The sequence below is a fragment of the Hyperolius riggenbachi genome, chromosome 4, assembly GCF_040937935.1.
Source record: "Hyperolius riggenbachi isolate aHypRig1 chromosome 4, aHypRig1.pri, whole genome shotgun sequence".
NCBI classification, from domain to species: domain Eukaryota; kingdom Metazoa; phylum Chordata; class Amphibia; order Anura; family Hyperoliidae; genus Hyperolius; species Hyperolius riggenbachi.
Genome location: NC_090649.1, coordinates 304,824,415 through 305,112,772, shown reverse-complemented (window position 1 = coordinate 305,112,772; position 288,358 = coordinate 304,824,415). Strand labels below are relative to the sequence as shown.

Here is a 288,358-nt window from a genome sequence, read left to right as displayed (position 1 = left end):
TGCATTGCTTGTATCTATTCTCCCCTCTAATCACACCCTGATCACCTATAAATCACCCCGTCACCCCCTGTCACCACCTGTCACTGCTACCCATCAGATCAGACCCTAATCTGCCCCATGCGGGCACCCAAACACCCGCCCACACCCTCAGATCGCCCTCAGAACCCCCCCCCTGATCACCTCCCCAGTGCATTATTTACATCTGTTCTCCCCTCTAATCACCCACTGATCACCCATCAATCACCTCCTGTCACTGCTACCCATTATATCAGACCCTAATCTGCCCCTTGCGGGCACCCAATTACTCGCCCACATCCTCAGATCGCCCTCAGACCCCCCCCCCCCCCCCCCCGATTACCTCCCCAGTGCATTCCCCCCTCTAATCACACTCTGAGACACCCATTAATCACCTCCTGTCACCACCTGCCACCCCCTAGCACACCTACCCATCAGATCAGGCTCTAATTTGCCCCGTGTGGGCTCCTGATCACTCGGGCCAAACCCTCAGATCTCCCACAGACCCCATTCCGATCACCTCCCCAGTGCATTGATTGCATCTATTCTCCCCTCTAATCACCCCGAGACCCCATTTTACAACCTCACAAGTGACCCCATTTTAGAAAGAAGACACCCCAAGGTATTCCGTTAGGTATATGATGAGTTCATAGAAGATTTTATTTTTTGTCACAAGTTAGTGGAAAATGACGCTTTGTGAAAAAAAAAAACAATAAAAATCAATTTCAGCTAACTTGTGACAAAAAATAAAATCTTCTATGAATTCAGCATACTCCTAACGGAATACCTTGGGTATCTTCTTTCTAAAATGGGGTCACTTGTGGGGTTCCTATACTGCCCTGGCATTTTAGGGGCCCAAAACCGCGATGAGTAGTCTAGAAACCAAATGCCTCAAAATGACCTGTAAAATCCTAAAGGTACTCATAGGACTTTGTGCCCCTTAGCGCACCTAGGCTGCAAAAAAGTGTCACACATGTGGTATCGCCGTACTCAGGAGAAGTAGTATAATGTGTTTTGGGGTGTATTTTTACACATACCCATGCTGGGTGGGAGAAATATCTCTGCAAATGGACAATTGTGTGCAAAAAAAAAAACAAAAAATTCTCATTTCCAGAGATATTTCTCCCACTCAGCATGGGTATGTGTAAAAATACACCCCAAAACACATTATACTATTTCTCCTGAGTACGGAGATACCACATGTGTGACACTGGTTTGCAGCCTAGGTGCGCTAAGGGGCCCAAAGTCCTATGAGCTCCTTTAGGCTTTACAGGGGTGCTTTCAATTTAGCATGCCCCAAAATAACAGGACAGTAAACAGACCCCATAAATGACCCCATTTTGGAAAGTAGACACCCCAAAGTATTCAGAGAGGGGCATGGTAAGTTCATGCCAGATTTCATATTTTTTGTCACAAGTTAGCAGAAATGGAAACTTTTTTTTATGTTTTTTTTGTCACAAAGTGTCATTTTCCGCTAACTTGTGACAAAAAATAAAATCTTCTATGAACTCACCATGATTCTTAGTGAATACTTTGGGATGTCTTCTTTCCAAAATGGGGTCATTTGGGGGGCGGGGGGGGGGGAATTCTAGCACCTCATGAAACATGACAGGTGCTCAGAAAAGTCAGAGATGCTTCAAACTGGGGAAATTCACTTTTTGCACCATAGTTTGTAAACGCTATAACTTTTACCAAAACAAAAAAAAAATCCAATAAGTGTCTATTTATTGATCAAAGACATGTAGCATAATAAATTTAGACAAAAATGTATTTAGAAATTTTACTTTATTTGAAAAATGTCAGCACAGAAAGTTCAAAAAAATATTTTTTTGGGACAAAATTCATGTATTTTTTGATGAATATAATAAAAACTAAAAATCACAGCAGCAATCAAATAGCACCAAAAGAAAGCTGTATTAGTGACAAGAAAAGGAAGTAAAATTCATTTAGATAGTAGGTTGCAGTGGTCTGAATGGAAAAAAAGTGTCTGGTCCTTAAAGGGAACCAGAGGCCCCAGGAAAAAGATGCTATACATACCTGGGGCTTCCTCCAGCCCCATACGCCTGGATCGCTCCCACGCCGCCGTCCTTTGCTGCCTGGATCCACCGGTACCGAGTGCGGTCATGGCCGCCAGTCGGCCAGCAGACGCGGCCAGTTGTCCGCATCACACGGGGCTCCCTCCATATACGTACGCGTGAGGCTGCTTTATGCGCAGCCGCATGCGTACGGGTATGGAGGGAGCCCCTGTGATGCGGACAATTGGCCACGTCCGCCGGAAGTGACGGGACCCAGTACCGCCGATCCAGGAAGCGGAGGATGGCGGCGTGGGAGCGATCCAGGCTTATGGGGCTGGAAGAAGCCCCAGGTATGTATAAAAGCTTTTTCTTTTTTTTCCTTACGTTCCTCTCTGGTTCCCTTTAAGGGATTTTATGACTGCAGTCCTTAAGTGGGTAAACAATATCAGTTGTCTGGCAGCTCTGCTGGTCTATTTGGTTGAAGTAGTGTCTGAATCACACCAGAAACAAGCATGCAGCTATTCTTGTCAGATCCGACAATACTGTCAGAAACATCTGATCTGCTACATGCTTGTTCAGGGTATATAGCTAAAAGTATTAGAGGCAGAGGATCAACAGGATAGTCAAGCAGCTTGCATTGCTTAAAGGACGACTATCGTGAAAAAGTGTAAAGTTTTGAATAAATGTAAACACATACATATAAGAAGTAAGTTTCTTCTAGAGTAAAATGAGCCATATACTACCTTTCTCCTATGTTCCTGTCACATACAGTAGGTAGTAGAAATCTGACAGAACCAACAGGTTTTAGATCAGCTCAATTGCTCATAGGGGATTTTCAGCATAGTCTTTATTCTTTAAAAAGACACTCCCTAAAAATGATTTATACAAAGATGCTGTCCAGCCTCCCTGCTCACTGCACACTTTTTTGGCAGTTGGATGGAGCAACTGCCATTTACTAAGTGTTTTTGATTGAAATTAAAAAACAACACTGAGATCCCCCCATGAGGAGATGAGCTGGTCTAAAACCTGTTGTTTCTGTCAGATTTGTACTACCTACTGTAAGTGACAGCAACATAGGAGAAAAGTAATTTATAGTATACTTTACTCTGGGAAAAATGTACTTCTTATTTATATATGTTTACGTATACTTTAAATGTTATGATTTTTGTGATAGTGGCCCTTTAAAAGGAAATAAATATGGCAGCCTCCATATCCCTCTTGTTTCAGTTGTCCTTTAAATTGTACCTAACCTCAGGAACACTTTTGTGAATTAAATCTATGGGTGAGGTTCCTTCCCAATGACAAATCTATGCTTACCCTTTCAATGCATATTCCTTTTTTTCAGGAAATAATGATCTTTCTTTCTCTGATTCTCTATAAATAAGAGCTGTGAAAGTTGACAGCACAGACTCACTGCTAGACCTTGTCGTGCCACCTAGTGTAATAATGAACCCCTCAGGAAAGTTTAAAGGCAGCGAAGTATTAAAAGAAAACAAAAAAACAGCAATCTAATCTCGTTTTTACAATTTGCTAAGAACAAGAAGGCAAGCTACATTTTTTCTAACTTTTCTCTTTTGCTCACAAATCTAAGACAAAGAAGTTCCCTTACCTGTACTAACCTATAGGAGTGCTCAACTTTCAGGTTGATGGTCTTACCTGCACTGGCCAAGTTTTAGCTGTCTGGATACCATTCCTCCATCCAGCTATGCTTGTTTCTCAACATTATTATAGCATGTACCCTATTAGTAATCATCTATTGCGAGTAACCTCACCCCAAGTACCACTTGAACAATGTATTTCTTAGGAGAAGCCTATGTTGACATATACTGTATATGCTTATCAAAACATTCCTTAATGATTTTAATTACCTAAAAATACTTAGGTTTATTTATAAAAGATTTATCTTTTTCTATCTTAAAATTTACTACAATGGATTGACTGTGACAAGTTCCCCACTAAAGCAGGAGTATGTATATGTTGTGTTGAGAAGCTAGATATTATGTCATGCCTTCCCTCTTCCCATAGCAGAGAAACAGGAATGGAGTGCCCCCACCACTAGCAACATAATGGGTGAATGGCTTATGCACTATGCCCGTCTTTCAGAAAGCACCTAGGAAGGCAAAGCCATTGCAATAAGATGGCATGCTGCCTCCAGCAGACCCTACAATCCAGTCTGGAAGCACCCTTGTGATGCATTGCAAGACCTTCATTGGTAAGTATGTTAGTTATTTAAAGGGAATGGGATATTGCAGGCAGTGGGGAAGGAGACTCTAAAGCTAAGTACTCACGGGGGGACAATTGTAGCTGTCGCTGCACACGGGAGCGTGTGCGCGACAGTTCGGCGACAGTTCGGGGACAGCTCGTCGCCAAGTCCCTCTGCATCCACACGGCAGCAGAGGGATTAGCGATGCGGCGGAAGCTGTCGCCGAGGTTCCTCCCCCCCCCCCGCCGGAAGCTCCGTGTGCTGTGTGTGGGTAGCTGTCGCTAGCCCGCATACACATGCGGGACTAGCGACAGTTCCGGCGAGGTTGCGGCGACGGCTGTAGCCGGCGATTGAACATGTCAATCGCCTGGCGACAGCTCCGACGGGCGACGGTTTGGGGCGCGCGCGTAACACACACGGGGGAACTGTCGCCGCAACACGCGCGTGCCACGTGGTTGCGGCGACGGCCGTCCCCCGTGAGTATGGACCTTAAGGAGATTCTCAATAAAAATACTTCTGGACATCTGCATTAAAGATGGTGAAACTGTTTTGCAAACAAGATTTAAAGTGTACCCAAGGCAAACTTTAGGTTGAAAAAGACATACTTACGTAAGAAGAGGAAAGCCTCTGGATCCTAGAGGCTTCCCACACTGTCCTGCAGTCCCCCATTGCCGAGCATGGACCCTCTGAAGAAATCCGACAGGGTGTTTTTGGTCTTAAAATCAGGGCCGTGCTCCTTTTCAGGTATGAGCACAAGTACGACCACGCCTGCGCAGTAAGCTGGAGCCGCTCATGCCTGCGTGGGTGCAGCACAGCTGTGCTCATGCCTGAAGAAGAGGAGTTTGGCCTTTATCTTTCGGAGAGTCCCAGCGAGCTGCGGCACCGGCGAATAGGACACAAGAAGCCTCTATAGCGTCTAGAGGCTTCCCTCTTCTTCAGTAAGTATGTTTTTTTTTTTACCAGAGGTTACCTTCAGGTTCCCTTTAATATCGCACTGCAAATTACTTAGGAACTCGCTGATTCACATATAGAGCCCTAGGTTATGTCTAGAATGAAGCCAAATCCTTTTTAGTCTCTAAAACGTAAGACAACGTAGATTTCCCATTATATTTTTCCTACAACAGATTGCAGCAACTTTATAATTGGAAAAAGAATCCTGATAATCACAGACATTTATGTACATGTCCTATCTGTGTGGAAGCTACATGCTGCACCGATTTCTGTTGACGCATACTCGATTGTGTATATCACCGGTTATATTTATCTGATAAAACATGAGTCAAACTGCCATATATGGCTTATCATAGCTACAAGCAACAGATGGATCACAAAACGACAAAGAAATCGGAGGATTTCAGTAAATCCATTAGAGGTTTCATCTTGGCTATCATACGTAACAGCATCGTTATGTGTCCTACTGCGGCTCTTTAGCCTACTCTTGCACCGAGATGTTCTATTTATGAGGATTAAATCAGAAACAGTACTTGACATAAAAATAAGTTCAGAATGCAGCAGTAATCACAGGGGATTTCTTTTCCTGGGGTCAGATGTAGGAGATATAAATGCTGCAGATTTGGAACACGGCCATAATCCAAACTCTAGAGAGCCGGGGGAACATGCCTGAGAGCAGTCCCCGGTGCTCCAGAAACCTAGTGACACATATTACAATGTCCACTGTGAGCTCCAGTCCCCGATCAGGAACCATGATGAAGGCTGAATCAGCTGCGCTCAACATGTCAGTAGGTGAGTAGTAGATATTCTAGTTTGTTATTCACATATTAGCATGCATGGTTGTCTTCTGAATGCCTTATTTATCCAGAGAGCTATAATGGCATACCCAGTGCAGTAAGGCATATCAGTATATTTCAGTTTACTGTTAGACCATTAAAGTCATTGCCTCATGCCATTTGCCATGTTTTCCTTCTTATCATTCCTCTGTGCATCCTATTCATGGTGATTAAGCTGTCCTCTTTATTGTGAGGTATTACTAAAGCATGCCGAAATGTGCAGGCTATCTACTCACCTCTGTGTTATTAGGTGGTCACACACCACACAAGTTTCATATTTTTTTTTTCAATTCAAGGATTACAATGAATTTTTCTGATTGAATGTAACGTTTGAAAAACAAGACTTGTATCACAAACGTGTGTTCAATTATTCCCCAATTATGAAGAAAATGATTGAAACCTCAGAGAAAATTGCCTGGGTCTATCCATCAAGAAATTGGCAATCTACCCTACACCATTACATTTTCATAAAAATTTATCAGAAACATCCACCATTCCTGATTGAAAAAATGGTAAATTCAATCAGATTTTTCTGCACAACTGATCGTTTTTATCATATTTCTGTAAAATTGGATCATTTCATTGTATCATGTGTGGTCACCTTCAGAAAGCTGTAATATGCCCCTAAATACACAAGTGACGTGTTTACTGTATTTACATCAAGTATTGTGGGTGCTGCACAACTTTGGATTACGAGAACTGTTCCTACAATTGGTATGTTGGTCAAAGAAATCAGTAGACACATAGGAGACTTCAGGCTGCAAGCTTTCAGGGCTAGATATTGACTGGTGGGTTTGGATACTAGAAGAATGGACTAACTTGTCACAGAGAAACTGGTCTTCCATTGATCACAGTGAAAGATGCCATGTCCCACTATGCTACCTTGCAAACCTCACTTAAAATCATTCTCTTTAAAATATTACTGTATACAGTGATTGAGCTGACTGCTCAAGGTGTCTGTAAGAAAAGCCCCTGATGATAAATAATGCAGCATTACCTTACAGATTTTAGTCCTGTTTTCTGTTTCCTGCAATTTCACATCCGATCGGCGGGAATTAGGCGAGTATTTCCGACCTGTCTGATCCATTTCCGATTGAGAAAGGGATCAATTTTGCGACGTTATCAGAAAATCAATCCCTTTATTGATCGGGAGCAGTTTGAATATGTAAACACGCTACAACTTCCTGTCCGATCACCTGTCGAATGGACAGGAAATTGCATCACGTGATCCCAGCATTTTTTATGAGTAAAAATAAGACCACACTGCAGATAGTTTACTATCAGTATAAACACCAAACTGACAAGCCAGTACTATAAAAAAAGTATAAAATCAACAAAGCATGCCTGTCACTTTATTTGTAACACACTGATGTATAATCATACTTTGAATATCTGAAAAAGAAATGATTTTGCATCATACGCAGATTTGGCAACTACTTGTTAGGACAATGGGCAACATTCATTGAACTGTGACGCATGAGGCATTTACCGCGTTTCATGGTAATTACCACTAAGTTTTACTGTCTCTGGCTGGGTTCTTTCATTAGAGCAGACTGAGCTGCTGTTAATACAAGTATATATCTAATCTTCCCACATTATCTGTGCCACCATGACCAGCTTCAGGTACTTCACAGGCTGTACTGTACTGTATTACTTTATGAATGAACACCCAAGAAAAGTAAAATAGTAGCATTAAAGGGAACCTGAAGTGAGAGGGATTTGAAGACTGACATATTCATTTAATGTTAAACAATACCAGTTGGATGGAGTTCTGCTGCTCTTCTGCCTCTTATACTTTAAGCCATAGACCCTGAACAAGCATGTAGATCGGATGTTTAACAAAAATCTGACAAGATTAGCTGCATGTTTGTTTCAGGTGTGTGATTCAGACGCTACTAATGCTAGAATGATCAGCAGGACAGGATCATTTGAAAACACCGCAAGTTTAAAAGGCCGCAGCTATCTCCCCTATTGATTTTAGCGTCTGTACAGAAATCGTATTAAACTGGTGTCTGCTGTAATAGTGGCTACAGTTTGTATCCACTATTTGTGGCTGCTATTTTCTATGTGTAACCGCTATTTGTCGCCACAATTCGGGTGCCCTTTTAAACAAGATGTTGGGGTTAATGTTAAGTTAGTTGGGGGGGGAGGTTTAAGGTTAGTTGCCCACCGGATGGGGGTTAATGGTTAGGCACCAACAGGGGTGGGGTTAAGGGTTAGGCACCACCGGGAGGGGGGGGAGGGGAGTCAAGGGTTAGGCACCACCAGGGGGTTTAAGGGTTAGGCATCACCAGGGGAGGGTTCTGTGTGAGAATAAGGAGAGGTTAGATCATAGTAACATATTGGTAAATATTACAGATATTTTACTATATGAATGTAGTAGAATATCGGTAACACTACTGATATTCTACTACTGCTATCCTGCACCTTTCTAAACTTGCACATTTTTCAAATGTATGCCAGCAGGACTGCCAGGACATTGTTTAGAAGGAAATAAATATGACAGACTCCATATACCGCTCATTTCAGGTTTCCTTTAACAGGCTGAATGATGTATAGAATAACAATAACATTTAAAGAATAGTCCCCATTTAAAATACATTCTCCCCAATTCTCCCATCATCCTGAATCTTCCAGTGACCATCCTTGCAAGCATGGACGAGCCTAAACATATGAAACAAATGAAATATGAGTAGGTACGGTAAAGTCCCAGTTATCCAGAACTCAACTAACCAGAAGCGTCAACCAACCAGCACAAATCACTGGCAGTACTTACTGTGGTGAAGGCCAACTTCTCAGGCTGTTTGTGGGCTCTGCTGTGCTTAAAGAGGAACTGTTACGAACATCTAAAAGTTTTAAACACATACAAATAAGAAGTACATTTCTCCAAGTAAAATGAGCCATAAATTACTTCTCTCCTGTGTTGCTGTCACTTACAGTAAGTAGTAGAAATCTGACATTACCGATAGATTTTGGACTAGACCATCTTCTCATAGGTGGGGTTCTCAGGGTTTTCTTTATTTTTAAAAGCACTTAGTGAATGGCAGCTGCGCCGTCCAACTGTCAGAATAGTGTGCAGCGAGCAAGGAGGCTGGCCAGCATCTTTGTATAAATCTTTTTCAGGGAATGTCTATATAGAAAGAATAAAGGCCATGCTGAGAATCCCCCATGGAGAGTTGGAATAACCCAAAACATGTCGGTTATGTCTGATTTCTACTACTTACTGCAAGTGACAGCAACATTTATGGCACATTCTACTTTGGGAGAAATGTACTTCTTATTTGTATGTGTTTTAAATTTTAAGATTTTCACGACAGTTCCTCTTTAAAGACTGGATTCCATGGCTCTCCAAGGTTAATATACTTTCAATTACAGTATTTTAACATTTAGTAAAGAGTTCATGGTATTTATATAGAGTGAGGTATAGTACTGTATTAGCTAGGCCTATTTTTTAAATTGAGTCTCAAGCAACCAGTAAGCACACTTATCTGGCATCAGCCAATCACTTTGGTGCCAGATAACTGAGACTCTACTGTACTTTTAAAGAGGAACTCCAGTGAAAATAATGTAATAAAAAAAGTGTTTTATTTTTAAAATAATTATGTATAAATGATTTAGTCAGTGTTTGCTCATTGTAAAATCTTTCCTGTCCCTGATTTACATTCTGACATTTATCACATGGTGACAGTTTTACTGCTGGCAGGTGATGTCACCGGAAGGAGATGCTGCTTGCTTTTTTGGAAGTTGGAAACAGCTGTTATTTCCCACAATGCAACAAGGCTCCCACAGTGTGATGTCAGGACCTCAGAGCTGTGAGGCGCTGACATCACACTGTGGGAGGGGTTTCACCACAAAATCAGCCATAAAGAGCCCCCTGATGATCCATTTGAGAAAAGGAAAAGATTTCTCATGGGAAAGGGGGTATCAGCTACTGATTGGGATGAAGTTCAATTCTTGATTACGGTTTCTCTTTAATGCTTTTCTTCATAGCCAAATTTATAACCTCATAACACAAGTATTACTTAGATACTATTTCTATGACACAATCAGGCAAAGCTCAATAGTGCATTGATCATCATTATTCACTATTGGTAGTGACCTCCAGTGGTCCATAGATATTTTGGGTACTCCATGCCTTCTATTCATTGCCTCAACTATGATACAGTTTATGGAGTTCTGCTGATCCTCTGCCTCTAATACAGAGTCCGTGGGTGTGCTATGCTGAAATCTTTCCTCTCTGTATCCATCTTGTGTAGGTGGGGACTGTTCAGTGACTGCTTGTCATGCATTGTGTTCCTATTCTTTCATCTGTCAACTATGTAAACAAGCATTTGTTTTGCCTGAATCAGGGAGAAGAGGTGGTAAATGTCAATAGCTTGTAACTGAGAAATTACTCACAACACTTATACCAACTGTTGCAAAGCCTTATTATATGAGCCCTTAAAGCGGATTCGAGATGAAAAGGTGCGTACACACGCACTACTAAATGCATCGACAGGTCTGCCGGACCCTCCCGCTGGGCGGTCTTTAGCCGGCAGTATGCACGCATGTACACGCTGTCGGCGGACTGATAAGGCTGTTTCTGAGCGGATCGTTCAGAAACAGCCTTATCAGTCCGCCAACAGCGCGTACACACGCGCTTACTGTTGGCTAACAGGCAGACCCGTCGTTGCATTTAGTAGTGCGTGTGTACACACCTAAAAACTAACTATAACAAGTAACTTGTCTATATATCTTATCTAAAGTTTAAATGGTTTACACAGCATATCTAGCTGCAAACAGCTTCAAAAGTTTATGATTATATATTCCTGTGATACAATGAGGGCAGCCATGTTCTGTTTGTTACATTGTCACAAGCTGAGAGCTGGAGACGCTATCAGCTTGCCTGTGTGTAAATTCAGTCCCCTCTCCTCCTCCCTCCTCCCCTCTGCCTCTGAAATCAATGGCTAGTAACCTCCTCCTCCTCCTGCACAGACTGAGCTCCCATAAGTCCTTGCTACAGTGCTAAGGCACAAAAGGAGCTGTGGGTGAGGCTTGTTTAGTTTATAGGGAATTAGAGTATTAAAACAAAACAAAAAAGTAATTGGCTTGAGGAATGCCCTATAAACTATATGAAAGGAACACAATTATGCAATAAGTAAAAGTTTATCTCTGATCCACTTTAGTGTCAGGCCCTCAGTCTGCTGGAAAAGTAGTGAACAGAGACTGCAGAACAAGAAACACAAAGGGAGTCATTTACTAAAGCTGTACAGAATCAGGAAATTTGGGCACCCAGTGGCTAATGGGTGATTTAGCGCCTCATAGGCGCTAATGCAAATATCGGCTATTAGCACAAATTTAGGTATGTGATAATTATCATTTGGAAAATAACAGCATTATAGTCTTTGACGTTTTTGATCATTTTGAAAATTACGTTATAGTTTTTGACATTTTCAATGATTTATATTTACAAATTATTCATTTGAAAATTTTCATTTTGAAATTTATTGTTTTAAACATTATAAAGCTAGGAAGGGGGGTTTTGGGGTTAGGCATCAGGAGAGGGGGAGGGGTCTTAGGGTTAGGCATCAGAAAGGGGGATTTCAGGGATTTTAGGGTTAGGTGTCAGGAAGGGGGTCTTAGGGTTAGGCATCAGAAAGTGGGGGGGGGGGGGGGGGTATGCTTAGGCGTCAGAAATGGGGGTTTATGGTTAGGTGTCAGGAAGGGGAGTTAGGGTTAGACATCAGGAAGGGGGGTTAGGCTTCAGGAAAGGGGGGTTTAGGGTTAGGAGTCAGGAAGGGGGGTTTAGGGTTAGGCATCGGAGGGGGGAGGGTTCTGTGTGAGAACAGGGTTAGAATAAGTTGTAGTAAAATATTGTGAATATATACCAATATTTTTTTACAATAATTTACACTATTTACCCTTTGAAAATGAAGAATATCAGTAGAGTTTAACAATAATTTTAGTAGTAGAGATGGTATGCACTCCAGTAGAGATGACGTTTTGATGTGCCTGGAACAAAGGACTATAGCCCAAAGTCCTGTATTTCAGTATGTGAAGATAGACTCCGGCACCATCAAGTTCTTGCTCTTTTACTTTATTTCAGAGATTCTGGCATTACCAGATGCCAGAATCTTTGAAATAAAGTAAAAGAGCAAGAACTTGATAGTGCCGGAGTCTATCTTCACATATTAACAATAATTTTAGTAACAAAACAGGGGAGCCAATTTTTCTTTGCGCCCCTATTTCATGCACTCAGATGTGTTGTGAAAAGCAGTGATTTTTTTACTCTGGTTGCTTCAAACAGCAAATCACAAGTGTAGCTACTGACTGCTCTTTTCTGAACCAAATCCCTCTGTCCTTGTTTCCTCCTCACTTATCCTTAATGTTAAATGTAGAGATTCATATAAAAATGTTTTATTTACTGAGCAGAATATTTATGCTGTGCCAGACTTTATGTACAACCACTGATTTACTTTCTTAATTATTTTTAAATGCTATTCACAGGAAAAGAGCAGTGATAGCGTAAAGAAATGGGCTAGTGCTCTTTTAACTTAAACTGTCCTTTTATCATAAATCATTTAAAGAGAACCTGTACTGAGTAAAAATATTTAAAATGAACACGAGGTAACTTCAAATGAACATTACATAGTTACCTTGCCATCAGTTCCTCTCAGAAGCTCACTATTTTCTTCTGACAATAATCCCTTCCAGTTCTGACAATATTTTGTCAGATCTGAAATATATCAGTTGCTGTCAGTATAATATCAGTTGCTGTCAGTTATAGCTGAGAGGAAAACTGATGTACCAGGTAAATGTCCATGTTTCCCTATGGCTCAAGTGGGCGATGTTACAGTTTAACTGTGCGCTGACCAGAAAGCTGTTATGGGTAATAACCATTTTCAAAATGGAGGACGGAAAATTCCCTTGATCACAGTGAACAAACAGGACGCGGGACAGGAGAAAGACACTGAGGAGTAGACTACATGGAAGGTAAGTATGACTTGTGTATGCTTATTTTGATTTTTAATTTACAGTTCAGGTTTTCTTTAAGCTATGCACTGTGGGTGTGACCAGTGGCGTAACAATAGTCCCCACGGCTGAGAGGGGCCAGGGGTCTATAGGGGCCTGCCATTCCACTCCGCTTTGTGCAAAATAAGTGCAGGAAGTGCTGTTATATTTACCAAATCTACATTGTACCAGGTCTTCCTACTGGCACGCGCACTGCATGCTGACATCCTGAGACACCTGACGCACACCACATCATCGGGAGCCTCAGGGTGGCAGCATGGAGCTCACAGCTTCTAGGAGGAAGAGGAGACCAGCGTGGACTAGCTAAATATAACAGCACTCTCTGCGCTTCCTCGGTACAAAGGTGGGGCAGAGTGGAACAGTTAGCAATCACTGCGTACAATAGATTGGTGTGTGTTAAGTTAAAAAGTTAAAAGTCAAATTAAGTATCTTATTACGTGGCCAGTTCATCTTTTTGTGGTTCCCGCCTTTTACCTGATCCCTTCTCTACCGATGACAGTCAGCATGCAAGCAAATACCTCATACTGTACAGCCTGAGTTTCAAGCTGAAGTCAACTGTGATTCTAAACTTTGAGGCCTCTTGCACACTTGCACGCTGCATCGCCTCAAGGGCCATGCAAGACTTTCACACTTTACACAATGCAACACAGTGCGCTGGAAGTATCCCTACGCAAAGTCTGCAGCGCGTTACTGTATGATCCGTGTGTACCGCACAGATTATGCAGTATTGCAAGTCAGTGGGTGACACAGTAAGTGTGCACAATGGAAGCGCGGTGCGATGCACGATCAACGAGAATTCCAGTGACATGCTTCTTACCCAGCAGGGATTACGTCATTAGCGGGGTGGCGGCACTATCCATATGACCCGGTCGTCGTACCGTGGTGCAGAGTCATGTGAAGTCCGCCCTGCTAATCTTATGTGTGCAACCAGCCTCAAACAAAGGGAGCACAAGAAAGCTTCCTTCCTACTATAATGGCAACAGAAGTTGAATTCCGGGAGCGACTTTTTTTTATTCATAGCAAGAAAAATGGGTCGTTTTAATTAAAATGATATTGCAATTTGGTTATTCTAACATGTTCTCCTTGGCTTAAGTAAGAATAGTTTTCTTCCCTAGATTCACTTTAAAGGACAATTGTAGGGAGGTTGCCAGGGCCGAGGCAGAGGCAAGAGAGGCTCCAGCCTCAGGGCGCAGTGTAGGAGGGGGCGCACAACTCACTCAGCTATCATTCCCCTATTGTGTTTGAAGCACAGAGAAATAAGAAAAGAGGATACATGGCAGTGACTGCAAGCCAGATAACTGGAAATTAAGGTGTTGGGAGGTTTGGGGGCCCTGGGGCGGCTCTTAGTTAAATAGCAATCCGTGTGTGACGGCTGGGGTGGGAGGGATGGGGGGGCGCATTTTGATGTCTCAGCCTTGGGTGGTGGAGGACCTTGTCCCGGCTCTGGAGGTTGCCATGTTTTTTTTTTCTTTTGTGCAATACCAGTTGCCTGGCTGTCCTGCTGATCCTCTGTCTCTAATACTTTTAGCCATAGACCCTGAACAAGCATGCAGCAGATCAGGTGTTTCTGTCATTAATGTCAGAACTGACAAGATTAGCTGCATGCTTGTTTTTGGTGTTATTCAGACACTACTACATTCAAATAGATCAGCAGGGCTGCCAGGCAACTGGTATTGCTTAAAGGGATACTTAAGTAAAAAAAAAAAAAGATTTTTACTGACCTGGGGCATCCCTCAGCCCCCTGAAGCTGTATGATGCCCTCGCAGCCTCGCTCCGATCCTCCTGTCCCCACCGGCGGCTACTTCCGGGTTCGGCGATTCTCCGCGTTCCCAGCCACTATATCACCCTCTATGCTGCTATGGCGTATATGTTATACACTATAACAGCATAGAGGGTGATATAGCAGCTGGGAACGCGGAGAATCACTCGCGTTCCCAGCCTGTCGGCGGCTGTCGCCGAACCCGGAAGTAGCCGCCGGCGGGGACAGGAGGATCGGAGCGAGGCTACGAGGGCACCATACAGCTTCAGAGGGCTGAGGGATGCCCCAGGTGAGTAAAATTTTTTTTTTTTTTTTTTACTTAAGTATCCCTTTAAGGATGAATAAATATGGCAGCCTCTTCATACCTCTCGCTACAGTTGTCCTTTAAGGCACTGAAATAAGTCTGACTTTTTTTCTCTAAACTCTGCTAGTCAACCTTTAAGTTTAAACTTCATTGTAAATACACTTTCTTTTCACGTCCAGAGGATGCTGACACAATCCTCATGAAAAGTACAGTTTGTACCAACTGCTTACAGGAAGTTTCCATCGGGAATATTTTTGGCATCACTACTTTATGGAATTTGTGTGACCTGTGTGACTAAAAAGAACGATGTAGAGAAATTAAAAAATCCTACTACAGTATCAGTGCTGTAAGGATGGGGCACAGCTAGACTTGCTGGCTGTCACTACAAGTCTTCCTGGCTGCATGAGTTCTTCTCCCAGAGATGGCACAGATGCTAGCGGATGAAGGTCATCTGTCTACAAAGCAGCATCCATGTAATGCCACAGTCTGCAGAGGGAAACAGAGGGTGCCGTATAAACACAGAGCAGGCTTCTCAGAACTTACAGAAAAGATTCTGTAATAGAAACTTCTCTATAATTGGAGGCAGTATTGGCAAAGGGTACTTTAGTCCTTCAGGGGAGGATTTACACTCATGGGACTGGAACATTTGCCGAGAGCGAATAACCAGGTTCTAACTATTGAATGAAACCAGGTTACTGAATAGTGGCTTTGAAGTGCTCCAATTGTCTTTGCATATATTTTTGCAGAGGGATGGACAAATTAAGTGAATCGGTGTCCTAGGCAATTTAGCAGCTCTTGTAACCCCCCGCCCCCCCCCCCCCCCCCCCCAATTTAAGCCTGGAATTGTTGGTAAGACTAGAGGGGTAAGGGTGTTCTCAGGAGATGGCAATCATTCATGACCCTGAACACTCACCAGTCCCTAGGCTTCCACCTAAATTACCTTTTGGATGATCCGGATCTGTTCAGAGGCACACATTGCACTTTTTGTTCACCTACCAACACACCAGATTCTGATGCCCTGGGTCAGTGTGAATCCTATATCAAGCTCCCAACCATCAGCAGAAACCTCCTTAAGCTGTTTCTCCCCCACATGCACATAATTAAGGTGACAAACACAAACCTTAGCTAAAATCTGAAGCCATCAAGGATTACAACCTCGGTATACATCTTTTAGAGCCTGGTGAGTGAGCAATCGCGATGAGTCAGCACTTTCCTGAAACTGAAGTAGGAATAGAGACGAGTGAGGGTGTGCTGTCATTTCCACCTTCACCTGCTTCTTAGAGCTAGAAATTATTAATAAAATATTGATTTGACACGGTCCATGGAAGCACCCATCCCACCCTTTATGTCTAAGCTTGGGAATATTTTGTAAACATTTCTCTAGATGCACAAACACTTAAGAGTCAGCTCTGTCAATTCCAACGCACACAACGCAGAGGTGCAAATTAGCATGCAAAATATACCGTGTCGGTTTCCACCCATCGTTATTCAGCAGTATGCACAATAAAGGTAGAAGATAGTTATAATGCCCAATTCATCAAGGAGCAATGACACTAGTGTACTGCCCAGCCAGGTTGTCTGTTTATTACCCATTGGTCCATAGGAGCCATCAATAAACTACACACTGTATGTTGAGTACAGGAATCTGTTTGCATACTAGATTCAGCAAACACAAGGCCAGTGAACTTATCCAAAGGCTAATAGTACATGAACTTTGGAAAAGCAGCTCTATTACTGCCCTGGTTGATGCAGATAAAAAAAAAAAAAGCACTAAACAAAATGTTACAGTGACCGGCTGACCGAGTAGTCATTCACCTCTGCTGGGCCAAATGAACTGCAGCAACATGGAATATCAGGCAGAATATGGATGAAGTGATTGAACAATAAACATACTTAGGCCACATAAATAAATAAATACCACAGATAATACTTTTCAGCCTAGCTCAGCCTCCCATTTTATGCATATGATAATAAATTTGCACTAATTAGCAATGCACAATGTTGTGTGAGCAGCATGTCTGAACTTTTTCCAGTGAATGTATTGAAGGTATATTGCTAGTTGCATTCTGTAGCTTCTCTGTCTGTTGAGACAACTGTGTGACTTTTCTTGAGGAAGCTGTCCAGACTCCTCCCCATCATCTCCCACATGAGGCAGTTAGGGTGGAATGTAAAGGGGCAGTAGCCAGTCTCTCCCTTCAAACACTGATCACCTGACCCTGCCCACCCAATCTCTCAGCTGCTAAGAGTGTAACTGTTTGTGGGCAGCACTACAACTACAGCAGAGTCACATAATGAGAAAAAGATGATAAACTGCAGCGCTGGCCACAAAGAGGTAAGCAGCAAGAGCTGTTTGATAGCTGCAGAACAAGTATGCTACTGCCAGCTCTATGTTTTCTGGAGAGATCTCTTGGTTACACAGCTGAGTTTTCTAAAAGGAATTTATCTGGAACAGCTGTATGAATTATGAAAACTGTGTGAAGAACGGCATAGCCCCCAGTCATATACTATTACTGTCAATGGAAAATCAGGGAAGGTGAAGTAGAGGGCTTCAAACCACATTTTTCTCAGTTAAGATTTATTTCTTGTGTCTGTAGGTACCCAGACATGTTACATAACAGCCTGGCTTCACCCAGAGAAGCAACAAACTAGGGAGTATGCTGTTATTCTACAGCTAGATAGCAACGCTAAAAGCAGGTGTGGCTTTCAGTGAGTGGGGTAAGACGGAGATCCTTAACGAGCTCAGGGGACACTTGTATGCACGCTGGATTCTTGGCTGAATTCCATCTTGCATGTGTAAGGTCAGTAGCTTTAATATACATACTTAGTGTACCCGTTTACACAGCCATCTGGTGGACTTCCTCTCTGAGGGTAAACAGCAGAGGTGTCATAATAATCCCCACGGGCCCTGGGAGCTAAGGGAGGTCGCACCTCCTTCTTTCCAGTTTTCAGAGTGAGTTCAGGAAGAGCTGTAGTAATATGTACCTATCAATGCCATGCCGGGTCTCCTCTTCCTCCTGCCAGCTGAATGCGCTATGGTGCCCTCATCTGGCTCCCGATCACATCACATGTGATCAGGGGCCGGTGGAGGGCAGCACAGCGCAAGCGGCAGCCGTGAAGAAGAGAACTTGCGATGCAGCGTGGTCAGGTAAATATTTCTTACTCTGCTGCAAACGGGGGGCACAAGGAGGGGGGACAAAAATCTGCAGGGAGCCCCATGATCATCTTGTCTGTGGGAAGACCCAGAGGTTGTTTGTTACAACCCTGGTCATCAAATAATAACATATTAGGAAACATTCCAGTATCCATAAATAAAGCTTTGTACACAGGTTAGATTAAACGTAACCAAGGCGGTCAATAACTACTGCCTCTGCCTCTCCCCTGATGCTCCCCCCCCCCCCCCCCCCCCATGATGTCTCATCCAGTGATCAGCTCAGCAGATCAACTTGGCCGAGCTGTGGCCAAGAGCATCACATTCACCCCACCTGCTACATCATGCACCTCTCACACTGCGCCCATTGGCCCTTGCATCGCAACAGAATGCTTCACTGTCCTGAAGACTGGGCCCCACAGTGTTACCCATGGGACCATGTCTAGAACCCTTGCTGGGCAACATGCCTCGTAGCAGAACGCCTGCTTAGGACACCAGTTTGCATGTGTCACAATGCACCATATATTAAAGCAGGGGTCCCCAAACATTTTGGGTCGATGGCTGGGTCAACATACTTCCGACTGCTGGGGGGCCGGAGTATACATAAAATTATGTCTTTTGCGGGCCAGACAGTGAAGCATACCCAGGTGACAACCTGAAGTCCAATTGGACAGCAGTGTCACCTGATGCAGAATTTAATTGGAAACCAGTGAATTACTGCTTTCTGGCTTCCATGTGGATGGGACCAGTTATTCTATATGTGGACCACCAATATTTAAAGATGTAGCTGACCGCATCTATAAAGTGATACATTTTGTGTGTGGCTTGAAGGAGACAAAAGGAAACCGAGAGCCCAGCCCAATATAGTGTAGTATCTCAGTGACAATTAGTCAAGTGTACAACAAAGTAATGGTTATACTCACAAACATGGGTTGCCACAAAGGCAACCACTGGATAAGCAGGCAGGAAGAATTACTCACAGTATAAAGTAACTTTTTATTAAAAGCTCCAAGTTTTTAATAAAAAGTTACTTTATACTGTGAGTAACGCCCCATTGTCCGGTCTTTCTTTCTACGAGGGGGGTGAGTCCATCAACTTCCCTCTTTTAAACAGTTTTTAATCGATTTTACTCTACTTGGCGCCTCTGTGTTCCTGCTTTACAAATTTTGTGTGTGAGGGGCCGGTAAAAAAGCCTCAGGGGGCCGCATTCGGCCTGCAGGGCCTTAGTTTGAGAACCACTGTATTAAAGCCACGTGGGGTGAGAATGGAGGAAGCAGGAGCAGCTGGGCACTAGCAGCAGCTGGGACAGGTGAGATTGCACAGGAGAGGCACGTTAACATTTGGGTGTCAGATGTGGCGAGATTTCAGCTGCAGTGTCAGGAGGCCAATTCTCAAGAGATTTTATGTTGAAATGCTTCGGGAATTGGCCTGTGGTATATGGGCAGCCAACAGATCTCTATCTAATCAGAGAGAGATCTGTCTCTTTGTCGATCTGCCCATATATCACTAGGAGTGTGGGCATCTTAACAGCACACTCGATGGTTAGGTAAAGGTAGCCAAGAGTAAAGGTAGCCATACTTCTAGCGATGTATGGGCAGATTCGACCAAGAGACAAACCTCTCTCTAATTGAATATGTTAAAAGAGAGATCTGTCAGCTGCCCATACACCACAGGCCGATTCCCGATCAATTTCAACATGAAATCTCTCTGGAATCTGCCTTGTGACGCTACACCCTGCCACCTTGCTGCCCCAATGCTGCACCCCCAGTAAGTGTCAGTCCGTGCCCAGTGCAAGGTATACATTACCTGTCTGCGACCTCCGCTTATCACAGCAGGCTCTGGGCGCACTCTGCGCATCATACACGCCACATGGTTTCCTAGTAACGTGGCTGCGTGTATGACGTCTGACATCATATGCACGCCCCTTACTAGGAAACCATGTGGGGTGTGCGTGTATGTAGAGTGGAATGTGCCTGGAGCCTGCGGGGACAAGAGGAGGCAGCAGAATGGTAATGTATAACAAGCACAAGACACCGGGGGGAGGGGACGCTTAACATTGGGGGGACAGCACCGGGGGTTTTGTTGCATTTGTCGATGATCCCAAAATTGCATGCGGCTACCGCTGCGCATCCCGATCGAGCAAGTTGGCCCAACAACAATATCTTGCAGCATGTGTGATTGACGGAAATTGGTCGCATGGTCGGTCGGGCATGCACTTGGCAGCACCGAGTTTCCACCGATTTTATGATAATCGAATCGGATGGTCGATCTCCCGCCAAGTCGCCTGATGTATGGCTACCTTAAGCCAGTACTGATACTCTGCAGAATCTAGACCAGTACAACAATACAGGGTATCTCTACCCAGATGCTGTGTATGATAAGCAGATTACATAGGAAAAAATACTGGATTTGTTTAATAGGATATGAAATCTGACAGGTATACTTTGTGCCAAACCATTAAACAAAAATAATCTTACAGGAAAAAAATAACTAGGTCTAATCAGATTAACAATACAAACGTCCCTGTATGTGGTCATATTGTATAGGGCAGGGTCAGCGCTCTGAGCTGTGTGAGTACATAGATCAGTGAGTGCACATACCATAGAAATATACAACACAATCTTCCTGCAGAAATCAGAGCAAAGACATGGCACGCAAGCTAAATGCCTGAACCTTTGAACAGTCTTTAGACAAGATATAAAAAAGGGCAGGAACGCCACCTATGGTAAAACATTGTTCCAGATATGATGCAAAAAATAGACTAGGCAAGATGATGGTAATAGTAATCAGTGGGTGGCCCGCCACAAGAGCACACAGTGGTTAGAAGATATTGAAACAGCAAATGTCTTTCATGCCCCCTCCCCTTTTTCACTGGCTTGCAATCTGCTAGCCCAGTTATTAAAGTACAACCAAGCAAGACAGGGAGTTTTGACACAAGCCCGCTCGTTGCCTTTTGGCTCCACTATAGACCACAATCCCAACTTGCGTCTATGGGGGCTTAGATTTTGTGCAGGTGCTCGGTAAAAGCACATGGAGTGGCGGGGACAGCAGAAATAGTTGCTAATGAATTCAGCTATGCAGTATGTGAACTCCTATAGCATCGGGAAAGAGAGAACGTAACAGTAATGTGTTTTGAATATATGGTAGCTCATGTCACATAGCCATGGGACAAGCGAACACATTGGTAATGAGTTGTTCATCTACATTGCAGCGAACTCAGATAGTGGTGGTGTAAGGTATGAGGATGGTTAGTGTTAGGAGTGGAGAGGGAGGTTGGTGTTAAGAGTGGGCGGGGGTTAGTTTTAGGACTTAGGAGTGAAGAGGGGGAGGTTAGTGTTAGGACTGGAGAGATTAGTGCTAGGAGTGGAGTAGGGATCTCGGCTCTGCCTGTTCAGTAAGCCAGCACCTATTCAGTGGGAGACCTTGGGCAAGTCTCCCTAACACTGCTACTGCCTATAGAGCGCGTCCTAGTGGCTGCAGCTCTGGCGCTTTGAGTCCGCCAGGAGAAAAGCGTGATATAAATGTTCTGTGTTTGTCTGTGTATTGTTAGGAGTAGAGAGGGGGAGGTTAGTGTTAGGAGTTGAAAAGCAGGAAGTAAGTATGAGAATAGGAGACAAAAGTTTGTCAAGGTTTAATACTATGTACTAATTTTTTTTAATATTCTGCGACAAAGTTCCAAATGTCTATTGTAAATGTACACACTTCCAAGGTGGAGAGCATAAGTAATCCAGCAAACCTAACCTGGACAAGGAAGCCAGAATTGATTTACAAAAATGTTCTTGCCCAGTGTGTAAGGGCATGAGTTTAGAGGAAATCTGAAGTAGGAGGAACTGACAGTCTCACACACCAAGGGCTTGGGGTTCACTGTCCACATGCTAGTTTCTCACCTGAGGTGACCCCCCTCTGACAAGAACTGTTGTGTGTGTACACAGCTGTAGGCTGCACAGGTCAATAGTGATCTGCACTTAAGTAACAATAAAATGTGCAGAGGTTGTGACTGCAACCGCACCCTTGCTTCAGAGGGTCATTGGGGAATCTGTACCAGTCAATGCACCAACTCTTCATTGGTGTTAAAGGACAACTGAAGTGAGAGGGATATGGAGGCTGCCATATTTATTTCCGTCTAAGCAATGCCAGTTGTCAGGCCCTCCTGCTGATCCTCTGCCTCTAATACTATTAGCCATAGCCCCTGAACAAGCATGCAGCAGATCAGGTGTTTCTGACATTAATGTCAAATCTGACAAGACTAGCTGCATGCTTGTTTCTGGTGTTATTCAGATACTACTGCAGAGAAATAGACCAGCAGGGCTGCCAGGCAACTGGTATTGATTAAAAGGAAATAAATATGGCAGCCTCCGTATACCACTTACTTCAGTTCCCCTTTAAAGTGTACCTGAGATGGGAGGATTGAAAAAAATATATTCATACTTCCTTCAGCCCCCTTCAGGCTGATCACTCCCTCACAGTCTTCCCATGCCGCCTGGATCCTCCTCTAGGTGGCCCAGTAAATCCGTCAGTCGGCTCCAGTCGGCACAGGCACAGTCCAGTTCTGCATGCTTCCACATTGTGCTCCCATGGCCAGGAGAAGTTTGCGCCTATACAGTTGTACTGTGCAGGCACCAAACGCTCCCTGGCGACGGGAACGCAATGGAGTGCACGCATGGGGCCGGGCATGCGCAGTACGCCCCGACTGGAGGAATTACTGAGGCAGCTGTCGGAGGATCCAGGCAGCCTGGGAGGATGCGATCAGCCTGACGGGGGCTGGAGGAAGCCCTAGGTTTGTATAATTTGTTTTTAACCCCCTCATCTCAAGTTTCCTTTAAGCGCCATACACATGCTGGACCGTGTTCATCAGAAAACGGGTAATCCCCAAAGGTTAGCAATGAGCGAATGATATTGCCACAACGATGGTCTGCTGATTACATCGCTATGAACGACTAACAGCAATTATCGTAAGAAATGATCCACCAGGACAGATCAGATGATAATCACTTTATTTTACCGTGGTTGGGAAACTTTTTCTTAATGATTCTCGGCTGATCCATTGTTTTTCGTTCGTATCTGATGACCGTGGTTTAGCGTGTGCACAGAGCTTTATAGTCAGAATAATGACCACTATGTTTGATTTGCATAGCACTCCATGCTCAAATCCAGTAAATAGCTGCATTTATTCAATATAAAACATGCAGTAGTTCAAAGTATGCAGAAGTTCATCCTCTAATGCACCCCTATTGCTTCTGTGACCATAACTGACAAAATCAATACAATGAATAGAATTGGCTGAATGTTTATCATCCAGCAAGGTGGGCATCAAGAAATCTAGGGGCAGGTTGAAGTTTCATGAATAAACTGGTATTTACACGCTGATGCTTTTGTAATGATTGTGGTGTTGAACATGTCAGCACAACTTTTATTTACGTAGGTAATTCACACGCATTCCCTAATGGAGTGTGGGTGTACCAGTCTGTAGTGCTGTGTAGGGCAACATTTCCAAACAATCACCAGCTCATTCAGCTTTCTTCCCTTATAATAATGACTGCGTGAAATAGGTGGGTCACTGCCTACGATTAGACCGACAGGAAGGAAAAGAGAAAAAACTACTGAGAAGTGGATTTTTCCTGCTAGGAAATGCTTAGTAGGGGGGCGCCTGCTCCACCCTCTAGGTATCCGGTCAGGAGCATAAGGCAGTCTCAACAAGTAGACTTGCAAGCAGAAGACACAAGTGACCGTGGCCATCCTAGCCAGGCGCCATAGAGCAGCAGAGCTGTCTCCTGAGATGATAGGCGACCCCAGCTCTTCCTTTTCCCATTCTGGAAGGTCTGACTGGTCTCCCCACCCACTTTAGCAGAGCTGCTCAGTCAGTCCTGTGTCATCTGGGCTGCTGTGACTTTTGTAACTTGTGCTTGCTGTCACTTGCACTCTGATGCAGCCAGTGGGCAGGAGCAGGCAGCCAATGTTTCTCTCTGCACTTATCTAGCCTATGCTAATCAGTTGTGCCTCAGAGTTAATAAAGTAGCTGGCTGCTCTAGAGAGGCTCCCTTTTCCCAGTCTCTTGATCCTATTCAATCTGGAGGGGGGGAGGAGAGGAGAAAGAGGGAGAGTCTGTGGATATATGACTGCCACTTCATAACTGCATTCCACCATGAGAACTAAAGCAGAAAAGTCGCCACTGAAAGGTATGTTTCTTCTCCGATCTTCTCTCACTTTCAGGATGTTCACAACCTAAATAAAGAGATAAAGTAATGTGTATGCTGTTGTAGCACACAATAGAGACCCCAATCCCCCCATTTCCTACTAGTGAGTTTCATCCTGTTCTCTCTAGTTATTGTGTGCTGAGCTAGGTGAAACAAACAGCAGTGTGTGCTGATAAGGTGTGCTGCTGTCACCCATTGTTGCATTGTTCTGGGGGCTGCAAACAAGTGAAAGTCCCATTGTCAGATCTCGCAGCCTGGCTCTCCCCTTGACTTTAATCTCTTAATTGGTTTAGCATTGTCTAGAAATTTTGAGCTAACTTTTAAGGACCGTGGGTGGAGATCTGTCTGATGGATGGGACTCAGGTGATTAATACCTGCTGGGATTAGACACTTCCACATGCTGACAAAGGCTTTGTTTTTACAGTAGCTGCTTGTTGTGTGAATATGGAGAGGAGTGTTTTAGCAGAACCACAGACAAGAGCTGCTTACTGTTAATATGCATGGCTATTGTTATACTGCTCTGCTGTGCTGTTAACTCCCATGCTTACTTACTGTAAATGTCACTGTTTCCACCTGCAATCGCTAGCGTTCACGCTGAACGCTAGCGATTGCTGAATCGCAAAACCGGCGATTCCCCCGACGTTTGCGGCCGCGATTTTGCTATGCTATGCACTGCATAGCAAAATCGCGGCAATTATCGCTCCGCCGCGCGTTCGCGTTCCCCGCAAAAACGAATCGCGGTAGTGGAAATGACCTACCGCGATTCCCATGTTAAAAAGCAAACCGTAGCGATTGTAAAATCGCTAGCGGTTTGCGTTTTTGCGATTCAGCATCGCAAACGCCGCTAGTGGAAAAGGGCCCTTACAGTAAAGTAACTCACAATCAACTGTTGAGTTAAGAGAGATTTAAATATCACAGAGTGCAGACTTGCCAAATCATCCTTTTATTTACTGACCAATCTTGAGTTTGCAGGCTCTGGGGCTATTGTCACATAATCAGTGCCTAAACTGCATGTACTAGTGATAGACCTGTATAATTCATGTGTCAGTAATTAAAGCAAACCTGACGTAATAAAACTTACTTCAGGTTAGCTACATACCAGTGTAAAAGGGAAGGCTTTGGATCTCATAGAGCCTTCCTGGTCCTCAGTCTGTCCTGTCATTCCAGCACCCAGCCTTCAGAAGTATTTGAATCCCTAAGTGCTTCAGAAGATGGGCGCATCCATACTGCGCATGCACACGCGCTGAATTGCACATGTGCAGTATGGACGCATTCTACTAAGGGACGCAAGTACTTCCGAAGGCTGCCTGAGGAGCGCAGAAGAAGTAATGCGACCTAGCAGGTCCAATAACTTTAAATGGGGATGGTGCTGTAACGACAGGACAGACTGAGGCCCAGGAAGACTCTATGGGATTCAGAACCTTCCCACTACTGAAGTAAGTTTCCTTACTGCAGGTTCACTTCAGGGCCCGTTTCTGCTTTGTACGAATACGCAGCATTTCCCCGCATCCAAGCTGGACAGAGAAACTCTGACTATTGCATCAATAGCATGCCGTCCGTATTGCATGCCGCTGCGATTCTGGGTGGCATGCAGCAGTTTTATGTAGCACGCATCCAATCACTATGGGCCTATTTCCTCTAGTTCTGCATCTAGATTTCTGGATGTGGCTATAGGCATTCATTGGAGTCAGTTTTTCTGCATCTGGAATCAGTGTGTAGTGGAAACAGGCCCTATTGTTGTGCCATATCCGAATCCTTATAGCTCAGTGCATGACAATTTGGCTGCAGGTTTGCAAGCAGCACCGGTGCTATGTCCAATTTGGAAACTGATGCTGCACTCAGTGAAAATAAGCCCCTTGAAGCTGGATTCACAGAGATCAGTTGCATAGCGCACAAGTTAAAATGAGTGTGAACTGCAATGGAGACTGGACAAAGACTTTAATGCAAAGCCTGCATGCAGCAAGTTAGAATAGTGTGATCTATTACTGTGAACATGTCCATAAAATAGTATGGGCAGTAAGTTGACATGCAGAACTTTTCTGCAACCCAACTGAGCACTGTGAACCTAGCCTAAAGGGGTGAGTTGGCAACACTGTGACAAGTTAAAACAAAACAAAAAAAAGTGACAGCGCACCTTGCAGATTCGAGTTGACCCATAGCTACAATGAAATGTCAGGAAAAACGTAGATACATAGCTAACTACTCAATGCCACAAAACCGCAACTATGTAGCTAAAAAGTCAAATGTCTCCCAAGAACTTTGTGTACATTCAAAGCTATCTGGTGGGAGAGCGCCCTCTAATGGTGACTGCATGTTACTTCTCGAGCTGTCAACATAAAAAATGTTGTACTGTGTACTGAAGGTGACTATGTGATACACTTTTTTTATTTGCACTGGTAGACTTTTTTTTTCTTTGTTTTGTTTTTGAGTGCGAATGAATTAAAGTATCATTCAATACAGTTGCTACATGTGCACAAACAGAGCTACCTTTTACCATGAAATAAGTCAGCTGGGCTGCACAGTGCAGGAACTGTCTGTACTCAGAGGCTGCTATGCAAATGGTTAGAGATTTCCCGATGTAACCCTCACTGGTCACCGCATCTGGCTTCAGATAGGATTGCACTAGAGCGTTGTGCTGCACAGTAGAGTGGTTCATTTATGACCCACACGACTTTGCACAAGCTCAGTGGCATTTGTATGCAATTGTGATGGGCATGCTGAAATGTTGGAACACCTGGCAGGTTCCCCCAGCTTGTCACACCAGGGACTATCCGCCATGTGCTGCCTGTGCAGGACACATTTGCTGTGGGGGAGATGAGTAAAATGCGTGGGCTCTGTTATTTGTGTGTTGCCACGTTACCTCCCACCCGTGCGTCGGAGAGACACCTGCTCTGCAAGCAGAGCTCACAGGCTGCCTCCCACTGCCTCTGCTGTAGGTGGAGGAAGCCTGGCAGCATGACTAGCTACGCTGTATTCTTTCTCCTCCAGTGGAACTATAGTATGGGCTGTCTGCTGGTTCCCATGAGTTTACAGCAACATGAGTCACTTGTAGATATTGATGTGTGGAATCCCCTGTTCACAGGAGCTGGAAATAGTTTGGATGCAGCTGCATGCTTATAGGTAGAGTGGCTGTAGTGGAAGGGCTCTATGTAGCCTGGCTGCGTGTGATGGGTTCTATATAGCCTGCTTGCATGTTCTAAGCTTTCTATAGCCTGGTTAGTTACATTATAGGCTATCTATAGCCTGGTTGCATATTATAAGCTCTCTATAGCCTGCCTACATGTTATGGGCTCTCTTCAGCCTGGCTGAATGTTATGGGCTCTCTCATAGCATGGTTGCATGTTATAGGCTCGCTATATAGCCTGGCTGAATGGTATAACCTCTTTATAGCCTGGCTGCATGCTATGGGCTCTCTTTAGCCTGGCTGCATGTTATGGGCTCTCTTTATATAGCCTGGTTGTATGTTATGGGCTCTGTATAGCCTAGCAGTTGGCTGATGGTGTAATGGTTAAGGGCTCTGCCTCTGACACAGGAGACCAGGGTTCGAATCTCGGCTCTGCCTGTTCAGTAAGCCAGCACTAATTCAGTAGGAGACCTTTGGCAAGTCTCCCTTACACTGCTACTGCCAATAGAGCGCGCCCTAGTGGCTGCTGCTCTGCTCTGGCGCTTTGAGTCCGCAAGGAGAAAAGCGCAATATAAATGTTATTTGTCTTGTCTAGTTGCATGGCTGTCTGCGTGCTATGGGCTCTCTGTAGCCTGGCTGCATGTTATAAGCTATCTATAGACTGGCTGCATGTTATGGTTCAGTGCTTATTGTAGCCTGGCTGAATGGGCTCTATATATAGCCTGGTTGCATGTTATGGCCTTTATATAACCTATCTGAACGTTATAGATCTATATAACCTGGGTTTTCATAGCCTGGCTAATAATGAATCTATTTCCAGCCCAGCAGCCTCATCATGTCAGAGATGTGTGGATGGTCTGAAGACAGGCAGGGCAGGTCACAAGAGATGCTGATCGCTCTGTCATCGGCACGACATGCAGTACATAGAACAGCATCTATTACTTTGTACAGCGCCACGGAATATGTTGGCGCTTTATAAATCAATAATGATAATAATGTATACTTAAGTTATTAGACGGAAACATTGTTTCTATCTGATTTCTCTACTTGGAGTCTGCTGTGACTGTGGTTCCTATCAGGTATGGGCTTGAACACAGCTATTGCACCATAGTAAAGTTCAGATGAGATCCCTCTCTTATGGTCTTCTCACTGCTCGGAATTCCATTCCCAGCACAAGTGATACTATGCATAGAGGACAGTGTGTGATCAGCCTGTACAAGTGATACTATGCACAGAGCACAGTGTGTCATCAGCCTGTACAGGCTGTGTGTTTCCCTCATGGAAAGCCCCGCACAGCACAGCGCCCACTGCCCATGCATGCAGCACATGGCCAGGGCAGACATTAGAATGATGCTTCCTGCAGCCAGGTGTCTGTGGCCTCTTTCCTGCTTGGCGCAGACACAGCCCAGCACTGTACACCGAGTTCCCCTTCCTTCAGACCGCAGAGTCTCCCTCAACCTCGTGACGTCAGGAAACGAACGAGGGGCGTGGCCAGTTCCAGGCGCCAGCTGACTGACCCTGGCTGGATCCAGGCGCTTTGAACCCGTGCCAAGTTTTTCATTGTCTGTGTGGCCCCGCCCACTCAGCTCAGCCCATATATAATAGCTGGCTGTGCTGTAGAAGAGTAGAACCAGACTGTCGCTGGAGGAGCTCTCAGCTGTCATTGGATTATCATTACTAATACAAGGACTGGTTAAGTTCAGCAATGACTGTGAAGACAGAAAACGCTCCTGCGACATTAACGTATTCTAAAATGCGGGGCATGGTGGCAATACTCATCGGTGAGTGCCCAGGATTAGCACTGTTCTATGCTGGACACCTCTGTGGATCGTATATGGAATATGTACATGTTTTATACTGGATGTGGATCTGCTTGTTCCATTCTGAGAGATTCTTTCTGTGTCTTTTACAGCTTTCATGAAGCAGAGAAGAATGGGACTGAATGACTTCATTCAGAAGATCTCCACCAACACCTATGCCTGCAAGCAGTAAGTATATATTTCTAGCTTTCTGTAACTGCATAGCTATTAGCTAGGTCTGATCATTTTATCAGTAATGTGTATATGTAGAGTTATCCAGCACCTAGTGCAATCATAGGATGCAGCACTTGCAGGGACCTACTGGTCAGAGCCCATGCAAGATAAACTGGAGAAAAACTGGTGCAGAAGTGAAGCAGATGCCCGAATCTAGAGTTCTGCTTGGCTGCTCTGCTTCTGCTTCACCTTTACACAATTCCTTTGCAGAACATTTGATAAACGTGCCTCATTGTCACAGGGGCTCACAAAAGCCTACACAGTTTGTACAATTCCCATGTAGAATGATAGCTTACTTATACAATCTGTTTACAGTCTCCAATCAAACTTGGATGTGTGTACAATGTTCTAGAGCCAGTTTGAAAAGTTAGTCAACTTAGCAGAATTTTTAGGTGATGTGAGGAAATATAAGCAAATACTGTGAGAACTCATAGGTTTTATGCATAAAGTGCTAGGCACAAAATCCAGGACTATAGAGCTGCAGGGGCACATATCTAACCACTTAGATCAGATGTAACCTGATTGTAACCATTCAGGAATGTTTGCATCCCATGTACTTCTCAGATTTCAGTATAAATGCGTAAAACTGCTACGATGAAAACATAGGGAGGCAGAAAGAACATGGAAAAGTTTAGCATCCTGGTAGTGCCCGATGAATGGATTGTATATGCTGCCATCTAGTGGAATTTCATTTTTTTTTAATGAAGCTGTTTTCTTTTTCAGTAATGAAGTGCAAACCATCCTGAATATATCACAGCCTTCTGAGCCAGAACTGTTGAACGGCAATCCCTCTCCCCCAGTAAGTATCCAAATCACCTAGAAATGCTTGGATGTGATTATTAACAATGCAACTCAAGTCATTAATATAAACGCATATGCATATATTATCAGCTTAACTAAATTTGCAAAAGTTCTATGTGTATTAAAATGACGCATAATGTATGGTTGCCTCCACTTTAATGTGGTGTTTTATTTTCCTTTGCAGCCCAGCCCATCCCAGCAGATCAACCTCGGTCCATCATCCAATCCTCATGCCAAGCCATCCGACTTCCAGTTCCTGAAAATCATTGGGAAGGGCAGCTTTGGAAAAGTACTCCTTGCACGACACACTGCTGATGAGAAATTCTATGCAGTTAAAGTTTTACAGAAGAAAGCCATTCTTAAGAAAAAAGAGGTAATTATATGTTGTTTACTTTGCTGCACCTTGCGTGATTCACACTGGTCAGTCTTGTATTGTGAGCAGGAGCCAGTTTCACCACAATTTGCTGCTATAGGAGCTGTCCATGTCATGAGTAATCAGAGATCAGATGGAATATGCGCTCTGTGTGACGTCACTCTCTCCATTATCTTAGATGCTAATCTGTCCCTTTCTTTGACTTTCAGGAGAAACACATCATGTCAGAGCGAAATGTGCTGCTAAAAAACGTCAAACACCCTTTCCTGGTTGGGCTCCACTTCTCCTTCCAGACAGCCAGCCGGTTATACTTTGTTCTGGACTACATCAATGGTGGAGAGGTAAGCCAATACTACATCACTTATGCTTTTCTTGACTTTGTTGCCATAGCTTGATTATTATTTAGTATTTATGGTATATATTTATTTAGTGCTGACCTCTTCTGCAGTGCTGTACAGAGTATATATTGTCTTGCCACTTAACTGTCCCCCAGAGGGGCTCACAATCTAATCCCTACCATAGTCATGTGTCTAAGTATTGTGTACTGTATATATCATAGTCTGGGGCCAATTTATGGGGAAGCCGATTAACTTATCTTTATGGTTTTGGGATATGGGAGGAAATCGTAGTGCCTGGAGGAAACCCACGCAGACATGTGGAGAACATACAAACTCCTTTCAGATAGTGCCCTGGCTGGGATGATTATCTCTTTTCATTATGGGAAAATACTGCTAAAGGGTGGAGAGTTACTAGATTTTGCACTTCCCTCTAGGCTGCCAAGGTTCAAGCAGCTGCCTATCAGCCAGTAATTTCCAGCCATTGTTTTCATAGTTCTGCATTCTAGTGCCAGTGAATTGTATTTTGTGCAGCTGTCTGAGCTTCTTTTTAATCTTGTTGCGTATTTCCTTTTCAGCTTTTCTACCATCTACAGAGAGAGCGTTGCTTCCTGGAGCCACGAGCCCGGTTCTATGCAGCTGAAATAGCCAGTGCACTGGGATACCTGCATTCTCTGAACATTGTTTATAGGTCAGTTGTATTCCCCTACTCCTGTGACAATTCAAGTGTTTTCTGATGAATCCACTGAGCAGCAGTGTCTTATCGGTTTTCTGGTTTATTTATCCACAGAGACTTGAAACCTGAGAATATATTACTGGATTCACAGGGTCACATTGTCCTGACTGATTTTGGACTTTGCAAAGAGAACATTGAACCCAATGGCACAACCTCTACTTTCTGTGGCACCCCAGAGGTAAGTCTCTTCAGTGATTTTTATTTAATTTTTTTTTTTTTTGCTTAGTTTTTGTGTTTTGCAGTCAGCATTGTTTCTTTGCTAATATTCTAATGATGTTCATCCAAGTGTAGCTTTTCTAATAGTTTTTTTTTTAATTCACTTTGCAGTACCTTGCACCAGAGGTCCTTCACAAGCAGCCTTATGACAGGACAGTTGATTGGTGGTGCCTTGGAGCTGTGCTTTACGAGATGCTGTATGGCCTGGTAAGTAGCAGTTAGTAATATTGTTAATAATACAGACTGCGTTTTTTTGCCTGAAAAGAGCTATTAGGGGGTAGAACATTTGGGCAGATCTGCATCCGATCTTGTGGACAGCCAGATATTCTAATCAGTTTTTCAACCTGTGGTCTGTTTCACCAGAATGCCATATTCGTGTACACAGCTATTATGGCCCTGCTGTATTTGTTTCTGAGCAGTGTCCTGTCCCTTTCCTATTGTGTGGATTAGTCATGCAATTAATAATCACCAGCACATCTGATCACTTAGCATCAGAATAAGCACTTTAAGGGGTTTGCAGTAAAATAATTCATGACCTGTTCTTGGACAATAGAATCAGAATTTGGTATTGCCTCGTGTGTTCTAGGCTTTAGAGCTTTGTAATTCATGCCATAGCTGACTCGCTCTTCAAAATGCTTGGCTGTAATTCTGATCCTTCATCTTTCATTACATTTGAGAAACTGAGCCCTATTTCAAAATAATGCGAGGTATATCAAATAACAGCCTTCCACTTCTGTATCTGCTCAGAATTGTTATTTTATCTTCACCTCTTGTGACTTGTCTGGAGATAAAATAACTGTTTGAAAATGTTCTTTTTGAACTTAAAGGAGTTCTTTTGCGAAAAAAAATAGGCAGTTAAAAAATGTGACAGATGACAGGTTTTGGGCCAGTCCATCTTTTTAAGTAGGATTCTCTGGGCTTTCTTTGTTTTCAACAGCATTTCCTGAACAACAGTTGCAAAGTCTAACTGACATAATAGTGTGCAAGTGATTAGGGAGGCCGGCTGGTATCTTGCTATTTTGGTAGTTAAACTGCTGTTCAGGAAATGCTGTTGAAAACAAAGAAAGCCCTGAGAATCCCCCTTAAAAAGATGGACTGGCCCGAAACCTGTCATCTGTCACATTTTTTAACTGCCTACTTTTTCGTGAAATAACCCCTTTAAAGCATTTCTGAGATGTTGGTAGAATGATACAAGATATTAGATACTTAACATTCTTTAGTAATTGAGTCCGTTGAGGTGAAACAGATATGCCCAGTGCACACCAAAAACCTCTAGCAGATCTGCAAAACGCTAGAGGTTTTTGAAGCAGATTTCAGAGCAATTCTAGGCATGTTTAGAGACGTTTTCTAAACATGCCTAGCGTTTATTTGAGCGGTTTTGTGTAGTAGATTTCATATATTGTTACAGTAAAGCTGTTACTGAAGAGCTTCTGTAACCAAAACACCCGGAAAACCGCTCTGATCTAGCGGTTTTCCACTTTCCTAGACTTTAACATTGAGGCGAAAATGCCGCAGAAATATAAAAAATGCTGAAGCCACCGAGTTTGTGTTTGTGGAAAAAACAAACAGCTCTGGTGTGCACCATCCCATTCACTTTCATTAGCCAAGCGGTTTCCCCCCTCCCTGCAAGTGTTTTAAAAAACGCTCCAGAACCGGTCCAGTGTGCACCAGCCCTTATACAGCAGGCAAGTTGGAGGACATGATGTGTATATTTGTTCTGGGTCAGTAACTTAGAATATGTAAGAGAGGGGAATGAACTTTACAGACAGGTGTAGAAATTCTGCTGTCTGGAAATCAACCAGATTTCTTTTGCTTTTCACAGCCACCGTTTTACAGCCGAAACACAGCTGAGATGTATGACAATATCTTGAATAAGCCACTGCAGCTGAAACCAAACATAACTAATTCAGCCAGGAACCTCCTGGAGGGTCTTCTGCAGAAGGATCGAACCAAGAGAATCGGTGCCAAGAACGACTTTGTAAGTAGAATTTTTAACTACATTCCCATGCTCCTCTGACATTCAAACATCAAACATGCATAATTACTTTTGATTGGTCTAATCCTATTGCTTCTTTGCCGACAGATGGAGATTAAGAACCACATCTTTTTCTCTCCAATTAACTGGGATGATCTCATCAATAAGAAGATTACCCCTCCTTTTAACCCAAATGTGGTAAGTATTAGCCAGCTATGCCTTAAATCCAGGCTATACTTATGTTACTAGAGTAACCTTCAATGTGATTACTGTTTATAAATAAAAAATGTGGTTAGATGTTTATAAGAAGTTCAGATGTAAAGACTAGACAAGTAGTTTTGTGGAAGTGCAGACTTTTCTTTTATTTTACACTTTTATTCAGTTAATGAGATATTGCTTGTTGTCCTGGTGAGAAATAATGTAACCAGATCTTGAACAGGCTTATGTTGCTCCGTTGGTACCAGCCCAAGCAGCTTCACTCTGCAAAACTCCAAGAAGGGTCTGGCAAAGTTTGGGACCACCTACAGACATCGGATTATCTGCTGATCCAGTCTTGTCTGGTGATAGTTTAAAGGAAACATGTAAAGAAAAGAATATGGGGGCTACCATTTTTCTTCTCATTTTTGTTTTTCCATTTAAAGGGAACCTGAAGTGAGAGGCTTATTTTATTTCCTTTTAAACAATAGCAGTTGCCTGGCATCCTGATGATCTTTCTGGCTTCTTTAGTGTCTGAATCACACACTTGAAACAAGCATGCAACTAGTGTTGTCTGACTTCAGTCAGAAACATCTGATGTGCATGCTTGTTCAGTGTCTGTGGATAAAGTATTTGAGACAGAGGATCAGCAGAACAGCCAAACAACTGGCATTGTTTAAGTTCTCTTTAAAATGCCAATTGCCTGGATGCTTTAGTGTTTCGCTCTTAACTTTGACCAAGCATAGTCCGTGGAGTCAGGACACTTGACCTACACATTTATTCTAGGTTAACAGTTTAAAAGTGATTAACATGGCAGTCAAGCAAGTAGCATTTTTATTTCAAAGAAATAAATCTGGTAGCCTCCATGTCATTCTAACTGCATATTTCCTTTAATTCTTTTCTAGTTGTTAGCTTGGAAAGGTAGATGGTTTACCCTAGTGTTACATTGTTCTCTGAGTAGCGAATAGATGGCATCATGCACTTGTATGTTCTAATGGTAATGCAGCATGAACCATGTGATGCTAATCTCCTCTTGTTCCTCTTTACAGAGTGGCCCAAGTGATTTGCAACACTTTGATCCTGAATTCACAGAAGAACCAGTTCCAAATTCCATAGGCCAATCACCTGACAGCATCCTCATCACAGCCAGCATTAAAGAGGCGGCAGAGGCTTTTATGGGTTTCTCCTACGCTCCACCCATTGAGTCCTTCCTTTGAGACTTGAGGCTTCTGTCACCCTGTGGGTATTTTCAGTCGTCACATGAAGTTGCACATCCTTCATGACAGCGTCACCGCCTTAATTTCAACGCAGCCAGTTTTTTTCTGGAGGAATGCACAGTGGTGCTTAGTCATCGAGGGAACACAAGTGACTTTACCATAGGCATGGTCTTGAGATGCGAGGAGTTCATTTCAAGAAGAGCCAGATCTGTCACTGAGGCTACGGACTTTGTGAACAAAGGAGTTTCATGAAGAGTCCTGGAGATAGAAGAAACATCTTGGTTTTAGTTTGTTTTTCCTTTTTTCTTTTGCAATGTGCCTTTCTCAATTCAGAGATCCGTATAGCTTGAGAAATGTCTAGGAGACAAACGTCTTGGTTGGTGGACTGTGCTATCACAAATGAACATTGGAATGAGTGTAATGATTAATCACAGTATGACTGTGGTTCTTCACACGTTAATGTGACACTAATTCTGGGGCATTGTATATTCTTCCATATGTGGAAGTGACATTTAATGTACATTTTTATTTTGGTTTGTTTGTTTAGATAGAACTAACTAAGTGTATTGCCATGGGCTTGCAATGACCTTTTTGATTTAAAATGCTTGAAGTAAAGCATTGCTGCTATCCAGAAGATTTCTATTTTTAGAAATGGGTTTATGGACCAAAATGCCCCACATTTAGTTGTTCCAGGCTGTAATATGTGGTTCTAATGTACATTATTTATGGTTTATTTTTGACATTCCTGACCATCTTTGTGCATAATGTATATATTCTAGAGCTGTATATTTAAACGGATGGATGTACTTATAAAAAAATAAATGAGATGCCAATGTACTGTAACAAGAGAAAATGTATCTTTTGTGACCAAACCCTCAAGGGTTTGCAATAAAACTAAAAAAAAAAGTATGTATGGTTTTCTGTGCTAGTGGTATGGAGGGAGGGACAGCAATGGTGAAACAGACATATATCCTAAAGCAATAAAGTGGACTGACCTTCTCCAGGGGAGGGTGGGGCTTATTACTACTTGTTTATGAAAGAACTTTTCAGTAGCCACATACTTCAGCTGTTAAATTTTACATGGTTGCATAGACATCATCAATGTCCTTCCTGTATTCCAAGGCCAGTAAGACCCAATTCTACTGCAGTTTCAAAGGGACGCTTTAGAAAATGGACAGAAGTTTTTCTAACAATTTACATTTTTGGTTGCAGTTTTTTTGCACATGCCATGATCTGACAATGGCTTCTGTAAACAGATGTCACGTGCCACAAGCATGAGCCTGACTTTTTCCACTGTTACTGAGGTTATGACCATTACCATTTTACAACCCTGGGTAATAAAAAGTTCTGCTGTATTTGTCATTTTTGTTTTTACCTAAAGTGCATTTGTACTAATGTCTGAATGCTGTAGTGACTAGAGCATCAGACATAAGTACCAATGCAACTTGGCTAAAAACAAGAATGGCTTATAAGAGTCTGAAGCCAAAAATACTTTTTTTTTTTTTAACTTGTCATTTACCTTAAGCAATATGAGTATAGCTTAAACGCTGCATTCCTGCGGCAGAACGATGTATGTGTACCCCCCAAATCCCTGGTGCAAAATTTGGGGATAGCTTCCTGGTAGAGGCAGGGCTTTGTGCAGTAGCTCTGCCTCTACTTGAGTCAATCTCCGCTGATCGCCGCCTCTCCCCACCTCTCTCAATCTTCTTTCACTGAGAGGGGCAGGGAGAGGCGGAGATTGACTCCAGCAGAGCTACTGGGCAGCAAGATCCAAGACCTGGAAAGTCGTGGAATTTTCCCCCGAGATTTTGGGGGTATAAATACATCGTTTTGCCATGGGAATGCGGCATTTCAGCTATGTTCTCATATTGCTAAGATAAATGCCAAGTAAATACTGTAGAAGTATTTTTGATGGCTTCAGACTCTCTTAAAATTATGAATTAGTGATATAGTAAATACTAATTTATAATTTTAATAATAAAATAAGCAATTCCTATTTTATTTATCTTTACATGTATAAATCTACTAGGAAAAAATGACAAGACTCAAAGGAAAGCTCCCCTCAAAATATGCACTGTGCCATCATTCCCGCCAGTATGCTGGTGCCCATTATTAAGTATAGAATAATTCAAATGCCTGGGCATCATCCGGCAACTTCCCATCCGGGAGTGCACATTGTGAGTATGGAAATTGCTGATGCTCTACAGAGAATAACCACCATTCATGCATAATATTAGCACGTCCTGTACTTGTATTGTGCATGGTTTTGACTGCACACTGTACATGGAACATAACAGATGAGTGGCTCCTAACAGCTATACTTATTCTGGGCACAGGTAACTGACTTCATTATAAGGTGGCAGCACAGCACCATCTTGATGGGCGGGGGGCACACACTTAGTTTTTAATGGAATTTCCCTTTTAAGGGCATGTTCTCAACAACCACATTTTAGTCCACTTTTCTAAATGCATGTGCTTTGTAATTTGCAAGTGCATCTATTTTTACATACAAAACTCAATGCATGTAGTGTAGAGGCTCCCACCCCTATAGGAATTTTCAGCTGATGTGCCACGGCAGGCTTGGTCACCACCCAAGCGATGAAGTAGAGAAGGAAACAGCTGGCACCATCAATGCTCTTTTACTTTTATTAAAAGACCATTATATAAGGTATATAAGTACAAAGTGCGACGTTTCAGAGTGATGACCTGCTCCTTTTTCAAGCCATGACAGTCTCAATTTAGTGTGTTCATAAAGCATCTTATATACTGCATCATACGTTCAAATGCACCAATCATGGTTTACAACACATAAAGAACCAATCCCTGTCCACTATGTCAGAAGCGGACCTGATTGGGAACTAGTTTAAACAAAGATGGGCCAATGAAAATGAATAGCTTCCCTCCGCAATGTATCCTGACCTGTGCGCACAGAGTACGGCCCCATATCCGATGTCAGGAGATGGCAACACCCATCGGACGGGGTGGTGCTGTAACGTCACTGACGTTATCTGGGAGACGGAATGGAAGCGAGCAGAGAAATCCGCCCACCTCCAGTAGGAGCAGGACGCGAACGTCACTGCTTACACCGGCTGGTCACGTGGAAAGAATCCACGAATCAGCCGGCCTTGTGTCTCCCAGACTGGCAACAGCGGCGAATGGCAACAGCGGCGAAGAGCCGCGTCGTCATAGCGATGGAACGCTAGTGGGGCTGACAATGCCTGCCTGGTACAGGAGGCACTATATAGATATAAAGTATTGAAGATAACCAGCTTAATTTAGATAAATGGAGTAATACTGTCCACTACTGCTGATATACATTGTGCACATATATATATATATATATATACATAGAGTACCCATCCAGCATATGCTCAACAACGGAGACAGACCCAGACTAAAGGTATTAATAAGAATAAAAATAAAAACTAAAGTTAGCAATCAATAATCAAATAAGTGGCAGCAGGTCATATTACTGGTTCATCCCCCGGGGTTCTAGGGCATCAAGGGTACGAATCCAGTACGCCTCGCGGAGTAAAAGCCGCCTGTGTCTATCACCTCCTCTTTTTAAAAAAGAAGCACTGTCAATAATCTTGACAGCGTAGTTGGCTAACATTATGGTTATTTTGTGCAAAATGAGAGGCCACCGGTTGCTCAACGAGGCGTTCACGGATTGCATGTTTATGAGCCGATATTCTTACTTTAAATTTTTGAGTAGTTTCACCCACATATAGTAAACCACATGGGCATTTTAGACTATAAATGACAAATTGTGAATCACAATTATAAATACCCCTGGCAGAGATCTGGCAGAAAGTACAATATCAGGGATATTTATAAGACTTCAGAACTTCCAGTATAGAGGTAACAGTACAACATGAAGTTCTATTTACAGCACAGTCTATAGGGACTCAAGATGCTTAAGTGAACCTGCGGATACAGAAATATTGGAACTGCCATTGCTGAATTGTATTTAAAAAAAAAATGCAAGCTCTGTGACTGAACTCATGATCCTTGCTGCAAGGAAGCCTACAGCGAAGGAAGCATGAGGCAGCTATCTTTATTTCCAGCAAACCTCTCCCAGTTGCTCAGCTGTCATACTGATCGTTTGGCTTCAGTAATGTCTGAGTCACAGGGCTGTACACACTAAACCACATTAAGCAGAATTATATGCGCAAAGTCTTACACACAATGAGTAGAGCATAATGTATTTCATTCTATGCACATTATTCTGCTTAATATAGTTAAAGAGAACCTGAGATCATAAAGAGTATATTTATACTTACCTAGGGGCTCCTCCTGTCCCATGAGGTATGTGGGCTCCCTCTCCGGCCGCTCCATTATCTTGTAATCAGCCCAGGTAATCCAGTCGGCTGTGTTCCTCTGCGCATGCACCCTTGTCACACTCCTGCTGCTGTGGCTCTGCAGTAGTATTGTGCAGTCACAGAACTCTCCTGGCACAGAAGCGCGGCGGGGCACAGCCACGCATGTGCAGAAGCCCATGACTGGCAAGATTAGAAGATAATGGGAAGGATGGAGAAGGAGCCAACACACCTCATGGGGCAGGAGGAGGCCCCAGGTAAGTATAAATATACCCTTTATGTTCATCTCAAGTACCCTTTAAATGCATACATCCCACAGACCTGTAATAAGCATGAAATTGGGCTAAAGTAAAGATATTGCATCTGTACAGTCATTTTGATGTAAAATGTGGAAAGCAGAGGATAAGCATGGCAGGCAGGCAGCTAGCCTTTTTTCTTTATTTCAGGGAATAATAATGACATGCTCCATATTCTTTTCACCACTTACTGGATTGCAACAAGCATGCAGCCAGTGAAGTTAGACCTCCCGTATTGTATACTTTTTCAATGACCACATCTGTAAAACAATATGGCAGTGGAAGGTTCACTGTGTTTCTGAAATGCTCCTCCTGGACCCCCATGTCTGTGTAGCTTCATACAAGTATTTCATCCACATACGGTATCTACTGAGGTTACCTGCACAACATGCAGTGCTGGTAAAACTTTAGTCCAGGCTTGGGAAATACTGCCAGTCCTCCATCCATAAATTTCCCTTTCATTAACAAATTGCCCTAAATATAGACAGGAGCTGGACAAGTATTTTTGTAATTTGACATCAATAAAAATTTCCACAACTGACTCAAGATCAGTGTTGCTTTTATTTACAACCTTGGTATCAGTACTCTGTGTACTCTTTAGAGTGCACCTGTCCTGCCATGATATTGCCTAGAACAAACCTCCCACCCCAACACACATATGGACATTCCTACTGTGCTGCAGAATGTACTGTGATTAGCTACACTGGGCAGAATCTTCTGTGAATTTCAACACCTTCACTAATCCAATGACTAAAAGCAAGCATCTCTGCCGGTCAGAAAAAGTGTAAAGTGACCATGATTTACATGCATATAAAGTAATACAATGGAAACTGCCATTTAACAAACCCTAGCAACAATGGCAATAATAATGCATATATAATAATGCATACATTGAAAAAAGCCGCAAGTTTAAAAGGACACCGGATAGCGGCAATAGAATATCGGTAGTATTACCAATATTCTACTACATTGATATAGTAAAATATCAGCAATATTTACTGATATTTTACTATGACCTAACCTCTGCCTACTCAGACCTTTAACCTCCCTTGGTGGTGCCTAACCCTTAATCTCTGCATCTACAAATAACAGTACTGTGATTTATCCTCTCCCTACTGTAACCCTTAACCCTCCTGGTGCCTAACCCTTAACTCCCCCATGGTGGTGCCTAACCCTTAACCCCACCCCTGGTGGTGCCTAACCCTTAATCTCTGCATCTACAACAAGTGGCTACAATTGTAGCCGTTATAGTATGACTTAACTTCTCCCTACTCTAACCTTTAACCCCCCCCCCCCCCCCTTGGTGGTGCCTAACCCTTAACTCCCCTTTGGTGGTGCTTAACCCTTAATCTCTGCATCTACAAATAGCAGCTACAATTGTAGCTGCTATGGTACTATGACTTAACCTTTCCCTTCTCTAACCCTTCACTCCCCCTGGTGGTGCCTAACCCTTAACTCCCCCTTGGTGGTGCCTAACCCTTAACTCCCCCTGGTGGTGCCTACCCCTTAAATCCCACTTGGTGGTGCCTAACCCTTAACTCCCCCTTGGTGGTGCCTAACCCTTGACCCCACCCCAATGGGTGTCTAAACCTTAATCTCTGCAGCAACAAATAATGCTATAGTGGCTGTACATAGAAAATATCAGCTACAAATAGGGGCAACACATTAAACATAGCACCTAGATTTCTGCATAACCGCTGTAATCTATAGTGGAGATAGCCGCACCCTGTTCAACTTGCGGTCTTTTCAAATGATTCTATAATGATGGCAACAACTATTATGCAAAGTACAGTAACCACTAACAATAACAGACATGTTCTTCTGGTTCACAAGAAAAGATAGTTGTGCTGATCCTGCTTTGTGGTCTGGCTGCCGGTTGTAGCTCTCTGAGAGGTAGATAAACAGTAAATGTGTGACACTCTTTAATGGTGTGACACACATGTGACCCTTGTCAGAATCATGTAAAGCAGCATCAGCCATATCCAAGAAACTTGACTAGGAGGAAATAGATAGGTACAGCATGTACTTATACACAGCAATCATTATAATACACTTGAAGCTAGTAAAGCTAATCCTGTACAAGATAGATTCAGGCTGGCTGCTGTGGGTATTGCATACACCTTTTACCATCTTAATGAGCGCAGGATGCTAGTGACACGTGCTGAGAGGTCTCAGCAGGCAACCTTCAAGGTGTCTGGAGGGCTACATTAGGCTCCTAAGCCTTTAGCTAGCCCCCACTACGGCACAATGCACCCACGTATCTCTGTTAGCCCCAGTTTACACATATGGATATTATGCCAAGTAGCTCTTCTTCTGTATTGTAAGAATAAGAAGGCTCCACATTGCTTTGCAAGGTTAAAGAGGGACACTTATGAAACAATTTTTCAGCATCTTTAACAGCTGACACTATGAATAGCTGAAGAAGAATCAAGATATAATTTATTACAGTGCCTTGGCTAGTTGTGTAACATGGTCATATGGTAAAGCATAAGGCCCATATACTGAATATATTGTATTTATTGTAAACAACTTGAGGTTAATCAACTAAGAATTAACTTGTTTTAAGGCTTGCTTACACGCACTCTGAATATTTAACATTTTCAGATGAAATCCCCTTGTAATTATTATTGTTACAGATTTAAAGAAACCTTAAAGAGACACTGAAGCGAAAAAAATATATGATATAATGAATTGGTTGTGTACTATGAATAATTACTAGAAGATTAGCAGCAAAGAAAATATTCTCATATTTTTATTTTCAGGTATATATTGTTTTTTTTCTAACATTGCATCATCCTATAATATGTGCAGATTACACAACACTCAGCATTCAAAATGAGTCTTTCAGAGCAGTCTGTGAAGTAATGAACTCTCCTCTAGCAGAGGAAAAGTAAACAGTTCACTTACAGTTGAGATAATAAAAGACAGATAACAGCCCTCTTCACGACTAAGTTAGTCAGAGAGCTTAATAGCTTTTTTGCATAGAGATAACAACTGGAGTTTCTCAACTCTTCCTGTACTGGAAACAATTAGACTGATGTATCTGATCTTAATGTTTTTTTTCTTAGCTGTACTACACATACAAATCATAATATCATCATTTTTTTTCGCTTCAGTGTCTCTTTAAGTGACATGATGAGATAGACATCTGTATGTATATTGGCAAGCATGCAAATATCTATGCTGTGTTCCTTTTCTTTTTTTTCTGTCTGAAAGAGTTAATATTCAGCTATACAACTGACAGTTTCTCTCTAGTTGGAACCCAGTCAGACTATCGTGTCCCTTATTAATAAAAAATTAAAGCCATAAACGCACATTACTGGCAGAGAACGTGGCTTCTGAAAACAGGGGATAGATAAAAAAGGTAAATATTTCATATACTTTAACTTCATGAGACACAGGACCGATTTTGTCATTGAGCTGATACAAAACAATAAATCTACTTTATTTTTAAGTTTTTAAACATAACACTGTGGGATATCTAAAGGTAATTTTAGGAGTAGGAGGATAGATACAATTGTTTATCACATCATTTTATTTTCATTTCATGTTTACTTTAAGGTGCTCATTAAAGGTACGATATTTTCCTCAAATGCAATCATTTGTTCAAATTTGTAGAGAAAACCATACAGTATGTGGAGAAAATTTACATTAAATGATTCTTTGGTTGATTGGAATACAGAATTTTGTCAATTGGAATTTTGGATGTTATTATCGTATCTAAAGAGAGAAAGTGCCATAATTGTACTATTTATGCGATATCGATCATTTCCTTCCAATCAATTACTATCCTGCATACCTGATCAAATCATCACATCTGAGGAAAATATTGTACCATAATGGACACTGATATCCCTGACACAGTTGGTGCAGGAAGTACATAAAGCAGTATATCACTTAAGGTGGCCATACACTGGTCGATTTGCCATCAGATTCGATCAACAGATAGATCCCTCTCTGATCGAAGCTGATCAGAGAGGGATCGTATGGCTGCCTTTACTGCAAACAGATTGTGAATCGATTTCAGCATGAAACCGATCACACTCTGTGGTGCTGCTGCCGCTGCCTTCCCACCCCCCCCCCCCCCCCCCCCCCCCGCATACATTATCTGCTCCGGCCGGCGCAAATCCCCACTGTAACCGATGTCTTCTTCTCCGCTGGGTTCCGCGTTCCGGTCCGGCTGGCTTCACTTCTTTCTGTCCGGGAAAGTTTAAACAGTAGAGGGTGCTCTACTGTTTAAACTTCCTGCCAGGACAGGAAGTGAAGCCAGCCGGACCAGAACGCGGAACCCAGCGGAGAAGAAGACATCGGTGACAGCGGGGACTCGCGCCGGCCGGAACAGGTTATGTATTGCCACTGTATTGCGTCGGTCGTCGGGCATTAGAACGCCGCTATCGACGCACTCCTGACCCGCCGGCGATCGAGAAAAATCTTCTGCACGGACAGCTCGATGGGAATCGACGGGAACGATTGATTTCGAACGGAAATCAATAGTTTGCATTTGCGCAACGATTTCACAGCAGATTCAATCACAGTGATCGAATCTGCTGTATATCGGCAGGAAAATCGTTAGGGGCATGGGCCCCTTTACTGTCCTAATGCCTAGTACACACGATACAATTTTCTTTTAGATTTCACCATACAATTTTCTGGTAGATTTAGATTATTTTCTGTAGAGACTGGTCATTATCTCTGGTGCATTGTCTTGTGGTTATCTCCTGCTGAGTAGAACAATGCCTAATTGCTCGGCAGATAGATGGTTAGGTAGATCATTTCCAACATGTTGGAAATTATCTATCTGACAGGTAAATCTAACAGAAAATCTAACAGAAAATTGTATGGTGTGTACCTTGCATTAAAGTAATACTAAGGCAAACCTTGGCCAAAAAGACTGGTACTTGTCTACACTGTGGGAAGCCTCTGGATCAATGAAAAGGAGTGCAATTGTGATCACCAATCTGACAAGCTCTTGTTGGATTTCTTTTGGGGGTCCAAACGCAGCAACAGTGGCGTCCAAGAGGACGTGGGAAACCTCTGCAGGATCCAGACACTCGCCTCTTTTTTAGGTATCTTTTTTTGTGTGTGTCTTCGAGAGAAGTAAGCCAACAATACCTCTCGTTTAAAACTGTTTCTATCTTGTTTTATTTATTTTGGGTGCCACCACCCTTTTGAGATGCAGATGGTATAAGAGGGATACAGTAGGGATCAAACACGTTTCCAGCCTGCCCTATTACTTATCTGATAAGATCCGGATAATATTATCACTTGATATGGCCAAAAAGAAGGATTAAGCAAAAATCATCTTATGCCTTTAGGTACCTTTAGCTTTCATTCCAATAACATTTATTTATGTCGTCACACTATGAGTAGAAACCAAGCTGTGTACTCACCTTCTCCATGGCAATGTGACAAATGGCAAATCTCTTTATACTAGATCTTGCACCTTTGTGCAGTGATAACTGCAGGCTCTGGAGTAATGATCCACATGAGGGATACCTACTGCAATCTCCACTTCTGGTCACCAGTTCATTTACTGTGCTCAAGATCAAAGGGAACCTGAAGCAAGAGGTATGTGGAGGCTGCCATATTTATTTCTGTTTAAGCAATACCAGCTGCCTGGCTATCCTGCTGATCCTCTGCCTCTAATACTTTTAGCCATAGACCCTGAACAAGCATGCAGCAGATCAGGTGTTTCTGACATTATTGTCAGATCTGACAAGATTAGTTGCATGCTTGTTTCTGGGGTGATTCAGACACTACTGCAGTCAAACAGACCAGCAGGGCTGCCAGGCAACTAGTATTGTTTAACCTTTTGATCACCAGCTAACGCCGATTGGCGTAAGCTGGTCGTCTGCGGGTTACCATGGAAACGGCCGCTCGATCGAGCGGCCTTTCCATGTCAGTTCACGGAGGGTGTCTCCGTGAACAGCCGGAGAGCCGCCGATAGCGGCTCGCCGGCAAAATGTAAACAGGCGGGGAAGAAATCCCCGCTGTTTACATGATACGGCGCTGCTGCGCAGCAGCGCCGTAAGTCAGATTGGCGATCCCCGGCCTCTGATTGGCCGGGGATCGCTGGCATATGATAGGCTGAAGCCTATCCCACAATGCGCAGGACGGATATCCGTCTTGCGCAGCCCAGGAAGGGAGAGGGAGGTAAGGGGAGGGAGGGAGCGCACAAAACGCTGCGGAGGGGGGCTTTGAGGAGCCCCCCCCCGCTACCCACTAATGGCCGGCGGCGATCAGACCCCCCCAGCAGGACATCCCCCTAGTGGGGAAAAAAGGGGGGTAGTCTGATCGCCCTGCTGCACTGCTGATCGGTGCTGCGGGCTGTAGAGCCCACGCAGCACCGATCAGTGAAAATTCCCCTGGTCGGCAAGTGGTTAAATGGAAATAAATATGGCAGCTTCCACACACTTCTCTCTTCAGGTTCCCTTTAAAAAGGCCATCACCAGAAGTTGAGGTTGTGGCAGCCTTTAGTTAATCTAATCTGAGGGTTGTAGAGTGGTTAGTATGTAAAGCAGCTGGTTTCCTAAATAACAGTAGATGACAGATGGGCTAGTAGTGGCCGAGAACAGGGCTTCTGCTAGTGGAAGAGGGGCTTCCAATATCACAGCTATAGACTGCACTGTCCTGTCCTGCTACAACAGAAGCCCCACCTCTTGTCTGCCTCTTCTTAGCTTCTTTGGGTAGACAGGAACAGGAGATAACAATCACTTTTGTTTACAACTACCAGTGTAGATTGGCCAAATCTCGCATTATGGGTCCGAAAATCAATTTAGTTTTTTGATGCACGTTAAAGAGAATCTGTATTGATAAAATCGCACAAAAGTAAACATACCAGTGCGTTAGGGGACATCTCCTATTACCCTCTGTCACAATTTCGCCGCTCCCCGCAGCATTAAAAGTGGTTAAAAACAGTTTTAAAAAGTTTGTTTATAAACAAACAAAATGGCCACCAAAACAGGAAGTAGGTTGATGTACAGCATGTCCACACATAGAAAATACAGCCATACACAAGCAGGCTGTATACACCCTTCCTTTTGAATCTCAAGAGATCATTGTGTGTTTCTTTCCCCCTGCATCTCTCATGCACTGAAGTTTCAGGCTGCTCGTTTCTTCCTGCAAACAGCTTTGCCCTTAGTATGTGAAAGCCCAGCCAGCTCAGAGGACGATTTATCCAGCTTGTAAAAGATAAGAGAGAAGAGAGAAGCTGCCCTAATCTAAATAATACACAGGCAGTGTGCATAGAGGGGCCTGGAAGGGGGAGTTCATAGCAGAACCACAACACTGAAGAACTTGGCAGCCTTCCAGACACAGGCCGACAAGTCTGACAGGGGAAAGATACATTGATTTATTACAGAGACTGTGATAGTAGAAAGTGCTGCAGTGAGCCAGAACACATTAGAATAGCTTTTGGAACTTGTAGGATGATAAAAAACAGGATGCAATTTTTGTTACGGGGTCTCTTTAAGGGACAGACAGATTACTGTACTTCTGTGCATAATGCTGGGAATACATGATGAGATTTTTTCAGCAGATTTACTGTCCGATCGTTTTTCTGCATGATTTCCATTCACTTCTATGAGAAATCGATCAGAAAAACGATCAAAAATTTGATCGGACATGTTGGAAATTATCTACTGAACTATTGAACCATCTGCCAAAAAAAGGTCTGCCAGGCAACTTGTATTGCTTAAAAGGAAATAAATATAGCATCCTTCCTATACATCTTGCTTCAGATTCCCATTAAAAGGGAACTGAAGTAAGAGGTATACAGAGGCTGCCATATTTATTTCCTTTTAATCAATACCAGTTGCCTGGCAGCCCTGCTGGTCTATTTCTCTGCAGTAGTATCTGAATAACACCAGAAACAAGCATGCAGCTAGTCTTGTCAGATCTGACTTTAAAGTCTGAAACACCTGATCTGCTGCATGCTTGTTCAGGGGCTATGGCTAATAGTATTAGAGGCAGAGGATCAGCAGTGCTGCCGGGCAACTGGTATTGTTTAAAAGAAAAATAAACATGGCAGCCTCCATATACCTCTATCTTCAGTTCCCCTTTAAATTGAGCTATCTCTGTTTCTACCCCTAGCCCTGACTACTGTGAGGAGTACTGGCCATAAATAGCTAGCTACCTGTATATGAATCATTTCCTGTCCAGATCACTGAGCTTAGCTTGATATGTATCATAGCAGCAATTTTACACTTTAAAATATGTAGGTAGAAAAAAACAAAGTCTTGTAAAAGTAATACCTTTTTAAAAGTAATACCTGAGGAAAACTTCCTTTCAACGTGTGAAATTAAACCATGGGCTTACTTCAGATTTATAGACGATATCCTATTAATCTGGACAGCATCACAGGAAGAATTAATCACATTCCACAAAAACTTCTCAGAATACCACAAGAACATCAAGTTAACGCTCAACTTTTCATCCTCCCATGTCAGTTTCCTGGATACTACAATTTATATACAAGATAGATTTTTAGAAACATCCATCTACCGTAAACCAACTGACCGGCATATTTACCTCAAGTGGAATAGTTTCCACCCGGAACACACCAAAAAATCTATTGTTTACAGCCAGGCTCTGAGGTATAACCGAATATGTTCTGTTTCAGAGGACAGAGACAGACAACTTATGTCACTACGTAATATATTCATAGATCAGGGATATCATCCACGAATCGTTGATGATCAAATACACAGAGCAACTTTAAAATCTAGAGAGGAACTATTGAAATACACCCCAAAGACTGAAAACAACAGAGTCCCAATAGTGGTCACCTACAACCCAAGATTAAAGACACTGAGGAAGATATCGAAAGCCCTGCAACCGATACTTCATAAAGACAAACGCCTGAAAGAAGTTTTTCCTGATTTACCAATGCTTGCTTTCAGACAACCTCCCAATTTGAGACAAATGATTATCAGAAGTGCATTATCTACACCAGAAACTCCAGGCACATTACCCTGTAATAACGCAAGGTGTGAGACCTGACCTTATATCTTGTGCACAAGCCAAATACAAATACCAAACTCACAGAAATATCATCAAATATCAGACCAATTTTCCTGTGAATCATCCAATGTTGTATATGTTACGGCCAGAACCCGAAGTCTGGCCACTTCGGGTTCTGGCCGGTCAGAATGCGAAGTGGCCGGCTCATGCGGCCAAAGTAAGAAATGTGTGTGATTATCGGACTTTGGCCGGCCAGAACGCGTTGTGATTTCACCCGGCCGGCCAAGTCCCGAAGTCCCCCTTACTGCCGGCCAGCTGCTCTCCTCTCCCCACCGCCAGAAATCTCAGCTCCCCTCTCCTCCCCCGCTACTCAGACCTCCGATCAGGGCGACCGCACCAGCGAGGCAGAGAGAGGCAGAGCAGCTGCCAGCTCACGCGAGACCCGCAGGACCCGAACACTTCAATGCAGAAGTGTCATTGAACACTTCCGCATATGAAGTGTATGGGTCCGGGCGGGTAGCGAGTGCGCTGCGCTGCTCTGCCTTTCTCCACCTCTCTGGTCGCCCTGATTGGAGGTCTGCAGCAAAGCTCCCCCAGCCCAGCAAATCACCCCCAGCTATGCAAGGCACCCAGCAAAGCCCATAGCCCCCCCCCCCCCCCCCGACCATGCATTTCCAGCCATCAAATACCCCCCAGCCATGCATAGCCCCCCAGCAAAGCACCCACAGCCATGCATAGCCCCCCAGCAAAGCACCCACAGCCATGCATAGCCCCCCAGCAAAGCACCCACAGCCATGCACAGCCCCCCAGCAAAGCACCCCTAGCCACGCACAGCCCCCCAGAAAAGCACCCACAGCCATGCACAGCCCCCCAGAAAAGCACCCACAGCCACGCACAGCCCCCCAGAAAAGCACCCACAGCCACCCACAGCCCCCCAGAAAAGCACCTGCATTTATGCATAGCCCCCCAGCAAAGACACCTCCCCGAAGCCATGCACAGCCCCCCAGCAAAGCACCCCCAGCCATGCATAGCCCCCCAGCAAAGCACCCACAGCCACGCACAGCCCCCCAGAAAAGCACCTGCATTTATGCAAAGCACCCAGCAAAGACACCTCCCCGAAGCCATGCACAGCCCCCCAGCAAAGCACCCCCAGCCATGCACAGCCCCCGAGCAAAGCACCCCCAGCCATGCACAGCCCCCCAGCAAAGCACCCACAGCCATGCAAAGTGCCCAGCAAAGCACCCAGAAAAGCCCCCTTCATCTATGACTAATCACCACTGTAATTTGATCTCTCCCCTGTGTCACCTGACTGCCACAGCAGAGCAGCTAATTTAAAAGCACAGGATGTTATCAATATGTCTGCTCCCAAGAAAGCAGGATGTAGACACACTGCCGATTTATTGCAGGATTTGTATCAGCTGTAACTAAGAAATGCTTTTCTTTAAAAAGATTATTATGCTGCATCTTTCAGAGCAGAGAGGAAGTTCCGAGTGCCATTCACGGTGCTGGACAGGACCCAGGATGTTCTGGGATTTGTGCGTTTTGGACTTTGGCCGACTGACTTTGGCCGTTTCTAGAACTGGCCGGCCAATGTCAGAAATTCCCAGCATTTTGGACTTTGGCCGACGTCAAATCGGCCAGTTCTAGAAACGGCCGGCCAATTCTAGAATTGGCCGATTTCTGGTTTTGGCCATAACATATACATGATACGCTGCATGAAATGCCCCTCAAGAGGAATCTATATAGGAGAAGCAGGACAAAAACTGTGCACAAGAATGAACCATCACCGCTTTAAAATTAATGAGGGTAAAATGGACACACCAGTGGGCCAACACTTCTGCGAACCAGGACACAGCATGCAAGATCTAAAAGTATTTATTCTTAAGGGTAACTTCAAAAATGAACAAGCAAGAAAGATTTCTGAGTACAAATTTATGAAAATGTTCAAGACATTAACAGAAGGTTTAAATTGTGGAATGGGATTCATGACTCCTTATGTAACATGATTGACTTGGCTTCACTATCTTCAGAAACCTGCTAGATTTCATGTTTGCTTGCATAAGCTCACTGGCTCCAGCCTGCTGATCACGTGACATCTAACTGCTAAACAGCAACCAGTACAACTGCCATCTTCATGCAGCTTCCCTGCATCAGTGTTTTACTACAGCTAACATCTAGAAATATGCCTGAAGAAGGGGACTAGATCCCAGAAAGCTTGCATTATTTAACTTTATCAGTTAGCCATTAAAAGGTATTACTTTTACAAGACTTTGTTTTTTTTCTACCTACATATATTGTTTGGCTAACACGGTACAGAAACATTTTTACTACTATCACTTTAAAATACAAAGACAAACTCAATAATTCTATAATGTTTGTGAAATCAAGATAAGACGAGAACAATACCTATAACAACCATTCACTGTGGAACTGACTAATACTGAGGGCAATGGATGTTTGTGTAGCTTTTGTCCTTTGGAATATCTGGATATGTTCTGTTTTTGTCTTCTCTATGCATGCAATTAATTATGAAGAAAAGGGCTTTTACATAGCAAAAAGGGACCACGATTACCCACTGTCCTTCAAGACCAAGACTGTCCTTCCTTTTTGACCAGGCCACCAGCCAGCTGCGGCAATGCCCAGGGACTATCTCTCTCCTCTCCTCCTCTCTCGCTGCTCTGTCCTCACTTTCTTTCTCTCTCATCTTATCTCCTTCCTTTTCTCTTGCATCTTCTCTTGCATCTCTCTCTTCCCCAGGGTTGGACTGGGGGGGCATCTGATTCAAGTATCGCTGCAGAAGCGTTTGAGTGCCTATACGGCAGCGGATTACCCCCTCCAGTCCTTCTCCTGGGTCCACTTGTAAGCTTCTATTCTCTATATCTCTCTACGCTTCTTTTCCCGGAATCCTGGGGGGCATCCAATTAGCTGCAGAGCTGTTGAGCGCTGCAGAGAAGGTAGCGCTCCACTCACATAGCACTTGGATGTATCCTTGGGGCCTTAGACTGTGTAACTATGTAACTAAGTATTATGTTCCATGCACTGTGTACTCACTACTAAATGTAATGTACATTACTGCTTGCGTTTTTGCTGTACCATCACCGACCCTGTATGTGCCAAAAATAATTCCGGGTACAACTCCCGTTGTACTTGGCGAAATAAAGTGATTCTGATTCTGACAAGACATGTCAAGACACGTTTCATAATTTAAGAGAGATACTTTATTGAATAATACAGATTTCATAAAAAAAACACTAAAGGGATCTCACCTGACACCTTCGCATGGTGCCAATACTCTATCTGTTGTGTGTTAGTGAGCTATGCTGCATACCCACATGAGCTTGCTATAGTGTCTCTTGTGGTTTTGGTGGATGGATGCATGCAGGTGTGGCACTCCTGTGCACTGTATACTGTCTGTACACTGTTTAACGTAGGAGGGAAAATTAACAACTCTTTTTTCATTGTCAAACAATAAAGTTTATTCTTTGCATCACAAGCACAGATATTCCTAACGTGGCCAGGCATTAGTCACTGGCACTGCAGGACGGGAGACCTCAGATGTGCTGGATTACACAGGCACTTGGTGTAGTACAAACTTACGCATTTAACTACTGAGGCACATCAGCCTCAGGAAACCTATTGCACGATAATTGGCTTAAAGTCTTTCTGCTTGATCCTCTCTTAAAATTTCCAGTTTCAACAACAGGCCAAGATCACGTAACACATTGAGGGCATAGTCCTCAAATATAGCTGAAGTCTATATAGAAATGTAGATTTATGGTGACAAGACAGACCTGGCTGTAATCAGCTTAACATTGCTAGAGATGGCCCGAACCTCCGATTTTCGGTTCACGAACCTCCGGCGAAAGTTCGGTTTGCTCAAACTTTTGCAAACAGCAATAGACTTCAATGAGGAGGCAAACTTGGAAAACTACAAAAATTAATGCTGGCCACAAAAGTGATGGAAAAGATGTTTAGAGGGGTCTAACACCTGGAGGGGGGCATGGCGGAGTGGGATAGACGCCAGAAGTCCCGGGGAAAAATCTGGATTTGACGCAAAGCAGCGTTTTAAGGGCAGAAATCACATTGAATGCTAAATTGCAGACCTAAAGTGCTTTAAACATCTTGCATGTGTATACATCAATCAGGGAGTGTAATTAGAGTACTGCTTCACACTGACACACCAAACTCACTGTGTAACACACCACAAACAGCTGTTTGTGTAGTGACGGCCGTGCTGGACTGGTGCGCACCATGGCCAGAGTGCAGGCCGTGGCGATTTTCCAGCCCATAAGGTCGCCGGGCTGAGGTAGCTCAATGACAGAACAGTGACTGTCCAGCTGATCAAATTTGGTCTGTCCACAATGAAGCAACGACCTTATTATCTTGGGGGTGCCCCGCCTCCCCCCAAGACACTCATATAGCCGGCGGTCATTGCTTCATTGTGATACGCAAGCTCCTTCACCGCGGCAAGGCCCTTTGTTTTGTTGCTGCAGCCGCAGTTCAGCCAGAAAAATTAGGCAGGCATGTACATGCACCAGAAAAATTATTATTATTAAAAATTCAGGAATCCGCCTGGAGTCCTAGACCCTGTTGGTGGTGGCGGAGAAGGCAGTCAAGCGGCCTGCAGGCAGAGATGCTGTGTGGGGAGCGACTTAGTCTTGGGGCAGGCAGTCACACGGCGTACAGGCAGAGATGCTGTATGTGGGGACTGATTTAGTCTGCGGGCAGGCCTGACTGTGCTTTGCAGACCACGTGGTCAGATGGTCCCTTGACCCAACGCTGTGTGCCAGAGATGACACCACTTGCCTTTCAACATCACGGTACAGTTTGGGTGTCGCCTTTTTTGAGAAATAATTGCATATCTTCCCCTGCGGTGTGTGGATTTGCTTTTGTGTGCTGCTTTCCCTCAGGTGGTCATCCTATTGCAGTTTGTGCTTTGTAATCATGTGCCTTTGTAAGGTAGCAAGAAGTTTTAAATCAGGATGATACCATTTATTGGCTAACTACAAATGAATAAGAATAAACAAGCTTTCGGCCTTGCAGCCTTCGTCAGGTTTACATCCTGTTAGTTTGCAAGCTGGTGGTACAGACAGCTTATATACATGCAACATCAAAAGGGAAAACAGATATTTTTTTCAAGCATAAATACATCATTAAGATGCCTTAATACAAACAGACCATCTAAATGGGGTAAGATAAGGATCCTTGTTTACTTTATTGCTCACAGACCTGGTATTAGGATTGACCCAGAGGTATCGTAAATTCTTAGTTCACAAGTTCAGCTAGGGTGGCTGAGACAGTTCATATATCATCAATCTCATACCAATATAGAAAGTTGTTGTCCTTATTCAAACCCTTCTGCACAGCTTTGAAACAATTTATAAATTTTGTTTCTGCTATTAACCAGCCTGGCGGTATGGACGAGCTCAGCTCGTCCATCACCGCCGGAGGCTGGCGCTCAGGCCCTGCTGGGCCGATTTTCATCAAATAAAGTGCAGCACACGCAGCCGGCACTTTGCCAGCCGCGTGTGCTGCCTGATCGCCGCCGCTCTGCGGCGATCCGCCACGAGCAGCGGCGAAAGAGGGTCCCCCCAGCCGCCTGAGCCCAGCGTAGCCGGAACAAAAAGTTCCGGCCAGCGCTAAGGGCTGGATCGGAGGCGGCTGACGTCAGGACGTCGGCTGACGTCGATGACGTCACTCCGCTCGTCGCTATGGCGACGATCTAAGCAAAACAAGGAAGGCCGCTCATTGCGGCCTTCCTTGTTTATTCTGGGCGCCGGAGGCGATCGGAAGAACGCCTCCGGAGCGCCCTCTAGTGGGCTTTCATGCATTTATTTAAAAAAAAACCTCCCGCAGCCTCCCTGGCGATCTTATCAGAACGCCAGGGTGGTTAATCGGTCATTTGACGTTTTGAAGCCGCCCTTCAGAGCAGTGACACGAAGATCATCCATGCTGTGTCCGTTGGACCGAAAGTGTGTAGCAACTGGGAGTCCAGATTTGGTATCATTAATAGTGTGCCTGTGTCCATTCATACGTTTGCGCAGAGTTTGTCCAGTTTCTCCCACGTACATAACATTGGGGCATTTAGCACACATGATCAGATATACCAGATTGGTGGACCCACAAGAAAATTTACCTTGTACTCTGTACTCCTGTTGTGAACCTAGTATCGTTACCCTGTCAGTGGAGTAAATGTGTCTGCAGGTCCCACATATTTTTTGTCGGCAGGGTGATGTTCCGTTTTGTTGAGGCCTATTCAAAGAGCTCCTGACAATCATCTGTTTTAGATTGTGTGGTTGCCGATATGACAAGAGTGGAGGTTTAGGGAATATCGTTCTCAGTCTGTGATCCTTGTGTAAAATGGGATGAAGTTCCTTAGCAATCCTCCTTAAGATTTCCAGGTGTGGGTTGTAGGTGACAACCAAAGGGACACGTTCCTCTTTCTGGTTTTGCTTATATTTCAGGAGTTCAGTCCTGGGGATGTTGCTGGCTTTCCTGATTTGGGCCTCAGCCATGGGAGGACTGTAACCTTGTTTAATGAAAGTGTTCTTAAGGTGATCCAGGTGCTTGTCTCTGTCCATCCTGTCAGAACAAATCCGGTTGTACCTTATAGCTTGGCTGTAAATTATAGAGTTCTTAATGTGCTTGGGATGAAAACTGTCATATCTTAGGTATGTGGGACGGTCTGTAGGTTTGCGATACACAGAGGTTTGTATGTTGTTACCCCTGATGTATATGGTGGTGTCCAGAAAGTTAATCTCTGTGTGAGAGTAGGTAAGTTTCAATTTGATTGTAGGATGGAAGGCATTGAAGTTCCTGTGGAACTGGAGAAGATCATCCTCACTTGCGGACCAGATGATTAAAATATCATCAATGAAGCGGAAGTAGGCCAAGGGTTTTATGCCACATGCATTGAGGTATTCCTCTTTGGCCATGAATAGATTTGCATACTGTGGAGCGAATCGCGAACCCATTGCCACGCCCATCTGCTGTAAATAGAGGTCCTGTCCAAAAGTGAAATAATTATGAGTGAGAATGAATTTGATCAGTCCAGTAATAGGCTTTACAGGTATGCCCTGACCCTGAAGATATTTACTTTCATTAAACAAGGTTACAGTCCTCCCATGGCTGAGGCCCAAATCAGGAAAGCCAGCAACATCCCCAGGACTGAACTCCTGAAATATAAGCAAAACCAGAAAGAGGAACGTGTCCCTTTGGTTGTCACCTACAACCCACACCTGGAAATCTTAAGGAGGATTGCTAAGGAACTTCATCCCATTTTACACAAGGATCACAGACTGAGAACGATATTCCCTAAACCTCCACTCTTGTCATATCGGCAACCACACAATCTAAAACAGATGATTGTCAGGAGCTCTTTGAATAGGCCTCAACAAAACGGAACATCACCTTGCCGACAAAAAATATGTGGGACCTGCAGACACATTTACTCCACTGACAGGGTAACGATACTAGGTTCACAACAGGAGTACAGAGTACAAGGTAAATTTTCTTGTGGGTCCACCAATCTGGTATATCTGATCATGTGTGCTAAATGCCCCAATGTTATGTACGTGGGAGAAACTGGACAAACTCTGCGCAAACGTATGAATGGACACAGGCACACTATTAATGATACCAAATCTGGACTCCCAGTTGCTACACACTTTTGGTCCAACGGACACAGCATGGATGATCTTCGTGTCACTGCCCTGAAGGGCGGCTTCAAAACGTCAAATGACCGATTAATAGCAGAAACAAAATTTATAAATTGTTTCAAAGCTGTGCAGAAGGGTTTGAATAAGGACAACAACTTTCTATATTGGTATGAGATTGATGATATATGAACTGTCTCAGCCACCCTAGCTGAACTTGTGAACTAAGAATTTACGATACCTCTGGGTCAATCCTAATACCAGGTCTGTGAGCAATAAAGTAAACAAGGATCCTTATCTTACCCCATTTAGATGGTCTGTTTGTATTAAGGCATCTTAATGATGTATTTATGCTTGAAAAAAATATCTGTTTTCCCTTTTGATGTTGCATGTATATAAGCTGTCTGTACCACCAGCTTGCAAACTAACAGGATGAAAACCTGACGAAGGCTGCAAGGCCGAAAGCTTGTTTATTCTTATTCATTTGTAGTTAGCCAATAAATGGTATCATCCTAATTTAAAACTTCTTGCTTTTACTGATGGCTAACACGGTACAATACCTTACTGCTACTACTTTGTAAGGTAGTTGACCCTACGCGGGTCTTGGTCTTTCCACGGCTCAATCTTCGGTGGCAGAGAGTACAGATGGCATTGCTCTAATCGGAGGCAGACACACAAAAAAATGTTCACACCGCTGAGCCCTGGGGTGATGGCACTTTGGCGGTGGCGGCCGACTGAGTGTTAAGTGGGGTGCCAGAATCAGAGCAGGAGTAGGAAGATTTGTCACGCTTACGTGCGGAAGCTGAGAAAGATGAGGTGTTCTGTGTTAAATAGTCAACTACGTCCTGACAATATTGGGGGTTGATGGCACGTGCCTTCTTCTGAACGCTGTACTTTGGTCACGGCCGCACAAAATCACGACAGCGCAACCTCGAACAGACCTGCCAGGTGGCCTGCCTCTGCCTTTTGTTTTGTCCATATTTGGGGGGGGGGGGGGGATGAAGTGAAAGGTCTGCACTGACTTGACTAATACAATGTGCAGTCACACAGGTGCAGTTAACAGGTATGCACGGAGTGGTATATCACACTGCGTGCATTCACGTAGGTAGGTGGGTGCACTTAAGTGAACAATAGGTAGTAGGTATATGCAGGGATGGGTATTAGATGTGCACCTGTCACACACAGACAGGTACCGGATAGGCACAGTGACACTGCGTGCGCTCACATAGGTAGGTGGGTGCACTGAAGTGAACTGAACAACAGGTAATAGGTATATGCAGTGATGGGTATTACATGTGCACCAACACACAGACAGGCACAGTGACACTGACTGACAGGGCTGTTTATAATGCAAGTGGGCCACGCATAAAAAAAATAAAAATAGATCACAAGAACAAGATTAGCTCTCAAAAGAGCTGTTGTGGAGTGCTTTTTTAGCAATAACAATCAGCCAGGAGCAAGCTAACAAGCCTACAAGAGCCTAACTAAGCTTTCCCTATGAGAGTCTGCAGCAGCTATCCCTTCACTAATTACTGCAGGCACACGAGTGAGTCCACTACCTGACACTGCCTGCCTTTTATAGGGGGGGGGGGGGGGCAGGAGGGAGTGTAGCCTAATTGGCTACAATGTGCCTGCTGACTGTGATGTAGAGGGTCAAAGTTGACCCTCATGATGCACTATGGGGGCGAACCGAAGTTCCAGAAAGTTCCCGTCCGCCGCGATCGTGAACCACGGAAGTTCACCAGCGAACCGTTCGGGCCATCTCTAAACACTGCAAACTGAGGCCCTTACTAAGCTTAGCACTGCAAACTCAGGCCTTACTAGCTGCTCCCCTTCCAAAATCCCCTCCTCAGGTAGTTTTAGCAATAATCCCGTAGGGATGGTCAATAATCAAATAATTCAGATCTGGCACAATTTTACTCCTTGATCCCTTATCCCAATGCAAGAGTCAGCAGGTGTATAGATACTGGGCTCCATAGACAGTTTCCCTCTGGCCCACTACAGTCATCTCTCTTTGCCGAACTGCTTTGGGATGAGGGCACCTAGAGCTGCACTATATACAGTATATTGGGTGGCATTATGGTTGCACTTGTTCTATGACGATATGACGGCGACATTTGTTATATGAAAGTTACAGTGCATACATATTGGCTTTAGAATGGCTTGTAGGGGCCTTTTTTCTATTTTGCCCAGGGCGCTGTAACCTAAAACTGTCTTTGACTCAAGTGAATAGATATCATGGCTGGGGTCTTTGATATGCATGACATTTCATGATGTGGTTTTTGTCTACATCACAAACAAACACATACCGTAAATAAATACCAGCTTTTTAGTGCACTGACCCTTTAGCAACAACAAACTTGCAATTTATCTTTCACTGACAATAAGATGATAGAATCTTATTTGCAGAGGAAAATATAATGTAGGCCACTGTTGTGTGCGCTGCGGTCACTAGACCTGTTACCTAAATGTTTACCTCACTTTTAGATAAATTTATAAATGTATTGATTTCACTTTATTATTATTCAGTATTTATATCGCTCCGACTAGATTATAAACTTTGAAAGCAATGAGTTCTGTTTACCAGACTGTTTAATGTTTACACTTCATACATTTGCCCTGTTGACTGTGTGATGATTTGTTATATTCTCTGATATCTGTGTGCTTAAGTTTTCTGTATCTTTTGGCACAAAACTAATAAAGCATATTCTAAGTCTTCTGTGTCTGTTATAGTTTCTTGTTTTAGAGTGACACCTTCAGGTGAAATGTGTGTTCAGCATAATAAAGAAATAATCATACCGCCAGGGAGGTTAAAAGGACACCAGCACTGAGAGGATATGGTAGCTGCCATATTTATTTCATTTTACCAATACCTGTTGCATGGTGTCCTGCTGATCTTTCCTGCATCAGTAGAGTCTGAATCACACACATGAAACAAGCATGCAACTATTTTAGCCAAACTTCAGTCAGAAACACCTCTGCATGCTTTTTCAGGGTCTATGGCTAAAAACATTACAGGCAGATGATCAGCAGGGCAGCCTGGCAATTTTCATTGTTTTAAAGGAAATATGGTAAATATGGCAGCCTCCATATCCCTCTCACTTAAAGGGACACTTAAGCCTGCAAAAAAAAATCAGTTTTACCCACCTGGGGCTCCTACCATCCCTGAAGCCATCACGTGCCCTCGCAGTCACTCATGGATCCTCCTGTCCCCCACCGCCAGCTACTTTCACTTCGCCGACAGGCCTGGACGACGCGTAGTGTTCTTCGCATTCCCGTCCACAATAGCGCTATTGCAGATGGGAATGCGAAGAAGGAGACGCGTGGCCAGGCCTGCGCAGGTGCAGTGAGCCTGTCGGCTGAAATCAAAAGTAGCTGGCAGTGAGGGACAGGAGGATCCATGAGTGACTGCGAGGGCACGGGACGGCATCATGGGGCTGGTAGAAGCCCCGGGTGAGTAAAAATTAAGGTATCCTTTAATATTAAATTTGGCATCTTGAAAATCACACCATTTTCAAAGGGAAACTAATTAAAAATGAAGCAAGTAAGGAAAGAGAAAGACTGGCATTGCTGAAGATGCGTGATTTATTGGAACATAGTGGTTTACAGATGCAAACTTCACATGATACATAAAGGTTGTAAAAAACATACCAGATGTGGGAGGAGGCACGGTGGTGATAGTGAGTGCTCGGTACAGGATGCCTGACGGCCGTTTCGCGCACTGCTGTGCTTCTTTGGAGGCTACCGTAGAAGTGCAGTAGTGTGGCAAACGGCCGTCAGGCATCCTGTACCCAGCACCCACCATCACCACCGTGCCTCTTCCTACATCTGGTATGTTTTTTACAACCTTTATGTATCATGTGAAGTTTGCATCTGTGAACCACTATGTTCCAATAAATCACGCATCTGCAGCAGTGGCAGCCTTTCCCTTTCCTTACATGGTTCATACTGATTGTCTACTGGCTAGAGCATGCTGGTGAAGTTTGTCATGAAGAGTGCACACTGGAGTCCACTAGTCCATAGTTCACCACATGTACAGTGGCTTGCAAAGGTATTCGGCCCCCTTGAAGTTTTCCACATTTTGTCACATTACTGCCACAAACATGAATCAATTTTATTGGAATTCCACATGAAAAACCAATACAAAGTGATGTACATGTGAGAAGTGGAAAGAAAATCATACATGATTCCAAACATTTTTTTACAAATCAATAACTGCAAAGTGGGGTGTGCGTAATTATTCAGCCCCCTTTGGTCTGAGTGCAGTCAGTTGCCCATAGACATTGCCTGATGGGTGCTAATGACTAAATGGAGTCCACCTGTGTGTAATCTAATGTCAGTACAAATACAGCTGCTCTGTGACGGCCTCAGAGGTTGTCTAAGAGAATATTGGGAGCAACAACACCATGAAGTCCAAAGAACACACCAGACAGGTCAGGGATAAAGTTATTGAGAAATTTAAAGCAGGTTTAAGCTACAAAAAGATTTCCAAAGCCTTGAACATCCCACGGAGCACTGTTCAAGCCATCATTCAGAAATGGAAGGAGTATGGCACAACTGTAAACCTACCAAGACAAGGCCATGTACCTAAACTCACAGGCCGAACAAGGAGAGCGCTGATCAGAAATGCAGTCAAGAGGCCCATGGTGACTCTGGACGAGCTGCAGAGATCTTCAGCTCAGGTGGGAGAATCTGTCCATAGGACAACTATTAGTCGTGCACTGCACAAAGTTGGCTCTTATGGAAGAGTGACAAGAAGAAAGCCATTGTTAACAGAAAAGCATAAGAAGTTCCGTTTGCAGTTTGCCACATGCCATGTGGGGGACACAGCAAACATGTGGAAGAAGGTGCTCTGGTCGGATGAGATCAAAATGGAACTTTTTGTCCAAAGTGCAAAATGCTATGTGTGACAGAAAACTAACTCTGCACATCACTCAGAACACACCATCCCCAATGTCAATGGCCCAGTCAAAGTCCAGATCTAAATCCAATCGAGAATCTGTTGCAAGATCTGAAAACTGCTGTTCACAAACGCTGTACATCTAATCTGACTGAGCTGGGGCTGTTTTGCAAAGAAGAATGGGCAAGGATTTCAGTCTCTAGATGTGCAAAGCTGGTAGAGACATACCCTAAAAGACTGGCAGCTGTAATTGCAGCAAAAGGTGGTTCTACAAAGTAATGACTTGGGGCTTAATAATAACGCACACCCCACTTTGCAGTTATTGATTTGTAAAAAAAATGGAATAATGTATGATTTTCGTTCCACTTCTCACGTGTACACCACTTTGTATTGGTCTTTCACGTGGCATTCCAATAAAATTGATTCATGTTTGTGGCAGTAATGTGACAAAATGTGGAAAACTTCAAGGGGGACAAATACTTTTGCAAGCCACTGTATGTGTTCACACTGTAGTGCCAACCTACTGCAATTTCTTTGGCAAAGTAAGTGAAAAAACAGCCTAGCACATAGCAAGAAGAAGCACAGAAGTTGCAGTGGTTAAAGTAAAGGAAATGAAAAAACGAATACAGTATATGAAGCCCTGGCATTTCTGAGGGTCGGCCCACACTTGTCAGGTAGCAGATCGGAATAAGTTTTAAACAGATCGGTTTTTCTAAAAACTGATCCATTTTGCAAATGTTGTGCTTTTGCAGCATACGTTTCCAGTCCGTTTAAACATTTGTCAAAAACTTGTCCTTCCTTCCTGTGTGTTTCTATTGGATAATGAGGTCCGCAAAGATGAAGCTGAGGGGAAGAGCAGGCAGTAGGCAATCTGCTTTGGCATTTGTTTTGTGTGCAAAAGTTCTCTGTGTAGAGCAGTGGCGTATCTATAGGTGTGCAGCTATGGCTAGTGCCATGGACGCCACAGCACCCCCCTTCTCCCTGTACTGCGCGCCACTAAAATGCATTGATTGAGCCGCTGCTCAAAAACCGTCACTTCGTCCTCTCCGTGCTGAGCTGCTAAAAACTGCATGTATTGAGCCCCTCCTTCTCCACCTCTCCCCCGTGCTACTGCTGCCGCTGCTAAAGCACAAACAGACCTGGAATCAGCGGTGACCTGGAGACAGGACAGGAGATTGGCGCATAGTAGCCACGTGGTGAACTTCAAATGCAGGAAGTGACATCATCGGTAACTCCTGCATTTGAAGTTCACCGTGCGGCTATTATGTGCCGATCTCCTGTCCTGTCTCCTGGTCGCCGCTGATTCCAGGTCTGTCCGTGCTTCAGCAGCGGCAGCAGCACGGGGGAGAAGGAGGGGGAGAGGCTCAATACATGCATTTATAGCAGCACCCAGTACGGAGAGAAGGAGGGGGTGACTGTTTTGAGCGACGGCTCAATAAATACATTTTAGCGGCACCGCTGATAGAAGCTACAGCATGGGACAGAAGGAGCAGGAACTATTTGGGAGAAGGAGAGGGGGCTACTGGTATGGAGGGGAGAAGAAAATGGGCCTATTCTTTTGTGTGGTGTGATGGGGTTGTGGGTAAGTTTTTTTTTTTGGGGGGGGGGGCGCAATTTTAGTGTTTGCCACAGGCGCTGTTTTGCCTAGATACGCCCCTGGTGTAGAGGGAGATCCATTTTTGTGTTTTGCCTTTTATTGCCTCTGCGGGTATCGGGCTCCGTGAAAATCTGCAAAATCTGGACTCACCGTTCAGTTTTCTAAAATGGAGGCCATGGATCTGTTTTTTGAAGTGTGTGAAGATGGCCGCTATTTTTAACATTGGTATCTGTGGCTCCGTTTTTGTCGAGGGGCAAAAAACTGAGCCACAGATACGGTCTTGAAACAAGTGTGAACCAACCCTTAGGGGCCGTTTACATTACAAATGCGGACGGCCACGCATGCGGAACGCAACGCATGCGAACGCACGCCATCCGCGTTTGTATGCGCTGCGTGGCTGATCCCATCACTGAAAAGTGATTGGGACAGCTGCGCGTTTTTGCAAAATACGCGTGCAGTACCCGCACAGGTCCGGAACGCATGCAGTGTGAACATCAGACATCAGTCTGATGTCGTGCGTGTCGGCCTCCCGCACGCATTTCCAAAACGCGTCTGGAAACGCGTGCAGTGTGAATGGGGCCTTACAGAGGATTTACTGTAGTGGCAGTGTAGCAGACACTCTATTTTGCTGTGGGCTATTTCATCACATAGCCACAGTCTAATCCCTTTTCCATTCCAGACTGTCAGCCAAGGTCAATGTAACCTGGCAGTCAAGAGAACACCACAGAACACTCCAGGAGGTATGGCCATTGACTTCAATGCAGCAGTCTTCCCATAGGTTATCTGAGGGAGAGTAGACTGGGGAAATGGCTCACATGACCACAATATCTCACATCAGAGTAGGGTATTAACTAAAGTATACAGCTGGTGCTTATTACCTGTACAAGCACCAGTAGAGTACTGTGCATTGCACAATTAGCATGACCCGCAGTACATGGGTGATGCGAGTGTTGCTATGGTAACACATGTTAAGAAAGTAAGCAAATCCCATGTTATCCATGTACTGCAGTACGGTGACCATACGTCCCGCTTTACCCGGGACGCGTCCCGCCTTCGGGGGGCGCTGTCCCAGGCTGCATGAGGTCCCGGGAAACGTCCCGCTTTCAGCAGCGGGACGTCCCGGCCTCAGGACTCTGGTCACCGTACATGAACTAGCCGCAGTGTCTCATAGACGCTGTGCTAGTTCATTCCCCGCAGCCCCGCTCCAGCAGCCTGCATTGTCCTCCGGCAGGCACAGGCAGAGCAGGGCTACGGGAAGATGGCGTCCGGAGGCGGAGCCCTGTACTGGAGACTATTTATGTCTCCAGTACAGGGCTCCGCCTCCGGACGCCATCTTGCCGTAGCCCTGCTCTGCCTGAGTGCCTGTAAGCCCGGGGAGCTGCACACACACCAGAGGCCGGTGAGGAGACTTCTGTCAGGTGAGTACATGCTTTTTTTTCCAGGTGAAATGTGCCCCCATTGCGTTTTTGTGCTGACATGTTTACCCCCATTGCGTTTTTGTGCTGACATGTTTGCCCCCATTGCTTTTAATTTGTGCTGACATGTTTGCCCCCATTGCGTTTTTGTGCTGACATGTTTGCCCCCATTGCGTTTAATTTGTGCTGACATGTTTTCCCCCATTGCGTTTTTGTGCTGACATGTTTGCCCCCATTGCGTTTAATTTGTGCTGACATGTTTGCCCCCATTGCATTTATTTTGTGCTGACATGTTTGCCCCCACTGCGTTTTTGTGCTGACATGTTTGCCCCCATTGCGTTTATTTTGTGCTGACATTTTTGCCCGCAGTGCGTTTATTTTGTGCCGACGTGTTGCCCGCAATGCGTTTATTTTCTACTGACTGGTTGCCCGCAATGCGATTATTTTGTACTGACATGTTTGCCCCCATTGCGTTTATTGTGTGCTGAAATGTTGCCTGCAATGCGTTTATTTTGTGCTGACATGTTTGCCCGCATTGTGTTTATTTTGTGCTGATATGTTGCCCGCAATGCGTTTATTTCGTGCTGAATTAAATGTTGCCCACAATGCGTTTATTTTGTACTGACATGTTTTCCCCCATTGCGTTTATTTTGTGCAGAAATGTTGCCCGCAATGCGTTTATTTTGTGCTGACATGTTTGCCCCCATTGCGTTTATTTTGTGCTGACATGTTTGCCTCCATTGCTTTTATTTTGTGCTGACATGTTGCCCGCAGTACGTTTATTTTGTGCTGACATGTAGCCCATTGCGTTTATTTTGTGGTGTCTGGGGTAACTGTTGCTGCATTTATTAATTAATGGTTATAGTTGGCTATGTTTGCTGCTTTGCGGTTACGGTATACTATTAAATAACATCACACAGTTTCTGCACACCTATGATGCGAATCCTCACTTGACCACATCATGGCGTAAACACTGCTTTCTTATGCCTCGCTGTTACATCATTACATTAGCTCCGCCCATAGAATGTCATGGTCACGCCCATTTTTCGGCGCTGCGCGTGCCGCAGTCACCACATTTGTTGGCGCAGCAGCCCCCCATTTTTCGGCACCGACCCCCCCCCCCCTCCCCCGGCGCCCCGCCCTGTCCCAGGTTGAGCCTACAAAAATCTGGTCACTGTAACTGCAACGGATACATTTAGGCCCGGATAACATTGGCAACATTGCAGCTAAACACACCAGATCCGATTGGAGGTGAGTGGGTCCGATGTTAATTAACAGGATCCATTCACGTTGCTCGGCAGGGACGTTGCTAGCCCTAAAGATTAGTGGCACGTGCCCCGGATCTATTCTGGGGTGCACCGGATGTCCTACAGGCAGAGTCAGCCGTGGCCTCAATGAAGGGCATGCTGGGAGCTGTGGTGCATCAATCGGAGTTATGCTGGGTACTGTGGCGCCTCTGTGTGGGCATACTGGGTGCTGTAGTGCTATGCTGGGCACTGTGATGCCTTTATGGGGGGCATGCTGGGAGCTGTGGTTCTTCTGTGGGGGCATGCTGGGAGTTGTGGTACCTCAATGGGTGACCTGTGGAAGCATGGGAGGGGGTCCCCTAGAAGGTCAGGGAATGCTATGGGGGAATTGCCAGATAACCTGGGGGCAGGCAAGGCCGCCCAGCAGAAAGCCAGACCAGCCAGCACAGAAGCCAGGTAACTCTGCCTAGTTATGTTTAAAGGGATACTGTAGGGGGGTCGGGGGAAAATGAGTTGAACTTACCCGGGGCTTCTAATGGTCCCCCGCAGGCATCCTGTGCCCATGCAGCCGCTCACCGATGCTCCGGCCCCGCCTCCGGTTCACTTCTGTAATTTCTGACTTTAAAGTCAGAAAACCCCTGCGCCTGCGTTGCCGTGTCCTCGCTTCCCCTGATGTCACCAGGAGCGTACTGCGCAGGCACAGACCATACTGGGCTTGTGCTATACACTCCTGGTGACATCAGCGCGAACGAGGACACGGCAAAGCAGGTGCAGGGGTTTTCTGACTTTAAAGTCGGAAATTCCAGAAGTGAGCCAGAGGCGGGGCCGGAGCATCGGTGAGTGGCTGCGCGGGCACAGGATGTCTGCGGGGGACCATTACAAGCCACGGGTAAGTTCAACTCATTTTCCCCCGACCCCCCCTACAGTATTCCTTTAAGTGACAATGCCTATTTATGTGATATGCTGCATTTTTGTTTTCTTTTATTAACCTCCTTGCCGGTTATCCCGAGCTCAGCTCGGGGCAACCTGCGCAGGAGGATTTCTCAGGCCCCGCTGGGCCGATTTGCATAATTTTTTTTCCTACACGCAGCTAGCACTTTGCTAGCTGCGTGTGGTACGCGATCGCCGCCGCTACCCGCCGATTCGCCGCTACCCGCCGCGCCGAGCCGAGCCGCCCCCCCCCCCAGACCCCTGCGCAGCCTGGCCAATTAGTGCCAGGCAGCGCTCAGGGGTGGATCGGCATTCCCTCTGACGTCCCGACGTCATCCCGCCCTGTCGCCATGGCGACCAGGGAAGCCCTACAGGAAATCCCGTTCTGAACGGGATTTCCTGCTTACTCTGATCGCCGGAGGCAATAGGAGTGGGTGGGGGGATGCCGCCGCTCAGCGGCTATCATGTAGCGAGCCCTGGGCTCGCTACATGATTTGAAACTAAAAAAAAAAAGAAAAAAAAAGTGCTGCGCTGCCTCCTTGCCGGTGGTGATTTAGCACTTCATTTGAATGGGATGCCGAACAAAGTCACAGTAAAAGTAGCAAGGCATCAAAGAAGCCGGTTCTAAAACTACAGAGTAATAAGGGGAAAGGAAATCCAAGCAGGGATTTGCTGTGTTGAGATTTCAGCACTGGACTACTTAATTAGATGAGTGTTTTGGAGCAGTTTTTTTGTACCTTATTACACCGTACATTAATAATTAGCCCCGGTGATATCCTTTTCATATCATCATGTCCAGGGCTGGATTTCTGGAAAAGCCACAAAGCTGCTGCCCTAGAGGGACCTGGACATGAAAGAGGGGTTGCTACATATGTAAGGGGAGCTGAAAATAGGGAGCAACACAAGAAAAAGGGAAACTGATGCTCAAGGGAGCTGTACATGAAAGAAAGGGGTTGTAGTACATGGATGATACACATGAAAGAAATGAGAAAGGAGAACCACAACATGCTTGGCCTAAAAATGGTATAAGTCTGGCCTTAGTCTTGTGCCTTCTGGGAGAACACACCAATACCTAATAGTCATTTTTAGGAGGAGAGGTTAGATACAATTGTTCATCTCATCTTATTTTCACCAGTGGTTCACTTTAATATGACTGAGGATTTGCAGATATCAAGTTCTATCATTCTACACAGCACAGTCGTCACATGTGGTCTGTAAATCTTTTTCCTCTACTGGACAGTACATTTGTGTACTACACTCAGGTAAGCAGGTGAAACTATGGCCCATGTTAGTGCGTACAAGAGAAATCACCACCGGGAGACTTGGGCGCAGGATACAGCCGGTATGGCTTATGCTGCTTACTCTAGTAGACAAGTTATGCAAGTTACCTAAATATGCTCATCCATGTATATGAATATTTGTCGCAATTCAAATACTTTTCACAGACTTTTCACAGACAAAATATTTTGTGTGTGTATATTGCCATCTGGTGGTGATTTAGATAATATTTTGCTAAGCCAGGCAAGAAAGAATCCTGAACTTTGACAGGTCTCCTAACCTATTGCAGTACATTTCAGCCATAATAAAAAAAAGTCACATAACTAATGTCAATGGGTTTTTTATGGTGTTGTTCTAAATTCTAGCGATGCCATCCAGAAGGAAAGAGTGCTTTCCACAGATATTCCTGCATCTGCTTCAGCCTGGGATTGAGGTACCATTTTCATAACTGAAGCACACTGACAACAATTGGCCTACCTGGAGTTGCTGACTTCTTCCTCATAAAAAAACACCCATTGCTCATCAAATACTCAGCTCCCATCATGCTTTGCAATGTAACAACAACAAGTTATTATATATGACACAGCTGTAGTAAATTCAGCTACCTTTAATCACTGGTATGAAGCAGTCTAGAGAATTGCACTAGATAGCTACAGGGACATTTGTAGTTACCTACTATCATTTTCATGGTACGACTCTATGTCAGCAGTCTACTTACTGGGTTACCTGTGTTCTCTCAGATACAATGATTAAAGTAGGATTAAACGCCTCAAATTTCAGCCATAATAACCATAATAACGGTAGTATCCAACTATTGGCGCCCGGACTTACGGACACTCGTAGCTACAGGCACTGCTATTGACCTGATGAAGCGGCTGTGACCATGAAACGCGTTGTCATTCTAGTGCACCATTAAAATAATTCCGTTTTACATTCAAACTCCCTTTGTCTTTATCTTCAAAAGGGACACCTACAAGGTAGGACAACGTATTTATCTAATAGCTGGATACTACCGTTTAGAGTACTTTTAATACATATCTGTTTATCCTATATGTACCCAAATAGTCTACACCCCTCTCGATAGTAGGGGAGATTAGGCCGATTTTTGTCGACCGATAAATCACTTTTTGGAGGAGCGACCTTTGAAGGATCAAAAGGCCAAGTAGGGACGGTACTTCCCCACCTGCGGACACAAGTGGTTGCCTTTACTGCAACCCATGTTTGTGAGTATAATTTATGCTATTTAAAGCGGAATATAACCCTGCATTTCAACTTTGCTCTAAAACATTATTTACAGTATATTATATGCAAAAAGCATTTTTTTTTACTAGACAAGCATTGGAAGGGTTAAACGCGGAGGTTTAAAGTTCCGTGGAGAGATATGCAGAAGTTCAGATTGTTACATTCTATTTAGTTAAATGTATCTATTGAGAAATGTTACACACTCTTTGGCTGTCCTCCAGCTACTTCTCAGTCAGAGACAGTGAGTCACATTCAACACTTAGATACATTTATGTAAACAAAATGTATCTATGTCAGCTTCGGATGCGTCTGCAGAAATCTCCAGGAACTTTAAAGCTCTGTGTAACCCTTCCAATGCTGGTCTAGTAAAAAAAAAAAATGCTGGTTGCATATAATATACTGTAAATAAGGTTTTAGAGCAAAGTTGATTGCAGGGTTATATTCCGCTTTAATAGCCACATCCTGATCTACTAACCATATTACACTAGATTGGGCTCCCGGACCTCTTTGTATTTTTTTCGTTCTGCTATCCTACAGTGTGACAGGACTGTCCCCCTGTGTCCCATAGGAGCGATCTGCTGTGATAGGCTGAAGCCTATCACAGCCGATTGCTATGATTGGCTGACTGGGGGAGGGAGGGGGAAATCTAAAATTAAGAAAAAAATAGTTAAAATATTAAAAAAATAAACAAATAAATATTTATTTAAAAAAAAAAAAAAAAGCCCAAACATCTGGTGGGCGATCAGGGGGATCACTTGTGTGCTGTGTTGTGTGGCCCTGCAGCTTGGCCTTAAAGAGAATCTGTATTGTTAAAATCGCACAAAAGTAAACATACCAGTGCGTTAGGGGACATCTCCTATTACCCTCTGTCACAATTTCGCCGCTCCCCGCCGCATTAAAAGTGGTTAAAAACAGCTTTAAAAAGTTTGTTTATAAACAAACAAAATGGCCACCAAAACAGGAAGTAGGTTGATGTACAGTATGTCCACACATAGAAAATACATCCATACACAAGCAGGCTGTATACAGCCTTCCTTTTGAATCCCAAGAGATCATTTGTGTGTTTCTTTCCCCCCTGAGGGGGGAGTGCATAGCAGAACCACAACACTGAAGAACTTGGCAGCCTTCCAGACACAGGCTGACAAGTCTGACAAGGGAAAGATACATTGATTTATTACAGAGACTGTGATAGTACAAAGTGCTGCAGTAAGCCAGAACACATTAGAATAGCTTTTGGAACTTGTAGGATGATAAAAAACAGGATGCAATTTTTGTTACGGAGTCTCTTTAAAGCCGCAGTGGCCATTTTAGTAAAAAATGGCCTGGTCTTTAGGGGGGTTTAGCACTGTGGTCCTCAAGAGGTTAAAGGACAACTGAAATGAGAAAAATATGGAGGCTGTCATTTTTAGTTCCTTTTACACAATACCAGTTGCCTGTCAGCTCTGCTGATCTATTTGGCTTCAGAGGATTCTTAATCACACCAGAAACACGCATGCAGCCAATGTCAGTGCCCAGGCAACACCCCTTTTTTAAAATGTTCAAAAAAGGCCCCTCTGGCCGCGCAAAAGAATCTCTGCCCCCTGTCATGATAAGCCACACCCACTCATGGGAAGGTCCCCCGGGATACTTTGAAGTGAAGAGCCCCGGACAGGAATCCTAGTGTGGCTATCCCATCAGCTGTTTGGGCGCAAGTAAGATGGTGTCTCCCTAACAGCTGCAACCATTGTGATGTCTCCCTCCCCCAGCAACCACAATGACCTCTCCCTCCACCAAGCACCCACAGTGACCTCTCCCTCCCACAGCAGCCACAGTGATTTCCCCCAGCACCCACACTGACCTATCCCTCCCCCAGCACCCACAGTGATCTTTCCCCTTCCACAGCGGCTACCCTCCTGTCCCCTGCAGCACCCATAGGGACCTCTCATCCCAAAAGCAGCACCTACAGTGACCTCTCCCCATCGCCAGCACCCACACTCACCTCTCCCAACACCTAGCACCCACACTGACTTCTACCTCCCCCAGCACCCACAGTGACTTCTCCCAACACCCAGCACCCACACTGACTTCTACCTCCCCCAGCACCCACAGTGACCTCTTCCTACACCCAGCATCCACAATGACTTCTCCCTCCTCCAGTAACCACACTGACCTCTCCCAGCACCCACATTGACCTCCCCTGCCTCCAGCACCCATACTGACCTCTACCTTTTACAGCACCCACAGTTAATTCATCCTCTTCCAGCACCCGCACTGACCTACCATTTCCCAGCACCCACACTGACTTTTACCTCCCCCAGCAACCACACTGACCTCTACCTCCCCTAGCAGCAACTATGCCATCTACACACTGCACCCAATACTCACATCTGGCCTCCATATGGCACTTAGTACTTGCATCAAACAGCCACATGACATCCAGTACCTGCACCCCTTCACCCTATAGCTGGCACCCAGTACTCACACCAACATGGCACTGTGCTTGCACCCAGCCCCAACATAACACCTACTAGCTGTACCCACATAACCAGTACTAGCACCCGAAGTACCTGCACTCAGAACCCACATGACACACAATGCCCACACATAGCTAGCACCCAGTGTAGGCATGGCACCAAGTATTTGCACCTATGTGATACCCAGTACCTGCACCCAGCACCCACACGTTTTTTTCTGCAGTAGTTCCAGCTGCACCAAGCCACCATACAGTGCCCAGCACCCACCCCAAACACTCACATGACATCCAGTACATGCACCCACAACTCACAAGGGACTGAGTACCTGCAATCAACAGTATTTGCACCTAGGACCCACATGACACCCATCACCTCCATAACCAACACCCACAAGGCACAATACTTACACGGCACCAAGTTCCCAAGCCATTATATGCACCTAGTACCCATCCATGGGCAGCACCTAAATTGCACCCAGTACCCACCCTTGGTCCAAACCCATATGAGACCCAGTACTCTCCCATGGCACTCCCTACTCACTCATTAAAAAAAATAAACATGGGCTAGCGATCAGACCCCACCAACAGAGAGCTCTGTTGGTGGGGAGAAAAGGGGGGGGGGGGGGGGGAATCACTTGTGTGCTATGTTGTGCGGCCCTGCAGCTTAGCCTTAAAGCTTGGCCTTTTTACTAAAAATGGCCTGGTCACTAGGGGGGTTTTAGCCCTGCAGTTCTCAAGAGGTTAAGCAATACTAATTGCCAGCTGTCCTGCTGTTCCTCTCTCTAATACTTTTAGCCACAGACCCTGAACAAGCATGCAGCAGATCAGGTGTTTCTGAAATTATTGTCAGATTTGACAAGATGAGCTGCATGCTTGTTTCTGGTCTGATTCATACACTACTGCAGCCACATAGATGAGCAGAACAGCCAGGCAACTAGTTTTGCTTAAAAGGAAATAAATATGGCAGTCTCCATATTCCTCTCACTACAATTGTCCTTTAAGTGACTGTGTTGTAACACTGTTTACATGGAAGGGAAGGTACCAGTGTGGAAAGTCAGGTACTGCTTCTAACTGAGAGAGAATTGATAAGGCAGGGAGTTGGGAGGATGAACATTTTACAATAAACATTTTTCAGTCTCAAATAAGTCAAGAAACCTTAATTTGGAGTGGCTTCTTCATATCTCATCTAGAAGGTGGTACCTACGTCTCAAGGGGCCCCCCTTACTACACTCAAAACAAACCATTCCCCCTCCATGCTCGTTGACAGAGGAAGGCAGAGGCCAGAGGACCCCCAGTGGTTGCAGTGGGAACACTGGAAAGACGAGGTAGGCCCCGGCTATCACTGCCACCACGGTGGTGGATGTCCCCCTTCCCCCCGAAGTCTGGGGCTTCTACCTTGCAGTTACGCCACTTTCATCTAGTCAAAGGCAGTCTTTTACTTGAGGATCTTGCTAGTTAGATCTATACAATATGGGCAGCACTTTTACCTTGCAGCACTGATATCCCTTGTTCACATCCAGGTCAGGACACTCAGGGCTGGTCCTAGACTTTTTTGCTGCCTGAGACAAATTTCAGAGGATGACACCCCCCCCCCCCACCCCCTCTTCGCCCTTTCCTATTTGGAATGGGTGCACAGCATCCAACAATTTACTCTGGTTCATTTAATTCAAATGAAACATTGCTGCCCTCCTGCCTCCCCCCTCCTCACTCACTGTCAGACTCCTCACACAGCTCAACAAGCTGCTTTTCCCTAATGATGACCTCTTTCTACTCACAGTACAAAAATGCCGCCCCTGTAATCTCTGCGCCTGATGCAAGTGTTTCACCTTGCTTCATGACAGAATCGGCACTGAGGACACTATCTCAGTGGAGTATCTTCTTCCTGTGTTTGCATGGATTTCCTCTGAGCACTTTAGTTTACTCCCACATCCCAAAAACACACAGATAGGTTAACGGATTCCCCAAAATTGGCCTTAGTCTACAATAGGGCTCTTTGGACCAGTGCACACCAAAGCCTCTAGCACAGGTGTCTCAAACTCAATTTACCCGGGGGCCGCAGGAGGCAAAGTCAGGATGAGGCTGGGCCGCATAAGGGAGTTCACGTGTCCCTGCCGCAAAACGAGGGCTGCAGAGCCCCCAAATCGCCCCGGGGGACAATCCGCCGGCATTTCCTGGAAGGGGCAGAGCTTTCAGCTTCAGCTCTGCCCCTCCTGACGTCAATCGCCGGATCGCCGCCTCTGCCCACCCCTCTCACTCTTCCTTCACAGAGAGGGGCGGGGGAGAGGCGGCGATCCATTCGGCGATTGACGTCAGGAGAGGCAGAGCTACAGCTGGAAGCTTTGCCCCTCAGCGCAGTCGTGGATGTTTGCGCGGGGGATTTGGGGGTCTGCAGCCCTTGTTTAGCGCTACCCTGGCCAAAGCACTGAGGCTGCGTATGGACCTCCTGGAAACCCTGTCAGGAAATGTATTGCTCTTTCTTTTGATACATGTAAAATTACACTACCGTTAGGCTTGCTACTAAAAGTGACATTTACCGCATTTAAAAGTATACTATTTTCCTTTGAAACTTTAAAATCGATTTTCTCAAAAACTATAAAGTCTTTTTGAAAAATTGTTTTTCCTTCTTATTCCTAATGATCTCCTTAACATATCCTGCAAATTTAGGGCTTTTAGCATTTAAGGTGGATTTACTATTAACCATTAAAGTCGGCGGGTTTTTAAATGTGTATTTTTTTCCTTTGCAACTTTAAAATCGATTTTCTCAAAAACTATAAGGCCGATTTGAATTTTTTTTTTCTCTTGTAGCCACTGGGGGCTCCTACAAGCTCTGGGGCCCTGGGGCCACAAAATATTGTATCGAGGGCCGCAAATGGCCCGCGGGCCGCAAGTTTGAGACCCCTGCTCTAGCAGGTCCACAAAACGCTAGAGGTTTTTTGAAGCAGATTTTCTGAGCGATTTTAGACATGTTTAGAGAGGTTTTCTAAATATGCCTAGCGGTTTTTGGAGCATTTTGTGTAGCAAATGTCATATATTGTTACAGTAAAGCTGTTACTGAACAGCTACTGTAACAAAAACGCCTGGAAAATCGCTCTGATCTAGCGTTTTTCAGAGCGGTTTTCCACTTTCCTATACTTAAACATTGAAGCAGAAAAATGCTGCAGGACAGGAGTTTGCGTTTGGGGGAAAAATGGCCCGCTCTGGTGTGCACCATCCCATTCACTTTCATTAGCCAAGCGGTTTTCCCCCTGCAAGCGTTTTAAAAAATGCTTCAGAACCACTCTTGTGTGCACCAGCCCTGAGACTGTGGAGCAGATAAATGTCTGTGAGTTTCTCTGAAAGCCGTTGAGGCCCATTTCACACAGGCAGCTTCAGTGGTGCCAGTCATCTGCTCCCATGCACTGGCCGGTTGCTTGCTCAGGACTGGCAATGGAGTCACATCTGAATGGCTGTAGCTGCACTCAGATGCAACATGAAGTGGTTTATTGCTGGGGTTACAATGCCGCCATTAAAGTGTACCTGAGATTATTATTATTTTTTTATTTATATAGCGCCAACATCTTCCGTAGCGCTGTACATAGTACAAACAAATAATGGGGAACAAATATACATAAGAAATACAAGATACTGTACAGTCAAGACATTGAATAGTAGAAATCCAAATACATGCATAGTTGATGTGTAGTTGGTACATTTGCATATGTTAAAATTACAGCAGTATGAAAAACACTAGGAGGAGGTCCCTGCCCTAGCGAGCTTACAATCTAGAGGTGACACAAACACAAAAAAATTCATACATACCTGGGGCTACCTCCAGCCCCTTCTGGCCTGATCGCTCCCACTACACCGCCCTCCGCCTCCTCGATCTTCAGTAAGGGGTCCCGGTATCTTCGGCCAGTCGGCACATGCGTAGTGCGGCTGCGTGCGCTCCCTGTCTCGTTCCCGGGGCCATAAGAGTTCTGTTCTTGCGTAGTAGTACTGGTACCAGTTATGTAAGAATTTTTGTTTTTTGTGTAATCTCCGAGTCCCTTTAAGTTATTTTAAATTGCAGCCGGAAGGTGCTCAGTGGTAAAGTGTGCAGTTCGGCCTCCCATGTGAATGACCCCTTATAATTATATATAATCTGTACAGTGCTACAGAAGATTTCAGTGCAGTATAAATACACAGTAAGGGCTCAAACCCACTAGCAGCCTTTTCTAAGCGCTTGTGATTTGAAAAAGCTCTTGCTAATGCAATGCTAGGGGGGATTTTTATAAAATCTCATCACTCAAGTGGGATCACACCTACAGGATTACATTAGCAAGAGCTTTTCAAATCACAAAGGGCTCAGAAAAGTGCTCCTAGTGGGTTCCAGGTCTCATATTAAGTTTGCCAAGGAAGTGTTGGAGACTCTTTAAACTGGAACTGAATTAATTAAACAATGTCATTATATTTAGCTAAGAGGATTTACCAACATGTTGCTACTTGCAGTTTGATTTTGCTTTGTATTTCAGCTGAAACAAATCATTCATGTTTCACCAATAAAACAAATATAATGACTGCAGGTTGTGAATACAGCGGTAATAGCTAATTGTCAGTGTTTCTTATGCAGTTGCGTAGTACACACGTCGTCACACTTGTCTGAGAGAAGAATGGAGTGTTCTATTTCAATGTTTCTTTTACAGCATATACCAACCCTGGCTCAATTCTGCTAGACGCATACCTGTGATAGACATTAACACTCTATACAGAATAATCCGCACTGAAATTCTTTGTAATGGCAAAGTAATTGTCATGATCGCTGCTGCAGCAGGTTTTGCTGGAAGTAGTAGTGCTGCAGCTCAGGCAGTTCTGATCTCTTTCCATGCAAGCTGCATAGCTTTGTCTGCCTTTCCCTGCTGTCAGCTTGTGACTGATTATCATTCACCTGTGTGGGAATCTGCATGTCTGCTCCCATTGGATGACCTCAGTATAAAGATCTGCTTCCTGCAGGACTCCTCGGGTTATCATAGCTTCAGTTTAAGGCTGTCTTGCTGTTGCTTCAGCCCCCGATTGTGTTTCTTGTTCTAAAGATACTTTGCTGGTCTTTGCATCATATATTGGTTCATTGCCAATATATATGCATACCAGCACGTTTATTATTTTCCTTGTATTCGTGTTACGTTGATACATCAGTGCCGCTGATGTATACGTACACGAACTGTTTATATCCTGTGTTCAGTTAGTCAGCTTTCCAGCACGTTTTGGTAGGTTGCGCGTATCGTGATCACCCGTGCTGAGCTAGGTTTCCTGCTCCTGGTTCTGTTTGTGGATTGCGTTCATCTCTGCGAAGAGATAACGAATCCTTCTGAATCCTGTTCTGTTACCGTTTGTGGATTGCGTTCATCTCTGCGAAGAGATAGCGAATCCTTCTGAGTCCTGTTCCCTGTATTGCTCCAGTCCTAGTCAGTGTTCCTGCTTATGTCATATATCGGTTCATTGCCGATATATACATATGTTAGTCAGACGTTACAAATAGTTTCATTGATAGCTGTAATTGTAATACGCTAGGAAAACATACTTATTGTATATTTGTCTGTTACGTTCATCTATCTTGATCCTGCTATTTCCTGACTATCCTGTCCTGTCTTTGTGAGGCACGCCATCGCTGCAAACGCATTGGCTGCCTCATTCCAGTCTGTCTTGTTGTGGACGCTTGCTGTCACTAAGTAGCTGGCTAGCAAGCAAGCGTTCATTCTGTCTACCTGTCCTGATCTCCTCAGTTCTGGTTTATGCGCTCAGCGCTACTTTGCGCTGAGACGTTATAGCAAAAGTATTGTTTGTGGCTGTCGGATCTGCACCGGCTCTGTGCGCCACAATCTCCTATTGGAGTCAGTTCTCCCCTCCACTATACTAGGGATAGCCTGTTTCCTTGTGCTAGTGTGTGTACCTCCTTCACGTCAGCTCATGCGTTGCATGCTGACTGTGGAGAATACACCACCAAGCCTTACATTATGATAACCCCATTACCAATCCCTATTGTGGTGGGGATTCCCAGAAAGTACGACACTGTTAATTATGGTTCCTGTTCCTTTAAGAAATTTGAAGAACTTAGCTCTGAAACAGAAAATTAGTTTTTCTCTAAATGTGCCAGGTTCCTGGCCAATCCCGATCTCCAAGCGACTCCTGTTTCAACCTGGGCACTCCAGCTGGTTTATATTTTGTTTAAAGGGGAATTGTTCCAGTGGGCTTACGATGTTCTCAATCATTCCGATTTGAAAGAGAGACCGCTGGAATTTCTAGCGTTTGTGATCCATAACTGGTTGCGCATAGATCCATTGCCTTTTCCTCTAAACGAACTCCTGGCAGCAGGCCAATCAGCTGCCCCTTCAATTGTTTGCAAAAATGATCAGCAAGCAGAGAGTGTTCCTGATAATTTTCCTGCAGCTTTGAATAAATCACCAAAGGCAGCAGGGTCTAAGGCAAAACGCAAACGTTCTAAGAAACGTGTCCGATCTGCAGAGTCGTTATCCTTAGCGACTGAGACCTATAATGAGATTCTGCCATTAACAGATAATGAAATGCAATTGTCTTTCAGGGGAGTTAAATGAACTTATGAAACTACTAATGAACTTTCATCACTGGCTAGGGAAAATAAAGATTTTTGTTTAAAAGAATTATCTGAGTATGATTATGAGGAGATATTACAGAGTATTGAACAAATCAACTTATTTGTGAACCAAGGGAAGTTTGCATACACTACAGTTCAACACTTGCTACAGGTATTGGAGATTCTTAAGAATAAGGAATCTGCCAATCACCTGCTAATTAACCCAATACATGTCCCTGCCACAATCATATCTGCAAACTGTGATCAGCCTGAATGTTCAGCTAGGTATGCATGGGATCCCCCATTCGAGAAGGGAGAGATGGAAGCCCTGGTCTGTGAATGGAAGAATGATTCAAGTTCATTTTGTCAATTTTACAGTGCAAAAAGTGAATTCGTATTGAATGCATGCATTAAGTCGGCCTATAACCTAATAGAGATTGGTGTGTGTAGGTATGACTTTGTGGCTCCATTGATTGATGTGTGGGAACTGATTTTGGATGATTTTTATGTGACTCCGAATTCGCAAATTTGGCGTTCTGACCCGCCTGCTTCAGCACCTTTGGCTGATTCAGCAGGTGATTCGGAGCTCTTTTTGTGTGAAATTGAAGTTCCTGCAATTCCACCCTGTACCATGGATAACTCAGTGTTACTTACCAGTAAAACAGAAGCCACTGATACATTCTTAACCTTGCCCTGCGCAAATTTCTCAGCAGAGAATCCAGAGGTCCTGCTGACTTCTGAGTCCAGCCTAGCCAGTACTCATGACTCTTTGTTCAGTGAAACAGACATCAGAAAAATCTTGCCTACCTCTGCAAACACTTCTGCAGAAATTACCTGTGTTAATAAAGTTCAACTCCTCTCTGATCCAGTAGATGCCAATAGATGCATTACATTATCTTCTGAGTCCCAGCAATCCTGCCTAGAAACCTCAGAACCCCAGCATCTGAATTTCCCAATTTTACAAATGAATGGTGATTCAGATGCGCAAACATTGTGTCTTGATCTTCCTGTTTCTACACCTCGCTCTAGTTTCGGGAATAGCTCAGAGCATCTGCTATGTGAACCTGAAATCGCAGAATTATTACCTTGTTCAGAAAATGTTCCAGTAAATTTGCCCTGTATCGTAAATAGCTCAGAGCATCTGCTATGTGAACCTGAAATCGCAGAATTATTACCTTGTTCAGAAAATGTTCCAGTAAATTTGCCCTGTACCATGAATTGTGCAGTAGATCTCTCCTATGAAGCTCAGGTCACAGAATCCTTATGCTGTCCAGCAGGTGCTTTCATGGTTTTGCCCTGCAATATGGACTGTTCAGTGATCCTGTCCAGTGAAGCTGGAGTCGCAGAGTCCTTTGCTTCACCCAGTACTTTGGATACTTCAAACCCTCTAGCAGAAGACTCTGAGGCACTGCTTACCTCAGTGGGTGTTGCAGCAATATTCACTTGTTTAGCAGCTGTCTTAGAATTAAAGTCCACTCTAAATAAACTTGATGAATCTTTGTCTAATGAAGCAGAAGTCATTGAAATATTGTCCTCGTCAGCAAGTGTTTTAGATACCTTGCCCTGTACACAGTCTGATTTAACCAATGTTATTGAGTCCCTCTCCAGTGTTGTAACAGCCGAGGAACTCCAGCCCTGTCCTCTGCATGTTTCAGAAGTCTTGCCCTGTAACATGGATAATTCTGATTCTCTGGTCAAAATAACAGAAGTCTCAGAATTTCAGTCTGATTTAGTAAGTGTTCCTGAAAACCCGCCTGGTATCTTGGAAAATTCCGATTCTCTGGCCGGTGTGGCAGAGATTCCGGAGTTCCCTTCCTGTCCAGGGAATTCCTCAGATTTGCCTAGTCCAGTGGGGGTTTCTGCAATACTGACTTGTTCTGCAGCCCCTCATGAGCTCCAATCCAGTGTATTAGATGAGTCTCTGTCCAGTCCAGAGGAAGTTGTGGAGTCCCTATCTAGTTCAGTGCGTACATCAGAAGAGTTGTCCTGTCTTATTAGTGCCCCTGAACCTGATTTGTTAATAATCTTGCTGGAACCAGCGACATCTAAGTCTGATCCTGCATTCTTTTGTGAGAGTCCAGTAGTTGTGAAGTCTAGTCATGATGAATTTTTTCCCAGTCCTGGTTTCGGTCCTATCTTGGCTGACCCTGAGGTTCACAGTTCCTTGACATGCCCAGAGGTTTCTCTTGTGCCAGTGTGCCCAGATGTGCTTTGTGTGCCAGAATGCCCAAGTGTGTCTAAGGTGTTAGCATACTCGGATGCTTCCTTAGGGGAGACATGTTCTGATGTTGCCAGTCTGCCTGCATGCCCAGAGATGGTTCTGGTCCCTGAAAGCCCTGATCTTGATGTTGGTCCTTGTAACCCTGACTCGGGAATTGCCATAGGTTCCATGGGGGTTCTTGATAGTTCTCCATGTGAGCCTAAAGGGCGTTCTGACCTTTTGGGATCTCTTTGGAGCTTTAAAGTGTTCTGGGAGATCTCTGAGGAAGCTTGTCCTGGTACCTTGGACTGGTTCAACAGTGGGTTTTGTGTTGGTAAAGACAGTTCCGGTGGGCATTGCAAAAGCTTTGGCATTTTTGGACGGTCCCTGGAAGGCAGTGGGTATCGCTCAGAGAGCTTCGGGGGGCTTTTTTCTGGAAATCATGGTTCTGATGGGTGTCACACTGAGACTTGTAGTACTGATGGGCATGGTTCTGTAGGTTCTGGTTCTGATGGTTCCAGTCTTGTGATGACTGATTCTGGAATTTGGTCTTGCCGGGCTGTCCCGGTCATCATGAATTATCAGTTAGGTTGTCTCCTTGGGAATGTCAGTTTTGAGAGGCGTCTGGTATCCGCCTTTAAGGGCGGGGGTACTGTCATGATCGCTGCTGCAGCAGGTTTTGCTGGAAGTAGTAGTGCTGCAGCTCAGGCAGTTCTGATCTCTTTCCATGCAAGCTGCATAGCTTTGTCTGCCTTTCCCTGCTGTCAGCTTGTGACTGATTATCATTCACCTGTGTGGGAATCTGCATGTCTGCTCCCATTGGATGACCTCAGTATAAAGATCTGCTTCCTGCAGGACTCCTCGGGTTATTATAGTTTCAGTTTAAGCCTGTCTTGCTGTTGCTTCAGCCCCCGATCGTGTTTCTTGTTCTAAAGATACTTTGCTGGTCTTTGCATCATATATTGGTTCATTGCCAATATATATGCATACCAGCACGTTTATTATTTTCCTTGTATTCGTGTTACGTTGATACATCAGTGTCGCTGATGTATACGTACACGAACTGTTTATATCCTGTGTTCAGTTAGTCAGCTTTCCAGCACGTTTTGGTAGGTTGCGCGTATCGTGATCACCCGTGCTGAGTTAGGTTTCCTGCTCCTGGTTCTGTTTGTGGATTGCGTTCATCTCTGCGAAGAGATAACGAATCCTTCTGAATCCTGTTCTGTTACCATTTGTGGATTGCGTTCATCTCTGCGAAGAGATAGCGAATCCTTCTGAGTCCTGTTCCCTGTATTGCTCCAGTCCTAGTCAGTGTTCCTGCTTATGTCGGTTCATTGCCGATATATACATATGTTAGTCAGACGTTACAAATAGTTTCATTGATAGCTGTAATTGTAATACGCTAGGAAAACATACTTATTGTATATTTGTCTTTTACGTTCATCTATCTTGATCCTGCTATTTCCTGACTATCCTGTCCTATCTTTGTGAGGCACGCCATCGCTGCAAACGCATTGGCTGCCTCATTCCAGTCTGTCTTGTTGTGAACGCTTGCTGTCACTAAGTAGCGGCTAGCAAGCAAGCGTTCATTCTGTCTACCTGTCCTGATCTCCTCAGTTCTGGTTTATGCGCTCAGCGCTACTTTGCGCTGAGACGTTATAGCAAAAGTATTGTTTGTGGCTGTCGGATCTGCACCGGCTCTGTGCGCCACAATCTCCTATTGGAGTCAGTTCTCCCCTCCACTATACTAGGGAAAGCCTGTTTCCTTGTGCTAGTGTGTGTACCTCCTTCACGTCAGCTCATGCGTTGCATGCTGACTGTGGAGAATACACCACCAAGCCTTACAGTAATGCAGCCATCTTTATAGATGACACAAAATTATGCAGACTTATCAACAGTGAGACGGATAGCGACATATTACAGGACCTTGACAACATGGCCATACACTGTATATTCAGGCACATGTCAGATGAAATTTAATGCTGATAACTGTAAAGTCATGCACCTTGGATGTACCAATGGTAGATCACCATATAAAATAAATGGCATACAGCTGGTAACATCAGACTTGGAGAAGGACTTGTGAATACTGGTTGATAACAAGTTAGGTGATCGTATACAATGCCAAGCAGCGGTAGCTAAGGCAAATAAAATTCTGGGATGCATAAAGCCGGAAATAATATCTCGAGATGCTAGCATACTACTCCCTCTATATAAATCACTCATGAGGCAACATCTGGAGTATGGGATACAGTTTTGGGCTCCACACCATAGAAAGGATATTGACCTTCTAGAATGGGTACAAAGACAGGCAAATTAAATCAGAGGTATGGAAGTGCTCACTTAGCAAGAAAGGATGGACAAACTTGGCTTATTTAGCTTTGAAAAAAGGTGACTGAGAGGTGACCCGATTAACATGTACAGTAAAACCTTGGATTGGGGTAACTTGGTTTAAAAGCAAAATGATGAAAACAACGACTCAAGCAAAGGGGGCAATGATCAAATAGGTATCAAACACAACTGTACTCTTATAAATTGTATATGATATATAATAATACTGATATTCCCATGCATCATGCCAACATTTTAATGAATGAATGCAAAGTCGAAGAGGATTGGCTCTTTGGTGCATGGAAAAAATACAAAAATGCTTTATTAATACTCTAATGAAAAACACACAAAAAACACACCAACCATAAATACAAAGAAACCCCCCCCCCTCCCTTTAAAAAACAAGCTAAGTCTCCCAAAGGCAGCAAAGAACCCTGGGTAATGAGGCTGCAGTCCTCCTACCCCAAAGGAACGAAAAGCCTACTCTGGACAAATGAGTCACAAAATCTCAAAATGGTCCACTCTGATGAAAGTGAATGGAATTCAGGGGTGGCAACTATTGTTAGTATAGATTCCAGAGGATATGTTATAATCAGTGGAACTGCCAGTGATAGTTCAGCCAGCCTCCTATCACTGGCTGAACTATCACTGGCAGTTCTACTGATTATAACATATCCTCTGGAATCTATACTAACAATAGTTGCCACCCCTGAATTCCATTCACTTTCATCAGAGTGGACCATTTTGAGATTTTGTGACTCATTTGTCCAGAGTAGGCTTTTCGTTCCTTTGGGGTAGGAGGACTGCAGCCTCATTACCCAGGGTTCTTTGCTTCCTTTGGGAGACTTAGCTTGTGTTTTCAACGGGGGGATTCTTTGATATTTATTGTGTATTTATGGTTTGTGGTTTTTGTGTGTGTGTGTGTTTTTCATTAGAGTATTAATAAAGATTTTTTTATATTTTTCCATGCACCCAAGAGCCAATCCTCTTCTTCTACTTTGCATTCGTTGGTTTAAGAGCACTTTGCAATACAAGCAAAACATTTTGTGAAATTTTGACTTGATAAACAAGCAATGTCTTGATATACAAGCAAAAAAAAGTATAAATGTGTCACGTCATTACAACTGAGCCGAACTTTCTTCTCCCTTTGGCGCTGCTGAATTGTACTTAATCTGAGTGTAGAGACTGTGCAAAGTCACATTTCCATGAAATCCTCAAAAGTAACTCTCACTGGATAAGTTCCATGTTAAAACCACACAAATAAAATGGTTGGGGTGAGCCAACAGATGGCAATGATTCTGTTACTTATAGTGAAAGTCTTGTTTACATTTTTATTTTACACTATTTTACTATAACTGTTTTTGGATTGTGGAACAAATCAACTGGGTTTCCATTCATTCTTATGGGGAAATTCACTTTGATATAAGAGTGCTTTGGATTACAAGCATGTTTCCGGAACAAATTATGTACGCAAACCAAGGTTCCACTGTATAACTATATCAGAGGGCAATACAAAAGCTTGGCAGATGAGCTTTTTGTCCCTAGGGTTGTATAACGGACAAGGTGACATGATCTGCATATGGAGGAAAAAGTGTTTGCCATCTATTTAGAAAGGGCTTCTTCACGGTGAGAGAGGTTAAAATCTGGACTATCCTACCTCAGGAAATAATTATGGCAAACTTTCTATCTGCATTTGAAGAGGGCTTTGATGTTTTGCTTGCATTGAAGGGCATCCATGGCTATGGGCACTATGTAACTCCAGGGAGAGTTGATCCAGGGATTTATCTGACAGCCATCTGGGGTCAGGATGGAATTTTTCCCTTTGGAAAGTCTGTTTCACTGGGATATGTTCGGGTTCAGGATGCTGTTTTTTGTTGTTGGGGGGGGGGAGGGGGGGATTTGAACTTAATTGACAGGTGTCTTTTTTGAACCAAACTATGGAACTGTGTACACATGTGTGGGCCGCATAACACCCCTCCATTAAGACTGTAGGCAGTCCAAATCTTCCCCTACTCCTGCACCACCTGCAACCTAGCCAGTATAGCACCACTCTCACTCATGCATTTAGTCCTTCAAAGCAATTTCTGAAACGTTGAAAACTTAAACTGACAGTACTCATTTGCACATTAAAAAACAAACACTTCAGGGGTCACCTGTAATAATCCACCATCACCTGCAATGAGCCCATTTCCCCCTCCCAAAGCCAGAAAAGACCACTTGCACATGGGGAGTACATTGCAAGGAGAGGTGAGAAAGCTGTGGTAAATAGAAAATTGAGGGGGGGGGGGGGGATCGGGTTATGGTGCGTTAAACCCCTCACCTATTCATTGTCATATTTGATGCAGCATGGGAATTTCCTTGGGAAAAGTCAGTCACATGAACTAGAGATCTGTGCATGGAGCATGATACCAATAAAAGGACGTATGTGAAATGCAGAAAACACAGTGTAAATTATCATACATTCAATACATTAAGCATTAAACAACACGCTCTTGAACTAAAACTTAAAGAGGAACTGTAAGGAGAGGATATTTTTTTTTTTTTTTACAAAACAAAGGAAAATATTATATCATGAGGAGAAGAAGAAGAGATAAGCAAAATTCATCTTACCCTGTTGGTGTGGTTTAGTAAAATCGCCTTATTCAGTATGAAAGGAATCGTATTTCATCTTACCCTGTTCATGTGGTATAGAAAAAAATGCTCCATGCAGCCTGGGAGGAATCATGTTTACTACTGGTACGCAGAGCTCGTGTTTTTTTTTTGTATTCTAAGGAGACACCCCTTTTTTTTCTTATATACAGTGGATACCAAAACTTGGTCTCAATGTGAGACTAACCCATATGTAGAATAAAGTGTCATACAAACATATGGGGGGGGGGGGGGATTTGCTAATTCACAGAATGAGGATAGGTGAACCGTGTTTTATGGTCAGTGGTAGGGTATCAATACTAAGGGATGAGGGTCTTTGCTGATCCCCCCACTGGATAGTACAATCAGTGGAGTGTAGCTATCTCATCCCTGGTATCGCCACTAAAGACCTATAATACAGTCCTATAGCCTCTAGGTTAGTAGTATTACCTATACAAATCACGTGCTGTGGCTATACTGGGTGTACCTTGCCCTCATCTCAGGGCATTGGTATTGCACACACAGCTCTGTATCAGAGTTGCCACACTGAAAAAGACCCCATAGGGGTCACAATGATAGGTAATGCGCCTTCACAGAAGGGAACTGGGGTATATAATATACAGTGGGTGCCAAGGTGCCTAGATCTATACAGTGCTCTCAACAATTGTTTCACCCTTATGCAGGGCGTCGTCAGGAGAAAATAGTGCACAACATAATAAATATAGTAAAAACTGCCCCCACACCAAGTGTCAAAGTTTCCCCCAGCAATAGCCCAAGTCAGAGCTACCCGAGCTATCAACTGACTGTGTTTAAATAGCTGTTGGTATGACCCGCCCTCACATCCAGGTCCGCCCCTCAGGTTTGACCCATTCATGTTACCTGTGAATGGGTAGTATCTTATCCCCATACGTTGCCCTCATCAGTGGCCCCCTCCTCTGTATGTGCAAGCGGCGATAATCCATCTCGCCGCTGCTCGTCCGACCTCTTTCCGGCCTCTGACGTCACATCCTGTGACGTCACTTCTTACTGGTTGTCATGCGTCCATAGATCTGGAGATCAGAAAGAACTCAAGTGGGTGCTTGGACACCAAAATATTTCGGAAAAGTACCGCAACAAATTCACTGTTGTACTGGAATAGTGCTCATCCCAAGTCACTCAAAGCAGGGATTCCAGTGGGACGGTACCTTAGGGCTCGGAGAAACTGTTCCACTGAGGACATGTTTGAAGAAGAGAGTACGCTACTGGGCAGGAGATTTGCCCAGAGGGGATTTCCCAAGCATGTAGTCGACAGAGCATACAAGAGGGCCAAAAATACCAAACGCAATGAAATTCTCGTATCAAAAAATAAAATCCCCAACAGTGAGAGACAAACGGTCAGACTGATAGGTACATTTTCAAATCAATCCCATCAGATCTTTACAATACTAGAAAGATACAGGCCGATTTTACATCAGGACAAGGACTTGACAAAAATCCTAAGGACCAGACCATCAGTAACTTATAGACGTAGTGAAAACCTAAGGGACATTCTGGTGCACAGCACATACACAGCTAAAAAAGAGGGGACCACTCATCTCACATGGCTACCTTCAAAGCCAAATGGGTCATTTAAATGCGGCCATTGTAAGGCTTGTAGCCACATGCCCACTGTGAAAAGTGTTATCTCTACATCTGCGAATAGAAGCTTTACTATAAGATCTTTTTTCAATTGCAATACCAGGGGTCTAGTGTATGTAGCAAGGTGTAATTGTGACCTGTTGTATGTGGGGAAAACCACGAGGGCTCTCAAGGATAGAGTACTCGAACACATGGGAAATGTAAAACATAAAAGGAACACCCCCATATCAAAATATATGAACTCCAAACATGCTGACAACCCGTTTGCTCTATCCTTTTGGGGTCTACAGCAGTGGAAATGCGGTGCCCGGAGGGGCGACCTGGACAAAAAGCTGCTTCAGTTGGAAGTAGCATGGATCTTCCGTCTGGACACTCTGGCCCCAAAGGGGTTAAATGAGGATTTTTCAGTCAAAAGCTTTCTATAAAAAGGGCAATAAAGTGGGTTGAAGTCCCCCCCCCCCTTTTTACCAACATTTTTACCAACATTTCATCCCCTGGTGTACTGAGATTTATATATATCATTCTATCTCCAATCTGGTATGCCTCCAGATTCAGTTTTCCCTCCCCCATTTTTCTTTTCCCCCCCTCCTTCCCCCCTTCCTGTCCCCAGTTCCATACATCTCATTATCCCCGCGTTAGATCCCTCCCCCACCCCCTTCCTCAGCAAGTTGGAATCATGTAATATGTCGCACTATGACTGCATCTGGGTCTATGATTATGGATAGACCTATAGTTGTATACACTGCCCTGCCATCAAACAACACTGCTCTGCCACGATCAGTTTTCGAAATAATTGGCAGGCATGTGATCACACTTTATACAGTGTTTATCTTGGGCAAAATAATGACATATATCCGTGTGTCCCAGCAGACAGTAATGATCGAACAAACATTGCGACCCTGATATGTACCAAATAGCGGATAGCTTATCTAAACAGCCAGTCAGGTTGCCATGGCAGCACTATGCGAGTGGAGCGAGGAGCATTGATCTGCTTACAATGCGCTCCCGGCCATGGCTGCCTATGGGTTACTATGGACGCATGACAACCAGTAGGAAGTGACGTCACAGGATGTGACGTCAGAGGCCGGAAAGAGGTCGGACGAGCGGCGGCGAGATGGATTATCGCCGCTTGCACATACAGAGGAGGGGGCCACTGATGAGGGCAACGTATGGGGATAAGATACTACCCATTCACAGGTAACATGAATGGGTCAAACCTGAGGGGTGGACCTGGATGTGAGGGCGGGTCATACCAACAGCTATTTAAACACAGTCAGTTGATAGCTCGGGTAGCTCTGACTTGGGCTATTGCTGGGGGAAACTTTGACACTTGGTGTGGGGGCAGCTTTTACTATGCTCAATCACAAGAAAATGTATGCGTGCTCTACACCAAGCTTAACCCTTTCAAGTCTAGCTGTGCAAATCTGGCTAAAATGGCTTACCATGAGACATGCTCACGCAGAAATGCATCTGCTTTCGCATGCCAAACTTTGCAGGGTCAAAAACCAATACCGCGAAGCGGTTGCCCTGCGGGAATTAGTTCATGCTATACAGCACTATCCAGGAGCGCCTCGGGGAGGCTTCCCATTGCCCCCATACAACCGGGGGGGCTGCGGGGCCCCAGGCTCTCTCACTGCCTAGGGACCACAGCAACACCCCGGAGGTGGAGGCTGGGTAGTGCAGACGACCCCCCCCAAGCGTGGCCGGCGCCGGGGGGGGGGGGGGGCCATCCGCACCCATCTCCCAAGAATTTAAAAACAGGCACTTACCTGAACGTCCATTGCGTTCTGCTGCTGCGCATCGACTCGGGGCACTGCATGGGAAAGGAGTGACGCATGGGTCACCCCGAGCTGTGGGGCTCAGGGCTGGCTCACACACATCACTCCAGAAGGGGGGGGAGGACAGGCACAGACAGCCCACTCATAGAGCAAACCATCCACCACCTGCCTCCAAAGGACAGAATGCAAATATGCTCAATCACAAGAAAATGTATGCGTGCTCTACACCAAGCTTAACCCTTTCAAGTCTAGCTGTGCAAATCTGGCTAAAATGGCTTACCATGAGACATGCTCACGCAGAAATGCATCTGCTTTCGTATGCCAAACTTTGCAGGGTCAAAAACCAATACCGCGAAGCGGTTGCCCTGCGGGAATTAGTTCATGCTATACAGCACTATCCAGGAGCGCCTCGGGGAGGCTTCCCATTGCCCCCATACAACCGGGGGGGCTGCGGGGCCCCAGGCTCTCTCACTGCCTAGGGACCACAGCAACACCCCGGAGGTGGAGGCTGGGTAGCGCAGACGACCCCCCCAAGCGTGGCCGGCGCCGGGGGGGGCCATCCGCACCCATCTCCCAAGAATTTAAAAACAGGCACTTACCTGAACGTCCATTGCGTTCTGCTGCTGCGCATCGACTCGGGGCACTGCATGGGAAAGGAGTGACGCATGGGTCACCCCGAGCTGTGGGGCTCAGGGCTGGCTCACACACATCACTCCAGAAGGGGGGGGGAGGACAGGCACAGGCAGCCCACTCATAGAGCAAACCATCCACCACCTGCCTCCAAAGGACAGAATGCAAATATGCTCAATCACAAGAAAATGTATGCGTGCTCTACACCAAGCTTAACCCTTTCAAGTCTAGCTGTGCAAATCTGGCTAAAATGGCTTACCATGAGACATGCTCACGCAGAAATGCATCTGCTTTCGCATGCCAAACTTTGCAGGGTCAAAAACCAATACCGCGAAGCGGTTGCCCTGCGGGAATTAGTTCATGCTATACAGCACTATCCAGGAGCGCCTCGGGGAGGCTTCCCATTGCCCCCTAAGCTTTTACTATATTTATTATGTTGTGCACTATTTTCTCCTGACGACGCCCTGCATAAGGGTGAAACAATTGTTGAGAGCACTGTATAGATCTAGGCACCTTGGCACCCACTGTATATTATATACCCCAGTTCCCTTCTGTGAAGGCGCATTACCTATCATTGTGACCCCTATGGGGTCTTTTTCAGTGTGGCAACTCTGATACAGAGCTGTGTGTGCAATACCAATGTCCTGAGATGAGGGCAAGGTACACCCAGTATAGCCACAGCACGTGATTTGTATAGGTAATACTACTAACCTAGAGGCTATAGGACTGTATTATAGGTCTTTAGTGGCGATACCAGGGATGAGATAGCTACACTCCACTGATTGTACTATCCAGTGGGGGGATCAACAAAGACCCTCATCCCTTAGTATTGATACCCTACCACTGACCATAAAACACGGTTCACCTATCCTCATTCTGTGAATTAGCAAATCCCCCCCCCCCCCCCCATATGTTTGTATGACACTTTATTCTACATATGGGTTAGTCTCACATTGAGACCAAGTTTTGGTACTTTTGGTTGAGTCCTGTGGGCAGTGTGTGATTGATTATCTTTTACCAGTACCCTATATTCGGTAGTGTGATAGTATACAGTGGATACCCAAGTTTATTCACATTGCTTAGGGACCTGATTCACACTGAAATTCGATGCAAATGCCCGCTATTTTGCAACAGTTCTGTTTGTGTTTGTGATTGTTGTTCAGGGAGTGATTCTTGTTCACTGAATGAGAATAGCAAATACAATTGCCTAAGTTTTCACACTGTGTTCTGCTATTTCTCTGCTCCCCACCAGGCTTCTATGCCAGAGTTGTGTCTGATCTTGTGCAGCTGCTGTTATTTCTTTTCCCTCCGCTAGGCTGGTATGCTGGAGCTGTGTCTGATCCTGTGTCTGATCACATTTTCTACAGTATTAAATTATGATGTGGATATTTAAAGGGACACTTAAGCCAGAAAAAAATGAGTTTTACTCACCTGGGGCTTCTACCAGCCCCCTGCAGCAGCCCTGTGCCCTCGCAGCCACTCACTAATCCTCTGGTCCCCCGCTGCCAGCTAGTTTCGTTTTTGCCGACAGGCCCGACAGGACTGGCCACGCATAGCTTTCTCTGCATTCCCGACTGTAATTAGCGTTAGTGCAGACCGCAACGCGTACAAAGGTACACGTTGCCGCATTACCTACGCATAGATATGCGTATTTTTGTACGGGTTGCGGCCCGCAATAGGACTAATCTGAACATTAACCCTACTATTTTAGCCTTTAATCACAAAATAAAACTATTGGATTCTAATATACATAGAGTTGGTGAATAGATACAAATGTTTATGTTATCAGTTTATTTTCAGTTCAGGTTTGCTATAAAGCATACCTGTCGATGAGAATCAGGGACGCCTTTGGAGTATCCAGGGGCTTCCCTCTACTGTGGTATTTTTTTCTTCAGATTTGCTTTTGGTTGGTTGAAGACCATGTGGATTAGTCAGATAGCTATCAGAAGATTGAAGAAAATACAACTAAATGGCTTAAAGTGTACCTGAAGCAACATGTGACATGATGAGGTAAACATGTGTATGTACAGGGAAAAAACAAATTAATTACCAGGCTGTTTTTCTTTGTTTATTTTGCTGCCTGAAAGAGTTCATTTTCAGGCAAGCGACAGATTTTGTTTTGTCTCTACCTCATTGAGAATATAGTAAACCTCACTGATAAGCAAATCACAGCCATAAAAGTTTTCCTGCCAGAATACAACTTCTAAGGGCAGGGCAGAGATAGAAAAAGGTCAATAGTTTGCATATTTTAACTCTGGGGCTCTTAACCACTAGCCGACCGCGTAAGGTCCTTGGGGCCTCTTTTGCAGGAGATTGCGCACGCTGATGCGTGCGCATCTCCGCTTGGTAGGCGAAGCTCTGCCTTCAGCCTCCCAGCGGCGATCACCGCTAGGAGACTGTTAGAGAGCGAAACCGCCGTCTATTCAGCTTGTACAGCGCTGCGATCCACGGCATCGCTGTACTGGGGACAGCAGTGTGACACGGCTGTCCCCCTGGGAGACAGGATAGTGATCGGCTGTCATAGGCTGAAGCCTATGACAGACGATCATGCTGATTGGGGGAGGGAGGGCTGGGGAATAAATGTTGAAAAAAATAGGGACATGTATTAGTAAAATAATACAATAAATATTTATATATTAAAAAAATAAACATTGGGGGAGCGATCAGACGCCACCAACAGAAAGCTCTGTTGGTGGGGAGAAAAAAAAAAGGGGGGGGAATCATTTGTGTGCTGTGTTGTGCAGCCCTGCAGCGAGGCCTTAAAGCAGTAGGATCAGCCATACTACGCCAGGGAAAAAAAACACATATATAAGTAGATCAATACTTGACCTACTTACATAACACATGTATTATACTGTCCACGTTTTGATTTCAGTGAATGTTATGTAGTAAATTAGGAGAATTCTGTTCCTGGTGGGGGCCATGTCTTTTGCCCACAGTTGAGGTTAACTCGTGATGTCAATTCTGCCCTTTACTTTTTTTCTTGTCTCCTCCAATCGCTGAGTCGCCTCAGCCTTGCTTGTAAACACAAGTGAGTAGGGGATTAGGTTTCAGATAAGAAGCTGGCAGGGAAATAAAGGGAAGAGGAGGAATAGATTATAGATAAAAAGAACCCCCAGCATGCAATTCTTTGGCACGACTACTAAAGGGCCAGTGTTCCTTAAAGAGAAACTCCAACCAAGAATTGAACTTTATCCCAATCAGTAGCTGATACCCCCTTTTACATGAGAAATTGAATGATTTTCACAAACAGACCATCAGGGGGCGCTGTGTGACTAATTTTGTGCTGAAACCCCTCCCACAAGAGGCTCTGAATACCGCGGTACTCTGGGCAAACTGGCACAATGTAACAATGTTCACAGACAGGAAATGGCTGTTTAAAGCTGTCTGCAACAGCCAGAGCAGCTAGAAACAGCTACATAACTTGCCCACAGTAACAATGTCACCATGTAATACATGTCAGAATGTGAATCTGGGAGAGGAAAGATTTTACAATGAGCAAACACTGACTAAATCATTTATACATAATTATTGTAAAAATGAAGCACTTTTTTTTATTAAATTATTTTCACTGGAGTTCCTCTTTAAGTATGTGATAACTCCAAATCATAACAGCAGAAAAAGTTTTGAAGGTTTTGAATGCAGGATTAGCATCTATATCACTTAATACACTCAGACCAGTTGCTGTTGAAATTTGATTTTTATGGTGATGATACCGCTTTAAAGCTGTAGTGGCCCTTTTTAAGAAAAAAGTCCTGGTCTTTAGTTTAACACTGCGGTCCTCAAGTAATTAAAGCGGACCTGAACTTAGAACTTCCTCTCTACTCTAAAAGATAAGCATAATAAACTTTAAAGAAAAACATTTCTTTGTTACAGCCGATACAAATCCTACAATAAATCTGCAGTGTGTCTACTTCCTGCTTTTATGGAAGCAGACAAATTGTTAGCATTGTTAAACAGTGTTTGCTTTTCACTCTGTTTACCCTTGAAATGGAATATTGTTCAGTATAATAACATGGTAACATCCTGAACCCGCACATATCTCAGATGATCCAGGGGAAGGGGAAATCGCTTACAAGGCCTGGGCCAATTAACCTTTAAGGGGAAAAATTCCTTCCTGACTCCATATGACAGTCTGATAAATCCCTGGATCAACCATCCCGGTAATTACCTAGTAATTATAGCCGTGGATACCTTTCAATGCAAGGAAAGCATCCAAGCCCTCTTTAAATGCAGATATAGAGTTTGCCATAACTACTTCCTGAGGTGAGATATTCCAGATTTAGGCCAGAAACCCACTAGGAGCGATTTCTAATCGCTAGTGATTTGAAAAAGCTCTTGCTAATGCAATGCTATGGGGGATTTTTATAAAATCACATCGCTCAAGTGGGATCACACCCATAGCATTGCATTAGCAAGTGCTTTTCAAATCGCTCAGAAAATCGCTCCTAGTGGGTTTCTGGCCATCACTCTCACTGTGAAGGACCCCTCTCTAAATAGATGGCAAAAACTTTTTTCCTCCACAAGCAGATCATGTCCCCTTGTCCATTGTACAAGTATATCTTGTCTTTTTCCAAAACAGCTATTTTTTTTAATGAAATGTAATGAGCTTAAATTTATATGGGTACGTAGTAAAGAAGAAAAAGGATGGCACAAGATCTATTTAGGTGAAGAGGAAAGTTGTGTAATATTACAGCAAGCAGTGTTTACTCAGAATTCACATAGTAAACATCATCTGTTCCACTCAGTAAGAGTGCTGCACTATGAGTCAAAACAATTCTAATGTTATAACGTCTACAAACAACAGAACACAGTGGACTGTAAATACTCATTTGTATTGTTCAAGCGAACTTGTTATTTATGTATTGCAATGTTCTTGTAATACGCAATATGTTGGCATAACAGCTTATACTTTATGCAAACATATGAACACATGTAGATACAATGTAATTAAAAATATAGGCACAAATAATATGTCAAGACATTTCAAAGACTGCCATGCTAGTGATTCCTAAAAGTGTCAGGTTTCTCCTATTACGCAGATACCACTGATAGAGATGGCCCGAACGGTTCGCCGGCGAACGGTTCCAGGCGAACTTCCGGTGGTTCGCGTTCGCCATGTAAGGCGAACTTTTCCGGAAGTTCGGTTCGCCCCCATAGTGCACCATTAGGGTCAACTTTGACCCTCTGCATCACAGTCAGCAGGCACATTGTAGCCAATCAGGCTACACTCTCTCTCCTGGAGCCACTCCCCCCCTTATATAAGGCAGGCTCTGCCGGCCATTACACTCACTCATGTGCCTGCAATAGTGAGAGAAGCATAGCCGGCCTTTGACCTGAGCGACTGGAGCGGTCGCTCAGGGCGCTAGCTTCCAAGGGAGCGCCTATAGCTGGCTACCTATACTGAAGGCACCTACACCTGACTTCCTATACTTGGGGCACCTATAGATGGCTACCTATACTGAGGGAGGGAACTTACTCCTGGCTACCTATACTGAGGGTACCAACACCTGACTTCCTATACTGGAGGCGCCTATGTTTGGCTACCTATATTGAGGGCACCTGCACATGAGATCCTATACTGGGGGCACCTATACCTGGCACCCTACCTATACTTACTGTAGTCTGAGGGCATTCTATTGGGGTGGGGGCACTGCAAATATAACACGTGGTGCAAATTGTCAGTGCTGTGCTAGCATTCCAATTGGGGGGGGAGAGGGAAGACCTAACTGTCCCACTGATTGTATTTATTAATATTCCTGAAAGGTTCGAGCCTTCATTTTTAAGTGTATTCAGGATAATGCACTCTTTACGTCCATTATGTGGTTATTATTAGTATTTTCTGTTATACATATATGGTGTGTCACAGAGATCTGAGCATTTGGTGTGATGTGTCACGACTTCAAAAAAGGTTGGGAACCCCTGTCCTAGGAGGTAACTCAGGTGAAAAGGTGAATTGCATATGGGCCTGTGTGTGTGTGTGTGTGATCAATTTTTTTTCCTGTGTGTCCCACTGACACTTGTGTTGCATAGACAGCCTTGCTAATTCATACTGTGTGTGTGCCACTGCCAGGCCCAGCACATTCATTGACTACCTATGTGTGTGACAGGTGCACATTGTAATACCAAGTACTGCACAGGGCAGTTTCTAGGCTAAAATGCACCCAGGGCGACAGTGTAAAAATTGTGCTCCCCCCCCCCTGCCATGGAGTCAGGTATAGGTGCCAACAGTATAGGTTAGCCAGGTCTAGTTGCACTCAGTATAGGTAGCCAGCTATAGGTCTCCCCAGTATAGGTAGCCAGGCATAGGTGCTCCAGTATAGGTAGTGGGCTATAGGTTCCCCCAGTATAGGTAGCCAGGCATAGGTGCCCCAGTATAATTGCCCCCAGTATAGGTTAGCCAGGTATGTGCCTCCAGTATAGGTATCCAGTATAGTTGCTCCCATTATAGGTTAGATAGGCAGTTGCCTCTGGTATAGGTTAGATAGGTAGGTGCCCCAGTACAGGTTAGCTAGGGGAGTGCCTCTAATATAGGTTGCCAGAATAGTTGCCCCAGAATAGGTTAGATAGGTAGGTGACTCCAGTATAGGTTAGTTAGGTAGCTGCCCCCAGTACAGGTTAGCTAAGTGGGTGCCTCTAATATAGGTAGCCAAAATAGTTGCCCCTAGCTTAGGTTAGATAGGTAGGTGCCCCCAGTATAGGTTAGTTAGGTAGGTGCCTCCAATATAGGTAGCCAGTATAGTTGCCACCAGTATAGGCTAGCTTGGTAGGTGCCCCCAGTATAGGTTAGCTAGGTCGGTGCTCGCAGTATAGGTTAGCTAGGTAGGTGCCCGCAGTATACGTTAGATAGGTAGGTGCCCCAGTATAGTTTAGATAGGTAGCTTCCCCCAGTATACATTAGATAGGTAGGTTCCCCCAGTATAGGTAGGTGCCCCCAGTATAGGTTAGATAGGTAGGTTCCCCCAGTATAGGTTAGATAGGTAGGTTCCCCCAGTATAGGTTAGATAGGTAGGTTCCCCCAGTATAGGTTATATAGGTAGGTGCCCCCAGTGTATAGTTTAGATAGGTAGCTTCCCCCAGTATAGGCTAGGTAGGTAGGTTCCCCCAGTATGGGTTAGGTAGGTAGGTTCCCGCAGTGTAGGTTATATAGGTAGGTGCCCCCACTATAGTTTAGATAGGTAGTTTCCCCCAGTATAGGTTAGGTAGGTAGGTGCCCCCCCTCATAACGGAGGGGGGAGCCGCAGCCGCGGGGAGGGCAGCCCGACCTCTCCCTCCCTTCTTCTCCCCGGGCCGCCCTCCATGCTCCCCCCTCCAACTGCAGAGTAGTTAGTGCAGGGAAGCGTTATATATAGCTTCCCTGGTTCCAATCACAGCTCACTTGCCGCTGGTCTTCCCCTCTCTGCATAGACGCTGATACACACGCTGCTTCCTGCTAAACAGGCTGTCCCCAGTACAGCGCTGCCTTATATCGCATTGCTGTACATGGTAGTTGTCTCTGAGCGGCTGGGAGACTGAAGGCGGAGCTCTGCTCTGCCTACCAAGCAGGAGATGCGCACGCAGCGTGCGCACGATCTCTTGCAAAATGAAGTCCCAGGACCGCTTAAGCCGATCGGCGTAAAGGACTTTACGCCGATCGGCGTTAAGCGGTCCTGGGGCTGCCGCCGCTTCACGCCCGTCGGTAAGCAGTTAAAGGACAACTATCAATAAACATGTTTTTTTAAACAATAGCTTGTCTAGGTGTTCCTAAGTACTGCCAAAATGTTTCCTTGCTTATCTCTTCCTATCATTTTATAAAAGTGATACTTACAGATGTCGGGGACAAGTGTCGGACCAGTGAATCGTGAGGGGAGGGGGGAATCCCTCTCCCTACATCTGTTAAACCTGTGTGCACCATTTAGCTTTGCAGGTGACAGGCTTTCAGGGAGAGCTCAAGTATCTGGGGAGAACTGGTGCACAGTGCTAAGCAGAAAGAAATGTATGTCCTTTCTGCTACACTGGGTAAACATTCTGTACTAGTTGTGTGTAAAACCTGACAACAAGGCAGGATTTTCTAACTAAAGTTTTTTTTTTTGTACAAGTAAAATAGTGTAGTTTTCTGAGAGACTATTATTATTATTGATTTATATAATGTCAGAATCTACCGTGGTGTACAACAGAATACAGGGTATAACGATACAAAATAAACAAGACAAGGCAATGGTGGCGTACAACTGAGGCAGTGAACAAATCAACTACAGATTTTTACACAGGGATATCCCTGTGTACACACATTAAACAGCACTGTGAGACAAAAGGGGAAGAGAGCGCTGGACAAAAGGCCTTACATTCTAAAGGTTTAAGGGATAGGACAGTAGGTGAAGGGAGCTATGGATGAGATAGTAAAAATGGTGGTCAGTGGCTGAATTGTCTTAGGTAGGAAAGTATGTGAGTTTTCACGTTTCACCTAAAAAGGGTCAGTGTGGGTGAGTGGCAGATGTGTTGAGGGACGGTGTTCCAGGGGAGGGGAGTGGATTGAGGAGAGTCTTTTAAGCGGGAGTGTGAAGAGATGGCAAAAAAGGAAAGCAGGAGAATATTGATAATAGAGCGAATATTATGTGCAGGATTGTATCTGGAAATAAGTTTATTTAGATACAGTAAGAAGTTTATTTGGATAAAAGAAGCAGAGACCAGTAGTGATTGTGATGTTACATTTCAAATAAAAAAGAATCCCGTCTGTTAATGGTTGCAGCTAAAACCTACACAAACCAAAGTACAGCTTTTGGCTCCGATTTTTAAATTGAAAAGTAGGAACATGCTGACTGTTGGCATTGGGACACATGCGGTGTGCGATATTATTCTGCAGGCAGCAAGTTTTTTCCCGCATGCAGAAATTGCATTTGAATGTGAACAAGCCCACTGGTTAAAATTGGCTGTCACACCTAATGCAATACTGCATGTGGGAAATTGTGTGCGATCCCCCTCGAATGTTTGACTTTTGCCTTAGAAATGCATAAAAAAATCTTAACTGCACAGCTTGCATTTGTCTTTTCATTCTTGTGGCTATGGACAAATCGGTTTCCAACTATATAAAGCAGGGCTGAGACAAGGTCTTCCAGCACCCAAGATAGAAATGCCTCTTCACTTCAGGTAGACATTAATATTATTTTGGATTTTGTTAGATTTTCTGGGCTAGTGGTTCACTGGAATAATTCCGCTATCCTTCTAGATGTTTGGGTTACCTTGGGACGTTGGTAGACTTTTCTGTCCAGTGGGTTATCCCCTCCTCTTGATCTGTTTACCAAACTAAACTCAGTGTAGTCAGAAGGTCAAATCTTGCTAAGGCCCAGTTCACATTAGCATTGTTTTACGGAACCGGACATACGGATCAGGCCAGCTGGATCCGGTGAAAATGGTCCTTTTTACAGCCAATGTTTTGTAAAACGTCCTTTTCATTGGTTCCTATATGCTGCAAAACCTTCCTGTTCCGTTCCGCTGAGAAAAACAGTCTGGAAAATTGGGTCCTGCAGCACTTTTTTTGTCTGTTCAGCAGAACGGACCACGGATCCGTATGGCCGGTTCCGTTGGCAAACGCTAATGTGAACCGGGCCTTAACAGGACTGACTTCCCATGACCTGACTTGGATTTGAATCAGGGCTGGTTTTACAACTGAGAGGCCTGTAGGCACAGGCATTCTGGCACCCTAAACTCTGCCCATGAACACAGACCACACCCCCAACTAAAAATATTCTGAACTCTAATCCCTGCTTTATGTCCTTAGAATCTTATACTCTAATCACTGTCTCAGATCATCTAAGTGACATGAGACAAGGATTAGGGTGTAAGTGCCTGAGGTCAGTGATATGAAGCAGGGATTAGACTGTAAACTCCTGGGGTCAGTGATTGGAGGAGGAGGGGTCACCTCTCCCACATAAGGTGCCAATAAGCACGTGCCTATAGTGCCTTATGGAAAATCTGTCCTATAACCATCACTCTTGTATTTTGGTACCTTGTATTTTGTCCATTGTCTGTAACCTTATTTATATGCTTAATATGTTGGCACTTTATAAAGACAATTAATAATAATACACAGGATTGTTTTTATTGTTGGTGTTTAATTTTTACATTCTAGCCTTGATATTTTTTTAAAGTCTCCTAAACTCTTGAAGTTTCTAACTCATATTTTTTGGAAAGAATATTTTTATTTTCTAACTCATATTTAAATATGTTGCTCCAGTTCACTTTCTGACCACTGGCAACACTTGATTATCTGTAGAGAATTGATATGGTCATCTGTACTATTATCTTTTGTTTGACTAATGTCCATGTGAGTTTTCAAAATAAACTCCTGAAAAGAAGAAAAAATATTTGTTACCTGGGTTTTCTGTTCCCTTAAGTCGCACTTCATAAATCAAAAAGAATAAACAATTAAAATCTATATTTTTGAAAGCATTCTTTATTCACAGCATTTTTTTGCACCTTTTGCACAGTGCTGTGGACTGGCATCTGATCAAACAGGTCCTTCTGTGTGTCTATGTGTAGGGAAATTAGAAAGTGATCTCCTTTCAGAACATGGAGAGATGTGAAAACATAATATGTTGACACTATATTGCTCTTCTAAAGACTTAAGGTGCCCAGACACTAATGCGATTTCCCGCCGATAGACAGAAAATTTGATCACTGTGATTGAATCTGCGGTGAAATCGATGACGCAAATGCGGACTGATCGACTGATTTCCATCCGAAAGCGATCAATTCTGTCTATCTGCCCAGGCAGAAAACTTTGCTCGATCGCCGGCAGGTCGGGAGCACGTCGTTAGCGGCGTTCGATACGGTGAAGACCAACACAGCAATACATCACCTGTCCGGCTGGCGCGAGTCCCTGGGTCCCTGCAGTCTCTCACTTTTTTTGGCATCTTCTCTTCACTTCCTGTCCCGTCCTGTGAAAAAGCAAAGTTCAAACAGTAGAGGGCACTCTACTGTTTGAACTCTCTGCTTGTTACAGGACGGGACAGGAAGTGAAGGGAAGATGGAGTACGCTGGAAGAAATGAGAGACTGCAGGGACTTTGGGACTTGTGCCGGTGGACAGTTAATGTATTGCAGCTGGCCAGGGGAGTAGGGGCAACGAGCAGGTAGCAGCAGCAGTTCCACAGGTTGTGAATCAATTTCATGCTGAAATCTATTCAAAATCTGTTTGCAGTGTATGGGCAGCCATTAGATCCCTCTCTGATCAGATTCGATCTGGTGGCAATCGACCAGTGTATGGCTGCCTTTAACGTGAACCTAACGTGAACGTTAACCTACTCACCTAAGAAGCAGAAAGGCTCTGACTCCCATAGAGCCTTCCTGGTTCCCTCTCCATCCCCTTTTTCCACCACAGTACTCCCACAGGGAAAGTGCAGCAATTCTTCTGCTACTTACACTGACAAAGTGACAACTGTTGCACTTCAATGACCCACCGCGGATGCAGCGAACATCCATCAGGCATGGAAACAAGGCAATAAACAGTAATACAGAAAAATAACAAACGGCTCAACTAACGGATAAATATATGTTAGCAAGTCTGCATATATATTTATCAAGAAACTAGCTAAAGCACAAGTAATAAGGTCGCATAGAACTCCAATAACAGATCTATTACAGAGTGACAAAGTGCCCAGCAGACCAGCGTACTGACCGCTATGTCGGGCAGAGTCTGAAATGGGAGGCAGACTTTTATGTGGACATCAGCCAATGGATGCAGGTATGCAAATCTCCACACAGCTGAATGGTAATTACTAAATCCTGAGCTGGTCTGATCTGCTAGCTGATGGTAAATGCAAAGGACTTTCATAACAAATACATGCAGGATTATAATACAACATGCATGCAGGAAATCCAAAGTAATCTGGCTGCAGTTCAGCTGCAGCAACCAATTGGTGGAATGATGACAGCATCCTGAGTTGCCCTGAATTGCAGCCGCTGTCCAGTCTGTCCAGTCTTTTTGGAATGATGGGCCTTCGATTTCAACCGCCAGGTCACGCCACAATCCCAGGGGATTCGCCCTCACTGTTCTATACCCCCTCTCTCTCTCTCTCTTTCTCTTTCTCTCTCTCTTCCCCAGGGTAGACCAGGGGCATCTGATTCAAAGTATCGCTGCAGAAGCGTTTTGAGTGCCACAGAAGGCAGCAGATGTTCCCCTGGTCCTTCTCCTGTGCCCATTCTCTACAGATTTTCTACCTATGCTTTATTTTATGCCTATATATGCATTGTACCTACTGTATGTATCCATTGTATATTTATGTATGCTCTATATGTATATACTGTGTACCTACTGTATGCTAACTGTTCAATTTCTGTACTGTACCACCACCGACCCTGTTGTGCCAAAATCAATTCCGGGTGCAACTCACGTTGTACTTGGCGAAATAAATGATTCTGATTCTGATTCTGCAATGACAATGAGACTTATTGCGAATGCACAACCGAATGCAAGCAGATAAGCCAGAACTGCCCGTTTGCAGCTCCACTGCAACCGACAGAACACGCTACAGGAGGGACCCTGACAAAAGAAAGGACATTGACCTTCTGGAATGGGTACTAAGACGGGCAACTAAATTAATCAGAGGGATGGAAGATCTCACATACCAAGAAAGGTTGGACACACTGGGCTTATTTGGCTTGGAAAAAAGGTGACTGAGAAGTGACCTGATTAACATGTATAAATACATCAGAGGGCTATACAAAAGCTTGGCAGATGAGCTTTTTGTCCCTAGGGTTGTACCACGGACAAGGGGACATGATTTACGTGTGGAGGAAAAAACTTTTTGCCATTTATTTAGAAAGTGGTTAAAATCTGGAACATCTTACCTTATCTTGAGTAGTTATGGCCAACTCTATATCTGCATTTAAAGGGGGCTTGGATGCTTTCCTTGCATTGAAGGGCATCCACAGCTATAATTTTTAGGTAATTCCCAGAAGAGTTGATCCAGGGATTTATCTGACTTCCATCTGGAGTCGGGAAGGAATTTTTCCTTTTTAAGGTTAATTGGCCCCGGCCTTGTGAGGTTTTTGCCTTCCCCTTGATCAACTGGGATATGTGCAGATTTAGGATGGTGTTTTATTTATTTATATATTTTCTGGTTGGACTTGATGGACGAATGTCTTTTTTTCTACAAAACTATGTAACTATGGGAAAAACCACAACCCTCCGCCAATACAGCTTGTAGTTTTGGACTATATAACTTGTGAACACATTTCTGTATGCAAGCTATGATTAAGGAGCCATTTTATGCTCCGATACGCATGAGCTTTTTATTGCTACACTGATGATGGATTAACAGATCAAATAAAGGATTTTCTATTTCACCCAACCAACTGGTGCAGCGGGATTTTTCTGGTTGCTCGTGGTCTTATTTAGAGCAGTGGCGTACCTAGGGCATTTGGCACCCGGTGCTGGGTATTAAAAGACACCCCCCCCTAAAAAAATGGGCGTGGCCACAACCTGCAGCGTGTTTCGCGGCAAAAAATGGGCGTGATCATGACCAGATGAGGGCGGAGCTAACTGTATTTTAAAGTATTAGCTAATATAGTTGCCCCCAGTATAGCTAGTACAGTTGCCCCCAGTATAGCTGCCCCCAGTGGAGTTAGTATAGTTGCCCCCAGTGAAACTAGTTGCCCCCAGTATAGCTAGTTTAGTTGCCCCCAGTATAGCTAGTTTAGTTGCCCCCAGTGTAGCTAGTATATTTGCCCCCAGTATAGCTAGTATAGCTGCCCCCAGTATAGCTAGTTTAGTTGCCCCCAGTATAGCTGCCCCCAGTATAGCTAGTATAGCTGCCCCCAATATAGCTAGTATAGCTGCCCCCAGTATAGCTAGTATAGCTGCCCCCAGTATAGTTAGTATAGCTGCCCCCAGTATAGCTAGTATAGCTGCCCCCAGTATAGCTAGTATAGCTGCCGCTAGTATAGCTGCCCCCAGTATAGTTGCCCCCAGTATAGCTAGTTTAGTTGCCCCCAGTATAGCTAGTATAGCTGCCCCCAGTATAGCTGCCGCTAGTATAGCTGCCCCCAGTATAGTTGCCCCCAGTATAGCTAGTTTAGTTGCCCCCAGTATAGCTAGTTTAGTTGCCCCCAGTATAGCTAGTATAGCTGCCCCCAGTATAGCTGCCCCCAGTATAGCTAGTTTAGTTGCCCCCAGTATAGCTAGTTTAGTTGCCCCCAGTATAGCTGCCCCCAGTATAGCTAGTTTAGTTGCCCCCAGTATAGCTAGTTTAGTTGCCCCCAGTATAGCTGCCCCCACTATAGCTAGTTTAGTTGCCCCCAGTATAGCTAGTTTAGTTGCCCCCAGTATAGCTAGTTTAGTTGCCCCCAGTATAGCTAGTTTAGCTGCCCCCAGTATAGCTAGTATAGCTGCCCCCAGTATAGCTAGTATAGCTGCCCCCAGTATAGCTAGTATAGCTGCCCCCAGTATAGCTGCCCCCAGTATAGCTAGTTTAGTTGCCCCCAGTATAGCTAGTACAGTTGCCCCCAGAATAGCTAGTATAGTTGCCCCCAGTATGAGGAAAGCCTCGAAGGAGGGGTGGTGGGGAGGGGGGCCGGACCCCCCACCTCCCTGACCTGTGTCCCCTCCTTCTGGCGCTTCCCCCTCCTAATAAGCAGCAGCGGGCAGGAGCGGCGAAGAAGACTCACTCACCTGCTCCTGGCGATGGCGCATAGCGTCATCCTCACGCGACGCTGGTCTCCGACTTCTCTGTCACTCACTGTGCTTCCGCCAATCAGGAAGCACAGTGAGCGGTGGAGAAGGCGGAGACCAGCGCCACGTGACGATGACACTATGTGCCATCGCCTGGAACGCAGGAAGGAGGTGAGTAAGTCCTCTTGCCCGCTGCTGCCCGCTGCTGCCCGCTGCTACTAATTAGGAGGGGGAAGCGCCAGAAGGAGGGGACCCAGGTGAGGGAGGTGGGGGGTCCGGCCCCCCTCCCCGCCGCTTTCCCCGCCACCCCTCCTTTCCGTGCTGCTTCCCCCTCCTGTCCTGCACACAGTGCACAGGCCTCTGTGGGAGGCCTTGATGACACCCCCTGGGGCGCCCGACACCCGGTGCGGGGCGCCCCTTGCCGCCCTATAGTAGGGACGCCACTGATTTAGAGTACTCCAGTAGTGTGTTATTTTATCTCCATGTGCCAGTAGTGTAATCTACCATCAGGTTACCATTATCAGCAGGGCCAGTTTAAGCAACAATGGGGCCCCAGGGCAAAATAAACCTGGGGGGCCCCCAACAGATACCTTGGAGCAAAAATTGGCATTAAGGGACCTTTTTTGCAGCTGGTATAGTCAGGGTTTGAAGCCCCAATCGGTCGGAGCTCCACATTCTGGCTACCCCAGCCTGCATGGGGGACAAGGGGTTAAAAAGTTTCAGGAGGGGGGACCCCACATAATTTAAAAAAAAAAATCTCACACTCTAAACATAAAAAAAAAAATTGGGAAAATAGGAAAAAAATGCCAGGGATCTTTATACAGCCATATTGCGTCTGTATAGCGATCCCTGGCCAAAGCGCTATGCGTATGGACCCCCTGGAAACCCCGTCAGGAAATGTAGTGCTCTTTCTTTTGATACATGTAAAATTACACTACCGTTAGGTACTAAAAGTGACATTTACCGCATTTAAAAGTATACTTTTTTCCTTCGAAACTTTAAAATCGATTTTCTCAAAAACTATAAGGTCTTTTTGAAAGGTCTTTTTGAAAAATTGTTTTTTCCTCTTATTCCCAATGATCTCCTTAACATATCCTGCAAATTTAGGGTTTCTAGAATTTAAGGTGGATTTGCTATTAACCATTAAAGTTGGCTGGTTTTTAAATGTGTATTTTTTTTCCTTTGAAACTTTAAAATCGATTTTCTCAAAAACTATAAGGTCGATTTGAAAACTTTTTTTTTCCTCTTGTAGCCACTGGGGGTCCCTACAAGCTCTGGGGCCCTGGGGCAGCTGCCTCCTTTGCCTCTATGATAGCGCCGGCCCTGATTATCAGAATAATTTCACATATGATATTGATCTGTTCTATATGCTTTTTTCCCCACACATTCAGTTGTTTGTGTTGAACATATTTTCTTTATTTCTGCCCATAGCTCATCAGGAGAACTCAGAGCTGTGAAAATTATGTACATGTTATAGCTGACCTTCTACAGGTTTAATAGATAATTTTCCCAACCACACAGTGTTGATTTCTAAACAGAATGTCTCATAATACTCACTTGTTACCTTAGTATAGGCCTTTCTTCTGTGCAGAATTTGAGGTCAGATCAAAGGCAGTCTCCTTTGTGACATTTGACAATTGACACCCCTTCTGATTAACTAAGCAAATTGTAAAGGGACCTTGGCTCAGGCTTACATATAGGAACCAGATACTCTTAACACCTCCAATAAAACAGACTGTTGGTTCCACATGTCCATAGATAAGAGGATAAGTCTCAGAGATTTAGCAAGGCCAGTCTCATTCAAACATATGAACTTAAAGGATTGCTTTATTGTCAACACAAAAAGTATTTGATTTTAAAGTCCAGTTTCAAACACAAAAGGGACATACTGTATTTAAGAAGTTGTACAGGTTGTTCTCCTGAATACTGCATTTAAATCTTTCTTGAATAACAATATTTGTCCAGTTGACAGCTGTAAAAATAAAATAGCCATTTATCTGTCATGGTTGGTTACCTGTCCAGGCGAGGAAGCTGGTAAGATCGGTTGTCCGCAGGTGTCCCAGTGCACCTCTAAGGCACTTATGCATGTTAGTCTGACGGTTTGCACGTATTTTGCGTTATGGTGTAAACCTTGGCACTGTAATGCGTCTGGGCAAATGTTGTGCACAGGTGTGTAAGTTTGCCGATGCGCTTCCGAGGCCGGGACTACTGGGGCGCCTGAGACAGGGAGTGCGCACAGCCACACTGTGCATGTGCTGACTGGCCCCGACTGGCCAAATTTACGGGGCTTCTACCAGGAGAACAAAAAGGCATAGGAAGACAGGGTGGGAGCGATCAGTGCAGAGGGGGCTGGAGGAAGCCCCATGTAAGTAAAAATATTTTATATCTATTGGTCTCTGGTACACTTTAAGTCTGCCTGGGCTGCTGATGTTGACCCTGACCTGTATGACTACCAGATTTGCTGCTGACATTGGCTTTGTACATCTACCTGCTCCGTTGGCAACCTTTGATTGTCTGAAAACATGGTTTGTTGTCGAACCTCTGCCTGTATGAAAGCCTGCTCTACTGATGTATTTTGCCAGTCTGAGGACCCGACTTGTTACAGTTCCTGTTTCAGTTCCAAGCCTGCATGACTACTTACCTAACCAAATCCTGTGGGGGCGATGTGCCATCACACCAACTGGTCTGCTAGCCCTCCTGCCTCTTATTCCACAGTGGTATATGTCTCACTTCCAGGGATATTGGGTGGTGAGTCAAAAATGAGGCTGTCCTCTGTACTGTGGTCTGCACTGCAGTATGCTCAGTATTAGGTATGAGGATCCGTTTGTGACATTATCAGCACTTTTGTGCTGGTTGCCACATTGATAAATTGCTGATCAGACCTGATTACTACTCTATAAAGGGTCATTAAGTTTATCATTTTGTTCCAGGTAGCAGAGAACAGTGGTTTATTTGGTCTGTGTCATCAGTGTGCAGGAAGAACCAGCAGTCCTTGATTGGCCGCCTGTTCTACACTTTATGGGATTTACAATACTGCAATTTTCTTTTTTTAACCACTTCAGCCTACAGCTTTGAAAATCGTATGCATCCGAGCAATGTTCACCTCCCATTCATTCGCTAATAACTTTATCGCTACTTATCAAAATTAATTGATCTATATCTGTTCTTTTCCGCCACTAATTAGGCTTTCTTTGGGTAGTACATTTTGCTAAGAATTATTATTTTTTAAATCCATCTTAACAGGAAAATTAAGATAGAAATGGAAAAAATTCATTCTTTCTCAGTTTTTGGCCATTATAGTTTAAAATGAATACATGCTACAGTAATTAAAACCCATGTATTTTATGTGCCCATTTGTCCCGCTTATTACACCGTTTAAATTACGTCCCTATCACAATTTATCTTCCTCCACAGTCAAGCCAGCACCATCCGTAGTATTTAAAGCTCTTTATTTTCTTTAAAAAAGCATGACAAGTTTTTCACAGCGACAACAGCGCTGTTTCGATCATCAGATCTTTCTCAAGCTGTATAAAATTATGTCACACCAAATCAGCACCAACATGCCTTTAAATAACCCCCTCCCTGGGTGCTTGCTTTACACTGATCCCTATCACAATTTATGGCACCGATATTTTATTTAGAAATAAATGTGCATTTTTTCAATTTGCGTCCATCACTATTTACAAGCTTATAATTTTTAAAAATTTAATAAGATACTCTCTTGACATGTATATTTAAAACGTTCAGACCCTTAGATAACTATTTATGTAGTTTTTTTTTTTTTAGTTGTAATTTTTTTTATCTTTTTTTAGTACAAAAAGGTATTTGGGTAATTTTAGTTTGTGAGGTAAATAGCTAATTTTAGATGTAATATAATGTATTTTTTTAGTATGTGGGTACAGTTTACTATTTGGCCACAAGATGGCCACATTCAAAAAATTCCTGGATGCGAACAATCTCGCATCCAGGAACTAAAAGAAGAAGGTGATGTTTCCTGGGGGCAGAAATACCGCGCTCTCTGATGAGAAAGCGTCGGTATTTCTGCCGGGGACTTAGATTGGTGAATGGGAATTATATTCCCATTCACTGATCGGGGGGGGGGGGGGGGCAGCGGAAGCACGCGCCCGATCGCGCGCACTACACGGCTGCAGCAGCAGTGCCTATCTGGACGGATATTTTCGTCCAGATATGGCGACGTGGTTAAAGTGGTCTGAAACTCAGCATTTCTTCTTTGCTCTAAAATATTCCATACAGCCTTAAACCTACTAGCACAAACAAAAGTTGTAGCAGAACGGAATTCAAACAGTAAAACCCATCACTTTGTCCTGCCATGGAAAGCCCCTTCAGCTTAAGATCCACATCCACAGAGGAGATAACATTAACTTTTATATACATTCCACAGTTGTTATATTGTGTGTAATAACTGAAAAAGGAGCTCTCTGTGCTTTAAACATGCACACAGTTCAGAATAGCTCACTAGATTTTAATATATAATAAAAAGCAGCTTGAATAAAAGCTTTCAGAGCAGATAAACTGTACTTAAAGAGAAACTCCGACCAAGAATTGAACTTTATCCCAATCAGTAGCTGATACCCACTTTTACATGAAAAATATAATGATTTTCACAAACAGACCATCAGGGGGCGCTGTATGACTGATTTTGTGCTGAAACCCCTCCCACAAGAGGCTCTGGTACCGTACGGTACTCTGGGCAAACTGCCACAATGTAACAATGACACACACAGGAAATGGCTGTTTATAGCTGTCTGTTAAAGCCAGAACAGCTACATAATCTGCCCACAGTAACAATGTCACCATGTAATACATGTCAGAATGTGAATCTGGGAGAGGAAAGATTTTACAATGAGCAAACTCTGACTAAATCATGTATACATAATTATTGTAAAAATTAAGCACCTTTTTATATTAAATTATTTTCACTGGAGTTCCTCTTTAAGGAACTTGTCATTTGTAAACAGACAATATTACTTGTGCTAAGAGCAAATATAATATAATAACTGTATGGGTAATAAAAAGTAGGAAAACATATTTTTATTGAATGTTATGTCAGAGTTTCAGACCACTTTAATGCCAGGGAACACAACTCGCTCCCACTTTTAAAGACATGGCATGACACATAAGAAAAATATGTGCATGCAAAGGTCCAATCCAACTTAGGGTTAACCCATATTCCTTTTTATCCCCTACTGTAATGGTTAAAAATCCAGAGCTCTAAATGACAGTTCCTCTGCAGTCAGGGAAGTTGGATTTCAGGGTAACCCTCACTGATAACTAATTAGAGATCATAAAACTCCCATGAGGCTAAGAATAAATATTTTTGAGTGCAGGCAACAGATAGAAAGTTCAAGATTTTTTTTTGTATGAGAACTGAATCTATGCAAATACCTAAAGTGTATGTATGGATACATTTTTTAGCACATACTCATACATTTATAATTATATGTAACACTGAAGACCAGGGGAGGACTGGGACCATTTGGCCTGGGGGGAAAACACAACCTAGAGGCCCGGTCACGGAATCCCCAGCCCAAATACATTTGCACGCAATAAAGATATGTTTCTATGGTAGTTTAAAGCAACAATACATTTTGCATTTACGTTAAGAAAGCATGGATCCATCTTGCCTCTTGTCAGCATTTCAGGCTGGGGGCGTAATTGTGTGGGGGACATTTTCTTGTTGCACTTTGGGCCTTTGAGGGTACTATCTGCATTAGGTTTGTATGTTTTCCCTTTGTCTATGTGGGTTTCCTCTGGGCACTTTAGTTTCCTCCCACATTAAAAAAAATACAGATAAATTAAAAGGCTTACCCCTAAATTGGCTCTAGACTACAATAGACATATGACTATGGTAGGATTAGCTTGTGAGCTCCTCTGCGGACAGTCAGTGACATGACTATGTACTCTGTAGAATGCTGCAAAAGACATTTTATAAATACTAAAAAATCTCCCTCGAGGTATTCCCTGGTGGTCTTATGGTCTCTTGATCTCCATATACCTTTCCCTAATGATCTTGTGGTCCCCTCTCCCCTTTACAGTAAGCCCTGGTTTGGTTGTTTAGTGGTCCCCTATCCTCATTTAGCTCCCCTAGTGGTCACCCTCCCACTCTTCTCCTGTATAAACAGAGTAGTGATGCAGTGGTTGTGCTTGACAGTCTTACCTTCTCCAGCAATGTGTCCGTCCTCCACAGCTAGTGGCTGTCTGCTCTCTGTCTATCTCCATCTTCTGCACATTGTGTGTAATCAGGCGATGTTCAGGATAACCAAGTCGTAGTGAGCAGGTGGCCGCTACAGAGGACAGACATCTAGCTGGATGAGCTGAGACTGCTGTGCTGCTACTCCTCTGCTCAGTGCAGTGTTGGGTGCAGCCAGAGTCCCCTCAGTCATGGGCCTAATGCAGCCGCACCCCCTAAGTCATTGGTGCCCAGTGTCCCTAAATGAAGCAGGTGCCCCCAGCTTCATAATGCCTAGTACACACAATGCTATTTTCCGTCAGATTGATGGGTCAAATCAATAATTTCCGGCAGGTCTGATCTGTTCCTGATCAAGAATGGGATCGATTTTCAGATTAGTACTACAAAAAAAAATCGATCCCGTTCTCGATAGGGAGCAGATCATACATGCCGGACATTATCAATTCGACCCGTGGATCTGATGGAATATAGCATTGTGTGTACCAGCCTTAAAGCTACACTGCCTGTCCCCTCCCTTCAGTATTTCACAATACCCCATCTAACGGCAGTGACAGTACAGGGAAATGGTCACATAGGTTTCTTCAGTGCAGAAGCTTGACCGTGGGAAAGCATGTCCATACTGGGCATGCGCAAACGAGGCCCACACATGCCCAGGAGAACTAAGGCACTTGTGCATGGCTCTTTTCATTCATGTAAAAGCACTCCATTTGACTGGGCATGTGTGGATGTTACTTCCGCATGCGGAGTACAGATACTGCTCCCAGCATACCTCTCCCACTCCATAGAGCAGAGTTCCACAACCCTGTCCTCAAGGCCCACCAACAGTGCATGTTTTGCAGGAAACCACAAACATGCACAGGTGGGGTAATTAGTGTCTCAGCAGAGCTGATTAGCTACCTCTGTGGATTTTCACAAAACATGCACTGTTGGTGGGCCTTGAGGACTGGGTTGGGGAACTCTGAGAGGCACTACAGCTCCCATCATGCTCCTCCCCTTCCAAAGCGGCACCACAGCTCCCAGCAACCCTCTCCTCCTCCATATAGAATTATATAGCCCCCAGGGCTCCCCAGGCTTTTTTCAATGTGAATAATGTTCCCCTGGTGCCCCTGTAGAGTATTTACAGTGGCGCACACTCACCTGTCCAGCCAGCGGGCTCCCTCCATCTGTGTGCTTCATCCTCACAGGCACCTAATCTCCATGACCTGGTGACATGTACACACCTATGTGCTGCTGGGTCACTGAGATAAGGTGCCTGTGAGGATGGAGACGTTAGCACACAGCTGAGCGCGCTCCGCTGTGAATACTCTGCAGAGGCTCCGGGGGTCCACTATTCAATTTGGGGAGACCAAGGGGGGCCCAGCAACCAGCTGTGGGGCCCTGGGGAACAATCCAACAATATATGGAGTAGGGGTATGCTGGGACCTGTGGTGCCTCTAGGGAAGGCAAGGAGCATGACGGGAGTTGTGGTGCTTATAGTGAGGAGCTTGCTGGGGGCTGTGGTAACTCTTTTGAGGGAAAGAGACCTGCTGGGAACAGTAGTGCCTCTATAGGGGAAAGACTTGATGGGGCTATGGTGCCTCCATGGGGGGGGGGGGGGGGTCCATGCTGGTAGCTTTAGTGCCTCTATAAGGGAGGGGGAGACTTCCTGGGAGATTTGGTGCCTCTATTGAGGGAAAGGGACATGCTGGGACTTGTGGTACCTCTATGGAGGGGAGGGACATGCTGGGAACAGTAGTGCCTCTATTGGGGAGGGGGAGACTTCCTGGGAGCTTTGGTGCCTCTTTTGAGGGAAAGGGACATGCTGGGACTTGTGGTGCCTTTATGGAGGGGAGGGACATGCTGGGAACAGTAGTGCCTCTATGGGGGGAACCTGCTGGGAGATATGGTACCTCTCTAGAGGGGGAGGGGAAAAACGGGCTACCTAATGCTGTGGAGTAGGGGAGGGCTGTCAGAAACTTACAGGCATGCAGCAGAGTCACAGCAGCAGAAGAAATTCCCAGCCATGCATCTGATTCTCTCCCAGTGCAGTGTGGTGTCTCTCTTCTCTGGGGCCCTGGCTGCTTCTCCCCATGAATGCACATCACAGAGCAGCCTGGCAAGTGTGTCAGTCTCAGCGTGGTCTCCTCAGGCCGGGGGGGCGGAGCCTACACACATACACGCAGTGCACCACACAGTCTGTGAGATGAGACAATGAGAGGATGCCGGGAGAAGCAGGAGCTTTCAACCACTGCCCTGCTCCCTGGCCCCACTGAGTAAGCCTATCAGAACAGCAGTGGGCTGCTGGGGGCGGGGCTGAATCGAGTGGCTGCGGAGCTGCTCTAAACTATTTTACCACTGCACTGGCCCTGATCGATTGAGGTGGCGGCGGCCGGGGGGGAGAATGCCACCCGTCCCCCCGGGCCAGTCCGCCCCTGCTGAAGACAGCCTTGAAATTGAGGACCAAGAGGAGTTGTCAACACAAAGCAATATCTACATCACACCTGAAACAGGATGCATCACGTGCTTCTTCACAAAGGCTCTTATTCAATTCACTTTTTCTCCTTATCAATAAAATGCTTTTTACGCTATCAGCAAGAGAGAAAATACTCTGAATAATTCTGACAGTACTTTTCACCTACTTATTGGTACCTTTTCAATTGCAGAGTGCTGAAAGTTATTTTAAACAGAAGCTGAAAAGTAATCTGATAGGACAAAACTTAGGAAAAAAAAGTGAATTGAATAAGGGACAAACTGTTCAAGAGAAAATCACTATTATAGAGAAGAGGCAAAAACTATTATAGTGAAGGTAGTGATTACAAAAGCCATGTAGATAGTGCGTTTAGAAGCAAGTTCACTTCTGAATATATGCCATGAGGTGAAGGTCTATGGCCTTGATTCACTAAGCTGTGCTGCTAAAGCGGCTTAACTTAAAATTGAGCAGCACCCGTTCACGCACCATGCAGCCTATTGTGCTAATAAAATTGTGGGGATCACATCCTTCAAAGACATTGGACCCAACGGGGCTCAGGGAGGGATTAAAGGAGCTGCCGGTACTTAGAAAGGAGTGGGCATAAGTTAGCAGTGCAAAAATATATAAAAGAGGTATGCGCTCACAGCTATAATGATATCAGCATAAACCGGTTCGCCTTCTCTTATATACAATTAAATTCAATTCTCAAGAGGTAGCGCTCATAGTTTGCATACACTCACTCATATGAGTTTGCATATACTCACATGTCCCAAATCATGTATAAGGCGTAGAGTTTTACAGAACGGGCTCTCCCCCATATGTTGGCCGGCTGGCTTGATGCGGAAGCGAGTTTAGCGTGTCAGCGGACAGGACCCTGGCAGCGGTGATGATACTAAATGGGAGCACAGGCACCGATCAAGCACGCGGCAGAGGTGACGTGATTGAGCCTGGATATGGAAACCTGCCAGTCGGCCAATATACAGAGGAGAGCCCGTTCTGTAAAACTCTACGCCTTATATACGATTTAGGACATGTGAGTGCAAAATGATTTTATTGTAATAAAACTTTTTAGCAGTATCACGCTATGGGCTTGATTCACTAAACCATGATAAATCAAATATCACACCTTATCAAAGATATCACACCTTATCAAAGTTAACACACCTTATCAGAGTAGCATAGCAAGCTCTACGAACGCCGCAGGTGCTCAGGGCAGGGCGAATGCCATTGCCAATTAGCAGACATAAGTTAGTTGCGCTCGCTATGCTACTCTGATAAGGCGTGTTAAATTTGATAAGGTGTGACATCTTTGATAAGGAGTGATATTTGAGTTATCATGGTTTAGTGAATCAAGCCCTATGTGTGCTATTTTTATTGAGGTTGATCATCATAAGTGGACCAGTGACAAGTATTAGAATAAGAAGAGGGACCTAAAGACTGAGTGGTGAGGGATGACCTGGGAACGGGCCCAAGGCGCTTCAGAACCCTAGATTGGGTCAGAAATTGTGGTGAGTGAACCACAAAAGGGTGTGGTGGTGGCCTCTCTATATAGTCTCTCTATAGTCTCTCTATAATGAGGTTTTTAGTTGAAAAGGCCTCTTGCACACTGCAAGTGATTCCGATTCAGATTCCGCTTTTTAATCAGTTTTTACATCCGATTCAGATTCTGATTTGCAGTGTGCAGGAAGCAAACTGCAAATCGGAATCTGAATCGGATGTAAAAACTGATTAAAAAGCGGAATCTGAATCAGAATCATTTGCAGTATGCAAGAGGCCTAACATTATAGTCCGACCTAAAACGCCGCAGAACTGCAGCTGAAAACCCCCTCGATCACCCCAACTTCCGCATAGAGGCAGCGCAGCTCTGCCTCTATGCGCATCAATCAGCGCCAGTCTTCCTTCACTGAGAGGGGCGGGCGAGAGACGGAGATACGCGCTGATTGACGCGCATAGAGGCGGCAGCAAAATCCACGACCAAGAAAGTCGTGGATTTTGCCTGCCCTGTACCCCCGTGAGTTTGGGGTGATCGAGGGGGTTTTTAGCCGTGGTTCTGCGGCATTTTAGGTCGGACTATAATGTTAATGAGGTTTTTAAAATAAAAACCTCATTTTAGGGAGACTTCAGAGTCTCTTTAAGTTAGTGCAGCTAAATTAAATTAAAGTGAATCTTTCGTGACAACTCTAAAAGACCGCCGGACAACGCACACTCGTACGTGAATCAGTTTCTACTCATTACAGCAAAGTCAATGTTTAATAATAAAAGCTAAGTTGGTCTTTCGATCTTGTTATTTATTTTTGTGAATTGCACACATTTTTTATTTGGTGGTTGGTCCTTCCTTCCACTGTTTGCTGCTTTTCACAAATAAAAACTTTGTGTTTTTTTTTGTTGCTGTTGAGAACGTTACAATACAATATTTCAAGTGTACCAGAAGTGAAATTAATGATGAGTAACTGACCCACTGGTGGTTTCCATATGTCTCCACGTTTCTTGTTGCTAAGAACATATTCTTTTCCTAGAATTGCATCCCAGCTAACAGGAAGCTCGCAATGGTGACCCAACATAACCACAAAGACATTGGATCAGAAGAATGGAGGACACAGAGGCAGAATGGACAATGACAGCGGGTCCGCTCAGCGGATCGTTCAGAAACAGCCTTATCAGTCTGCTGACAGCGCGTACACACATGCTACTGTCGGCTGAACGTCCGCCCAGCGGGAGGGTCTGATGGACCCGTCGTTGGCGGAAGTACTGCGTGTGTACACACCTTAATGTGTCGGCGCTTACAATAAATAATTAATTGATTGCATGATAATGTAAATTGCCCAAATAACTCATATCCATAGGGTAGGGGCAGGTGGCATTGCTGAAGTGCCTACATGAGAGGGCGACGTGAAAGTTTTTGCTATGGGGCCCCATGTTTTCTAGCTACGCCACTGGTCAGCAATGCCATTTTTTGATAACTCTTGCTTATAGGTCTACTTTAGTAGGAGTGGAAGTATGATTATAATGATAATACCATTGTTTCTGTGAGGAGTCAATATTGCAGTTGCCAAAATGTTGGCTTATATTTTGTTTAAAATGAGGGAATGCAGCAGCTGGTCACAGATATTTCAGAACTTGTTCTGCACACGTTTTGATAAAGATTCTGCTAAGACCCAGTTTTAAGCCATAAACTTAAAAGGCCGTCAGCAACTTTTAAAGTGACCCTAGTAAAGCCTGAGGGTTCTCGCCCCAGTCCTTGTGGGTGAGCACAATTGAGCATATGTTGGGCCTGAGTTATAAACTGTGCCCACCCTTTCCTCCCTCAGTTTTCTGCTTCCACTGGCCAGCTGTCAGCGACAGCATACATTTAAAATTGGCATGGCTACATTTCGGGGCAGGGTGAGGCAAAAAGGCAGCTCACCCTGAGCCTGCTGAAAGTCCGGGTGGCGTTAACGCTATTTCCCCTCTGAGTTGTCATTGTCACGGGGGACACTTAATTCGGACATCAGCTATTGCCGGTGGCCGAATTACCTAGTTTTCTTCTCATTTGAGCTCCTGCAATCGCTGGTGCCCTAAATTAGTCCCTGAGTGAGACTATAATCGTTATTCACATTACGGCCTGTTGCAGGGCCCAAGTAATCAGTGCAGGTCTGCACCATAATTAGCTGTCTCAAGTTGTTATTATCTCTAGTCATGTGGTACTAGTTACAGGAATAGAGGTCCCCAGTTTTCAATTATCTGGTCTTGCTCTTCTTGAAAGAGATAAACCTGTAACCCACGTGACCTCATGTGTGGGCAGAATCTGTGCATGTTGTGCAAAGCCAACAAACATATTTCTTGTTTCATTAGCAGATCAGCATCATAACATGACAGTCATGGCAGATATCTCAGGGAACCAACAGCAATTTTCGCATACACCGAAGAAGGCAAACACAGTGGACTCCATGTACTTATATTCTCCCATGGGAAAATAAAAACAGGAATTAGAAAACCTACCGACCACAAATAAGGAAGAAGATAGCAGATACAGTAAGGCCTTGTTATCACACTTCCATCACATACATTCAGTTTTTGACAGGAGGATTTATTTAGTGATCACAAAGTTTGGACTGACCATGCAGAGAACTGGATATAGCAATGCATGCAAAAGAATCAAAACAGTTAGCCCAGAGCTCAGATAAGCTTTAAATCCCATAATGAATGTTTTGAGAAGCACACACTGTTAGAATAATCACTAAAAGAATGCAAATGAGGTGGATGTAAAATGCTGAGGGTTTCAGGCATTTCTCCTGAGAAGCCAGCACAGCAAGCTGCAGTTCTAGGCCCCGCCCTCCCATTTATGATAGGCTGCTAAGAATAGTTCCTGCCTGTGTCACTGAAGGGCAAAGTATTTTGAAATAGAAACAAAGTTGTTCTCACCAAGCTTGCACACTTTATCAAGCCATGCTGTGCAAGGTAAACTCACCATCAGCTGCAGTCAAGGAAAGCCCATCTTTACCTTAAAGATCTGTATGACCAGGAGACAATCATACAGAGCAGCACAATGCTTCCAAAGAACAACACAGAGGACCCTATCCTGCATCAACAGAGTGTTGCAGAAGGCAGCCACCAGCCAGTTCTTAAACAAACAGCAGGTAACAACATTCTGAGTGACAGCAGAAGCGCAGACTGTGCTCATTGTTCACGCATGTAATAGTTATGCCTCTGCAAGGTTGTTTTTCTTCTTATTAGGAAGGACATGGACTTAGAATTTGTATGTGTATGTTGTGTATTTTTCCTAACAGTCAGACCAGGAATAGCAACTACTACTAAGACTAGGCTTTGTAGGAAGGAAGATGAATTGGGCTCTCTGATGTTCTTTAGCAGTTACCGGTTAGGTTTGTTTTATAACGAACATCTAATATGAAGTAGGTTTAGATATAAGGTCATGCAATCCATTTGTTTATGTTTGGACAGGACAATTATCCAATATCTGCACCATGCTCGGGGCAAAGCTAGTATTACCTCACAAAGCCAGTATTACCAGTGCCTGGTTTCAAGAATGCCTCCTACAGAGCCCTTCACTTTATTTTTCACTGAAATGCACTGCTCATATGCGCTCATGAAAACTAGACTGAATCTCCAACAAACAGCCTTTGTAGTCTGTAGCTAGCTTTACATTCACGTCCAACCAGGTATAATTATCGAAGGCTGCAAGGCCGAAAGCTTGCTTAATTTTATTCATTTTTAGTTAGCCAATAAATGGTATCATCCTGGTTTAAAACTTCTTGCTTTTACTGATGGCTAACACGGTACAATACCCTACTGCTACTAGTATAATTATCTGTAATCATCTGTTCCCTATGTGTTTTCATGGGGTTAATTCAGACAACCAGTTTTCCGTCAACAGCCACAAAACATACTAATAGACTACCGTAATAATTTAACCGGTATGGGACAATAATGATCTAGTCCTAAAGCCAGAATAAGGCTAGGTTCACACTAGGTTTGTTGTCAAGACCGTTTTCAGACATATTGATGGATCGTATGTTAAGTATAGGATTTGTTCACACAAGTTGTGATATGTCCATTGTGTCTAGCGTTCATTGCAGTAACAGAAAGTCCCGTCCTGCACATCTTTTCTGGACACCTGATGGAAATTGTACAACATGAAGATAGCAAAGTTATCTATGACTTGTCCATTACAATGGACACCAAAGGACATGAAAATGTTGGACGGCACAGTAGTTTGTACATCCACTGTGACCATCCACCCATTGGATCTGGCAGAATGTGAGCCCAGCCTAACATAGAGGATGTGAAGCTTTTGTTTTTGCCTTCTGGGACTGGCAGACATTAAAGCGTTCCCACTTAAACAGAGAGCGGACATTTTTTGTCCATTCTCCGCTCATCACGGTGAAGGGCTCCTCATTTATAAAGAGGAGCTTTTTACGCTTGTCAAGCTGCAATGGATCTGCGGGATCCAGTGCAGTAAGTGGGCCGCACATCTGTGCTGTCCACGATAATCCCGGGCAGGTGGATGCGTTCCCCCATACAGCCTATGTGGGTAACACATCAGCCTCAAGCAAGTCCGAAGATACAGTCTTTGTGGTTCACCAACATGTGCCGTACAATTTACAAATATTCAGAGAATAAACATATACAACTTTGCCACTGGATAAGCTACCAACTAAACAGGGGCGTAACTAGACTTAATGTGGCCCCCTGTAAAAATGATAGCATGGGACCCCCTTGTTTCCCGAACCCCATGCAGGTCACATGATCGGGTGTCGGCAAATGGCAGCAGAGAGTTTCTTGCTGTGAAGCAGCATCTGGAAGCAGGAAAAAATTACACATGCTCCTGCACACGGTTTTTGTGAGCAAACAGGGAGGGATTTTTGCTAATTGGCAGCACTTCCGGTTGGGGAGAGGGAGGAGGAGGGACCCCCAATGCCTCTGGGCTCCCCTGCGATGGCAAAGGGTCACAGGCATTATTGCTACGCCCATGCAACTAAACTTAAACACTGAGATATCCTCTCTATACAAGTGTAAATAAACTCATACATACTAGTCAGCACAAATGACAATATCCTTGCAGCCTAGCACACATATTGCCTGTATGCTTCTCCCAGATCAAGCTGCAGTAGGCTGGATGATTGGGCTTTTATTTCCCAGCTGATTAGTCCTCTTAGGGAAAAGAGGCAATTCCTTGTGTCGATTCCTTTGCTCACCTGATTACTCTCTCATAAAGAAACCTGGGACATATATACACACCGCCTATCATTTGCGAAGATTCTCTCTTCCGTCAAGTGCCAGAATAAGTACATACCTTAGTTTCTCTTAACATAGAAGGATCATTTGTGATCACTTTAACCAAAGCTCCTCCTCAGCAGCTGGCAAGGCCAGAAATTTATTTTCATTTCCTACCTTTCCATAGAACAGATCAGGTTGGCCAACAGAGAGCCAAGCAGCAGGTCTGTACAGTTATCAGAGATAAATTATCAAGCAAAGAATAATAAACCATCACATATCTCTCTATAAGAGGAATTTGAAGCTCGTTATTCTCACTTCTTACAGAGCGGCATATGCAGGAGATAGTCAATGGGAAAAATTGATTTAACCACTTAACGACGGCTGGTCGCACCTGTGTTTCTATGGTTTCCTGTCAGTTCATGGCGGGGGGCTCCGTGAACAGCCTGCGAGCCTCGAACGCGGTTCGCAGGCTAAATGTAAACACCCGGGGACGTAATCCCTGGTGTTTACATTGTACGGCGCTGTTGTCACAGCAGCGCCGTAAAGGAGATCGGCGATCCCCGGCCTCTGATTGGCCGGGGATCACCGCCATCTGATAGGCTGAAGCCTATCTGAGGCGGTACAGGACGCATCGCTGTCCTCTACCGCCTATATTGCGAACAGGAGGGAGGGAAGAAGAGGGAGGGGGAATAGCGCTGCGGAGGGGGGCTTTGAGGCGCCCCCCCGCTAGGCACAAACAGGCGGCGGCGATCAGACCCCCCCCCCCAACAGGACATCCCCCTAGTGGGAAAAAAAGGGGGGAAGTCTGATCGCCCTGCCTGCAACCTGATCTGTGCTGGGGCTGATGATAGCATTCACAGAACTGTATTAAAATTGAAATTATGGTTCCACAGGAACTGTATTATGTAGGGGTTAAACTGGAACTAAAAATATATAGGAGCTACTGGTGAATTAATTATGTGAAAGCAGAATTTTCATATTAGTGGAATTTTTTAATTACCTCTGTGGTCAGCACACTGCATGCAGATACTCGTACTGTGGAAGAGTAGATAATAATCTAATCGGCAGCATACAGTGGTATTTAAAAATCTGTCAAACCTTTTGGATTTTATATTCTGCATAAATATGAACACAAAAGGAAAAAAGTGCATTGAAAAGGTAGATAAAGTCACAGTGGCTTTGATTAATAGTTATTTAACAACTGCAAATCCAAATGAAGCGCTAACAGGAAAAGTTCCTTACTAGGTAGATGTGTATTTAGGAAAAACCTACACAAAGGGACAGCCACTCACTACCAAAATGGACTTTCTTGCAAGGTCCCAATTACATTTGGTCAAAATGTAATGGTCTCCAATGGCAGCTCCAAACATCAGTGATAGAGTATGGTATGTAGGAAAAGCAAAACAGCTTTCCATTAGAGCTTTAAGCACCACTATCTTGAACATTGTACAGTTTAAAATACATGTAAATACATACCAATAAGAAGTATATTTTTCCAAAGTAAAATGAGCAACTTTTCTCTTATGTTGCTGTCACTTACAGTAGCACTTTGTATTTAGAGCCTGGCGCCCGCTCAGAGAATGATCCAGGAGCCACTCACCCTCTGCCTACTGCACAGTGTGATGATGTCATGTCTCTGTGTCAGATGGTCTGTAATGACAAGCACTACCCAATCAGTTTCGCCTCTCTTTCATGGTAACTCCACTGAGATACAGTGGGTTGCAAAAGTATTCGGCCCCCTTGAAGTTTTCCACATTTAGTCACATTACTGCCACAAACATGCATCAATTTTATTGGAATTCCACATGAAAGACCAATACAAAGTGGTGTACATGTGAGAAGTGGATCGAAAATCATACATCATTCCAAACATTTTTTACAAATCAATAACTACAAAGTGGGGTGTGCGTAATTATTCAGCCCCCTGAGTCAATACTTTGTAGAACCACCTTTTGCTGCAATTACAGCTGGCAGTCTTTTAGGGTATGTTTTAGGGTATGTCTCTACCAGCTTTGCACATCTAGAGACTGAAATCCTTGCCCATTCTTCTTTGCAAAACAGCTCCAGCTCAGTCAGATTAGATGGACAGCGTTTGTGAACAGCAGTTTTCAGATCTTGCCACAGATTCTCAATTGGATTTATTTTTCTAATGCATAGATATTGATTTTGTTTTAAACCATTCCATTGTTGCCCTGGCTTTATGTTTAGGGTCATTGTCCTGCTGGAAGGTGAACCTCCGCCCCAGTCTCAAGTCTTTTGCAGTCTCCAATAGGTTTTCTTCCAAGTTTGCCCTGTGTTTGGCTCCATCCATCTTCCCATCAACTCTGACCAGCTTCCCTGTCCCTGCTGAAGAGATGCACCCCCCGAGCATGATGTTGCCACCACCATATTTGACAGTGGGGATGGTGTGTTCAGAGTGATGTGCAGTATTAGTTTTCTGCCACACATAGCATTTTGCATTTTGGCCAAAAAGTTCCATTTTGGTCTCATCTGACCAGAGCACCTTCTTCCACATGTTTGCGGTGTCCCCCACATGGCTTGTGGCAAACTGCAAACGGGACTTCTTATGCTTTCTGTTAACAATGCCTTTCTTCTTGCCACTCTTCCCTAAAGGCCAACATTGTACAGTGCATGACTAATAGTTGTCCTATGGACAGAGTCTCCCACCTGAGCTATAGATCTCTGCAGCTCGTCCAGAGTCACCATGGGCCTCTTGACTGCATTTCTGATCAGCGCTCTCCTTGTTCGGCCTGTGAGTTTAGGTGGATGGCCTCGTCTTGGTAGGTTTACAGTTGTGCCATACTTCCATGTCTGAATGATCGCTTGAACAGTGCTCCTTGGGATGTTCAAAGCTTTGGAAATCTTTTTGTAGCCTAAGCCTGCTTTAAATTTCTCAATAACTTGATCCCTGACCTGTCTTGGACCTGTCTTGGATGTTCTTTGGACTTCACGGTTTTGTTGCTCCCAATATTCTCTTAGACAACCTCTGAGGCCCTCACAGAGCAGCTGTATTTGTACTGACATTAGATTACACACAAGTGCACTCTATTTAGTCATTAGCACTCATCAGGCAATGTCTATAGGCAACTGAGTGCACTCAGATCAAAGGGGGCCGAATAATTATGCACACACCACTTTTCAGTTATTTATTTGTAAAAAATGTTTGGAATCATGTATGATTTTCGTTCCACTTCTCATGTGTACACCACTTTGTGTTGGTCTTTCATGTGGAATTCCAATAAAATTGATTCATGTTTGTGGCAGTAATATGACAAAATGTGAAAAACTTCAAGGGGGCCGAATACTTTTGCAACCCACTATATCCACAGACATCTTTAGGCTGCCAAATACTAAATTTGGAGGCCAAAATGTGATTGATCAGACCAAGCAACCTTCCAATGCTCCATGGTCCAGTTTTGATCCTTATGTTCCTACTGTTGGCACGCTAGGCAGTGGACAAGGGTCTGTATAAGCCCTCTGGTTGGTCTGTGGCTATGAAGCCCCATATAGGGCTGGCTGCAATGCAATGAGTGTTTTTTTTTCATAGCCAACATTACATTTTTCAACTATTTTTGCTACACGTGTTCGTTTGTGATATTGGCCCAGACTGGTTAAACTTGGGTGCTTAGGGCCTTATCTCCATTTTACTGGTTGACCTTCTTTGGACCCCTGCAGGACAGCCCTTTCACCTTCTTCTTTGGACCACTAACCACTGGATACTAGGAATACCCCAGAAGACCTGCCAGTTTGGAGATGCTCTGACCCAGTCAAACTACTACATTTGGTCTCTTGTCAAAGTCACTCTTCTTACACTTGGTCATTTATCATTCGTTGAACACATCAGCTTCAAGAACTCACTTTTCACTTGCTGACAAAGATATTGCACCCTTTGGCAAATGCCAGTGCCATTATGCCAATATAATAATGGTGTGTCTGAAAAGTGGGTAATGTAATTACACTTCACACATTCCACATTTTTTTTCTTGAATAATTCAGAAACCCTTACTGTACAGGCTTCACTATATAAACATGTTTCATATGTTTATGTAATTCTATCATTAATATATTTTAAAGCCGGTAGCTTTAGAGAACTATCACTGCTTTACATAAATAATGCTTTCTTTTTATATATACCTGTAGTTTTATTTTATTTACAATAATATTAATAATCCTTATATACTCTGTATTCATTGTTATCTGGAGTTGTTTGGATATAGGCCAAAGTTAAGTGGAATTACAGTCAAAACATCCCTTCTGCTTCAGTAGTTAACTATAAGTTCTCTCAAAACACACTCTTTTAAAGAGTCTGTAAAGGTTAATAGGTTTACATTAATTTTGTCTATGGAACCTTAATCGTGTGCCACACTGAGTTCTAGTGCGTGCTCCATGCTGTATATGTTATCTGACTGCATGAGATAAGGATGATTTCTGTAAGAGAGTGTTTCTGTGTGCAAGGTAAACTGAGGCACAGCTCTATATTCAGGAAAATAACAATGGGCTTCTTATAGATTGAGCTGGATATTACATTATTACACAGTTATTACCATAAAATGTCAGCTTTCTTACTGGCAGCTGTGACCAGGTGGTAAATAGTTGATACAACTTTGGAACACAGGTTGGTAGAAGGATAACTTTATAGCACATACAAAGTTGGTAGACACTTGTTTTTATTCCATGCAGCTTTTTATATGACCTACTTTTCACATAGGCCCTAAAACTGTATAATGAGATCCTAATTATTAAACAAATAAGTCCAAAACATTATTCATAGCAGCAGCAAACCCAGGATTTTCAAGGGGGGATTCCTGAAAGGTCTCCGTCAGCCATGCACAATACAGTATAATAATATGGAAGGACATCATGCTGGGTACACACAATGCAATTTCCAGTCCAACTGAAGGTGGCCACTAATGGTCCAATTTCTAGCGAAAAATCATTTGAGCGATCAAAAATTCTGATCGGATTGGTTGCAAATAATATCCATTGATGGGCACAATCAATTACGAATGATTATAAAAACGTCGTCCGATTGGATTTTCGTCAAACCAAAATGTGGATTTACTTGTTGGTTGTGATAGATAGGAAGCAAAGATTGGTTCATTGATGGTGTAGTGAACGATTTCACTTCCGATCAGAATTTCTTATCGCTCGAACGAGTTTTCACTAGAAGTTGGATCGTTAGTGGCCAGCCACCTTGACAGGATCTGACAATTATTTCTGTCATGTCCGATCTGCCCCCCCGATCGACAACGGGATTAATCAGGAGCAGTTTGGATACAGATAATAATGAGGACAGCTGACTTTGGTAATGAAGGGGAAAATGAAGCTTTCACCCAGCAGGGGCACAGGGCTGTGCTCATACCTGATTGTTAAGTTCCCCAGATCTGCTCACACACACTGCTGCTACGTCAACTGTAGCCTGGAAAAAAAGGGGGTAGTGCTGTGAGCTGCAGGATGCCTGCAAATATTCTGGTGTTTCAACTTGTGCCGGTCCCCAGACACTGCAACAGCCCTGGTCTGAGGGGGGATTCTGGGCAGCTGTAATCCCCCCTCCCCCCTGAACTTGTCTATGCATAGATACGTATCTGTATGTGGCAAAAGAATGCAACGAGTCTCATTGGATAACTGGAGCTAGTCCTTCCTGGCAACTATTCATCAGCTCTGCACATTGAGTTCTCATCTAGTTTTAGTACTGACAGGAAAAACAGATCTCATTTGAGGTCATAGTATGCTGAGATATTAAAAGTTCAAAAGTGTTCACACTTAACACCACTGTGTGTTGCCAATGATTGTGTCAATGGGATAAGATGTTGCAGGATCTATACACTATTCATTCAGCAGAGATTCACTAGTAATCTTAGCAACACAGAAGCTGCTATTTAAAAGGAAGTTCCAATTTTGTGAAAACAAAAGAAAAAATCCTCTAAACATGCATTAGACATCACATGTCTGTGAGTTATTGGTTTCAAAACATATCTTTCTATTTGCAACCAGCCAAGAAATTCCAAAACTGATTGCAGGCTCATATCGCTTTTATTTGCACACCTTAGCAACAGTACTCTCTGTACTCTCTTAGGAGTACTGTTGCTATGACAATGGAAATTTTCACCTTTCTGAAGGAGTAATTAGCTGCACAGACTAAGAGGCTTTGATTCTTATTTTTATCATTCAACTAATCCATCGACTGGCAGAAAACTTTCACACTGCTATCTGCTAGTTTCTGTTATTGTATATGTGATACCCATATAAGCTCAGTACATAAGCTGAAAAAAACATGCTGTAATTAAGTTTTGGATTGTAATACTGAAGCAGAAGGGAAGTTTTGACTGTAACACTTGATCTGCATATTCTTGTTTAGGGTCTATGGCTAAAAGTATTACAACAACAACAAATAACATATGTAAAGCAATTTTCTCCCGTAAGACTCAAAGCACATAAGCATGGCTCAGACCAATGATTGGTTGATTGGTAAATTGGAAGAATTCTATAAGTCCAGACATGCCAGGCTAAACAGGTGGCTTTTCAGTCTGGATTTGAATAACTCCAGGGAAGGGGCTGTCTTTACTGGGTATGGTAGGGAGTTCCAAAGAATAGGGGCAGCATGACAGAAAGCTCTGTCTCCAAAGGTTTTGAGGTACACTCTGGGAGTTTATGAAACCTGCTGATCTGAGGTTGTTAGAGATGTGGTGCAGCTTCAGCAAGTCCTTCATGTATCCAGGGCCCAAATTGTGCAGTGATTTGAATGTCAGCAGTCCAATCTTGCAGAGTATTCTCCATTTACCAGTAGCCAGTGCAGTGAGCGAAGGATTGGTGTAATGTGACATTGGTGAGGCTGGTTTGTTAGCAATCTGGCAGGAGCATTCTGCACTACTTGCAGGCGGTTCAAGTTCTTGTTTAGGAGGCCTGCATGAAGGGCATTGCAGTAGTCCAGCCGTGATGTGATGAAGGCATGAACTAGGGTTGGAAGGACCTCTGGGGGAATCAGATGTTTCATTTTTGCAATGTTCCTTAGTAGGAAGATTTGACTACAGCCGACATTTGGTTTCTGAAAATCAATTCCCCATCGATTAGCACACCAAGGCTGCACGCAAGGTTGGAGCTGTTTATGTGTGAATTCACAATCCTGATTGGTGTTGATTTAGGATATTTTGATGGCAAGTACTGGTTTTGGACAACAAGGACCTCAGGTTTGTCAGCATTCAGTTTCAACCAGTTTTCATTCATCCACGCCTGTAGCTCAGCTAAGCAAGAATTTATTTTTGGAGTAGGGTCTGTTCCACCAGGTTTGAAGGACAGGGATAGCTGCGTGTCATCAGCATAGCAGTGGTACGTCAGGCCCTGTTGTTGGATAATTGTACCGAGTGATAACATGTAGATTGCAAACAGCAGAGGGAATAGGATTGATCCTTGTGGCACTCCAAATTTTAGAGGTACAGTGTTGCAAATCCAAGCGAAGCAGGCACCACCTTCAGTAATTTAGTAGCTATTTATTGAAAAAGTCATTAAAAATGACAAGTCATGGATAAAAATGGCTGTAGCGGCTGACAGCCCGCTGTTTCAAGCTCGGTTGCTCTTTATCAAAGCCAGAAGCCAAATACACAAACAGAGGAACAACTCCTCCTTAAATAGGAACTATACAAGTGATTAACCAATCAGTTTAAAATCTTGCTGGCCAATGGGAGCGCTCAGTAGGGCTGTGGACCTGATGGGGAACTGAAAAACAATGACATCACAAAAAATACGCCTCCCAGCCTTGCTTCCGCCCAGCGCATGCGTACACGGCCGTCCGGATGCGGAAAAACATACGCATTACACGCGGAAAATCATCCAGGTGTCAATATTATGTGTGCGCATAAGGCTATCCGTACATGGAAAACCGTACGCGTCCAACGCGGAAAATCTCACTCTCATGCGGAAAACCAGCCGCAAATGTAGCTGAGGGTGAGATTTACAAGTATAAACGCAGCATATATTGACATCGGAGGACCACCTAAAAGGCCATCACAAAACCCAAAATGTCACTCCAAAGAGCAACTGAGCTTGAAACAGCAGGCTTTCAGCCGCTACAGCCATTTTTATCCATGACTTGACATTTTAATGACTTTTTCAATAAAGAGCTACTAAATTACTGAAGGTGGTGCCTGCTTCGCTTGGATTTGCATCATTTGATCATTGGTACAGTGATCTTAAAGCTACGGCACACCCCATATCCTGATGCATGGGTGCTCCTCCACTTCTGTTGTTTTTGCTGTGAAGTTGTACAAAGGAAGCGCTAGCACCATGGAGGATGGCAATGCTGGACAATCTCCAGTAACTATTTCCTATACTGATGAACAAGCGAACAGAGTTTTGTCGATTACTGAGGATGACTCTTTTTGCAAGATCCAGATATTAAATCTGTCAAACGTGAATTGGAAGCTCTGTGTAAACGCCACATTGATTTAGATCTGCACGCCAAGATTCGCAGAATACTGTCGAGCCAAGAAGATCCCACGATCTGTACGCTCACCGATCAGCCCTATGCTTTTTGCAAATTATGCAGATTTTTGCTCCATATGGGAGCAGATCTGGAATAAAGCATCCTTTGATGCAATGGTGCACACAGTAGCCTGCATCCAGCAGAAATTGCCCGCTATAGACGGAAAGATCAACAGTGCTGGAGATCAATTAAAAGTGACTATGGCCGCTGGTGAATACCAAACATATGTTGATACTTTAACCACTTCGCCATATCTGGACGCATATATCCGTCCAGATAGGCAGTGGTGCTGCAGCCGTGTGGTGCGCGCGATCGGGCGCGCTCCCGCTGCCTCCCGCTGCCCCCCGATCAGTGAATGGGAATATAATTCCCATTCACCGATCTAAGTCCCCGGCAGAAATACCGACGCTTTCTCATCAGAGAGCGTGGTATTTCTGCCCCCAGGAAACTTCTTCTCTTCATTTTAGTTCCTAGATGCAACATCGTTCGCATCCAGGAATTTTTTGAATGTGGCCATCTTGTGGCCAAATAGTAAACTGCACCCACATACCTGTATTGAATAAAAAAATACATTATATTACATCTAAAATTGGCTATTTACCTCCCAAACTAAAATTACCCAAATACATTTTTGTATTAAAAAAAAAATAAAAAAAATTACAATAAAAAAAAAAAACTACATAAATAGTTACCTAAGGGTTTGAACTTTTTAAATATACATGTCAAGAGAGTATCTTATTAAATTTTTTAAAATTATAAGCTTGTAAATAGTGATGGACGCAAATTGAAAAATGCACCTTTATTTCTAAATAAAATATCGGCGCCATAAATTGTGATAGGGACATAATTTAAATGGTGTAATAAGCGGGACAAATGGGCACATAAAATGCATGGGTTTTAATTACTATTAGTAGGTTTAAGGCTGTATGGAATATTTTAGAGCAAAGAAGAAATGCTGAGTTTCAGACCACTTTAACCACGTCGCCATATCTGGACGAAAATATCCGTCCAGATAGGCACTGCTGCTGCTGCCCCCCCCCCCGATCAGTGAATGGGAATATAATTCCCATTCACCAATCTAAGTCCCCGGCAGAAATACCGACGCTTTCTCATCAGAGAGCGCGGTATTTCTGCCCCCATCACCTTCTTCTTTTAGTTCCTGGATGCGAGATCGTTCGCATCCAGGAATTTTTTGAATGTGGCCATCTTGTGGCCAAATAGTAAACTGTACCCACATACTAAAAAAATACATTATATTACATCTAAAATTAGCTATTTACCTCACAAACTAAAATTACCCAAATACCTTTTTGTACTAAAAAAAAATAAAAAAAATTACAATAAAAAAAAAAAAACTACATAAATAGTTACCTAAGGGTTTGAACTTTTTAAATATACATGTCAAGAGAGTATCTTATTAAATTTTTTAAAATTATAAGCTTGTAAATAGTGATGGACGCAAATTGAAAAATGCACCTTTATTTCTAAATAAAATATCGGCGCCATAAATTGTGATAGGGACATAATTTAAATGGTGTAATAAGCGGGACAAATGGGCACATAAAATGCATGGGTTTTAATTACTGTAGCATGTATTAATTTTAAACTATAATGGCCAAAAACTGAGAAATAATGATTTTTTTCCATTTCTATCTTAATCTTCCTGTTAAAATGTATTTACAGTAAAGTGGCTCTTAGCAAAATGTACTACCTAAAGAAAGCCTAATTAGTGGCGGAAAAAACGAGATATAGATCAATTCATTTTGATAAGTAGCGATAAAGTTATTAGCGAATGAATGGGAGGTGAACATTGCTCGGATGCATAAGATTTTCGAAGCTGTAGGCTGAAGTGGTTAAACAACAAGATGGAGCAGTACAGAAAGTCAGTGGTGGAGATCAAATGGTCCAAATATCATAGAGACACTTCTGACTATAAAACGGCATACATTTACATCTGGCAGAGACCCTCCATTCCGACTGGAAATAGGAAATATTCCAGCCCGCAACGCCCTAAGGGAAAGAGAGGAGCTCATCAGACTGGCTCAGAACCTAATAATTTATCCTCAAGTAATTTTTTGCCCTCATCGAGGGATCATTCACCAACAATAAGAGGAGACACCGGCGGAGAGGTGGTGCAAGGTTCAAATGCAAACGGTCGCAAAGACTCCATGACACTATGTGTAAGGAAAGATCAAAAGATGCGAACCTAGTGGTCAATATATCTGGTTGCTCTTTATCTGATACTGAGGAACACGTCCTCAACTTTGGCCTTCCTTCAGCCCTACAAATTTACCTAATTTTCTCCAGATAGATCAGGAACTTTTTCGTTTTTTTCGCAATGTTAAACTTAAATATTTTTTGGGTACATTTCCAGTTGAACGGAATTCTGGACAGGATGATCCAACTCCCAAGGAGGACTTACTATCTCTTACTGGTACGGGTTTGCGAAACAAAAGTAATTTCTCTTCCCCCAGTCACCCAGTGATTGATTAGTTCATTGAGAGAGTGAAGGAAGATATGAAGACCATTAAACTGGACTTGCGTGCTACTCGAGTAGATTACAACTTAACTAAGGAGTAGTACGCTACTCTTATCCAACTTGGCAAAAGAACTGAAATTACCATCCGCCCCGCCAATAAATGGGGGTTGCAGTGGTGATTCTAGATAGTCAATATTATGTTCAGGAGATTCTGGAACAATCAGCACAGGTTGATGTGTACTCCAAGGTTGATGTTGATCCACTTAGAAGAATCCAACTATGCATTAAGGAGGTGTTAAATCAGGCAAAAGCTGACGCAATTATTAATGATGCCCTGTATATCTTTTTACAACAAGATGCTCCCTGTACTCCATCTTTCTATACATTACCTAAGATCCACAAGGACTCATGTCGGCCACCTGGGCGACCAATTGTGGCTGGCCTTTGGCACAATATGTGGATCGAATTCTGCAACCATTAGTGACCTCTCTGGAGTCCTATATTCGGGACACAGGGATGTTTCTAGACAAATTAAGATCTTTTTGTCCTGTTGAGGAGGGTACCCTTTTGTTAACTTTGGACATCGAGAGCCTCTACACCTCCATCCCACATGATGGGGGTGTAGAGGCAATCAAGTGGTACCTTATGCAATATTCCGACATGTCTTGTATACAGAGGAAATTTGTCATTGATTTGTTGAATATTATTTTGCGATGCAATTATTTTTCTTTTCAGGGATCTTATTATATGCAATTAAGAGGTACAGTGATGGGGTCGAATGTGGTCCCGTCCTATGCCAGTCTTTTTATGGGGCAATACGAAGAAAGTTTTGTTTATACCCACCATCTTTTTCACCAGCATGCCAAATGTTTGCTTCGTTATATTGATGATATTTTTTGTTTATGGGCGGGGTCACATTCAACCCTTATGGAATCTGTATCTTCTTTAGCTGTCAGTTGTCCAGCCATTAAATTGACTGTAAATAGTAGTGTCAATGAGGCGGTGTTTTTGGATACAAGAGTGATGTTGCAGTCGGGTAGACTGATCACCACCCTTTACGCCAAGCCTACTGACAGGAATTCCCTTCTCCACTACCAAAGCTTTCACCCACCCTCGGTAAAGAATGCTATCCCTCGGGGACAAATTACACGAGTAGAGAGAATAGTATCTGATCAAGACTTCTTGGAAACCCATAAAGAGTTAATTAAAACTACATTTAGAGACAGAGGTTATCCAGAACATACCCTGTCCACTAATCCATGTCGCTCTAAGAGAACCCAAAAACAATTTTGCATGCCCTTCGTGTCCACGTACTCAGCCTGTAGTCAACAAATAGGCAGTATTATTAGAAAACATTGGCACCTCCTGCAAGGTGCTTTTCCTCGGATACCGGAATTCCGATATCCTCCTCTGTTTTCCTTCAAAAAGGACCCTACGATTTGCGATAAAGTGTTTAGACAACGTAGTCTTAATCCATCTATTTCCACGAATTCCTCTATGATATTTAATCCGTTATCGACCGGTTCAAAAGTTGGTACTTTTCCTTGTTTGAGCTGCCATTTATGCAGCCACATAGCCAAAGGTGGTACATTCACTCATCTATGCACGGGCACACTATATACTGTTAGGGGTCACTATTTATGTGACTCCACATACGTAGTTTATTTAATTAAATGCCCGTGTGGCCTTGGATATGTCGGAATGACCACCCAACCCTTACAAGATAGAATGGCATCTTACAAATCAGCAATCCGAAATTATGACATGACACAGGCAGTGCCATCTCATTTTGATACAGCCCGCCATAGTGTAGCGCAGATGAAGGTGCAGGTCATTGACAGTGTACCCATTGACTGGCGGGTTAGACTTAATAGGAAGGCTGAGCTGGCACGCAGGGAAGCATGATGGATTTGAAAACTAAATGTTATGGGGCGAGGTGGGTTAAATCGAGAATATGACCTCAGTTTCTGTATATGAGTTGTCTGCTTGATTGTTTGTTCTTTTTTGCTGTTCTTCTGCTGGTTGGCCTATGTGATAAGCTCGGGACGGCTGTGTTCCTATAAATTTTTTCTAACCTTTTTTTCTTTTCTTTCATTTTAGGAAACTCCCATTTGCCATGCTGAACGCTCAGCGATGTGTTGCATTTTGTTATTTTTCATGTTTTATGGTTATAAGTATAGTGGTCATTGACTCTTCTGGGGACACTACTTTTTGCCAAATCACAGTGCCACTCATGTTTGGAGTGACATTTTGGGTTTTTTGATGGCCTTTTAGGTGGTCCTCCGATGTCAATATATGCCACGTTTATACTTTTTCCACATGAGAGTGAGATTTTCCGCGTTGGACGCGTACGGTTTTCCACATACGGATGGTCTTATGCGCACGCATAATATCAGCACCTGGATGATTTTCCACATGTAATGCGTAAGTTTTTCCGCATCCAGGCGGCCGTGTACGCATGCGCTGGGCGGAAGCAAGGCTGGGGGGTGTATTTTTTGTGATGTCATTGTTTTTCGGTTCCCCATCAGGTCCACAGCCCTACTGAGTGCTCCCATTGGCCAGCAAGATTTTAAACTGATTGGTTAATCACTTGTATAGTTCCTATTTAAGGAGGAGTTGTTCCTTGTTACTTGTCATTTTTAATTACTTTTTCAATAAAGAGCTACTAAATTACTGAAGGCGGTGCCTGCTTCGCTTGTATTTGCATCATTTGATCATTGGTACAGTGATCTTAAAGCTACGGCACACCCCATATGCTCTTGCATGGGTGCTCCTCCACTTCCGCCATGGATAGTGGGGGAATGATATAATTCGGCTTCCAGCGATTGCTGGAGGCCGACTTATTGTGTTTTTTAAGCAACCTCGGCTCCGTCTTCTAACGGCGCAGATGTTACTCACTGAGCGCCGCTTAGTTGTGATTCCCTTTATAGTCTATGGTGGCGTCGGCTGCGCCCAAATCTAGCAGCGCCGAAAACCACTGCTCCGCAGTCAAGAATGATTTGAACCACTGGAGGACGGAGCCATTGATGCCACATTACTACTGCAGTCTGTTGAGTAGGATTTCATGGTCAACTGTATCAAAAGCCACTGAGAAATCCAATAGGATTAGGATGGAGCATTCCCCTATTAAAGGCAGAGGATCAGCAGGATAACCAGGCAACTGGTATTGCCTAAAAGGAAATAAATATGGCAGCCTCCACATAACTCTCGCTACAGTTGTCCTTTAAAAGCCAAGAAATAGCAAGAGACAGCTTGGGATAAAGGTTTACGGCGGAAAGTTCAAAAGGTCATTATTTCTACCTTGTTTTATAGCTTAACCATTTTTGGACCGCAGTGATTGAGATCTACGCCCTGTTTTGGTGGGCTCCTGGCTGGCAGGGCGTAGATCTCAATCACTGTCCGCAGCGCGCATCCGCCGCTACCCGCCGATCGCGCCGCTCAAACCCGACGATTCTCACCGCATCTCACAGGCTCTGCCTGTCTCTATGACGGCAGAGTCATGTGAGCCGGTCAGGAGCCGCTTTCATTGGCTCCTGGCCCTGTCTTTCAATGTAAGCCGTTCCCATTGGCTTACATTGAAAAACAGGGTCAGGAGCCAAAGAAAGCGGCTCCTGACCGGCTCACATGACTCTGCCTTCATAGAGACGGTAGAGTCTATGTCCTGAGGGTCTCGGCGAGCGGCAATGACGGCGGTTGCGGCGGGTATGTGCGGCGATTCGTCGGGATTTAGTCGGGATTGGACCAGCGGTCTCTGGTCTTTAAGTGCCCAGAGACCGCTGGTCCTTAAATGGTTAAAAGACAGGGGCCCATATGCAATTAGTTTTCTCTCCTGTGTTTTCTACTAGGTCATCGAATGCGAACCTATGACACATGTGCCAGACCCGGCACGCGTAGCCTCATCTGCAGGCATGCCATCGCTGCTCATCTGGCCACCGTATGGTTGCATCCAACTGGCCGCGGCGTCTAATAGACGCCGCGCCAGTTCATAGCCCGCAGCCCCGCTCCAGCTTGCATAGTCTTCCGGCAGGCAGAGCAGGGCTATGGGAAGATGGCGTCCGAAGCCCTGTACTGGAGACTATTTGTGTCTCCAGTACAGGGCTTAGGGTGCCATCTTCCTGTAGCCCTGCTATTCCATTCAGCGTGGGAGATATGCAGGAGGATCATCCGGGGGAGCTGCGCGCCAGAGGACGGCCGGGAGAGGAGACTTCTGTCAGGTGAGTAAATTATTTTTTGCAGGTGAAATGTTGCCCTTATTGCGTTTATTTTCTGGTGAAAAGCTGCCCTCATTGCATTTATTTTCTGGTGAAAATCTGCCCTCATTGCGTTTATTTTCTGGTGAAATGCTGCCCTCATTGCGTTTATTTTCTAGTGAAAAGCTGCCTTCATTGCGTTTATTTTCTGTTGAAAAGCTGCCCTCATTGCGTTTATTTTCTGGTGAAATGCTGCTCTCATTGCGTTTATTTTCTGGTGAAAAGCTGCCCTCATTGTGTTTATTTTTTGGTGAAATGCTGCCCTCATTGTGTTTATCTTCTGGTGAAATGCTTCCCTCATTGCGTTTATTTTCTGGTGAAATGCTGCCCTCATTGCGTTTATTTTCTGGTGAAAAGCTGCCCTCATTGCGTTTATTTTCTGGTGAAAAGCTGCCCTCATTGCGTTTATTTTCTGGTGAAATGCTGCCCTCATTGCGATTATTTTCTGGTGAAATGCTGCCCTCATCATTGCGTTTATTTTCTGGTGAAAAGCTGCCCTCATTGCGTTTATTTTCTGGCGATATGTTGCCCTCATTGCGTTTATTTTCTGGTGAAAAGCTGCCCTCATTGCGTTTATTTTCTGGTGAAAAGCTGCTCTCATTGCGTTTATTTTCTGGTGAAAAGCTGCTCTCATTGCGTTTATTTTCTGGTGAAATGCTGTTTATTTTCGTTTCACCACATCATGGCGGAAACACTGCTTTCTTATGCCTCAATGTTAAAACATTATGTTAGCTCCGCCCATACAATGTCATGGCCACGCCCATTTCTTCTAAGGGGGGGGGTCATTTTGTTCAAATTGGCATGTTGGCACTTTACGAGAGACAAGAGACTTTTGAGTTGAAGTTTGGGCACTCGGTCTCTAAAAGGTTTACCACCACTGTCCTAGGTGATCATTTTTCATCTTCTATTTAGAATAACTTTTTAGCACTTTGCTGTTCAAAAAGTAGGAGGAAAAGCATTTTCAAAACTATTTTAAGCATTATTTTGCTTGCTGGTGGTTTAAAAGGCATTTTATTATTAATTAAGTGTGAAAATATGACTTTTGAGAAACTCAGAGAAAAAGTTAATTGCATATGGGCCAGAGTGTGGTTTTAAAGCTGCAACTGTGACAGCCTGATACCATGTTATAAAAAAAAAACGCCATATAACTGAAAATAAAAGAGATGATATGAGACTCTTTTCTATGCTACTAATTTTCTATTCATTATCCGTACTACACATACAATTCATTACATCATACTTTATTTTTCGCTTCAATTTTAATGGCGGTTGATGACAGTGTTTTTTTACAAGACAAAGCAACCCAAAAAAAACCACTCTCCAGTCTGTCTGACAGAGGCCTTATTTTTTTCCTGACTACAGGTTTGCTTTAACCATTTCACCTCCAAAGGTTTTTCCCCAGAGCAAACCAGAGCAATTTTCACCTTTCAGTGCTGTGTCCATTCATCTGCCAATAACTTTATCAGTACTTATCACACTGAAATGATCTATACATTTTGTTTTGCCACCAATTGGAATTTTTTGGGGTGGTACTTTTTGCTAAGAATTATTTTATTCTAAATGTGTTTTATTGGGAATAATAAGAAAAAAAATGGAAAAAAATCATTATTGCTCAGTTTTGTACCATTATAGTTTTAAAATAATACATGCTACCATAATTAAAACCCACACATTTTATTTGCCCATTTGTCCTGGTTGTTGTAATGTTTACATTTTTTCCCTGGTACAACGGGAAGAAGCGTGTGTATCAGCGTCTATGACGAGAGGAGATCAGCGGCGAGTGGAACGCAGGAAGGTGAGTAGTTATGCACAGAGCTTCCTGCTGCGTAATTACTCTGTGTCTAAGGGGGAAGCACGGAGGGCGGCCCGGGGAGAGGGAGGGAGAGGTCGGGTTGCCCTCCCCGCGGCTCCGGCTCCCCCCTCCATTATGGGGGGTGGACCTACCTAACCTATACTGGGGGAAGCTGCCTATCTAACCTATACTGGGGGGCACCTACCTAATCTAACGTATACTGTGGGGCACCTACCTATCTAACTTATACTGGGGGGCTGCTACCTAATCTAACCTATACTGGGGGGCACCTACCTAATCTAACCTATACTGGGGGGCACCTACCTATCTAACCTATACTGGGGGGCACCTACCTATCTAACTTATACTGGAGGGCAGCTACCTAATCTAACCTATACTGGGGGGGCACCTACCTAATCTAACCTATACTGGGGGGCACCTACCTAATCTAACCTATACTGGGAGAAGCTGCCTATCTAACCTATACTGGGGGGCACCTACCTAATCTAACCTATACTGGGGGCACCTACCTATCTAACCTATACTGGGGGGCAGCTACCTATCTAACCTATACTGGGGGGCACCTACCTAACCTATACTGGGGGGCACCTACCTAATCTAACCTATACTGGGGGGCACCTACCTAATCTAACCTATACTGGGGGCACCTACCTATCTAACCTATACTGGCGGGCAGCTACCTAATCTAACCTATAATGGGGGGCACCTACCTAATCTAACCTATACTGGGGGGCAGCTACCTATCTAACCTATACGGGGGGAACCTACCTAATCTAACCTATACTGGGGGGCACCTACCTATCTAACCTATACTGGGGGCACCTACCTATCTAACCTACACTGGGGGACACCTACCTAGTATCAAACCTATACTGGGGGCACTTACTTATCTAACCTATATTGGGGGCACCTACCTACCTAGATAGCCTATACAGGTGGCAATTATACTGGCTACCTATATTGCAGGCACCTACCTAACTATCCTATACTGGGGGCATCTACATATCTAACCTATGCTGGGGGGCAACTATTCTGGCTACCTATATTAGAGGCACCCACCTAGCTAACCTGTAGTGGGGCACCTACCTATCTAACTTATACCGGGGGCGCCTGCCTATCTAACCTATACTGGGGGCAACTATACTGGCTACCTATACTGGAGGCACCTACCTGGCTAACCTATACCGGGGGCAAATATACTGGCTCACCTATGCCTGGCTACCTATACTGGAGGCCTATAGCTGGCTACCTATACTGGATTACCTATTCTTGGCTACCTATACTGGGGGGACCTATACTGAGTGCAACTAGACCTGGCTAACCTATACTGCGGGCGCCCATACCTTGCTCGGGGGAGGGGGGCGCAATTTTTACACCCTCGCCCTGGGTGCATTTTAGCCTAGAAACTGCACTGAATATTGCCTCTTGACATACATATTAAAAAAGTTCAGTATGTATATATATGTTTTGGGGTTTTTTTTGTATTTTTTTTTTTTTTTACAATTTTTTTTTTTGGGGGGGGGGGTAAAAATTTGGGAGTGTGGAAGGTAAGGGGTCAATTTTGAATGTAAAAAACGTTTGTTAATTAAAAAAATGTTTGTAGATGTAATTTTACTATTTGGCCACAAGATGTCCTCCTGCATAACTTCTCTGTGCGTAGTATTACTACGCAAACAGCAAGTAATGCGTGGACGTGTAATTGACGCGCCATCCCATTGATGGCGGCAGTCATTCACACAGGGACTTAGCTCAATGAATGGGTACTGTGTTCCCATTAATTGATCTCCCTTCTAACGACCGGCAAGGGACATAGTATCTACATCCCTGTGTGGTGTTGTGAGATTTTGCAGGGACATAGTTACTCGTCCCGGGGGAGGAGAAATGCTTAAACACAATTTGCACTTTTCAAACTTGAAATCTGTGCTCTGTTTACAGTACAGACTGAAAAGGTATTTTTTTCCTGGTTCAATAATAACCTGCAGAAAATATTGTTACCTATTTTCCACACTGCACTGAATGACTTCCAGTGGTTTTGACACATTTAGTTTTTACTTTAGACATGCTAGTCACGTTTCCACACAAATGATGAGAGCTGTTTATGTCTATGTGCACAGTACAAGTTAAACATATTCTATAGTGATTCTGGAGAAATCTTATTTGTACTTTGGACTTTTGTAATAGTTGTAATGACTTGACTTTTGAATATACATGACTCAAAAAAATTAAAATGAGCTGCTCGTAATGAGTTAATAGTTGTTTCTACAAGCTGGAAGCCTTCTCATTTGCTCTTCTGATGAAATGAGGCACAGACAGCAGGCAAAGATACAATATAAAGAACAAGCTTAGAATATGCCATGGTATTTTCTGGTCTGAAGGAGATCCTTGCATCAGAGATCTAGTGTTCTTTAATTAAAGGACACCTGAAGTGAGAGGGATATGAAGGCTGCCATATGTATTTCCTTTTAAACAATACCAGTTGCCTGGCTGTCCTGCTGATATTTCTGACATCAGTTGTGTTTGAATCACATACCTGAAACAAGCATGCAGATAATCCAGCCAGACTTCATTCAGAGCACCTGATCTGCATGCTTGTTTAGGGTCTGTGGCTAAAAGTATTGAAGGCATAGGAGCAGCAGGATAGCCAGGCAATCTGCATTGTTTACAAGGAAATAAATATGTCAGCCTTCATATCAGTTCAGGTGGGATTTAGGATGGCTGGAATGGAGTTGCAGGAAGATGCTGAATGTTCATTCTAGTCTATAGGACAGTGATGGCTAACTTTGGCACTCCAGCTGTGGTGGAACTACAAGTCCCATGAGGCATTGCAATACTCTGACAGCTCTAAGCATAACTCAGGGAGGCAGAGGCATGATGGGATTTGTAGTTTTGTCACAGCTGGAGTGCCAAGGTTAGCCATCACTTATAGGACATGTTGAAATGTGGTGGCCTGAGGAAGGTCCACCTTTCAGAATGTTAAATATAGACTATTTATCTAACCATAGATTTAATTTGAAAGCATTTTTTCATAATGAGTGCAAAGGTGTGTAATTTGCGTAAGTGTGTATTATGGTCTACAGCTAACAATGGCCCCTCTATCCACATTCTAGCAGAATTTTCCTGAGTACTCTCAGAGCTGTATTCCTAGTCTTCCCAGTAGTGATAAGCTTCAACTTTCACCAAAGTCATTTTCTCAGCGAAATTTATCCTGATTCAAATTTTCCTGAAAATATAATGAATTTACGCAAAATATAATTTGTTTCGAAAAAATGATAATTTTCTTAAAATTGTGTAACCCCATGCCCATTGACTTTCAATGCATTTTACACACACACAAAAAAAGTCTTATACACGTATTTATTCACAAAGTCTTTTCTGTGCAATAATGTCTTTTGCCATGCCCATGGGCTTCAATGCATTTGGTGACAATACATTTTCTGATGAATACTGACCTGAATGCATTCGGCAAAATGTATTCTCATCCATACAAAAATGTATTTTTCATCCGTATATATATTTTTGAAAGTATTCTCCTTTTGTGAGAAAATGTGAAACATAAACAAAACATATGAAATTGTATTATGTATCACGTTAGGCCCCGTTTACACCTAATCAGTTGGTATGCGTTAGTGTGCGTTAGTATGCGTTAGTACGCGCTAATTGAAGAGTTCAGTTAAAACGCATTAAGTGTGAATGGTGCCATAGGAAAACATGGGCATTACTTTGAAAATCAGTTTTCTTTCAGTTATAACTGAGAGTAACTGATTAAGTGTAAAAGGGGCCTTATGCGATTGCCTCTAATCGCAAATTGCTGGCAATCAGCGGCAGTCGCCGTAGTGAGATCACTGCCATATACTTAATATTGTGCTAGCATTTCGGCGATTAGCGGTAATCGCTCGCTAATTGCCCCAGTGAGAGTGGGCCCTTATTGCATTAGGTTTGTTTTGTTTTTAAATGTGGGTCATGATAAAGAAAGCCATTATATCCCAGCAGTTTTATAAAGTATAATACTAAAAACTTTGTTAAAAAAGGGAAAGTATAAAATAGTTTTCAATCAAAGTAAATACAATTTAGGCTTACTACCTAATTTATGTATAAAACAGAATTTTTTCTTGGTGCTTAATTACTTAAAACATAAATCATTACTTGAAGAGCATTTTAAAAACAATGTGGACGTAATAGCAGTAGACTAAAGGCAAAGGATCCCATGCGGCTGTAACGGAACTACAAGTATAATTAATGTGAGTAAACATTGGCATCTCGCTGTGAGGCAACAATATTTCCCTGAAAAGCTCCACCTCTCATCCCTGTTGCGTTGTGACTGGTGGAAAAAGCTGCTCTGCCACTTAATCCATGAGGAGGAAGTATATGATGTTGCCAAATACAATTTTGTCTTCTTAAAGCATACCTGAAGTGAGAAGGATAAGGTGGCTGACAATTTTTTTTTGCCGTAGACCCTGAACTAGCATGCAGATCAGATGTTTCTGACTGAGGTCTGACTGGATTAGCTGTATGCTTGTTTCAAGTGTGTGATTATGGACCCTGGCACACTGGAGATCGTTTTGTGGGTCGTTTTCTTTTTTTTTTTAAATACTTCCATTAAACTCATGGTAAAATCGCACCAAATAGGCATGATTGTGATTTTTTGAAAAATCACGATCACAGCAATTTTGCTGCGATTTTACCGGAACTTATTTTTAAAAAAAAGAGCCTACAGCAAATGTGTGCGCAACATTATGATTGCCACATTCCTAAGGCTTTACATAACCCAGCCAGGGACGTAACTATAGGGGAGCAGGCCCAGAGCTTTAAGGAGGCCCCAATTATTACTTCACTTCCTCTGATAAAGGGATCCATCCTTCAGAACAGATGTTTTTCGGGCTATATTTGTTATGGGTGTGAAGATTATGATTTCTACACTTGTTTACCCTTGCAAGATGAACCAAAGGCTGTGAGGGGTCACCAGGGAAACGGTTTGAACATTAGGGGGCTTCATCAAAGTTTTGCTGGGGGGGAGGGCAATGTTTTGTAGTTATTTCCCTGGACTTAGCCAAGAGTTTTAAACCTTTCCCACCTAAAACCAGATCATACCAGGTCAAATTTGCTATCATCTATAGTTAGAGTTGGGCCGAACGGTTCGCCGGCGAACGTGGTTCGCGCGAACGTAGGTGGTTCGCGTGCGGGTATCGCACGCGAACCTTTTGCGGAAGAAGTTCGGTTCGCCCCATAATGCACTGAGGGTCAACTTTGACCCTCTACATCACAGTCAGCAGGCCCAGTGTAGCCAATTAGGCTACACTAGCCCCTGGAGCCCCACCCCCCCTTATATAAGGCAGGCAGCGGCGGCCATTACGGCCACTCGTGTGCCTGCATTAGTGAGAGTAGGGCGAGCTGCTGCAGTCTCTCATATAGGGAAAGATTAGTTAGGCTTAACTTCTTCCTGGCTGCATACCTGTTCTGTTCAGTGAGCCCTCAGCCCACTGCATACCTGTACTGTGATCCTGCCACTCCATACCTGTTCAGTGATCCTGCCACTGCATACCTGTTCTGTTCAGTGAGCCCTCAGCCCACTGCATACCTGTACTGTGATCCTGCCACTCCATACCTGTTCAGTGATCCTACCACTGCATACCTGTTCAGTGATCCTGCCACTGCATACCTGTTCTGTGAACCCGCCACTGTATACCTGTTCTGTTCAGTGGACCCACCACTGTATACCTGTTCTGTGAACCCGCCACTGTATACCTGTTCTGTTCAGTGGACCCGCCACTGTATACCTGTTCTGTTCAGTGGACCCGCCACTGTATACCTGTTCTGTTCAGTGGACCCGCCACTGTATACCTGTTCTGTTCAGTGGACCCGCCACTGTATACCTGTTCAGTGAACCCGCCACTGCATACCTGTTCTGTTCAGTGGACCCGCCACTGTATACCTGTTCAGTGAACCCGCCACTGTATACCTGTTCTGTTCAGTGGACCCGCCACTGTATACCTGTTCAGTGAACCCGCCACTGTATACCTGTTCTGTTCAGTGGACCCGCCACTGTATACCTGTTCAGTGAACCCGCCACTGTATACCTGTTCTGTTCAGTGGACCCGCCACTGTATACCTGTTTAGTGAACACGCCACTGCATACCTATTGTGTTCAGTGATCCTGCCACTGCATACCTGTTCTGTGAACCCACCACTGTATACCTGTTCTGTTCAGTGGACCCGCCACTGTATACCTGTTCTGTGAACCCGCCACTGTATACCTGTTCTGTTCAGTGGACCCGCCACTGTATACCTGTTCTGTTCAGTGGACCCGCCACTGTACACCTGTTCTGTTCAGTGGACCCGCCACTGTATACCTGTTCTGTTCAGTGGACCCGCCACTGTATACCTGTTCTGTTCAGTGGACCCGCCACTGTATACCTGTTCTGTTCAGTGGACCCGCCACTGTATACCTGTTCAGTGAACCCGCCACTGCATACCTGTTGTGTTCAGTGAACCCGCCACTGCATACCTGTTGTGTTCAGTGAACCTGCCACTGCATACCTGTTCTGTGAACCCGCCACTGTATACCTGTTCTGTTCAGTGGACCCGCCACTGTATACCTGTTCAGTGAACCCGCCACTGTATACCTGTTCTGTTCAGTGGACCCGCCACTGTATACCTGTTTAGTGAACACGCCACTGCATACCTATTGTGCTCAGTGATCCTGCCACTGCATACCTGTTCTGTGAACCCGCCACTGTATACCTGTTCTGTTCAGTGGACCCGCCACTGTATACCTGTTCTGTTCAGTGGACCCGCCACTGTATACCTGTTCTGTTCAGTGGACCCGCCACTGTATACCTGTTCTGTGAACCCGCCACTGTATACCTGTTCTGTTCAGTGGACCCGCCACTGTATACCTGTTCTGTTCAGTGGACCCGCCACTGTATACCTGTTCAGTGAACCCGCCACTGCATACCTGTTGTGTTCAGTGAACCTGCCACTGCATACCTGTTCTGTGAACCCGCCACTGTATACCTGTTCTGTTCAGTGGACCCGCCACTGTATACCTGTTCAGTGAACCCGCCACTGTATACCTGTTCTGTTCAGTGGACCCGCCACTGTATACCTGTTTAGTGAACACGCCACTGCATACCTATTGTGTTCAGTGATCCTGCCACTGCATACCTGTTCTGTGAACCCACCACTGTATACCTGTTCTGTTCAGTGGACCCGCCACTGTATACCTGTTCTGTGAACCCGCCACTGTATACCTGTTCTGTTCAGTGGACCCGCCACTGTATACCTGTTCTGTTCAGTGGACCCGCCACTGTATACCTGTTCTGTTCAGTGGACCCGCCACTGTATACCTGTTCTGTTCAGTGGACCCGCCACTGTATACCTGTTTAGTGAACACGCCACTGCATACCTATTGTGTTCAGTGATCCTGCCACTGCATACCTGTTCTGTGAACCCGCCACTGTATACCTGTTCTGTTCAGTGGACCCGCCACTGTATACCTGTTCTGTTCAGTGGACCCGCCACTGTATACCTGTTCTGTTCAGTGGACCCGCCACTGTATACCTGTTCTGTTCAGTGGACCCGCCACTGTATACCTGTTTAGTGAACACGCCACTGCATACCTATTGTGTTCAGTGATCCTGCCACTGCATACCTGTTCTGTGAACCCGCCACTGTATACCTGTTCTGTTCAGTGGACCCGCCACTGTATACCTGTTCAGTGAACCCGCCACTGTATACCTGTTCTGTTCAGTGGACCCGCCACTGTATACCTGTTCTGTGAACCCGCCACTGTATACCTGTTCTGTTCAGTGGACCCACCACTGTATACCTGTTCTGTGAACCCGCCACTGTATACCTGTTCTGTTCAGTGGACCCGCCACTGTATACCTGTTCTGTTCAGTGGACCCGCCACTGTATACTTGTTCTGTTCAGTGGACCCGCCACTGTATACCTGTTCTGTTCAGTGGACCCGCCACTGTATACCTGTTCAGTGAACCCGCCACTGCATACCTGTTCTGTTCAGTGGACCCGCCACTGTATACCTGTTCAGTGAACCCGCCACTGTATACCTGTTCTGTTCAGTGGACCCGCCACTGTATACCTGTTCAGTGAACCCGCCACTGTATACCTGTTCTGTTCAGTGGACCCGCCACTGTATACCTGTTCAGTGAACCCGCCACTGTATACCTGTTCTGTTCAGTGGACCCGCCACTGTATACCTGTTTAGTGAACACGCCACTGCATACCTATTGTGTTCAGTGATCCTGCCACTGCATACCTGTTCTGTGAACCCACCACTGTATACCTGTTCTGTTCAGTGGACCCGCCACTGTATACCTGTTCTGTGAACCCGCCACTGTATACCTGTTCTGTTCAGTGGACCCGCCACTGTATACCTGTTCTGTTCAGTGGACCCGCCACTGTACACCTGTTCTGTTCAGTGGACCCGCCACTGTATACCTGTTCTGTTCAGTGGACCCGCCACTGTATACCTGTTCTGTTCAGTGGACCCGCCACTGTATACCTGTTCTGTTCAGTGGACCCGCCACTGTATACCTGTTCAGTGAACCCGCCACTGCATACCTGTTGTGTTCAGTGAACCCGCCACTGCATACCTGTTGTGTTCAGTGAACCTGCCACTGCATACCTGTTCTGTGAACCCGCCACTGTATACCTGTTCTGTTCAGTGGACCCGCCACTGTATACCTGTTCAGTGAACCCGCCACTGTATACCTGTTCTGTTCAGTGGACCCGCCACTGTATACCTGTTTAGTGAACACGCCACTGCATACCTATTGTGTTCAGTGATCCTGCCACTGCATACCTGTTCTGTGAACCCGCCACTGTATACCTGTTCTGTTCAGTGGACCCGCCACTGTATACCTGTTCTGTTCAGTGGACCCGCCACTGTATACCTGTTCTGTTCAGTGGACCCGCCACTGTATACCTGTTCTGTGAACCCGCCACTGTATACCTGTTCTGTTCAGTGGACCCGCCACTGTATACCTGTTCTGTTCAGTGGACCCGCCACTGTATACCTGTTCAGTGAACCCGCCACTGCATACCTGTTGTGTTCAGTGAACCTGCCACTGCATACCTGTTCTGTGAACCCGCCACTGTATACCTGTTCTGTTCAGTGGACCCGCCACTGTATACCTGTTCAGTGAACCCGCCACTGTATACCTGTTCTGTTCAGTGGACCCGCCACTGTATACCTGTTTAGTGAACACGCCACTGCATACCTATTGTGTTCAGTGATCCTGCCACTGCATACCTGTTCTGTGAACCCACCACTGTATACCTGTTCTGTTCAGTGGACCCGCCACTGTATACCTGTTCTGTGAACCCGCCACTGTATACCTGTTCTGTTCAGTGGACCCGCCACTGTATACCTGTTCTGTTCAGTGGACCCGCCACTGTATACCTGTTCTGTTCAGTGGACCCGCCACTGTATACCTGTTCTGTTCAGTGGACCCGCCACTGTATACCTGTTTAGTGAACACGCCACTGCATACCTATTGTGTTCAGTGATCCTGCCACTGCATACCTGTTCTGTGAACCCGCCACTGTATACCTGTTCTGTTCAGTGGACCCGCCACTGTATACCTGTTCAGTGAACCCGCCACTGCATACCTGTTGTGTTCAGTGAACCTGCCACTGTATACCTGTACTGTTCAGTGAACCCACCGCATCAGTGCGCATACCTGTGCAGTTAAGTGAACCCACCTACCTACGTGAGTGCACGCAGTGTGATATACCACTCCGTGCATACCCGATATGGACAAAACAGGTAGAGGAAGAGGAAGAGGTAGTGGCAGAGGCAGAGGAAGGCCACCCGGCAGGTCTGCGCGAGGTCGTGTAAATGTAATTTCGTGTGGACCTGGCCCACAGTACAGTGCTCGGAAGAAGGCACGTCCCATCACCTCCCAAGATTGTCAGGACGTGGTTGAGTATTTAGCGACACAGAACACCTCATCTTGCTCAGCCACCAGCGCTACTACTAGCACCACTTCCGCTGCATTTGACACTTCGCAAGAATTATTTAGTGTTGAAATCACTGATGCACAGCCATTGTTGTTACAGCCAGATGAATTTTCACCAGCTAATATGTCTGAGTTACGCGGCAACACTATGGATGTAACGTGTCAGGAGGATGAAGGACCTACTGATGGTGCAAGTTTGGATTTGTCTGAGGCAAGCGAAGCTGGGCAGGATGACTACGATGATGACGGTAATAGGGATCCTCTGTATGTTCCCAATAGAGGAGATGAAGAGGGGGACAGTTCAGAGGGGGAGTCAGAGAGTAGTAGGAGGAGAGAAGTTGCTGAAAGAAGCTGGGGCAGCTCTTCGTCAGAAACAGCTGGTGGCAGAGTCCGGCACCATGTATCGCCACCTATGTACAGCCAGCCAACTTGCCCTTCAGCATCAGCTGCTGAGGTCCCCATAGTGCCCACATCCCAGGGTGGCTCAGCGGTGTGGAATTTTTTAATGTGTGTGCCTCAGATCGGACCAAAGCCATCTGTTCGCTCTGCCAACAAAAATTGAGCCGTGGAAAGGCCAACACTCACGTAGGGACAAGTGCCTTACGAAGGCACCTGGAGAAAAGGCACAAACAGCAATGGGATGGCCACCTGAGCAAAAGCAGCAGCAGCACACAAAAGAAAAGTCACCCTCCTTCTCCTCTTCCTCCTTCAGGTGCATCATCTGCCTCTGCCGCTTTCTCCCTTGCACCTTCACAGGCACCCTCCTCCACTCCGCCTCTGCCCTTGAGCGGTTCCTGCTCCTCTGCCCACAGCAGCAGTCAGGTGTCCGTGAAGGAAATGTTTGAGCGGAAGAAGCCACTTTTGGCCAGTCACCCCCTTGCCCGGCGTCTGACAGCTGGCGTGGCGGAACTGTTAGCTCGCCAGCTGTTACCATACCGGCTGGTGGACTCTGAGGCCTTCCGTAAATTTGTGGCCATCGGAACACCGCAGTGGAAGATGCCAGGCCGCACTTATTTTTCGAGAAAGGCCATACCCCAACTGCACCGTGAAGTTGAGAGGCAAGTGGTGTCATCTCTTGCGAAGAGCGTTGGGTCAAGGGTACACCTGACCACGGATGGCTGGTCTGCCAAGCACGGGCAGGGCCGCTACATTACCTACACAGCCCATTGGGTGAACCTGGTGGTGAACGATGGCAAGCAGAAAGCGGCGGACCAAATTGTGACACCTCCACGGCTTGCAGGCAGGCCTCCTGCCACCTCCTCTCCTCCTGCTACATGCTCTTCGCTGTCCTCCTCCTCCTCCTTGGCTGAGTGGCAGTTCTCCTCTCCAGCTACACAGCCCCAGCTCCGCAGGGCCTATGCTGCATGCCAGGTACGACGGTGTCACGCCATCTTAGACATGGCTTGTCTCAAAGCGGAGAGTCACACTGGAGCAGCTCTCCTGGCTGCTCTTAAGAAACAGGTGGATGAGTGGCTGACCCCGCACCACCTGGAGATAGGCAACGTGGTGTGCGACAACGGCAGCAATCTGCTTGCCGCTTTGCATATGGGGAAGCTGACACACATACCCTGCATGGCACATGTCATGAATCTAGTGGTTCAAAGATTTGTGGCAAAGTACCCTGGCTTAGCGGATGTCCTGAAGCAGGCCAGGAAGTTCTGTGGGCATTTGAGGCGCTCTTACACAGCCATGGCACGATTTGCAGAAATTCAGCGTAAAAACAACATGCCGGTGAGACGCCTCATTTGCGATAGCCCCACTCGCTGGAACTCGACCCTGCTCATGTTCTCCCGCCTGCTAGAACAGAAGAAAGCCGTCACCCAGTACCTCTACAACTGGAGTAGAACGAAACAGTCTGGGAAGATGGGGATGTTCTGGCCCGACAACTGGACACTGATGAAAAATGCATGCAGGCTCATGCGGCCGTTTGAGGAGGTGACCAACCTGGTGAGCCGCAGTGAGGGCACCATCAGCGACTTAATTCCCTACGCGTACTTCTTGGAGCGTGCTGTGCGTAGAGTGGCGGATGAAGCTGCGAATGAGCGTGACCAGGAACCGTTACGGCAGGAACAGGCATGGGACCAATTTTCATCAGACCCAGCTGTTTCCTCAACACCTGCGGCAGCACAGAGGGGGGAGGAGGAGGAAGAAGAGAGGTCGTGTGCAGAAGACGAGTCAGACTCATAGGATGATGAGCAAGGTGTTTCTTTGGGGGAGGAGGAGGAGGAGGAGGAGGGGACAGCGGCAGGAGAACAACCGCAGCAGGCGTCGCAGGGGGCTTGTGCTGCTCAACCTTCCCGTGGTATTGTTCGCGGCTGGGGGGAGGAGGTTGACTTACCTGACGTCACTGAGGAAGAGCAAGAGGAGATGGAGGGTACTGGATCCGACTTTGTGCAGATGTCGTCTTTTATGCTGTCCTGCCTGTTGAGGGACCCCCGTATAAAAAACCTCAAGGGGAATGAGCTGTACTGGGTGGCCACACTACTAGACCCTCGGTACAGGCACAAAGTGGCGGACCTGTTACCAACTCACCGGAAGGTGGAAAGGATGCAGCACATGCAGAACCAGCTGTCAACTATGCTTTACAATGCCTTTAAGGGTGATGTGACAGCACAACGCCAGCAAGGTACCACTGCCACTAATCCTCCTCCCGTGTCCACGCAGTCAAAGACAGGACGCTCCAGCGATCTCATGGTGATGTCGGACATGCGGACGTTCTTTAGTCCAACGCCTCGCCGTAGCCCTTCCGGATCCACCCTCCACCAACGCCTCGACCGGCAGGTAGCCGACTACCTGGCCTTAAGTGTGGATGTAGACACTGCTGTGAACAGCGATGAGGAACCCTTGAACTACTGGGTGCGCAGGCTTGACCTGTGGCCAGAGCTGTCCCAATTTGCCATCCAACTTCTCTCCTGCCCTGCCGCAAGCGTCCTCTCAGAAAGGACCTTCAGCGCAGCTGGAGGCATTGTCACAGAGAAGAGAAGTCGCCTAAGTCACAAAAGTGTTAAGTACCTCACCTTTATCAAAATGAATGAGGCATGGATCCCGGAGGGCTGCTGCCCGCCCCAAGACTAAGTCAGTCCCCGCACACACAGCATCTCTGCCTGCACGCCGTGTGACTGGCTGCCTGGCCTGCCCCAAAAAGACTAAGTCGCTCCCAGTCCCTCCACACAGCATGTCTGCCTGCAGGCCGCTTCACTACCTTCTCCTCCACCACCAACAGGGTCCGGGACTCCAGGCGGATTGCTGAATTTTTTAGGCCGCTGCTAGCAGCGGCCGCTGTAATAATTTTTATGGTGCGTGTACATGACTGCCTAATTTTTCTGGCTGCACTGAGGGCAGCTGCAACAACAAAAGAAAAGGCATGTACATGCGCCCATTCCCCTTCGTGATCATTACCTTGCCGTGGTGAAGGGGCTTGCGTATCACAATGAAGCAATGACCGGCGCCTAGATGAGTGTCTCGGGGGGCACACAAAAGATAATAAGGTCGTTGCTTCATTGTGGTCAGACCAAATTTGATCAGCTGGACAGTCACTGTTCTGTCATTCAGCTACATCAGCCAGGCCGACCATATGGGCTGTAAAGCCACCAAAACCTGCACTCTCGCCATGGTGCGCACCAGTCCAGCACGGCCATCACTAGTACAAACAGCTGTTTGCGGTGCGTTACACGGTGAGTTTGGTGTGTCAGTGTGAAGCAGTACCTTAATTACACTACCTGATTGATGTATACACATGCAAGATGTTTTAAAGCACTTTAGGCCTGTCATTTAGCATTCAATGTGATTTCTGCCCTTAAAACGCTGCTTTGCGTCAAATCCAGATTTTTCCCGGGGACTTTTGGCGTGTATCCCACTCCGCCATGCCCCCCTCCAGGTGTTAGACCCCTTGAAACAACTTTTCCATCACTTTTGTGGCCAGCATAATTATTTTTTTTTTTCAAAGTTCGCATCCCCATTGAAGTCTATTGCGGTTCGCGAACTTTAACGCGAACCGAACGTTCCGCGAAAGTTCGCGAACCCGGTTCGCGAACCTAAAATCGGAGGTTCGGCCCAACTCTATCTATAGTCTCTACATATCTCAAAAGTTGTACAGACCTGGAAATCCTTACTAAATCAGTTTTATCAAACACATTAAAAGTAAAACCTGTATAATTATCTCAAAATTAAGCAATAAAAGCTTCATCTCCTGACAGCTGTCGTGCCTTGCTGGGCTACCTGTGTACACTGACTATGGCCTCGATTCATCATTGTCTTTGTGATAGCTTTTTCCAGTTCGTTAAATTACCAAATTCGAAGTTTATCGATTTCTAGTTGAATTTATCAAGGTTTTTCCCCATTCGGTGTGAATTCAATAACAATTCAGTAACCATTCGGTAGCGTGTCGATATTTCCATTTTACAGCGGTAATTTAACACAAGGCCATAAGATTCCCATGGAATTGTGCGTAAAAAGGCAGTCCTTTGAACACCACGTAGCAGCATGCTGAATAGGGCTTAACACCTGGACCAGGTTTCTGGATGTGGTTTGGGACACTCCCACAATTTTGCCAGCTATGGCTTGATAGGAGCCTTTTCTGAAAAAATGTAGTGCAGTTAGTAATTTAGTTAACCCTGGCACTGCCTGTGTTCTCTTACAAGATGATTCAAGAGAAATGCAGATGTCCTGGTATAGTAAATAAATCCATTGTCTTGCAAATCGATGTAGTTCTAGACCTTATTCTTGCCCTTCTGCACCTTTGAATCACTCTCAGCTGATACCTAACCACTTCAAATGGCTCCATCTTCTCTGTCAGCAATGATCTGACAGGAATAACGACAGAACAGTGAAGGCGATAACTAATCCTAAATTTAACGCTAAACCACGCCCACTTTCATTTTCATGAATTGCACTTTCCTTTGTTTTATCGCACCATTACCAAATGATTACCGAATGCTCGCTAACGGCTGTAGATAACTTTGATGAATCCTAAAATCAACTTATCGAGTTCGGTATTTTACCGAGCTGTCGGTAATTGATTGGATAAGTCTTGATGAATCGAGGCCTATGCCACCTGGCCTGTGTGAACGGACTATGTTGTCTTGACTTGCTGGATAAGTGTTGGAGTGGTGCTGACTGGGCTCTTTTCTAGCACGTGGTGGCCCCAGTTTGGTGGTCCACCGTGGTTGATTAGGTGCGTGGCACTAATGGTGTGCGACATTGAGACAAACGATTAATGCAATGGAGCCCCTAGCAGCTGTCCCCCCAAATGTTAATATACATCCCAGGTGCCTGTGCATTAAAATCTCTCACCTGTCTGGCCGCTATGTGTACAACTCCTACTGCTTTCTCCTTCGTTGTGTTACACAATGACAATAAAGTGATTGAATCATTGCCTCCCACGTGGCTGTTGTGTATAGCACTGGCGCATGTGTGATGTCACACACACACACACACAGGCCACATGCTATGCGCAGTAGCTACATGTTGCGCAATGACGGCCGGAGAGGTGAGAGATTTTAATGTATGGACATTGGGGGCGCATTGAAATTTGGGGGGACAGCAGTGGGGATGGGCATCACAAGGCCAATTCCCAAGAGGTGTCATGCTGATATCAATTAGGAATTGGCCTGCGGTGTATGGGCAGGGGACTGTCTCTTTGTCGATCTGCCCATACATATCTAGATGTACGGGTACGTTAAAGAATCCCTTTTACTGATTGAGACACCAGATCTCCAGAATCAACATATCATATGGTGGAGGTTAAAATGGGCTTGATTCATTAATAGTTAAAGCACCCGTCAGCGCGAGGTAATGTTAGGAGCGCAAGTTAAAATTTCCACGTGCATGCTAAGCGTGGTCCTCTCTGCATAGTGTACGCTATTAAGGTATGCGCGATCGTTGTCATTTACTCGGAATAGTGTAGTGTAGACCTCTAGTAAAGTATCGCAGTTGTGGTACTGCACTATTGCAAGTAAATTAAAATGACAGAGCGTACTTTTACAGTGCACGCTGCTCACAGAGTACAGTGCATATAAATTTTAACCCGTGCTCCTAACATTACCTCGCGATGACAGGCATGTTAACTATTAATGAATCAAGCCCAATATTCTGTAGACCTCCATTAGATAGAAATTATATATTTATTCATGCTTTCATGGTAAGTAATATGTAGCCGCAACTTGCATAGCAGGATTCCTTGGCAAACGCTATTTTATCAGGTGCTTCTTGGACCCTAATTTGCTGCATTAGTCAATATTTGTATGGGCTCCTATGGCAGCACCCAAACTTCCGCGGTAAGCTGGCCCGCAAATTTCCTGCTTCAAATAATCTTACTAGTTGTGGACTACATAGACAGCAAAACATACCAACACAAATTGTGCTGTAATTAGTTGTATCGTAAAGATTTATTCCATGCTAACAGTAAAAGTTAAAGGAATACTGTGGGGGGGTCTGGGGAAAATGAGTTGAACTTACCCGGGGCTTCTAGTGGTCCCCCGCAGACATCCTGTGCTTGCGCAGCCGCTCACTGATGCTCCGGCCCCGCCTCTGGCTCACTTCTGGAATTTCAGACTTTAAAGTCTAAAACCCACTGCGCCTGTGTTGCCGTGTCCTCGCTCCCGCTGATGTCACCAGGGGCGTACTGCGAAGGCACAGACCATACTGGACCTGTGCAATACACTGCTGGGGAGGGAGCGGCTGCGCAGGCGCAGTGATTTTCAGACTTTAAAGTCTGAAATTTCAGAAGTGAACCGGAGGCGGGGCCAGAGCATCGGTGAGTGGCTGTGCGGGCACAGGATGTCTGCGGGGGACCATTAGAAGCCACGGGTAAGTTCATCTCATTTTCCCCCGACCCCCTACAGTATTCCTTTAAAGAATACTGGAATGGCACACTACATGGCCAGTGTCACATACCTTGGTTTTCCTTCTCTCACGGGCGTTTACTGGTATTTATAATGCTGACCAGCAAATCTGAAGTAGGCAAACATAACATCCAGTTTCCACGGGGAATCATTTAAGATGAACACCTGAATTTATATTGACTTTCTGGCTTTCTGTAAAATAAGGCTAACATTCATGCATACAGTATTTATATAAGCACTGACTATCTTAGAGGTACGTTCATGTTAATAGTAATTGGTAAATGTATCTGTGATGTTATCACATGTTCTAAGACTCCATTTGTAGTAATTTTGTATTTGTAACTTTACATTTGCATTCTAAATGTGCTGTGTGTTTATTCAATGTGTACATAAGAATTAGAAGGCTCAGGTCTTTGTGCAGTAATACAAGGCAAAGGGAGCAAAAACACAATAAAATCAAAGTGAGGGCTCGGACGCATGAAAAAATTAATGAGCTTTTGTTCAAATGGATCAAAAATATTCACTGGGGCGTGACTCTTCTTGAGCTTTCAAAGCAATATTTCTGAGATTTTTTTATGTATTTGGAATAAGACTAGACCACTGCACAATTACATGTCTGCCATAAAGAAATTATTTTATGCTTACTGTGTAATGGTTATTAGTTTAGTACCCGTGTGCTGGGTTCTATACTGAAGGGCGGAGCTTCGCTCTGACTGGTGCAGAGAGTCTTCAGATCTTGAGACAAATTGCTGAGCGGATCGTTCAGAAACAGCCTCATCAGTCTGCCGACAGTGTGTACACACGTGCTATTGTCGGCAGAACATCCGCCCAGCAAACAGCAGATCTTGCTAGCAAAGGGGAACCAGGGTACCACTATCACAAAAAAAAAAAAAAATACATATATAAAATGTACATTTCTCCCAGAGCAAAATGCACTATGTATTACATTTTCCATATGTCGTCGTGACCTACAGTAGGTAGTAAAAAGCTCAGAGATCTGACAGATTTTGGACGAGTCCATCTCCTCTTGGGAGATCCTCAGTATTACCTTTATTTTTTACAAAAGCACTCCCTGGAAACGACTTATACAAAGATGTCTTCACTACCAATTTGCACATTATTTTGGCTGTTGGACTGAGCAACTACAGTTCAGTATTGCTTTTGTACAGAAAGAAATAACTGAGAATCCCCCATGAGGAGATGGACTATTCCGAAACCTGACAGACTTTCACTACCTACCGTACTGTAAGTGACAGGGACATAGGAAAAAGTAATTTATAGCTCATTTTACTCTAGGAGTAATGTACATATATGTATGCATTTTACATTTCACAATTATTCACGATAACGTCCTTTATAAATTAGAAGGTTTTCATATGACATGTTTGAGTGGTTATAACGTTTCCCTTTGCTCTGTCTTCATATACTTTTATTTTTACCTTAATCTTAAGACTGATAATAGCAGCTCACTATGGACTTTGCAGAGTTTCTGCATGGGTGGATCCATCTCAACTGCTGGAAATGTGGTGTAAGGAAAACATCTTACTGAGTAGATTAACAGCAGAATAAAAAGTATAATGGTCTTATCAGACTGCTGCAGAACACTATAATCTGGGTTATTTATGAAATGTCATTCTTTCCAACAGGAAGAAGCAAGAACAGTTCATAGTCTACACTGTAGTGTTGTAGCAGCCAGGATTTGCATCAGGCAAAAACATGGGAGAGGGAGGAAAGGGTTAGCACAAGAGGTGGTCCTCTTATCTTAATAGATCCAGCACAGGATTCATTTTTCATTGGGAGTCCGCTCCACTGCACAGGCGAGTCATGTCTGCGCAGTAGAGAAGACCCGATCAGACCCGGCTATTTCCGCCGGAGCCAATCGGAAAGCCGCTACTGCACCTGCTCAGGAGCACAGATGGTAAATATTGCAGGTACTGCTGCTCCACAGCCGACAAGCTTGTCAGCTCATTTTTCAGGGGCTGCCAGTGCTAGATCCATAACACTGAATAGAACGGGGAAGCCTCAGGATCCAGAGGCTCCAGCTCTTGGGGTAAGCACCCCTACAATTCACATGTGTCCCTCACCACAGCTCTCTGGTCTCCTGCTGGCAGTCTCCGAAGAAGATCGCTGACCTCCGGATGGACGTCTTCTGGGCATGCCCGGGTCATTAGGAGTACACTGCGTCTGCCCAGCAGTACTGTGCCGGCGCAGTACGCTCCTTGTGACGCGGACGCGCAAATCTGTTGGTCAGCATTCTTCACAGCCTGCCAGCTGGAATATGCCTCAGGTAAGTAAAATAGTTTTTTTTTTACTCACCTCATGTGTCCTTTAAGGCTGTAGCTGGAACTCTATACAGTATTGTGGAAACTACAGTATGTTGAGTATTCCTTTATTTCTTCTTTGTTTTTGTGTGTGCTGAGCTCTTTGTATTCATAGCTATTTATAAAAAGTAAGAAATTCATAAAAGTGAGAACTTCATTAGTGAAGCTCACTAAATTGCAAACGTCGTATTTGTTTGATCCAATCTTAACTTTTTTTTTTTTTGACGTAAGTGCAGCAAGATACAAAATGAGGCTCAGCAAAACCAGCCAAAAAAGGAGCAGGTGCAGCTTTCACAGAAGCTTCTGGACTAGCAATAGGGTCAGCGATAATCAACTCCATTGTCATCAATCTTTCTATATCTGAAAGTAGAGCGAGAGGATAGCAACAGGATTCTTTAATTAATTATGAAGGACCAAAGCTGATGCTGACTTTGGTAAGATGTTTGTAGACTGGTTCTCTGCCAGAAACCTAATAACTGGAATACACTGGCCAATGTATTTTTATTGCATTCCTAGAATGGCTGTTTAGACTCCTGAGGCAACTTCCTGCTTTAAAAGACAAATTATTACCTGCCAGTAACATAAATCACAATATCTTATATCAGTTTGCAAATTCACTGCAGCACTTAAAGGACACTAAAATAAAACAAATAAAATAAACAATTGCATCTATCTTCCTTCTCCTAAAAATTACTTTTTAAGATATTCCACAGTTTTATTTTATGTTTAAATCTACTTTTTAAGTTTTAACTGTTTAATTGTTTTTGCTCAATGACACATTCATCGAAGCATGCCAGAGCTAAAATGTATGAACTATTGACACTTTTTATCTCTTTCCTGCTCTCAGAAGCCATTTTCTGGTAGGAAAGTGTTTTATAGTTGGAATTTCTTATCAGTGAGGGTCACGCTGTAGTAACTTCCTGTCTGAGTCAGGACTGAGTCAGCCACTTACATATCTGATATTTAACGCTTTCAGGCAGAGAAAGAAAAAAGGAACACAGCATAGTTATTTGTGTGCTAGGCACTGTACATACACATGTCTATCTCATCATGTCACATGTCACCTCGGGTATCCTTTAAGATAACCTTATTTACTTGTTTATGTATTTATTCAAGTATTTATATAGTGCCGACATATTACGCAGCGCTTTACAGAGTACCGGTATATTGTGTTGTCACTAACTGTCCCTCAGAGGGGCTCATAATCTAATCCCTACCATAGTCATATATCTATGTATGTATCATATAATGCATGTATCATAGTCTAGGGCCAATTTAGGGGGAAGCTAATTAACGTATCTGTATGTTTTGGGGATGTGGGAGGAAACTGGGGTGCCTGGAGGAAACCCATGCAGATACAGGGAGAACATACAAACTCCTTGCATGATGTTGACCTGGCTGGGATTCAAACCCAGCGCTGCAAGTCGAGAGCGCTAACCACTACGCCACCGTGCTGCCCAACCTTGCAAAAACAGTAATAGAGACTCTTCAAAATGTACCTGAGATGTAAATAACACAAGCATGTATACTTACTGGCTTCCTCCAGCACCCCTGTAGACCGTGGGGTCCCTCGGTGTTTGTCCGGTCCCATCCACACTGTTGGTGTCTGCTCCAGTAATGTCCCAGACTGATTCAGTAAGGGACTACTGTGCGTGCATGGGCCTGGCCGCGCCTCCTTCCTTGCGCTCCTGTAGAAAGGAGCACTTTGTGCAATTGGTTAAGGCTTGAAGTTATAAGCCTTAATTAACTAGGCATGCAAAGAACGCTGCCGGACATGAGAGCGTGGCCAAGGAGGCTCGCCAGGACCACCCATCAGGGTTGCTCTCCAAATTCGCGAATTCGAATTCACCCCTTGATCACGGGTAGATTTTCATGCTTTTCGAACTCGAATAGTGATCCTGCTCCCGAAATTCGAAGTCGAATTTACCCGAATAGTGCCTCTCGAATTCGGCCGGCACCCCTGATCATGAATTCGGCTTCGGCCAGGGGATGACATCATTGGGCCAATCAGAAGGCCCCCAGCCGAGGCCCTAGCAACCAATCGGAGGAGGGGAGCCTGGCCCTCCTCTTTATAAGGCGGCGCCATCGTAGGGAGCCCTTCCTTGCTGTGCGTCTGAGCGGTACTGAGAGGATCTCCAGTGCTGCTGTTGGTCTAAGCAAGTGCTTTTCATTGTTAAAACCAAGCGTTTTACCTCCTATACACATTCTCTACACATATATTATATTGTTTTATAGGTAGCTAGTGAGTTGATTGTTATAGTTCAGTAAGTGTATACTGTATACTGTGCTAGGCTAGTGTTAGGTCTGTGTGCAGGCTAGGCCTGCTAGCCTAGGTAGCCTTAGCCTACTACTAGCTTAGGTAGGTTAGGGATTATAGTTAGTTGTGTACTAGTTTACTTAATTTCTACTGTTAGTTTATTAGCTTCAGTACTGTGTTAGTTACTTTACATAGGGCAGCATCTGTTGTGATCTGTGACTGCCTGTCCTCTCTGCCTGACCTTATTGATTGCGTCCGTGTGTGACAGACTTTGATTGTCACTCTCGGTCACACGAGTTAGTTATCGACTACTAGTCTACTACACTACTACTACTAGGGATTATAGTTCGTTTTTATTTACCTACGTACTAGTTTATTTAATTTCTACTGTTGTTAGTCTGTGCGTTTATTAGCTTCAGTACTGTGTTAAGCCGCATTTACACGAGTAGATGCGGCCGCGATGCTCCTTATCAATCGAGCCGCTGATGCGGCTCGATTGATAAGATCCGACAGGACGGATCTCCGCACCGCCGATTCCCTGCTCAATCCCCGGGAGGGGACAATGGCAGGGAATCGTGCGGGAGATAAGCGGCGCCGGCGGGGACGAGCGGGCACGAACGGGGAATGGAATGCGGCGCACACGCGGCGAGCTGGGACGCGGCGGGCACGCGGAAGAGGCAATCCGGCGGCTAATCGAGCCGCCGGATCGCTGCAATGTCCCATGGTGTAGATGGGGCTTTAGTTACTTTACAGAGGGCAGCATCTGTTGTGATCTGTGACTGCCTGTCCTCTCTGCCTGACCTTATTGATTGCGTCCGTGTGTGACAGACTTTGATTGTCACTCTCGGTCACACAAGTTAGTTGTCGACTACTAGTCTACTACTCTACTACTACTAGGGATTAAAGTTAGTTGTTATTTACCTACGTACTTGTTTACTTAATTTCCACTGTTGTTAGTCTGTGCGTTTATTAGCTTCAGTACTGTGTTAGTTACTTTACAGAGGGCAGCATCTGTTGTGATCTGTGACTGCCTGTCATCTCTACCTGACCCTATTGATTGCGTCCGTGTGTGACAGACTTTGATTGTCACTTTCGGTTACACAAGTTAGTTATCGACTACTAGTCTACTACACTACTACTACTAGGGATTAAAGTTAGTTGTTATTTACCTACGTACTTGTTTACTTAATTTCTACTGTTGTTAGTCTGTGCGTTTATTAGCTATAGTACTTTACATATATATTTTTTTGTTTTTCTTATTGTATTTGTATAATTGTAGGATGACTGGCAGAGGTAGAGGCACCGCCATTGCCGCAGCCACTGCCGGCAGTTCTGTGACTGGTCAGCCGCCAGCCACTGACCGCAGAGTTGTGGAGGAGGGAGCAGAGGCGCAGCAGCAGTGTGTTGCGCCCAGCTTTGTCTTGGGTCGTCGTCCCTGGCCCATTGTGGAGAGTCAGGCACAGGCTGTGGTGGAAATGATGGCGGAGCAGCAAGCCACCGTTTCCAGCCAGACCTCCAGCGCCAGCAACACCAGTGCCACCACCAGCACTCCGGTCCTCAGCAGCAGCCGCCCTCCACCACCACTTGAGGTCAGGTCGACCCCAGCGACCAGCCTGCCCTCACTGACTCGCTCTTCTCCCCAGGGACAGCGAGCGTTTTGAGGGATGTGGTTGCCCAGTTTGAGGAGGAGATGTTGGGGGAATGCGAGGAGGAGGAGGAGTTTGAGGTGGAGGAGGTTGTTGTTGGCAGCGCACAACAAGTGGAATTTCAGGAGGAGGAGGGGCCTGATGCAAGGGATGTTGGGGCAGAGGAGTTGGTTGAGGGCTCAGAGGAGATAATTGGGGATGATGATGATGAGGTGCTGGATCATCCCTATGTGCCACCACCAGCACAGTTGGGTGAAGGCAGCACGTCATCGGAGGAGGCGTCTCTGGCACAGAGGCGCGGCAGCAGCATGGCGGCCAGCACAGGGCGTGGAAGGCAGGAGCCACAGCCTGCTGCTTCAGCCGCTACCACCACCACCCGCACCAAAGCTCCTCCCAAAAAAAAGCCCTTCAAAGCCAAAAAAAGCTCCTCAGCCCTCAAGCGGAAAGGGCAAGTTGAAATCCCCAGTCTGGCGGTACTTCACTGTGTGCGAAGATGACAAGACCCGTGCTATTTGCCACAGTTGCGGTGCCCGCCTGAGCAGAGGTCGCGATCTGAACAAGTTGGGTACCTCGTGCCTGCATACCCACTTGGAGACCAAACATTTTGAGGACTACAGTGACTTTCTGAAGCTGAAGGTTAGTGGCGCAGGCAAGGGTCAGAGCCAGACAGCCACTGCACAGACTTCAGCAGCAGCAGCATCCCACCCTCGTGCTCATCCAGCATCAGCAGCAGGAGCGCAGAAAGTCACTGCTCCCCCCCCCCCCCCCGGGCAGCCAGTCCTCAGTGGCCTCATCTGCTCCCTCCACAGTGGCCTCCTCATCCTCCCGTGCAGGCAAACGCCGCCAGACCCTGCTCAGTGAGTCCTTTCCCGGTGTGACCAAGGTTCTGCCTGCCACCAACAGGCGTATCCGGGTGCTGAATGGGTTGCTTGCCCGGGCCATGTGCTCCCAGCTCCTGCCATACTCCTTTGTGCAGGAGGGGAGTGACATGCGAATGCTCCTGCAGTATGGGATCCTGGAGTGGCAAATCCCCAGCCGCCACTACTTCTCCCGCACGGCGATCCCAGCACTGCACTGTTTTGCTATGCCGAACGTGGGCCTCTTGCTCGATCACGCCGTGAGTGAGCAGATCCACATAACCATGGACTCCTGGAGCAGCTGTTTTGGGACAGACCGCTACCTGTCCTTCACAGCTCACTGAGTCAGCCTGGTGGAATGTGCCAGCGAGGAAGCAGCAGGTCCATCCTCGGGCGCATCAGCAGCAGCAATGGCACCAGTTGTCCACTATGTGGTGCCACCACGCGGGGTCAGGGGAGAAGCAGCAGCTTCCGGTGCCAAGCGACCCCGCATCAACAGCAGGGTAAAGGCCCGCTACTGCCAAGTGCTGCTGGAGATGAGAAACCTGGGGGAAAACAGTTTGATGGCAGCCAGCCGCTACCTGAGGGAGCAGGAGAAGACGTTGCTGATCCCCAGAGGCCTCCGAGTCGGATTGGTGGTGTCCGACAATGCGGCAAACCTGCTGGCTGCCATTAGCAGGGGACACTTGACCCACGTCCCCTGCTTGGCCCATGTCCTGAACTTGGTGGTGCAGAAGTTCCTGCGCACCTACCACGGGATGTTGGAAGCGGCTCGGAAAATTGTTTGCAGTTTCCGGCGCTCAGCCACTGCTGCAGCAAACCTGGCCGACATTCAGCAGCGCGAGGGCCTGCCACGACACCGGCTAGTGATCGATGTGGCAACTCGCTGGAATTCCACCCTGGCGATGTTGGAGCGGCTGGTTGAGCAGAGGAGGGCTGTCCGCCGCTACATTGTTGAGGCCACTGTCGCCGGCACCACCAAACTCCAGCTCATCTCCAACGCACAGTGGGGGCAGATGCAGCAGGTCTGCTTGGTGTTGGCTCCCTTCCTGCAGGGACCCAACCTGGTGAGCGAGGAACGGGCATCCCTCTGCCAGTGGGTGCCCTTTGTTTGTCTGCTGGACAGGGCACTGTGTGATTTGATGGATGTCGGAGAGGAGACCCTGAACTAGCTGGAACAGCAGCTGCCTGCGCAGTCCACTTCTGCGCAGGAATTTGAGTTGTTGGAGGAGGAGGAGTTGGAGGTGCTGGATGTTGCTGTTGAGGGGGAACAGCGGAGCGCAGCAGCAGTGGTGAGAGGGTGGAGAGAGGAGGAAGAGGCTCAGGAGCCAGAGGAGGAGGAGGACAGCAAAATTGAGGCCACTGACTGATGTCTCTGCTGGACGGACCGCCCTGTTCACCATGGGAGGGCACATGCTGTGGTGCCTGTGCACAGACCCCAGGGTTAAGCAGATGCAAGTAAGGGAGGACGCCTGCATCAGCATGATCCTGGACCCACGGCTGAGGGGGAAGGTGGCTCAGTTCCTGCCTGCTGGAGACCGTGAGCAGCAAACAAGGAAGTTGCAGGAGATCCTTGTTCGGCGATTGGAGGAAGCCTTCCCCCAGCCTTCCACCCCCTCTGTCCCTGTCCAGCCAGCACAGCAGCTGGTGCCTGCAGCCAGCAGCAGCAGCATCAGGCGCCCAGGAGACCTGTTGTCCTTGACAAAGGCACTCTACTTGACGGTAGAGCAGCCGAGAGAGGAGGTGCGTGCAGCAGCATCCTCCTCCAAAGTCACAGGCAGTGCCTGACCCGGATAGTGGATGACTCACATTCCTCAAGATTAACCAGGCCTGGATTGAAGGCACGTTCCAGGCACCTGTTGTCGGCGACAGGTGAACATGAGGTGCCTGGGAATTATTTTTTAACAACATCAACCTTCAGTCCCCTGCAAATTTGGCCTGGTTTTTCTTTAGGTGCTGTGGTACCACCGCTAGGTGCCATGGCCTAGGCTGCCTGCTGCCATGTATGTCCTTCTGCTGCTGCATTAAACCTCCTGTCTGTGTTCCCACCACCGCCACCAGGGTCAACTCCATTATGTGCTGCTGCCACTAGCTATTTAACACACCCTCAAAATAGCTACTATTTCTGTTCTTGTGTAAAAAAAAATATTCTGAGGTGTCTGGGTTGAAAACTATGCTGTCCCAGTTGTGTATTGGACACTGTGGGCTTCACAACTGCTGTCTGGAACCTCCTGCTGTATGGTGTTTAATACAGCCGTGGTACCAACGCTAAGTGCCACGGCCTACTAAATTGCCTGCTGCCACATGTCACTCCTCCTCCTGCTGCTGTATTTAACTCCTGCTGTCTGTGTTCCCACCGCCAGGGTTCACAGAATTATACGCTGCTGCCATGCGCCACTAGCTATTACGCCACTACAATAGCTACATTTTTTTGACGAAAAAAAAATATTCTGAGGTGTCTGGGTTGAAAACTGTGCTGTCCCAGTTGTGTCCCAGTTGTGGACACAATGTAGGCTTCACGACTGCTGTATGGTGTTTATTACAGCCATGGTACCAACGCTAGGGACCATGGCCCGTTTCACTGCCTGCTGCCAAACGTCACTCCTCCTCCTCCTCCTGCTGTTGCTGTATTTAACCTCCTGCTGTCTGTGTTCCCACCGCCAGGGTCCACAGAATTATGCGCTGCTGCCATGCACCACTAGCTATTATGCCACTACAATAGCTAAATTTTTTTGTAAAAAAAATATATATATATTCTGAGGTGTCTGGGTTGAAAACTGTGCTGTCCCAGTTGTGTATTGGACACAATGTGGGCTTCACGACTGCTGTCCAGAACCTCCTGCTGTATGGTGTTTATTACAGCCGTGGTACCAACACTAGGGACCATGGCCCGTTACACTGCCTGCTGCCACACGTCACTGCTCCTCCTCCTCCTCCTGTTGTTGCTGTATTTAACCTTCTGCTGTCTGTGTTCCCACCACCAGGGTCCACAGAATTATGCGCTGCTGCCATGCGCCACTAGCTATTACGCCACTACAATAGCTACATTTTTTTGTAAAAAAAAATAAATATTCTGAGGTGTCTGGGTTGAAAACTGTGCTATCCCAGTTGTGTATTGGACACAATGTGAGCTTCACGACTGCTGTCCGGAACCTCCTGCTGTATGGTGTTTAATTTATTACAGCCGTGGTACCAACGCTAGGGACCATGGCCCGTTACACTGCCTGCTGCCACATGTCTCTCCTCCTCCTGCTGTTGCTGTATTTAACCTCCTGCTGTCTGTGTTCCCACCGCCAGGGTCCACAGAATTATGTGCTGCTGCCATGCACCACTAGCTATTACGCCACTACAATAGCTACATTTTTTTGTAAAAAAAAACAAAAATTATTCTGAGGTGTCTGGGTTGAAAACTGTGCTGTCTCAGCTGTGTATTGGACACAATGTGGGCTTCATGACTGCTGTCCGGAGCCTCCTGCTGTATGGTGTTTATTATTACAGCCCTGGTACCAACGCTAGGTACCATGGCCCGTTACATTGCCTGCTGCCACACGTCACTCCTCCTCCTGTTGCCACATTTAACCTCCTGCTGTCTGTGTCCCCGCTGCCAGGGTCCGCAGAATTATGCGCTGCTGCCATGCTATTGTTACGCTACAAATTTAGCTCTGCTGTTGAAAAACACATTTTACAATAGTTGAGTTCTGTGAGGGAAAAAACATTAAGTTGAATATAGGAGGAAGAATATGAACACAAATTTTTTTTAAAAAAAATGGTGGTGAAGAAGAAGAATATCCAGGTGAAGAAGAAGAAGTACCAGAAGACGAAGAAGAAGAACCAGAAGAAGAAGAACCAGGTGAAGAAGAAGAACCAGGTGAAGAAAAAGAAGAAGAAGAACCAGGTGAAGAAAAAGAAGAAGTAGAATCAGGTGAAGAAGAAGAAGTACCAGGTGAAGGAGAAAGGAAGACAAGAATGAGAAACCGAGAGCCAAATCTGGTGTAGTATTTTTGGAAGGTTAGGAATATATAGTAAATAAAAGTTATACTCACAAGTCAGGGTTACCACGCAGGCAACCACTGATAACGCTGGTGGGGAGAATTATAACCTGACCCCACTCAGGTCTAAAAAAAGTCGCTCTCTATAGAAGGAAAAATGGGGATACACCCCTCCACCAAGGGTGGACTAAGATATGGAGTAACGGGAGTAATAGAGGCGCCAAACAAGTATAAAATGGATTAAAAACCGTCTAAAAGGAGGGAAATGGGTGGATTCACCTCCCCCAGATATGTAAATGACCAGGCTAATATAGCCGTAAAATTTATAATTCAATTTATTAAAACAATTCTCCAATAGTGATGCCTCTCTATTCATCACTATTGGAGAATTGTTTTAATAAATTGAATTATAAATTTTACGGCTATATTAGCCTGGTCATTTACATATCTGGGGGAGGTGAATCCACCCATTTCCCTCCTTTTAGACGGTTTTTAATCCATTTTATACTTGTTTGGCGCCTCTATTACTCCCGTTACTCCAGGTGAAGAAGAAGACAAAGAAGAAGAACCAGAAGAAGAAGAACTGTCATGTTACACATGCATAGTTTGCCTTTTTCAAGTGTGTCTCCTCTCTCTTCCCTTACCCTCCTCTGATCTCCTTGTCTCCTCCCTCACTGCTCATTCTAGCTCATTCTAGCTCAACCCTGCATCTCAGCTACATGCTTCTGCTAGCTGCTCACACTATGATTTTTTGACCTATCCATTTGTTCATCGGTGTATGATCTGCACAGTTTGAATAAACTTCTTCACGATCTTCAAGGTGTCGTATGGATCGAGTCACTGTCCGCCAATCTACCTAAGGCTGCGATTACACACATCTCAACACAACCGTGAGTTACAGAGATCACATTGTAGTGCTTAGACTGGAGAGGCAGAACAGTAAAAAAATCTGTGAAAGGATCTTAAAAGATCAGCTAAACATCTTTCTGAGGATTCTTGCCAGCTTGCATGTGTAGTGAGATGTATATGGACACTGGAATATAGCAGAATATATGTGCAAAGCCTGCATACTCCAGCCAGCAAGCAAATCTCAGCATAAGAGTCATCAGTTTGCTGCACAGATTAATGAAGAAACTGTTCATGCAACTGTCATTAATGTGCTCCTAGAATAGACTGTATGCATTAATTCTGTCTGAAAGTGAATCTAAGTTCTATATGCATTCAAAGTTAACTTTGCAAAGCCATTGCTAAACTGGACTCTTGCTCCCCCTCCCACTGGTTGCCTAGGAAACCAGCTCCCTGAGCCAGAAGATTGATACATTTCTATGCAAACACCACCTTGCGACTCACTCTACCCTCTGCCTAACATCACAATGCACCAGCAAAGCAATGTACAAGCTGAAGAACCTAATGCACAGCAAGAGCCTGAACTTCTTACAGCTCAGGAGTCAGATCTTCAAAGCCACATAAAGCTAAAACGTTCAGTGAAACCAACTTGGAAAGTTCAAGAGAACTATGAGGCTGACAAGGAGGAGCTGCTGTGTAGCATCAGCCACTTATGGTCTAAGACAATTGAATGTATGTCAGCTCTGTCTCAATCAACTCATGAGGTATTGCACCTAGAGGGCGCTGTTAAGCAATTGAATACTGCTTATGAGAACTATCAAGACTGTCTGACAAATATGCTGATCTCTTAAAGCGGTACAACACAGAAAAATCCTTACAAGAACTAAGGGAATTGAATGAGCTCAATCTTGATTGATTTAGTAATGCAAACAAGGGCAAAAACAGATGTAAAAATTGCACGTCTCTATGAATCCAGATCCCATCTCTCCACAACTTCTAAGCGCTCCACACGATCTTCAAAATCCACACGATCTTCCAAATCTGTAAGATCGACATCTTCTACTCTCAGCCAACAACTCATCAAAGCCCGCGCTGATGCTGAAGCTTCTAAAATCCAGGCAGCCTTTGCCCAAGAGAAGGCACAGATGGAAGCTGAGGCTGCACAGAAGAAGGCACAGATGGAAGCTGAGGCTGCACAGAAGAAGGCAGAGATAGAAGCTGAGGCTGCACAGAAGAAGGCAGAGATGGAAGCTTTAGCTGCACAGAAGAAGGCAGAGATGGAAGCTGAGGCTGCATGGAAAAATGCACAGATGGAAGTTTTGGAAAAACAATGTGAGCACGCCAAAGACATGGCAAGACTAAGAATCTTAGAGCAAGCTGTAAGTGACAATGAAAGAGATGTCGGTAGCAATCACTCCGTTAAATCCTATGCATCAATTTCATCACAGACCTCGTCAAAACATAGCTCTGTCATAGCAGCCAAAGCACTTAACCAAGGCGTTCTCTCTACATTTTCTGCTCCTACTCAAATGACAGAAACACGTACGGATAGAAAAGGCCTTCCACCTCACTATCCCATCGACCTGTCACCTACTAACCAACCCACTAATTTACAGCTACAAACCAACACACCCTTGGATTGTACACCAGTTCCGGTGTTAAATGCCTTGGCACCATCTTATGTTCCCAAGTCACTCAACATCACTGTACCTGCCATTACAACCAACCCTGTTTTTCCGCCTGCAGTTGTATACCCAAAGTCTGAAAACACAGACATGTCGCAGTTTGCCAAGTACATCCTTCGCAGAGAACTCACTAGAACGGGCCTCACCATGTTTGATGATAAACCAGAAAATTACAGAGGCTGGAAATACACCTTTAAGGCCACAATCAGCGAGTTAGATATCACTGCTGCAGAGGAACTGGACCTACTCATCAGGTGGCTAGGTCCCCAGTCTGCTGAACGTGTCAAGAGACTTAAAACAGTTTACACTTCCAATCCTGCTACAGGTCTCGACGCTGCATGGGACAGACTTGAACGCAGCTTTGGCAGTTCTGAAGCCATCGAAGATGCCTTACTCAAAAGGTTGCAAAGTTTTCCAAGGATTACAGCTAAAGACAATCTAAAGTTTCAAGAACTCAGTGATCTTCTACTAGAGCTCCAACTAGCTAAAGCTGACACCCGCCTACCTGGGCTTAGATACCTTGACACCCCTCGTGGCATCAACCCTATTGTCCTTAAGCTACCTTATGGCATCCAAGAAAAATGGGTTAGTCAGGGATCTACTTACAAGAAAAAGTATGGCGTTGCCTTTCCACCCTTCTCCTACTTCTGTAACTTCATAAAGGGAATTGCGGATACTAAGAAAGATCCAAGTTTCTTCTACGGTGACTGTAATCCTCTCAGTCCACCATCTCCAGGACTTGCAAACACACGCACAACACACAGAGACCGCAGGGGCCCAGTATCAGTAAAAAGGACAGATGTTCAACCTGCTCCTGCTACAGTTCTTCAAAAGACTGGACAAAACAAGAAACTTGAGGATCCAAATCGTCAATGCCCCATACATAAGAAGCCACATTCACTTAAGAAGTGCATCGATTTCAGAAAGAAACCTCTACAGGAACGTAAGGAACTGTTAAAGGAATTTGGGGTTTGTTTCAGATGCTGTGCCTCCACAGAACACCTTGCAAAGGACTGTAAGTCCATCATTAAATGCAAGGATTGTGGTAGTGATAACCACGTACAAGCCCTTCATCTGTACCAAAACAGCACTACTCTGGCATCCACAGACATTCCCCCCAGGGCAAAGCATGGCGGGGAGCATGTTGAACAAACTACCTCTACCCCAGTATCCTCAACATGCACTGAAGTCTGTGGGGAAGGACTTTGTGAGAAATCCTGTGCTAAGATATGCTTGGTTCATGTATACACAAAGGGCCAACCAGAAAGAGCCATTAGACTATACACCATTCTTGATGATCAGAGCAACCGATCTCTTGCAAGTACAAGGTTCTTTGATCTCTTAGGCATTGCAGGAGAAGCTCTACCTTATACCCTAGGTACTTGTGCAGGCATTACAGAAGTCTTGGGTAGAAGAGCCAGTGACCTTGTAGTTACTCCTCTCAATAGCAACTTGGAAATACCTTTGCCTACTATCTTCGAGTGTAATCAGATCCCAACCAACAAGGATGAGATTCCCACTCCTGAAGCTGCCTTGCACCATGATCACTTGAAGGACTTAGCTGATCAAATACCAGCCTTCGATGAAAATGCTGATATCCTGTTGCTACTCGGGAGAGACATCCTAAGGGTGCACAAGGTGCGTGATCAAATCGACGGCCCAAATGATGCACCTTACGCCCAACGTCTGGATCTAGGCTGGGTCATTATAGGTAACGTCTGCCTTAGCAATGCCAAGAAACATCTCTCGGTTTCTTCCTTTAAGACACACATCCTGCCCAATGGACGTACTACTTACTTTCCACGACAACAACATCACTATCATGTGAAAGAAAGGCTGTGTGCCAAAGGTAGACAAGAAAGCATCTTACTAGAGGATGGCAAAGCATTTATCTTTCGGGATGACAACATTGGTAACACAGTGTTTGAGGTAACCTCAAAGGACAATGAGTTAGCGGCCACAATAGAAGACAAAGAATTTTTGAGAACCATGAATAAAGAGTTCTACCAAGATGATTCTAACAGCTGGGTGGCACCGCTACCATTCCGCACTCCTAGGAAGAGAATGCCAAATAATAGACAATATGCAGATTTGCGGTTCAACTCTTTAGAGCGCAACCTGAACCGGAAACCACAAATGAAGAAACCAGTGGTGCTCAGCAGAGCTCGAATATTCGAGTAGTTCGAATATTCGAGCTCTTTTTCAGCTATTCGAGCTCGGTATTCGAGCTCCGAATAGCTGGAGCTATTCGAATGGGCTATCCGAGTACACTCGAATAGCCCATTCACTATTCGAGCTATTCGAGCCACCCGGCGCTATTCGAGCTCGGTACCGAGCTCGAATAGCGTCATAGCCCAGATTGATGTCCTTAGAGCCAATCAGAGGGCTCCCAGGCCCTCTGACGGCAGCCAATCACAGAGGGGACCCTGGCCAGCCCCTACCCTATAAATAGCGGCCGCCATGTTAGGTTTTTCCATGCTTGCCTGAGACTTGTACAGAGAGAGAGTTGCTCCTTTGTGCTTTGGCTTAGCAAGTGCTCTATTGTGGTCATTTACCTAGCGTTTTTGCTCACCTACACCTGCCATATACACCTATATTGTTGTTAGTTAGATAGACATTGTATTTTAGTTAGTAGCTTGTGTGTTACATTAGAGAACTGCAGGCAGCTGCTGCAAGCTTACAGGTTTAGGCCTCAGGGGGGCCTTGCCTCTGTGGGCAGCTGTCCTCTGTTTATTTCTCTCATATTCTATACCAGTATTTCTGCTGTCCTTTACTAATAGTATTGTAGTTATACTGTACTAGGAGTAGGACACTCACTGACTGTCACTGTTTATAGGCTACTAGCTAGCTCCTGCGTGTGTGCACTCACTCACTGTCTGTGTGTACACACACTCTATTTCCTTCTCATTACTGTTTGATTATTGTTAGTTGTACTTACTTACTACTTACTCTTACTGTACCCGTAGGGACACTCACTGTCACTGTTCATATAGGCTACTACTACCTCCTGCGTGTGCGCACTCACTGTCTGAGTGTACACACACAACACACACTCTATTTCCTTCTGATCGCTGATTGATTATTGTAATTAGTTAGTTCTACTTACTGTTACTACTTGTACTTACTCACTCTTACTGTACTAGGAGTCTAGGACACTGAGTCACTGTGTTCATAGGCTACTAGCTCCTGCCTGCGTGCACTCACTGTCTGAGTGTACACACACCCACACTCCATTTCCTTCTGATCGCTGATTGATTATTGTAATTAGTTAGTTCTACTTACTGTTATTACTTACTCTTACTGTACTAGGAGTCTAGGACACTCAGTCACTGTGTTCATAGGCTACTAGCTCCTGCGTGCGTGCACTCAGTGTCTGAGTGTACACACACCCACACTCCATTTCCTTCTGATCGCTGATTGATTATTGTAATTAGTTAGTTCTACTTACTGTTATTACTTACTCTTACTGTACTAGGAGTCTAGGACACTCAGTCACTGTGTTCATAGGCTACTAGCTCCTGCGTGCGTGCACTCACTGTCTGAGTGTACACACACCCACACTCCATTTCCTTCTGATCGCTGATTGATTATTGTAATTAGTTAGTTCTTCTTACTGTTACTACTTACTCTTACTGTACTAGGAGTCTAGGACACTCAGTCACTGTGTTCATAGGCTACTAGCTCCTGCGTGCGTGCACTCACTGTCTGAGTGTACACACACCCACACTCCATTTCCTTCTGATCGCTGATTGATTATTGTAATTAGTTAGTTCTACTTACTGTTATTACTTACTCTTACTGTACTAGGAGTCTAGGACACTCAGTCACTGTGTTCATAGGCTACTAGCTCCTGCGTGCGTGCACTCACTGTCTGAGTGTACACACACCCACACTCCATTTCCTTCTGATCGCTGATTGATTATTGTAATTAGTTAGTTCTTCTTACTGCTACTACTTACTCTTACTGTACTAGGAGTCTAGGACACTCAGTCACTGTGTTCATAGGCTACTAGCTCCTGCCTGCGTGCACTCACTGTCTGAGTGTACACACACTAAATTTACTTGTGATTACTACTGATTATTGTAACTGCTAGTTGTACTTCCTGACTGTTACTACTTACTTACTGTACTAGGGGACACTCACTCAGTCACCTCACCAACCAACCCACTCCATTAAAGTACCCCACTTTTCACCCGCCCTTTTAAAAAACTTTTGTCTATACGCCCAAAACATTGAAGATGTCTGGAAGTGGCAGCCAGCGCGGTTTGGGCAAGGGGAAGGGCAGCAAGGGAATCAGGAGGAGAGGGAGCAGCATTGTGGCAAGCCGCGGCCGCGGGCGCGCCACCATGCACAGTTCCGCAGCAGCAGCAGCAGCGTCTGTGGCTAACATTCCTCCCATAGCCACTGGCCGTGGACGCCTTGGGCGCCGCCCAGCAGGAGCATCTGCAACTCACGCTGCAGAGACACAGCAGCAGCAGCGTGTAGCACCTGCTCCGATTTTCCTCCAGTCGGGTCGGAAACGTCCCATTGAGGAAAAGGATGCAGACACTGTGGTGCAACTCATGACGGAGGATGAGCAGCCCGCCATCAGCTCTGCATCCGAGGCCTCCACCCTCACCACCACCACCACCACCACCCCTGTTCGCAGCAGCCGCCCAGCAGGGTCTGGGGAGGAGGCCAGTTCACCGTCAGTCGCCGACCTCTCATTCAGCACTCTTTTGACCCCAGGCATGATGAGTCAATTGTCTGCTGTTGTTGGCGATTTTGAGGAGGAGATGCTGATGGGCACTTTGGGGGATGAGGGATTGGACAGCAAGACTGTGGCGACAGTCAAGCAGCCCATCCATGCATCAGGAGAGGAGTTTGGGGGGTCATCATCCCAGCAGGACATGTTTGAGGAGGGGGAGGATGATGTTGATGACCCGGTGACAGACAGAGACTGGGTGCCACCACCTCCAGGGGATGTCGTCCTCAGCAGCTCGGAGGAGGAGGAGGATGCGCTTGTGGGCCTTGCAAGGAGGCGCATCATTGCAAGCATTGGCAGCGACCCACAGCCTGCTGGTGTCTCAGGCTCAGCAGCAGCAGCAGCAGCATCAGCCAGTACCACCACCAGCCGCACCCAAGCCCCCCCCCCCAACCACCACAGGGAGACAGGCAGCAGCGCTTCCATGCCGTAGGGGGATGTTTCTGTCACCAATCTGGCGCTTTTTCACCATGCCCACTGTGTACAGCAAGTACGCCACTTGCAACCACTGTCAGCGGAAGTTGAGCAGAGGTGCAGACCCCTTAAAGTTCAGCACCAGCTCGCTGATCAACCACCTTGCGGCTAAACATTTCCACCAGCATGAGGAGTTCCAGAGGCTGAAGGCATCTGGTGCTGGCAGTGGCACCACACCCATCACTGCACAGCCTTCAGCAGCAGCAACAGCAGCCACCCGCCCTCCTGCTCCTCCAGCAGCACCAGCAGGAGTGCGGAAACGCACTGCTCCTCCCCCCTCTGCAACTCCTGCCGCCGACACTGAGGCCTGTTCTGGCAGCCAGTCCTCAGTGGCCTCCTCCGCTGTGTCTGGTGATTCCCGTGTCAGCAAAAGGCCACGCCAGAGCCTTTTGAGCGAGTCCTTCCAGGGGGTGGTTAGGGCTCTGCCTCCCAGCAGCCGTCGCGTGCGGCAGCTGAACGGCTTGCTGGCACGGGCCATGTGCTCCCAACTCCTGCCGTACACGCTCGTGCAGGAGGGGAGCGACATGCGGGCGCTGCTTGCTTGTGCAGCCCCAGACTGGCAGCTCCCCAGCAGACACTTTTTCTCCCGCAAGGCCATTCCAGCACTGCACCGCTTTGTGATGGCCAATGTGGAGCGAGGGCTGGAGCACGCGGTTGGTGAAAGGGTCCACGTCACCATGGACTCCTGGAGCAGCCGCTTCGGGACAGGCCGCTACCTGTCCTTCACTGTCCACTGGGTCAGCTTGGTGGAAGGGGGTGAGGATGGGAGAGCAGCAGCGGGCACAGCAGCAGCAGCAGCAGCAACACAGTGGGTGGTGCCACCCCGCAGGGTCAGGGGAACTGCAGCGGGTTCCTCCGATCCTCTGCCATCCTCCGCCACACCTGGCCAAACCCCCCGCCTCAGCAGCAGCGTGAAGGCCCGCCACTGCCAAGCGCTGCTGCACTTGGTCAGCCTTGGCAAGACCAAGCTGACGGCAGCCCACGTGTTGGCCAAACTCCAGGAGCAGGAGAGGATTTGGCTGACCCCCAGAGGCCTCAGAGTCGGAGAGGTGGTGTCCGACAATGGGGCCAATCTGGTTGCTGCCATAGACAGGGGAAACCTGACCCACATCCCCTGTCTTGCCCACGTGCTGAACCTGGTGGTGCAGAAGTTCCTGCGCACCTACCAGGGGATGGGCGAACTGCTGGAAACGGCAAGGAATGTTGTGCGTCACTTCCGGCGCTCGGCTGCAGCCTGTGCGAGCCTGGAAGACGTGCAAAAGGAGCTGGATCTGCCACGCCATCGGCTGATCATTGACGTTCCGACTCGCTGGAACTCCACCCTGGCGATGTTGGAGCGTCTGGTTGAACAGAGGCACGCTGTCAACCAGTACCTTGCCCTGGCCACTGTTTCCGCAGCTCGGAGAAGGGACAAGACCAGCAACATCCCGTCCATCGTCCCCGATGATGACTGGAGGCACATGCAGCAGGTGTGCTTTGTGCTGGCTCCCTTCCTGCAGGCCACAAACATGGTGAGCAGGGACCATGCTATGGTCTGCGAGTGGGTGCCCCTGGTTTCTCTGCTGAACAGGGCCCTCGATGGTTTGCTGGAACAGGGAGCGGCAGCCTTGGACCAGCAGGAGCGGCAACCAGCTGCGCAGTCCACCTCTGAGGGGGAGGAGGAGGAGGACTTGGTGGAGGTCCCTGACCTGGCTGCTGATGAGGGGGATCAGCACAGCGCAGCTGAGTTGGTGCGGGGGTGGAGAGAGGATGAGGCGGCAGAGGAGGAGGATGAGGACAGCACTGACGTCGATGTGCCAGCAGACGTGGCCCGCCTCTTCCCAATGGCAGCGCACATGCTGGCGTGCCTGCGCAGGGACCCCAGGGTGATCCAGATGAAGCAGAGGGAGGACATCTGGATCAGCATGATGTTGGACCCACGCCTCAAGGGGAAGTTGAGCCAGTTCCTGCCGCCTGCAGGAGGAGACCCAGCGCAACAAATAAGGAGCTTGCAGCAGGCCCTTGTTGAGCGCTTGGAGGAAGCCTTCCCCCAGCCTTCCACCCCCACTGTCCAGCAGCCAGCACAGAGGCAGCAGCAGGTGCCTGCATCCAGCAGCAGCAAGCGCCCCACAGACCTGCTGTCTCTCAGCCACGAGCTCTACAGGACTGTAGAGGCTCCGGCAGCAGTGACTAGAGAGGAGATGCATGCAGCAGCATCCTCCTCCGGTCACAGCCAGCGCCTGACCCGCATGGTGGCTGACTACATGGGGTCGTACAGCGGGCTTGACAGCGATGCCCCTGTTGATCCCATGGAGTATTGGGTCAAGCGCATGGAGATCTGGAGCGAGCTAGCGCAGTACGCCCTGGAAGTGCTGTCCTGCCCCCCTTCCAGCGTGCTGTCCGAGCGCTGCTTCAGTGCAGCTGGTGGCGTGGTCACCGAGAAACGCTCACGTCTGTCTCACAAGTCTGTGGACAGACTGACGTTTCTCAAGATGAACCAGGCGTGGGTGGAAGGCGAGTTCCTGGCCCCTGTTGTCGGCGAGAGGGGGACATGAACTGGCTGCCGGAACCATCGTTAATGTGCCTTACCACCCTTTACCACCTCCTGGCTCCTGCTCACTAAGCCAGCCTGGTTCACTTTGACTATTACGTCGCCTGCAGCCACACATTTTACACCTACAGTGGGCTGCTGTGTACTGCCCTTCTGCTGTCTGTCTGTGTTTCCCACTGCCAGGGTACACAGAATGACCTTCTTCTGCTGCCACTCTGCCACCAGCTATTACGTCAAACAATAGCTATATTGGTTGCAAAACCGAAACCAAACAAACCATTAAAAAAAAAAAAGGTTTAATTTTTCTGAGGTGCCCGGGTTGAAAACTGTGTTGTTCCAGTTGTGTATTGGACACAATGTGGGCTGCACGACCGCTGTCTGGGACCTCCTGTTGTGTTTATTTACGGCCCTGGTATCACCGCTAGGTACCAGGGCTATTATGTCACGCTGCCTACCTGCTGCCACACTCACACTGCTCCTCCATACCTCCTCCTGCTGCTGCTGCTGCTGTCTGTCTGTGTTTCCCACTGCCAGGGTACACAGATGATTTACCTTCTGCTGCCACTCTGCCACCAGCTATTACGTCAAACAATAGCTGCTCGCCTACTCCTCCATTCCTCCTCCTGCTGCTGCTGTCTGTCTGTGTTTCCCACTGCCAGGGTACACAGAATTACCTTCTTCTGCTGCCACTCTGCCACCAGCTATTACGTCCAAAAATAGCTAAATTGGTTGTAAAACCAAAAACCAAAAAACCATTAAAAAAAAAAAAAGGTTTAATTTTTCTGAGGTGCCCGGGTTGAAAACTGTGTTGTCCCAGTTGTGTATTGGACACAATGTGGGCTGCACGACCGCTGTCTGGGACCTCCTGTTGTGTTTATTTACGGCCCTGGTATCACCGCTAGGTACCAGGGCTATTATGTCACGCTGCCTACCTGCTGCCACACTCACACTACTCCTCCATTCCTCCTGCTGCTGCTGTCTGTCTGTGTTTCCCACTGCCAGGGTACACAGAATTACCTTCTGCTGCCACACTGCCACCAGCTATTACGTCAAACAATAGCTGCTCACATAATTACTCTCCTCCATTCCTCCTCCTGCTGCTGCTGCTGTCTGTCTGTGTTTCCCACCGCCAGGGTACACAGATTTACCTTCTGCTGCCACTCTGCCACCAGCTATTACGTCAAAAAATAGCTATATATCTGTGTAATTGGTTGTAAAACCAAAACTACAAAACCATTACAAAAAAAGGTTTAATTTTTCTGAGGTGCCCGGGTTGAAAACTGTGTTGTCCCAGTTGTGTATTGGACACAATGTGGGCTGCACGACCGCTGTCTGGGACCTCCTGTTGTGTTTATTTACGGCCCTGGTATCACCGCTAGGTACCAGGGCTATTATGTCACGCTGCCTACCTGCTGCCACACTCACACTACTCCTCCATTCCTCCTGCTGCTGCTGTCTGTCTGTGTTTCCCACTGCCAGGGTACACAGAATTACCTTCTGCTGCCACACTGCCACCAGCTATTACGTCAAACAATAGCTGCTCACATAATTACTCTCCTCCATTCCTCCTCCTGCTGCTGCTGCTGTCTGTCTGTGTTTCCCACCGCCAGGGTACACAGATTTACCTTCTGCTGCCACTCTGCCACCAGCTATTACGTCAAAAAATAGCTATATATCTGTGTAATTGGTTGTAAAACCAAAACTACAAAACCATTACAAAAAAAGGTTTAATTTTTCTGAGGTGCCCGGGTTGAAAACTGTGTTGTCCCAGTTGTGTATTGGACACAATGTGGGCTGCACGACCGCTGTCTGGGACCTCCTGTTGTGTTTATTTACGGCCCTGGTATCACCGCTAGGTACCAGGGCTATTATGTCACGCTGCCTACCTGCTGCCACACTCACACTGCTCCTCCATACCTCCTCCTGCTGCTGCTGCTGCTGTCTGTCTGTGTTTCCCACTGCCAGGGTACACAGATGATTTACCTTCTGCTGCCACTCTGCCACCAGCTATTACGTCAAACAATAGCTGCTCGCCTACTCCTCCATTCCTCCTCCTGCTGCTGCTGTCTGTCTGTGTTTCCCACTGCCAGGGTACACAGAATTACCTTCTTCTGCTGCCACTCTGCCACCAGCTATTACGTCCAAAAATAGCTAAATTGGTTGTAAAACCAAAAACCAAAAAACCATTAAAAAAAAAAAGGTTTAATTTTTCTGAGGTGCCCGGGTTGAAAACTGTGTTGTCCCAGTTGTGTATTGGACACAATGTGGGCTGCACGACCGCTGTCTGGGACCTCCTGTTGTGTTTATTTACGGCCCTGGTATCACCGCTAGGTACCAGGGCTATTATGTCACGCTGCCTACCTGCTGCCACACTCACACTACTCCTCCATTCCTCCTGCTGCTGCTGTCTGTCTGTGTTTCCCACTGCCAGGGTACACAGAATTACCTTCTGCTGCCACACTGCCACCAGCTATTACGTCAAACAATAGCTGCTCACATAATTACTCTCCTCCATTCCTCCTCCTGCTGCTGCTGCTGTCTGTCTGTGTTTCCCACCGCCAGGGTACACAGATTTACCTTCTGCTGCCACTCTGCCACCAGCTATTACGTCAAAAAATAGCTATATATCTGTGTAATTGGTTGTAAAACCAAAACTACAAAACCATTACAAAAAAAGGTTTAATTTTTCTGAGGTGCCCGGGTTGAAAACTGTGTTGTCCCAGTTGTGTATTGGACACAATGTGGGCTGCACGACCGCTGTCTGGGACCTCCTGTTGTGTTTATTTACAGCCATGGTATCACCGCTAGGTACCAGGGCTATTATGTCACGCTGCCTGCCTCATTGACTGCATGCTGCCACACACTCATCCTCCTCCTCCTGCTGCTAAATTTACCTCCTGCTGTCTGTGTGTTTCCACTGCCAGGGAGCACATACAATGGCGCTTCCAACATGCGTGCGCCACCAGCTATTTGTTGTTACGCTCAAAAATAGCTGCATTTCTTTAAAAAAAAAAAAAATGAAAAGAAATAAGTGAAGAAGAAGACGATATAGAAGAAGATGAAGATGAAGAAGATGAAGAAGAAGAAGAAGAAGATGAAGAAGATGAATAAGAAGAAGAAGAAGAAGATGAAGAAGATGAAGAAGAAGATGAAGATGAAGAAGATGAAGAAGAAGATGAAGAAGATGAAGAAGAAGATGAAGAAGAAGAAGAAGAAGAAGAAGAAGAAGATGAAGAAGATGAAGATGAAGAAGATGAAGAAGAAGATGAAGAAGATGAAGATGAAGAAGATGAAGAAGATGAAGAAGAAGATGAAGAAGATGAAGATGAAGAAGATGAAGAAGATGAAGAAGAAGATGAAGAAGATGAAGATGAAGAAGAAGAAGAAGAAGATGAAGAAGAAGAAGAAGATATAGAAGAAGAAGAAGAAGATATAGAAGATAAAGAAGAAGAAGAAGAAGAAGTATATACAGTACTGAACAATATTCTGGACACAACTTCTCTTTTCACCTTTTTTTTTTTTTAAAGGAACATCCCCACATAATCACTTGCTGTTGTCACTTGGAAAAAAATATGTTTCTTGCATCATTAACCCTCAAAACAAGTGTTGGGAAGCTATTTAAGGCCAATTCGAATAGTCAGCTCGAATAATGAGCTCGAATACCGACTCGAATAGTGAGCTCGAAGTCCGAGGTCGAATCGAATAGTAAAATTTATTCGACTCGAATATTCGACTGACCTCGAATAATTTACTATTCGAATTCGACCAAACTCGAATTTTAAAAAGGGGTATTTGAGCACCACTAGAAGAAACATTTTGTTGACTTTATGCAGAAGGTGTTCGAGAGAGATCATGCTGAACCTGCACCCCCTCTTTCACAAGGAGAAGAATGCTGGTACCTTCCGTGTTTTGGGGTCTACCATCCTCGCAAGCCTGACCAGATTAGAGTGGTCTTTGACTCAAGTGCTCGTTATGAAGGCGTTTCTCTCAATGACAATCTTCTCTCTGGACCTAACCTGAACAACAACCTCCTAGGAGTCCTACTCCGCTTTAGACAAGAGCCAATTGCCATTATGGCAGACATTCAACAAATGTTTCATTGTTTCATCGTCCGTGAAGATAACAGAAACTTCCTCAGATTCCGATGGTATCGCAACAATGATGTCAACGATGAGGTCATTGACTATCGGATGAAGGTTCATGTTTTTGGGAATAGTCCTTCCCCCGCAGTTGCCATTTACGGACTGAGAAAAACTGCCCAAGAAGGTGAACAAGAGTTCGGAACTGATGCTCGTCAGTTTGTTGAAAGGAATTTCTATGTGGATGACGGTCTCAAGTCTCTACCAACAGCAGAAGAGGCCATTGACCTTCTCACCAGGACTCAGAACATGCTCGCTACTGCCAACCTCAGATTACATAAAATCATCTCCAACAGCAATGAGGTAATGGGAGCATTTCCTTCTGATGATCATGCTGCCAGTGCTAAGGAATTCCAACCAGAATCTGACCTTTCCCTCACACAGCGCAGCCTTGGGTTGCTGTGGGATGTGAAACAAGACATGTTCACATTTCAAACATCAGCCTGCGAAAAGCCCTTCACAAAAAGAGGAGTACTGTCCGCAGTGAACAGTATCTACGATCCCTTGGGATTCATAGCACCCTTTACCATTCAGGGTAAGATATTACTCAGACAACTCACGACAGAGAACACCGACTGGGATACCCCTTTACCCAAAGAAAAAGAACAAAGGTGGGAGTCCTGGAAGAAGTCCCTCCAGGCGTTGGAACAGTTTAAGATACCACGCTCTTACACTCCTGCGTCCTTAAAGAATGCTACCAGACTGGAGATCCATGTCTTTTCCGATGCATCCATGGAAGCCAAAGCTGCAGTAGCCTATCTTCGAGTTGTACACTCCAAAGGTGAAATAGATTTAGGATTCATCATGGGCAAAACCAAGTTAACTCCAAAGCCTGCACATACCATTCCAAGGCTCGAACTCTGTGCAGCCATGTTAGCTGTCGAAATTGCTGAACTTATTGAGCACGAAACAGACTTTGACATTGACTCCTTTGACTTTTACACAGACAGCAAGATAGTGCTAGGATATCTACACAATCGAACAAGACAGTTTCATGTGTATGTTGGCAACCGTGTGGATCGTATTAGGAAATTCTCAACGCCAGAGCAATGGCACTATGTACCCACGGATCAGAACCCTGCTGACCTAGGCAGTCGCGCAGTGCCTGCTGCCGCCTTTCTGAATACATCATGGATAAATCCACCAGTACTTTTGAATGAAGAATTCTTCTCAAATCCTGTAGAATCTACCTTTGAACTTATCCATCCAGAGTCTGATAAGGAAATCAAGGCTAGTGCACTTACACTTAGCACCTCCGTGGAAGCAAAGACAAGACTGAAACCTCACCGATTTGAACGTTTTTCTAGGTGGTCTTCTGCTGTACGAGCGACTGCACGTCTTATTCACGTTGCTCATCACTTCGCAAGCAAAGATGACACTAATCAAGACTGTCGTAAGTGGCACATCTGTAAAGGGCTTCCCACCATTGCAGAGGTTGCTCAAGCAGAAAGAGTCATCATTCAATGTGTCCAACATGAAGTATATTCGCAAGAGATCCACAACTTGTCAAAAGGACTAAATCTATCCAAAGATAGCCCTCTATACCAGTTGAATCCAACAATTGATCCAAACAAACTACTTCGAGTTGGTGGTCGCATTGCAAGGTCTAATGTGGTTAGCAAAGAGCAAAATCCTCTCATCATTCCAGGCCGTCACCACATTACTGCTCTGATAGTCAGACATTACCACGAGCAAGTTCAACACCAAGGCCGGCACTTCACAGAAGGAGCAGTGAGGGCTGCTGGTTTCTGGATAATCGGGATGAAAAGATGTATATCCTCCATACTTCATAAGTGTGTCAAGTGCCAAAGACTAAGAGGAAAGCATCTCAATCAACAGATGGCAGAGCTTCCAACAGACAGATTGAGTACCGAACCACCCTTCACCAATGTCGGTATTGACGTCTTTGGCCCCTGGAGCATAGTTACACGTAAGACTCGTGGCGGAGTTGTTAATAATAAACGTTGGGCTGTGCTATTCACCTGTTTGAGCATTCGTGCCGTGCACATTAAAGTTATAGAATCAATGGACTCTTCTTGCTTCATTAATGCCTTCCGAAGATTTGTTTCCATTCGTGGACCTGTTAAGTTACTCAGATCTGACTGCGGGACAAATTTTACTGGAGCAGAGAAGATAGAGAACTTTTCCAATACCAACAAGTGTAAATGGGAATTCAACCCGCCTCATTCTTCGCATATGGGAGGCTCTTGGGAACGCATGATCGGGATTTCGAGAAAAATCCTGGACTCTATGCTGCTGGACCACAAATCTTCCCATCTCACACATGAAGTCTTGGTCACCTTCCTTGCCGAGGTGTCTGCCATAATCAATGCGAGACCTCTTGTTCCCGTTTCCTCAGACCCAGAGTCTCCAGTATTGCTAACTCCAGCCACCCTTCTAACTCAAAAGATCGGAGTAGATACTATTCCACCTCAGGCCTTTGATTGTACCAATGTTTACAAATACCAATGGAAAAGGGTTCAACATCTTGCTAATGCATTTTGGAGCCGTTGGAAGATGGAGTACCTTTGCAACCTTCAAAGTCGCAGAAAATGGCAAGTCAGTAAACCCGACCTGCAAATCGGGGACGTTGTTCTCCTCAAGGAAAAAGACGCCCATCGTAACAATTGGCCTATCGGTCTTGTTACAAAGACTGTTCCAAGTAATGATGGCAAAGTGCGGAAAGCAGAAGTCAAAGTAATGAAAGAAGGTTCTGCAAGACATGACTTCAGACCCATAAATGAACTGGTACTGCTTCTGCCTAAACAGAAAGACTCCTAACTCTGACTTCATAGTACAAAGGGAGGTAAGAAGGATTGGTGCTGTTGCTGCCTTCCCCTCTGAAGACAGACTTCCAAGACAACTTTGTTAAAGGGAGGTAAGAAGGATTGGTGCTGTTGCTGCCTTCCCCTCTGAAGACAGACCTTCAAAGCAACTGTGTTAAAGGGAGGTAAGAAGGATTGGTGCTGTTGCTGCCTTCCCCTCTGAAGTCCATGTCTACACTTGAAAAAGTACTTCTACAAGTATTGTAGTAATGTTTTCCTGTTGCCTTTTTTGCTGTTTCTCTTGTTGCAGGTGTTCCAAGCAGGAAAATAACTATTATTTGAACTTGAACTTTAGTTACTATTGTTATTAGAAATCATAGATTTTGACGGGGAGTGTCATGTTACACATGCATAGTTTGCCTTTTTCAAGTGTGTCTCCTCTCTCTTCCCTTACCCTCCTCTGATCTCCTTGTCTCCTCCCTCACTGCTCATTCTAGCTCATTCTAGCTCAACCCTGCATCTCAGCTACATGCTTCTGCTAGCTGCTCACACTATGATTTTTTGACCTATCCATTTGTTCATCGGTGTATGATCTGCACAGTTTGAATAAACTTCTTCACGATCTTCAAGGTGTCGTATGGATCGAGTCACTGTCCGCCAATCTACCTAAGGCTGCGATTACACACATCTCAACACAACCGTGAGTTACAGAGATCACATTGTAGTGCTTAGACTGGAGAGGCAGAACAAGAACCAGGTGAAGAAGAACCAAATGATGATGAAGAAGAAGAATCAGATGATGAAGAAGAACCAGATGATGATAAAGAAGAAGAAGAAGAACCAGGTGAAGAAGAAGATGAAAAACCAAGTGAGAAGAAGAAGAAGAAGAAGAACCAGGTGCCAGTGAAGAAGAAGATGATGAAGATGATGGTGATGAGAAATAAGATGGTAAAACAGAAAAAGAAGACGGTGAAGAAAAAGATGGAGAGAAGAAAAAGAAGAAGGTGAAGACGGTGAAGAAGAATAAACAAGAAATGCAGAAAAAACGTTTTCCATCATTTTTTTTTAAATTACACCTATTTAATTGTGATTTCCCTTTAAAAACAAAAAAATAGCTTTAACTTTAAGGCCATCCGAATTCGTGATCACGAATTTGAGGTAATACCCGAATTAAATTACCGATCACGTCTCAAATTCGAATCGAATTCTACTGGTCATGATCATGGCCGAAGCCGAATTTAACCCGGACCCGAATTCGAATGTACTCAAATCGAATTTGGGTACATTCGAGCATCACTGGTAATTATACCACCAAGGTGCCAAAGGCCAGTTGCGACTGACTGACAGGGCTGTATATAATGCAAGTGAGCCACACACACACACACAAAAAAAAAAAAAATAGATCACAAGAACAAGATTAGCTCTCAAAAGAGCTGTTGAGGGGTGCTTTTTTAGCAATAAGAATTAGCAAGGAGCAAGCTAACAAGCCTACAAGAGCCTAACTAAGCTTTCCCTATAGGTCTCTGCACAGCAGCTATCCCTTCACTAATTACTGCAGGCACACGAGTGAGTGAAAAGCCTGACACTGCCTGCCATTTATAAGGGGGGGGGGGGGGGGGAGAGCCTCCAGGAGGGAGTGTAGCCTGATTGGCTACAATGTGCCTGCTGACTGTGATGTAGAGGGTCAAAGTTGACCCTAATTATGTAGTATAGGAGGCGAATCGAACTGCCATAAAGTTTGCGTTCGTCCGCAAACGCTAACCACCGAAGTTTGCCGGCGAACCGCTCAGGCCATCTGTATTAGCTACCTAATACTTGGGGGCACCTCTAGCTACTTAATATTGAGGGTACTTCTGGCTACCTAATACTAAGTGATCACCTGTAGCTACCATTGACGGGCAAGGGAAGTAAGGGAGAAGTGACAGCTGTGGCAGCCAGCGCACTTGCAGTGCATTTCAGCAAGCTTTTAAAGGTTCATGGAGGGCGAAATCTTATGCTGGGAATACACGGTAAGATTCTGAGCCATTTAGATGGCTCGATAGATAATTTCCGACACGTCTGATCTCCCGCCCTATCATTTCTGCGCTTGATTCTGCACGGGAGACAATGGAAAAAGATAAGAAGAACGAGCGGAAGATAAGAGAATCACCCGCAGAATCGAGCGGGAAAAACTATCGGGCGCGGAATCGAGCACCAGAATCTTACCATGTATTCCCAGCATAAGATGTCAGGACATCTGTGCCTATAGGCTCTTGTGAGGTAAATCCGGCCTGCTACTACTGCCTATAGAGCTCATCCTGGCTGCAGCTCTGGTGCTTTGTCCAACAGGAGAAAAGCGCAATATAAATGTTCTGTGTCTTGTCTTCTCTTATGGTATCATTTGAGAGAGGATCCTCTACTGATAAAGTGACTGCTAAGCAAGTACTTCAGGCAACCGTCTAGTTTAGGATTAAATACGGTGGATGTGCAGTACAGTAGCTGAAGCAGCTGAGAACACTGCTTGCTGCTGGACAGTGAACTCTCTAAGAGTGCTTCAGAACAAAACAATGACCTTACCTGAGGAAAGCTGTGATGAAATGTATTACTTTTGTTGGATTTGTTCTTTGTACCCAGCAATGTTGAATCTATTACTAAAAGCCACATCATAGCCTTTTCTTGTCTTGGTTTATGCAATGTCTTGTCTATCTTGAACTGATTTACCTCTTTGAACTCCCTGGCTTTACCCTCTGGCTTTTTCTGTAGTTTTGTACTCATGCCCTCTGTGTCCCTAGTTCGGACTATAGAAACCTTTCCAGTCCTGTTATCCTTAATTAGTAGTACTTTGCTAATTTTTATATAGAATAAGAAAATTTGATCTTTTCATATACATTTACTGTGTACTTACAATTACATATAGAGAAAAAGGTTTTAAACCATGGATGCGTCTGTTTTTTTCTGGGAGCTGGTCTAAATATTCAGCTTCCTCCTCTTGCCAGCATGGCATCCCCAGTGCCCTGCATATGTGCGCCTGTGCACAAGCCAACATCCTTATAGATGGCCTGCGCAGCCACTTGCTAATCTCATTCCCATGGCTGGTGCTGCTAGTAGCCAGAGACGAGATGACTAATTAGTGAGTAGTCAGTTGGCCACTCAATGGGCTGCTGCTGTGTGTTGTGTTGTCCCACTTGATTGGTCCCTGCCCAAATAAAATCCTGACCCAGTCCAGAAAACATTGATAGTGTTTAGCTTACCTGTGTGCCACTCTGCTGGATGTAATTATTTCAGATTGCTTTAGTGTTTGACTTTACAATACACATACACTACACGATACATATATAGACAAATGACTATGGTAGGGATAAGATTGTGAGCCTCTCTGAGTGTCAGTTAAGTGACAAGACAATATACTCTGTACAGCGCTGCGGAAGATGTCAGTGCTATATAAATGCTAAATAATAATAATAACCTTAGTCTGGCCTTAGTCCTTGGATTGATTTCCATCTGGACCAATGCCTGCTTGTCTACCCTAGCCTCCCCTTGTCTAGCCCTTGAATAGCATGAACTTCTGTGTATGGCCTTAATTGGGCTGTCTCCTGCTTAATATTTGGTACCATGCTATTACTTGATATTACCAAGCTATCGCTGACTTCGACTGTCTGAATTCTCTTCTGCTTATGCTTCACCTTGTGGGGTTCTGACTGTGCTTCTGCCTTCTTCTTAGCCAATGGAGGGAAAATCAGTAGCACAGTAGTGCAAATACAGTTTAAAGGGATAAGAGAAGTACGGGGAATACGGAGGCTGCCATATTTATTTCCTATTAAACAATACACATTTCCTGGCATCCTGCTAATCTTTCATGCATCTGTGGTGTTTTAAAGAGACTCTGAAGTCTCTTAAAAATCCTCATTTTATTACAAAATCCTGTTTAACATAATAGCCCTACCTAAACCGCTGCATCCCGCTGCTATAATCTAACTAAATCCCCCCAAACTCCCTGGGGGGCAATCTGGGCAGCACTTCCGTGAGAGGCAGAGCTATGAGCTGCAGCTCTGCCTCTCAGCGCCTCTGTCAGCCCGGATCGCCACCTCTCCCCCGCCCCTCTCAGTCTTCCTTCACTGAGAGGGGCGGGGGAGAGGTGGAGATCCGCCGCTGATAGACGCGCATGGAGGCAGAGCTGCGGCTCATAGCTCTGCATCCAACAGCAGCAAAATCCACGACCAAGAAAGTCGTGGATTTTGCGGGGGAGAGGGAGGGGGAGTTAGGGGGGATTTAGATAGATAACAGCCATGGGGATGCGGTGGTTTAGGTAGGGCTAACATGTTAAACAGGATTTTGTAATAAGAAAAGGATTTTGAAGAGACTTCAGAGTCTCTTTAATCACACACCTTCAACAAGCATGCAGCAAATGCAGTCAAACTTAAAGGACAAATATCAATAAAAACAATTGTTTTTAAAAATGTTGTATGTTAGGTCACACATTACCACAAGTACGAGGAGCATTTTCTTTCTTTACACAGTTCTGCCTCTCTGCTGTAAAATCATTACGACATTTCCAGACACAGAAAGGGAGGGTTCTGACAGGACAGGACCATTTTCCTGCATGAGGGGGGGGGGGGGGTTGCTATCAACTCCTCAGTGTAAAATCTAGCAATTACCATGCTAAAAGAATCTTATAGGGTGGTGGTTATGGGTTATGCTTCCAGCTAGTGATGGGCGAACACCTGGATGTTCGGGTTCGGGCCGAACAGGCCGAACATGGGCCAGATGTTCGGCATGTTCGGCCCGAACCCCGAACTCAATGCAAGTCAATGGGGACCCGAACATGCCGCAATACGGCCCCCCTATGGGGTCGCAGGCATAAGGGGGGAGCATGCCCCAATCGCGGGGGGGGGGGGGCGGAAATTCCCCCCACCCCCTCCGCTAGCGCTCCCCCCTCTGCCCGCTTCCCCATAAAAAAGTTGGCGTAAAGTTAAATATTACCGGTGGTGGCTGCTGCAGTGGCTGGCTGGCAGTGGCTGGCTGGCCCTCGTATGCGTCATCACGTAGAGGACGTGAGGTCAGAGAAAGGGCGGAAGTACCACAAGGGTACTACCGCTGAACCGCCCGCTGCCTGGCCTCAACGCGTCATACTCGGACTCCTCCTCCACATTCACACCACTGCCAGCCAGCCACTGCAGCAGCCACCACCGGTAATATTTAACTTTACGCCAACTTTTTTATGGGGAAGCGGGCAGAGGGGGGAGCGCTAGCGGAGGGGGTGGGGGGAATTTCCGACCCCCCCCCCCCGCGATCGGGGCATGCTCCCCCCTTATGCCTGCGACCCCATAGGGGGGCGGTATTCGGCCGAACAGGACCCTGTTCGGCCGAACAGGGGCCCTGTTCGGCCCTGTTCGGCCGGGCATTTAGTAGTTCGGGCGAACCAGAACGGTTTGGCCGAACACCATCAGGTGTTCGGCCGAACTCGAACATCACTCGAACAGGGTGATGTTCTGCAGAACCCGAACAGTGGCGAACACTGTTCGCCCAACACTACTTCCAGCAAAGTGTGTTAATTGTCTTCACTTCTCTGATTACCCACAAATGCATTATTAGTGTGTCTTTATCGCTGTGTCTCCCCCTCCCAAAATGGACAGTGCATGGCAGCCAGAGCCTTGCACATTACAGGACATTATGCAGATAAGTGTAACATAACAAATAGCCCAGCCAGTCGGGAGTGGTGTACTACTGACTACTACTTATATGTCAGCAATAATACGTATATCTTCTAGTTAGCTTGTTTTCCTCCTCCTCAGACTCTCCTGCATGCTGTGAGGGGAACACAGTGAAGGAGATTTGTGAGCTTGATTCAGGTCTAAACATTGTACTGTATATTCCTGCGTATAAGACTACTTTTTAACCCTTGAAAATCTTCTGAAAAGTTGGAGGTCGTCTTATACGCCGGGTGTCATTGATGCGGGGTGATACGCCCTATCCTGTTACCGCCTCTCAGATCTCCCTGCTGAGGGAGCGCAATCTATTCTTCCATACCGCTCTGATAAACAGGTAGACAAGGAGAGCTGACCAGTCTAATTAAGGAGAGTTGACCAATGCAACAAGTCAATTGACTATATACTGTTATATACTAGGTAACACATACAGTACAGCACCACTATCTGTTCATACACAGCACCAGTACATTATTTTTTTATTTTTATTTTAATTTGGTGTTGGTTGGAAGAGGGGTAGTCTTATACGGCGAGTATATCCCAAACTCTATATTTTAACTGTAAAAGTTGGGGGGTCGTCTTATACGCCGGAATATACGGTACTTTGTTCCAAATCTTTATTCCTTTAGAACAAAATGTGTGAAAAAGTGTGATTATTGGGGCATAAAATGAGGAGCTGATAGATTGTTTAAAAGGAAATAAATATGGCAGCTTCCATATCCCTCTCACTTCAGGTCCCCTTTAAAGGTGAATTCAGGCCTTTAAAAATGTTTTGTGATCGCTCACAGTTTATCTCCAATCAGTGAGTAGATGTTCTGTTTGTCTCTCTGCACAGAAGCCCATGGTTTCCTATGGGGAGGAGAGAATAAGCAACTTGCAGGGGGAACTACAATAGTGCTCTGCTCAATAGGAAGTAACTCAGCATATTGCTGAGACAAAGGCAGCCATCATCCGGGGACAGCTGTATCATTTTCAGTGATGAAAATCTACTGTGTGTATATGGTTTAAACCAAACCTGAACGCTATATGTATTGTTAAAGTATTTGCATCTTCTCCTCCAAGCTAGATATTATATCACTTTACGTTTGCACTGTGGTGCCCCATTCCTCAAATATCCTCACTTCCAGTCTCGTTAATTCGCTTTCAGTTGGTAGTATCAGATACTGGTAATGTCATTTTCAGAATTTGCAGAAAGTAAAATGTCAGCCCTCGTGAAACAGAGACAATGCCATCTCCTCTTTAAGCTAGGTTAGATGCAATGTGGATAGGTAAAACAGTATCATGTATGTACACTGACCATGGCAAAGATGCTCAGGTAAATGAAAGATACCTACCCCTTTCGAGTTTGCCAAATGAAAGATTAGTACAGGTTTTCTTCAAGTGTGGGCAACACTCTTAGCTGACTCCAGCAGCAGTGTTGCACTATACCCGTGTGACTTAGGGGTGCCACAACTTCTCATGCCCACTAACAGAAGTGTTCTCAATTAATATGTATTACATACTCTTGTTACTTTCACAGGTCTCTGCTGTGAAATGGAAATGTTTAATAGATCCTAAGTGATAGAGAAAATTAGATCATTGACAGCCTGTTTTTATTTGCTATTCGTAGGAATTTACACAGCTCCACTATGCAAATGTATAATTCACATGCATTCATGGAAGAAAAAAAATGTAGCATATTATACATTTTATTTTCCATTGACACTTTATTTGCAACAAGAAAACCTAAAATAATATTGTAATGCTTGTGTGCGCAAGTGTGGCAATAAAGGCACTCGCATTAGCAAATACTGACGATAATAAGGCTTATAATAAAATTGATTAATAGCAATAGAATCATTGTCATTATTTGTTGAAAGATAGACATTGCACAGCTGTCTCCAACACTGCATGACCAATATCGAATGGACCATTGAGGGTCAAGATTCCCCAATCTCGCTTGGATAGCACATATTGGTAGATTAGTCATAATATATGACCTGATTTGTCTGGCAGGCCCTGCATATTTTGTCAGCAGAAATTGTGGATCAATAATGAGTCTAGCTCCAAACAAAATGTTTACTATAGTTCCAGGAGTGGAAAACACTTTTTCTAATGGATTTATTGCTGTTTGTTTTGGCACTCAGAATAGTTTTCCTGAATTTCTGCCCAAACAGGAAGTGTGTTAAAACTATTCAACAGGAACAGAGACAGCAATGCAAAATGGGAATTAAGCAGAATTTCTACCATGTTAGTGTAACACCCTTGGCTCACCCCATAGCTGGGACAAGGTCCTCCAGCACTCAAGGCTGAGACACCAAAGTCTGCCCCTCCATACCTCCCACCCCAGCCATCACACACAGATTGCTATTAGACTCTTTATCTCCTGATTGCTATTAAGGTGTGTACACACGCCATATTTCCGCACACGACGCATCCGCCAGACCCTCCCGCTGTGCGGACGTTCAGCTGACAGTAGCACGTGTGTACACGCTGTTGGCAGACTGATAAGGCTGTTTCCTGCCAACAGCTTGTACACACTTGCTACTGTCGGCTGAACGTCCGAACAGCGGGAGGGTCTGGCGGACCCGTCATGTGCGGAAATATGGAGTCTGTATGCGCCTTTAGACTCTATATCCCCTTATCTTATTTCTCTCTGCTTAAAACACAATAGGGGAATGATAGCTGAGTGAGTTGTGCGACCCCACCTACACTGCGTCCCCTGAGGCTGGAGCCTCTCTCGCCTCTGCCTCCACCCAGCCCTGGCTCACGCTAGCAAGATTGGAACTATGAGTGTCACAAAGGTAGAAATTAAAGGTTATTAGCAGAGCCACAGGCAGCAGCAATAAGCTGATAACAAGCTGATAAAGAGACTAACCCTCCCCATCCAACAAAAAATGTAGCTGGATCTAGTTTTCACACCACACATTCCAAGGCAAATTCAGATTCAGTTATTTTGCTGATAAATGTTACATATCTGTATGGATCATGTTATTCTAAATGAGAGAATAAAATATTCCTTTATTAAGTAGGGAAAAATGCAAGAGCGATATGGTTGTCTTTTAAACTACAGATGTTCCACAATCGAAAGTAAGTCGCTATGAGAATAAAAAAAGAGGAGGGATTGCAGCATCTGTATATCAAGGACATAATGCCCCCCTCTCCAGGATGTTTGTACCACTTGAGGTGGTGCTGGGGACCAGGCGTAAACTCCTGCACCTCTTTGCATCCTCCTCCAAAGGCTGGTGGCAAGATCTGGGAGTTGGTGTCTGCAACAGCTGATAATCCTACCTGGCTCCCAGTGAACCAGATGCCTGAGGTGAAACCAACTGTAATGCTGGGAATACACCATAAGGTTGTTGTTTTTTTTTGCAGATAGATGGTTCGATAGATCATTTCCGATCGTTTTTCTAATCGATTTCTCATAGAAGTGAATGAAAATTGATAAAAGATAAGAAAATCGATTGAAAATAAGATCGGACTGTAAGTCGACTGAAAAATCTCATTGTGTATTCCCAGCATAAGGAGGGAGAGCTGGATTCCAGCAGAAGGGGGTGTCAGGGATCAGCACAAGCTAGTGAGACTTCCAGTATAGTCCAGCTGTGGAGGGCAAAGAAGTTTCAGAGGGACTACATGGACCAGCAGCTCTGCAGTTTCTGCTGTGCAAACTTAGGGCTGGTGCACACCAGAGAGGTTCGGAAGCGATTTTTAAAATGCTTGCAGGGGGAAACCGCTTGGCTAATGAAAGTGAATGGACTGGTGCACACCAGAGCGGTTCATTTTTTCTACAAACGTAAACTCGGGGGCTGCAGCATTTTTTAGATTTCTGAGGAGTTTCTGCCTCAGTGTTAAAGTATAGGAAAGTGGAAAACCGCTCTAACAACGCTAGATCAGAGCGGTTTTCCAGGCTTTTTTGTTACAGTAGCTGTTCAAATAGTGAAGAAAAAGAAAGCCCATATAACTAGCACCACTTAGTTGAGGTATAGTATCATTTATTCAAAAAATATTAATGGTTGTATATATAACATCTATGACATATTGAAGTATCAAAAACATACATAAAAACAATTAAAACCGACCATGTGGTCGCATGTGGTAACAGCTGCAAACAATCATGTCCATATAAGTGAGCAGAAAAGGTATAACACCACTATATGAATCACAAGAAATAGCAATATATGCTCAAATAAACACCCCAGTGTGCATCAAATATAGAGCACACTCAAGGTTGAACCCGGGTTCAGTAAAGTGCAAGGCATATAGGTGGAAACATATACATCAATTGAATATATATATATATATATATAAAAGAACATACAAGTATCAAAAAATAGTGCAACAAAATATATACAAAGGACTGCTATAAACGCAATTACCTAGGAGCAGCCTATACCTGGAGTGCACAGTGAGAAAAGAAGTGCAAATAATGAGGAGAATACTTAGCCCAGGAAGACCAGGGAGGCTAGGACAGTGCAGCTGAAGATGTAAGGGAGTCCCTTCAAGGACTTGTATGTTCTTTTATATATATTTATATATATTCAATTGATGTATACATGGGCGTAGCTTGGGGTGGGCAGGGTACGACACTTGCCCCCGGGCGCTGGGTCCCTAGGGCGCCCTGCCGTGACCTGTGTTTTTTTTTATTAGTGAGAGCGCACAGAAGAGGGAGAGCTGTGGGCACAGCGGGGAAGGGGGGGAAGTTTCCCCCTCATTCCCTCACCTTAGGGCTCACCTTCTCTCTCACTCCAGTCTAGACCAGATCAGCGGAGCACAGATCTGTCTTCTCCACGCGAATGGAGTAAGTGTTCTGCCGCCCTCCCGCCGCTCATATCTGCAGGGGGAGCGAGAGAGAAGGTGAGCCCTAAGGTGAGGGAAGGGGGGGGGGGATTTCCCCCCCCTTCCCCGCTGTGCCCCTGTGCCCACTGCTCTCCCTCTTCTCTGCGCTCCCGCGTGTAGGGGGGGGGGGCACCTGGCTACATATACTGGGCACATATACTCCTGGCTACTTAAACAGGCGACATATATAAACCTGGCTACATATACTGGGGACATATACCCCTGGCTACTTATACAGGGGACACATATACACCTGGCTACATATACTGGGCACATATACCCCTGGCTACTTATACAGGGGACACATATACACCTGGCTACATATACTGGGCACATATACCCCTGGCTACTTATACAGGGGACACATATACACCTGGCTACTTATACTGGGTACATATACCCCTGACTACATATACTGGGGACATATACCCCCGGCTTCTTATACAGGGGACATATATACACCTAGCTACATATACTGGGCACATATACCCCTGGCTACTTATACAGGGGACATATACCCCGGGCTACTTATACAGGGGACATATACCCCTGGCTACATATACTGGGCACATATACCCCTGATTACATATACTGGGGACATATACCCCTGACTACATATACTGGGCACATATACCCCTGACTACATATACTGGGGACATATACCCCTGGCTACTTATACAGGGGACATATATACACCTAGCTACATATACTGGGCACATATACCCCTGGCTACTTATACAGGGGACACATATACACCTGGCTACATATACTGGGCACATATACCCCTGGCTACATATACTGGGCACATATACCCCTGGCTACTTATACAGGGGACACATATACACCTGGCTACTTATACTGGGTACATATACCCCTGACTACATATACTGGGCACATATACCCCTGGCTTCTTATACAGGGGACATATATACACTTGGCTACTTATACTGGGCACATATACCCCTGGCTACTTATACTGGGGAAATATATACACCTGGCTACTTATACCTGGCACATATACCCCTGGCTACTTATACTGAGGACATATATACACCTGGCTACTTATACCTGGCACATATACCCATCGCTACTTATACTGGGGACATATATATATTTGGGGGAACTGCTGCCAGATTAACTATTTTTGGGGAACCACTGCTGCCAGATTAAGTATATTTTGGGGAACAGCTGCCAGATTATATGTATATTGGGGGAACCACTGCTGCCAAATTATGTCTATTTTGGGGGAACCATTGCCAAATTAGCTGTATTTTGGAGGAACCTCTGCTAAATTACATGTATTTTTGGTGAAATGCTGTCAGATTACATGTATTTTGGGGGGGGAAACACTATGGCAGAGCTCAAACTTCCCTGGCAGACCTTTTACACCGCTGCTAAGGTCATGTATATTTGGGCCCACCCATTACCACGCCAACATTCTGTTGCATGGCCACGCCCCTTTTTGTTGCGGCCCCTCCTTACAGGGCGCATTAATAGTCTTTGTCCCCGGGTGCTGAAAGCCCTAGCTACGCCTCTGGATGTATATGTTTCCACCTATATGCCTTGCACTTTACTGAACCCGGGTTCAACCTTGAGTGTGCTCTATATTTGATGCCCACTGGGGTGTTTATTTGAGCATATATTGCTATTTCTTGTGATTCATATAGTGGTGTTATACCTTTTCTGCTCACTTATATGGACATGATTGTTTGCAGCTGTTACCACATGCGACCACATGGTCGGTTTTAATTGTTTTTATGTATGTTTTTGATACTTCAATATGTCATAGATGTTATATATACAACCATTAATATTTTTTGAATAAATGATACTATACCTCAACTAAGTGGTGCTAGTTATATGGGCTTTCTTTTTCTTCACTATTTTATCTCGCTTTTTTGAGCACTAGCACACTTTTTTCAAGTGTTGCGGACACCATTTTGTCTTTCTCTACAGTAGCTGTTCAGCAACAACTTTACTGTAACAATATATGAAATCTGCTACACAAAAACCCTCCAAAAACGCTAGGCATGTTTAGAAAATCTACATGCCTAGAATCGCTCTGAAATCTGCTTCAAAAACCTCTAGCGTTTTGCGGATCCAATAGCGGTTTTTGGTGTGCACTGGGCCTTCATGCAGAAGGACTGCATGACCCAGCAACTCTGCCTTGTGCATGAGCTGGATCTTTGTGCATAGCTGATACACAGGGGCTAAATAAACTAGCAGCTGCTGCTGTGCTGTCAGGAATCCCTGTATAATGGATGGTCAGCAACCAAGTAGTGGAGTACGTTTGTAAATCAGTTGGGCAAAAGCCTGGGTGGCTTTAGGTCGTTTATTAATTAAATATAATAAATCATTCCACAATGTGTTTCATGGGTATTACTAACCCCCCCCCCCCCCCCCTTTCATCAGGTGATGAAGTGAGGGAACAGTAACACGTTTCCCTGCATACAAGTGTGTATTTACCCTTAATTTGATTCAGAGGGCTAATGATTGATAACTCGCAGCTTGATTGATTAATCAGCTGTCCATGAATTAACCAATAATCTCTGTGTCTGATTAGCCCTGTGCAAAGTTCCATATCTGTTCAAAGGAATTTATTTTCCTATAGTAGAAGAAAATGACCTAAAGTTGAAATTTCAGTCGCCTCTATCTTTTTTTTTTTTTAAAACATGTTTTATTAAATTTCCAACATTGTTTATCCACATAATACACAGAGCGGGCAGCTTAATATTACACTGCAACAGGCATTAGCGTAACTAATGTGGTTGATTCCCCCACCCCCCCTCAGCCTTCCCTTGGTTACCCTGAACCCCCTCCCCCAACCAATATCCCCCCCCCCCCCCACCCTCACCACTCTCTGATCATACTATGTCTAAGTGGTAATCTATATCTCCTTGGGTTAATTAGCTTTGTTAAAGAGAACCCGAGGTGTGTTTAAAGAATGTTATCTGCATACAGAGGCTGGATCTGCCTATACAGCCCAGCCTCTGTTGCTATCCCAAACCCCCCTAAGGTCCCCCTGCACTCTGCAATCCCTGATAAATCACAGCCATGCTGTGAGGCTGTGTTTACATCTGTAGTGTCAGTCTCGGCTGCTCCCCCGCCTCCTGCATAGCTCCGGTCCCTGCCCCCGTCCCTTCCCTCCAATCAGCACGGAGGGAAGGGATGCAGGCGGGGACCGGAGTTCTGCAGGAGGCGGGGAGAGCAGCAGACTGACACTATAGAGATAAACACAGCCAGCTCTGACAAGCTGTTTGTCAGCAGCGTGGCTGTGATTTATGAGGGATTGCAGAGTGCAGGGGGACCTTAGGGGGGTTTGGGATAGCAACAGAGGCTGGGCTGTATAGGCAGATCCAGCCTCTGTATGCAGATAATATTCTTCAAACCCACCTCGGGTTCTCTTTAAGTCCGTACACTGTAACAGTGGTCATACGCCAAAGTCCAAGCGTCCCAGCGTACCAGCTATGTGGGCTTTCAAGTACCATGTGGTATATTTAAACGGGGTCACGATTTTGTTTAAATCTGTGTCCGAGTAGACGTCCAACATGAAAGGTTTCCATTTTTTGAAGAACTTTTTAGTGCCCTTTTCCTTATTTAGGCTAGCGTCCAGGGGCGTAGGAATAGGCCCTGCAGCCCCTGCGCCCGCGGGGGGGCCCGGCCCCCCCCTGGGGCCCGCTTGGGGCCGTTTTGTGGGTGCTGGAGGGGTGGCAGCATGAGGGGAAAGCCTTGCCCACAGTCGGCGGGGAGAGGGGTAGTTCCCCCCTCTCCCTCACCTCGGGGCTCTCCCCTCTGTGCTCCCCTCCAGCTCGTAAGTGTCTGTGGGGCTGTGGTGGGCAGCGAGCGGCGGGCAGATACATACCTGCTTCCGTGCGTTCCATCGGAGACTTCTCCCTCTAGCGGCTGACGTCACTTCCGGAAGTGACGTCAGCCGCTAGAGGGAGAAGTCTCCGATGGAACGCACGGAAGCAGGTATGTATCTGCCCGCCGCGGGGCTCTCCCCTCCAGGGGCGTAGGAATAGGCCCTGCAGCCCCTGCGCCCGCGGGGGGGCCCGGCCCCCCCCTGGGGCCCGCTTGGGGCCGTTTTGTGGGTGCTGGAGGGGTGGCAGCATGAGGGGAAAGCCTTGCCCACAGTCGGCGGGGAGAGGGGTAGTTCCCCCCTCTCCCTCACCTCGGGGCTCTCCCCTCTGTGCTCCCCTCCAGCTCGTAAGTGTCTGTGGGGCTGTGGTGGGCAGCGAGCGGCGGGCAGATACATACCTGCTTCCGTGCGTTCCATCGGAGACTTCTCCCTCTAGCGGCTGACGTCACTTCCGGAAGTGACGTCAGCCGCTAGAGGGAGAAGTCTCCGATGGAACGCACGGAAGCAGGTATGTATCTGCCCGCCGCTCGCTGCCCACCACAGCCCCACAGACACTTACGAGCTGGAGGGGAGCACAGAGGGGAGAGCCCCGAGGTGAGGGAGAGGGGGGAACTACCCCTCTCCCCGCCGACTGTGGGCAAGGCTTTCCCCTCATGCTGCCACCCCTCCAGCACCCACAAAACTCCGAGCGGGCCCCAGGGGGGGGGGGGGGGGCATATTACGATTTTCAGGTGTCTGCTGCCCACATTGTGATTTTCAGGTGTCTGCTGCCCACATTACGATTTTCTGGTGTCTGCTGCACACATTGCGATTTTCTGGTCACTGCTGCCCACATTGTGATTTTCAGGTGTCTGCTGCCCACATTATGATTTTCTGTCTGCTGCCCACATTACGATTTTCTGGTCACTGCTGCCCACATTGCGATTTTCTGGTGTCTGCTGCCCACATTACGATTTTCTGGTCACTGGTGCCCACATTGCGATTTTCTGGTCACTGCTGCCCACATTGCGATTTTCTGGTGTCTGCTGCCCACATCATGATTTTCTGGTGTCTGCTGCCCACATTACGATTTTCAGGTGTCTGCTGCCCTCATTACGATTTTCAGGTGTCTGCTGCCCTCATTACGATTTTCAGGTGTCTGCTGCCCACATTACGATTTTCAGGTGTCTGCTGCCCACATTACGATTTTCAGGTGTCTGCTGCCCACATTGCGATTTTCAGGTGTCTGCTGCCCACATTGCGATTTTCAGGTGTCTGCTGCCCACATTGCGATTTTCTGGTGTCTGCTGCCCACATTACGATTTTCTGGTGTATGCTGCCCACATTAGGATTTTCTGGTGACTGCTGCCCACATTGCGATTTTCTGGTGACTGCTGCCCACATTGCGATTTTCTGGTGACTGCTGCCCACATTGCGATTTTCTGGTGACTGCTGCCCACATTAGGATTTTCTGGTGTCTGCTGCCCACATTACGACATTCTGGTGACTGACTGCTGCCCACATTAGGATTTTCTGGTGACTGCTGCCCACATTACGATATTCTGGTGACTGCTGCCCACATTAGGATTTTCTGGTGACTGATGCCCACATTGCAATTTTCTGGTGACTGCTGCCCACATGGCGATTTTCTGGTGACTGCTGCCCACATTGCGATTTTCTGGCCCATATTACGATTTTCTGGTGAACACTGCCCACGTTACGATTGTCTGGTGAATGCTGTCCACGTTACGATTTTCTGGTGAACGCTGCCCACATTACGATTTTCTGGCCCACATTACGATTTTCTGGTGAACACTGCCCAAGTTACGATTGTCTGGTGAATGCTGTCCATGTTACAATTTTCTGGTGAACTCTGCCCACATTACGATTTTCTGTCCCACATTACGATATTCTGGTGAACGCTGCCCACATTACGATTGTCTGGTAAATGCTGCCCACGTTACAATTTTCTGGTGACTGCTGCTCACGTTACTATTTTCTGGTGACTGGTGCCCACATTACGATTTTCTGGTGAACTCTGCCCACATTATGATTTTCTAAAGGCCCACATTACGATTTTCTGGTGAACTCTGCCCACATTACGATTTTCTGGCCCACATTACGATTGTCTGGTAAAATGCTGCCCACTTTACAATTAATTTACAGTGAAACGCTGCCCCATTACGATTATTTGGCACCTATGGGGGGGGCCCCATCCAAATATTCGCAGGGGGGCCCAGTGATTTCTAGTTACGCCCCTGCTAGCGTCCAGTTTTTCTAACAGCATAAGATGCCTTAATTCTTCCTGTAGGTCCCAGATAGTTGGAGGAGTAGGGTAAATCCATCTGTTGTATATTACTTTTCTGGCTGCTACAAATAGAACATGTAGTAAAGTGGAAACTTTGATTGCATTATCCTCTTTTGCCACGGAATTGAACAATAGGATCATAGGGTCTTTTGGCACAGTAACCTTGCCTATTCTCCTAGCATATTTTAGAACCTCATCCCAATACCTTTGTATCTGTAGACAGTTCCACAGGCAATGGAACATGTCAGCTTGGGCTATTTTACATTTCGGGCAGTGGTTTATATAGCCCGGTCTGGGAGAGCGGTATCTAATATTGAATGCATATTTAGCGTGGAATATCATAAGTAGGTGTGATTCTCTCCATCTCTCACTTACAATTGTTTGCCTAACGCAATTGTTCCCATCTATTATCCTCTGTTCTAGGTCAGGGACTGTTAAGAATTTATTCCATTTTGCCATATTTCTGACAGCTAGATGTTGGGCTCCTAAGTTTGCTAATTCTTTTTGTATGTCTGATAATGACTTTTTGCCACCTTCTGGCCTCAGAAATTTATCAAAGGGGTGAATACGGGCTAGTACTGAGATTTCTCTAATCTTAGCTCCCACGAATGATCTGACCTGTCTATATGCTAGGAAGTCTGATTTAGGGATTCCATATTGCCGAGCCACCTCCACGAACGTGAGCCACGTATGTGTTCTTAGGTCTAGTAGATTTCCCAATTTAGTAATACTCCTATCCTTCCATTTAAGATAATTTAGATGCATTAAACCCGGTGGAAAGCCCGGATTGCCCTCAAAGGGGGTATATTTAGAGATTTTCCATGGCAAACCAAATAATTTTCTGATTTCCCTCCAGGCTATGAGGGTGTCTCTGTAGATAATATTGTGTTTCAAACGCAATGGTAGATCGGCCCAACCAGTATGTAGAATACCAATTAGATCGAAGGGCTCGGCAACATGTCACTCTAGGGTAGTATTAGAAAATTCTTCCGTGCCCATTAACCAGTCCCGAGTATGTCGAAAGACACATGACAGATTATATTTTCTTATGTTTGGGAAGCCTAGGCCTCCCATCTCCTTTGGGAGTTGCAGTCTGCTTAACTTTATGCGGGGTCTCCTATTGTTCCAAACGAATTTACTAAAGGCTTTGTCTAGTGCCGCTATGTCTACGTGTTTCCATAGCACTGGTAATACTTGCATTGGATAGAGGAGCCTGCCAAAGCTGATCATTTTTATTAATGCAGATCTCCCCATTACTCCTAGGGGGATATTGTTCCAGCCTTGCAGTTGTGATAGTCGCCTCTATCTTGATGTATGATATGCCCCTTTGCATGATTGGATACAGTAGTGTAGCTAGAGATCATGGAGCCCCATAGCAAAACTATCATGGGGCCCTCAGATGTAGCCATTCTTAAAGGGACTCTGTAACAAAATTTTCAACCTTATTTCTTCTATCCTATAAGTTCCTACACCTGTTCTAATGTGGTCTGGCTTGCTGCAGCCTTTTGCAGTTGCACTGTCTCTGTAATAAATCTAATCTTCTTTCCTTTGTCAAGCCTTGTCGAGGCAGAGAGTAATGCACTGTTCTGCTGTGATAGGGAGAAGTTATACATACCTCCTCCACGCCCCCTGCAGGCTCTGCGTGTGTGCTGTGTGTATGAGTCAGACAAGGTCTCTGCTCACAGCCAGTGTCTGCAGGCTCAGGAGCTGTGACCTTGTAAACAGCTGTGAGTGCAGAAAGATCAGTTCAGAGCTCAGACAAGCAGCTAAGGCAACAAGTGGTGTAACATTCCAGCAATCAAATCACATTTGAGAGGAGCCTCTGCAAACAGGCACCTGCTCTGATTATGTATTTCCTGTTTGGCGGCCATCTTCATTGTTTACAAAAACAATGAATAAAACAGTGATTTTATCACCAAGAAAGCAGCGGGGAGCTGCGAAAATGTCACAGAGGGGGCTAGGAGAAGACAACAAACAGGCTGGTACGTTTATTTATGTAAGATTTTCACAGTACAGATTCTCTTTAAGCAATGCCTCCTGCCCCTACTGTATGGATATGAGTTATTTGGGCAATTTACATTCTCAAGCAGTCAACGCTGCATATAGTTCATGGACACTAAGACAAAGTCAGAGAGTAGAGGAACACAAGAAAGTTAATGGTAAATACCGTATATTAGGTACCACCTGGGTCCCCTATGCTCCAGGACCCCATAGCAGCTTCTATGGCTATTGCTACATCCCTGATTGGATATTTGACATTGACACAGAGAAGCATTACAGCTTCTCACTGCACATGCCCATCGATATTTCACTTTCACAGCCCTGCCTGTTTTCTCCTAGGTGATATTTATAAACTTGTCAATAACATGCTTTTTAAAGTGAACCTGAGGTGAGAGTGATATATTGGCCTCCGTATTTTGGGATGCATTAAACTGGGTTTATTTAGTCTAGAGAAAAGACGCCTTAGAGGGGATCTAATTAACATGTATAAACACATCAGAGGGCAATATAAAAGCTTGGCAAATGAGCTTTTTGTCCCTAGGCCTTCTCAAAGGACTAGAGGACATGGTCTGCGCATGGAGGAAAAACGTTTTAGCCATTTATGTAGGAAAGGGTTCTTTACAGTTATTAAGATGTGGAATGCATTGCCACAGGAAGTAGTTATGACAAACTCTATACCTGCATTTAAAGGGGGCTTAGATGCTTTCCTTGCGTTGAAAGACATCCATAGCTACAATTACTAGGTAATGCCTAATGATGTTGATACAGGGATTTTATCTGATTGCCATCTGGAGTCGGGAAGGAATTTTTTCCCTTTTGGGGCTAATTGGACCATGCCTTGTAAGGGTTTTTCACCTTCCTCTGGATCAACAGGGATATGTGAGGGAGCAGATTGGAGTTGTACTTGTTCTCTGGTTGAACTCGATGGACATATGTCTTTTTTCAACCCAAATAACTATGTAACTATGTATTTATTTCTCTTTAACCTCCTGCCGCCCGCGTCACGCCAGTAGGCGTGGCCGCGGCGGCAGCCCCAGGACCGCCCAACGCCAATTGGCGTAAAGTCCTGGGGCTCTGTTTAGCATGAGATCGCGCGCATGGTGCGCGCGCATCTCATGCTCGGAGGGCGGAGCTCCGCCCCGCCTTCAGTCTCTGAGCGGCTATTGCCGCTCGGGAGACTGTTAGACGGCGATCACGCCGTCTATTTACTTGGTGCAGCGCTGCGATGAGCAGCAGCGCTGCACCGGGGACAGCCGTGTGACACGGCTGTCCCCATGGGGGACAAGAGAGCGATCGGCTCTCATAGGCAGAAGCCTATGACAGCCGATCGCCATAATTGGCCGGCTGTGGGGAGGGAGGGAGGGAGGGAATAAATTTAAAGGAACAGGGGATTTTAGAAAAAAACCCTAACAATAATATTTATTTAAAAAAAAATAAACATGGGGGGAGCGATCAGATCCCACCAACAGAGAGCTCTGTTGGTGGGGAGAAAAGGGGGGGGGGATCACTTGTGTGCTGAGTTGTGCGGCCCTGCAGCTTGGCCTTAAAGCTGCAGTGGCCAATTTAGCTAAAAATGGCCTGGTCACTAGGGGGGTTTAGCCCTGCAGTCCTCAAGTGGTTAAGCAATACCAGTTGCCTGGCAGCCCTGCTTATCCTCTGCATCTAATACTTTTAGCCATAGACCCTGAACAAGCATGCAGCAGATCAGGTGTTTCTGACAAGATTAGCTGCATGCTTGTTTCTGGTGTTATTCAGACACTACTGCAGCCAAATAGATCAACAGGGCTGCAAGGCAACTAGTATTGTTTAAAAGAAAATCAATATGGCAGACTCAATATCACTCTCACCTTTACTTTAAGCCATCAGCAAGCAAGAAAATACGCAACATAATTTTGATAGTACTTTTTCACTACTTTTTGGTACTTTTTCAATTGTGGAGTACTGAAAAGTTATTTTAAAAAGAAGTTTAAATACGTTCTCCAAGGAGAAAACTCAGGGAAAAAGTTAATTGCATATGGGCCAGGGATTTGTGTTGTGAAGTAAAAACTCAGCATTTACTTGGTAACATTGAAACTTAAGTTCCAAATGGGAAACTTCATAGACTTCTTAAAAGGAACCATAACTGAGAGGGATATGGATGTTTCCTTTTTAACTGTTAGGAATGAAGGATTTACCTTAGCGGCGGAGAGCAGCGCGACCGCTGCTTCCGCGTCTGACGTCATGGCGGCTGTCGCCGCATCATCGCAGGCGTCCCTCACGGCCTCCGGCAGAACAGGTCTCTCTACTGCGCATTGGTTCAGGTCAGCACGCTTGTGCGCGGAGCGGCAGGACCTTTATGGGCTTAGGAGACGAGTCAGCTGACCGGCCGGTCAGCTGACATCTGGCTGCTGTTTCTCCTCGCTGATTGGTGGAAGTGTTCTGGGCGGGAAGCTTGGAATTGCCTGTCTGCATTTAAGCTTGGAGTTGTCAGTAGCTCATTGTCTGTTGTTGCTGAAACTTCGCAGTGAAAGCTCTCAGACTTTAGTCAGATCCGTGTGTGCTTGAACCGGCAGGACCCCGGGGATTCGCACTTAGTTTAGGATTATTATTATTACTGTTATTTGTTATTACTGTGTATTACTTTTGCCTGTACCTCTGACTACTCTCTTCCTTACGATTCTGTACCTCTGCCAATCTGATCTGTTGCCGACTTCTGCCTGAATACTCACTCCGTTTTGCTTGACGATTCTGTACCACTGCTTGACTGATCTGTTACCGACCTTGCCTGTATGACCACTCTTTTGTTAGTGATAGCCCCTGTCACCAAAGGGCTATAACTCTTTAGCACAATTGTATATTACTGTGCACAAAAACACGTGTGATCACACTTTGAATAAAATACTGACTATTGTGCTGATAGAGCTCGTTCTGATTATGAGATACATCACTGATCATTACATAACAACAGACCAACATTATGGAGGCTTTATGCCAGCAGGTTCAGGCCCTAACCACAGCAGTAAATCAGTTAACCATCACTGTTAACTCACAACAGGCACAATTGAATCTTTTGTCTGATGCTGTGCATACTCTGCAGGGGCCTGCTTCGTTGGCACCTCCCACTCCTGTTTTGGAGCCCAAGATGGCTCTCCCGGTAAAGTTTTCAGGAGATAGATCAGATTTTAGAAACAGATGTATGTCTTATTTTGGGATGAGACCTATTGCATCCGGTACAGAATTACAGCGGTTTACTCTGATCAAAACATTGTTACATGGTGACTCGCAAACCTGGGCCTATAGTCTTCCTGACGGACATGAAGCCTTGACGTCCGTGCAGGAATTCTTTAGGCTATGGCGGTAATTTATGATGACCCTGACATTTCTGCCACAGCTGAAAGGAAGTTGACAAACCCCTGCCAAGGGCATGGTACTGCAGAAGATTACGCTTCCAAATTCAGGAAGTGGGCAGTATCTTCTTGTTGGGAACATTTTGCACTTTTAGATCGTTTTCTCACAGGGTTGTCTGAATCAGTGGCTGATGTCATGATCAGCCATCCTGAGCCGAAAACCCTTGATGAAGCTATTGCCATGGCTATTAGGGTTGACCGAAGAATTCTGTACCATAAGCAGGGCAGATCTCGTGCTGCTCCCAAGGCTGTTTTTCCCAATCCCTCGGTCACGATTAGTTCTGATGAGCCTATGCAAATTGGCCACTCTAATCTTTCTGAGGCTGAGAAAACCAAGAGAAGGAAGGAGGGTCTTTGCTTATACTGTGGGGAGAAAGGTCATTTCGTCCAAAATTGCAGTAAGAAGTCGGAAAACTTTTTCGCCTAGGTGTAGTGGGAGGTACTACCCTAGGCGAACCTGTTTTACCTCAAAAGAATGCTAAGATGTTATTACCTTGTTCGATTACATGGGAGAATCAAGTTTATCGTACTCAGGCCTTTATTGATTCAGGCTCTGCAGCAAACTTCATTGATCTAGATCTAGCTTCTAAGTGGAATATTCCCATTCTTCCCATGGAAAGGCAGATTTATGTAACCGCTATAGATGACTATCCCCTACAGAACAAACAACCTCTCTCACAGACCCTTCTTCTTCCTTGTCGGGTGGGGGTCTTGCATTGGGAGGAGATACAATTTTACGTACTAAACATGTCCTCCTCTACTATAGTCCTTGGTCTCCCTTGGTTACGTAAACATTCCCCTCAGATTGATTGGAACACGGGGCAATTGTTGGCCTGGTCCCCAGCTTGTCAGAAACACTGTCTAGAGAGAATTACCCTGTGTTCCACTGAAGTTCATGTGGAGGGTGTTCCTCCTCAGCATGTTGCATGCTCAGATGTTTTTTGCCCACGTTCTGCTGACAAACTTCCTCCTCACAGGGAATTTGATTGTGCCATAGATTTAAGGCCCGGTACTCTACCTCCCAGGGGTCATTTGTATCACCTCTCAGGTCCAGAACAGTTAGCCATGAAGAATTATATCAAAGAGAACCTCGAGAAAGATTTCATTCATCCTTCTAAATCACCGGCTGGGGCAGGATTCTTTTTTTGTTAAAAAAAAACAAAACGATGGACTCCGTCCTTGTATTGACTATAGAGCTTTGAACAAAATTACCATCCCGAATCGCTACCCCCTGCCGTTAATAGAGGATTTGTTTTCACAAGTATCTGGAGCCCAACTGTTCTCCAAATTGGACCTGAGGGGGGTGTAAAATTTGATACGTATTAGACAGGGGGACGAGTGGAAAATGGCCTTCAACACACCCGACGGGCATTATGAGTACTTGGTTATGCCCTTCGGGTTGTGCAATGCCCCTGCCGTGTTTCAGGAGTTGGTGAATGAGATTTTCAGAGATGTACTGGGCCGGTTTGTAGTCGTTTATTTGGACGACATTTTGATTTTCTCTAAAAATCTCAAGGAACACAGAGAGCATGTTAAGTTTGTGTTAAATAAATTAAGACAAAACTGTTTATATTCAAAGATTGAGAAGTGTTTGTTTGAAGTCTCTGAAGTTCCTTTCTTGGGGTACATTATTTCCACTACTGGCCTGACAATGGACCCTAATAAAGTCTCTGCTGTGTTGGAGTGGCCTCAACCCTCTGGTTTGAAGGCACTCCAAAGATTCCTTGGATTTGCAAATTACTATAGAACATTTATCAAAGAGTTCTCCTCTGTGGTTGCCCCTCTCACTAAACTGACAAAGAAAGGGGCAGATGTGTACAATTGGTCTGAAGAAGCTTGCGCAGCATTTTCTCAGTTGAAAACGCTATTCTGTTCTGCCCCTATCCTCAGACATGTGGATGTAACCCGTCCTTTCATTGTGGAGGTAGATGCCTCTGAGATAGAAGTGGGGGCTGTTCTGTCTCAGCATTCAAGGATTCAGGGACGATTGCACCCTTTCGCTTTTTTCTCTCGCAAGTTTTCATCAGCAGAGAAAAACTAGGACATCGGTAACAGGGAGTTTTTGGCAATTAAAATGGCATTTGAGGAATGGCGTCATTGGTTGGAGGGAGCTGAGCACATGATCACGGTTTATACCGACCATAAGAATTTGGAGTACATTGAAGGGGCTAAGAGGCTCAACTCAAGACAGGATCTTTTTCTCTAGATTCAAATTCATAATAACTTATAAACCAGGTAACAAAAACATCAAAGCAGATGCTTTGTCCCGATGCTTTGATCCTGAGACAGTTCAGCCCTCCTCACCTGTAAAAATTCTACCTGAGCATGTAGTAATGGCAGCTACGGAACCTCAGGAGGATCTGACAACCACCCTGGAGCCTTATCAACAAGATTCTCCAGAGGGGAAAGCTGATAATCTCCTGTTTGTGCCACTTCATCTACATTTTAATGTTTTACAGTTGTTTCACAATCATAAGAATATGGGACACCCGGGCATAACCAGAACCCACAAACTGTTGTCTTGATGTGTGTGGTGGCCGTCACTTAATAATGACTGCAAGAAGTTTGTGATGTCCTGTTCAGTTTGTGCTCGGAGCAAAGCTTCCACGCAAGCTCCTGCAGGGACACTGCAACCATTACCGGTACCTACAGAGTCAGCTGACCGGCCGGTTAGCTGACATCTGGCTGCTGTTTCTCCTCCCTGATTGGTGGAAGTGTTCTGGGCGGGACGCTTGGAATTGCCTGTCTGCATTTAAGCTTGGAGTTGTCAGTAGCTCATTGTCTGTTGTTGCTGAAACTTCGCAGTGAAAGCTCTCAGACCTTAGTCAGATCCGTGTGTGCTTGAACCAACAGGACCCCGGGCATTCGCACTTAACTTACTATTATTTTTATTATACTGTTATTTGTTATTACTGTGTATTACTTTTGCCTGTACCTCTGACTACTCTCTGCCTTACGATTCTGTACCTCTGTCAATCTGATCTGTTGCCGCCTTCTTCCTGAATACTCACTCCGATTTTGCTTGACGATTCTGTACCACTGCTTGACCGATCTGTTTTTTTTTTTTTTGTTTTTTTAGCTTTCTTGGCTCCTGCTGCATGCAACAGGAGTCCCGGGTAAGCAAGGCCTTAATGCCCATGCACGGAAAAAGCGTGAGTGCCCTAAAGCACCCCCACAAAACGTGCATGGGCAGCCACGGGCCCCACAATACAGCAGGGCCCTTACGGTGTTCCCCAAAGGGAACTTACCCCCTTTGCCTTCGGCGCAGGGGGTTTCTTGGGTCCTCCAACACCCGAAGGATAGAAGGACCCCAACCTGTCCAGTGGTTACCCAAAGGGCTTGGCCATGTGGCAACCGTGTCCACATGGTCGGTGGCTCCCCAAGAGGGAGCCGAGGTGGGAACCGAAGTCCCCAGGGGACAAGTCCCCGGTGCCAGCAAGCTGGCCTCGACCTTGCGGCCGGAGTGATAAAAATTCCGCACTCTCCCTAGTCAAAAGGCCGGGGAGCTGCGTTAGTCAGCTATGCATATGGGCAGTACAGACCAAAGCACCCTACTTCCGCCGGGGATCTGCCAAATCCCAGGTTTTTTCAGGTGCACCTGAAGCGCCACTTCCAGGGGCAGTACGCCTAAGCAAAGCCCTCAGCCTTCCAGCTTCAACCAGTGGTAGATCCATTCCATCAGCCTCTGGGGAATTATGACAAGGAGGGACACACTGCCACTGTGCCATCCCTCCAGGTCCCCCCAAAAACCTCAAGAACAGATACTACACTTGATCTTAGCCAAAAGGCCGAGACTGCTTGACCGATCTGTTACCGACCTTGCCTGTACGAGCACTCTTTTGTTAGTGATAGCCCCTGTCACCAAAGGGCTATAACTCTTTAGCACAATTGTATATTACTGTGCACAAAAATACGTGTGATCACACTTTGAATAATATACTGACTATTGTGCTGATAGAGCTCGTTCGGATTATCAGATACATCACTGATCATTACATTAACAATACCAGTTGCTTGGCAGTCCTGCTGATCTATGTAACTGCAAGTGGCTACATCACACACCTGCAACAAACATGCAGCTAATCCAGTCTGACTTCAGTTAGAGCACCTGATCTGCATGCTTGTTTAGGGGCTGTGGCTAAAAGTTTTAGAGACACAGGATCAGCAGGAGAGTCAGACAAGTGGTATTATTTGAAAGGAATTTTTTTTTATCCTTCTCAGTTTAGGTTCCCTTTAAGGCTCTTAACAAATTGCTTCAAATCATAGGAAAAAGGTACCAGCTGGGACCGGTTTTAACATTTCATGTTTGTTCTGGGACACCATAATAAAAATATTAATAGGAGCAGAGAAAGGGAAGGCAGTCATTTTTTTTACAATGAGTCAGTGTAGTTCATGTAGTTTATGTAAGTTTGCTATTAGGGCAGAAATGCCAAAACAGGAGGAAACTGTGAAATGTCCGTGTGTAAAGCCACTATATGTGTACACTGCTGGCAGGTTATTGTTTTAGGTACATTTACTAGACACTGAATGTACAAGATGTGAAAGAACAGTGTGATTAATTGGGAATATTCGAGACCTTTGTATGAATGGCTCTTAAAGTGGACCTATACCCACGCATTCCATTTTGCATATAATATTAATGAGCAACCTGTCAGTGTGTCACTGTCTAGTAGTGTGTCATGTTTTCTCTGGCTGCCACAAAAGTGCAGGTACTTACTACTCTGGTTTGGCCATGCTTTGTACATGAGAATTCCAATACATATTCACATGGTCGGAAATCACACTGCACGCGTTTCCAGACGCGTTTTGGAAACGCGTGCGGGAGGCCGACACGCACGACATCAGACAGTGCATAGAGTGAACTGTCTGATGTTCACACTGCATGCGTTCCGGACCTGTGCGGTCCGGGAACGCATGCTGCACACATTTTTTGCAAAAACGCGCGGCTGCCCCATTCACTTTTCAGTGATGGGATCAGCCACGCAATGCACACAAACGTAGATGGCGTGCGTTCTCATGCGTTGCGTTCCGCACGCATGGCCATCCGCGTTTGTGATGTAAACGGGGTCATACAGTTTTCCCAGTGGCGTAGCTAAGGAGCTATGGCACCCGGTGCGAGTTTCACATTGGGCCCCCAAGCACTCTGTACATAACAAATGATACGGTGCTCCAAAACCTGCCAATGGCAACTACAGTGTCAGAGATGCAAGATGCGGATGGGGAACAGTTTGTTAATGATTACTACTATTGAAAGTATCTATAGAAGTGATTATTGCAAGCACAGGACCAATAAGGAGCTAATACTGTGGTTGAGGGAGGGTTCTATGGGGCCCCTCTAGCCCAAGGGCCCCTATGTGGTCACAATTTTCCAACCATCCCTAATTCACATCACACTTTCACATCATACACGTTCACATGCAGTGGTGGATGAAGGGTATTTAAAGGGACTCCGAGCAGTGCAGAAACTATGGAAAGATGCATACCATTTTGAAGCTCTCCTTCTCCTCTTTCCAACGATATATAAACCGCCGCTCTACGCCTTTTAGTTTGCCGCTATTTCGATCGCGAAAATATAGAAAACTAAAAGGCGTAGGAGCTAATACTGTGGTTGAGGGAGGGTTCTATGGGGCCCCTCTAGCCCAAGGGCCCCTATGTGGTCGCAATTTTCCAACCATCCCTAATTCACATCACACTTTCACATCATACACGTTCACATGCAGTGGTGGATGAAGGGTATTTAACCACTTCGGGACCACAGTCTTTTCGCCCCTTAAGGACCAGAGCCTTTTTCTCCATTCAGACCACTGCAGCTTTCACGGTTTATTGCTCGGTCATACAACCTACCACCTAAATGAATTTTACCTCCTTTTCTTGTCACTAATACAGCTTTCTTTTGATGCTATTTGATTGCTGCTGCGAGTTTTACTTTTTATTATATTCATCAAAAAAGACATGAATTTTGTCAAAAAAATGACTTTTTTAACTTTCTGTGCTGACATTTTTCAAATAAAGTAAAATTTCCTATACATTTGAGCGCGAAAGTTATTCTGCTACATGTCTTTGATAAAAAAAAAAACATTCAGTGTATATTTATTGGATTGGGTAAAAGTTATAGCGTTTACAAACTATGGTGCCAAAAGTGAATTTTCCCATTTTCAAGCATCTCTGACTTTTCTGCGCACCTGTCATGTTTCATGAGGGGCTAAAATTCCAGGATAGTACAAATACCCCCCAAATGACCCCATTTTGGAAAGAAGACATCCCAAAGTATTCAGTGAGAGGCATGGTGAGTTCATAGAAGATTTTATTTTTTGTCACAAGTTAGCGGAAAATGACAGTTTGTGACAAAAAAAAAAAAAAAAAAAAGTTTCCATTTCTTCTAACTTGCGACAAAAAAAAATGAAATCTGCCACGGACTCACTATGCTCCTCTCTGAATACCTTGAAGTGTCTACTTTCCAGAATGGGGTCATTTGTGGGGTGTGTTTACTGTCCTGGCATTTGGGGGGTGCCTAATTGTAAGCACCCCTGTAAAGCCTAAAGATGCTCATTGGACTTTGGGCCCCTTAGCGCAGTTAGGCCGCAAAAAAGTGCCACACATGTGGTATTGCCGTACTCAGGAAAAGTAGTATAATGTGTTTTGGGGTGTATTTTTACACATACACATGCTGGGTGGGAGAAATATCTCCGTAAATGACAATTTTTTTATTTTTTTTACACACAATTGTCTATTTATAGAGATATTTCTCCCACTCAGCATGGGTATGTGGAAAAATACACCCCAAAACACATTATACTACTTCTCCTGAGTACGGCGATACCACATGTGTGGCACTTTTTTGCACCCTAACTGCGCTAAGGGGCCCAAAGTCCAATGAGTACCTTTAGGATTTCACAGGTCATTTTGAGACATTTCGTTTCAAGACTACTCCTCACGGTTTAGGGCCCCTAAAATGCCAGGACAGTATAGGAACCCCACAAATGACCCCATTTTAGAAAGAAGACACCCCAAGGTATTCCGTTAGATGTATGGTGAGTTCATAGAAGATTTTTTTTTTTTGTCACAAGTTAGCGGAAATTGATTGTAATTGTTTTTTTTCACAAAGTGTCATTTTCCGCTAACTTGTGACAAAAAATAAAATCTTCTATGAACTCGCCATTCTCCTAACGGAATACCTTGGGGTGTCTTCTTTCTAAAATGGAGTCATTTGTGGGGTTCCTATACTGCCCTGGCATTTTAGGGGCCCTAAACCGTGAGGAGTAGTCTTGAAACCAAATGTGGCAAAATGACCTGTGAAATCCTAAAGGTACTCATTGGACTTTGGGCCCCTTAGCGCACTTAGGGTGCAAAAAAGTGCCACACATGTGGTACCGCCGTACTCAGGAGAAGTAGTATAATGTGTTTTGGGGTGTATTTTTACACATACCCATGCTGGGTGGGAGAAATATCTCTGTAAATGACAATTATTTGATTTTTTTTACACACAATTGTCCATTTACAGAGAGATTTCTCCCACCCAGCATGGGTATGTATAAAAATACACCCCAAAACACATTATACTACTTCTTCTGAGTACGGCGATACCACATGTGTGACACTTTTTTGCAACCTAGGTGCGCTAAGGGGCCTAACGTCCTATTCACAGGTCATTTTGAGGCATTTGGATTCTAGACTACTCCTCACGGTTTAGGGCCCCTAAAATGCCAGGGCAGTATAGGAACCCCACAAGTGACCCCATTTTAGAAAGAAGACACCCCAAGGTATTCTGTTAGGAGTATGGTGAGTTCATAGAAGATTTTTTTTTTGTCACAAGTTAGCGGAAAATGACACTTTGTGAAAAAAAAAACAATACATATCAATTTCCGCTAACTTGTGACAAAAAATAAAATCTTCTATGAACTCATCATACACCTAAAAGAATACCTTGGGGTGTCTTCTTTCTAAAATGGGGTCACTTGTGGGGTTCCTATACTGCCCTGGCATTTTAGGGGCCCTAAACCGTGAGGAGTAGTCTTGAACCCAAATGTCTCAAAATGACCTGTGAAATCCTAAAGGTACTCATTGGACTTTGGGCCCCTTAGCACAGTTAGGCTGCAAAAAAGTGTCACACATGTGGTATCGCCGTACTCAGAAGAAGTAGTATAATGTGTTTTGTGGTGTATTTTTACATATAACCATGCTGGGTGGGAGAAATATCTCTGTAAATGACACATTTTTGATTTTTTTTACACACAATTGTCCATTTACAGAGAGATTTCTCCCACCCAGCATGGGTATGTGTAAAAATACACCACAAAACACATTATACTACTTCTCCTGAGTATGGCGATACCACATGTGTGACACTTTTTTGCAGCCTAGGTGCGCTAAGGGGCCCAACGTCCTATTCACAGGTCATTTTGAGGCATTTGTTTTCTAGACTACTCCTCACGGTTTAGGGCCCCTAAAATGCCAGGGCAGTATAGGAACCCCACAAGTGACCCCATTTTAGAAAGAAGACACCCCAAGGTATTCCGTTAGGGGTATGGTGAGTTCATAGAAGATTTTATTTTTTCTCACAAGTTAGTGAAAAATGACACTTTGTGAAAAAAACAATAACAATCCAATTTCCGCTAACTTTTGACAAAAAATAAAATATTCTATGAACTCATCATACACCTAACAGAATACCTTGGGGTGTCTTCTTTCTAAAATGGGGTCACTTGTGGGGTTCCTATACTGCCCTGGCATTTTACGGGCCCAAAACTGTGAGTAGTCTGGAAACCAAATTTCTCAAAATGACTGTTCAGGGGTATAAGCATCTGCAAATTTTGATGACAGGTGGTCTATGAGGGGGCAAATTTTGTGGAATCGGTCATAAGCAGGGTGGCCTCTTAGATGACAGGATGTATTGGGCCTGATCTGATGGATAGGAGTGCTAGGGGGGTGACAGGAGGTGATTGATGGGTGTCTCAGGGGGCGGTTAGAGGGGAAAATAGATGCAATCAATGCACTGGGGAGGTGATCGGAAGGGGGTCTGAGGGGGATCTGAGGGTTTGGCCGAGTGATCAGGAGCCCACACGGGGCAAATTAGGGCCTGATCTGATGGGTAGGTGTGCTAGGGGGTGACAGGAGGTGATTGATGGGTGTCTCAAGGTGTGATTAGAGGGGGGAAATAGATGCAAGCAATGCACTGGCGAGGTGATCAGGGCTGGGGTCTGAGGGCGTTCTGAGGTGTGGGCGGGTGATTGGGTGCCCGCAAGGGGCAGATTAGGGTCTAATCTGATGGGTAACAGTGACAGGTGGTGATAGGGGGTGATTGATGGGTAATTAGTGGGTGTTTAGAGGAGAGAATAGATGTAAACAATGGATTTGGGAGGTGATCTGATGTCGGATCTGCGGGCGATCTATTGGTGTGGGTGGGTGATCAGATTGCCCGCAAGGGGCAGGTTAGGGGCTGATTGATGGGTGGCAGTGACAGGGGGTGATTGATGGGTGGCAGTGACAGGGGGTGATTGATGGGTGATTGACAGGTGATCAGTGGGTTATTACCCGGAATAACAGATGTAAATATTGCACGGGCAAATTGATAAGGGGGGGGGTCTGAGGGCAATCTGAGCGTGTGGGCGGGTGATTGGGTGCCCGCAAGGGGCAGATTAGGGTCTAATCTGATGGGTAACAGTGACAGGTGGTGATAGGGGGTGATTGATGGGTAATTAGTGGGTGTTTAGAGGAGAGAATAGATGTAAACAATTGATTTGGGAGGTGATCTGATGTCGGATCTGCGGGCGATCTATTGGTGTGGGTGGGTGATCAGATTGCCCGCAAGGGGCAGGTTAGGGGCTGATTGATGGGTGGCAGTGACAGGGGGTGATTGATGGGTGGCAGTGACAGGGGGTGATTGATGGGTGATTGACAGGTAATCAGTGGGTTATTACAGGGGAGAACAGATGTAAATATTGCACGGGCGAATTGATAAGGGGGGGGTCTGAGGGCAATCTGAGCGTGTGGGCAGGTGATTGGGTGCCCGCAAGGGGCAGATTAGGGTCTAATCTGATGGGTAACAGTGACAGGTGGTGATAGGGGGTGATTGATGGGTAATTAGTGGGTGTTTAGAGGAGAGAATAGATGTAAACAATGGATTTGGGAGGTGATCTGATGTCGGATCTGCGGGCGATCTATTGGTGTGGGTGGGTGATCAGATTGCCCGCAAGGGGCAGGTTAGGGGCTGATTGATGGGTGGCAGTGACAGGGGGTGATTGATGGGTGGCAGTGACAGGGGGTGATTGATGGGTGATTGACAGGTAATCAGTGGGTTATTACAGGGGAGAACAGATGTAAATATTGCACGGGCGAATTGATAAGGGGGGGGTCTGAGGGCAATTGAGCGTGTGGGCAGGTGATTGGGTGCCCGCAAGGGGCAGATTAGGGTCTAATCTGATGGGTAACAGTGACAGGTGGTGATAGGGGGTGATTGATGGGTAATTAGTGGGTGTTTAGAGGAGAGAATAGATGTAAACAATGGATTTGGGAGGTGATCTGATGTCGGATCTGCGGGCGATCTATTGGTGTGGGGGGGTGATCAGATTGCCCGCAAGGGGCAGATCAGGGGCTGATTGATGGGTGGCAGTGACAGGGGGTGATTGACGGGTGATTGACAGGTGATTGACAGGTGATTGACAGGTGATTGACAGGTGATCAGGGGGGATAGATGCATACAGTACACGGGGGGGGGGGGGGTCTGGGGGGGGTCTGGGGAGAATCTGAGGGGTGGGGGGGTGATCAGGAGGGAGTAGGGGGCAGATTAGGGACTTAAAAAAAAAATAGCGTTGACAGATAGTGACAGGGAGTGATTGATGGGTGATTAGGAGGGTGACTGGGTGCAAACAGTGGTCTAGGGGGTGGGCAGGGGGGGGTCTGAGGGGTGCTGTGGGCGATCAGGGGGCAGGGGGGGGGAAATCAGTGTGCTTGGGTGCAGACTAGGGTGGCTGCAGCCTGCCCTGGTGGTCCCTCGGACACTGGGACCACCAGGGCAGGAGGCAGCCAGTATAATAGGCTTTGTATACATTACAAAGCCTATTATACACTGTTGCAGCGGCGATCCGGATGCCAGTAACCCGCCGGCGCTTCCGAACGGCCGGCGGGTTACGGCGAACGGGGGGCGGAGCCAGTCCCCGGCGGCTGATCGCGTCACGAATGACGCGATCGCCGCATAGCCACTCCCGCAGCCGCCCCCGCCGATGGGCGTATTGCGGTCGTTTGGGACCGGTCTTTGCCGCCGCCCATCGGCTGGGGGCGGTCGGCAAGTGGTTAAAGGGACTCTGAACAATGCAGAAACTATGGAAAGATGCATACCATTTTGAAGCTCTCTTTCTCCTCTTTCCAACGATATATAAACCGCCGCCCTACGCCTTTTAGTTTGTCGCTATTTCGATCGCGAAAATATAGAAAACTAAAAGGCGCAGGGCGGCGGTTTCTGTGTCGTTGGAAAGAGGAGAAAGAGAGCTTCAAAATGGTATGCATCTTTCCATTGTTGCTTGTATTACACAGGATGACTTTTCCCCAAAGTCAGCAGCTCCATTCAGCTGCTGACTTTGGGGAAAAGTCATCCTGTGTAATACAAGTAACTATGGAAAGATGCATACCATTTTGAAGCTCTCTTTCTCCTCATTCCAACGACACATAAACCGCCGCCCTACACCTTTTAGTTTTCGATATTTTCAAAAATAGCGAAAACTAAAAGGCGTAGGGCGGCGGTTTATATATCGTTGGAAAGAGGAGAAAGAGAGCTTCAAAATGGTATGCATCTTTCCATAGTTTCTGCACTGCTCGGAGTCCCTTTAAGGCTCTCTTGAACCCAATTGATCACTGTGAAACCAACTTATATACTGAGTTGTTTGACCTTGTGATTAATTCATTTCTTACTGACCTAGCTTTGCCCATTTTGTCTTCTACTGATATTTTGTTATCTCGTATAGCACCAAAATGAACTGTTTCATGCCATGTCACTTGTACGCAAGTGTGAAAAGAAATGTGCATATGGATGAGCGAATGAGAGTTGTAAGCTTGGTCTCATGGTGAATTAGGCTTATATCACTTACCAAACCTTTCTGAAAAAAAAGGTCCAATGATTCACCATGCTGTCACTTTCTCACAGAACGATCACTGGCAAAACTTGCCACACTGTACACTGCCATACTTATGGAAGTATGGAATGGGCGTCTGCTGGTTCTGCTGAATCATTTGCTCACAGGATGCACAGCAAGCCCCAGAAGCAGTCAATGAGAACAGATCCCACCACAGGCAGAAATAAAGGGAGGGTTTTTTCACTCCATCTTGCACCATCCAAGAGCCTTGACAGGTGGTGTGAGACACCCTGATAGACTAGCTAGATGCTTCTTTAATCTCATGGCTCATTTCACTGTATTCATGCAGAAGCACTTATAAAGACTGGATTTTAAACAACAGTTTTGGTGAAGCGGGATCTGTGATCTTCCATCTCTATTTTAAGGCCGTTTGGACATCCTGCTTCTGAACAAGTAGGTGTGTGGCGGTTGTAGCGTTCCTATTCACTACTTTGGCTTATTTCACTGTTTAAAGCAACAGGGTCAGCCATACTATCCCAGGAAAAAAAACACATATATAAGTAGATAAATACTTGTTCTACTTCCATAACATATGTATTGTACATTTGATTTCAGTGAATATTATATAGTAAATAGAGAGAAAACTGTTTCAGGCATTTGCCATCTTAACTGCCTCTGGCCGAAGCCAATCCTGATGTCATTTCCTCCTTTACCCCTTTTTTTTCTCCTAGAAAGTGCCCTTTCATATCTAGCTTGCTTTGTAAACACATGCGAGCACAGCATAGATCATATTTCAGCAGCTTCTCCCTTCCCAGCTTCGTGTCACGCTGAACTACCCTCAGCCAATCAGTGAAGAGCAGGAATGTGGGAAGGGGGATAACAAGCTTCCCTCTCCTCGGCAATGTACCAAATAGACAACAGGGGAGAAATGGCAGCACATCCTAATACCAGGCTGCATCTAAATGACTACCAACAGAAGCGTGCAGAGCCCCCTAGAGGCAACATACACACCTTTTATTCAAAACAGATGGTACAATTATACACTAAAGCCCTAACCTCTGATGGGATGCAAACACAAATATAAATGTTAAATGGGAGCAGTTAGCCATAAAGTATTCTTACATTGTTTAGACAGCAGGGAGAAGGAGAGGAAGTAAACCGCAATAGCTTGGAAAATGCAACCTTGACGGCGCATATAGCCAACAAGGATGCGACCATGCAGTGTACAGTCTCGAAGACAACAATTATCTAAGTGTCACGATTGTGGAACTTTCTCCGTGATCAGCTCACAACGCGTGCGCTGACACGGCGGAAATCCTCCACAAGCGTATATTTGCAGGCACCCAGCAAAAGGTGCTACGCACCTGTAGAGGGAAATTCCTGTCGGCAGATGGCGCTGGGGAGTGCAGAGGAACCAATCCTCTGTACCTCCACAAGTGCCAGACAGGAATTGTACGAAGCGCAGAACGCAATCGCAAGAGAGGCGATTGCGAATGAGATTGAGCAAAGGGATAGGTTGTATGTGTGTGCGCCAATCCAGTCGCCACCCCGCGACCGCGCACACACAACAGCAGATACGAAATAGGAACGCGATCGCGAGAGGTGCGATCGCCAGACGTGACACAAGGCAGAACAGAATAGAATACGAGGGTAGCAAAGGCACAGCAACTACAATAAGGAGATACGGAAAATAACAACCGCTAGCTAACCGCAAACACTGCACTCATTCGCAACAGTGCACGCGGTTATGCGCGATCTCCACGTGATAAGCACAATAGAGACAAGCACGCCTAACTAACCATAAACAGACAAACATGAAACAGAGGACGCGAGCACTTGCTTAACGGTTACCTCACCGAGCCTGCAGCAAGCGTAGCGGACAAGACAGACACACGAAAAACAGGAACTAGGCAGAAAGGATCCACCGCTCTTCCGCCAGAGCAAGTGTGATCCAAGCAGGAACACAGATCAGAAAGATCCACAGCCGCTAACGCTAGCGGCTAGTGCAATCTAAACAAGACAGAGCGATTCGCTATCAACCGCCGCTGGTGACAGCGCAATCGCGACAGACAAGACAGAACAGAAGGATCCCCAGCGCTCGCAAAAAGTAGCTAGCGCGATCCCAGGAGACAGAACAGAAGGATCCCCAGCGCTAGCAAAAAGTAGCTAGCGCGATCCCAGAAGACAGAACAGAAGAGATAGCTGGTAGCAACCGCTGCACCAGCTATACTCCAAGAACAGAGATCAGAACCATTTCCTGTCAACCACCATAGGGACAGGACAATGGCAAACAGGCAAGACAAGACAGAACAGGCAATACAGATAATACAACCTGACTGGGCTAGCAGGGGAGCCTAAAGCAACCCCCAGGAATTAACTATACTAGATAGCAATGGCTGACACTCCAGCAGTGTCCATCAGGAACAGAGCATGGAAGGGAAATGTCCAGCAAAGCATTCTGGGAACCATAAAGCTCTTATAGTGCCAGTCATCAAAGAAGGCAGGTAGGGGATTTGCATAACGAATGTATGCAAATTCCCCAGCAAGAGAACAGACCAGAAACTTGCAATGGAAAGACAGGTCTCTGTTCCAGAGACCTGCAGCCCACAGACTAGAGGAATGGACAAACAGCTGTCTGCCTGTGCAGTCAGCTGAGCGGATCATCACACTAAGGAAGTTAAAACCTACAGAAGAAGAGTTATTATGTTGATATGGGTTTATTTTGTGAATAAGACTGACAATGTACAGTATATCAGATGATGGATAACAACTGAAGTGATGTATATTTCTGTATTTACGCTTTATCTATTTATATATATCAATATGACTATATAAAATCCAAGTGATGAGTGTTGCATATTTTTTATCCAGAGGTACCTGTCAACCTATAAAATATTCTCTTTATAGTGAGACTAAATAACTTCATATTTTGCCCCTCCCAGTATTACACCTCTGTGAGTAGTTTAAAACCTCCCTGGGAGTAGTTTTTTTTAGTTTGGGCAACTGTTTGTTTTTTACATTTTCCCATCTGCTATCCCTATTTTGGAGTCAACCTAACCACACCCAGTCAACCCTCTCTTGGTGGTCGGTGACACCACATTCAAGCGAAAATCCGTGGTTGCCATTATGCAACCCAGTTTTTGTAAATACCCTATGTTTTTCCTTTCTGCATTACTTTACATACTACACCATAAGAAGTTCCCAGTTCTCTCTTGTTTTTTTTATCTCCCCCTGTAAGAATGACAGGTATCCCAGACTCCCATCATCCATATCACTACAGGGTCAGTTTGCACAGATATAAACATATCGGAACATTTTTGGTTATTCGGTGTACAGAAATGTAAACTGCACTACTTTTTACTTTATTTTTTATTTGGTAACCCGCCTGCAGTATATTCATACAATGAAACACCTTTCCTTTTACAGGGCTAATATTTATTTTGTTTACAGCTCAAACTGGTTTATCTTGTTTATAGGTATGTGTTTACTGTCATTACATATCACATCCTGGAAGATGAGAAGGGCTCGATTCACAAAGCGGTGCAAAGTGTTAGCACCATGGTGAAAAGGCCCTTATCACGCCTAAAGTCACTTTAGGCATGATAAGAAGAAACTCGCGCGAAGTTGCCGCGCGTACGCGCGTACGCGCGTACGCTCGTACGCGCGTACGCGCGTAAGTGCGCGCGCAACACCCGACGCTTCGCGCGAAGCTCCCATTAAGCCCTATGGGACTTACGCGCGGTAACTTCGCGCGAAGAGCAGGAAAAATCGGTGATAACTCAGTGGTGAAAAGGTCATCACGCCTAAAGTCTTTTAGGCGTGATAACTGGGTTATCACCGCTTTGTGAATCGAGGCCGAAGTCTTTTCAGACATCCTGCTGAAGATTTATTGCAAAGGGTGCAACCTGGCCCTTTCATTTAGATTGCTTGACCAATGATTAACCATAGAATTGGTAATGTGAATGTGCCATCATTAAACATAAGATCAGCTAAATATGTTGCAGTCTTTGCAAGCACCCAATGGCCAGTGCATGTAGTGCAGGAAATGTGTTTTAGAGAGGTGCTTCGAACTCCTCCAGATTGCTGTGTAGGCACATTATTGACCCGATGATGTGGACCTTGTTGCTCATAAAAGGCGTTGTATTTTGTTTGAAAATAAAAGAATTTTTGTTCTGAATACAAGTTTAGACATCCATCTTTAGGTAAGCACTCTCTTACCTTATTTTAATTGTTTTATACTCCATCGGTCACCTCTTATCTCCTTGTTTGTATGTGTGTTGGCTTTGGACAGCGTAGTATTGGTTTTGTTTTATCCCAGAAATTGTGTTATTTATGTATTTATTACAGACCTATGACATGCTGAGCAGGACAGGTGACCATATAGATATTCTAATTCTGAACCAGGGACTAGGAAATAGCAAAATATATTATTCTGTGAGGTTGTGCATCTTTAAAATTATTTACATGTTACATTATGTTTTTTTCTTTACATTCAAAGGGCTTGGCTGAGCAAAGCTGAACTCACATTGTAAATGTGGGCGAGGAATGTTTGTGTTCCCTAACCAGTAAAATTATTCTGTTTATTCATGACAGCAGAGCCGGATTAAAGCCGCATCTACATGCGTAGATGCGGCCGCGATGCTCCTTATCAATCGAGCCGCTGATGCAGCTCGATTGATAAGATCCAACAGGACGGATCTCCGCACCGCCGATTCCCTGCTCGCTCCCCGCGAGGGGACAATGGCAGGGAATCGAGCGGAAGATAAGCGGCGCCGGCGGGGACGAGCGGGGAATCGAATGCGGCGCACGCGCGGCGAGCGGGGGCGCAGCGGGCACGCGCGGGGATGCTAATCGAGCCGCCGGATCGCAGCCTCATCTACCCGTGTAGATGAGGCATAAAGAGACTCTGTAACCTCAAAAATATCCCCTGGGGGGTACTCACCTCGGGTGGGGGAAGCTTTCGGATCCTAATGAGGCTTCCCACGCCGTCCTCTGTCCCACGGGGGTCTCGCTGCAGCCCTCCGAACAGCCGGCGACAGACCCGACTGTAAATTCAATATTTACCTTTGCCGGCTCCAGCGGGGGCACTGTGGCTGCTTTCGGCTCCGAAGTAGGCGAAAATACCCGATCTCAGTCGGGTCCGCTCTACTGCGCAGGCGCCGGAAACTTGCGCCTGCGCAGTAGAGCAGACCCGACGGCGATCGGGTATTTCCGCCTACTTCGGAGCCGTCAGCCGTCAGAGCGCCTGCGCAGGAGCCGGGAAGGTAAATATTGATGTCATCTTTCACGGAGGGCTGCAGCGAGACCTCTGAGGGACGGAGGACAGCGTGGGAAGCCTCATTACAATCCGGAGGCTTCCCCCACCCGAGGTGAGTACCCCCCAGGGGACGTTTTGACGTTACAGATCCTCTTTAAGACCACACAGGGCCCCAAGCAGAACAATAAATATGGGGCCCCCCTCCTCAGCTGCCGTGTTGAAAGGATGTCCCCACAGTATAGGTAGCCGGATGTCCCTGCAGTGTAAGTAGTTGGATGTCCCCCTACTATAGGTAGTAGCCAGATGTCCCCCCAGAATAGATAGCAAGACAACCCCCCAGTAAAGTTAACCAGATGTTCCCCCAGTATAGGTAGCCAAGTGACCCCCGACTATAGGTAGCCAGATGACCCCCAAGTATATATAGCCAGCTGTCACCCCCCGGTATATATAACCAGCTGTCACCCCCCAGTATAGGTAGCCAGATGTCAACAGATGTATGGCCATTTTAATTCCCCAAGGATCATTCCTCCACCGCCCCCCCCCCCCCACTTATGTCCTCCCATTCGCCACCATCTCTACTAATCCCTCATACATGCCCCTCTTCCATCTCAAATATCCCCTCCCCCTTTACCAGACCACCATCTCCCTCAGTCAGGTGATACATCTTTACTGACCTCCCTCATAGCACGATCCCTGCCTCGCTAATGCTAATTTCTGAAGTTTCAGTACCCCTCTTTCCATCACTGTTTTCACTACAAATCCCCCCCTCCCCCCAACATCCATGCCTTTTTGGTGGTCAGTGGCTGTGCATCACCGCCTGCACACGACCCATTTTACTATAGTATGAAACCCTATAGGCCACATCCATACTCAGTACTGACAGGCGGAAAAGCCATTATCATTGGATCATAGTGAAAGAATCTGTCTGTAACAATTGAAGCATGTATGGCCAGCTTTAGATTATGGTTTCTAATAAGAATATTGGAGAGAGGAGAGAGAAGGCAAAGCAGGTGGTTTTGGTGCACAGTGCTCAGCACCGGTTACCCAAACCAGGAGCCCCATAGAAGCAATAATATGCTGCACGGGGCTTTTAGGCTGGTTTCACAGTGGGACGTTACAGGCGCATGTTAGAGCAGCCTGTAACGCACACCACCGTACAGCAATGAAAAATCAATGAGCTGTTCACAGTGCCCACGTTGCGTTACTCAGTAACGCTGCGTCATAACAGAACGTACTGCATGCAGTACTTTATAAGTGGCAGAGCCGTGTTAGACTGCTTGCACATGCGCTGTAATGTTGGGGAGGAGCGGAGAGCGGCCAAGCACATGGCTAATTAATATTCACTGCACTCAGTGACATGCAGTGTTTACTTCCTGGAGCGGCCGCTCTGTGCGGCGATTGGCCGGCGGGACCACGTGATGCCGCATGCATCCAAGAGTGCGCATCACGGCATCACGGACGCCAGAGTGAGCTGCACAATGCGGCTCACTCTGACGTCCACATTAGAGAGCACCAGGCGTTGCGTTAGGGGCACGTTATGCGACCATAACGTCCCCTAAAACGCAACGTCCTGGTGTGAAACCAGCCTTAAGGTTAATTCGAGGCTCCGGTGATTGCTTTACCCCAAATGACACCTCCCTCAGAATTGCAATGACTCGGAGGAAGAATATTTTATTTAACACCGCCGGGGAGTTTAGTGGCAGCAAAAGAGCTGCCATTCAGCGTTCCCGGCGCCCAACTCACCCGCAGCGTATAAATCTCTCAGAAAAGTGCTTATAGTGTGTCTGAGCCCTTATGCAGAGTGCACTTTTATTTAGCTTTCCTGTATGACACAAGAAGACACAGATACCCAGCACTAGGGGAAGAGGGAAACAAAAGTGAATGAAGGAGGGCTGGTGCACAAGAAGTGAGCTTCTGAGCGTTTTTCAAATCAACAGCGATTGGCTAATTTTACCCTATGACGGTGTTCCCACAGCAGTGTTGTGATTTTTTTTAAAAATCGCAAGCATGCTGCATGTAGCATTTTTTGGATTCGTTCAAAAATTGCTCTGAAAATCACTTTACAAAATCGCACCCACAAATTGCTAGCGATTGCTATTGTGATTTTGGCGTGGACTAGCCCAGAGAGAGGTGTGGAGAGAAACTGAGAATAGCCTGAGATGGAGCAGAGAGCTTATCTGTTTTGCAGTCCCACATCACACAGAGGCTACTTGCCTGTAATAAGACTCCTGTCCCTCACACAAGTCAGAAAGCAGCGCTCCTGGTGTCTAGGGACTGTGAAAAACTTTTCAACTTGTTTAACACCTAATCTACACATGCAGTCTGCAGTCATAATAACAATGGGGAGAGACCAGACAGATTTTTGCCCACTGACCCTCCAGGCAAGCTCTGCAATGCATTATGCTGTGTATATTTACCAACATGATGCCTTACAACAACAAACCTGAATACACCAGACCAGCCCACATACAGACACATATGGTATCTAAAAAAAAGCATGCAGAAAAGTGGACACAGAAAACTAACAGACAAGTGTTCTCCCAGCCAAAGGCTTTTTAGCAGAGCAGTTGATGCTATCATGGAAGAAAAATTAACTACAGATGTACCTATAGCCTTGGTCCTGGCTATCAAGCAGCTTGCTGTTTGTTTTCATAACATTTTTATTAGCGGAGAACACTGGACAGATATCACAGAAATAACATTAGTCATTCCAGACCCCAGCCTGTGTCTGACAGCTAAACTAAGGAGGGGGGGGGGGGGGGAGATCCAGGATGGAGAGAAACACTGTCTGTATGTGTCTTATCTATGTGTCTTATCTATGTTACAGAGAGCATTGCTGAATATTTTCTTTTTAACAGACCTTAAAGAGTTACATGAGCAGGGGCAATAAATCTTTATTGGGGCTGCCGGGGCCCCTGACCTTTCACTAGATCAAAGCAACTGCCTCTGTTGCCTGGTGGATGATCCAGCTCTGTACAGTACATATGGTCATAAAGAGTCAACTAAATGAATGAGGAGGAGGAAGGTAAATGGACAACGGAAACATGTGGAAAACATATGTACTCCATGGAGCTAGTGTCCTTTGAATTTGAAACTGGGACTCTGCGGGGCAAAAGTGCAAGACATTTATCAGCCATGCTGCCCATGATTATAATGAAAAGCTATAGTTATAAAACATATAATACAATTACTGAGTAATCAGTGTTAGCAATACAGCAGCATAATTCCCCCAGCCAATATTTAAATGCCTTGTTATCACTGTCCTTTGCACAGAATTAATCTGTAGTTCATTAATTATTAATTGATTTCTATGTTGTTATTTAAACCAGAGTTGATCACTTTAGTGTCATGGTTAGTGCCAGAACATAAAGATGATCTACAAGAATATCAGTGTGGCAGATTTGCTGACAGCTTACTGACATGTTCACTTGGCTTTTACATTTTATGGCTGTTGATATAATTTAGACTTGTTAGTAAGTGTATTATTATAAGGTATAACTCTGTAAACAAAGACAAGCTGTTGAAATCTCCTATTGTAAAGGAAAGCTAGTGCTGATTCGGTGAAGAGCTGGTGTTTTTTTTTTTCTCTCCTTGCAAACTATTTGCTGAGCACACCAAAACAGATTATCACAACTTCTTGGATGTGGAAATCCTCACCATCATAAACATTTGTAAGCCAGTTCAAGTGCCTTATGTTACTTGTACAGTGAATAGTACAAACTGATTCACAGCTGTACTATAAAATTCATTTGCATCTTTCTGCCATAAATCACCTGTCCAGCGATGCCTGAGTCCCTCAGTACACATGCCGACATGCAATCCTTGGCCTCTTCACCAGGGTTGCTCGTAAACTACGCCAGCGCGAATCTACGCATCGTAGTACGCAACTACGCGTCGTAGTTCGTAGGCGAAGTTTAAGAACTACACTTACGCATTTCCGCGTAGTCATAGTCCCGCTATGCGTAGCTTCGCCCACTACGCGTAGTTGACGTATGTATTGCGAAGTCAACTACGCGTGCGGTAACTGCACTGATATGGGTCATTGCACATGCGCAGAAATTTTATTGCCCTTTGTACGCATACAATTTCGCATTGGATGTTGGAATATATGCTTAAATTAGTTTGTGTATGCGCATAGTTAGCAGATTATTGCGGAAATTTTTCCGCATAAGGACATAAGCGGTCGCATCAACTACGCTACGCAATACGTGAAGCTTGCGTATTTTAATGCGTAGTCTACGGTATGCTAACGTAGCGAAGTGGCTGATTTCGGAGCCGTAGATTGCGAAGCGTATTTGCGTAAAAATACGCGTAGTTCCAGCGTAGCGAAGTTGGCTGCCTACGACCATCCCTGCTCTTCACACACTTGTCTGTGTGCGCCAATGTTAATTATTGGGCTAGCTCACACTTAGGTCTGGAACCCACTAGCAGTGCTTTTGTAAGCCTTTTGTAAGCATTTGTGATTTGAAAAGCTCTTGCTAATGTAATATCCCACTTGAGGCATGTGATCCCACTTGAGGGATGTGATTTAAAGAGGAACTCCAGTGAAAATAATGTAGTAAAAAAAGTTGTCACGGACGGTTGCGGGGCCGCAGGCGCGTCCTGGAACCGCCCGTGAAGAAAAAGCGATCGCACTCGATTCCCTGCATCGATTGCGCTTCAAATCGATACAATCTGGGTTGAGTGTGAAGGGGCAGCTGAAGTCCTTTTCTTAGCAGAGAGAGCACCATCCTAAAGGCTGGATGGCTCTTTTGATATGCTAATGAGCCTGGGCCCAGAGAGTCCCTGGCTTCAAGCTGTGCGGATGGCCCATCCATCAGGTATAAGGTGACACCTAGCTGATCTCATGTAGATGTTAATTAACCAAGGGGTGATCAGGATGCCTAGGTGCAGCCAGGCAGGCTACAAATCTCCGGGAGGTCTTGACACCTTGCTCACTGGTAAAGATCAAAGGGAAGTCAGCTGTTAGGTTTATTCAGGATGTGTTCTAGCTGCTGAGTCTCATAGCATAATCCATAACTTCCCAGATCTGTCATATTTCTGGGGTTCCTGAGATGGCAGCTTCGCCAAACGTGGGGGAAGTGTAGCATGAGCCCCGGTGCTGGTTCTGAGGAAGTTTCAGAACATTCTGAGGTAAGGACTGCCAGTTAGGCAGTTTGAAAATGCCCTGATGATACCACAGGGGTCCCACCCCTCATGTCTGGTATCAGGGCGCTGGGTAAATCGAGACAGACCTGAAAATGTTAATAAATCTGCCCTGACCTGTACGGTTCTGTGAGATAGAGCCCATATATGGGTAGATATGATTTCTAGCCCCCTGGACAAGGGGAGGGCTCATCTTCTAAGGGGGTGTATGGCTCCCCGCCCTCACTCCCTCCTACTGAAGCAGGGGCATAAGAATGGGAGAGGACCCAAACTCAGTGTCCTCCACACTGAAACATTTTGAACTCATCAGATGCCAGCTTGAGGATATGCTGGCATCCACCTGGTCTGAACTCTGAACTCAAATTGAAACCCAGAACTCTGTTTTCCCACAAAAAGGACATCTTTCCAGGAACTAAGTATTTTTCTCCCTTCTTTTATTTTTTATACTGGCTATTACTGTCTTAATAATTGTGATTTTAATAATTGTCTGTATATATTAATTATTTATATTGCGTGAATAAACGACTTTCTCCAAGTCATTCACTATCCGCTACCCTGCTTATCAGCACACACACAGAACTGATCCCGGGTCTCTGAAGATACGCTACTGTTTGTTTGTTATTGGCTAGACAGAATACCGTGTGTTTAACCGTTTTATTCGCAGGACTAGTCAGTCAGTTAGTGGGCTCCACGGTCCCATGGTAACCGCGGTGGTGGCAGTTTACTCTGAACCAGTAGGTGACGTTGTAATTACCCGTGTCTCACAGGCTCCCTGCTGAGTTGTCTGCGGCTAATTCTTAACGGTTCCTGCGCATTGACTGCGACCAGAGTTCGCACGATCTGTGCGCTGGCACCGTTTAGAAGGCTAAGTGCGGTCAGCCACTAGGGCTCCTGTGACAGTGTTAGGCAGCGGTTGGGACCTGTGTTGTGCTGAAAGTATCTACGATAGCGCTAGCGCTATCGAGAAACGAACTAATTCGTTGGTGTAGCTGGAAGGCAATATATTTTTTATATATACAGAGAGACTGTGTAGCCAGTACCCCTCCCCAAAAGTTTTATTTTATTTGGCATGGACATGTCCGGGAACTACAAGAAAATGTGCCTGGCGGACCTGCACAATCTTTGCCAAGAGAGAGGCATTGATGTCGGCCGCAAGACACAACGGGACCTGGTAACGGAATTGTTTCAATGGGATACCCAGCAACTGCGGGAGCCGGGGGTGTCCGCTGAAGTGGATACCAGCCCATCTGACCCAAGTCAAGGGGAACCAGAGACTGAAGATTCTGCGCATACGGAGGTTGAGCATCCTGCGGGCCCTGTTGCAACAGTTACGCCAGAGACTGTCAGTATGGACCCCAATCCCAGAGTTTCTGAAATTACTCGCCTGGAACCGGCCAGTACTGGACTGTCCGTTTGTACTGATCCGCTAATGCAGCAGGCATTACAAAAGCTGATGGACACTGACCTGGACAAGTACCTGCAGTACATGCGTGAGGAGCGCCAAATGCGGGAGGAACGGGAGCGGCAAGCTGCTGCTGCTGCTGAACGCCACGCGGAGAGGGATGCCGCTGAGCGGGAACGCCAACGACAACATGAGCTCAACATGGCAAAGGTTCAACAGGCCAGCCGGAGTTCACCGCCCAGCCTCCCTGCTGAAGGAGCTGCACCACCCGTAAGTGCAAAATTTAAATTTGCTAATATTGAAAAAGACACAGTTATTGACTTGTTTTTGCGGTCTTTTGAAAAAGCATGCCGTCAGTATCGTCTGTCCCAAGACCAGTGGGCCAGACATCTGACACCTTTGCTGCGCTACAAAGCGCTTGATGCCTTCGCAGAATTGCCTGCGGAGAAAGATAATGATTATGCTGCTATAAAAGACGCTATCATTACTAAGTACCAGCTGATGCCAGAAGCCTATCGGAAAAAGTTCAGGGCCTGGCAGAAAAAGCCTTCTGATTCGTACCGAGATGTGGCCAGCAGCTTGCTCACCACACTCCGCCAGTGGACACTAGGCCTCACCAAAGGGTCTTATGATGTCCTGGAGGACTTGATAGTCCTGGAACAATTTCTGAACATTTGCCCTGCTGATGTACGCCAGTTTGTGCTAGAACGCAGGCCGGCTTCAGCAACTGTCGCTGCAGACCTTGCTGAGACTTTTGCAACTACCTGGGTGGCTGATACCAGCAGAACTGTCCAATCCAGCTGGAGAGGAGGTCAGCCCAATACCTCGGCAGACCCTCCTGCCCCTGTGAGCCGTCCGCCACAGAGGCCACCCAGCGCAGCTGCTGCACCCAGGCCTGCAGCGCCTGGAGAGGTCACCTGTCACTACTGCCGCCAGCCCGGACACATGAAATTCGACTGTCCGGAGCGGAGACAGACACCACCAGCACCTGGATCATCTGCATCACCTGCACCTCACCCACAGCAGAGGCAGCCCGCCAGCGAACCACAGCCTGGATCATCAGATTTTTTCCTGTTTGCCCGCGGAAAGGAAATCCGCGACCGAACCGACCAGCAGCAACTTGTTAGAGTGAACGGCAAAGTTGTCACCGGATTTCGAGACACCGGAGCTGACATCACGTTAGTTCACTCACATCTTGTGCCAAAGGAGAGCATCAGCTCCAGCCGATCCCTTGCCCTTACTGGAGTAGAGGGCACCCTTTTTCACATAGCCCACGCGACAGTGAAGCTGGATTGGGGAGTGGGAGGAATCCATGAAAGGGTTGTTGGGGTTATGAAGGATCTCCCAGTCCCTGTGTTGCTGGGGACTGATTTGGGCAAGCTTGTGTCCTACTATGAACCTGCCACGACCGCCTTGTCGCTCACGGAAGGAGACGGACTCTCCACCCACCACCAGGTACTTTATACACTTGGGGGAGCACCAGGGGGAGGCGGGTTGAATGTGCCCAGTTCAAGGGTACCAGGTTCAATAGTGCCTGCTTCAAAGGCACCTGAGTTTGATGTACAGACTGTCTGTTGTGATGATGCTGTAACTGTACCTGAGTTTACTGTACAACCTGTCTGTAATGAAAAAATGTCTATACCTGTCAATGTCATTACTGCATGCAATGATGATTTGAGTAATGTCCGTCTGTGCCATTCTGACAGTGTACCTGTGCTAGCAGTACCGCGCAGCTGCACTGCTCAGAACCCGAGCTCAGAACAGGTGGAGGGGGTTCCGGCCTCCTCCCCCTCCTCTGACCGCAGGGATGAGACCTTTCAGCCGCTGGCCTCGTGTGACATGAGCCAGTTGGCTGAAACTGACAGCGCCGTATTCTCAGCCGCACTACAACGTGACCCAAGCCTGGAGGTGCTCAGGCCGCAAGCCGCTGAGCCCCTCGCAGACGGGGCCGCTTTCAAGGTGTACTGGGAAGGTGGGAGACTGTACAGTGAGTCTGTACAGCCCCCTACAGGTAGATCCCACGCGAATACCAAATGGCTTGTGGTCCCGAGTGCGTTCAGGGGACATGTGCTGAAATCCGCACATGGTAATCCTCTGACAGGGCACTCAGGGGTCCGCAAGACACTTGCCGGTATTCGGAAACAGTTTTATTGGCCCCGGATGAACAGGGATGTAGCAAACTACTGCAGAGCATGTGCCGTCTGTCAGGAGCTGGGAAGGTCCAGGGATCCCCGCGGGGTTCCCTTAGGTCCACAGCCACTTAGCAGGGGAACCCTGCGTGGGCTGGCTGTTGACCTAACCAACCCACTGCCCGTTGTCGGCAGTCCCGGCAGACACCACGTCCGACTGCAGTGGCGCAAACGCCCTGTCCAGAATGGTCCATGTCGGGTCAACCCTGAGGGTAGCAGACCGCGCCCGGTCCAGGGGAACCGAGCCACAGGCTCCAATAGGTTTTCCCGCCGCACCGGCAACCCGAGACCCGTCAGCCAGGTTGGCCGACACGCAGCGGGCAGCCGACCCCAGAACGCCAACGGGGAACTAGATCAGATCTCGCAGGTTAGCGGCAACGACACACATCTTGCTGATGAATGTCTATCTGCCTTCTCCCCAGGGAGGGCTGTCACGGACGGTTGCGGGGCCGCAGGCGCGTCCTGGAACCGCCCGTGAAGAAAAAGCAATCGCACTCGATTCCCTGCATCGATTGCGCTTCAAATCGATACAATCTGGGTTGAGTGTGAAGGGGCAGCTGAAGTCCTTTTCTTAGCAGAGAGAGCACCATCCTAAAGGCTGGATGGCTCTTTTGATATGCTAATGAGCCTGGGCCCAGAGAGTCCCTGGCTTCAAGCTGTGCGGATGGCCCATCCATCAGGTATAAGGTGACACCTAGCTGATCTCATGTAGATGTTAATTAACCAAGGGGTGATCAGGATGCCTAGGTGCAGCCAGGCAGGCTACAAATCTCCGGGAGGTCTTGACACCTTGCTCACTGGTAAAGATCAAAGGGAAGTCAGCTGTTAGGTTTATTCAGGATGTGTTCTAGCTGCTGAGTCTCATAGCATAATCCATAACTTCCCAGATCTGTCATATTTCTGGGGTTCCTGAGATGGCAGCTTCGCCAAACGTGGGGGAAGTGTAGCATGAGCCCCGGTGCTGGTTCTGAGGAAGTTTCAGAACATTCTGAGGTAAGGACTGCCAGTTAGGCAGTTTGAAAATGCCCTGATGATACCACAGGGGTCCCACCCCTCATGTCTGGTATCAGGGCGCTGGGTAAATCGAGACAGACCTGAAAATGTTAATAAATCTGCCCTGACCTGTATGGTTCTGTGAGATAGAGCCCATATATGGGTAGATATGATTTCTAGCCCCCTGGACAAGGGGAGGGCTCATCTCATCTTCTAAGGGGGTGTATGGCTCCCCGCCCTCACTCCCTCCTACTGAAGCAGGGGCATAAGAATGGGAGAGGACCCAAACTCAGTGTCCTCCACACTGAAACATCTTGAACTCATCAGATGCCAGCTTGAGGATATGCTGGCATCCACCTGGTCTGAACTCTGAACTCAAATTGAAACCCAGAACTCTGTTTTCCCACAAAAAGGACATCTTTCCAGGAACTAAGTATTTTTCTCCCTTCCTTTATTTTTTATACTGGCTATTACTGTCTTAATAATTGTGATTTTAATAATTGTCTGTATATATTAATTATTTATATTGCGTGAATAAACGACTTTCTCCAAGTCATTCACTATCCGCTACCCTGCTTATCAGCACACACACAGAACTGATCCCAGGTCTCTGAAGATACGCTACTGTTTGTTTGTTGTTGGCTAGACAGAATACCGTGTGTTTAACCGTTTTATTCGCAGGACTAGTCAGTCAGTTAGTGGGCTCCACGGTCCCATGGTAACCGCGGTGGTGGCAGTTTACTCTGAACCAGTAGGTGACATTGTAATTACCCGTGTCTCACAGGCTCCCTTCTGAGTTGTCTGCGGCTAATTCTTAACGGTTCCTGCGCATTGACTGCGACCAGAGTTCGCACGATCTGTGCGCTGGCACCGTTTAGAAGGCTAAGTGCGGTCAGCCACTAGGGCTCCTGTGACAAAAGTGCTTCATTTTTTACCATAATTATGTATAAATGATTTAGTCAGTGTTTGCTCATTGTAAAATCTTTCCTCTCCCCGATTTACATTCTGACATTGATTACATGGTGACATTTTTACTGTGGGCAGGTTATCTGCTCCTAGCTGTTTTGGCTGTTAGAGACAGCTGTAAACAGCTAATTCCTGTCTGTGAACATTGTTACATTGTGGCAGTTTGCCCAGAGTACCGCGGTCCCAGAGCTTCTTGTGGGAGGGGTTTTAGCACAAAATCAGTCATACAGCGCCCCCTGATGGTCTGTTTGTGAAAAGCATTATTTTTCTCATGTAAAAGGGGGTATCAGCTACTGATTGGGATAAAGTTCAATTCTAGGTTTGAGTTTCTTTTTTAAAAAAAAACCAAAAACCATAGCGTTACATTAGCAAGAGCTTTTCAAATCACTAGCGCTTAGAAAAGTGCTGCTAGTGGGTCCCAGGCCTCAAATGCATTTTTCAAAGCAGAAAAAAGAACAGCAGTGCAGCACTGTCTGTGTTTTTGCTATCAATTACATGAGCTGCTGTCAAAAGAATGTGTACTTTTTTCCTCGCACAAACCCACATGGTGTGCAGAAAATGCATGTAAAAAACGCACACAGAAATCTGACGGACAAGTGTGCTCCTAGCCTTTATGTATTTTCACACTGTGCACAGACACATTGCAAGGGGGTTCCAGGGCACTGTCTTTGGGATTCAAAGTGAACAAAATCTGTAAGCACAATGGCAATGTGTGAATGCAAAAGCCTATACGCAGATGGAACGCACACTATTTAATGCTAGGCCTGACAGCAAGACACAGGGCCTGATTCACAAAGCGGTGATAACTCAGTTATCACGCCTAAAAGACTTTAGGCGTGATAACCTTTGCACCGCTGAGTTAGCACCGCTTTGTGCTCTTTATCGCGTGCAAAGTCTCGCACAATTCAGCGCGCAGTGCCCATAGGGTTTAATGGGCGCATCGCGTTCACTGCACCGTGCGCCGCGCAATTGCACGCACAAAACTTTGCCCGCGGGATTTTTGCAGGCGTGCAAACACTTTGCACCGCTTTGTGAATCAGGCCCACAGTGTTATTCTCTGCAACTCAAGAGTATGTCTGTATCTCTATGTTTAGAATGCCAGTATCTTGTATTAAATCCCATACAATATACTGTATGTACATAAATACCTTATTCTTAAACAAAATTTTCAGCCTTGCTTCTTCTATCCTATAAGTTCCTATACCTGTTCTAATGTGGTCTCAATTACTGCAGCCTTTTCTAGTTGTTCTTCTGTAATTCATCTAATCTTCTTTTCTTTGTCAAGCTTTGTCGACCCAGGGAGGAATGGGCTACCTCTGTTGTATTTGTTATACATGCCCCCTACAGGCTCTCTGGCCTAGTGCACACCAGAGCGGTTCTGCTGCGTTTTGCGATCCGCTTGCGGCTGCGGATACGCTTGGGTAATGTATTTCAATGGGCTGGTGCACACCAGAGCGGGAGGCGTTTTGCAGAAACGCATACTCCCGGGCTGCTGCAGATTTTGGATTGCGGAGGCGTTTCTGTCTCAATGTTAAGTATAGGAAAAACGCAAACCGCTCTGAAAAACGGCACTTCAGAGTGGTTTGCCAGGCAGTTTTTGTTACAGTAGCTGTTCAGTAACAGCTTTACTGTAACAATACATGAAATCTACTACACCAAAAATGCTTCACAAAACTGCAAAATGCTAGCTGAAACGCTACAGAAAAATAAGAAAAAGCGTTTCAAAATCTGCTAGCATTTTGCGGATCTGCTAGTGGTTTTTGGTGTGCACCAGGCCTCTGTGCTTTGTTTATTTCTCACAGACAGCTTGTCTGTGTCAAGCAGTTTGTGAGGCTGACGGAGGAAGGGAGCTGCCTGTCACATGCTGAGAAACTGTGAGAATCCGAGACTGAAGTTCAGACAATTCACTATGTAATAAAAACTTGTAGTATACTGTAACATATTATATATATATATATATATATATATATATATAGAGAGAGAGAGAGAGAGAGAGAGAGAGAGAGAAAGAGAGAGACATATACATTCATACATACATACACACATTAGTGTGTGTGTGTGTGTGTGTGTGTGTGTGTGTGTGTGTGTGTGTGTGTGTGTGTGTGTGTGTGTGTGTGTGTGTGTGTATGTGTGCGTGTGTGTGCACACATATACATTCATACATACATATACACATATGTGTGTGTGTGTGTGTGTGTGTGTGTGTGTGTGTGTGTGTGTGTATTTATCTAAAGCCATATGAATGCTACATAACGACATAAGAATCAGGTAGCCACACCACAGAAACGGATTAGCTGGATTCTGCGGTGCAGCTACGTGATTCTTATGTGGTTTTGCCTAATTGTGTAGTTATAGGGGTTCAAGCACCTTGTGGGACATTTAAATTGCCTTATAGGGTACAATACTCCAAAGGGAGAGGACAACTGGATTTAGGCACAAACCCCTTCACAGGTTGTGTCTATGGGGGGCTATTCTCTAAAAGACGGTTACCATCTTTTAATGAATATCCTCCTCCATAAAGAGAACTTGACTGAAGTAAGATGGTAAGGTCTATTTACATTCTCTGTAGTGTATGGTCTATTTACATTCTCTGTAGTGTATGGTCTACTGCAGAGTAAACAACACCTAAATTGAGAACTCTACCTTGGGGTTTGTGCCTTAAAACAAGAATGTAATAAATGTGAAAAATTGTATGCTCAGCAGACAAGAGGGTATTCACTGACAGATGGTAAAATTAGCACACAGCAATCTTACCGGTACTTTCACCACTGGCGTATGCAGGTTTCCAACTGTATAACCTGTTATGTCAGTAGTGTAAGTACTGGTACATTGCCTTACACTACCTGCACATTTAATATCCCCTATAGTCAGAGGAATTCAGTAATGCTCCCCCCTTCCACTTTATCAATCTCTAGCTTCTGCACTGGTTATTAAATAATATATGTGTTTTTAAATACATTGTACATGGCTGGAGGCGAATGTTACTCATTCATTTTATTTCCTGTTACTTTAGGGTGTGGAATCTTTATTGCACTTTCATCCATCATAGCTGCAATAAGTGGACTGCTGGTGGGATATGAGCTGGGCATTATCTCTGGAGCACTTCTGCAGCTGCACGGCCTGTTGGAACTTACTTGTCGTCAGCAAGAACTTGTTGTGGGGGCATTACTGATTGGAGCCCTTTTAGCCTCACTTGCTGGAGGATTCCTCATAGACCATTATGGACGAAGAATTGCAATCATAATTACATCTTGTCTGCTTGGTCTTGCCAATTTGCTTTTGATCACTGTGGTATGCTATGAAAGCCTTATTGCAGGACGTGTCATCATTGGCATTTCCATATCACTGTCTTCCATTGCAACCTGTGTCTATATTGCAGAGATTGCACCTCATCATAGAAGAGGTATGCTGGTATCTCTAAATGAACTTATGATTGTTGTTGGCATATTGATGGCCTATATTTCAAACTATATTTTTGCCACTGTTACTAATGGTTGGCAGTACATGTTTGGAATCATAATTCCCCTTGCTGCTCTACAAGCATTTGCTATGTACTTTCTCCCACCTAGTCCTCGTTTTTTAATCATGAAAGGTCATGATGAGGTTGCTGAAAAAGTTCTTCAGAAACTAAGAGGAACATCAAAGATCAATGAAGAACTTCTAGCTATCAAATCCTCCATAAAAGCAGAGTATCAGTATACCTTTTGGGACTTATTTTGTTCAAGGGACAACATGAGAGCACGTCTTTTAATAGGCGTAGCTCTCAGCTTCTTTGTTCAAATAACAGGACAACCTAATATCTTATTTTATGCTTCCACTGTGCTGAAGTCAGTTGGTTACCACAGCAATGAAGCGGCAAGCCTGGCATCAACAGGAATCGGAGTTGTCAAAGTGATCAGTACTATTCCAGCAACGTTTTTTGTGGACAGAATAGGAAGTAAGGCTTTCCTTTGTATCGGGTCTGCTATCATGGCAGCATCATTGGTTACAATGGGATTTATAAGCATCAACATTGATGTCAACTTTAATAATATTTGTAAAACCAATTCCCTTCTAAACCAAACCTTGGAGGATTCCAATTTTTATGATCTAGGCAAAGTAATCAATGGGAACGAGTCTGTCTGGAAAGAGTTCAGCCATTTATCATCAAACATGGCATCTTTCCTCAATGCTTCACAAAGTGAGAGAACAGTGGACCAAGGGACTACTCAGACAGGACCAACCTTCTCTGAAGGAACTCCTATTGCAAATCAAACTCAGGAGGTCCCTGTATTCATGAAGTGGTTGTACTTATCCAGCCTACTCATCTATATAGCTGCGTTTTCAATAGGTTTGGGGCCAAGTAAGTGGATTTTGCTTTCTGTCCCTTTCGAATTATCAAGTGATTGTATACTGTCTTTTTAGCATAATTGTTCTATTAATTTAAAGGAAAACTGAAGTGAAAGAAATATGGAGGCTGCAATATTTATTCCATAAAAATAATGCAAATTGCCTGGCTGTGCTGCTAATCTGACTCTAAACAATCATGTAGATCAGGTGTTTGATTTAAGTGGACCTCCAGTGTAGGTTAATATTAGTGTCAGGGACACTAACTTTATATGTTATGATGAATTACAATAGCCACAATTTCCTTTACTCACTCCCTCTCCACCCACGTCATGTAAGGTGAAGGCCCCGCCCCATTCTGCAATAATACCATGGCATTTTTTCTGGAGCTTGGGTTGCCTCCTTCACAGCCCAACTTCCAATTTAGTAGCCTGCCCCCAGGTCTGTAGCGTAATCGTGCCACATTCCTCACTTTGTGCCTTGCTGTCCTGATGCAGAAAGCTTGTCTCCAAAATCACAGAAGCTAACTCTCCAGAAATGGTGACTGATAAACAAGCCCTGTTGTTTCTGTGGAACTATCTAATGTTTACTGCTCAGCAGTGAATCAGACTCCTTCTTGTGCTTCCTATACTTGTCATTCAGAACTGCAGGTGGCTCCACAAACAATTATCAGTTTCTCATTTGTAATATTTTCCTGATAAAAATAAAAATTCAGGTCAGCTGACATGAACAGTTGTCATTACCTGAAGAAAATCAGTGCCATATAAACTGTATACAGGTCTGAATTTTTTTTATAGCCTGTTACATTTTATATACATTTGGGCAATAAAAATAAGCCTAAACATAACCTTAACCCTTTAGCAGCCAATTTATTTAGAGACTTGCAAGTGATCCAGGTCAATTTATTTTAGCACATTTTTTTAAATGTTATACTTGCTTTAAATTAGTACTGTATATTTATGACCACTTGTCACTAGGGGGCAGTGTGAGAAAATAATAGAGGTCTTCTGCTTTCAGTTTCTATATAAAATGAGATCAAAGCATTCCAAGAATTTACAGCACAAGTTCTGCTGACCAAGGTCAAAAGCAGTGCACTTATCTCAAATGAGATTACTCTATTAAGGCTGCTAATGGATTAAAACATACAGGCGCCAGATGCAGATGTAGTCAATCAGCTACAACTAGTGGTTGTAGTTTTAGGTACTTATAGGGCAATTTGGGCTAGGCATTAGGTGAGGGTTTCTTTTTAGGCACTGGTAGGGGAGGGTATGCTCATATATTTTAGCAGCACCACCCACCGCCCAATTCATGCGACGGTGCCACAACATGTATTCGGCATTTGTGGAGAGATTACAACTGCACTTTGGGGAAGATTTATTAAAGTGGACCCAAATTAAAAATACAAGATTTCAGAAATAAAATCTATTTTCTAAATTATAATAATAAATAGCAGCTTTTTTTCAGCTGCATGATGACAAATATAAAATATTTTACATTTATTGGAGGAACCCCTCCCTTCCTTTCAAATTGCCGGGATTTTTCCGGCAAACTAGTGGAGTAGATGGTGTCTGGCAATGGAGGAATTGCTAATGGCTGCCCCCAGTATAATCCTAGCTATGAAAAGAGAAGGGTGAAAAGCATGCACTGAAATGATCATAGGTTTGAAGGCGTGTTTATTTATCTTTGTATGTGTCAGAGTGGTGCAACTAAATATTTTTAATTAAAAAAATGTTTGGTTTGGGTCCGCTTTAACCCGAGCTAAAACCCCACAAAAAAAATCCAGTTATAACTGAGATGAATATAGCTTAATAAATGGAGTAAATAAGCTATTTATAGCATTACTAAAGTCATTTACTAACTAAAAATACCAAAAGTTGTGTTACCTCAAAAAACAGTACCTACCTTATGCGGTACAATTTACTTAAAGGAATACTATCGATTGAAACGACTTTTTTTTAATACTCTATATTAGTGTACACATTACCACTAGTGCTAGGGGCACTTTATTTATTCACCCAGGTCTCGCTCTCGCTATCCCTGCTTAAAAATTAATTTCTCACACAGCTCATAGTAGTTTGGGTCACCCTGAGCTGCTTGGTTACTCTGTCACACAGCTCACAAATATATTTCACTGTGTCACTCACAGCATGCAGCAGACATGAGGAGAAATAGGCTGATCTGAGGTGGTAACAGGTAACTAAATGAGCTGGAATATTGCTGGAATATAACAAACTAGTCTGTGTTTACACTCAGACTGGCTGCCTGCTTGAGGTGATTCACTCCAGGCTGCATCCACTTTACAAGCTGCTGAGAGGGGCAGACCACTGTCTGCAATTAGCATTATTAGTATCTTTATCAGTCAAGAGAAGCAAAAGATAATAAACACACATTGCTAGAATCTTTAACCCCTTACCACCATATCAATAACATTCTTTCAGCAAGGTGATAATTAAACTATAAACTGAGGAGCTGATAGCAACTCCCCTATGCAAAGACATGGTCTAGCCCTCTGGGAGCCCAGTATTTAGATACATTTTGTATCCAACACTGACGCCAAAACTGACGGAGGATTTTACAGCTGAGAGGAACAGCTGTGTGAGGAATCAAATTGCTCCTAGTACTTGTCCTAATGTGTGCTACAACATACAGCATTTAAAAATAAATGCATACATCGATAGTATTCCTTTAATGCTGCCTATTGTCCTGGCGGTGATGTCTTTGTGACCTGTCATATTTTTCTGTGTTCTAGTGGCTTGGTTAGTCCAGAGTGAGATCTTTCCTGCAGGAATTAAAGGTCGGGCCTTTGCAATAACTAGCAGCATGAACTGGGGCATGAACCTCCTCATATCAATGACCTTTCTTACACTCACTGGTAAGAGTGGTATTTGGCTTGGTTTTGATTAAATGTATTCTATTTTAATGTCTTTACATTCACTAGAATTAGATCTATGCTCTGGTGAGATGGTCATTGTGGGTATTTAAAATAATTGATTACTGTATTTTTTGGACTATAAGACTCACTTTTTCTCCCCCAATAGTGGAGGAAAAAAGGCACTGCGTCTTATAGTCCAAATGCAGGGAGTTCCTGACTTGTGAACACCTGCCGATGCAAACCTCCAACCCGCCGCAATGTTGGGGATTCCCTGTACTGTGCCCATGCAGAGGAGGACACAGGGGGACACAAAGGGGCATAGAGGAGGACAGAGGCAGAGACATGGGGGGCACAGGAGGACACTAGGGGGACAGAGGAGGACACAGGGAGACACAAGAGGTACATGGGGGCATGAGGTACAAAGAGAGCATAATCTACAAGATGAGCCTTCACCATGGATGCACCAGGTTTAGTATATATTTTTCCCCCTGGTTTTTGTCTTCTAAACCTAGGTGCGTCTTATGGTCAGGAGCGTCTTATAGTCCAAAAAATATGGTACTTTTCTCAGCTGCACAGCAATTTTACTGGTACTTACACCACCAGCGTAGTGCAGGTTGCCAATTGCGCAACCTGTGCTATGTCAGTGGCGTACGTACTGATAAATTGCCTTATCCCTCCTGTTTTCATCTTCCCGGGCTGCCTCTTTTCCATGACCCGTGGTATGTCATTGCACAATAACCTGTGCCAGGTCATGGAGAAGAGGCAGCCAGTGTGGATGAAGAAGAAAGCGCATGGACTGGAGCAGCACGCCAGGACAGGTGAGTTGCTATGCTCACAAAAACAGTGCAGGGGTCCTGGGGAGCACAGTAAAGTTGAGGGGGCAGTGGGGGGAATCTGGGGTGGGCGATGGTAGCTGGCTTGGGGGTCCTGGGGGTGAATTTGCTGGAAGGGGGCATGGTAATTTTGATCATTGCGGCTTGAGTCAGCCCTGTTTCTGGACAGTGTTATGACAACTGTACTCCTAAATACAGAAAGTAAAGGCTACAGTTTGAAATTTCTGTCAGTTTTGGAAACTCTTAGCTCACTGTAGGATCATTTTTAACAATATCAAATTGCAAAACAACCGTGCAGCACTTGTATTTTTCTTGTAACACAACTGGAATTTCCCTTTCATAAGATTCACTCTAATTTAACCTTCTAATACATAGTTTATATGAAATTAAAATAGAAAGAAAGTGAGTGAAAATCACGAGGCCTGTTTCAGCATTTCTTGCGTAGTGTGGATGTAATTTCAGTTCCTTAGGGCCTGAGCTCACTAACGCAGTTGTGTGCAGTTGTGTCCGCTTTTCAGCAACACATCAATGTTATAGATGCTGAAAAGCGGACACAACTGCACACAACTGCGTTAGTGGGCTCATGCCCTTAGGTGTGTCCTCACACTACATGATGCTGCGTTTGATTAGCCCCCTCTGCATGCAAATTCAAAGAAAATCTGCATCATTTCTGGTGACCGGCAATAAAGGGAATCTGAGGGCATATTCACAGTGGGACGGTGCGGTGTAATGCGACGTTAAACTCGCAACACAGCATTATAACACAACACAAAAAAAAGGTAGTAACGCACATTAATTCTGCATTACCGTCGCATACAGTAGATACAGTAAAGCATACAGGCAAAGAAAAGTATGCTTTCCTGTACCTGGTAATGTGTGCATTTAGAGGTAACGCACTGCAGCAGTGTGTTACCATAACGCTAAACATTACAATGCGACGCTAACGTCACCCTGTGAACGTCCCATAGGATTAGCATTGTGGTAAGCTGCATTATAAGACTTTATAATGCAGCTCCGCTACGTTCAACGTGAATATAGCTACTGGCGTAACAATAGAGCCTGCAGCCCCTGCCCCTTGGGGCCTGCTCGGGGCCATTTTGGGGGGCTGGAGGGGTCGCAGCATGAGGGGAAAGCCATGCTGCACTTCGGCGGGGAGGGGGGACAGTCCTCCCCCTCCCTCACCTAGGGCTCTCCCCTCCAGCATCAATACGATTGTGTGTGCAGCGGTGGGCAGCGGCAGATACATACCTTTCGTGCCCTCCATCGTGGACGTTTCTCCCTCTAGTGTCTGACGCGACTTCCTGTTTATACAGGAAGTCGCGTCAGAGGCTAGAGAGAGAGGTAAGTCCATGCTGCAGCGATTCATTAGCAAGCGCCATTTTACCGTACCAGCAGTCTCTGGTCCCTAAGGGGGCAGAGTCTGCTGGTGCTAAAGTAGAGAATGATGCATTGCCACTTTAAACACTGGTCACAATTCCTGAATACTGGATCTAAGCATTTATTCATTTATATTTTTTAAATATGTTTAACTACTTCACCACTGAGGGGGTTTACCCCCTGACCACCAGAGCAATTTTCACCTTTCAGCGCTCCTTCCATTCATTCGTCTATAACTTTATCATTACTTATCACAATTAAACGATCTATATCTTGTTTTTTCCACCACTAATTAGGCTTTCCTTAGGTGGGACATTATGCCAAGAATTATTTTATTCTAAATGTGTTTTAATGGGATAATAGGAAAAATCGGGGAAAAAAATAATTATTTTTCAGTTTTCGGCCATTATAGTTTTTAATTAATGCATGCTACTGTAATTAAAACCCATGAAATGTATTTGCCCTTTGGTCCCGGTTATAAAACCATTTAAATTATGTCCCTATCACAATGTTTGGCGCCAATATTTTATTTGGAAATAAAGGTGCATTTTTTTCAGTTTTGCGTCCATCCCTAATTACAAGCCCATAGTTTATAAAGTAACAGTGTTGTACCCTCCTGACATAAATATTTAAAAAGTTCAGTCCCTAAGGTAACTATTTATGTATTTTTTTTATTGTACATTTTTTTATTTTTTTTTTAATTACAAAAAAAAAAAAAAAAAATTGGGAGTGTGGGAGGTAATGAGTTAATTTTTTGTGTAAAAGTAATTTATTTGTATGTGAAAAATGTGTAGGGTGTAGTTTTACTATTTGGCCACAAGATGGCCACAGTAACTTTTTGTTTTAATGCGACGTCCAAGCGTCCTTCCGGAAGCTTGGAGGAAGTACTTGGAGGCTGGGTAAGTGTGTATCTTTTCACAATGATCGCGCTGCTCATCAGAGAGCAGCGGATCAATGCGGGGCTTAGATCAACGAACGGGAATGGATTTTCCCGTTCATTGATCTCCGGGCGAGCGGTCAGCGGCGTGTTTACTAGCGGCGGGTTTACGCGCGGGAGCGCGGGCAGCGGCGGGAGCGCGGAAAGTACGGATTTCTCCATCCCTGGGGGTTAAAGGATGGAAAAAGGGACGGAGAAATTCGTACGGGCGGGGGGAAAGTGGTTAAGTCCTATTTATTGTCCAGCGTTGCGTAATATGTTGGCGCTTTATAAATAAATAATAAATAAATAATAAGTGCTTTTCTGTCTCTCTCTCCCTTAAATAAACAGAGAGAATTGGCTTGCCATGGATGATCGCCTTTTATGCTGTCATGAGTATAATATCTCTGGTGTTTGTTATAATATTTGTCCCTAATACAAAGGGACGGTCACTGGAGGAAATATCTGCGGACCTGGCAAATAGGTAGGTGAATCTGTCCACTATTTTAGCAGAACTGCCTTTTTTTTTGTTTAGTGACAACACAATTTTTAGAAATTGTCTTAGGCTTTGCAGTGGGACAGTAACGGAGATGATTTAGTGTGCAGTAATGCACTGCAATGCTCTATGCCATGTTCAGAGTGCATCTGGTGTGATGCATGCGATGTTCAGAGTGCATCTGGTGCGATGCATGCGATGTTCAGCGTGCATCTGGTGCGATGCATGCGATGTTCAGCGTGCATCTGGTGCGATGCATGCGATGTTCAGCGTGCATCTGGTGCGATGCATGCGATGTTCAGCGTGCATCTGGTGCGATGCATGCGATGTTCAGAGTGCATCTGGTGCGATGCATGTGATGTTTAGAGAGCATCTGGTGCGATGCATGCAATGTTCAGAGTGCATCTGGTGTGATGTTCAGAGTGCATCTGGTGTGATGTTCAGAGTGCATCTGGTGCAATGTTCAGAGTGCATCTGGTGCGATGCATGCGATGTTCAGAGTGCATCTGGTGCGATGCATACAATGTTCAGAGTGCATCTGGTGCGATGCATGCGATGCGCAGAGTGCATCTGGTGCGATGTTCAGAGTGCATCTGGTGCGATGCATGTTGTGACGCCGGGCGACGCCCAGTCGGCCAAAACGCGATTGCGGTCGGTTAGCGACGCAGATCGTTAAACCAAGATTTGATGTGTAGTATCCCTCTGCCTAGGAACAGCTGGGGGATTTGTCTTGGCTGAGTGAAAGCCTGGGGGGAGGTGTTAATTAGCTTGGACATATTCCCTGTGAAAGGCAGAATAACCTGGAGGCATTAACTCCCCTTTCTGTTCTGGGAACCAGGTGACACCTAGATGTTAATTAGCCAGCAAAGAGCCCACTCTGCCTTTTGGGAAAAGACAGGATGAGCTCACAGCAGGGGGCTATTCAAAAACCTGCTTTGCTCTAGACTAGCCGGAGCCATATAGGCAGAATAAGAAAGCATGGAGTTTAGGATTTTGAGCATGTTTAAGCAATACAGTTCAGGTGAGAAATGTGAAAGTTATATCATTCTGCTGGTCCGGATCTTGTGAGTATTTTGATATTAAATTTGGGCCACTGGCATAACCAGAACTCTGGGAATTCCACCGTTTTTTAATGCAAACATGCCCAAATTTGATATCATATTAATCGGTAGGTTCTGGGGATCGAGAATATGTAATTATTATTTGTGTGCCGGCCACGCAGGTCTGTCTAGAGAAGTGTCAGGGTTATGAGGGCTTGTGGAGGCCCCTTCCCCAGATGTGATTACCATAGTCTGGCCTGGGGGCCGACTCTGGAAGCCCACCTCTGAACTCAGCTCCATTAAAAGTGAATGAGCTGCCCGGGCAAATTATTCCTCCATTTCCCATCTTCCTGAACACACGGCCACCGTGAGGAACGAGTGGTGGCCATCTTGCCGGAACTGAACAAAGGACATCCTCCATGTTGTGTGGATTTTAAATCTTGCTGAACTTTGAGTTCATCTCTGGAACAAAGAACTTTGTGAACTTGAAACCGTTTTGCTTAGACTTGATGATTTTCCCACAAAAGGACATATTTCCACAAACCCTAAGTATTTTCTCCCTTTTATCTTTCATACTGGCTATTACTGTTTTAATAATTGTTGATTTTAATAATTGTCTGTATATATTAATTATTTATATTGCTTTCAATAAACCGACACTATCGTCAGTTGTTGTTCTAGCTACCCTACTATTCAGCACGCACACAACTGAACCAGACCTCTGAAGAGACGTTACTATTGTTTGTTGTTGGCTAGACAGAATACAGCGTGTTTTAACCGTTTTTATTCGTGGGACCAGTCAGTCAGTAAATCGGGTCCACTAGCCCATACCAGTGGTAGTGGCAGATACCCTGGAATCGTGTGTAGGTTGTAATTACCCATATCTCACAGGCTCCCTTCTGGTTTGTCTGCGGTTTGTCCCAACGGTTCCTGCGCAGTGACTGCGACCAGAGTTCGCACGATCCGTGCGCTGGCACCGTTTGGAAGGCCATTTGCGGTCTGACCACCAGGGCTCTTGTGACAGTGTTAGGCAGCAGTTGGGACCTGTGTTGTGCTGAAAAGTATCTAAGATAGCGCTAGCGCTATCAAGAAATGAACTAATTCGTTGGTGTAGCTGGAAGGCAGTATATTTTTTATCTATACAGAGAGACTGTGTAGCTAATACCCCTCCCCAAAAAAGTTGTATTTTATTTGGCGTGGAAATGTCCGGGAACTACAAGAAAATGTGCCTGGCGGACCTGCAAAATCTTTGCCAAGAGAGAGGCATTGATGTCGGCCGCAAGGAACAACAGGACCTGGTAACGGAATTGTTTCAATGGGATACCCAGCAGCTGCGGGAGCCGGGAGTGTCCGCTGGAGTGGATACCAGCCCATCTGACAATCGAGGGGAACCAGAGACTGAGAATCCTGACCGTACAGAGGTTGTGCATCCTGAGGGCCCTGCACTAACGGCTACGCAGGAGGCTGTCAGTGTGGACCCCAATCCCAGAGTTTCTGGAAGTACTCGCCCGGAAACGGCCAGTACTGGACTGTCCGTTTGTACTGACCCGGTAATACAGCTGGCATTACGAAAGCTGATGGAGACTGACCTGGACAAGTACCTGCAGTACATGCAAGCGCAGTTGGAGCGCCAATCTGCAGAGGCACGAGAGGAACAGGAACGGCAACGACAGCATAAGCTTAACCTGGCAAAAGTTCAACAGGCCAGCCGGAGTTCGCCGCCCAGCCTCCCTGCGGAAGGAGCATCACCCGTAAGTGCAAAATTTAAATTTGCTACTATTGAAAAAGACACAGACATTGACTTGTTTTTGCGATCTTTTGAAAAAGCGTGCCGTCAGTATCGTCTGTCCCAAGACCAGTGGGCCAGACATCTGACACCTTTGCTGCGCTACAAAGCGCTTGATGCTTTCACAGAATTGCCTGCGGAGAAGGATAATGATTATGCTGCTATAAAAGACGCTATCATTACTAAGTACCAGCTGACGCCAGAAGCCTATCGGAAAAAGTTCAGGGCCTGGAAGAAAAAGTCTTCTGATTCGTACCGAGATGTGGTCAGCAGCTTGCTCACCACACTCCGCCAGTGGACTCTAGGCCTCACCAAAGGGTCTTATGATGTCCTGGAGGACTTGATAGTCCTAGAACAATTTCTGAACATTTGCCCTGCTGATGTACAACAATTTGTGCTAGAGCGCAAGCCGGCGTCAGCAACTGTCGCTGCAGACCTCGCTGAGACTTTTGCGACTACCCGGGTGCCTGATGCACGCAGAACCGCACCATCCAGCTGGAGGGGAGGTCAGTCCAATACCTCGGCAGACTCTCCTGCCCCTGTGAGCCATCAGCCACAGAGGCCACTCAGCGCAGCTGCTGCACCCAGGCCTGCAGCCCCTGGAGAGGTCACCTGTCACTACTGCCGCCAGCCCGGACACATGAAAGTCGACTGTCCGGAGTGGAGACAGACACCACCAGCACCTGCAGCACCTGTAGCTCACCCACAGCAGAGGCAACCAGCCAGCAAACCACAGCCTGGATCATCAGATTTTGTCCTGTTTGCCCGCGGAAAAGAAATCCGCGACCGAACCGACCAGCAGCAACTTGTTAGAGTGAACGACAAAGTTGTCACCGGATTCCGGGACACCGGAGCTGACATCACGTTAGTTCACTCACACCTTGTGCCAAAGGAGAGCATCAGCTCCAGCCGATCCCTTGCCCTTACTGGAGTAGAGGGCACCCTTTTTCACATAGCCCACGCGAGCATGAAGCTGGATTGGGGAGGAGGGGTCCAAGAAAGGGTTGTTGGGGTTGTGAAGGATCTCCCAGTCCCTGTGTTGCTGGGGACTGATTTGGGCAAGCTTGTGTCCTACTACGAACCTGCCACGACAGCCTTGTCGCTCACGGAAGGAGACAGACTCTCCACCCACCACCAGGTACTTTATACACTTGGGGGAGCACCAGGGGGAGGTGGGTTGGATGTGCCCAGTTCAAGGGTACCCGGTTCAATAGTGCCTGCTTCAAAGGCACCTGAGTTTTATGTACAGACTGTCTGTTGTGATGATGATGTAACTGTACCTGAGTTTACTGTACAACCTGTCTGTAATGAAAAAATGTCTATACCTGTCAATGTCATTAATGCATGCAACGATGATTTGAGTAATGCCCGTCGGTGCCCTTCTGAAGGTGTACCTGTGCTAGCAGTACCGCGCAGCTGTACCGCTCAGAACCCGAGCTCAGAACAGGTGGAGGGGGTTCCCCCTCTTCTGACCGCAGGGATGAGACCTTTCGGCCGCTGGCCTCGTGTGACATGAGCAAGTTGGCTGAAACTGACAGCGTCCTCACAGCAGCACTACAAAGCGACCCAAACCTGGAGGTGCTCAGGCAGCAAGCCGCTGAGCCCCTCGCAGACGGGGCCGCTTTCAAGGTGTACTGGGAAGGTGGGAGACTGTACAGCGAGTCTGTACAGCCCCCTACAGGTAGATCACATGCGAATACCAAATGGCTTGTGGTCCCGAGTGCGTTCAGGGGACATGTGCTGAAATCCGCACATGCTAATCCTCTGACAGGGCACTCAGGTGTCCGCAGGACACTTGCCTGTATTCGGAAACAGTTTCATTGGCCCGGGATGAACAGGGATGTAGCCAATGTGCCGTCTGTCAGGAGCGGGGGAGGTCCAGGGATTCCCGCGGGGTTCCCTTAGGTCCACAGCCATTTCGCAGGGAACCTCTGCGTGGGCTGGCTGTTGACCTACCCAAACCACTGCCCGTTGTCAGCAGTCCTGGCAGACACCACATCCGACCACAGTGGCGCAAACGCCCTGTCCAGAACGGTCCAGGTCGGGTCAAACCTGAGGGTAGCAGACCGCGACCTGTCCAGGGGAACCGAGCCACAGGCGCCAATGGGTTTTCCTGCCGTGCCGACAGCTCGAGACCCGTCAGCCAGGTTGGCCGACACGAAGCGGGCAGCCGACCCCGGAATGCTGATGGGCTGTCCCGGTGTCAGGGGGAACAAGACCCAACAGCGCCAATGGCTGCTACGGAGGATGTCTTGGTGACACCCCCCTACACAGCGTCAGGAGGGGGAGGTGTGACGCCGGGCGACGCCCAGTCGGCCAAAACGCGATTGCAGTCGGTTAGCGATGCAGATCGTTAAACCAAGATTTGATGTGCAGTATCCCTCTGCCTAGGAACAGCTGGGGGATTTGTCTTGGCTGAGTGAAAGCCTGGGGGGAGGTGTTAATTAGCTTGGACATATTCCCTGTGGAAGGCAGAATAACCTGGAGGCATTAACTCCCCTTTCTGTTCTGGGAACCAGGTGACACCTAGATGATAATTAGCCAGCAAAGAGCCCACTCTGCCTTTTGGGAAAAGACAGGATGAGCTCACAGCAGGGGGCTATTCAAAAACCTGCTTTGCTCTAGACTGGCCGGAGCCATATAGGCAGAATAAGAAAGCATGGAGTTTAGGATTTTGAGCATGTTTAAGCAATACCGTTCAGGTGAGAAATGTGAAAGTTATATCATTCTGCTGGTCCGGATCTTGTGAGTATTTTGATATTAAATTTGGGCCACTGGCATAACCAGAACTCTGGGAATTCCACCGTTTTTTAACCGGGCATGCAAACATGCCCAAGTTTGATATCATATTAATCGGTAGGTTCTGGGGATCGAGAATACGTAATTATTATGTGTGTGCCGGCCGCGCAGGTCTGTCTAGAGAAGTGTCAGGGTTATGAGAGCTTGTGGAGGCCCCTGCCCCAGATGTGATTACCATAGTCTGGCCTGGGGGCCGACTCTGGAAGCCCGCCTCTGAACTCAGCTCCATTAAAAGTGAATGAGCTGCCCGGGCAAATTATTCCTCCATTTCCCATCTTCCTGAACACACGGCCACCGTGAGGAACGAGTGGTGGCCATCTTGCCGGAACTGAACAAAGGACATCCTCCATGTTGTGTGGATTTTAAATCTTGCTGAACTTTGAGTTCATCTCTGGAACAAAGAACTTTGCGAACTTGAAACCGTTTTGCTTGGACTTGATGATTTTCCCACAAAAGGACATATTTCCACAAACCCTAAGTATTTTCTCCCTTTTATTTTTCATACTGGCTATTACTGTTTTAATAATTGTTGGTTTTAATAATTGTCTGTATATATTAATTATTTATATTGCTTTCAATAAACCGACGCTATCGTCAGTTGTTGTTCTAGCTACCCTACTATTCAGCACGCACACAACTGAACCAGACCTCTGAAGAGACGTTACTATTGTTTGTTGTTGGCTAGACAGAATATAGTGTGTTTTAACCGTTTTTATTCGCAGGACCAGTCAGTCAGTAAATCGGGTCCACTGGCCCATACCAGTGGTGGTGGCAGATACCCTGGAATCGTGTGTAGGTTGTAATTACCCATATCTCACAGGCTCCCTTCTAGTTTGTCTGCGGTTTGTCCCAACAGTTCCTGCGCAGTGACTGCGACCAGAGTTCGCACAATCCGTGCGCTGGCACCGTTTGGAAGGCCATTTGCGGTCTGACCACCAGGGCTCTTGTGACACATGTGATGTTCAGAGTGCATCTGGTGCGATGCATGCAATGTTCAGAGTGCATCTGGTGCGATGTTCAGAGTGCATCTGGTGCGATGTTCAGAGTGCATCTGGTGCGATGCATGCAATGTTCAGAGTGCATCTGGTGAGATGCATGCAATGTTCAGAGTGCATCTGGTGCGATGTTCAGAGTGCATCTGGTGCGATGCATGCGATGTTCAGAGAGCATCTGGTGCGATATTCAGAGTTCATCTGGTGCGATGTTCAGAGTGCATCTGGTGCGATGTTCAGAGTGCATCTGGTGCGATGTTCAGAGTGCATCTGGTGCGATGCATGCGATGTTCAGAGTGCATCTGGTGTGATGCATGCGATGTTCAGAGTGCATCTGGTGCGATGTTCAGAGTGCATCTGGTGCGATGTATGTGATGTTCAGAGTGCATCTGGTGCGATGCATGCAATGTTCAGAGTGCATCTGGTGGGATGCATGCAATGTTCAGAGTGCATCTGGTGCGATGCATGCAATGTTCAGAGTGCATCTGGTGCGATGTTCAGAGTGCATCTGGTGTGATGCATGTGATGTTCAGAGTGCATCTGGTGCAATGCATGCAATGTTCAGAGTGCATCTGGTGCAATGCATGTGATGTTCAGAGTGCATCTGGTGCGATGCATGCAATGTTCAGAGTGCATCTGGTGCGATGTTCAGAGTGCATCTGGTGCGATGCATGTGATGTTCAGAGTGCATCTGGTGCGATGCATGTGATGTTCAGAGTGCATCTGGTGCAATGCATGCAATGTTCAGAGTGCATCTGGTGCGATGTTCAGAGTGCATCTGGTGCGATGCATGTGATGTTCAGAGTGCATCTGGTGCAATGCATGCAATGTTCAGAGTGCATCTGGTGCGATGCATGTGATGTTCAGAGTGCATCTGGTGCGATGCATGCAATGTTCAGAGTGCATCTGGTGCGATGCATGCGATGTTCAGAGTGCATCTGGTGCGATGTTCAGAGTGCATCTGGTGCGATGCATGTGATGTTCAGAGTGCATCTGGTGCAATGCATGCAATGTTCAGAGTGCATCTGGTGCGATGTTCAGAGTGCATCTGGTGCGATGCATGCAATGTTCAGAGTGCATCCGGTGCGATGTTCAGAGTGCATCTGGTGCGATGTTCAGAGTGCATCTGGTGCGATGCATGCGATGTTCAGAGTGCATCTGGTGCGATGCATACAATGTTCAGAGTGCATGTGGTGCGATGTTCAGAGTTCATCTGGTGCGATGTTCAGAGTGCATCTGGTGCGATGCATACGATGTTCAGCGTGCATCTGGTGCGATGCATGCGATGTTCAGCGTGCATCTGGTGCGATGCATGCGATGTTCAGCGTGCATCTGGTGCAATGCATGCGATGTTCAGAGTGCATCTGGTGCGATGCATGTGATGTTTAGAGAGCATCTGGTGCGATGCATGCAATGTTCAGAGTGCATCTGGTGTGATGTTCAGAGTGCATCTGGTGTGATGTTCAGAGTGCATCTGGTGCAATGTTCAGAGTGCATCTGGTGCGATGCATGCGATGTTCAGAGTGCATCTGGTGCGATGCATACAATGTTCAGAGTGCATCTGGTGCGATGCATGCGATGCGCAGAGTGCATCTGGTGCGATGTTCAGAGTGCATCTGGTGCGATGCATGTTGTGACGCCGGGCGACGCCCAGTCGGCCAAAACGCGATTGCGGTCGGTTAGCGACGCAGATCGTTAAACCAAGATTTGATGTGTAGTATCCCTCTGCCTAGGAACAGCTGGGGGATTTGTCTTGGCTGAGTGAAAGCCTGGGGGGAGGTGTTAATTAGCTTGGACATATTCCCTGTGAAAGGCAGAATAACCTGGAGGCATTAACTCCCCTTTCTGTTCTGGGAACCAGGTGACACCTAGATGTTAATTAGCCAGCAAAGAGCCCACTCTGCCTTTTGGGAAAAGACAGGATGAGCTCACAGCAGGGGGCTATTCAAAAACCTGCTTTGCTCTAGACTAGCCGGAGCCATATAGGCAGAATAAGAAAGCATGGAGTTTAGGATTTTGAGCATGTTTAAGCAATACAGTTCAGGTGAGAAATGTGAAAGTTATATCATTCTGCTGGTCCGGATCTTGTGAGTATTTTGATATTGAATTTGGGCCACTGGCATAACCAGAACTCTGGGAATTCCACCGTTTTTTAATGCAAACATGCCCAAATTTGATATCATATTAATCGGTAGGTTCTGGGGATCGAGAATATGTAATTATTATTTGTGTGCCGGCCACGCAGGTCTGTCTAGAGAAGTGTCAGGGTTATGAGGGCTTGTGGAGGCCCCTGCCCCAGATGTGATTACCATAGTCTGGCCTGGGGGCCGACTCTGGAAGCCCACCTCTGAACTCAGCTCCATTAAAAGTGAATGAGCTGCCCGGGCAAATTATTCCTCCATTTCCCATCTTCCTGAACACACGGCCACCGTGAGGAACGAGTGGTGGCCATCTTGCCGGAACTGAACAAAGGACATCCTCCATGTTGTGTGGATTTTAAATCTTGCTGAACTTTGAGTTCATCTCTGGAACAAAGAACTTTGTGAACTTGAAACCGTTTTGCTTAGACTTGATGATTTTCCCACAAAAGGACATATTTCCACAAACCCTAAGTATTTTCTCCCTTTTATCTTTCATACTGGCTATTACTGTTTTAATAATTGTTGATTTTAATAATTGTCTGTATATATTAATTATTTATATTGCTTTCAATAAACCGACACTATCGTCAGTTGTTGTTCTAGCTACCCTACTATTCAGCACGCACACAACTGAACCAGACCTCTGAAGAGACGTTACTATTGTTTGTTGTTGGCTAGACAGAATACAGCGTGTTTTAACCGTTTTTATTCGTGGGACCAGTCAGTCAGTAAATCGGGTCCACTAGCCCATACCAGTGGTAGTGGCAGATACCCTGGAATCGTGTGTAGGTTGTAATTACCCATATCTCACAGGCTCCCTTCTGGTTTGTCTGCGGTTTGTCCCAACGGTTCCTGCGCAGTGACTGCGACCAGAGTTCGCACGATCCGTGCGCTGGCACCGTTTGGAAGGCCATTTGCGGTCTGACCACCAGGGCTCTTGTGACAGTGTTAGGCAGCGGTTGGGACCTGTGTTGTGCTGAAAAGTATCTAAGATAGCGCTAGCGCTATCAAGAAATGAACTAATTCGTTGGTGTAGCTGGAAGGCAGTATATTTTTTATCTATACAGAGAGACTGTGTAGCTAATACCCCTCCCCAAAAAAGTTGTATTTTATTTGGCGTGGAAATGTCCGGGAACTACAAGAAAATGTGCCTGGCGGACCTGCAAAATCTTTGCCAAGAGAGAGGCATTGATGTCGGCCGCAAGGAACAACAGGACCTGGTAACGGAATTGTTTCAATGGGATACCCAGCAGCTGCGGGAGCCGGGAGTGTCCGCTGGAGTGGATACCAGCCCATCTGACAATCGAGGGGAACCAGAGACTGAGAATCCTGACCGTACAGAGGTTGTGCATCCTGAGGGCCCTGCACTAACGGCTACGCAGGAGGCTGTCAGTGTGGACCCCAATCCCAGAGTTTCTGGAAGTACTCGCCCGGAAACGGCCAGTACTGGACTGTCCGTTTGTACTGACCCGGTAATACAGCAGGCATTACGAAAGCTGATGGAGACTGACCTGGACAAGTACCTGCAGTACATGCAAGCGCAGTTGGAGCGCCAATCTGCAGAGGCACGAGAGGAACAGGAACGGCAACGACAGCATAAGCTTAACCTGGCAAAAGTTCAACAGGCCAGCCGGAGTTCGCCGCCCAGCCTCCCTGCGGAAGGAGCATCACCCGTAAGTGCAAAATTTAAATTTGCTACTATTGAAAAAGACACAGACATTGACTTGTTTTTGTGATCTTTTGAAAAAGCGTGCCGTCAGTATCGTCTGTCCCAAGACCAGTGGGCCAGACATCTGACACCTTTGCTGCGCTACAAAGTGCTTGATGCTTTCGCAGAATTGCCTGCGGAGAAGGATAATGATTATGCTGCTATAAAAGACGCTTCATTACTAAGTACCAGCTGACGCCAGAAGCCTATCGGAAAAAGTTCAGGGCCTGGAAGAAAAAGTCTTCTGATTCGTACCGAGATGTGGTCAGCAGCTTGCTCACCACACTCCGCCAGTGGACTCTAGGCCTCACCAAAGGGTCTTATGATGTCCTGGAGGACTTGATAGTCCTAGAACAATTTCTGAACATTTGCCCTGCTGATGTACAACAATTTGTGCTAGAGCGCAAGCCGGCGTCAGCAACTGTCGCTGCAGACCTCGCTGAGACTTTTGCGACTACCCGGGTGCCTGATGCACGCAGAACCGCACCATCCAGCTGGAGGGGAGGTCAGTCCAATACCTCGGCAGACTCTCCTGCCCCTGTGAGCCATCAGCCACAGAGGCCACTCAGCGCAGCTGCTGCACCCAGGCCTGCAGCCCCTGGAGAGGTCACCTGTCACTACTGCCGCCAGCCCGGACACATGAAAGTCGACTGTCCGGAGTGGAGACAGACACCACCAGCACCTGCAGCACCTGTAGCTCACCCACAGCAGAGGCAACCAGCCAGCGAACCACAGCCTGGATCATCAGATTTTGTCCTGTTTGCCCGCGGAAAAGAAATCCGCGACCGAACCGACCAGCAGCAACTTGTTAGAGTGAACGACAAAGTTGTCACCGGATTCCGGGACACCGGAGCTGACATCACGTTAGTTCACTCACACCTTGTGCCAAAGGAGAGCATCAGCTCCAGCCGATCCCTTGCCCTTACTGGAGTAGAGGGCACCCTTTTTCACATAGCCCACGCGAGCATGAAGCTAGATTGGGGAGGAGGGGTCCAAGAAAGGGTTGTTGGGGTTGTGAAGGATCTCCCAGTCCCTGTGTTGCTGGGGACTGATTTGGGCAAGCTTGTGTCCTACTACGAACCTGCCACGACAGCCTTGTCGCTCACGGAAGGAGACAGACTCTCCACCCACCACCAGGTACTTTATACACTTGGGGGAGCACCAGGGGGAGGTGGGTTGGATGTGCCCAGTTCAAGGGTACCCGGTTCAATAGTGCCTGCTTCAAAGGCACCTGAGTTTTATGTACAGACTGTCTGTTGTGATGATGATGTAACTGTACCTGAGTTTACTGTACAACCTGTCTGTAATGAAAAAATGTCTATACCTGTCAATGTCATTAATGCATGCAACGATGATTTGAGTAATGCCCGTCGGTGCCCTTCTGAAGGTGTACCTGTGCTAGCAGTACCGCGCAGCTGTACCGCTCAGAACCCGAGCTCAGAACAGGTGGAGGGGGTTCCCCCTCTTCTGACCGCAGGGATGAGACCTTTCGGCCGCTGGCCTCGTGTGACATGAGCAAGTTGGCTGAAACTGACAGCGTCCTCACAGCAGCACTACAAAGCGACCCAAACCTGGAGGTGCTCAGGCAGCAAGCCGCTGAGCCCCTCGCAGACGGGGCCGCTTTCAAGGTGTACTGGGAAGGTGGGAGACTGTACAGCGAGTCTGTACAGCCCCCTACAGGTAGATCACATGCGAATACCAAATGGCTTGTGGTCCCGAGTGCGTTCAGGGGACATGTGCTGAAATCCGCACATGCTAATCCTCTGACAGGGCACTCAGGTGTCCGCAGGACACTTGCCTGTATTCGGAAACAGTTTCATTGGCCCGGGATGAACAGGGATGTAGCCAATGTGCCGTCTGTCAGGAGCGGGGGAGGTCCAGGGATTCCCGCGGGGTTCCCTTAGGTCCACAGCCATTTCGCAGGGAACCTCTGCGTGGGCTGGCTGTTGACCTACCCAAACCACTGCCCGTTGTCAGCAGTCCTGGCAGACACCACATCCGACCACAGTGGCGCAAACGCCCTGTCCAGAACGGTCCAGGTCGGGTCAAACCTGAGGGTAGCAGACCGCGACCTGTCCAGGGGAACCGAGCCACAGGCGCCAATGGGTTTTCCTGCCGTGCCGGCAGCTCGAGACCCGTCAGCCAGGTTGGCCGACACGAAGCGGGCAGCCGACCCCGGAATGCTGATGGGCTGTCCCGGTGTCAGGGGGAACAAGACCCAACAGCGCCAATGGCTGCTACGGAGGATGTCTTGGTGACACCCCCCTACACAGCGTCAGGAGGGGGAGGTGTGACGCCGGGCGACGCCCAGTCGGCCAAAACGCGATTGCAGTCGGTTAGCGATGCAGATCGTTAAACCAAGATTTGATGTGCAGTATCCCTCTGCCTAGGAACAGCTGGGGGATTTGTCTTGGCTGAGTGAAAGCCTGGGGGGAGGTGTTAATTAGCTTGGACATATTCCCTGTGGAAGGCAGAATAACCTGGAGGCATTAACTCCCCTTTCTGTTCTGGGAACCAGGTGACACCTAGATGTTAATTAGCCAGCAAAGAGCCCACTCTGCCTTTTGGGAAAAGACAGGATGAGCTCACAGCAGGGGGCTATTCAAAAACCTGCTTTGCTCTAGACTGGCCGGAGCCATATAGGCAGAATAAGAAAGCATGGAGTTTAGGATTTTGAGCATGTTTAAGCAATACCGTTCAGGTGAGAAATGTGAAAGTTATATCATTCTGCTGGTCCGGATCTTGTGAGTATTTTGATATTAAATTTGGGCCACTGGCATAACCAGAACTCTGGGAATTCCACCGTTTTTTAACCGGGCATGCAAACATGCCCAAGTTTGATATCATATTAATCGGTAGGTTCTGGGGATCGAGAATATGTAATTATTATTTGTGTGCCGGCCGCGCAGGTCTGTCTAGAGAAGTGTCAGGGTTATGAGAGCTTGTGGAGGCCCCTGCCCCAGATGTGATTACCATAGTCTGGCCTGGGGGCCGACTCTGGAAGCCCGCCTCTGAACTCAGCTCCATTAAAAGTGAATGAGCTGCCCGGGCAAATTATTCCTCCATTTCCCATCTTCCTGAACACACGGCCACCGTGAGGAACGAGTGGTGGCCATCTTGCCGGAACTGAACAAAGGACATCCTCCATGTTGTGTGGATTTTAAATCTTGCTGAACTTTGAGTTCATCTCTGGAACAAAGAACTTTGCGAACTTGAAACCGTTTTGCTTGGACTTGATGATTTTCCCACAAAAGGACATATTTCCACAAACCCTAAGTATTTTCTCCCTTTTATTTTTCATACTGGCTATTACTGTTTTAATAATTGTTGATTTTAATAATTGTCTGTATATATTAATTATTTATATTGCTTTCAATAAACCGACGCTATCGTCAGTTGTTGTTCTAGCTACCCTACTATTCAGCACGCACACAACTGAACCAGACCTCTGAAGAGACGTTACTATTGTTTGTTGTTGGCTAGACAGAATATAGCGTGTTTTAACCGTTTTTATTCGCAGGACCAGTCAGTCAGTAAATCGGGTCCACTGGCCCATACCAGTGGTGGTGGCAGATACCCTGGAATCGTGTGTAGGTTGTAATTACCCATATCTCACAGGCTCCCTTCTAGTTTGTCTGCGGTTTGTCCCAACAGTTCCTGCGCAGTGACTGCGACCAGAGTTCGCACAATCCGTGCGCTGGCACCGTTTGGAAGGCCATTTGCGGTCTGACCACCAGGGCTCTTGTGACACATGTGATGTTCAGAGTGCATCTGGTGCGATGCATGCAATGTTCAGAGTGCATCTGGTGCGATGTTCAGAGTGCATCTGGTGCGATGTTCAGAGTGCATCTGGTGCGATGCATGCAATGTTCAGAGTGCATCTGGTGAGATGCATGCAATGTTCAGAGTGCATCTGGTGCGATGTTCAGAGTGCATCTGGTGCGATGCATGCGATGTTCAGAGAGCATCTGGTGCGATATTCAGAGTTCATCTGGTGCGATGTTCAGAGTGCATCTGGTGCGATGTTCAGAGTGCATCTGGTGCGATGTTCAGAGTGCATCTGGTGCGATGCATGCGATGTTCAGAGTGCATCTGGTGTGATGCATGCGATGTTCAGAGTGCATCTGGTGCGATGTTCAGAGTGCATCTGGTGCGATGTATGTGATGTTCAGAGTGCATCTGGTGCGATGCATGCAATGTTCAGAGTGCATCTGGTGGGATGCATGCAATGTTCAGAGTGCATCTGGTGCGATGCATGCAATGTTCAGAGTGCATCTGGTGCGATGTTCAGAGTGCATCTGGTGCGATGCATGTGATGTTCAGAGTGCATCTGGTGCAATGCATGCAATGTTCAGAGTGCATCTGGTGCGATGCATGTGATGTTCAGAGTGCATCTGGTGCGATGCATGCAATGTTCAGAGTGCATCTGGTGCGATGCATGCGATGTTCAGAGTGCATCTGGTGCGATGTTCAGAGTGCATCTGGTGCGATGCATGTGATGTTCAGAGTGCATCTGGTGCAATGCATGCAATGTTCAGAGTGCATCTGGTGCGATGTTCAGAGTGCATCTGGTGCGATGCATGTGATGTTCAGAGTGCATCTGGTGCAATGCATGCAATGTTCAGAGTGCATCTGGTGCGATGCATGTGATGTTCAGAGTGCATCTGGTGCGATGCATGCAATGTTCAGAGTGCATCTGGTGCGATGCATGCGATGTTCAGAGTGCATCTGGTGCGATGTTCAGAGTGCATCTGGTGCGATGCATGTGATGTTCAGAGTGCATCTGGTGCAATGCATGCAATGTTCAGAGTGCATCTGGTGCGATGTTCAGAGTGCATCTGGTGCGATGCATGCAATGTTCAGAGTGCATCCGGTGCGATGTTCAGAGTGCATCTGGTGCGATGTTCAGAGTGCATCTGGTGCGATGCATGCGATGTTCAGAGTGCATCTGGTGCGATGCATACAATGTTCAGAGTGCATGTGGTGCGATGTTCAGAGTTCATCTGGTGCGATGTTCAGCGTGCATCTGGTGCGATGCATGCAATGTTCAGAATGCATCTGGTGTGATGTTCAGAGTGCATCTGGTGCGATGCATACGATGTTCAGAGTGCATCTGGTGCGATGCATGCAATGTTCAGAGTGCATCTGGTGCGATGCATGTGATGTTCAGAGTGCATCTGGTGCGATGTTCAGAGTGCATCCGGTGCGATGCATGTGATGTTCTGAGTGCATCTGGTGCGATGCATGCAATGTTCAGAGTGCATCTGGTGCGATGCATGCAATGTTCAGAGTGCATCTGGTGCGATGCATGTGATGTTTAGAGTGCATCTGGTGGGATGCATGCAATGTTCAGAGTGCATCTGGTGAGATGCATGCGATGTTCAAAGTGCATCTGGTGTGATGCATGCGATGTTCAGAATGCATCTGGTGATATGCATGCGATGTTCAGAGTGCATCTGGTGTGATGCATGCGATGTTCAGAGTGCATCTGGTGCGATGCATGCAATGTTCAGAGTGCATCTGGTGTGATGCATGCGATGTTTAGAGTGCATCTGGTGAGATGCATGCGATGTTCAGAGTGCATCTGGTGTGATGCATGCGATGTTCAGAGTGCATCTGGTGTGATGCATGCGATGTTCAGAATGCATCTGGTGATATGCATGCGATGTTCAGAGTGCATCTGGTGTGATGCATGCGATGTTCAGAGTGCATCTGGTGTGATGCATGCGATGTTCAGAGTGCATCTGGTGAGATGCATGCGATGTTCAGAGTGCATCTGGTGCGATGCATGCGATGTTCAGAGTGCATCTGGTGCGATGCATGCGATGTTCAGAGTGCATCTGGTGTGATGCATGCGATGTTCAGAATGCATCTGGTGATATGCATGCGATGTTCAGAGTGCATCTGGTGTGATGCATGCGATGTTCAGAGTGCATCTGGTGCGATGCATGCGATGTTCAGAGTGCATCTGGTGTGATGCATGCAATGTTCAGAGTGCATCTGGTGTGATGCATGCGATGTTCAGAATGCATCTGGTGTGATGCATGCGATGTTCAGAGTGCATCTGGTGTGATGCATGCGATGTTCAGAGTGCATTTGGTGAGATGCATGCGATGTTCAGAGTGCATCTGGTGTGATGCATGCGATGTTCAGAGTGCATCTGGTGCGATGCATGCGATGTTCAGAGTGCATCTGGTGTGATGCATGCGATGTTCAGAATGCATCTGGTGATATGCATGCGATGTTCAGAGTGCATCTGGTGTGATGCATACGATGTTCAGAGTGCATTTGGTGAGATGCATGCTATGTTCAGAGTGCATCTGGTGAGATGCATGCGATGTTCAGAGTGCATCTGGTGCGATGCATGCGATGTTCAGAGTGCATCTGGTGTGATGCATGCGATGTTCAGAGTGCATCTGGTGTGATGCATGCGATGTTCAGAATGCATCTGGTGATATGCATGCGATGTTCAGAATGCATCTGGTGATATGCATGCGATGTTCAGAGTGCATCTGGTGTGATGCATGCGATGTTCAGAGTGCATTTGGTGAGAAGCATGCGATGTTCAGAGTGCATCTGGTGAGATGCATGCGATGTTCAGAGTGCATCTGGTGCGATGCATGCGATGTTCAGAGTGCATCTGGTGTGATGCATGCGATGTTCAGAATGCATCTGGTGATATGCATGCGATGTTCAGAGTGCATCTGGTGTGATGCATGCGATGTTCAGAGTGCATCTGGTGCGATGCATGCAATGTTCAGAGTGCATCTGGTGTGATGCATGCGATGTTTAGAGTGCATCTGGTGAGATGCATGCGATGTTCAGAGTGCATCTGGTGTGATGCATGCGATGTTCAGAGTGCATCTGGTGTGATGCATGCGATGTTCAGAATGCATCTGGTGATATGCATGCGATGTTCAGAGTGCATCTGGTGTGATGCATGCGATGTTCAGAGTGCATCTGGTGTGATGCATGCGATGTTCAGAGTGCATCTGGTGAGATGCATGCGATGTTCAGAGTGCATCTGGTGCGATGCATGCGATGTTCAGAGTGCATCTGGTGCGATGCATGCGATGTTCAGAGTGCATCTGGTGTGATGCATGCGATGTTCAGAATGCATCTGGTGATATGCATGCGATGTTCAGAGTGCATCTGGTGTGATGCATGCGATGTTCAGAGTGCATCTGGTGCGATGCATGCGATGTTCAGAGTGCATCTGGTGTGATGCATGCAATGTTCAGAGTGCATCTGGTGTGATGCATGCGATGTTCAGAATGCATCTGGTGTGATGCATGCGATGTTCAGAGTGCATCTGGTGTGATGCATGCGATGTTCAGAGTGCATTTGGTGAGATGCATGCGATGTTCAGAGTGCATCTGGTGTGATGCATGCGATGTTCAGAGTGCATCTGGTGCGATGCATGCGATGTTCAGAGTGCATCTGGTGTGATGCATGCAATGTTCAGAATGCATCTGGTGATATGCATGCGATGTTCAGAGTGCATCTGGTGTGATGCATACGATGTTCAGAGTGCATTTGGTGAGATGCATGCTATGTTCAGAGTGCATCTGGTGAGATGCATGCGATGTTCAGAGTGCATCTGGTGCGATGCATGCGATGTTCAGAGTGCATCTGGTGTGATGCATGCGATGTTCAGAGTGCACCTGGTGTGATGCATGCGATGTTCAGAATGCATCTGGTGATATGCATGCGATGTTCAGAATGCATCTGGTGATATGCATGCGATGTTCAGAGTGCATCTGGTGTGATGCATGCGATGTTCAGAGTGCATTTGGTGAGAAGCATGCGATGTTCAGAGTGCATCTGGTGAGATGCATGCGATGTTCAGAGTGCATCTGGTGCGATGCATGCGATGTTCAGAGTGCATCTGGTGTGATGCATGCGATGTTCAGAATGCATCTGGTGATATGCATGCGATGTTCAGAGTGCATCTGGTGTGATGCATACGATGTTCAGAATGCATCTGGTGATATGCATGCGATGTTCAGAGTGCATCTGGTGTGATGCATGCGATGTTCAGAGTGCATCTGGTGCGATGCATGCGATGTTCAGAGTGCATCTGGTGCGATGCGATCCAACTGACTTCTGTATCCTAACATGTAGTGCGTTATCACATAACACGTATGTTAACAGTGGCAGTGAAGCATACTTTTCATTGACTGCCTACTGTATGCGATGCAACGCTTGCATAACCTGTGATGCGACTTTTCCTCTCCGTTGCATTCCTGTTTTTACAGGGAACACAATGCAGCTCCCCACTGTGAACTTAGCCTTCTCGTTCAATATGTTATTCATTTTAAACATATTTTTCAATATCTAGTATAAATGTTCCACCAAACAGATTACGGCTTTTAAAGATGGCCATGCACTTGTCAATCTGCCGTCAGATAGATCTTGCTCTTATCGAATCTGACACGAAGCCTGCCCACACACTGCACACAGATTTCCAATAGATTTCAGCCTCCTCCGGTGTCCAGAATATTTTTCAATTGTCATCAAGAGGCCCCATACCACGTGACACTGGCACATGTAGCGATATCGCTGTATAGATTTTCCTGCATGCCTGATCAATACTTTTGACTGATTTCAGACAGAAACTGATCTAATTGATTGATCCAGTAGCCATGTAGCGAGTAGCGACATCAATCATTGCCTGATTCAATCATGATCATCAAATCAACCGGATATTGATGCCGACATTTGAATGATGTATGGCCACTCTTTGGGGACTATCCATGAAAAATAAGATGTGGTGATCTGATAGTAGATTGCTACTTATTTGGTCTCAGACTATTCCTTTATAATCACCATATTTATAAACATGTGATTTGACAAAGCTCCCAACTGTCCCTTTTTCAGAAGGACAGTCCCTCTTTGAGAACTACATCCCTCTGTCCCTCTTTCTTCCTCATTGTCCCTCTTTCAGGACTCATGTACAGATTTATATAAATATATGTATTCTAATGAAAATGTATTTCTTACTGACTCTAAACTTCACTCCCATCATTTAAATTGACAAATTTCTTATTGCAATTGTTAAAATGATGGAAAACTAATGGTGGTAGAAAGGACGAGTGTAGTATGAATTATAAAACTGGGTCTTTGCTGATGAAGTGTTTGTGGTCTGCATGGTGAGGGGTGTGGTGGGGGTGTGGCTAGAGGCATGGCAGGGGCATGTCTTAAAGTGTCCCTTTTTCTTATCCCAAAAAATGTTGGGAGGTATGGATTTGATCACCTACCCTAAGTTGGCAATCTACAGCTTCATTCACTTAAAGAACACCTGAAGTGAAAGGGATATGAAAGCTACCATATTTATTTCCTTTTAAGCAATACCAGTTGCCTGGCTGTCCTGCTGTTAATCCTCTGCCTCTAATACTTTTAGCCATAGACCCTGAACAGACATGCAGCAGACATTATTCCTGACATTATTGTCAGATCTGACAAGATTAGCTGCATGCTTGTTTCTGGTGCTATTCAGATATTACTGCAGCCAAATAGATCAGCAGGGCTTCCACGCAACTGGTATTGTGAATATGGCAGCCTCCATATACTTTTCACTACTGGTCCCCTTTAAATGAAGACTTGAACTGCATTTAGTAGCAGCCGCAGGCACAAAGCTGTGGAGTGTTTCATAGTTTGGTGGCCCCCAAGCAATTTGCCTTCAGTGCAATTCTCTGCTTAGCACTTTTCTTTTTCTGTGAGGAACAACATTTTTCCCCACCACTGCCATGGGCTAAAAAATGAAACTATGGTTTGTCATCGGAGAACTGCCCCAGAGGCGACAGAGCTGCAATTTGCTGCAGGCCTCACCTGAGGTGTGAGGTAACTGTGGATACTGGAGCTCGGATTGACACGGATTATGGCAGCTTTGTAGTTGCTTTTTCATCTTGCTGCTAACAATGAGAATAATTGGCAGTGACCAGCATGCTTTCCTGGAGAAATGAATCACACTTATTTAATTAATGTCACAGTCCGCTTACCTAACAACGCCCAGTAAGGTCAATGCTTAAAGCAAGTCAATCAGAAAATGAAGTACAAATACAGTGCTTGATAAACATCTAATGTTCCAGCAATACAATCTTAACAATGGCTCTGATTATGGCATTATGTAAATAGAGTCTGAGAAGGAAATCATTTATAATTACTATGATTATAGCCTTTATTTAATAAGTGACTTTGTTTGCTCTATTAAAGTGTCCTTATGATATTTCTATTAATTCTATGTAGTAGAAAAAATAGATTAAAACCACATAAATGTTTGACACAATATGTATGGATACGTTATGTGTGCTATTTGAAGCCAGCAAGTGGAAGCCCAAACATCGTAATATCAGATGACCCAACAATGGAGACAAATGTACAAGATTTGGCTCAGTCACTTTAGGCTGTGTTCCCACTTGAGGTGAGAATGAACATTTTTTGAAGCAATGTGAAACATTTGCATCAGGCTCAGAGATTTCAGGGGTAGCATTTTTGTACTGTGTGTACCTTCCTGAGGAGCAATGGAGTGGCTGAGGGTGAGCAGTTTGTTTTGTCACAGACTCACAGCCAACCAGTGAGCTATTGTGTTGAGCTGCAGCATGTCATGTGAGAACATTAAATAAAGCAGAGTTAATTGTCGGGTGCTGTGCGATCATTCCAAATCAGGGGGTGGGGGCATCCTCACAAGTTTGCCTTAGGTAGCTAGTCTAGAACCGGCCCTGTCTGTACTCCACTCATCGCAAATTGACAGTGAATGGCTCCTATTTTATATATATGAGCTGTTCACAATTGTCAGTCTGCAACATATCCATTGGATCTGTAGTGGTAAGTGGGCTGCACTTGTGTGCAGTCTTTGATAATCCCAGAATAACAGATGCGTTTCCTATATAGTTTACAGTGGTAATGCATTTGCCCCGGGCTCCAGCTGGACCACAGCAGACCATCTAAGCGGACACTAAACTGTCCCCTCCTGCTGGCCACACATGATGCGACCCAAGTGGGGACCGAGCCTAAGTCTTGGAGAAGGTGCTTCCTGATAGTCACCGACTGCTGTGCTCTATTATTTGCCAGACTACTTTCGCATGCGTTTTGTAAGGATTTGATACTCTCCCACACTGCAGGTAATGTAAGCCTTTGGAGACTTGCACATGATTGCGTTGCAATGTGGTGTGACTAAAGCAGCAAAATCGTTGCAAGCCTGCTGCAATCTCTGCAGTGCATTGCCGCATTATTTGTGCCTACCGCACTGACTATGTAACAATGCAAGTCTATGGTGATGCTGTTGGTGTGAAATCCTGATGCTTATAACACACAATTGTATAGCCTCGCCAGTGATAGCCTCAGTCAGCCCACTGTGTGTACTGTCACAAGATGAGCTGTTACATGCTATGTGGCCACATTATAGTTATGTATTGCTCATTAAAAACAAGTTTATTAAAATTACATATGCAGCACTTAGTTTAGCCCCTTACACACTCCAGGGAGTTCTGGTTCACCATTAACCACTTGCCGACCGCACGCTTATACCTTGGGTCGGCAAAGTGGCAGCTGCAGGACCAGCGACGCAGTATTGCGTCGCCAGCTGCAGGCTGATTAATCAGGAAGCAGCTGCTCGCGCGAGCGGCTGCTTCCTGTCAAATCACAGCGGGGGGCTCCGTGAATAGCCTGCGGGCCGCCGATGGCGGCTCGCAGGCTAAATGTAAACACAAGCGGAAATAATCCGCTTTGTTTACATTGTACGGCGCTGCTGCGCAGCAGCGCCGTAAGGCAGATCGGCGATCCCCGGCCAATCAGCGGCCGGGGATCGCCGCCATGTGACAGGGGACGTCCTGTCACTGGCTGCACAGGACGGATAGCGTCCTGTGCAGCCTCGATCGCCGGGGGGGGAGCAGGTAGGAGAGGGATGGGGGAATTTCGCCGCGGAGGGGGGCTTTGAGGTGCTCCCCCCGCAACACCCAGGCAGGCAGGAGAGATCAGACCCCCCCTGCACATCATCCCCACAGGGGGGAAAAAAGGGGGGCAATCTGATCTTTCTGCCTGCAACCTAATCTGTGCTGGGGGCTGCACAGCCCACCCAGCACAGATCACTCAAAACAGCGCTGGTCCTTAAGGGGGGGTAAAGGGTGGGTCATCAAGTGGTTAACTTGCTGGGTACTCTGTATCCTCATTCAGTCACTTTCCCCGCCTTATTGTAACGCTAGGTGTCAGCACACAGAGAGTATCTGATTATTGGTGATCTGCAGTATCACCAACAATACAGACGTATATCTGATTATTAGTGATCTGCAGAATCACCAATAATACAAGTATGACTAACCTCTGGACACCTTGCAAGTGTAAGTGTTTGGGTGCAACAGTAACTTTAATAGTTTGACCAGACCTCACCAGAGGGGCTGGTGAGGTACTATCAGTACACTAAGCGTGCACTAGCGTACAAGTTCCAGCAGGCTGGAGAGTACAATAACGAAGAGGCTGAATCTCCCAGGGAGCAGGTGATCCAGACAGTACTGCAAGCACGAGAACACCCGTGGGGCGGGTGACCCAGACTGAACAGTAGCCTAGGAGATACAATAATACTACAGTGACAGATACCCTATAAGAGCAGGTAATAGGGGCTGTACTGCAGCTTTAACAGAACGGTTCCACCAGAGGGGCTGGTGTAACTAGTACCTCACCAGTGGCGAGGGCCCACTGGTGAGTAGAATGGTCAGGCAGGCAAGGTTCGGCAACAGAGAGGTAAGTAAATACAAAATCGTGAGACAAGAGAGTAAACAGTAATCAGGCAGAGGTTCAGCAACAGGTAGACAGATGGGCAGAAGTACAGGATCAGAAAACAGATTCAAAGTCAGAGTGCTAGCCAGAGTCGTACACAGGAGATCAATACAATAATAATATCCTAGCCTAGGTGTGAAATCCTTGGCAACAACACCCTGGAACCAGTCTAACAAAATAACAATAACAAGACTGTAAATTCCTAAGCTTGGTGTGAAATCCGTAGCATCAACACCAGGGAGCTAGCCTAAGGTCTGAGCGCTAACACGCAAGTATTCACGACAACAGACAAAGTAGCAATGCAGCCCGGAGGCTTATGAAGCAGAGGAGACCTCACTGGCACGCCCCCTTCTCATCAGCCAATCCTGGGCGCCATGGGTCTCCCCTGACGTCAGCCGACCAGCAGGTCAGCTGACGGGCTTCCTCCCCGCATGAAGCTACCGTCTATGCGCGCGCCCGTGCGCTATGGCAGCCCCCTGCACGGGAGAACGTTCCGTCCTGGGCGTCCTGCACGCCGAACGGACGGATGGCCGCATGGAGGCAGCTGCGGCGGCGGTGCTGTTCACCGCAGCTGCCTCGGATATTACACCTATTTTTGCTTATTTTTTAGTAGAGTAGGATAGGATAAAACTAATAAATCGGGGTCTGAGGAGCACAAATCCAGCCTAGTCCATCACCTCAAACAATACCAAGAAGCAATAACCAAGAAAAAAATCAGACGACTTCTTGCACAAAATATCAGCAGCTCAACTCTTTCACTCAGTGGAAACACTTTGCGATCCTTCAAACCCCCAACCACATTCTCCAGGGAAAGATGTTAAGAATACTCTGCCTTCATCACAAAGTGTCTGCCATCCGTGCCAGCATTATACCAACAACACCAATTGACCCTTGGACTTTGCATGTGCTTATTGCCACACGACCATGGCAAGTCTTTGACACTGACAGTGAAGAAGATTTTGGTGTTCTCATCCAAAGTCTCCGCCCCCCACTACCTACACCCTGGATCTCGGCCCAACTGGTGCCTTAAAGGGGCACTATGGTGAAAAAATTGTAAAATGTAAAATATGTGCAAACATAGATAGAAGTACGTTTTTTCCAGAGTAAAATGAGCCATAAATTACTTTTCTCCTATGTTGCTGTCACTTACAGTAGGTAGTAGAAATCTGACAGAAGTGACAGGTTTTGGACTAGTCCATCTCTTAATAGGGGATTCTCAGCAAGGCTTGTATTCTTTATAAAGATATTCCCTAAAAAGGATTTAAACAATGATGCTGGCCAGCTTCCCTGCTTGCTACACAGTTTTTTGGCAGTTGGACAGAGCAACTGCCATTCACAAAGTGCTTTGGAAAGTAAATAAATCCCTGAAAATCCCCTATGAAGAGATGGACTAGTCCAAAACCTGTCGCTTCTGGCAGTTTTCTACTGCCTACTGTAAGTGACAGCAACATAGGAGAAAAGTAATTTATGGCTCATTTTACTCTGGAAAATACGTACTTCTCATTTGTATATGTTTGCACATATTTTAAATTTTACAATTTTTCGCCATATTTGCCTTTAATGCAGTGCCCAGAGCTGATCAGACCAGCACTACACAAAATAACTCGGTGTTCCTTGCAAAGTGGGCTGTACCTGTAAAAACCAAAGAAATCAATCATAAAACACTTCTTGAAGAATTAATCACTTTTCAGTGACGAGGTACCGACCTGTGGCGAACTTACCATTCCTGTCAAAAGTTATGGAGAAAGCAATCTTCAACCAGCTAGAAGCCAGGCTTACAGATAACAACATATTTGATGCCTTTCAGTCAGGATTCAGGAAAAAGCACAGCACTGAAACTGCACTAGTCCGAGTAATGAATGATCTACTTACTGCAAGGGACAAGGACGAGTGCTCAATTCTGATTCTTCTTGACTTGTCTGCAGCTTTTAATACCATGGATCATGAAATATTAATCCAGCGATTGAAGTAATACTGTGGCCTAATGGGTGCTGTTCTTAGCTGGTTTCAGTCCTTCCTATCTGGCAGGGCACCGCAAGTTTGTTGGGGCACCCACTACTCTAATCCACTTGCCTATGGAGACCCACAGGTTTCTGTGCTATCATCGTTGCTCTTTGCAGTCTACATGCTCCCACTGGGCAAAATGGTCCAGAACTATGGCCTGGGATACCATTGTTATGCAGATGACACACAACTGTATCTGTCCTTCAAGCCTGGCTCACAAGAACCATCAGCATCCATCAATGCCTGTCTAATGGAATTACTAAATAGGTTGAACACCAGCTGTTTGAGGCTGAACTCTGACAAAACAGAGCTGTTGGTGGTAGGTGGTCCACACATAATGCAAGTCCAAAACACTCCCCACCTCATACTAGCATTTGGGGGAGATGCCATACAGTATAAAGACTCTGCGACAAACCTTGGGGTGATCCTGGATGTAAAACTAACACTCAGAAAACAGGTATCAGCTGTTGTCAAGTCCTCATAGTTCATGCATTTGTATCCTCCCGCCTGGACTACTGCAATGCTCTGTTCGTTGGATACTCAGATAAGGTTCTGTGCCCCTTACAACTAGTACAGAATGCAGCCAATGCCCCCCGCAGCTCAAACATCTCCCCAGTACTGCAAACTCTTCACTGGTTGCCAGTAAAATGAAGAATCCATTTTAATATCTGCCTGCTGATATTCAAGGCTCTAAACCACATGGGACCCAAGTAAGTAGCGGATCTATTGGAACTATATGCCCCTCCACGCACCCTCTGCTCTGCCAATAGGACAAATTTGGTTATTCCTAGGATACACTTAAAAACATTTGGTAACAATGTAACAAGGCTACGCCATAGAACTCGCTTCCACAGTCAGTATAAGAGGCTCCTTCTCTGGACAGCTTTAAAGCGGTATCGTCACCATAAAAATCAAATTTCAACAGCAACTGGTCTGAGTGTATTAAGTGATAAAGATGCTAATCCTGCATTCAAAACTTTCAAAACTTTTTCTGCTGTTATGATTTGGAGTTATCATATACTTAAGGAGCATTGGCCCTTTAGTAGTCGTGCCAAAGAATTGCATGCTGGGGGTTCTTTTTATCTATAATCTATTCCTCCTCTTCCCTTTATTTCCCTGCCAGCTTTTTATCTGAAACCTAATCCCCTACTCACTTGTGTTTACAAGCAAGGCTGAGGTGACTCAGCGATTGGAGGAGACAAGAAAAAAAGTAAAGGGCAGAAATGACATCACGAGTTAGCCTTAGGCCCCATTCACACTTGCGTTTTGGCAAGTAAACGGACCGGATCCTGATCGGATCCTGACCTGATCCTGATCAGAACCGTACGGTTCCGATCCGGATCCGGTCCGTTTGCATCAAGCATGCATCAGGCTGCCATCCGGATCCGTGGGCAAAAAATAGCGAAATTTTAAGAAAAAAATGTTGGGGTCAGCAGAAGGTGCACCTGGTGCACCTGTAGAATCAGGTTCCTCCGCTGTAGGCCTCACCTCCACCTCCGACATTCTGCCAAACAGCTCTAGCACGTCTGTCACTGCTGCTCCACTCCAGACATGCTTGGCCCATGTGTCCCCATCCGAAATGGCCGCTTGGATACACATACTAAGTGGGGTAGAACGTCAGGTTTTTGTAGGCAGTGTGTTCTGTGCCTTCCGTTTCCCATTGGTTTCTGTGTTCCGGATGGTGCTGTCAGGCTCAGGTCCGGCTCCGGTCCGGGTGTGTGGGCCGGAGATCCGGACCCAAAAAATAGCGCATGTTAGAAAAGAGTCCGGATCCGATCCGGCTCCGGTACGTACGGAACGGACGCGTGTGAACGTCCGCATAGACTTTACATTGCTATGCGGTACGTACGTTCCGTTTGTACAGTATGCGGTCCGGATCAGATCCGGAAAATCCGGATAGCGAACGCTAATGTGAACCGGGCCTTAACTGTGGGCAAAAGACATGGCCCCCACCAGGAACAGAATTCTCATCATTTACTATATAACATTCACTGAAATCAAAATGTGGACAGTATAATACATGTGTTATGTAAGTAGATCAAGTATTTATCTACTTATATATGTGTTTTTTTCCCTGGCATAGTATGGCTGATCCTACTGCTTTAATAGTCCCCAGGGAGAAAAGCGCTACAAAAATATTATTATTATTAAAACATAATTAATTACTCCAGCAGGAGCACAGACAGCAAGTGTGTAATTTCACTTCACATAAAATTTGCCTAAACCTGAAGAAGTTCTTAATACCCGATTTGTATTGCCTCACAATCCCCCTCACCAGGAACCTAGAAAAGAAACTCTCCATGTTGATATCCAGTTTCACGTAATTAATTTGTGCATTTGGCAGTTGCAAATAAACAAAAATTATAAAAATGAAATCAAAGAGGATGTCGGCAGTCCTAATACGGGGGCATAAAAGACATAACTAATGGGTCTTTTTATCTCTTGAGTGATGCATAGTTTAAATAATTTAATTTTTTTTTAATAAAAAAAAAATACCATTGGGTAATGATGGGTGAGACTACTGTGATTCTTACTGATCTAGCAGTGCTATTAAAGTGTACCCGAGGTGACATGTGACGTGATGAGATAGACATGTATATATACAGTGGCAAGAAAATATCCAGCTATGCAACTGACAGTTTTTCTCCAGTCAGGCCCCAGTCGGGCTATAGTGTCCCTCACTGATAACAAATTACAGCTCTAAAACACTTTCCTAAGCAGATAACCAGGCTTCTGACTACAAGGGACAGATAAAATGGTCAGTAATTCATGTACTTTCTCTCTGGCATGCTTTAGACACCGCAATTGAGCAGAGACAATACAACATTACCATAAATCTTCTTTGTAAATGTTTATACATAAAATAAAAACTATGAGATGTCTAAAAAAAGGCCTATTTTTCTGCTGACACCACTAGACTTATTTGTTTTTGCTTATGTGTGCTTACAATGTCCAGTATATGGAGATTAACAATGCCTTTATTTTACAGGAATTACATGTGCCAGTCACTTTGCCCATGGAATGGAAGCAGAGGGAAGATGGTGCTAATGGAGCCCACTAAAAACACAACATAGATGACATCTTGGACTAATAAACTCTACTGTGTTTTTTTTTTTTTTTTTACACTACCGTAAATTGTGCACTTTAAATCAATACATATTACTTGATGCCCTAAAGGACACTGTTGAGAAACATTGTGGATAGGCAGTTACGTTTATCCATTTATCTGTGGGATTCTAGACTATGACTTGCATATCTCCACACAAACACATGGGTCATTTCTCATTGGGACTGGCCATTTCAGGTACCTGGTATTCTTGAATATCCAAATAGTATTTTTTTCTTGATGGCTGGGAGCCCACACACAGAGTAAAGTAATTTCCCTAATCAATGGAGTAAAATACAGTATCATATTAAAGAAAAGCATCAAAAACACATGTAAAAATGCATTACACTATATCTCCATTGAGATACATTATGTGCGCTTTTCATGTGTTTTTTTTTTTTAAATCATGCAGCACGTTGTGTGTTTTTAATAACGCACAATGTAAAATGCACATATACAGTATGAATTTTTACATGCAGCCCATAGACTTGTATTAGCGGTATAAACGTTAGCGTTTTCCTAGCTTCTAATTAGTGCATACATGTCAAACTCAATCTGGCCCTCAGTGCCATCAAATTTGGCCTTCAAATGGTTTCCCCACTTTGCATTATGTTTGGCTCACTCTAGACTACCAGGGAAGCTTCATTGGAGATCACTAGTAAAGCCATATGAGGGAAAGAGAGGGGCACTACACACCAGGGAACTCTATAGGGGAGGGAGGGGAGGCACTAGACACCAGGGAACTGTATAATGAGGGAGGGGGGAACTAGACACCATGGAACTGTATAGGGGAGGGGGGCACAAGACATTGAGGTCTGCCAGCGACTTGGTCCCAGTGTTTAATTTCGGCCCACTTTGAATTTGAGTTTGACACTCCTGGCCTAGTGTGTTCCTACTGGGGGTGGAGGTGTTTAAAAAATATATAATGAAACAAAACATAAAAATAAGGTGGAGGGAGGTGTCTTTCCACTCCAGATGGAAGAACCCAAACCACAGGGTAAATGTAAAAAAAAAATCAAATTATTTATTCAGCACGATTAACAGGATAACGCGTTTCACAGGTCTCAGCCTGCTTCTTATGGTCAATGCAAGTGCCTTTAAAATGTGGTCACAAGCATGGATGACAGAATGCTTGTCCATGTGTGTGACCATATTTTAAACGCACTTGTATTGACCTGAAGAAGCGGGCTGAGACCCGTGAAACGCGTTGTCCTTTTAATCGTGCTGAATAAATAATTTTTTCACATTTACCCTGTGATTTGGGTTCATCCATCTGTAGTGGTAAAGACACTTCCCTACACCTTAATTTAATTTTTTTGATTAATTTCATTACCTGTTTTTGGGCGCTTCCACCCCCCAGTACTATACATTGCATCTCCTTTGGAAGTGTTCACCTTCCGGGTGTGGTGTTATCTATGACCAAGAACTAGGACTGCGACCATCCAGTTCCAGTAGGATCTGGAATACCGAGCCGGGACGGTTATTTCCCCGTTGGCAATATAGGATGGTTGCATGGACTGCAACCCGCCTTTGTGAGTATAAATACTCGAATACTACAATCTAACATCTAATACCCCACAATACTGCACCATTTGGCTCCTGGTGTCTGTCATACAGGTGACCGTGGTATCCCCATAGTGACCACCTTTTCTACTAGCGTGTTCCTAGCTTGAGTGTTTCTCAAAACACAATTTTGAGGCAGGTGAACAGGAATAAGCACAACACACATAATAATCACAGAATCTGCATTGATTTTAGAAATGCTGCTTCTCATTTCATACATTTACCAGATTTTAATCAATTCATTTTGTCAATGGATGTATTTTTGTAGGCTCTTCAAATTTAACTGTTGTTGATATCTCTCGTCAGTAAACATAAGACACATAAAAGATGCAGCCTGGGATTCCTTTATTTATTATACTGCCAAGTGTTAGGGCTCTTTTACGCTTAATGCATTGGTATGTGTTGGTCAGTGATGCTTGGATACCTCTTTTTAAAATCCGAGTGGATCCGAATCTGAATAGCCCGAAATTCAAATAGTTTTGAAGCCTCGAATTCGAACGATTCGCATATTCGAGTCGAGTTCGGTTTTCGGACCCATTATTCTAGAAAATTCGAAATTTGAACTGAAATCCTGAACTGGCCTTTAAATTTCTTCCAAAACGTCTTTTATAGTAAATGATGCATGAAGCATCATGTTTTTTTTAACCACTTGCCGACCGCGCACTCATAACGCGCGTCGGCAAAGTGGCAGCTGCAGGACTAGCGACGCAGATCTGCGTCGCCGGCTGCAGGCTAATTAATCAGGAAGCAGCCGCTCGCGCGAGCGGCTGTTTCCTGTCATTTCACGGCGGGGGGCTCCGTGAATAGCCTGCGGGCTGCCGATCGCAGCTCGCAGGCTAAATGTAAACACAAGCGGAAATAATCCACTTTGTTTACATTTTTACAACGCTGCTACAGTAGCAGCATTGTAGTAGATCAGCGATCCCCGGCCAATCAGCGGCCGGGGATCGCTGTCACATGACAGCGGGGAGCCTGTTAGAGGCTGCACAGGACAGATCCGTTCCTGTGCAGCCTCCGATCTCTCTCGGGCAGGGAAGGAGAAGAGGGAGAGGGGGAATCTTGCGGTGGAGGGGGCTTTGAGGTGCCCCCCCGCCACCCACAGCATGCAGGAGCGATCAGACCCCCCCAGCACATCATCCCCCTAGTGGGAATAAAAGGGGGGTGATCTGGTCGCTCTGCCTGTCATTTGATCTGTGCTGGGGGCTGTAGAGCCCACCCAGCACAGATCTGAAAAAACAGCGCTGGTCCTTAAGGGGGGGTAAAGGCTAGGTCCTCAAGTGGTTAAAGAAAAACAGCAAAAAATGGCTGTAAATTAACATCAGGAGGTTCCAGACAGCGGTCGTGAAGCTGACATTGTGTCCAATACACAACTGGGACATCACAATTTTCAACCCAGACATCTGAAAAAAATTAAACAGTTTTTTTTTCTTCAACAAAATACAGCTATTGTAGTGGCGTAATAGCTGGTGGCAGACTGGTAGCATAAGATTTGTTCTGTGTGGAACCTGTGGTGGGAAACACAGACTGAGACACAGGAGGAGGAGGTAGATGCAGGAGGAGGAGCGTATGACAGCAGCAGGCAGCGTGACATAATAGCCCATGATGGTACCTACCAGTGGCGCCAGGGCTGTAAATAAACAGCAGGAGGTTCCAGACAGCGGTTGTGAAGCCCACATTGTGTCCAATACACAACTGGGACAGCACAGTTTTCAACCCAGACACCTCAATAACTTTTTTTTTTCTACAACAATAACAGAGCAATTTTTTGGGGGGGCATAATAGTTAGCAGCAGCAGTGGCCTGTGCCACCCTAACGGTGGGAGAACAGGCAGCAGGGAACAGGAGGAGGAGTATAACGTGTGGCAGGCTGGCAGCATAGATAGTCCATGGCACCTAGCGTTGGTACCACAGCACAGTTAAACCATAACAACAGTGAAGTTCCAGGAAGCGGTCGTACTGCCGCAGTTGGGGCCTCTCCACAACTCGGACAGCACAGTTTTCATCCCAGACACCTCAAAAAAATGACACAATTTTTTTTTACCACGTCATAGCTATTTTTTTTTTTGGGGGGGGGGGGGAGCTTCAGAGCTAGCAGCAGTAGCCTGTGGCACCCTGGTGATGGGAAACACAGACTGAGACAGCAGGAGGAGGAGGTAGATGCAGGAGAAGGAGGAGCGTATGAGAGCAGCAGGCAGTGGGACATAATAACCCATGGTACCTAACGGTGCCACCAGGGCTGTAAAAAAACAGCAGGAGGTTCCAGACAGCGGTTGCGAAACCCACATTGTGTCCAATACACAACTGAGACAGCACAGTTTTCAACCCAGACACCTCAATAAATGTAACTTTTTTTTTCTACAACAACAATAACATAGCATTTTTTTTTTGGGGGGGGGGGGGGGGCTGCATAATAGGTAGCAGCAGCAGTGGCCTGTGCCACAGATAGTCCATGGCACTGTAATGCTGGGGGTCATACTTTCTGACCACCCAGCGCAACAAGGCTAAGAGCTGGATAATGGAAGAGGTTACACAGGCTGCCCAGAGCAACTGCAGCTCTGGGCTTCTGATATCACTACAAATAAAACACAATGGCAGCGCAGTGTGATGTTGCGCTGCCTTAGTTTGCACTGTGCTGCCTTAGCGATAACAAGCATTCAGACAGGTACAAGACAGGACTATAGATTGGAGCGTAACTAGTAGCAACCGCAGCTCACAGTCACGTCCACAGAAGCAGAGCAAGCAGGCTAACAACAGTCACCAGCAAGCATCCACCCAGGCAAGACTACAGGATAGAATGTAACTAATAGCAACTGCAGCCTATAGGTACGTTCCCAGAAACTAGAGTAGCAGGAATACTACCAGTCACCAACGTGGTGATGGCAGAATCCAAGTGTAACGATCTGCTCAGCTGGCTGCTTGGGCAGACAGCTGTTTGTCCATTCTTTAGGTCTGCGAGCTGCAGGTCTCTGGAAAAGAGACCTGTCTCTGCTTTGCAAGTTTCAGAGGTGTTCTGCTGAGGAATTTGCATACACTTGTCATGCAACTTGCCTAGCTGCCTTCTTTGAAGGCTGGCAGTATAAATACCATGTTCTCCCAGAATCCTTTGCTGGTCATTTTCATGGTTTGTTACTGATAAACTCTCCTAGAGTATCAGCCCTGTTTGTTTGTTAAAGTTTATCTTAGAGTAATTCCTTGGGACTGCACTAGACAGTTCTTCTAGTGCAATCAGGTTGCATTATCTGTTTTGCCTGTGTTGTCTCTCTGCAGCGATTGTCCTGTTGCCAGCGGCGGTCGACAGGAAATCGTTCTGTCTGTCTGGGGGTGTAGGCCAGAGCTGTGGTTGCTACTGGCTGCTCCATCTGTCTGGATCGCACTTGCCCTAGTGGTAGTGGCAGTGCCTCCTTCTTTATTCTGCCTTAGGGGTGCTAGCCAGAGCAGCGGTTGCTACTAGCCCCATCTGTTTGTCTGTCTGGATCGCATTTGCTCTAGCGATAGCAGTGGTGGTTCCTTATGAACTATGCCTGGGAGTGTCGGCCAGAGCTGCGGTTGCTGCTGGCTGCTCCTTCTCTCTGTCTTGTCTGATACGAACGCTTGCTGTAGGCTCGGTGAGGTAACCATTTAGCAAGCGTTCGTGTTCTCTATTTTTGTGTTGTGTGTCATTGGTTAGTTAGGGTGGCACGCTTATCACTGGGCGCCTAACGTGCGGTAATCGTGTTTAAACGCGTTTGCTGTTGCGAATGAGTGCGGTGTTCGTGTTTAGCTAGCGTTTGTTATTTTCTTTATCTTCTGATTGTTGTTTGCTGTGCCTTTGCTACTCTCGTGCTCTGTTCTGTTCGGCCTTGTGTCACTTATGGCAATCGCCTCTCTCCTGCGATTGCGTTCCCGCTTTGTTTCTGCGGATGTGTGTTCACCGTCGCTGGGTGGCGACTAGATTGGGGAACATACATTTAGTCTGTCTCTGTGCTCTCTCTCTTTGAGGGCTATCGTGCCCTACATTGCCTTCATTCGGACAATTCCCAACTGGCATCTGTGGCCGTGCAGAGGCTGTGCTCGTCTGCACTCCACAGCTCCATCTGCCGGTGGGAATTGCCCTCTACTGGTGCATTGCATCCAAGCTTGGTACTATCTAATTATACACTTGTGGAGGATTTCCGCTGTGTCAGCGCGCATCTTGTGCGCTGACCACGGATATGGAAACCCGCAATCGTTACACCAAGCTATCTGGATAATGGACTTCACTGACCCACCGAGGATGCAGCGAACATCCATCAAGCATGGAACTAGGCAATATACAATAATAAGAAAAATAACAAACCACTCAACTAACGGATAAATACATATTAGCAAGTCTGCATATATATTTATCGAGAACTAGCTAAAGCACAAGTAATAAGGTCGCATAGAACTACAATAACAGAACTATACAGAGTAACAATCAGCGTACTGACCACTATGACAGGCGGGGTATGAAATGGGAGGCAGACTTTTATGCTGGCATCAGCCAATGGATGGAGGTATGCAAATCTCCACACAGCTGAATGGTAATCACTCAATCCTGAGCTGGCTTGATTACCATTTGCTAGCTGGCTGTGAATGCAAAGTACTCCCATAAGAAATACGTGCAGTTTTATGTAACAACATGCATGCAGGAAATCCAAGGCTATCTGGCCGCAGCTCAGCTGCAACAAGCAATTGGTGCAATGATGACAGCATCCTGAGCTGCCCAGAACTGCAGAGCGATTGCAAATGACAATGAGACCCATTGCAAACGCACAACCGAATGCAAGCAGATAAGCCAGAACTGTCCGTTTGTAGCTCCACTGCAACGGACAGAATACGCTACAGGAGGGATCCTTACAGGCACCTAGCATTGGTACCACGGCACAGATAAACCATAACACCCGTGAGGTTCCAGGAAGTGGCCGTACTGCCGCAGTTGGGGCCTCCCCACAACTCGGGCAGCACAGTTTTCATCTCATACACTTCAAAAAAAATTACACCTTTTTTTTTTTTACAACAACATAGTGGCCCGTGGCACCCTGGCGGTGGGAACACAAGGCAGCAAGAGCAGGGCAATGCAGCAGCAACAGGTGTAACGTGTGCCAGCAGCATGCAGGAGATTGTACCATGGCACGTGGCGTTGGTACCACGGCTGTAAAAAAAAATTGTGAACCAGGCTTATTAGTTATTTAGGACTTAGGAACCAGGTGGTTGTGGTGGTAAAGGGTGGTAAAGCAGGCATAGTGATTCCCAGCCACTTTAGGTCCCCCTCTTGCCAACAACAGGGACCAGGATCTCACCTTCCAACCAAGCCTTGTTCATCTTGAGAAATGTAAGTCTGTCCACAGACTGGGTGGACAGACGAGAGCGCTTCTCAGTGAGCACGCCACTGGCCACACTGAAGCACCTCTCTAACAGCACGCTGGAAGGCGGGCAGGACAGCACTTCCAGCATGCACTGCGCCAGCTCGCTCCAGATATCCAGGCGATTGACCCAGTACTCCATGGGGTCCACAGGGGCATCGGCGTCAAGCCCGCTGTAGGACCCCATGTAGTCTGCCACCATCCGGGTCAGGCGCTGGTTCTGACTTTGAGAGGAGGATGCTGCTGCAGGCACCTCCTCTGTAGGCAGCTCTACCGGAATGGTGTAGAGCGCCTGTGTCAGAGACAGGGATGCCACAGCAGACACGTCATCACCCCCAGAGCCGACAGTATTGTCCTCCTCCTCTGGCCCCTGAACCTCCTCCTGCTCTCTCCACTCCCACACCACTGCAGCTGCACTCGACTGTGCCCCCTCATCATCAAGGTCAGGGAGCTCCAACTCCTCCAACTGCAAGTCCTCCTTCTCTTTGTCCCCCACAGAGGTGGACTGTGCAGCTGGCTGCTGCTTCTGCTGGGTGATGATGGCTGCCTCTCCCTCTTCCAGCAGATCAAAGAGAGCCCTGTCCAGCATGAAAACCAGGGGCACCCACTCACACACCAACGCACAGTCCCGGCTGACCATGTTGGTGGCCTCCAGGAAGGGAGCCAGCACCGAGCACACCTGCTGCATGTGCCCCCAGTCAGCACTGGGGATGAGGGGTGGGAGGTTGCCAGGTACTGGCTGACAGTCTGCCTCTGTTCAACCAGCCGCTCCAACATCACCAGGGTGGAGTTTCAGCGTGTTGGAACGTCAATCATCAGCCGGTGCCGTGGCAGTTTCAGCTCCTCCTGCAGGGCTTCCAGGGACGCTGAGGCACCAGCCGTGCGGCGGAAATGACCCACGGTTCTCCTTGCCGCTCCCAACAGTGTCCATCCCCTGGTAGGTGTGCAGGCATTTCTGCACCACCAGGTTCAGGACGTGGGCCAGACAGGGGATGTGGGTGAGGTTTCCCCTGCAGATGGCGGCAACCAGGTTGGCCCCATTGTCGGACACCACCTCTCCGCCTTTCTGAGGCCTCTGCTCTAAGAGTGTAGCCAGGACGTGGGCTGGGGGCGTTTGACGGCGGGTGTGCCAGAGGATGGAACCGGATCAGAGGAACCTGCTGCACTTCCCCTGACCTTGCTGCGGGGTGGCACCACCCACTGGGTTGTTGCTGCTGCTGCTGTGCCCGATGCTGCTGTTCCCTCCTCACCCCCTTCCACCAAACTGACTCAATGAGCCGTGAAGGACAGGTAGCGGCCTGTCCCGAATCGGCTGCTCCATGAGTCCATGGTCACATGAACCTGTTCACCCACCGCATGATCCAGCCCACGTCCCACTTTGGCCATCACAAACCGGTGCAGTGCTGGGATGGCCGTGCCTGAAAAATAGTGTCGGTTGAGGATTGGCCAATCCTCAACCGAGCATGTTGCTCCCCTCCTGCACAAAGGAGTACAGCAGGAGCTGGGAGGATATGGCCCGTTTAAGCAAGCCGTTCAGCTGGCGGATGCGATGGCTGCCGGGAGGCTGAGCCCTGGCGAGGAAGGGTTTGCTCAGCAAGGTCTGGTGGCGTCTTTTGCTTGCACGGGAAGTGGAGGAGGGAGCAAAGGAGGCCACTGAGGACTGGCTGCCTGAACATGCCTCAGGGTTGGCAGGAGTGGCAGAGGGGGTTCTGGTGCTGCTCTGATGATGACCACTGCCAGCGCCACCTTCCTTCAGCCTCTTGAACTCATGGTGTTGCACATGTTTTTTGTCCAGATGGTTCAAGAGATTGGAGGGGTCACAACCTCTGCTCAGCCTCAGTTTGCACACATTGCAGATGGCAAACTTGCTGTCCACTGTGGGCAGAGTGAATAACTGCCAGATTGCGGACGTGAACATTCCCCTACGGCCTGAATGGGATGCTGCTGCTGCTGCTTTTCTACCGGTGGTGGTTGGGGGTTGAGTGGTGCGGCTGGTGGTAGTGGCAGAAATGAAGCAGCAGGCTGTGGGTCCCGCATTCCACGCCCACTGCTGCTCCTGACAATGTCTGCAATGACTCCTCCTCAGAGCTGACATCCCCATCCTGTGGATCCTAGTCACGGTCCTTCACCTCGTCATCATCCTCCCCTCCCCCTCCTCAAACAACTGCTGGAATGATGACCCCCCCAAACTCTTCTGCTCCCACATCCTCCAAATCCCCAACAACCACCATCTCCATCTCAAACTCCTCCTCCTCCTCATCTCCCAATCTGCCCTATCTCAAAATATCCTCCTCAAAATCGCCCGTAACAGACTTTGGCGCTTGTTGCGTTTTGGCTGAATAGCGAGCTCACTGAGGGCAGGCTGCCCGTTGGGGTCGACATGACCTCCCCAGGCACTGCTGGGCGGCTGCTGCTGCTCCTGTGAACAGGAGTGCTGGTGGGGGAAGAGGTCTCTGTTGTAGAGCTGGTGGTGGCCTGCTCATCCACCATCAGCGCCATCACAGGCTCGGCGTCTTTCTCCTCCAATGCGCGCCGACGACCCTGCTGGAAAATGGCCGCTACACGCTGCTGCGCCTCTGCAGCGTGACTCCCCCTAAGAGCTGGGTGCCCAGTGACTAGAGGTGGAATCGACACTGACACAGACCTGTCGACGGTGGTGGCAGTGCTGCTCCCTCTCCTCTTGCCCTTGCTGCCCCTGCCCCAGCTGACAGTGCCAGCAGACAGTACAATTGTATTGAAGTTTGAAACAAACAAAAATTATGTAAAGGGGGGGACAAATGAAGTGGGGTACTTGTACGTTATTCAAATAATGTAAGAAGAAGTAGTAGTAGTAGATAGTAGTAATACTTCTTCAAGTAATGGAGTGACAGCAGAGTAGCAGACAGTCACTGACACACTAACTGTCTGTCTCTCTGTCTAACAGCAGCACTGTAGTAACTATCTGTAGTAAATCAAGCAAACACAGTAGTAGTACTCTAACAACTAACTACACAATAACACTAGTAATAGTAAGTAGTAGTACAGTAATCTAATCCCTATTCCCTAACCTACAGGCTATACTGTAGCTAAGGCTAGCAGCAGGTCTCAGCCTGTGCACACAGGCCTTAATCTAGCCTAGCAGCTGCAACACTGAGTCTGACTGTCACACTGACTAAAATCAAAATACAAGCTAGCTTACTACAAAGCAATGTAATACAGGTGTAGTAATGGTGTTTAGGAGCAAAAACGGTAGGTTTGAACATTTGAAAAGCACTTGCTTTGGCCAACAGCACTGGAGATATCTCTCAGTACAGTCACACAAGCAAGGATGAGATTCTCAAGATGGTGCCCGCCTTATATAGAGGAGGGGCTGGCCAGGGTTCCCCTCTGTGATTGGTTGCTAGGGCGTTGGCTGGGAGCACTCTGATTGGCTCAATGACGTCCATGGCTACACTATTCAAACTACTATTCGGCCGAATACCTAATGCAAATTCGAGTGCACGCGAATAGTGCACTCAAATTTATTCAGCTATCTGGATTCGGTATTCGAGTTCAAATACCAAAAAAAGTTTGAGTATTCGGGTAGTTCGAGTATGCGGATTCCGGATAAGCATCACTGGTGTTGGTATGCATTGTGTTTTTTTTCTTTGTAGCAGTGCATTGTGAAAAAGGTTCCAGTTAAAATGGGTATAGTGTGAAGTAAGCCATATGAAACATGGACATTACTTTGAAAATCAGTTGTCTTTCAGTTATAACTGAGAGCAATTGATTAAACTGAACCTAAACCGAGTAAAATAAACACATGATGACCTGCAAATTAATATTACATACTTACCTCACCAACAGTTCGTCTCAGAAGCTCACCATTCTAACAATGATTCCTTTACTTTTCTGACATGTATCAGTTGCTGTCAGTTAGAAGTGAAAGGACAACTAATGTGCAAGGTTATGTCCATGTTTCCCTATGGCTCAAGTAGTGAATATGTTTAACAGTGTGCAGACCAGGAAGCTGTTATGGGCTAATGGTCATTTTCTGGGAGGACTAAGAATTCCATTTATCACAGTGGACAAACAGGATGTGGGATGAGTAGAATGCGTGGATGGTAAGTATAACGTGTGTATTTTTATATTTACTTTTTATTTTCAGTTCAGGTTTGCTTGAAGTGTAAAATGACTCTTAGGATTGCCAAATGCAATCTTTCCTCTCACTGTGGTATTGAGAACATGATTGCTGGGTAGGATGTATTCAGATTCAGGATGCCGCCATGAAACGCAAAGAGAAAGCAAATTACCCCAGTTCTCTGCACACTGGTGTCAGCAATGTACATGCACTCATGAATATGCCTGCAAGTTTACTTATGCTTCACATTACATCACAGAATACATTATTTATTTTTTTTGTAAATGTGCTGCCTGTGGCCATGCATCGCTATGCTTGGTGATGTGAACACATTTTTCTCAATAGCTATGTATGCACATTGAAACTTCTCTAAAGAAGTAGATAATAGGATAACAGAGGCGCCAACAGGATAAAAAACACTAAAAGAACTTAAAAACCCATCTTGGTAATACGCTCAGCGTTGATGATACTGGCAGATGCTGTTTACTCCTATCTGTTATTGCCTGATGAAGCGGGTCTGTACCCCGCGAAACGTGTTGCACTTTATTTGGCGTATCCAATAAAGTTGTTTTGACTGAAAATCCACAGTCCTATGTTCTGCTTGGAGGAGGTAAGTCCACCACTACCTCCTTTAGTACCAAGATGGGTTTTTAAGTTCTTTTAGTGTTTTTTATCCTGTTGGCGCCTGTTATCCTATTATCTACATCAAGTCCACCCTTGGTGGAGGGTTGTACCCTTCCTTCTACAACAGAGAGCGACTTTTTAATCCTGAGTGGGGTCAGGACAATCTCCCCACCTGCTTTGACAGTGGTTGCCTAATTGGTAACCCTGGTTTGTGAGTATTAAATTAATATTATTACTCTTCCAATTATACATTACCAGTACATACTACGATTGGTGTTCTCTCTTTTTCTCTAAAGAAGTAGGTCTTTTACCACTAAACATGTCAGATGTTCATTTTCTGTTACCGTGGAAGGGTCTATACTGGTTTTGTTAAAGATACAACACTAGAATTTGTACCCCAGTATATAGTATGATAATATTATATTATAATATGCAAGTATCTTAGACTAACATAGTTTAGTTAAAGCATACATGTCAAACTCCGGCCTGCGAGACAAATCTGGCCCTCAGAGCCATTAAATGTGACCCTCAAGGGGTTTCCCCACTTTGCATTATGTTTGGCCCACTCTAGACCACCAGGGAAGCTATAATGGAGGTGAAGCCCTACGTCACCAGGGAAGCCATATGGGGAGGTAGGGGAAAGCACTAAACACCAGGGAACTGTATAGGGGAGGGTGGGGGCCTCTGGACACCAGGGAACTGTATAGGAGAGGGAAGTCAACTAGACACCAAGGAACTGTATAGGGGTTGGGGGGAGAGGCATTAGACACCAGGGAATGTTATAAGAGTGAGAGGTGGCCACTAGACATTGATGTTGGCCCACGACTAGGTCCTAGTGTACAATTTCGGCCCACTTTGCATTTGAGTTTGACACCCCTGAGTTAAAACATACCAAAGCCAAAAGTCTCTGGTAAAAAGTGAAGGTGTAGTGGATAGGGGGGTATAAGGAAATATTACTACGCCTCCCACTCCCCTCCGTCCTGTTCTTCTGTACTGTGCCATCACTCTGCACGGCCACAGGGGAGCAGAATGGACATACCGTGCGTGCACATTGCAGTATGTCCGGGTTTGGAGTCGCCGAGTATAACGGAACTAAGTGTAGGAGAATGGCGAGTGATAGAGGGGAACGGGAGGTGCGGAAAGTATTTGCTTATACCCCCCTACCCACTCGGGTACCTATTACATAGCCGCCAGAAGATTTCAGCGCACGCAGGGGAAAGCCAATAAACAGCTTACCCTGCTCCTGCAGCGTTAATTACTATTCCCCCTCCAGGCCGCCATGGACAGTTGGGGAAAGACGTAACTCGGCTATTAGCTACTGCTGAAGGACGAATTACAGTGTTTTTGCAGTGATTTGCACTCATTCTTCTGACGGCGCCCAACAGAGGCGTAGCTAGGGTTTTCAGCGCCCGGGGACAAAGACTACTAATGCGCCCCCCCAAGGTGAAGGTTGCGGCGCGCCGCGCCAAGAGGGGGCGTGGTCACATAATTAATGTGGGTGTGGTTATGAGTGGAGCCGAATGTACATGGAGGTTAGCAGGCTCACGCTCACCCACCCTCCCTCAGTATGTACATTCCAGCATGTTCCAAGACAAATTCAGCAACCTTAACCCCCCCGCCCCCCCCCCCAATTAAGACAAATCCAGCAATCATGAGCAAACATGAGGCCCCCAACATGACCAACTCAGCAATCATGAGGCCCACAACAAGACAAATTCAGCAATCATGAGGCCCCCAACAAGACAAATTCAGCAATCATGAGGCCCCCCAACGAGACAAATTCAGCGATCTTGAGGCCCCAAACAAATCATGAGGCCCCCAACAAGACAAATTCAGTAACCATGAGGCCCCCAACAAGACAAATTCAGCCGTCATGAGGCACATACATAGACAGCATTTCACATAAATAGGCAGAATGCCCCCTTAATATGGTAGACACCTCTCACCTGGCAGCAGTTCCCCAAAATACACTCAATCTGACAGCAGTGGTTCCCCAAAAATAGGTAGCCCCAGGTCTATAGGTGTCCCCAGAATAGGTGGCCAGCAGTATAGATGTCCCCAGAACAGGTAGCCAGGGGTAGAGATGTCCACAGAACAGGTAGCCAGGGGTATATGTGCCCACAGAACAGGTAGCCAGGGGTATATGTGCCCAGTATATGTAGGCAGGGGTATGTGTCCCCAGTATATGTAGCCAGAGGTATATGTGCCCAGTATAAGTAGCCAGGGGTATATGTGCCCAGTATATGTAGGCAGGGGTATATATTCCCAGTATATGTAGCCAGGGGTATATATGCCCAGTATATGTAGCCAGGGGTATATATGCCCAGTATAAGTTGCCAGGGGTATATATGCCCAGTATATGTAGCCAGGGGTATATATGCCCAGTATATGTAGCCAGGGGTATATATGCCCAGTATATATAGCCAGGGGTATATATGCCCAGTATAAGTTGCCAGGGGTATATATGCCCAGTATATGTAGCCAGGGGTATATGTGCCCAGTATATGTAGCCAGGGGTATATGTCCCCAGTATATGTAGCCAAGGGTATATGTCCCCAGTATATGTAGCCAGGGGTATATATGCCCAGTATATGTAGCCAGGGGTATATGTCCCCAGTATATGTAGCCAGGGGTATATATGCCCAGTATATGTAGCCAGGGGTATATATGCCCAGTATAAGTTGCCAGGGGTATATATGCCCAGTATATGTAGCCAGGGGTATATATGCCCAGTATATGTAGGCAGGGGTATATATGCCCAGTATATGTAGCCAGGGGTATATATGCCCAGTATATGTAGCCAGGGGTATATATGCCCAGTATTTGTAGCCAGGGGTATATATGCCCAGTATATGTAGCCAGGGGTATATATGCCCCGTATATGTAGCCAGGGGTATATGTCCCCAGTATATGTAGCCAGGGGTATATATGCCCAGTATATGTAGCCAGGGGTATATATGCCCAGTATAAGTTGCCAGGGGTATATATGCCCAGTATATGTAGCCAGGGGTATATATGCCCAGTATAAGTTGCCAGGGGTACATATGCCCAGTATATGTAGCCAGGGGTATATATGCCCAGTATAAGTTGCCAGGGGTATATATGCCCAGTATATGTAGCCAGGGGTATATGTCCCCAGTATATGTAGCCAGGGGTATATATGCCCAGTATATGTAGCCAGGGGTATATATGCCCAGTATAAGTTGCCAGGGGTATATATGCCCAGTATATGTAGCCAGGGGTATATATGCCCAGTATAAGTTGCCAGGGGTATATATGCCCAGTATATGTAGCCAGGGGTATATGTGCCCAGAGTAGGTAGCCAGGTGTCCCCCTCCCCAGCAGGAGGAGAGCAGCTCTCCCTCCCTCGCTGTCCCCTCCATTAATGTCCGGGTGGCTAGCAGCGGCGGGCGGAACTTACCTCCGTCTCGTCGCAGCGCCGGATGGATTTGTCGCTACTCAGTCTGGTCCAGACCAGAGCAGCGGCTGCGGGGACCCGAACTTCCGGCCGGCCGGCGCTGGAGCGAGACGGAGGTGAGTTCCGCCCGCTGCGCCAGACACCTGGACATTAATGGAGGGGACAGCGAGGGAGGGAGAGCACCTAAGGTGAGAGAAGGGGGGGAGATGGCCCCCTTCTCCACCGTCCGCATAGCTCTCCCTCTTCTCTGCGCTGCTCCCCTCCCCAGAAAAACAAAACAAAAACAAAGCAGCTCAGCTGGGCGCCCTTAGGGACCCGGCACCCGGGGGCACTTAACCTACCCTGACCCCACCTAGCTCCGCGCCTGGCGCCCAACTCACTCACTGAGCGCTGCTATAGCCATAATTACGGTCTATGGTGGCGCTAGCTGCGCCCAAATCTCCTGCGCTGCTTTTACAGTGCTCCTACCCACTCCACCTTGACTTTTTACCCGAGTCTTTCAGCTCTGGTATCCTTTAAGTCTTATCCACCAGCAGATTTTGTCAAATGTCTTTTAAGAAGTGTGAAGGAATACAGTAAATAAATGTTTCTTAATTTCTGATTCAATATGAAATGTATTGCTAAGCTTTCTACTTGTTAGTAGTTAAAGCAGTATGGTATTGTATCATTCTTATACCTCATTTAAGGGCTTTGAACCACTTATTTCTTACCTTAGTCCTGTTACCGTAGAGTCTTCTCAGATTTTGCATTATAATAAACCTTAGATGGAAAGGCAGTTTGTCCCCATGCATGCTCAACAGGGCTCGTTGGACAGTAATTTTCCCTATCTTGACTGGGAGTTGATGAAACCTACTAACTTTAGGGCCCTTTCACAAGTAGCGTTGATAGGAGCAGGGGCATTGATGGAATTCTAAGAGATCCGGTACACCCCTGACCATTATGTCAGCAAGTACTGGGCGTGACCATGTGTTAGAGAAAGTGGGCGTGGTAATGGGTGGGGCCAAATATACATGAAGCTCCTTCTCTTTTAATTCAAACAAACTGTCCCAGGACTTACCCCATAGCACACAGTACAATGAAAGTAGGCCTCGTTGCTACTGTTAATACACACGTTACCAGTTAACTGCATCTAAACTCACCGCGCTGCACTCAATGTGAAAGCCCCAGAGAATATAGTTGAGATAATGTCCATTGCGGCACATTTTGGGCATGGTTTTAAAACAAAGCTCATTGGACCAAAGCTCCAATGTTATGATTGGTGTGTGTCACGTAAAAGAGATATAAAATTAAATTCAGAAATATTTAATTTGTCATTTATTTGTCATTATTATACTAAATGAGCCCTGTTGTGAGAAAAGACCAGCTTTGTGCTGCAATAATTAAGATTTGTGTTGCTTTAGTTTTGAAGATAATAGCAATTACGGTATTTTTTTCCAGACGATGTCTTTACTAGGCTTGCTAGTGTCCCATTTGTGCTACAAAAATCATTGTTCTGTCTTTTATAAAGGCATTAAAGTCAGCATCTAGAGTCCTCAGTTTTCTGAGTTAATCATTACATTTTCATATTAGTATAATTTATTCTCGTCACAATTTTATAACTGGACAAGTGGAGGAGTGTTCAGACTTTTGCACATGCCACAAATATTACTATCTAATGATCAGTAATAATATTACCATAGAGGTTACTTACCTCCTGTCTAATAAGGGACACATATTTTAGGTCTTTTTAAAAAAAACAAAAACACTTGAAGTCATTTTTGCTCTTTGTGTTATTAGAAAATGGGTTGACTGTACAACACCACACTCCACTGGAAAGAAATGAATATAGCATATTTACAAGGCTAACTGGAAGTGTCTCCAATTGTGTAGCGTGCCCTTACAACAAACAGCAAGAGGTTTTCTTAATAAAAATAAGGAAAAATCCAGTATGTCACCACATTTTTTTCACATTTATAAAAGTAAGAAAAAACATTTTTAACAAGTGATCAACGAGCCTGGAAAAAGTGGAAACTGTAAATACCCAAAAGGGAAAAGAAGCTCCACTGAAATGATTATGAAAAAAATGCAATAAACCAGAAGCCCAGCTGACTTGCACTGAAGGACTGCATTTAGTGGAGAATAGAAAACTATTCTGCACTTAAAGGGATACTGTAGGGGGGTCAGGGGAAAATGAGTTGAACTTACCCAGGGCTTCTTACCCAGGGCTTCTGAACTTACCGAGGACACGGGCGTGCAGGCGCAGTGGTTTTCTGACTTTAAAGTCAGAAATTCCAGAAGTGAACTGGAGGCGGGGCCGGAGCATCGGTGAGTGGCTGCGCCAACACAGGATGTCTGCGGGGGACCATTAGAAGCCTCGGGTAAGTTCAGCTCATTTTCCCCCGACCCCCCTACAGTATCCCTTTAAGAAAACCGGATTGCTGCTTTTATAGCACCATATTATTATACCATAGGTTTAGTTTATCAACAATCTGG

At 45.7% G+C, this 288,358-nt stretch overlaps 2 protein-coding genes and 1 pseudogene across 4 annotated transcripts; 2 read left to right on the top strand and 1 right to left on the bottom strand.

The window, feature by feature from the left end:
- The first annotated feature begins 5,870 nt into the window (after positions 1-5,870).
- Positions 5,871-36,350, top strand: LOC137503905 (serine/threonine-protein kinase Sgk1). Of its 3 annotated transcripts, none has more exons than XM_068231610.1 (11): positions 5,871-5,976; positions 29,473-29,548; positions 30,317-30,392; positions 30,579-30,767; positions 30,977-31,108; positions 31,681-31,793; positions 31,893-32,016; positions 32,166-32,261; positions 33,877-34,032; positions 34,138-34,227; positions 35,274-36,350. In XM_068231610.1, exons 1-11 carry the CDS (start codon positions 5,901-5,903, stop codon positions 35,439-35,441), a joined length of 1,296 nt encoding a protein of 431 aa, XP_068087711.1. In that variant the 5' UTR covers positions 5,871-5,900; the 3' UTR covers positions 35,442-36,350. The 3 variants fall into 3 exon arrangements, with proteins under 3 accessions (XP_068087711.1, XP_068087713.1, XP_068087712.1); XM_068231612.1 differs by lacking the exon at positions 5,871-5,976 and adding an exon at positions 23,960-24,418; XM_068231611.1 differs by lacking the exon at positions 5,871-5,976 and adding an exon at positions 29,178-29,341.
- An 80,824-nt stretch (positions 36,351-117,174) lies between these two features.
- Positions 117,175-271,541, top strand: SLC2A12 (solute carrier family 2 member 12). Its single transcript, XM_068279488.1, has 5 exons — positions 117,175-117,406; positions 234,664-235,992; positions 238,726-238,848; positions 242,326-242,458; positions 270,704-271,541. Exons 1-5 carry the CDS (start codon positions 117,316-117,318, stop codon positions 270,786-270,788), a joined length of 1,761 nt encoding a protein of 586 aa, XP_068135589.1. The 5' UTR covers positions 117,175-117,315; the 3' UTR covers positions 270,789-271,541.
- On the bottom strand, positions 207,322-207,434 carry LOC137505842 (U2 spliceosomal RNA; annotated as a pseudogene).
- Positions 271,542-288,358: the final 16,817 nt, after the last annotated feature.

Bases quoted from the DNA above. Each gene is read 5' to 3' on its own strand.
- LOC137503905 (XM_068231610.1), top strand. From the start codon at position 5,901: ATGTCCACTGTGAGCTCCAGTCCCCGATCAGGAACCATGATGAAGGCT. The intron at 30,393-30,578 runs GTAAGTATCCAA...TTTCCTTTGCAG, and splicing joins ACGGCAATCCCTCTCCCCCA to CCCAGCCCATCCCAGCAGAT. The intron at 31,794-31,892 runs GTCAGTTGTATT...ATTTATCCACAG, and splicing joins TCTCTGAACATTGTTTATAG to AGACTTGAAACCTGAGAATA.
- SLC2A12 (XM_068279488.1), top strand. From the start codon at position 117,316: ATGCTTCCAAAGAACAACACAGAGGACCCTATCCTGCATCAACAGAGT. The intron at 238,849-242,325 runs GTAAGAGTGGTA...TTAAATAAACAG, and splicing joins GACCTTTCTTACACTCACTG to AGAGAATTGGCTTGCCATGG. The intron at 242,459-270,703 runs GTAGGTGAATCT...TTTATTTTACAG, and splicing joins TCTGCGGACCTGGCAAATAG to GAATTACATGTGCCAGTCAC.